The sequence below is a fragment of the Lynx canadensis genome, chromosome A3 (genome assembly GCF_007474595.2).
Source record: "Lynx canadensis isolate LIC74 chromosome A3, mLynCan4.pri.v2, whole genome shotgun sequence".
In the NCBI taxonomy this organism is placed as follows: domain Eukaryota; kingdom Metazoa; phylum Chordata; class Mammalia; order Carnivora; family Felidae; genus Lynx; species Lynx canadensis.
In genome coordinates this window covers 67181495-67469852 of record NC_044305.1, presented here as the reverse complement: position 1 = coordinate 67469852, position 288358 = coordinate 67181495, and the positions used below count along the sequence as shown (strand labels likewise).

At 40.5% G+C, this 288358-nt stretch overlaps 4 protein-coding genes across 8 annotated transcripts; 1 reads left to right on the top strand and 3 right to left on the bottom strand.

Moving 5' to 3' along the window:
- Positions 1 to 9388: 9388 nt before the first annotated feature.
- LHCGR (luteinizing hormone/choriogonadotropin receptor) lies at positions 9389 to 64370 on the top strand. The gene is made up of 11 exons (XM_030309031.1): positions 9389 to 9552; positions 28405 to 28476; positions 30403 to 30477; positions 33426 to 33500; positions 35586 to 35660; positions 35749 to 35826; positions 45277 to 45345; positions 50372 to 50446; positions 54484 to 54669; positions 57918 to 57998; positions 63218 to 64370. Exons 1-11 carry the CDS (start codon positions 9389 to 9391, stop codon positions 64368 to 64370), a joined length of 2103 nt encoding a protein of 700 aa, XP_030164891.1.
- Positions 64371 to 72814: 8444 nt separating this feature from the next.
- Positions 72815 to 115381, bottom strand: GTF2A1L (general transcription factor IIA subunit 1 like). The gene is given in 10 exon segments (XM_030310571.1): positions 72815 to 72922; positions 79726 to 79815; positions 80531 to 80791; positions 98974 to 99560; positions 101676 to 101760; positions 104019 to 104053; positions 104056 to 104073; positions 112436 to 112559; positions 112955 to 113056; positions 115361 to 115381. Coding segments are annotated over 10 exon segments (1431 nt in total).
- A 17001-nt stretch (positions 115382 to 132382) lies between these two features.
- On the bottom strand, positions 132383 to 184352 carry STON1 (stonin 1). Of its 3 annotated transcripts, none has more exons than XM_030310567.2 (4): positions 184277 to 184352; positions 145985 to 147959; positions 137616 to 137818; positions 132383 to 135419 (listed from the first exon to the last, which is right to left on the bottom strand). In XM_030310567.2, the coding sequence occupies exons 2-4, from the start codon at positions 147912 to 147914 to the stop codon at positions 135345 to 135347; spliced, it is 2208 nt and encodes a 735-aa protein (XP_030166427.1). In that variant the 5' UTR covers positions 147915 to 147959; positions 184277 to 184352; the 3' UTR covers positions 132383 to 135344. The 3 variants fall into 3 exon arrangements, with proteins under 3 accessions (XP_030166427.1, XP_030166428.1, XP_030166429.1); XM_030310568.1 differs by lacking the exon at positions 184277 to 184352 and adding an exon at positions 158720 to 158948 and having other exon boundaries at positions 132428 to 135419; XM_030310569.1 differs by lacking the exon at positions 137616 to 137818 and having other exon boundaries at positions 135362 to 135419.
- Positions 184353 to 188390: 4038 nt separating this feature from the next.
- On the bottom strand, positions 188391 to 254821 carry PPP1R21 (protein phosphatase 1 regulatory subunit 21). Of its 3 annotated transcripts, XM_030310564.2 has the most exons (22): positions 254704 to 254821; positions 245139 to 245207; positions 241484 to 241630; positions 239360 to 239461; positions 237652 to 237816; positions 237416 to 237474; positions 236318 to 236412; positions 232571 to 232623; positions 231935 to 232084; positions 227568 to 227669; positions 227391 to 227479; positions 224698 to 224834; positions 219767 to 219859; positions 215047 to 215174; positions 212328 to 212480; positions 208110 to 208202; positions 204451 to 204693; positions 198706 to 198738; positions 197432 to 197548; positions 194420 to 194518; positions 193330 to 193458; positions 188391 to 190870 (listed from the first exon to the last, which is right to left on the bottom strand). In XM_030310564.2, exons 1-22 carry the CDS (start codon positions 254758 to 254760, stop codon positions 190841 to 190843), a joined length of 2343 nt encoding a protein of 780 aa, XP_030166424.1. In that variant the 5' UTR covers positions 254761 to 254821; the 3' UTR covers positions 188391 to 190840. The 3 variants fall into 3 exon arrangements, with proteins under 3 accessions (XP_030166424.1, XP_030166425.1, XP_030166426.1); XM_030310565.1 differs by lacking the exon at positions 219767 to 219859 and having other exon boundaries at positions 254704 to 254792; XM_030310566.1 differs by lacking the exons at positions 188391 to 190870; positions 193330 to 193458; positions 194420 to 194518; positions 197432 to 197548; positions 198706 to 198738 and adding an exon at positions 201289 to 201401 and having other exon boundaries at positions 254704 to 254792.
- Positions 254822 to 288358: the final 33537 nt, after the last annotated feature.

The window sequence follows — 288358 nt, the reverse complement described above, 5'->3', positions numbered from 1 at the left end:
TGAGAGAGGAAATAGTTTCTGGTAGCCATGAGACAGCTCAGGCCTCCATCTATAGGAGTGGAATTGACCAAGGGCCCCCTGCTGGGTTTTGAAACCCACCTCCACAGCTGAGTTGCCCAGGTCGTGCTTCCCCAAGGCGGCTGTCAACTTACGAATGAGCATGGCATTCCCAGGAGACATAGGACCTCTACAACAGTCACCTTTGGCTCACGTGTTTCTGCCAGTCTAGCTGACCAGCCTTACACTACACTATGGTCTAGGGTGCTTCCACCCAGCCTCCTTTCCTTCTCTCCCTCATTGCCATCTCTCTGCGATGCTCTCTCAGCCTTTTCTGGCTCCCTCCTCACTTTCTCTCACTCAGATGATTTCCTAACAAAATCCCTGATCGTCAGGGATCATCTTGGAATCTGCCTCTTGGAAGACCCATACTAATTCATAACTGCAGGTGAAAGATTTCAACAAATATTTGGAAGATAACAAGCAGACGGAAGAGCAGTAGCTGATGTAAGCAGTGTGACCCAAAAGCCCAGCGGGAAGGAATGCCGATAAGCATTAAGCTAATTCCACTTGTAGATCCACAGAGTCTCAGGACTTGAAAATGTAACTTATTGCAGAAGCTGAGGGGTGGCTGTGGCAGGGGGTTGGGGGGGAAAGTGGGGCTAAAACCAGCTCTATTCGTAGAAAATCTATAACCAGAGAGATTAGGCCATTAGATCCTCTCCCCAACCTTGCCCACCCTCTACCGGTTAACCCATGCCCAAACTCCTGACCCATAGAAACTTATAATAACAACTATGTGTTGTTTTTAGGGTGCTTAATTTGTGGTAATTTATTATACATCAATAGAAAATTAAAACAGCAAAAAAACATGTATTATTTAGAAATGAAGCCAATACCAGGGTTTTAGGTGAAGGAAAGATGATGAGAAAGTATTCTACTTTTCAATATTAGGTATGGCTTTATATTTGGATAGTTCTAGCAGGGATATTACTTTGATGAGAAAAAATTGTTTATTTTTGAGGGAAAGAGGGGATTTGGGGGAAGGGGCAGAGAGAGAGTGGGACAGAGGATCCAAAGCAGGCTACACATGGGGCTCAAACCCACAACCCGAGATCATGACCTGAGCCGAAGTTGGACGCTCAACCACCTGAGCCACTCAGGTGCCCCAATGCAAAAAAAAAAAAAAAAAAAAAAAAAAAATTGTTTAAGTAAAATCTTAAACATACATTAAGTGACTGTTAAGGTGGGTGCTACTACCTGAGATTGCCTAAAACTGCAAAAGTCAGTCCCAGCAGAGTCTGAGGGGAAGGTGAAAGCCCAGAGCGGGAAAGACCAGACGCGGATATAAAGTGCAAAGGGTCAGAGGTGGTCTCCTAAGCTCCATAAAGAGGCAAGGGGTAGAAGGAAGACTTGGAAATCAAACCAGCGAGGAGGGCAGTTAGGATGTTTACAGAGCTACCCTGGCCACCTGAGATTCACATAACTGCTCAAAACGCCAACTGGTATCTGCGACTTGCCTTATACATCGCCAGGCACACAGAGCATGGTGCTGATTTAGACGTGTGGAACTAAGACAGAAATGACTCCATTCTTCTCTCCTCAAAGGAACATGTCTACATTATTGGACATACAATGTAAATACTGGTTTAGATCCTTTCTTATTTGACATATCCAACTCTCCTATGTTTCTAAATAAGTCAAATTATTACAAATTACTTTTTAATATTTCAGTGATTGTTTCTTTGATTAAATGAATCATAATTTTTTTAAATCACTATAATACTGGTTAATATTCAGGTCATCTCATATAAATACTCCCATACTGAACATCTTCATTCTCATGGCATTTTTATTCTGTTCAATCATTCACTTTGGAAAAGTCTCAGGTTTAGAATCCCAGGGTTGAGGGGCATATACATATGCCTGGATCTAGATTAGAATTACCATATTGCTTCCCAAAAGGCTTAAATCATTTCAAACGAGTGAGTGTATTTGTTTTACAATTATTACTCACTTGGTGTTTCCTTTAAGTGGCCCTTCTCTTGGCTAATTTAGTGTAAGTCAGGTCATCCATAGGGTTTTAAGTTTTGTATCTTTAATTTCAAGGTAGAATAAACTTTTCTTTTGTGTTGGCCTATCATTTGTCTTACTGCTTGCATGGATGGTCTATTCCCTCTAGTTTACCTTCTGCCTGGCTGTCCTTGAACCCATCTGATGGCTCCCCTGATTCTTCCTCCCTCTGGTAGATATGCCAGGCTGCCCCACTTCTCATCCACCACTCTCTCCCTGGAGTTCATCTGCTATTCTGGAGCAGAGTTTCTCAGAGAGGGGACTGGGGTCCCTTCTCCAAAAAAAAAAAAAAAAAAAGGCACTTGAGACACTTTGAAAATGCATATTTCCTGTCATGATGCCAAAGGTACAGAAGCAGACTCTCCCAAAGTACACCCCCCTAAGTCTCCTTCTCAAGCAAAATCTCTAAAGTTTGAGAATCGCTGATGTAAGATCCCCAGTGTGATTCCGCCATTTCAGTTTCCCTTGCCTGGCACCAGGGCAAGTCAGCTGCCTCCTGGATCCCTCCAGTCAGATGCCCTTCAAGCTCTATATATCATCTCCAGCGCTGCCCACCCCTCATGGGCACTCCCCGAGCCTGCTGATCCCCTTTTGCTGAAATCTGTCCTTCCAGTATGTCAGCCCCACATGCACAATTCAGTACGGATGGCTACTTCCAAACTAGTCTCTGAAGGAGAATCCCCTTTTGATACAGGCCTTGCAGACCCTAGAGTAATAACTGACCTCTCTGTTTGTCCACATGCCACATGATGTCCATAAAGCATAATTCAATGTGACAGAAATTGTCAGACAGATATTAGCAGCTTCAGGTTGACAGGCGGGCATCTCTAATGGAGTCCTACCAAGTCTCAGCCACCCGAGCCCCACATCGAGCCCCCTAGGGCAGGATGAACGCAGGAAGGGAAGAGAAGAGGGCTGCTGCCTCCACACAAAGAAGCCTGGAGGTTTCCTTCACTCCCCAGCCTCCAGACTCTGTTCTGGATGCATCTGAGAGCAAATCCAAGGTCCTGATCCTGGCATAGGTCTGATGGGAGGAAGCTTCCTGCAGACACTCCCTGCCCTCAGTGAGGTGCACCTAAGCTCTACACACCCAGCGTCTTCACACCACCTCGGGCCTTCAGAAACTATTCTGCAAGTATATAATCGAATGAAGATATAATGAATCAGATGAAGATATAATCGAATCAATGTGCTCCCACCCTGTGCTTTATTTTCATTTTTAAAAACAGACAGGGTAATATTTAACCTACAGAGATATACTGATAACACTGGGATTTATAAACCCTGAATATCCGCATTGAAAGATGGAGGGAGAGGGGCACCTGGGTGGCTCAGTCGGTTAAGTGTCAGACTTCCACTCAGGTCATGATCTCATGGGTTCATGGGTTTGAGCTTCGCATGGGGCTCTGTGCTGACAGCTCAGAGCCTGGAGCCCACTTCGGATTCTGTGTCTCCTTCTCTTTCTCTCTCTCCCTCTCTCCCTCTCTGCCCCTCCTGCTCACTCTCTCTCTCTCTCTCTCTCTCTCTCTCACACACACACACACACACACACACACACACACACTCTGTCTGTCTCTCTCTCCCAAAACTGGATAAGCATTAAAAAAAAAAAAAAAAGATGGAGGGAGAAGAAGATGGATCCAGGCAATCTCTCCTCTCACTACTAAATCCACACATTATATCCTTCCAGTTCAGTGAGGCGGTTCTTTGCCATAAAGTCAGACACCTGAAAATTTGTGAATAAATCCTTTTTCTCAACATGGATTCCCAAGTCAGTATTCTCAAAGTGTGTCCTGAAGAAACATCTGTCCCCGTTCTATACTACAGCCTCTTAGAGCTTCAGAATACATGTTAAAAGTTCTCAGAAACTGTCTAGTAAAAAACTTTAACTTTTTTAACCCAATTTTTCCCAAATTTCTTCTGTTTGGACACCTTTTCCCTAAATACTGCCAATGAGCATGGCAGGCAACCAGTATCCTGTGGTGTATACATTTTGATAAATTCTACATCCATTTTTTAAAATTCAAATCCTGTTTCCTTGTTGATTTATTGCATCATTTCAGAAAGTTTTCTCTCCTTCCTTCTGTTGGCTCTACCTAATATTTTAGCTTGAAATTTGATTTCTATACCAAGGTCACAAGTTTACTAGGAGGCCTTCTCTAAAATGGAAAGAAAATGCTTGGTGAATTATTTAGTGAAGTGCAGCTTCTCTAAAAAGAAGAATAACGTGGCTCTATGCCACTACCTCTTTGTGCACTCATTCAGCATTCATTCATTTGTTCATTCACTCCTGCCTCCAGCCCATTCCCAGAAGCACAGTGATAGATACTGTCAATGCAATGGAGAAAAATTCACTTTGCTTGTGACGAGTCCTATGACGGAGGTAAGAACAGAAAAGCCCCATTTCTTTCCTGAGAGTGGGTGGGGGAAGTAGCGAGTCAAAGAAAGGTCAGAGATAGTAGACAGAGTAGAGATTAGATGTTTGGGTTGCAGGTAAGAGGCTCAACTCCAATGAACTTGATTCAGCAAAAGAGGGAAGTGTGGGCTCATTACTTGGTAAGTCCAGGGGAGGAGCTGGCCTAAGACTATTTGCCCACATAGGTCTCTCATCTCCATTTTTCTCCCTGTAGCTTTGGCCACTGTCAGAGAGGCATTTTTTTCATGAGACAAGGAGGACAGCAGCCCCCAATTCATTCACATCACTTCCAGTCACATGATGACCAAAAGGGCCAAGCCCCTTCTCTAACCCTCTCTGCGGGTCAGCCTTAGAGGAGTCTCATGCCCAAGGAACGTCTCACCTACCACTCCCAGACCTACCCTCAGGGCCAGGGCCCGGGCCCCCATCAGCCTGCAGCTTCTAGTTAGTTCCCCCTAAGGCCACACTGGTGGTGGCACATCCAATCACATCTCTGATTCCACACCATGTAAGCAATGAAATGGAAGACGAAATTTCCAAGCAAACTACAAGGTGGGTTGCACAAAATTTCTGAGTGTAACTTTCAGGGATCACCTTTTTTCTTCTGTTCTGTTTTGTTTTGTTCCAGGTGGTAAGGTGAGAAGCTCACAGGCGTAACTGTATTTTTCTTTTCTTACACATTTTTTTTTCCCTCTGCCCTACATTCACCTTTTCTTCTGAGGGAAAGGTAAAACTACTGCTTTTAAGAGGAACAAGTATCTGTTATGGTACTTACTAACAGGACATATGTTCAAGAACCAGAAAATCTTGCCTGTTCCACTTGAGGTTTTTTTTATTATTTTGTCCACTTCCTCCAACTCCAATGTCTTAGTATGACATCAAGTGTTACTGAGTTCTGATCTAGTCAGGCATAAAAACAGGATCCATAATCTTGTGAAATTGCTCACCCCCTCCCCCCAAAATTAAAATAAATTTAAATTTAAAAATTAAAATAAACTGATAGCTACTTAAAAAAAACACATCTGGGGATGCCTGGGGGGCTCAGTCAGTTACACATCCAACTCTTGATTTCTGTTCGGTTCATGATCTCACAGTCATGGGACCAAGCCCCACATCAGGCTCTGTTGATCTCAGAGCTTGCTTGGTATTCTCTCTCTCTCCCTCTTTCTCTGCCCCCTTCCCTGCTTGTGCTCTCTCTCTCGCTCTCGCTCTTGCTCTCAAAATAAATAAACTTAAAAAAAAAAGCGCCTCAGCATTACAACCAGTTGAGCAATGTTACACACACTCGTTCACACACACACACACACATACACACACACACACACTCTACTACTACCACTATTTGTATGCATGTGCTTACATACACCAGGTTTCTTTAGCAATGCACCAAATTCTTAGGCTTCTCTCAGAGTCCTCAGTAAGGATTCTGGAGCTTTGTCTTCCTAAGGCAAATTTAATTCTAAAATTGCTACTTTAGCGTTTCACCAATTATGCTCTGGGTACCTTATGAATCAGAATTACACGGCAGGAATCTTGTTAAAATGCAGACAGACTCCTGGGCCCCTCTCCATTCCAACCAAATCAGAATCTCTCTAGGGAGGATGTTCCAGGAGTCTTTGTTTTTAAAATTTCCCAAATGATACTTCTGCACCCTAAAATGTAAGAAGCCCTGTTCCAGAATTTTGGAGAGTTATTTTTAGGATTCCTAGTTGTGCTGTCAGATTCTTCTGTAGCTCTAAGGATAAACTTCTTATGAATTCCATGAACTCTAGTTTGTCAGTAAAATATAATAGCAATCCTCATGGGCCATGCTTTTTTGAAGTTCTATAACAGAAGTAACTATAAGCATAGTTATAGTACACAGAATTCCTTCAGATTTAAAAATATATACTCTGGGGTGCCTGGGTGGCTTGGTCAGTTAAGTGTCCAACTCTTGATTTCGACTCAGTTCATGATCTCACAGGCTCCGTGCTAACAGCAGGCTCCATGCTTGGGATATTCTCTCTCTTTCTCTCTCTCTCTCAGAATAAATAAACTTAACAAATCTACTCTAAATAAGTCACATATTAATGAGTAGGATAGGCCAATTCCATTGTAACAAACTTTTGTGATTATGATGAACAATTCAATGTAATTTTGTTAAAATAGGTACATTACAAGAACTGACATAATTAAAATCCAACTGAAATTAATCACAGAAAAATTTTATGAAAACTCATTAAGGTTGTGAGTTTTCTTTGAAATGAACAACTTCCCCTGTTCATAAACAGGCCTTTATCTCCAATCCAAGACAAGCAATAAGAAGTCAATATACACAATCTGACTCCATCCACCACTAATACAGTAGGAGCTGTCCACAAAGTCCTTGGCATTTTAAAGCTAGAAGAGACTTGGGGTGCCTGGGTGGCTCAGTCGGTTAAGCGTCCGGCTTCAGCTCAGGTCATGATCTTGTGGTTTGGGAGTTCAAGCCCCGCGTCAGGCTCTGTGCTGACAGCTCAGAGCCTGGAGCCTATTTCGGATTCTGGATCTCCCTTTCCCTGTCCCTCCCCCGCTCATGCTGTCTCTCTCCCAAAAATAAGTAAACATTAAAAAAATTTTTTTGTAATAAATAAAGCTAGAAGAGCCTTGGGGATTGTGCACTCCAACACCCTCTCAGATGAAGAAACTGAAGACCAAATCACACTGTCAATGACAGAACAGAAAAAAAAAAAAAAATCCAGATGTCCTGATGGCCCAGGCCCCAACGATACCCAAGCACAAAATCAAATGGTTCTTCAGGGGTGAGTGGAAGCAACCATTCTTTTTACATAGCAGATATGCTTTGAAGTAAAAAAAAAAAAAAGCCACATAAGATGTAAGATTTAAAATAAATACCACTGAGTCACCTTGAGTTATTCATTCCTTCTCTCCTGTAATTCAAGCTACATGGTAGAAAGGTTTGAAAAAACCTGGTGCTATTCCAACTTCCCTACCAAAATCTGATAAATTAAAAGAGGAGAGAAGATGAGACCCCAAAGTAGTCATGAGTAATCACCTGATACCTATCCAGACTGATCCAGTGTGGTTGAGAATAAATCAAGCAAGGCTGTTTAAGCACTTCTCAGATGATTTACTAAACATACGCTATAGGTCTGTACTTGGGTTTCATTTTTTCATTCTGTTATTCAATAGATATCGACTGAGTACCTACCTACTAGGTGCTAGAATCTATGACATGTTCTAGCAATACTAAGATCAACAGACAGGGGGAAGGACAACTAAAGCTATATCATTACAATGTGTTACATTACATACTATAGAATCAGGTGTCATGGGCACAGACTCAGGTTGTGTCAAAGAAGGTGTTACAGTGAAAATGACATTGAGCTAAGTCTTAAAGGACAAGCAGGGGTTTCATTAATGGAATATGCAAAAGGAAGAGAAAATCATTCCAGGCAAATGGGTAGCATATGCAGAAGTATGAAAGAGAGGTATGAAGAGAACAAGTAAGCAGTTGGAGAGAGGGGTCCAAAAAAGAAAGACAGTATTATAGACATTAGCTTTGTTTTTTGTGCCATCTAGCACAACATGGAAAAAGCCAATTTTTTTTTAAATAATAATTTTTAAAAATCTACCTTCCTTGGGCCAAAAACTCACAGGAGACTGCATACTGGTGACTGAGACATCTGACCTTGAGAGCTGGTTTCAAACAAGAAAGAAGGATATCTGTTCTTTCTTTTCCTGTCTCTAGAGTCTTAGACACTTTCCAGGCTCTCAAAGTCCACCTCTTCCAGAAAGACTTCCAGGATTTCCAGAGTCTAAACAGAGTCATTGTAAGGCAGGGCACCGGGGGGGGGGGGGGGGGGGGGGGGGGGGGGGGGTGGAGACAGGGGAGGGGGGAGTGTTTTAATGATGAAATTAAATAAGGGAAATTATGCATTCCCATAGTTAACCGTAAAATTGTCTCCTTTCTAAATCCTTGGTATGCAGATCATACAGTAATTTTTTGCACTGGTAAAAGAAAGTGGGTGATAGACCTAAGTTCAAACAAGTTGCCACTACTTAATAACTGTGTGACTTTGGGGAAGTCGCATAACATCATTTTTCTGGTTGCAAACACCCTGCTAGTTTGTTGTGAAGCTTAGACATGACTTGAGGGAGGGCACCTGTCACAGGGTCTACCCTGTAAGGGGCCTCTCCGTGGGGCAGTCACTGTACATTATCATAGCATTTTCATTCATTCAACAAATCTTCATTAGAGACTTAACATGTAGAAGCCAGGAACAGACAAATAAATCTGAACTGGATTTTGTTCTCTAGGATGTCACAATCTATAGCGGATATATAGATATAGAACGGGCTCAAATAACTATAAGGAAGAAAGTGCTTACTACCAAGAAAAATACAAAGAAATTGCTTGGTAAGTTGAGAGGTCAGAAATTACTTGTGTGGAGAGAGCTGGTGGGGGAGAAGGGAAAACAATTTGGGGCTGAGAAGGAAGAAGCATCTGGGCAGAGCAAAGTATCCATCTGCCCCTTTCACAGATGAAATAAGAGAGGTTCCTGGAAGTGACAACATTCACCCAACTTCACACTCCGTTACAGCAGAATCAGGGTGAGGACTCAGAGCTCCCTACCCCTCGTCCAAAGCAGTCACCATTACCACACTACTTCCTATAATTGGGCCATTCGCAGATGTAGAGGACAAGGCCGAGCAGGGAAAGCAGCAGGGAAAGGAGGGGATGGGGTCGCAGGCCACTACCCCCAGGTTGAGGCAGAGCACAGTCTCAGCAGTGGAGGGCGGGCGGGCACGGGAGAAGGGGGAGGGCAGGCCAAGGGGCGGGGAGAGGGGCGCGGGCGGCACTCCGGGGCTGGTCAGGGCACCCGCCCAGCCGCAACAGCCCGCGCTCAGGCTCCCCCAGCCATGGGGCGGCGGTTCCACGCGCTGCGGCCGCTGCTGGCGCCGCTGTTGCTGCCGCTGCTGCTGCCGCCGCGGGCGCTTCCCCGGGCGCACTGCCCCGAGCCCTGCAGCTGCCCGCCAGACGGCGCCCTGCGCTGCCCCGGCCCACGGGCCGGCCTCACCCTACTGTGAGTACGCGGCGCCCCGCTACGGGACCCTCGCTCGCTCCTCGCTCCGGGCCACTCTGCTTCCCTACTCTTTGGCTCCTTTAACCTGGAAGCTTGGAAAAAAAGGCTGCGCCCTGTCAAACTCCACCACCTTTTAGAGTGATGAGAATGCAAAGCTTGGGGACTGTCTCTGCCATCCCGTGCCAAGCCGCGCCTTGGGTTAGGGCCCCCTCCTGCTGGCACCCCCTGCAGCCCCTGGCGGCCCCAGGGCTGTGATTTCCCCCACTGGGGCTGCGGCAAGGGGCGTGGAATTGCCCAGAAGCCACAAGGGAAGGCCTGCTCCCTGCCACTGCTTGGAAGTCGAAAGTGGCCTTGACCTTTGTGCTAGCCAGGTCGGTGAAGGTTACTGTGACCTCTGACACCTTGTGCTCCACTAGGAATGGGGTGGTCAGGCCCTACGGCAAGGGGTGACCTGGTCACTCGACTGGGATTGCTGGTTCGCCCGCCGCCTCCCTAGTGTACCGCTTAGTAGGCATACGAGTCACGGCCCTACCCTTTCTCAGACGTACTTGCATTTCAATCTGCTGGTCTGATCAAGGTGTGCCTTAGTCACGCCTCCCACACGCCACCCAGCCTTCCACGTTTACAGAGCGGGTTACAAAGCAGGTTAAAAGAACTGCATACATCAGCAAGTAGGGGCAGGAAGAGGTTTGCTGAAGTGATGCGGTGAAGAGAGGAGGGGCCTTCTGTACTAGTGTATCAGAGTGTCCCCTGTCTCCTTTCTTCGATTTAGAAAAAGTACCACACATTATATGATTCTATTATATGAAATGTCCAGACCAACAGAAAGCAGATTAACAGCTGCCAGGTAGGGGTGAAGGCCCAGTGACTGCTAATGGCTGTGGCTTCTGGGGGTAACAAAAATTATTTAAAATTAGATTGTGGTGATGATTGCACAACTCCTCCCTAGACATACTAAAAACCATTGCACTGTATACTTTAAATGGGTGAATATTATAGTATATAAATTATATCTCAATAAAGTTGTTAAAAGAAAAAAAGGAAAGAAGAGTACTATAAAAGTAGGCTTGGGTTATGTCCTAACCATTGGCAGTGATGGAATCTCATTCTTGGGCTGAAACAGTCTGTCAGGGATCCCCCCCTCCCTCCTGAGGGGCTGAGCCTCTCCCCTGAAAGAGTTAGTGGCCTACAGGGAATGTTTGCAGCTGAGAGATACAGTTTAAAGGCTGAGGGGTTTATATTAATTAGTTTCCATTAATTATCTTGTCAGCTCAATTCCCTGAAGGTGAGGACCATGCTGAAAGAATTTGTTTCAATCAATCAACAGATTCATGGAAGCTGCCTTCCTAGTCCCAGCCCTTGTCCTTCCCTGACAAACCTCCCTTCTTGCTCTTATGAATGATGGTGCCACTAACAGCCTTTCTCACTCGCTCAGTACTTATCATAGAGATTTCAAGAAACTGAGATCCAAAGACATGGAATAACTTGGCCATGGTCCCCTTTTGCTATTGAGTAGCAAAGACAGGACTTCATCTGTTAATTGTGTTTTTATATTTGCTTGTCTTTGTATTTAGGAAATTATCTTTTCCTAAATACACACACACACACACACACACATGTAAATGTACACACATACACATACATACATATATACGTTCCCAGGTCCTCTCAGATTCAGCTCTTCACTGAGCTCTCTCAACAATTCCTGCTGCCAAACCATGTTGGCCTCAGGAGACTACCTCTTCCCTGGAGAAAGCTGAAGTGGAGAGTACAAAACAAAACAAATTCTCCCACTGCCCCATAGCACAGTTTAGAGAAGCCTAGAACCCCTCAAAAAGATTTTAGGGGTTTGGGGGTAGAGGTGGGAGGCAAGCACAATAGAAGAAATGCTAGCATGCTGAAGCTGGCTAGTCCCACTCCCAAAAAGGAGCTAGTCGTCCAGGCTCTGACACCTTTGGCCATCCCTGAGGGATTCTGGAGAATCCTCAACTTCCTCCCTTCACATGCACTATCTTGGCATCCACACCAAGAGCATCTTCTAGACATTTAGACATGTAAGGTTGGCAAGCATGCTGACCCTCACAAGGTAAGGCTTCCTGAGAATCAGTTAATTGAGAGATGACCTCCTCCTTTAGGTGAGAACCCTATGGGCACAATAAGGTGACCTCAACATCCATGTGCCAAGAGAAATACATAAGAAGGGATAGGAAGATAGTCACTTTAAGGCAGTGTTACTCAAAGTGTGGTCAAAGTGTGGTTACTCAAAGTGCGTTAGCATCACCTGGGATATTAGACATGCATACTCTTGGGCCCCATCCCCAATCTACTGCATCAGAAGCTGTGAGGATGTAGTGCAACAGCTGGTGTTTTAACAAGATCCCCAAGTGGTCTGGTGCATGCAAACGTTTGAGAACCAAGATATTGCTCTCCATGAAGGATATAATCTTGTAGAAAGCAAAAGTGTGTTTTAAACTTCCTGTGCCATATACTTCCCCTCTCCATATGCCTCCTCACACACATACATACACAAAATACCTATTTATTGCAAAAGGCACCTATGATCAAATTAAAGCCCCAAACTCTGCTACATATGGAAAATATACAGGATTGAGAAAAAGTTTTGTTTTTGTCTTCAAAGAGGAATAAGGGAAGGAATCCATGGAGAAGGACAGACTGAAGACGTAAGGGAGGGGGAAGAATGATATTTGGTGAAGTAAGGTCTCAGTGAGGGTGGGAGGACAGTGTCAGTCTCAGATCATAGAAGAAGGGTTAATCCTAGGGAGAGGGATACTTCTGAGTCCTAGGGAAGAAGACAAATGGATAAAGGTATAACTTAACATTGAGGCAGAAGACAGGAAAAGTGAACAGCATCATACTGAATTCCTCTTGATGATGAATGAATGAAATGGTAAACACTAATCACAAGATAGAAAAAAAATGCTATGGATAACAAATTATCAGGAGTTCATAAAGAGGAGAGAGCTGAAATTATGAAATAAGGCACCCAGAGAGATGTGGTCTTGCATGAAGTCATGCACAGGGTCTGGCTCTGAAGAAAGAAGGGGAGCACTCATGTGTCTGGGGGTTGGAGGAGACAAGTACAGCACAGCATTTTAGACTTCATCATTGGCCCCTCAGTAGATGCTAATTTACATTTTAATCATTCCAGGCCTTGGTAGTCCTGCCTTGTAAGATTTCATGTAAAGTCCACTATTTGGTTTCAACAAGGGGGAAAAAAAGGAACATGGAGTGTAATTGTTTGTCATTGACAAGCCCACTGTTTGCACATTTTGAAAATGGCACAGTTGCATCATTCATACCGTTCTATACTTTCCATGTTTTATTAAAAACTGAGGTATTTAAAAACTAAAATGTGATACAAAAAATAGCCTCCCACATGCTCACTCATTTTAATTGAGGGGAAAAAGGTAAAAGAAAAAAATTGATTTAAAACATTTCCTTTTCCTTGTCTTATTAGTTCCAGACAAGTGGAAGAAGAGGGGGAAAAAAATTCTCACCTTGCCCATGGTTATATAAAGATCTTTGTCTCTATGACAACAGAAAGGTTGATCTTCTTGATATGGAAACAGCTTCTAAAAAATCTGTTAGTAAGAAAATGCTAATAATAATAATGGGAATTTATTTTTTGCATGTTGTGCCTACTGAACAGAGATTAAACTTTAAGCTTTATTATAAGACACAGGCCAGAGACATTGAAAAGATAAAATGTGCTGTATCTATCAATCCAGTGTTACAGGAAGATATTAGTCTCCTGACATTGTTCCTGAATGTCCTTCTCCCTCTCCCACCTTCAGTGAAAATCAGAGTCCAGGACAGTGTTCAATGATGCAGAGGAATTAACAGGAGGAGGGCATGGCCCCAGTCCTTGAGAAACCCACAATCTAGGTAGAAACACATGCAAGAGACCAGTGTGGGCAGGGAAAGAGGCAACAAGGGTCTAGGTATTCAGGACGCAGAGCAATTACTAAGGACTGAAATGTGTAAGGGAAGGTACCATGGGCAAATGGTTATGGGGCTGAACCTTTAAGGAAAGATAAGAAGAAGAGTCTTGGTGGAAGAAACACAGATTAGAATAGATTCAGATTCCTGGCTGGGTAGAAAAGAATAAAGTTGAATGGATCCTTCCTTGTTGAAGCTGCTCCCAGGCTTTAGGGGAAATTTTTTTTTTAAGGGAACACATACAAGTCATCAGAAATACTTACATTACCTAGAGGGTTGTGCAAAAAGAAAAAAAATCCCAGTGTATAATTCTTGACTGATAGATTTCCCACCAGAATCATTCTTGGACAGCTGATTACAAAGTCATTCAATAAAAATCATGACTTGGAGTCACTTCCCCATGAAGCTCTCCCCAGCGTCTCCCACTCCCATACACACATCATTTGATACGCTGTACTGACCTATATTTTTGCATATACCCTGCCATAAGGTAACCATTTATTCAAAATAAACCTCTTCGGCCAGAGCAGATATCTCAACCACAGCACACTTGACATCTGGGGCGAAATAATTACATGTTGTGGAGGGCTGTCGTGTACCCTACGGGATGCTTAGCAGCAGCCCTGGCCTCCACCCACTAGATGCCAGTAGCACTGCCCTCCCAAATTATGACCACCAAAAATGACTCTAGACATTTGCCAAATGCTCCTATGGGAGCAAAATCCACCCCCCACCCTTGGTTTTGAATCACTGTGCTAAAGTGAGAACCACTTGAAAAGGTCTTATTCAACTGGGGAATCCCCAAATTTCATGGGTATTATGGTCAAAGTGTTTCTTGAACTACTATGATATCAAACTGAGCAGACAGCTGAATAGGAACAATGAACCAATGCAAAAAAAAAAAAAAATGTGTATTAGTTGGGATGTACCGCATCTAAATGTCATTTTAAAAATCTCCATCCTAGAGGATGGGGAGGTGAGGAGGTGCTATGGGTAGCGGAGGGAGTTGTGTTAAATCGGCATCTATGCTACAGATTTTGCAGACCCCCAGTCTATCCTTTGAACGGGCATAGTACACATATCAGCTTCAGAGAAGCCAGAATGGAAGCTTACCCATATTGGTATGTCCCATCCAAATTGTTTTAGTTTTTGTTATTTGTTTGTTTTAACTCACTCATTAGAGAAAAATCCATCCTTAGCCCAGGATCCATTAAAACAAACCAAAGAGAGAGACCACCACCCAGAGAGCCTGGAGTGAGACCCATGGGTTCCCAGTCCAGGGCACAAGGTAAGAGTTCACAGGACATAGAGAAGCCTACCAAGTTCTTGAAGGTACAACCGCTTGGCCCTGCCCTCAGCTTCCCTGCAGATGGGCCAGATGACAATAAACCAATAAATCAATCAATCAATCAGTCTCAGAATTCATAAAGCTCTTGTCCTACCTCCCAACGCCACTTCTCCCACACACCCAACCAAAGCAAAGGCCCAAGATAGAGGTTGATCTTGAACCTCAGTTCTGACTCAGCATTCCCAGCTATACCTGCAAGCAATTCTTAAACCTGACTGTGCCTGTAAACAGACTCCTTGGGGGAAGATTTGCAAGGACCAGATTTTATTAGTTTAAAAATCATCCTTCTGGGGACAGTGAATGATGGCCCCTAGCAAGACACGAAAAAAGCAAGCAACAGAGTTCCCAAAATCTCAGTGGAAATGTAGAGCCAAAAAGGTTCACACACCAATTCCTCTGGCATCAGACCCAGCTCCCCCCTTGGAAAGCAATAATTCCTTGAGGTTTTTTTCTGCCTTATTTTTTTTTTAATTTCAAAAGCAGTAAGTCCGATTAATTTAAGGCTCCATTTCTTCTCCTTCACCCCCTCTATCTTCTTCCCAAGCCTCTCAGTTTGGCTTATTTTCCATGTCTTGAACTGAGGTACAAAAGCTTTTTTTTCCAAAATGTAATCTCTCATTGTAGCTGCACCAGACGGTGTCTTGGCCATGTATAACTGTGATCTTACAGATGGGATTTTAAAGCCCCGTGAGTCATGGTGATAGAGAGAGACCCTGCTGCTCACTTCCAGACCCAAAGGGGCTGGCTCCATGGGAACACATGTATTCTGTTCTGGCAGCTCCCCTTTGGTGTGCAAAAAATCATATTTAATGCAGAGTTTAGCAAATTTCTCACCAGCTATTTTTTAAGAGGGGAATTAAAATAATCCCACCCACCAGACAGGTGGGCTTTCTGACTTAGTGGGTAGCTTCTAGCAGCTTCTCTACATGGTCCTCATTTACTCCTACCTTCTGCCGCACAGGGAGATGACACCCCCTCCCAGCCAGCAAACCACACACAGCTGCCCTCTGTGTGGTCATGAACCACAGCTCTTTAATGCCACTTGAGCCAAACTCAGAAAAGTCCAATTTATAAGTAAAACTCAACTTTCGGAATGAAGGGTTTGTTTTGTTTTCCCCTGCTGCCGTTACATTTCTCCTTGACTCTGATGAAATCAGGTGACTCCTGGGTTCCTAATTCTACCTCATGAGCAACAGCAGACAGCATTCCTGAGCCCACAGGGGTAGTGGCTGCTCTGGTATGACAAGGTAGGGTCCAACACAGCCCTCAAACTATGTGAATTGATCAACAGGACAAAGACCAGGCAGACCTGAGTTCTAGCACAAGGTCCCCTTTCCCTAATTTGCACTGTGGGTTCATGCTAGTGATAAAACCTCTGTGCTGTCTATAAAAGGGACATGACTGAGTGGAGCTGACTGTGGTGAAGATACGCAAGATGGCAGAGCCAAAAGTACTGGGAAATAAAGGTTCCACATAACTACAAAGTATGATTGTAACAATCTGATGCTACAGAGAAGACTACAAACCCACAGCTGGTGCATGAGGTCGAACAAAAACTACCTATCATCCAAGGGGCAGGCCTGATGGAATAGTTTTCTTCCTGGGAGGTGTTAATTAGAGAAAATGACCCACTAGCTCTTCTCAACTTGGAAGGTGAATAAGTTAGAATCCCAAAATAGCAGAGCTCATTATTGCCTGGAGTCTGATAGGCTAGTCGTGTCAGGCCAGGCTGAACTGCCTTTCAAACATGCCACCTAACACCTGATTATAGGCTGTTTTCTATCATTCCACTGGATTAGTCGTGTCTCTCCAGCTAAAGCGTCTGAGCCTATTCTGGGTCTTTTCTGTTCCCCATTCCCCATCCTCAGCCTCAGGCTGACACACAGAAAACCCTCAGGTCAAACCTGTTTGCCATTGAGGAATTCCATTCTGAAATGTACAGGACAACTTGTAGAATCCGTAGACACCGCCCGTGCCCTCCAAGAGCTCCCAGTCTTCAGCCATGGGAGAGAGAGGTCTAATTCTCGGATGACTGCAGGGAAATGCAGAAGGTGATAAAGTCTTGTAGGAGTTCAGAAGAAGGAGCCATCCCTTCTAGTCTGAGTAATGAAGAAACCTCAGTGGAGGCATCACTTGAGCTGTAGATCTTTACACCTTGCAGTGTACCACCTGCAAGACCACCTCTACAGTGGCAGCCGGGCCAACGTGGTCATCCCAAAAGCTCAGTCCTGGTCTTTGACACCAACTTAGGCCACTGGGGACTCACGATTAAGAGCCTTCAGCTCTCTCACTGACCATCAGCACACACCCTATGTTATGGATCCCCAATGGAACAGGATTACTTCCCCCAGGAAATCTTAGGTGGGACTCTGATTAAGGTTTTTCTCATTTGTAAGCACCAGAAATCAACTCTGACATATTTAATCATGATAGAAGAACAAGGAGGTAGAAGGATGTGGGCAAGATCCAGAGAGAATGTGGCATTTTAGCAGCAAGAGGTCAGTTCCCTTTTCCCAAGATTCCACCTTTACAGTGAATCAGCTCCATGGAGTCCTGCCTATGACAAGTGTTAAATTCCTAAGAAAGAGAATCTGATTGCCTCAGGCCCCACCCCTAAGGCAAGAGCATAGGGACACAGTCATTGAGACACTCCACCCAGAGGCAACCAGCAGGAGGTGACTCTAAAGAAGGGACACTGTGGGGACACCTGAGTGGTTCCGTCAGTTGAGCATCCAACTTCGGCTCAGGTCATGATCTCACAATTCATGAGTTTGCTGCTGTCAGTGCAGAGCCCACTTCAGCTCCTCTGTCCCCCTCTCTCTCTGCCCCTCCCCTGCTTGAGCTCTCTCTCAAAAATAAATAAACATTTCAAAAAGGGGGGGGCAGTTTTGAGCCAGGCAACCACACAAATTGGTGTCCACCAGAGAGCTGAGGAGTTAGCGAAAATTGAAGGCACACATGCCAGTAATTTCAGGCACTTCAAATCCATCCTTAGATTAATTAGAAGTATGTAGTATTTTAGTTGCAACCAGCTTTTATGGGCTCATTTAAAAAAAAAGAGTTTTGGGGGTGCCTGGGTGGCTCAGTCAGTTAAGGGCCGACTTTGGCTCAGGTCATGATCTCACGGTTTGGGGGTTCAAGCCCCACATCGGGTTCTGTGCTGACAGCTCAGCGCCTGGAGCCTGCTTCCGATTCTGTGTGTCCCTGTCTCTCTCTGCCTCTCCCCAACTCGTGCATGCTCGGGCATGCTCTCTCTCACACTCTCTCTCAAAAATAAATTATAGGGGCGCCTGGGTGGCGCAGTCGGTTAAGCGTCCGACTTCAGCCAGGTCACGATCTCGCGGTCCGTGAGTTCGAGCCCCGCGTCGGGCTCTGGGCTGATGGCTCAGAGCCTGGAGCCTGCTTCAGATTCTGTGTCTCCCTCTCTCTCTGCCCCTCGCCCGTTCATGCTCTGTCTCTGTCCCAAAAATAAATAAACGTTGAAAAAAAAATTATAAACATTTAAAAAAAGGTTTTTAAGTGTCTAGAACAGGAGCTTGTAATGGAAGAGTTTCCTGAAGCATATCTGCATTGTCACTGTCCTGACAACATAATATTCTCTGCTTCTAAAAAATACTTTTGAGAAATCATTACAGATAATGCAGACATTCCCTGGGGAAAATTCAACATGTAGTTTTATTTATCAGAGTTAGTCTTGTCATGTTATGTTATTGCTAGAAGAATTCAGTTTAGGGGGTAAAGATTGGGTTATTTTGCTTGTGTCTTTAGAAAACTTTAAATGGGTTTTGAGTAAGGGCTTAGATGTGTTTACCATTTTCCTCTGAGGTTTTATATTTTTAATTTAGTTGTTGCACAAATGACTTGGAAAATCCATTATCTAGGGAATCTTCTTGAAAATCTTGGTTCACAGTATAATTCATAAATTCCTCACAGCTTCTTAGGTGCTCTGGAAAGTCTGTCTTGGAGGAGAGTCTCTCAAGTTGCACTTTCCAATGGGAGGGTTCCAACTGAATGAGCAAATGAGAACTCTGCAGGGTGGCTCTCTAGAGTTGCTATATATATATATATATATATATATATATATATATATATATATTTATATTTATATTTATATTTATATTTATATATATTTATATATATTTATATATTTATTTATATATATATATATATTTAAACATTTATTTGTGAGAGACAGAGAGAGACAGAGTGTGAGCGGGGGAGGGGCAAAGAGAGAAGGAGACACAGAATCCAAAGCAGGCTCCAGGCTCAGAACAAGCTGTCAGCACAGAGCCCAATGCAGGGCTCAAACCCATGAACTGTGAGATCATGACCTGAGCCGAAGTTGGACCCTCAACCGACTGAGCCATTCAGGGGCCCCTAGATTTGCAATATTTAATGGAAGGTTGTTCTTTATCATTTTTTTTAAAGGGCTATCAGGTGACACCTGTAAGAGATACCTGAGCCCAAAAGAAAGGTACCATGTAGGAATACCTACCATCTCTCTCAGGTGTCTTATCTATAATCAGCAGAGAGTCAACAGTCAGGGACAAGTCACAGATATTTTATAAAGTGTGACCCATGACAAATAGAAGAGTCCATTTCAAAGTACTGAACCCACCCTACCCCACCCCCACTAATCCTCTACCCTTGACAAGGAAGTTAAAGTTGTCACTAGAAGCAACACGGGTAGCTTGAATCTTTCACATTAAGTGAATTATAAGTACTTACTGTGCTCTTATCTTGTGCTAGATGCTGTATTATAATTGTATAAACATTTCCTTATTCAGTCTCAAAAATCTCTGGGGTAGTTAGTGTCATTATTTTATAGATGTGCTATGATTTGAACCCAGGCATTCCGGCTCCAGAGTCTGTACTCTTCACTGTCCCACTGTGCTGCTTCTAAAGAGAAGGCATATGCAATTGGTGATGAAGGCATGTTCTATAAAGTATATAGCACCTGAAAGAGACCTTTAACCAAGGGTAGAATTTGACCTGCAGAGAAGGGTATATGTGCCAGATGGTGTCTGAATGTGAAAGTGTGAATAAAGACAGAAAAGGGTGGGGCAAGTTCAGGAAGTACAGTAGTCTGATTTATCCAGATGGCACTGTCCAGTAAAAATATAATGCCAGTCACATGACTAGTTTTCATTTTCTAATAACCACACTTAAAAAGTTTTTAAATGGCACAATTTTAACAAAATGTTTCATTTAATGCAACTGTACAAAATATTATCATTTCAATATTTAATCAGCATAAAAGCTATTAAGGAGATACTTTATATTCCTTCTTCTTGCCAAGTCTTCAACATCTGGTGTATATGGTACATGTACAGTGCATCTTGATTCGAACTGTATTTCAAGCACTCAATGGCCACTTGTGGCTGGTGGCTGCCTGATTGAACTGCACAAGTTTAGTGTATGGGTTATGTGAGAGGAATAGTGGGTGGCAAATGAAGTTTGAGGCTTTATTTGCAGGGCCTGAATGCAGGGCTGAGGCATTTGTAGATAATGGACAGGCAAAGGGGAGGCATAGAAGATTAAGTGAAAGAAGAGTAACATGGTGGGAGTTATCAGGAAGATTAATCTGGCCCAGTTAGGGGAAAGCCAGGATAGGCTCAGAGGAAACCAACTCAAGCACTATGGAACAGTCTGGGGTGGAGAAAAGAATGCCCGAGAAAAGTGGCAGTGAGAAAGAAATAAAGGCTGGAAGCAAGAGACAGTATGAAGGTAGAGTCCACCAGAGACTGGGTGTTCAATGGTGGAACAGAGGAAACATTCATACAGGGTACCTGGTAAATTCTCAAATAACAGTACAAGAAAAAAAAAAAACTGAGTAGTCATTCTTGCTGAGGAGGACAGGGGAAAGAAAGAAAACCCACTCAGGTAGTCCCATGGAGGAACAAGAATTTGTGCAGCATCTTTGAAGTTTAAGACAGTGAGCACATCCCTCAAGAAACTGATGGTTCTATCAGAAGGCTGGGTTTTCACCAGAGAACCAGAGGATTGTGTAGCAGAGTGTATCAACAAACCCCCAAAGAAACAGCACTGATGTGCTTTGTTTGGTGAAGGACACAGCACAGGAACGAAGCGACCTATGTTCTAGTCCAGATTTGCCACTGAATTGCCATGTGGTTTCAGGGAAATCATTTCAGTTTTCTTAAGATTCTTCATCTATCAAGTGAGGAGCCTTTTCACCCTGAGTACTTGAGTCTAAAACAGTAAAGGAGTAGCCAAACAATGAAAACCACCTGGATGGCTTTTTTTTTAATGCTTATTTATTTTTGAGACAGAAAGAGAGAGAGAGAGAGAGTGCACACAAGCAGGGGAGGGGCAGAGAGAGAGGGAGACAGAGAATCTGAAGTGGGCTCTGAGCTGTCAGCGCAGAGCCTGACTTGGGGCTCAAACTCACCAACTGTGAGATCATGACCTGAGCCAAAGTCCAATGCTTAACCGGCTGAGACACCCAGGCACCCCTGGATGTACTTTTAAGAAACATTCCAAATTTTCTGATGTAAAACTGAACAAATTGCACGTCCATCTATACTGACTTAATATTTCAGGTAACATTGACATCTCAGCTCCCTCTAGGTAAATGCTGAAGACAAGAGGCCAATAAATGAAGACATACCCAGTAATGAAGTTACCAAGTAGATCAATGCATTTGAAAATGCAATGATTTAAAATCATTTGGAATGGGGAAAGCCATTTTTATTTCATTCCAAGATGAAAGCAGGGTTATTATAATTATTGAGCAGCTTTGAAAACAACACAGAAATTCTTAAGTCTCTATTCTATTTAGAACAAGTTCTTATGTAAAAAATACAAAAACATTAATATTCTTTTTAAATAAAGTAATGCTTCCCTCTCCCATTTCAATGAGTTCATTAGGCAAAAAGGCTTTGAGTGTCTCTGATTTCTGTCTTTTTTCCCTCCTTCTGATTTTATAGCATTTTAAAATTCAGGGTGTATAGCTCTAGCAATAAACTAATTGTCTGTGAAAGACGGATGGATGTTTGTAGCTTTCTTAAATCGATAATATAGATGGCTTTCTAAACAATTAGGGGGAAGTGAATAAAAATATTTCACTTCTGCTGTGCTGGGCAGAAGGATAGGTAAAGGCTCTGTCTGACAAGATGACCTAGAACTCCACCCAGACTTTGGGGAGTCCAGACTGCTGCAGGACATTTTCCCTGGCTCTCATCTTCCTCTGGCCCTGCTCAGCCTGTGTGCTTCAGAAAGTGGTCCTGCCCTGGAAACCCTTATGCAATCCAAGCTCTTAAAAACCAAGGGGAGGTGGGGAACCTACAGTCGTAATTGGCTTCATGCAATACTTATCTTTAAAAGGAGAGAGTATGTCAATTGAACTCTATTTTCCCTTCACCTAGGGAGTTTGCTATTTAAAGGAACCTTCCACGGAATCATTTTGTAGAACAAAGAATCTTTTGAAAATGCAAATGTGTCCCAATTGATAGGTTTTTATAAGCAAGGATTTCTAAATCTTGTGTTTCACTGAAGGAGGACACAGCCCTCCAGACTGAAATTCTCCAGCTAACTTTATTTTGAGGGTTCATTAACAAGCCAGTGAGTAGACAAACGGGCTCCTACCAAGGTCATCTGTGTTATTAAACTCAGAAGAAAAAAGTCAGAGGGTGTCAAGCCCCACCCTTGAGTATTCCAGAGGCCCTAGGAACAATTAAGGAAGACCTGATAATGTGGCATTATCCCTCTTCAAGGTGACTGAGTTTATGTGAGTGCTATTTGCTTATCTGTAAACTGTCCCCTGGTGCTGATTTCTGACACAGAGTGCATTGGTGACTTGGCATTTGGGGTTGGCTGGGAAGGGGAGTGAGTCTGGGGCCCAGGTGAAAGAGTGGATGGGAAGGAGCTCTGAAAGTGGGATGGCCCTTCTGACCAGTCCCACCTTGAGGCAAAGAGGCCAAGCCTGTACCCTGCATTGGCCAGTCACTGGATGCATGCTGCCCAGGAGAGAAAATGTGATCTTGGGTGACGTGGCAATCTTTGGCTGAGGGTAATTCCGGGGGAGCAACTCAGCCAGGAACTTCAAGCTGCCCCCTCTCCCAGCCTCTGGGGGAATAAGTGCCTCAGTCCTGAAGGGTGATTTTGGCAGCCCACCACAGCATCCTCTACAAGAACTAACCCAAATGTACTGGCAGCCTCAGCACAGAGTCTCCATCTGTGCCAGGGGCCCAGTTTGAAAGTCAGAACCTAGCAGTGAGAGATACCAGGTTGAACCTAACCAGATAGCAACTAGGAACTGTTCTGGGTTAGCAGTGTCTTCTAAGAGTCAGGAATGTAGGAATCAGGATCTGATGACTAAGGAGAAGGGTGGTCAGGGACTCCGCTTCTAGATGGACTCTGAGGAGACCAGACAGGCTACAGGATAAGGAATCAAGGAAAAAATAAGGACCAACATGAGGTCAGGGGGAACAAATGTAACTCAAGATACTGCAGGTGTACTCCTGCCCTCTAAATATTGTTAGGTTTAGTGTAGACAATGCAGAAAGACACAGGACTTCACCAGAGTCATGATCAATCACAGGATCCCAGAACTAGAGTGAATGCTTAGTTCCAATGCTAAAGGGTTGTAAAGAATGCTTCTATGTTAACTTTAACCCATAACCAGAAGGGTTGGGGGCTTGCAGACAGGATTCATGAATAAGTGGAGTTTTCATAATGGATGAAACTAAGGCACACTTTGCCATCTTGTCTAAGTATTTGTTTCAACATCTGTGGCACAGGTGCTTGAGCAAAATGGGATCTGGCCATAATCCAGGTGTCACCATGTTGTATCATCCATTCATTTAAAAATCAAAATTTTAAATGGTAAAAAGAAAGACAGGAAGGAAGGAAGGAAGGAAGGAAGGAAGGAAGGAAGGAAGGAAGGAAGGAAGGAAGGGAGGGAGGGAGGGAAGGGAGGAAAGGAGAGAGAGAAAGCAAGAAAGCAAGCTGTGACATGTAAAAAATACAAGTATCTGGATTGGTCCACACATACATGAACTTCTTTCTCATTCACTATTTAGGAGGCAGAGAAAACTTTCTATCCCGCAAGTTCAACCTCACATTTGCCCAAGAAGCCTGGCTCTTTACCACCATCTGAGCTGCATCATTTGGAAGTGTCACACTCTTTGTCTGAGACAGAAAAGGCTCTGCCCGTCTTTTATTTGTCTTTGCTTTATGAATAGCTTTCATTCCCTTTTTTGACCCTGGACAGCAGAGCCGCTGAATTGTCCTTGCCTTTGGTCTTTTTTTCCCAGTTCTCTCTGGCTGCTGCTCTATATCAAATCATATTGACTAGGCCTTTCCACAAGAGTTCCTGAAGTTCACACAATTCTTGGAATACATATAGGCCTAACTTCAAACACAGAAAAAAAGAAGAAAGTGGGGAGGGAAGGGAAAAAAAGGGAACTCAATACATCAAAACAAAAAACTTTTCTTTTTTTGTCTCTCAGATGCAGACGGTTAAGTCAATCACACTTCTTCCTTCAAGCAACATTATCACCAGTCCATTCAAAGTCACTGTTTTCAGTTACTTATTTTACCCCCTTCTCTCATTTCCTTTCAACTTGCCATAGGCAACCATCCTAATACGTGCTTAGGTGTTTTCCCTTAAAATGTCTAATGTTTAGTGTGCATGTATGTTAATTCTGCAAGTAGGATTTCGTATCATTACTTTCTTATTGCTCTCAGCACCATGATTCTAAGGTCCACACAGGCTGTTCTCTGTGCCTTTAGACTCCTGCTTCTAACTGCTGACCTGTTAGGTATGCACTGTCCCCACTACCATTCTCACACTCAGTAACGGACACTCGGTTTGCATCCACACCCCGCCCCCCCCCCACCATGCCACAGTGCCATGAAGAAAATCCCTACATAGGTTACCGTAAATATCAGTGTCAGAATTTCTCTGGGGTGTATACAGGAATAGAACTGCAGGGTTATGGAGGCACTTGTTCACATTGCTAAAAGTTTCTGGCCTCATAAAAGCACCCATCAGAGAAAGAAGCACCTTCAAAGGGAGTACATTCAAATGGTTATTTGGCAACCACAGGCCACATGAACAAACGTTTAAATGCAGGAGACAGGCCTTTGAATGCTTAGAAACTGCTGCCAACTGAAGATGAATCAGGAATAAAGACATGACATCTACAAAACAAAAATATAAGTCAGTGGGAAAAACAGCTTTGGATTCATGGAACCACATTCTGCATCTCACTTCATGAGAACACATCTAGCGTCAAAAGCTCAGTACACCTGCATCACCTCACCTGTCTCCCCATTCCCTGGCCCCCAGGCCCCTTCCTCCCCCCAGTCACATCCACACAGCTACCCACTGTTTGCTCAGTGGCTCCTTTCTGGTAGGAACTTTATTTTTACTCTCATCACTACTGCCTTTCCTGAGCTGCAGCATCAATGTCAACTGCAAAATTTCATCTTGCATCAGGGCTGTTCTGTAGTCACTGGGGACGGTCAGTGCATGAGCTACAGCTTCTCTCACTTCTGTCCAGCCTTTGCTCCTCATCCCTCATCCCTACATCAATCAAAAGCTCAGGCAACCTCCCTGGTCAAATCTGAGCCAAGTGCTCTCCTGGGAACCACACCATACTCCCTTTTGGATGGGGAGGCTGCCTGCTGAGAGGCTCCAGCTTCTGGCTTCCATTTGCATGAATAAACAGCTCTGAAGGTTCGTTTTAAGCTTTTATGTAAACACTCTCCAAAATATGTTCTGCACTGCATTATCCCTAGCAATAAAGATTCTGGAATCAGAATTTGGCTGTCAGTTTTATTGATGTTGCATGGGGTACAGTAGAATACAGCTTTCTCTTCTGGAAATTTATTGACTTGGCAGGGCAGAGAGCAATAAAACTGTGTTTTTAATCAGTAAGCCAAGCGGACATGATTCCAGAAGAAATATAGGAAGCAAACATGCCATCGTAAGAAGATTTCTCCCCCCACTGTCCCTGTTCTTCTTGGATGCCCTGTTAAATAAGTTTGGGTATTGAACAATGTGCTTGGTGGGACTGTCTTCAAGAATAAAATCAGAGGACCCAGTTTGGATTACTTCCTCTAGGTTGCACCATCTCTAAGAGACTGTTGAGCAAAAGTATTTTTCTGAAATGAAATTTCTTTGCATTAGCCCCTGGAGAGGAACTGTTGGTAAGCTGTTTTGCAGGAGAAATTGTGAGAGTGTGGCATTTCTCCTCTCAAGAGAAACAAGGTCACAATGCCTGTCCCTCCACCTTGCTCACTGAAAGAGAATAGATTACCTGGATATATATCAGAAGGAAATAAAATCATGAACTCTATGAGATCTCTGTATCCCATGTTCATTGTAGTAGTATTCATAATAGCCAAGATACGGAAACAATGGATGAATGGTAAATACACACACACAGAGGAATATTTTTCAGCCATAAAAAAGAAGGAAATCCTGCCATTTGTGACAGCATAGACCAACTTGGAGAGCATTATGCCAAGTGAAATAAGCCAGACAAAGACAAATACTGTATGATATCATTTATATGAAATCTAAAACAAAACAAACAAACAAACCAAAAAAAGTCAATTTCCTAGAAACAAAGAAGAGAATCATGGTTGCCAGGGGCTAGGGCAGGGGAAATGAAATATAAATCAAAGGGCACAAACTTTGGGGCACCAGGGTGGCTCAGTTGGTTAAGCATCTGACTATGGCTCAGGTCACGATCTCTCAGTCTATAGGATCGAGCCCCGCATTGGGTTCTGTGCTGACAGCTCAGAGCCTGGAGCCTGCTTCAGATTCTGGGTCTCACTCTCTCTGCCCTCACCCGCTTATACTCTCTCAATCTCTCCTCAAAAATAAATAAACATTAAAAAAATGTTTTTCTAAAAGGACACAAACTTTGAGTTATAAGACTATGATCTGATTATCTAATGTACAGCATGGTAACTATAGTTAACAATATGGTTTTATATATATGAAAGCTGCTGACAGTAGATTTTAAGTTTTTTCACCTCCTGCCCCCCCCGAAAAAGAAGAGTTAACTACGTGAGGTGACAGATACGTTAATTATTTTGATCTCTGTAATGATTCCACAATGCATCTGTATATCAAATCATCACATTGTACACTTTCAATATATACAATTATATTTGTCAGTTATTCCTCAGTAAAGTTGGGAGGTAGAAAGGGACTGGGTTAGGAATCACATACTTCGGCCCAATATCTCACCATAGAAAGAACATTTTGGGCTCAGTCTACTTGCTCGTGTTACTTTGTTTGGGCTACTGAATCTCTTTGTGATCTAGTTCTTCTGCTATCGAAGGGAAATACCCAACTCATACCATTGTGTGCCTGTAAGGTTATAGGCAGGTGTGCACAGCTCATATAGCACCTTATACCATAGCAAGTCCCTTCCAAGACTGCAAGACAGCTCACTGATTAAATGCACTCATGATGCAGAAGATGTTCTTTCCTGGCAATTAAGACAATGTGCTTCATAGACACGTGAAAAGCAAGGCAGCATCTCCCACCTCCACTCTCATACTCCTGACATTGACTTCCCACCTGAAATGTCCTGGTCCCCTCACCTCCTCTCTGCCAATGCTTGGGCCAAAACACTCAACCATTGTAGATGCTTGATAAATATCAGTTGAACATTCATTCCTGCTTTGCAGACACTTTCTTCTGAGCTATCTGAACACGGGGCTCCTTTAGCGCACATACATCATCCTGTTCTGCTTTTGCTATTGCTGAATAATTGCTCTTTTCTCAACTTTTAGGTAACATATAACTTTAATCTCTATTCCAGAATGCTTAGATTGTTCCTCTGGATATAGGCAAGTGCCTGAAGGAAATGTTCTATAGATGTTCTCCCAAAATGGCATGAGATGCCCATGTGATTGAACCATAGCAGCCAACTGCTCTGGTTGGGAGGAAACTGAAATTGGCTACCTGGGGAAGATGGTATGGACCAAAATAGGAACATGTTCCTAGTGAATCTTTCCTTCTCCTGCCTGCCTGGTGTCCAATTGTATTTTCACCAGTAATTTCTTTACTTTACCCAAGACAGTTTCTTTTCCATCTTCCCAACCAGGCCAATGGGGCCACCCTAGAACTATTTATCAACTATTTACTTGGTGTCAAGCCCTGTTCTTTACATGGCTTATCTTGATTAATTGTAACAACCCTGTGAAGCTGGAATTATTATTCCAATTTTATAGATGAAGAAACTGAAATAGAGGGCTTAAATAACATCCTCAGGATCACCTGTGGAGACATGAACTCCGGTGTGTCTGATCCCAAAGTTGAGCATCTTAATACAAAATAAATATCTTTGATAAAGACCAAGAGTCAGTTATGGCACATCTCTTTATTGATGTAAGTTAGAATTCTCCACCTGAAACCAGTGTCTGTAACTCTGTAGATGCACGCACGCACACACACACACACACACACACACACACACACACACACACATATATTCATGAACTTGAAAGGTACCCAGTCTTAAATATTAAACTCTTGGCTTTCCTTTTTTCTTTTCTAGATCACTCACCTATCTCCCTATCAAACTAATCCCATCTCAAGCTTTCAGAGGACTTAATGAGGTGGTAAAAATGTAAGTAAGATACTACATACCAAAAGACATTCATAATTGGAATAATTAAAACTTTTGTAAGAGAAAACATAGTTGAAAGGGGATAATTCTTCTAGAAGAGAAATTGTGTTCAAGAAACCCCAGTATTTTTATAATACAAATAATATCTAGGGACCTTTGAAGAAAAGTACGATTTCCAAGAGTCATTAAGTGCCAGATAATTAACCTTGCTTCAATGAACGGAATGCATTTTGATAAGTGATGATAAATTTCTCACATAGAAAAGAAAATAGATTCCAATCATAAAAATCCTCCTTCTGCTACAGCAGTTATTCCCTTGTGTCACATTTTTAGATAACACCCACACAGAAGAAAATGTGTTGGAGGTTTATTGTGCATCAGAAGACAATCTTTATACCTAAAATAGAAGATGTGTATGACAGACACACAGTATTTAGAGCTGTATTGATAAAAGGCCTTTATCAAAAGTATAAAGCAACCTGATAATACAGTGTGATCGCATATTTCTGTCAGATGTCAATTCAACCCATTCTCCCTGGCTCTCAGCTGCCAGGGCATAAGACACCATGCATGAGAGGGAACTTTCTCAGGAATCCAGTATTCCAGCATCCTCCTTAACGTTAGTCTGAGTGAAAGGACCTCAAAGGCCATTTAGTTCCTAAAGAGCATCTCTGATCTTAACAATTCACTGGGCTTTTGAAGCAGATTTACATCTGTAAAGCAGATGAAGATACGGCATCATCAATCCTAGCTCCTTGGGGAAACTTGGACTGCTCTTTAGGGTACCAATACGCAATGGGGATATTAAAAATAATTCCTCAACACATAGATGTCAGTCTCCTTGAGCCTAACCCTTATTCTTCTGCTTCCAAGTTTAAATGTTGAGCTTTGATAACTTAATGCATTAAGACCTCCTCATGAGAAAAGTAGCCACAGCTAAATAAACAAACCATTAGGTAGGAATGAAATGAATCCGTCCAGCAACAATCCATTACTGTGTTGCTCATAAAAGACATTAACTGCCTTAGGCTCAGCCTTTCTGTGGGCTAAAGCTCTCAAGTCTGAAGGCTTCAGTGAATGTTAACCTTAGAAACACTCAAATGTACAATTTGTGAATTTGAGACTTTTTTCTCAGCTGGTAGCAAATGGTAGCTTATGGTGGAATTTTAGGGTAACATTGATATTACCTACATGCTTGAGATGGTATATGGCAAAGCTGGGCCCTTTATGTTCATGTCTTTAAAAAAAAAAAAAAGCCATCCATTAATCCATTCATTCATTGATACTCTACGTACCAGGCAATATCAAGTTGCCACAGATTCAGAAGTGAACAAGACATACTCCTTGTCCTCAATTTGCTAAAAGAATGAGAAGGACAGCCAAAGAAATAGACACAACCTAAAAAGGACACTACGTGCGGAAGTTGACCACCTTGCAATTACCTCAGAGCAGGATTTTGGGAAAAGCGTAAAGAGTTATGAAACAATGAATGTAACCCAAATTAAAACCTCACTAGGATGATGGAATTGGGAATCCAGACATCCAGATCCCGGTCCTGAGCCTTCCCATAAGCACTATTTGCCTCTCCTCTGAGTCTCAATTTCCAAAGCTGTAACACAAGGGAATCTGACTAGATGTCCTCAAAAGACCTGTCCACTTCTAACAAACTGTGACTCTTGAGTCATAAGATAAACAAGAAAAAAAAACCTGTCACATAAACAGGGGTTACTGAAACCCGCATTTCAACAGCACCTGGGTTACAGATGCCCATCAGTGCTTCTAAAGGGAGATGGCAGCACTTGATGATAGGAGGACAACTTAAGGCATCCCACCGGAGCCCCCAGTTGTTGGGTCACACCCATAGCTTATTATTATGCAGACATGGTCATTTCTTTCATGTTTCTTCCCTTTTTTTCTCTCCCCTAGTGAAATCTCTCAGAGTGATTCTCTGGAAAAGATAGAAGCTAATGCCTTTGACAACCTCCTCAATTTGTCTGAAATGTAAGCATCAGCTAACACATAGTTTATTGCTGTACACTATTACCCTCGCTGGCTGGAGCCTACTCGGTATTTGTATTCAAGCATCCACTGCTAGGAATCCAAGAGGAAAAGACTGCAGCAATTACTAGGTCTGGGCAGGCACTAATTTCTCTCACTGCAGTGGCCTGAAGGTTGCCATGGTGACAACTGCTTCTCCCTGGGAGCTGTATAAACTCTGAAACATCAGAACACAAAGTTGGAAATTAAAATTGACATTGTGGAGTCCTGCCAAGTAGCTCTTACCTTATGGAAGGGAGGGTATGAAGTACTTGGGGTAGTGGGAAAATCTGAAAGGGAGCTTAGAGATCATGAATTAGTACATTGGGGACTGTTTGGACATCTTCATTTAATCAGTAAATGATTCTTGGAAACCAACCATGTAAAAGCCCTGTGTGGGACATGTGTATGTGTTTGTTATTCTTACTGTGATGTGTTAGAATTGATTCTTAAAAAGAGTTCTTTCCAAATTATCATTTTCCTCCAATTTACAAAAAAAAGATGGGTGAAGACTGGCTCAATTCAGTTTTCAGGTGATGAACCTACAACCCAAAGAGTTTAACTGACTTGTCTGATGTCACACAGCAAGTTAGTGCTAGAGCTGGGGCTAGAAATTGGTTCATGTAACTCCTAAGCCAGGCTTCTTACTGCTGCCTTGTTTGGCTCAAACCTGAGCTTGTACAAACTTCACCTGCACAGGAGTTTTGAAAGTTAAGGGAAGGGGAAGGATGTTAGCAACAAACATTTTCTGTACACTTGTGCCTGGCATTTATTTCCTCAAGGTTGTATGAATCCTCACAGCTACCCTGCAAAGTAGGGTAATTATCCCTTTTGTTCAGGGGGAGGAATGGAGTTTCAGAGGGTCAGTAATTTGACCAGTGTGGCACCGTAGACAATGGCAGAGATGAGATTCCACCCCAGCCTCTCTTTCTCCAAAGCTTATGTATTTTCCACTACACTACAAGGCCTCCCTATGAATGGTCCAATTAGCAATTATCTGAAGAGAATAATTGATTGATAAGTATGTGAGTACCCGCCACATGTCCAACCAAGGGTCACATGCTGCTGGAATACAGAGGAGGTAAAATACAAATCTTCCCCAGGAGATGACATTATAGTCAGGGAGGTGAACCTAACTCACCAACCAATTATGGGGAAATCTAAAATAGTGGGTATTCAAATGTAGATTTATAGTCTGGGCTTGGCTATGAAGTAGAATTGGGGGTTGGGGGAGGAGAGAGGAGGTCATTACCATTATAGATGACAGTCCTATCCCAGACCTCAAAATCTGTAGTTTTAACAGACTTCCCAAGTGATACAGAAGCACAGCTTATACTGTGAACCACCAGAACAGTTAAGATAAATAAATTGCTTGTGATGCAACAGAAAGAAAAATAAAATGCTCTAACGGAAAATTTATGGACTTTTCCCAGGGAAGGCCCTGAGACTAGGATGTTAGCTCCATACAGGCTCTTTTTGTTCACAGCTGTATCCCCAGTACCTAAAACAATGCCTGACACATGTAGGTGCTTAGTAAATGTTTGTTGAATGAGTGGTTTAAGGTCAGACCACCAAAAATCTTTAAGAGATAAAAGTTCCTTCCATCCTACCCACATGGCCCATGACTGCTTGACTAAGTTGTTGTAAAAATAATTACAACAAAACATTACTCACCTCTAAAGAAATTGAATAGACATAAAAGTTGGAAACAGGCACCAATGGTGGGTAACTATAGTAAGGGGTAATGAACACTAGTCTCAGAGTCAGAAAAACTGAGTTCACTTCCAAGTTGTACTACTTCTCAACTGTGTGACTAGATACAAATCATTCAACACCCTGATTTCACCAACTATAATAATAACTGTTAACACTGGTTAACAATTACTGTTAACCAGTAATTGTGAACCAGACACACACACATTTACTCCTCAAAAACTACCCTATGAGGAAACCGAGCTTTAAATGATGTAACCAAGGTCATATAATCAGTAAAACGAAGATAAAACCAGTCTGACTCCAGAGCCCATCTACCTAACCAATACACTATATTTTCTCTATAGAACTAGAGCAATTATCATTTCTTTGAGTAGTCATTGCATGGGGAAAGAGAATCAAAGGCATTGACTGGCCTTTTATTTAATCCAAAGTAGACAGGCAACTGTGGCTACTTCTCAAAGGGTCAAAGTCACTGGAGAAGTAGGGAGAAGGGCAACCACACCACCATGGAGGTATGGCTGTACTTACATATTGTACAAGGCCTAGCCTCACACATTATCTCTACCTATTCTATTACTCACTACGTAGCAACCTCTGAGGTAGGAAGGACACATATTATTATTCTAGTTTTATGGAAGGGCACACTAGCTCAGGAAAGTTAGGAGGCTGGGCATCACCACACAACAAATTATTTATAGAAGGGGTATAAAATCCCCAAATCCAAGCCCCTGGATTGATCCAAAGACTGAATGCCCATCTGGATAACTGGCAGTGCACCTGACAGCCCAACACGAAGAGGACCAGTCTGCCTGTAAGGGAGAGTAGCCAATTTGCTCATCTGTCCTGGGAGTGGAATCTCCCATCACCCCCTAGTGCGTGGGCTCCACTGTAGGGCAGGACCTACTTGGCCAGGAGTCCTGGAAGTTGGTGCTGCTTCATAGAGTGGGGTGGAACAGACTGCCAGCTATGGTATTTACACCTGCCCCAGCAAGAGGATGAGAGCAGAGCTTCCTGGCAAGAACCATTTGGGTCCCACCATGCAGTTTCCATCCCCAGGCTCTTAGGACCTCCTCTCAAACCTATCAAAGTCACTTGATTTTTGTTGGTGCCGTTTTCAGCCAGCATCCTCTGGTGACCATGGTCTTGTGCATTCCAAACAATACACATCTGTTAAACTGCTGCCTCTCTCTTTACAGACTGATCCAGAACACCAAAAACCTGGTGTACATCGAGCCTGGAGCATTTAGAAATCTGCCCCGGTTAAAATACCTGTGAGGATTTCTCCTTTTTGAGAAACTGGGAGGGAAGTTGGGCATCTGATGAAAATCAAAACAATTAAAAGATTGGAAAGAATTTTTTTAACTATATACTTAGCAGTATTTGCATGTCTGCTTTCAGCCTTCTGATTAAGATTTAATCAGCATTTCTTGTCAGCCACCAGGCTGGGTGCTTCCAAATCCATTTAACTGGCTCCTGACCTTTTCACTCTCCAAAAAACACACGAGAAGAATATCACCCCCTTTGCAATGGTTTTCAAAACTAACAGTGGGGTTGGGGGGTCATGACACTTTAGAGAAAAGGATAAATCAGAAACTCTAAGGTGAGGTGATGATGGAGACAGAGCTCAGATGAAAGTGGAAAAGGCAATTCTAATTTGACACCCATCCCTAGTGAAGAATTATTGATTCCTTCACCTCATTTGTTCATTTATTCAATAAGTAAAAACTTTTTAAGTATTGCCTTGAAGTAGGCGTTGTGCCATGTAAATGAAATCATTATGTTCTATTTCTATTTCCCTTTAAATCTTATTAAGTCTACTAGTTACAATTATAAATTGAGTACCACTATAACCCAGCAGACTCACTGCCTTGCCTGCAAAATCAAAATTCCTGAAACTTGATACAATCTATAAATTGATCACTATGGATCTTCTCACATGCCAACCAATCACTTGTTCACACAGAAAAATTTAAAGCCCCCTAACATAGATGTTCTCTCACTCTTTTTCCTGATAAGTTAAATTTCATAAAATCTTCAGAAGATGGAAGTTCACAACCCCCACCACCTCAAAAAAAAAAAATTGGAGAGGGAGGAAGGACATCTCTCTGGGTCTGTGTTCCATCTGTACAGTCTCGCCCTGGGGCCTCCTCCAGGAGCTGCTGCAGGCACTAGCATGGCTCCTTTGGCAGTTCGAACACTGGATGATTCCCAGCCCAGGTGTTCTGCTTTTCCAGGCCTCTGATGGTCTGCAGGAGACATAAGCATCTGCAGTATCAACCACGTTGGGAAAAACAAAAGAAAATCCCAGAACCAAATTTGCCCACTATAGTCCCTTTTTTACCCCCCTGAAGAGTGATATTCCCCCAACCCCAGTACACATTGCTGTCTAAGCTGCACTGCCATCACTAGCCGTAAACAGGGCAAGGATTCAGTGCAGTCTGGAATTACAGATAAGAAGGAGAATCAGAAAGAACCAAAGAGAAACCTGGCTCCCTTTCTTCCATTGCCACCAGAGTGCCAGGCAGTTCATATCAGTTTCTTCAGTCTATGATGGGTGAATTTAAAACTTGTTTAGGGGAGGGGTGCCTGGGTGGCTCAGTCAATTAAGCATCCAAGTTTGAGCCCCGCAGCCCAAAAAAAAACTCAGGGGCAATCCAGATTCCTGGATTCCTCTAAAGAAGTCCCACTCTTGTGTAGTAAAATATCCTTCAACTTAACCTATCACTGAACCCTCTCTCTTCTTTGAAGTTTAAACAAAAGGTAGGAGGAAGAAGAGTCTTGAGTAGCTCCAATAACCAAAAGAATGTTCAATGATTTCAATAAGTTATAAGAAAAAACTCCATGAACCAGTAGGTAGCTAAATAAAAAACAAAGATTTTTAATAATGAGGGATATGGATCTCTCACATGGAGATTAATATTCCTAAAATCTTTGAGTTAAAACCTATTCAAAAGTAGAGGGATGCTTTCCAGAACTATCAAGAGCAAATTACCGAAAAGGAATGGAATGGAATACAATAGAAAAATGCAACTGATACAATAGGAAAAGACAGGCTGGAAACATAAATGTAAATGAAAAAGAAAATGTAAATGAAAAACATAAATGTAAAAGTATAGTCCCAGCCCCTAGATCTTTAAATAGGAGCCTTACAGCAACTTCTCCCATAGTGTTAGGGGCTTTAAAATTCTGACAACCTTCAACAGCTAAAAGTGCTACCAATAAAGTCAAACTCAATATTTTTTTAATTTAAAAATAGTCTTTGCAAAGTGCCTTTCTACTGCTTTTACCTTTATGCCTTAATAACAATCACTTTTATTCATTCTCTGCCCACATCGCCACCCTGCCCCCAATCACAGGAGCATCTGTAACACAGGCATCCAAGAGCTTCCAGATGTTACGAAGATCTTCTCCTCTGAATTTAATTTCATTCTGTAAGTACCAGGCTGATTGCTATGCATAGCAGTTTCCTATTTGAAGCTAAAATTTGGAAAGTAAATATTTCTCATTTTATTCCTCAAGGGAAATTTGTGATAACTTACACATAACTACCATACCAGGAAATGCTTTTCAAGGGATGAATAACGAATCCATAACACTGTGAGTAAACTCCCAGATTCACGTTCTGCCATACAGGCTCCTGCTATTCTCACTTCTAGCTTGAGGTAAGCTCTTTCTCATCTTTTACCACATTCCTCATTCACTGGTAAGTCTTTATGACCTAAAATGCTAAGGGTGAGAGTAGTTGCATGGGATTACAGCTGGGTCATGTGTTCATACAACAACCAACTGACCCATTCAGTTTAAAGTTAATGAGATGGACCCTGAGGACTTACAGTGACCAAATTTCCAACTGATGAAATTGTTCATTGCATCATTGGAATGCTCTAAAGCTGGGAAGAGACAGCCTGGAGGGAAATGGCTGCCCTCATGCAAAGAGCACAGAAATTTCAAGTTTCAAATGAGAAGAGTTTGGAAAGACATTCTCCAAGTAGGTAGAATAGTTGATCGAGAGAGCCTGCATTCACTCACTCACTCTCTCTCTCTCTTTCTCTCTCTCCAACGTTTTACTTTGCTTCTGAGGAGCACCATCTATACCCATTCCCTACATCCCTTAATACTTGAAAATAATGTATTTTTATTTGACAATCACACATCAGGTTACCAGGCTCACAGGCCCTATACCTTTGATGCTCTTTCCTAAGGCATTGTTATTCAAAGTATGATTCATGGACCAGCATCTACCATCTTCTAAGAGCCAAGTAGACATGCAGACTCTCATGACTCAGAACTACAGACTTGGAATCTGCAAGTTCCCAAGTGATATGCATGCACATAAAGTTTAAACGGCACTGCACTAAGATAACCCAACTTATTATCTTCCACTGTTCATCTGCCTGACTTCCTTCCCTCTGGGATCCCTGCCATCTTCTCCTAGGACACTCACCTTTGCCCCACCATTCAGAAGAAGAAATCTGGGCACCACATCTCCCTTATATCCAAAGCCCAGTGACCCATATTCAATTCTTCTCCCCACATCCATATCCCTCTCACTTTTTCTGCTTTGGTTACAGCCCAAAGCAGGGCTATACTGAGTCAATAAATGAGCTTGCCCTTAAAGAAAGAGCATGCATTGGATGACCCCAAAATGAGGAGGTAGTTGTGAAGCAAGAGAAAAACATCTCAAAGGAGTCTCTTTTATATCATGGATTCTAAATATTGGTATCAATGTACATTGCATTTGTATAGAACTTTTTACTTTGTGTAGATATAATTCCACACATATAATTGTCATATTACAAAGCTGTAGCCAATGCAGCTCCAACTCAGAGTATTCAGAGTACTGCAATCAAAGAATACAGAGCAAAAACCAAAAAACAAAATTTTTTTTTCAAGATAAATTCTTTATGTGCAGCCCTTGAATGCCAGGGAAGAGACAGGAGATAGGAAATCCTAGAAAATCTTCTCTATAGTCTTTCTGCGCCTCCACTTTCCTCACATACTACAGCTCTTACAGCTCTTTATAAAGTATTTCCAACTCACTGCTGAATGTATCAAGAAGTATTCATTTATCGTGTCCCCTGTGAGAGACCAACCAAAAACTGAGTGGGGAGTTACTACATGTCTCAGGATTTAGGGTCTTCCTATGTCTTTATTTAGAACACAAAAGATGTAAGATCCATGTCCCCAAGAAGCTCAGAATCTCAACTATGAGGAAAAAGAGAAAATATGGGGCAAACATGAAATAAGGAAAAAATAATACAAACTAGTAGATATTCACTGTGAGAGTTTGTATTACACAGAAATGAGAAGTCTTGGAGAAGTCCTCTTGGGCTGGAGAAATCAGAGACAGCTGCATGGTGGAGATGAGACTTGAGTTAGACCTCATAGTATCAGTAACAATTATATGGATAAATGTGACAATAGCAGCTAATATTTATACAGCACTTAGTAAATGCCTGCACTGTTTTTAACTACTTTTTAAAAACTCATTTGGGGCGCCTGGGTGGCTTGGTCGGTTAAGCGTCCGACTTCGGCTCAAGGTCATGACCTCACGGTCTGTGAGTTCGAGCCCCGCGTCGGGCTCTGTGCTGACGGCTCAGAGCCTGGAGCCTGTTTCAGATTCTGTGTCTCCCTCTCTCTCTGCCCCTCCCCTGTTCATGCTCTGTCTCTCTCTGTCTCAAAAATAAATAAACATTAAAAAAAAAATTAAAAAAAACTCATTTACATCTCACAACAACCCTATGAGGTAGGGCTTTTAGGTGTGGAAACCAAGGCACTATGAGGTTAAGTGATTTGCCCAAGGTCAAGACTTAGACCCAGTCTGTCTTCAGAATCACAATCTTAACCATTATGTGGTCCCACATACCAAGAAAAGGGGAGCGAGTGGTCCCAGTGAGGGGATAGCATGAGCAAAAGCACGGCTGTGGAAAAAAGGAAAACAAGATGAGTCTTACTTATTGGGAATAAACGTCCAGCTAAAGAAACAGGAAATAGGTTTAGATAAATGGCAGGGGTGGAAGGGAAATTGGATTACTGAGTCTTGAAAGCTGGGATACAGGATTAAAAGCTAAGAAGTAACTCTGATAAAAGTAGTAAGAAGAAGAAACCACCCAACAGAGTAGCCTTTATTCAAACATCACAAATGTTCAAGACTCCCTTTGAGTTTGACCTAAATCTAAAAATAATCAGGAACCAATTGGCACTCCTTCCAAGTAAACATGCAGCCATTGGAATGAAGTGGAAATGGAATGAAAGGACAGAAGATGTGGAGAATGATCAACACGGAAACAAATGTTAGGATGATCCACAGGATTCTGTGAGCTCCTAGGATGGGACCACCCTACCAAACTCAAGGAACAACCAAAGATTCCTTTCACACATCACATTTCAGCATGTGCACATGAGAGCTGCACAGTATTTTTATTATGGGGCCATTAACTTATGTTAGTTATGATTTTAAGAAGAATAGTGCCTACCAGCAGGGCATAATTGCCCCACCTCTGAAGTTAATGAGGATTGCAGATCCACCTCTCCTAGGTGGCCCCAGGGGGAGGGGGCATTGTGCTTCCATTCCTTCCTCACTCTCAGCCCTTCATCTGGAAGGGGAGCAATTAGTCATTTGCTTGGCACTTGTTCTCAGCTGAATGGGCCCTTCTGTAAGTGAAGGATCCCGTGGAGCACCCTGCTGGAAAAAGGGTATTACACTTAAAGAGGAAAGCCTTATTTTCTCAGCTATAAAGTTCAACTCCCTAATTAGAAAATAATGAAAGCAGGCCTTATCTCTTCATTATTAGTAGTATTTGAAATTTTGCTTTTTGTGGAGCCTTTCCTGCCCTCCCCCCACCTAAATCTTTACCAACTGTGAGCTCATTTAATGAAAACAGAACACTTCACTTGATGCTAGAGAAGCTCAGTGGGGCTAATGCTAAAACTATGCATTATACTCTTACGTCCCTTTATAGCCACTTTGGCTTTTCATTAAATCTCCTCAAGAGGCCACCTTGAAATGTACCCCCCCGAGTGAGCAGGATTTGGCTGCATTGCACCACCTTTAAAATATTCTAGGTGACTGGTCATACCAGTCTCAAAAAAGAGACAACTTTGATTCATGTCTGAACTCTACAAAGAGAAGGAAAGGTCATGGCAACTAACTCCCTAAGGCCCTTCAGAGAAAGAATGCATGGCAAAGGATGACAAGATTCCAGGTTGCACCTGTCATAAGTCACACTCAAGAGGCTGCTGGGCGTTAAGACAGAAAGCCTGGATTCTAGTCCCGGCTCTGTGTCTATGAACCTTAGTCAATTATACCACCCAGACATGCCTCTGTCTCTGTGTATCCAGTGGGATTATTAATACCTTTGGTGCAAATCCAATCGTGTCGTGTCAACTACACAGCATCGCCATGATTAAAAGCTAATATTCAGCAAGCCACTTGTTTTAGACCATCCTGTTTCATCTTTTTTTTTAATATTATTTATTTGAAAATTTTTAATGGAAAAACGGAGTCACTTTCCATTTGTCTTTCCAATGATACCCCTTTACATCTTACCTAGATTTACCACCAATTAACAGCTTGCCACGCCCACCCCATCTCTATGTATCTTAAGTATACACAACACATTTCCTTTTGGCCAAACCATCCAAAAGAAGTTTATAGATATTATGATGCTTCATACCTTAAACATTTCAGCATGTATCTCCCCAAAACAGGGACATTCTACATAACTACACCATTATACCTAAAAAAATGAACTTGAATTTAATGGCATCCTCCAACCCATACTCCACATTCCAATGAAAAAGTCCTTTATAGATTGTTTTTAAACTCAGACTCCAATCAAAGTTTATGCATTGCATTTTCACTATTATGTCTCTTTAGTCCTCCCCACCTCACCTCCACCCCAAGATCCGCTCCCCTGCCTTCCTCTGTTCTGTATGACACCAATTCCTTGAAGGAGCCCAGGCCAGTTATCTGGATTCATTTGACTGTATTGTCAGGATTAGATTCAGGTCAACTTTTCTGCAAGAACATTGCAAAGGGCATGCTGTATCTCTCCCAGTGCATCAAACCAGAAAGCATGTCGTGCCATGCTCCTTGGCCATTTCGTTAAAGTGGTGACTGCCAGACATCTTCATTGTAAGAGCACATGTTTCCCTTTGTCATTAATAATAAAGCATGGTGGGAGACTTTGAGTTGATGCTGCTAGCCTGTTGGCCAATAACCCTTCATCTGACGGTTTCAGCATTTGCTGATTATTCAGTTATGTAGGGTATTACAAAATGGAAGTTTTAAATCTCATCATTCTTCCACATTTATTACCAATGCTCTTCCATAAAAAAAGAATCCTCTCTCTCTCAATCTCGCTCTTTTTAAATATCACTATGGAAGTAGATTTTTCAAAAATTTTATTCAATATATTATAATCCATCATAATAATAATCCACATGAACTTGGCTGAGGGCAACTTGAGGGGGAACATAACAACTCCATGCTGCCAAAACACAGGAGGTATGCCCACTTCAGAGAGAGGGTTCCCTTGCCATTGGGAATGTGAGACCCACAGAAGTGGGGGAATTCTGATGAACATTCAAAACCAGGGTCATGGCAGCATATAGAGATTGGCCTGATGACAGTGACTGGTGACAGTTATCCATACAACCACTGCCAGGACATCCACTAAAGAAGTGTCTCCATATACTTCATACACAAGAATTATTCATACATAAAAGGACTGCAGAAAAATACCACAGGAAGAAGAAAGAGGTGAATTTAGGATCCCTGTTCTTTAGGTAGGTATTTGTATAGTCATTTGATAAAAATTTGCTTATAGATATACCACCATAGGGCATATTTTCTAAAATAGAAACCCTGAGGCCACTTTTTGAGACCCTGCAGATCTGCAAACATAAATTAAGCTTTCTTCTTTAAAATCATCCAAAAACTAGGTGGTTATATGATCTAAAAGGGAACTATGGAAGACCATCTAATACTGTTAAAACGCCAGAAAATGCTTTTAGAGCCCCAGGAATATTAGGAGTTTGTTTTAAGGCAGGATTCACAATTAGAGTATCATCTGTGATTAAGTCCTAAAGCCTGAATCTTATTTTGAATAAAAAGGTGACATTCTCTCTTTTTGAGTCACAATTACTGACATTTGAATAGAGAACACAGACAATGCTTTAAAGTAAGGTGCAGCTATTGTCATACAGGAGAGGGGGAGAAACCATTTCTGTGCGTGTGACTGCATCCCCAAGGCAAGGGAAGCTGTCCTCATTTAATTCTGACACCATGAAGTCTTGGGAAAAAAGTTATCTGAAGTGACTCTCCAGCTGTTTTAAGGGGCATTTTAAAGCATTGTGCAGGCCTGACAGCATGAGGCCTCCCACTCACATTTGTAACTTCTCCAAAGTAAGGAAGCCACTCTTTTAATCAAAACAAGGCAACACATTCTATTGTGCGTGACTGCTAAGAACAAAGCTGAAGAGCAACAACTAAAAAGGAAACGGTGAGCTCCATTCTCTGGGAAGTCGGGACAAGTAGGACCCAAGCTATTAAAAAAAGACATGAAAAAATGTCCCAATACAAAAATGTCAATGATGCCAACACAGACCAAAGGTGTCGGCGGACCTTTGGAGATTGAGTACATGTGGGGCAGCCCAGGCCACTAAAATGACCTCCTCCACCAGGAGCAGGAACACCTCTACCCCATTGAACAGTTCAATTAAACAGACTGCTGCATTTCACAGAAATCCTGTCCAGAGCAGGACAAGGGAAACCCCTGCCCTCTATTCTGGACAGAGAGACGGAGGCTCCTACAAGATATAATAATAATAATTAATAATAATAATAATGGCAACACATTAAGCATTTACTGTGTTCCAGGGCTTCTTTCAAAGTGTTTAACATATGTTATGCATTTTAATCCACACAACAGTCTTTTGGGGTCAATACTATTATTATCATCCCTATTTTCAGATTTGGAAATTAAGACACAGAGAGGTGAGATGACTGAATAAAGTAACTCAGCTAATAAGTAGTGGAGCTGGGATTCAAGCCCAGGCAGTTGGATTGAATTACTTGCAACCTTAACCATGAAGCTTCACTTAGAACAATGGCATTGTAAGCCCCACCAAAAAAAAAAAAAAAGTACAAAATTCTAATATATATCAAAACTAGGATAAGAACAGCACATAAAAATGACAGAGAATGGGTATCCAGACAACTGCTGGCAGCTTTGCTTTGCTCAAAACAGAGTAGGGGCTACTTTTTTTTAAATTCACTATACATGTAACTTCATCACTTAGAAGGTAGAGACAGTGGTAAGGGGACCAGACTCTGGACTCAGTTCTGTCCAGCAGACCATCTGATCTGTATATGGAAATGGTGAGAGCTATATCATCCAATGCTGTAACCTAGGGCAAAGGCCCCAAAGTGGGATGGATGCCCAAGGCTCACTGGGAGAGCTTGTTATAAAAGTGCAAATTCCTGGATACCACCACCAGATTTTGATTCCACAGATCTGCAGTGCACCTGGTCAGTAGGTCTGAGTCTGCATTTCTGGCAAGCAGCTCCGGTTGATTCTGAGTCAGGAGATGAAGGGAAATGCTTTGGCAAACATTGGCTTGGACTCCAAGAAATCCAATTTCAAAGAAGTTCTGAGAAAAGAACAATATGATTCCTTTATCTACAAGAGATTGCTATAAAGGAATTCAAACTCCCAAATGATAAAGGACTGCCAAAGAATAATATTCTAAATGTAAAATAAAAAAAAAAAAGACTTCCAGTGGGATTGAGCTGCTAAGGAGGCAAGAAGATTGTGTGTAACTGCACAAGGCAACAGGCATAAACCAAGAAAGTACCTAGCCCCTCCAATTCTATCATATACATGAGGAAAGAAAACTACTGAAAAAAATGGCAGCCAGTAATCCTGGCTGAGAGCTCATATGTGAAGTTGTAAATTCAGAATTCTAGAAGAAAGCACATGAGAGCAGGAGAAGCCAGAGAAGGCTCTTCCTCACGTGGAAGGGTGAGGCCACTGCTCCACCCAGCCTTTTGACTAAGCTTCTGCTAGGGAGCAAGCATTATGAGACACCCGGGGGTTTTACAAAATGAATTAAATACACTTCCCCTGTTCGATCTGAACTAAAATTAATAAGGAGACCTTATGAATTATTCTGTAATCTCTGTATTTTCTGAATTCCAGTGTTCAAACATCATGCTTCAACCCTGAGTCCTGCTTATTTATATGCTGGTTTGTCTCAGATGTGCTGTGGATTGATGGAAAGAGACCCCCACCCCCAAATATACACCACACACACACACACACACCACAAGACAGAATTCCATGTTTGTTTTCTTTAACAAAGGCTAGAGAAACCTTGCAGTCAACAGCCATGTGGAACAGGGTTTCTCAAGTCACACCCACCAGCCCACCCATGACATGGCCATGCAACTACCAGCAACCCCTTAAAGGGAAGCTAGGGTCTTGCCAGATGCTGGAGTTTAATTTGATGTTATACTATATAGTCCTTTCTCACTTGAGTATTACATCATTGTGCATGAAGGACTTACATAAATATTTCTAAGACTGTGCCTTTCAAACTTGCCCGGTTGGCTATGATTAGAAATTCATCTTACATACACCCATTTGTTCATCCAGTTCATTTAACATATTCTTATTGTAATCCTCCCAAGTGCCAGGCACTACTCTAGATACAGGGGATTCTGCAAGGAACAGAACAGTTTCAAATCCTTGTGCTCATGAAGCTAACTGCTGGGGAAGGTAGATGATAAACAAGTATGTTATAATCCAGGGTCAGATGCTGATAAAGCCACAGAGGAAAAACAAGTCAACAAAGGGGGATGGGAATGCAGGAATGCTGGGAGAAGGGAGGATGGTAGTTTAAATGGGCAGCCAGGAAGGGCCACACACGAACATGGTATTTAAGCATAGCCCCCCAGGAAGAGGAAGAGGGGCCGTTTGGATATCTCAGGGTAGAAAAGTAGTAGCAAGCAGTGAAACTGACATGCTGGAAGTAGCCCCAGACACCGTGTGCTCTGGTCCCATTTCTGCCTCTTGTGGGCTTTAGACAAGCCATTTTCCTTTCCGAGACTCTTCCCTTCTTTATAAAATAAAAGCGTGCCACTTGATCCTCTCCAAGTTTGTTGCAGGCTCCAACATTTCCTGACATCTGTCTTCTGAGGAGCCTCTTGTGTCTTACTCTGAACAGATGTAGATGTTTCTATGTATATGTGTACGTATACTTTTAAGTATGTAACATACAAAAATGGTGGAACAAAATTCCATATGTAGTACTACCCTAATTACATGCAACACACTCCAGTATCTTCCATTTTGTCCCATTCTGTTCTATCTCATTTTGCGAAATGCCGACTGCACCCGACTAAATTGATTTCGCTATCCACTAATTCGTCTTAAAGAACTGTTTACAGGCACGGAAATCTTCTTGGTTATGGAGACAAATATGGCAGCAACCAAAACACATACTCATCCCAAGAAAAGGAAAAGCTAACTCCATGCCAGAGCCTTCCTCTGCCGTCCGCTTTCAGCCTCCCAGAAAGCACACATGCCCACACAGGCCTGAGGAGGCAGAGGCAAGACTTGAGCATTGGACGGTTCTGGCCACTATTTCTGCTTCCGCCGCTGCTTTCTTTAAGCTTGAGCAGACAGCACGACGACAGTGAGACATCGCTTTCTCATCAGTAAAATGGAAATGGCAATGAGGATTAAGTCATAAAATCGATGTCGAATAGCTGGTCAAGTACCTGGCACTTAATAAACACGTAATAAATTGGTGTTGCTGCTGCCAAACTAGAGTGGTGGAGGTGAAGCCAAACTAGAGCAAGAAGAAAAAAAGAGAAAAACCCAGCTCCCTCTCACCAGGTCCTCAGAATCTAAAACGTTAGACAGAGGTGAATGTTGCATACGCCAGTAATTATCTTAGTAGTAAATGTCACAGAAGGAAGAATGTGTGATTCCAAAATGTGCTGCTTTCACTGCTAAATCCTCTCTCCTCTCCCTTCAGCAAACTATATGGAAATGGGTTTGAAGAAATACAAAGTCATGCCTTCAACGGGACGACGCTGATCTCCCTGTAAGTATGTGCTATTTCCCCAGCTCATGAATAAAAATGAAATATTACTCTGGCTACCAGATCACATTCAATCTTCAGCAACTAACTCAGGACAAAAATAAACTTTCAAGTGGCTAGTCCTCAGTGTTTCACGCATGTTACTAGGCAACTGGCTGGCTAGAAACCCCAGAGCACCCTGATTTCAAACACAGATGCAGCCCGGAGACATTCAAGTTGACAGTTTGTTAAAATATTCAACACCCTACTTTTAGTTTCATCTCACAGCCTCCCTCTCTAGCCCCTTCGCTCAGGTTGATGGCATGTTAGAGTCAGCACGATTTCAGAATTCTTCCCCCAGCCCCCCTGCAGAGAAAACTGGCAATCCCATTTACCCGCCTAATCAGCCACAACAAGCACCCTTGCAGTCCCATCCCCCTACTGCTGGGGTGGGGCGGGTATGGGGAGCATTTTCCACAGGGTGAGGGGCCCTTGTGCTTACACCACATTGCACTCAGTCCCCAGAGTTAACAGCATTTAACTCAAGGAGAGCATCCCTACTAACTATCCTTCATTGTTTCCCACCTCTCTTTCCTTCTACGGCTTCTTTACTAAAAGAGTGGCTCATTTACAAAGCCTACTGGGGCTGGGGCCATTTGAACCCTAACAGGTAGGAGTAAGGTAACAATCACCCTACAGTTGGATATAATAAAAACTAAGCAAACTATTGAAAACTTGAGCCTGAAAAGCTCAACTGAAGCCAAAATTAAGGAAAACAAATGAAAAGACTTTTATGATACGTTGTATCAACCGTAGTCTATACCAGTGCTTCTCATACTTTAACACACACAAGAATAAGGTGCAGATTGTTAAAACACAGATTCCTAGGCCCCACCTCCAGAGACTTTGCTTCATTGCGGCTAGGGTAGAGCTTGAGAATTTATAATTTGAGCAAGCTTCCAGGAGATGCTGAGGCTGCCAAGTTGGGTAACATAAGTCTTTACAACATACTATTTATTTTAACTATACATATTAATTAAATACTCTAGTATATTGGTACCATGCTACAGAGCTTGGTGGTTATGAGAACAGATCTAAGAGTCACTAACTGGGTCTTAAACTCCAATGCCAGTATTTATCAGCTTGATCACGAGCAAGTTACTTAACCTATCCCAGCCACAGTGTTCTCATCCATGAAATAGAGCTATTAATAGGCTTATTTTGAGGAGATCCCCACCAAAATGAAAAGGTCTGTTTTGTATCCTCAGTACTTAACACAGTGCCTAGCACAGAGTAGGTGCTCATTTATCATTTATTACATTGCACAGCTAATTAATTACAAATGAATGAGTGAAGGAAAAATAATTATATTTTTATGGTCTTAGTCTGAGTCTGGCACATACCAAGTGCTCAAGAAATGATAGCTTCCTATCATGGAGAAAAATTTCCCTCATTTTCTTGTTGACTTGAATCTAATGAAGAGTTCACTCTAGCCAATTGAATCTGTTTCTGCCAAATTTAAATCAGAGGCATATCCTCTCCTGGCACAGTACTTTCAGATGCCTCATGCAGTTATTCACTCAACAAGGGTTTGCCAAGCATCAGCTATGTTTGAAGGAATATGCTACATTTGGGGTGGAAATGAAAATGAGTAAGGCCTGGTGTTTGCCCCACAGGAGCTTATGGCCTAGGAAGAAGCATTGCCAGATGGTATATAAACTGTATACTAAGTAGTAACTAAAACAGAAGGCAAAGTGTGATGCCTCCCCTGAGAGAAGTAAAGTCTTCTGGGATTTCAAAGGCAGAAAAGAAGGAAATTAGAGAAAGCCTCCTGAGAGATGTAGACTCTGAGCTGGGCCTCAGTTGGACAGGTAAAGACAGAAGGAAAATGCATCCCAAGCAGAGGACAACAAAGAGAATGGCCCAGAGGGGGAAGCATGTGTTCACAGAACAGCAAACAGTACCTTTTAGAAAGAACTAGATGTGGGTTAGGAACAAAGCAGGAAGGGCCTTAGATGCCACAGTAAAGGATTAGGACTCTCTTTTATAGAAAATGAGAGGCCGTTGAAAGTTCTGGGATGGGAATGAAGTATGAGGGTGCTTAAAGAAGGTTCATCTGTTGGCAGAAAGGACAGTGGTTGGGGTGGGGGTTGTACAGGCGAGAGACAGATATCGGCTATCTGAATAGAGGGGGTAACTGAAGGCCTTTGTGGCTGAGGTAACCTGGATGAGGGGGCAGAGTAAGAGAACTGAATATAAAATTGGGGGACACCAAGAGAGAAGGAAGAGAAGCAGAGCAAAAGCAAACAGAGTGGGAGGAAAACCAGCAGAAAACATCCTTGGGAGGTCAGAGAAAACAGGACGTCAGTCAAGAGGGCCTTCATCAGCAGTGTCCCAGCTGCATCAGGGATGCCAAAATGGGATGTGTACCTCAAAAAGTTCAACTAGTCAAGATTCTGTATCCCCCACATCTTACTGTTGCAAGAAAGAGGAAACCAAGAACACAAATCAGTTTGCCAAGAAAACAAATCAATTTCATTCATTTATTCATTCAACAAACATTAAGCATCGCCAGTATATATTAGGCACCATGTTAGGGAGCTGGGTCTGCAATGGCAGAGTGGAAAGAGTCCTTGTCCTCATGAAGCTTCTGTTCTAGCAGAAGAGACAGACAAAAAGGCAAGTAAATAAATGAACTTACTGCAGATAGGAATATATACTATGAAGGAAATAACCCATTACTGAGATCTTTCAGATGCCTTTCAGGGGCTGTCTGGCTTTAGGTTAGGTGTCCAGGGATAGCCTGGCCATGGATGTAGGCTATCCCTGGGCCATGAAACGTAGGCTGAACCCAGAAGATGACAAAGAGTGCACTATGGCAATAGTGAGGGGAAGCGTGTCATGGGAAGGGGGAACAGGATGTGCAAAGGTCCTGAAGTGGCAAAGAAAAGTAGTTGTAAGCTCCAGGAATTAAGAGGAGGCCAGTGTGACTGGAGGGTCATCAACAATGGGAAACCAGTATGAGACAAACCTAGAGATGGAGAGCGAGCAAACCACGCAAAACTCAGGGGCAATGGAAAAGATTCTAAATTCTCTTCTAAGGGCAAGGAGGTCCCCTGAAGGATTGAAGGGGGGAGTAGGTTTCAAAACTGTCAAGCAAAATTTTCAAAGTGTACCTTCAACCCAGTTTCTACACCTTCCTCACAAATGGGCCTGTCCAAAGTTGTTCAGAATGATGACACCAAAGCCCTACAAAGTTCTTGAATTTTCTACCTAACTAAGTTAGGACAGGGTGCAGAAACACAGCACCAGAGGGTTGCCCTCAGACGCCTCCAGGGTTCTGAGAGTCACCCCTTGTCATTCTCAGAGCACCCCACTTGTGAAAATTTTGGGTGGGGCTCGGGGGTTCTCCCACTGTGCTTCAAGAGGTTATCCTGTGTGTGCTTCTCATACCTGGAAGGCTGTGTCACTTGAGAACCTGAAAGTGACCCCTAGGAAAACGTGGTAGACGAATCTGATTTGTTTTTAACCGAGTTACATACTGCGGAGTTATCAGTACACAGAAAGATCTTTTAATAAAACACGTGAAAAGTTCTGTCATGAAATTTGAGCAATTAATTTGACCTGGCTGACATGACGATTATTTGCTCACAGAGCCCCATTTCGATGATTTATGACCATAACAGAACATAATTAAAACAAACCAAATCAGGGAAAAGAGCCATGGAGGTTTGGGAAGGAAATTTTCTTTTGATTTAGATCTTAAACAGCAATTGACTCTGACAACCTCATCTCTTTGAAAGTAGAAATACACCCAGGGGATTGGACTGTGTGAGACTGACGGGTGCATTCTGATGGAAGGGCTGAGGATTTCTGAGGAGAACGCTTAGTAGAAGCATGTGGAAAACAGCCACCCAGGGAGTGAGATGCAGGGGGGGTTGCAGTTTTTAAATGGCAGGCGTGATGTGGAGACATGCAGGAAGACAATGAAGAAGATGGAGAGCTAGGAGATGAACCAGGTAATTGCCTATGCCTCCTGCAAGGGAGGGGAGAGTGAGTGTTGGTCTATTTGTTTTGCCATGTAACACTGTAACAGTGATGCAGGACAATCCTGCTATGCTTCAAATCATCACATCGACAATGGATGCATTTTCCAGAATGCCCTGAGTCACCACTCTTCTGTTGTAGAAAGAAAGTGCTCAAAAGAAGGCTGGCAAGCCTGAGCCCAGGGACCCCGCTCCCAGCTCCCTCGTCCACCCAGAGAGGGGCCTGGGCTTGGCGACACCAGCATGAGGGCCCAGAGCAGGCTGCTCAGCAGCACCAAGCTGAGCTATTCCTGAACAGTTCACCCTGAGCTGCTTGGAGCTCAAGGAACAGAAGCCTCGAGTAGCTACTGCATAGCAGCGTCTGGTCGTGCCACAGCCTTAACAGCAGTGGTCCTCAACACACACACCTGAGGACTATCATGTACCCAACACGGAACCCCGAGTGGGGCATGCTGGGTGTAGGGCAATTTTCTGCACAGGCTGTCCTTCCTCCCCTTTCCTACCCAGTGAGAATGCATATCTGAAAAGGGTAACTTTGGACCCTACTTTTTCTTTTCAAGTAAGTATTTGCAAACTTCAGCATATTGCTATTAACCAGCTCTGAGGCCTCCAAGGTCAGGGCAGCTGAGCACCTGATACAGAGCAGGCTGCGCCTCCACCCTTCAGCCTTGAACACTGGAGCAGCACTTCCATCCCCGCCCAGCTGTGCGGTAGCAAACCTTCTCGACTCCAGAACAGGAAAGGGTGAGGACTTGAAGCTGCAGGACAAAGCGTTCTACTGAGTGAGGGGGAATCTGCAGGGGAAAGGTGGGCCCAGACACACATGCGGGCACTTTTACAATAAGCCTGGCACCAGCATGTCTTTTCCCCTTCTTCTACAATCCCCCTTTTCCCTCTACGGCTGAGCACCGCACAGGCAGGCTGCTCCAAACGTGTGCACACGCAGCGGTGACTGTTAACCCACGAAGTGCCAACCCCACTAAGAACACTGTCCTTCCCCACAGGGAGCTCAAGGAAAACACACACCTGGAGAAGATGCACAATGGAGCCTTCTGGGGGGCCACGGGGCCTAGCATCTTGTGAGTACAGTGGTGCTGCCTCCCCTCCCCACCCAGGGGTCCATCCACACTGTCCCCAGCCCAGTTTGTGGACAGTCAGCCTCTGCATGGGAAAGGGCTGCCGTTAACCAATAACACTAACTGGGGGCACTGAAATGACAGAAATCGATGGTCTCCGTTCTAGAGGCTCAGAGTCTGAAATCAGGGTGTGGGCAGGCTCGTTCCTTCTGAGGGCTGTGAAGACAGGATCTATTCCAGGCCTCTCTCCTTGCTGCTGGTCCTTCCTTCTGGTTCTGACAACGTAACTCCAGCCTTAACGAGGCATTCTCTGTGTGTATCTACCTGCCTGTCTCTGAATTTCCCTCCTATTATAAGGACACCAGTCATCCTGGATCAGGGCCCATCCCAATGACCTCATTTTAACACGATTACCTCCGTGAAGATTTCATTTCCAAATAAGGTCACATTCTGAAATACTGGGGCATTAGGACTTCCACGTGAATTTGGGGGAGACACAATTCAGTGTGTAATACCAAGTATGGAGGTCCACCTCATGTGCTAGCACAGGGAAGGCTGCCCACCTGGCATCCACTCGTGGGCATCCAAGGCCAGAGATCAGACTTTCCCGTGGCACTTGTCCAAACAGAGCTGAGCTACTGTGCATCCGGCTCCCTGAGGAGGCAAACAACAGAACCAAGTTTCCTCAACTCTTGGTAGTTTCGTGTGAGGACATGCGAGAAAGTGTAAAGGAACAGGAAACTGAATCAAGAGTCTCCTGACAAAGCCTTGGAAATCCTGAATATCCCATAGGAAACGACTGTAGCTGTAGTCAGACTTCGAGGAAAAAGACAACAGGGTTCCAGAGGCTCTGCAGCTCTAACCTGGGGTGACCTCATCTTTCCTCCACAGAGGTGCCAGGCCCTTTACTGCCTACTCTAGTATGCTGTTACTCATTCACTCAACAAACACTGAATGAACACATCCCGTTTACCAGGCAGCATGCCGGAGAGACTGGTGAGCATAATAGCTCTGGTCCCTGCCTTTAAAGAGATTAGAGTCACCGAGGGGAGACAGCAATAAATAGGCAAACAAGCGGGTGATTTTGAAATTAGGAAAGTGCTAGAAGGAGAGTGAACAGTGTAATCCAGTTCATTTGCTTGCTTATTCATTCAGTCATTCATCCATTCATTTACCCCATAACGATTTTGTAAGTCCCTACTGTGTGCTAGGTACTAGATTAGGCAGAGAGAGAGAAACAGAGCATAAGAAAAAGATGTCTGGGGGCGCCTGGGTGGCGCAGTCGGTTAAGCGTCCGACTTCAGCCAGGTCACGATCTCGCGGTCCGGGAGTTCGAGCCCCGCGTCAGGCTCTGGGCTGATGGCTCGGAGCCTGGAGCCTGTTTCCAATTCTGTGTCTCCCTCTCTCTCTGCCCCTCCCCCGTTCATGCTCTGTCTCTCTCTGTCCCAAAAATAAATAAACGTTGAGAAAAAAAAAAAAAAAAAAAAAGATGTCTGCCTTCCTTCACAGAATGGGGGAAGACAGACGAGAATCAAATAAGTAAATAAAATATGTAGTATGCAGATGTAGGCGCTGGTTGTGAGGGAGAAAAATTCAGTTGGCTGAAGGAGGAGTTCTAGGGAGAGAGAGTTACCATTTTAAAAAGGATGGTGAGGGAAGACTAACCTGAAAAGTGTCATTTAAGCAAACACCTGAAATAAGTGAGGGAGCAAATTATGTAGGTATTGGCAGGAGGGGCATTCTAGGTAGAGGGAAGGGCAAAGCAAAGGCCCAGAGGCAGGAACTTGCCTTGTGTAATGGAAGAAAAGAAAGGGGGCCAGTGTGGCAGAGCAAGCAAAGAGGAGAGTTCTAGAACATAAAGACAGAGAGGTGGCAGACAGCTGGGTCGTGAAGGGCCTTGTGACCATTATAAGGACTTCACCTGTGTTCTGAGATGACATGAGGCTTTACAGTTTTGATCAGGGGAAGGAATGAACCAACCCAGTAATTCTTAATCCTCGAGCTCCTACCAGTATCAACTCATGATTTTGTCTACTTTCCAACTCCCACCATTATTAATCCCAACTCTATTTCTTAGTTCTTGCCCCTATCAACTCCTAAATACTTCTTAACCCTTATTTGCTACTAACTCTTGACTCTGCTTCCTACCCTGCCACTGTCAACCTCTGTGCTACTTCCTAACCCCCACTACTGTCAACCCCAGACAGCATCCAGTTCCTAGCCCACAGCACTGTCAACCCCTGACTTCACCTAATCCCCAGCTCCTGCCAGTATCCATTCTGACTCTACTTCTTAATTCCTGCAACCATCAACCCTTGACTCTGTTTACTTCCTAGTTCCTGCCACAAAAACTCCAGACCTTCTCAATTTCCTAACTTCCATCACTCTCAGTCCTCACTCTCTCTCTACTCAACCTCATATTTTTGCTTCCACTACCTCATGGCTCATGCCAAGTGTTTTCTCTGCTGTGTCTCAGCTTCTGCCACCCTACCGCACAGGTCCTGTATGTCTCATGTTCAAAGTACACCAGACTCATAATCGTACAGGTTGGTTGAAGACTTTGCAGTCTAGCACACCCTGTAGGCAGAGCTCTTAGAGCAAGCTGGCTACCAACCCAGCCACTAGATAGCCAAAGAGAGTTGCCTCTGGGTCAGACACAGTATATGATGAAGTTAGTGTGGTCATAAGACACCCTGCCTGCTAGTCTTTGCCTGAAGAGCTGCTTGGTCCACCTGCTTAGAAATAACTGCAAGTACTGGAGACACCAGCCCTGTCTTGGCCAGAACAGTTGGACCAGACCTAGTCTTATTTCATTAAGCAGCTGTTCTCATTACACCCTTAGAATGTAAGTGGTGTCTAGGAGAGTTCCTTCCACCCACAACCCAAAAATACTTCCCCACTGGTCTTCTACTGAGACTGAAAATATATTATGAGAAATTTTACTCCTCCATGATAAGACCTTGCCTTTTCTACAATCCTAATTTAAAATATATACCCCCCTCAAAAAAAAAAAAAAAAACCCATCAGACACGCACAAGTCGTGTGCTGTATCCCTAACACATCCAGGATAACTCTATAAAGCAGGATGAGAACACTGGTTACCTAAATCAACGAGGACACAAAAGCAGCAGTAATCTGAAGCCCCTGAGGTAAATTCTGCTGTCTTAACTGTTCCACCAAAGGCCCACACTAGCCATCGCTCCATGTTGTCAAGTTCATCTATCAGTCATCTATTGATCCCCTCCCATGTGCTGGGCACTAAGCATTGGGACAATTTTCTGAGGGGGACTGTGCTGCTGGGAAAGTTTCATGGGGGCATCAGCAGCAACCACTTAGGAGATGGGCAGGATTTCAAAATTTCCACGGACTCTTCTTCCTCTTCACATTTACCTTGTTCTCAGACATTCTCTCAAGTCTAGAAAAGCCAAAAAGTTTGGGACCTTGTTTACAAAACCTAAGCTTTCCACACAGTTCTGCTTGCCTGGCCAAGTGCTTGCTTGCTTGCTTTGGACTGGTGAATCCAGTTTGCCTTTAGAGAAGGTGCAGTCTGCATCCCAGGCAGATGACAGCTAAGGCCATAAGCAGCTCCTAACAGTATAAGCAATCTGTGCTTCATGAAAACCTACCCTGTGGGGCTTGAACAAAGACGGAGGCATCTGAAGCCCTGAGTATTTCCCCCTGGGATACAGCACAAAAGCTGATGTCACTGCATGTGTCTACTGTCTCACAAAGCAAGTAGTTATTTCATGCCTGCTAAGTGGAGAGAGGGAGGAAGGAAGGGGGTGGGGGAGAAATGCTAATGAATGTATGACAGGTGTAAGGAGTTACACTCAACCTTGAAAGGAATAATGGAGTGCATATGAGGAAAAAAAACACAGCATAGATTTTGAATTTTTATCTTAATGAGAGTAACTGAATGGAGAATTAGGGGGAAGGCAAGATGGAGAAAAGATTCCTCAGAATCTAGAACAGTACTATTGCTGAGAGGAGGTTTCATCCTATACAGTAAACAAAAAGGCTTGCTCCTTTCTATTTTTCAGGGATATTTCATCCACCAAATTGCAAGCCCTGCCTAGCTATGGGCTGGAGTCCATCCATACACTCATTGCCACATCATCCTATTCTCTAAAAAAACTGCCATCAAGGGAAAAATTCACCAACCTCCTGGATGCCACACTGACTTACCCCAGCCACTGCTGTGCTTTTAGAAACTTGCCAACAAAAGAGTAAGTAAAACAAGAAAAAAAAAAGAAAAAAAAAAAAAAAAGGTAGTGCCTGCCAACCTTTGGCAGAAACAAATTTCAAAACAGTCAACTGGTCGACAGCTTCCTGCCCCTTCACTCCCTGCTCCAGATCAGCTCCAAAGCCATGGGGTCACTTTCAGAGACACAAGAAGAAAATGAGCCATCCTGTTTCTTCCCGAAAACTGATTCCAGTCAATTCACCCTGCAGCTACAAGACCTTTGTAGCCTATTCCAGGATAACTGACTTATAATAACCTTAAATTAGGCTATAATTGCAGTTGCAAAATGGAGTATGAAACTGACATCTTAAAGATCAATTAGCTCTAATCCTTATCAGAGAGCATCATTTTTAAAGAAGGAGGGAAGTAGGCTCAAGAGAGTAAATTTTACCTAATGTCTAAATCCTTAATAATAAAAAAAATGGACACAAAACTCTACAGAGGCTTTTTTTAAAGCTATTTCTCTCCCAGCAAGAAGACCATCTTTCATTTCAGAACAGAATTCTTGCTCTCTAAGGATTAGCTCAGTGCCTGAACAAAAAGGGCACAAGCTCCTGGCTGATTTGAGTCCAGTGGGGGGCATCTTACTGATTCCACTGATACATTTCAATCCAGAATGTTATGACAGGGTGTGCAGGATTTCATTCTTTTCTTAAAGATTGTTTTCCAGAATTTTTTTTTTTTTACTAAGATGCATAATAAGAAATACCTCTTTTTACACTGCAAACCAGTCAGTACATGTCACATAGGTAATAAAACAATACTTAACTTTTTTACATGTGTGATACAGATTTTTCTTATCTATTTTACTCTACTTTATTTCTAAGTGCTAGTCTTATGCACTTTATTGTTTATACGACCCACCAATGGGTCACAACTCACTGTTGGGAAAACATCTGCCCTAAAGTGTTATTACACAGCCTAAGAAGATATTCTCAATTAATTAGATGAGGCACTGGAAGAGTGACACTAGGATGCTGCTGTTTTTGTGTGGAATCAACCTATTTATAATGAATCAACCAACAACATATTACTGTACATCTACTTTGTGCCTTGCAGAGGTATGTGAAGCTAGATCTGAAGCTTTTGATGTAACCAAGAAGACAGGCCATGCATCATTAACTGAGCTTCAAAAAAATATTAATTGAGCACTTATCTAGTTCCAGACATTGTGCAAAAGTCTGAAGATACAAAAATAACTAAGAGCTCATTCCACCCGGGAAAATCACAAACAGCCGTGTGGTGGTAACACACAAGAGAGTCGATGTTTAAGTATAATATAGCAAATGTAATGGTAGAGCTGAGAACATAACAGAATACTCTGGGAGCACAAAGGAAGAGTTTCTAAACAGCAACAGAACTTACAGAAGACTTCCTGAGGAAATGACTTCCACTGAGTTTTGGAGAAGGGCTAAGAGGTGGCTAGGCAGGTGTGGGTAAAACCATGCTGAGAAGACAAGATAGCTCATGTGAAAGCACAAAGGCAAGAGACAAAGGATGGAAATCCCTCAGGAAAACTGGAACAAGATGACTTATGGGTACATGGAGGACACAGAGAGAGACAGTTGTGATGGGCTCTGAGTGCTGGGCCAGGTTGTTCAGAGGATGGGGAACCACTGACGAATTCAAAGCAAAATTACTCAGATTTGCTTTTGTCAAACAACACTCCAGCAGCTCTAGAGGATGGCTTGGAGGTGAGCAAAGCTGGTGAGAGACCGATTAGGAGAACAATACAGACCCTGGTTTATGATAAGGCTGATTCTGGACACCTCAAATTTTGTGGCAAAGAGGGCACATCCCTTCTGAAATTACTGGCATATAAAAAAGCTAGTTCAGGGCTTTTTATTCTAGTACATGAAAGAGACTACCTCTGGGTAAAAAAGGTGGGGAGAGGATTATGCAGTTGTAGGCCAGTATCAAAGTGAGATAGGAATACAGTCACACAGAGGTTGTCTTGATTGGGATTACAAGCTTTAAGTGACTCCCTCTATATCCCTAAAGCTAGAAACCTTGGATGCTAGGGAGATGGGACAGCCTGAAGCTGGGCCAGTGGAATGTTTATGTAAACTCTAAGTCACCCCCCTGCCCTGCAGCTGCTGAGCCTGGATAACACACACAGCTGCCTGGGCAGATGGTCCCAAAGACCTCCTTGGTATCTATGATTAAAATTTTTAAAAAAAGTAGATGGAACTCAGTGCTATGAACTGAAGGCTAAGAACAAACACATTTCCTGTTAACTATAGATTGGTTCACACACAGTATCTCTAGGTATCAGATACAGAGCCAGCATCAAAACACACACACACACACACACACACACACACACACACACACACTTTGTCCAAATTTGAGGATTTATAAGGCTGACTCAAAATAACAAGCTGATTAATTTTTGAAAGTGAGTCCAGTAGGTCAAATAGTTCTGCTATATTATCCACCTTCCTGCTTTGCATACAAAGTTGTTTGTATAAGGAATTATCTTGTTAATGCTGGAGAAGAATAACATAGAAATTTCCAATTTCGACTGCCTCATTTCTCCTTCCTCCTTAGGAAAGGTTGGGTTTCTCACCACCTTCTCTCCTTCCCTCTATTTCTTCATCCAGTTTTCCTGTGTGCCTCCCTTTGGTTTCACCTTAGGAATATAATAAGTATAGGCCCCTTTTAATTTATTGATACTTTTTCCCTTTCCATTAGGCTAAGCTTCTTGCAATGATGGAGGAGTAGAGAACACCCACATATATTTCTGCACGTAAGGAAACAAAGCAGAAAATTCACATCATCATGTCAGGTCCAGTATCTTCAAATCCTCACAGAAAATAGTTCCTAGTTACAATTCAAAGCCATGAATTCTGAATGGCTATTTGTTGTTCATCACGAGCAATGTGGTAAGGAGAGTGGGGAGGGGCAAACCCTCATATACCATAAGGGTAGTTTTTAATAAGCATCGAAAAATCTGTGATTCAATATGACCAATTTAAGTTTTTTCATCTCTGGAGCCCACACAAAACACTTAGCATTCAGAAGCATTTTATCTAAGCTGGAAGCCCTCTAATGACAATGCCAAAGCTTTCCCTCTTTCCCGGGAAAATGTTTCAGTCAGGACAATGGTGCAGAACACGACTGGCGTAATGGGCAAAGAATTTGGACGAACAAAGCACAAATAGACATGATCATGTTTAGTTTAAAGACCAAAGGCTCAACTGCTTTTTTTTTAAACCTCTTTTCTTTCAGGCAGAATTTTTCATTTTCCATTTTTGAAAACTTTTCCAAACAATGTGAAAGCACAGCAAGGAGACCAAATAATGAAACACTGTAAGTATTTGCATGCAAAGAAACTCAGGAAACCATGTCTTGTTCTGTGTGCACCTTATTATTATCAGTGCCAATGCTTTTCTTTTGATAAAAGTCTTCATTGGAGGGATGTTTGCCAAGCACTTTTTAATAGATTTAAAATGGGAATTTTTTCTTTACAAGTGGCATCCAGTTGAACAGACATTTAACTGTTTAAAAAAAACTCTTTAAAAAAATGTATCTACACATTCATTCTATAATTAAATTCTCCAAAGAAATTAAAATTTTTACTTGCAGGTATTTTGAGGTCACTTAGGGCTTGTTAAAATGACTTCATTTAAAAAAAAATGACTTCATTTTTAGGAATTTTCACTAGTCAGTGGTCAGCATTCCACAAAGATTAACTGATTGCAAACACGGCTTCTAGAAGCAGTCACTTCCCTTCAAAGAGATTCAGGCCACCTTGACTACTATGCTCTGGAGCTTAAAATTATTCAACCTCAGTGCTATCACTAACATACACTGGATGGGAGATCCGTTTCTATTCTACTGACTGACTTTTTTAACATTTTTCCTGGCTGCCTTGGCATTTCACCTACCTTCAAATGTAAAAGATCATGCGTCAAAAGATACTCCCAGCATCCCTAGGCCACATTTACTGTGATTTAGAAGTTTTATTATTCCCCCCATGTGTCCTTCAGGCTACAAAACCTGATACCCTTCTAAAACACCTTGCCATTCTCCATTCCCTCTTCTACATCTTTTTTCTTTTCTCTTGTTTTTTTTCCCTATCAATCTGCAAGTTATGTAGAGGCAGCAGGGTGGTATGTTGGAAGGACCTTGGGCTTTGGGGCTTCTCAAAGTTGGATGTGAATCCTTGGCAGTAATGTTCCTGTAACACTGGGTATCCCTGGACAATAATTACCTTTTTTGAGACATTTTCCCTCATCTGCAAGGGACAGCAGAAATATTTGGCTTTCAGAGCCATAAAAGTGAAGAGAGTTGTTACAAAATGCAACAGCATCTGGGGTACATTAGAAATACCATACTCTGTATCCTTTTTTCTTTCATTTAGGTCCAACACCAACTGTCCTCCAGTGTTCTTTTTCCTCACCCTCCCTGCTCTTGTCTGGATGGTCTGTTGGTCACCTTCCATTAACTCTTTTGCAACCTGTGGCTTTTTCCTCATCAACAGGAAACGCTTCTGGCTGGAGTCACTGGTAGCCTCAAGGGGTAGTTTTGGGGACAAGAGACGTTAGCCCACTCTCAATCATCCTCATCAGCCCCACCCCAAGCCTTCCCAAAGAAGTCTACAGTCTCGAGTTTCCTATGCTAACACTGCTGTAAAACAAATCCCCTAATGTCCAGCATCCCCAAAACTATGTGAAATTAGTACATAAACTCTAGGTAAAAAGAATGTGCTCCCTGTGAAATCCCCTTGCCCCCTTTCCCACCACAATGCTATTCCTAAGCCCCTGGAGGTGAGAAATTCTAGAGCCAGTCACTAAGCCCTACCTACTCTCCCCAAGGTATCAGTGTCCTTGCTGTTATTTATGGCTGGTCCCTTTGTTCTCCTACAGTCCCCGTCTTTCCTCCTGTCTTTGTTCATTGGAACTGGAGTGGCCCCTCCTTCCTCTGACTCAGTGTTGTAGGCCTATTCGAGTCCATTCAGACCCTTCAGTACTGAAGACAGCTCCCTGCCGGGTTTTGTCAATAAGCATGAGGCTCCCCTCAGGAGCTGTCCCAGGACACAAACCTAAGTAGCAGGTAGGTATTTGGTCTGAAGGCAAATCACCAAGGAGAAAAATTGCTAGACATATGCTCAGTAGGGCAAAAAGAAAGAAAGAAAGAAAGAAAGAAAGAGAAAGAAAGAAAGAAAGAAAGAAAGAAAGAAAGAAAGAAAGAAAGAAAAGAAAAAGAAAAAAAGAAAGGACAAAGGACCAGAGGAGTGAGACAAGGAACACGTTTGACCTCTTACTGATAGAAATTTATTCAGAAATCATGGCAGAATTTTTCGAAGCTTTGAATTAGTGCTTCTGAAGTAGTTTTACTGGTAGCAGCTAAAGTAGTTTTGATAAGGGGAAAGCAGCAAAGGAAATAAGGCAGAAATAGTTGGAAAGTTTTCACCTGATTTAATAAAGGCTATTATTTTGGAGGAATCCTCCAGGGAACTTGCTTAAAACACAAGTTCCTGGGCTCTGTCCCTAGAGAATTTGATCCAGGGTTTGTAGTCAAGCCAGGAATCTGCACTTTAACAAACAGCCTGGTGATTCTGATGGAAGTGGTCCAAGGACCACACTTTGAAAAGCACTGACAGAGACAGTGACATATAGGAAAGGCCATACACTACGGACATGAAGACCTACTGATGCCACTAGAGCCTAGTGCTGAGGGACCTTGAGCTAATCACTTGCCTTCTTTAATCTTAGTTTCCTTACCAATAAAATGAGGGGTTCGGTGAGATGTCTTTAAGAACAATTCTAATACTGGGGTGCCTGGGTGGCTTAGTCAGTTAAGTGTCCGACTTTGGCTTAGGGCATGATCTCACGGTTCATGGGTTCGAGCCCCGCATTGGACTCTGTGCTGACAGTTTGGAGCCTAGAGCCTGGAGCCTGCTTCGGATTCTGTGTCTCCCTCTCAGTCTTCCCCTCTTCGCTTGTGCTCTGTGTCTCTCAAAAATAATTAAAATTTTCTTAAAAAGAACTTTTCTAATGCTAAGAAATAACCTATTTCCTTACATCATTCTTTATAACCACCACATCGTTTTAAATATTAAAAAAAAAACAGATATTCTTTTAATGGGCATGAGATGAGGACAAATGTACCCTTATTTAGTAATAAAGCAGGTGAGTTTCCTGTGCAATGTTCTGTACATAGCAACAATCCTTCGCTAGTTCCAAAATGGTTTCTAAGAATTTCTAGCATCATCTTGGAGTCCCAGATCATGGATTTCTTTTTATTCTTTTTTTAATCTATGTTATTTCCCTTCAGTAATTGTACTGCTCAAATATGTCATTTCATCCACTCACTGAACTAGGTTCACACTTTCCTGTTCAGAACAGGAGTAGCTAAGTTTTGAGAGTAGAGAAAAATACTCTTTTAATGTATGAGGGACCCTAAGGTAAAATACTATTTGTAATGGCCCTGACAGAAAAATTATGCCCATTTCTCTAGCTAGCAAGATTATATTAGCAGACTGTGAGCGAAGAGAAAATTTGTTGAGCCTACATGCATCATACTGTACACACTCATTGTCCCTGTATCTTTTCAATTCCTCTCAGGGCCAGGATCACCCTGGTTTATTCACTCCACAAGCATTTATTGGATAGTCTGAGCCAAAACTGTGTGAGGCACTGAGAGTTCAGAAATAAATAAGACCTAGTACCCTGCCTCCCAAGCTATCAAAGAATAGCTTCACAGACTATTAAAGAAGCCACCCATCATCACACAACGGCAGTACGGTTTGATAATTACAATAGAACTTAAGTGCAGCCATGGCAGAGAGAAGGGGTGATAAACTCCTTAGGGGTGTGAAATCAAGAAAGGCTTCACAGAGGGGCTTACCTTTAAGAGTAAGAAGGAATTCACCAGAGATGAGGAGAAGGCAAGAAGAAGAAATAGCACATACAAAGACAGAAGGATGAAAGAGTAGATTCTGAGAGCCACAGTCATTTCATGTAACCAAAGGGAAGATTGCACAAGCAATCTGCAAGAGATAATTATAAGAATCCCTAACTTTTAGTGAGCACTTAATATGTGCCAAGTATTATTCTAAACATTCTGTAGGTAGTAATATAGTTAATCCTTAGCACAACCTTCCTGAGGGAAGTATGATTAGTATCTCTATTTGGCAAATGAAGACCTTGTGGCACAGAGATGGTAAGTAAACCTCCCACCCAGGTTTACACAGCCTGTAAAGTCAGTCTTGCTCCAGAGCCCAGGTTTCGAATTGTGCAGCACTGTTGCTTCTTGTAAATGAGACTGGAGGACGAGGCATAACCCTAATCATTCGAGGTTATCACAAGGAGTCTGGATTTTATCCCACAGACAACAAGAACCTAGCAAAAGTTTGAATTAATAGATCTGTACTTAAGAAGGGTCATTCTATGGGGCGCCTGGGTGGCTCAGTCAAGTTAAGCATCCGACTTCAGCTCAGGTCATGATCCTATGGTCTGTGAGTTCGAGCCCTGCATCCGGCTCTGTGCTGACAGTTCAGAGCCTGGAGCCTGCTTTGGATTCAGTGTCTCCCTCTCTCTCTACCTCCCCTCCACTTGCACTCTCTCCCTCAAAAATAAACATTAAAAAAAAGTAAAGAAAAGCCATCGTAGGAGGAAGGTACAGATGGAGCAAGAGAGGGCCAAAATTAGAGGAAAGATGCTGGGGGGAAACTAATGTAATTGTCCTACAAGAGAGGATGAAAATCTTAACATAATTATTAGCAGTGGGTTTGGGAGGAAGAGGTTAGCAGAGTTGGGATTGTTCCTTCACTAGAGTTGGAACCCCTCTTCAAACTACTCTCTGAATTTGACTCATACCCCTAAGGAGTATCTATTTTCACCATTTCTCCCTATTGTCCATATCTGTATTTGGCTTCAGCTCCTGGGTTTCTGATTGTCCATCCCTGGTTTCCACTTCTTACCTGGGCTATTTGATTAGCCAGGGACCAATGTTGAAGCTAGTCTACCCACAGCTGATAATCTTCGGCAGTGTGAGCCCTTCAGTCCCATTAGTGTTCTACCAAAGACACATGGCTTGACAGCAGTTTGGCAACTAAATGAGATAAATACCTAGGAAAATGCCAAGAAAGGGTTCTTGTAGACATAGCAAGCATATACTGTGTCTCTAAATTTGTTTTCCAAAGAAAACTCATCCGTTGTAAACAGCTTCATAAGTCTGTGCATCAACAGGAGATACATATACATATATATATATATATATATATATATATATATATTGCTTTTCATTCCCTAAAGAAATTCCTATTTCCATTCAGAATTCTAAGATAATTTAACAAATTGTTTAACAATAATTTAACAAATAATGTTTATTTGTTAATAATTTAACAAATAAACATTATTTGTTAAAAATTTAACAAACCTAAGACTGAGGCTGTTGTGGCTTTGTTCCCTTTTGTTTCATAGGCTTAAAAAAAAAAAACACTAAGGATGACTCATTTTTTTAAATACAAAGAATCATAGAAAATCTCAAGTTTACATTGAGACAAAATATTCTTCTTACAGTTATTCTGCCATCTTTGCTGAGAGTGAACTGAGTGCCTGGGATTATGACTATGGTTTCTGCTCACCCAAGACACTCCGATGTGCTCCCGAACCAGATGCTTTTAATCCCTGTGAAGATATTATGGGCTATGACTTCCTTAGGGTTCTGATTTGGCTTATTAATATCCTAGCCATCATGGGAAATGTGACTGTCCTCTTTGTTCTCCTGACTAGTCGTTATAAACTAACAGTGCCCCGTTTTCTCATGTGCAATCTCTCCTTTGCAGACTTTTGCATGGGGCTCTATCTGCTGCTCATTGCCTCAGTTGATTCCCAAACCAAAGGACAATATTATAACCATGCCATAGATTGGCAGACAGGGAATGGGTGTAGTGCAGCTGGCTTTTTCACTGTATTTTCAAGTGAGCTTTCTGTCTACACACTCACAGTTATCACACTAGAAAGATGGCACACTATAACCTATGCTATTCAGCTGGACCAAAAGCTGCGTTTAAGACATGCCATTCCTATTATGCTTGTAGGATGGCTCTTTTCTACTCTAGTTGCCATGTTGCCCCTTGTGGGTGTCAGCAATTATATGAAGGTCAGCATTTGTCTCCCCATGGATGTGGAAACCACTCTCTCACAAGTCTACATATTAACCATCCTGATACTCAATGTGGTGGCCTTCATCATCATTTGTGCTTGCTACATTAAAATTTATTTTGCAGTTCAAAATCCAGAGCTGATGGCTACCAACAAAGATAAAAAAATTGCTAAGAAAATGGCGGTCCTCATCTTCACTGATTTCACCTGCATGGCACCTATCTCTTTTTTTGCCATCTCAGCTGCCTTCAAAGTGCCCCTTATCACAGTAACCAATTCTAAAGTTTTACTGGTTCTTTTTTATCCTGTCAATTCTTGCGCCAATCCATTTCTGTATGCGATTTTCACAAAGGCATTCCAAAGGGATTTCTTTCTGTTGCTGAGCAAATTTGGCTGCTGTAAACATCGGGCTGAACTTTATAGAAGGAAGGATTTTTTGGCTTATACCTCTAACTGCAAAAATGGCTTCACTGGACCAAATAAGCCTTCTCAGTCCACCCTGAAGTTGTCTACATTGCACTGTCAATATACAGCTATCCCAGACAAGACTTGCTATAAAGAATGTTAACTGTTTTATCAGTAACCACATTATTGAGTAGTGCTTAAACATGTAAAAAATAATCTGTACCAGTAATTTTAACATAAACAGTTGGTGTTAGGAAACTATTTATTCTCAAGCACACTGAGCAAAAACAAGATATCTACCTAGCTCAAAGTGTTGTCCATGACCATTGCCAATCTAAAAACTACTTGTCATTGGTACATGATGACACAAAATACAAAAACTGAAAGTGTGTAGAAACATTTCTAGCAATTTTGACAGAGTAATTTAATGTCTGTTGAATCTAGTGCTTTTGAATGAAGTGGTATTTTACATATCTTTGCTTCTTTCTCATTTCACCTTTGTAGTAATTTTTACTGCAATTTATAGTCCATTACAGATTTGAAATTTAAAATAACTGGTTCTTTTCCTCAGATAGTTTGAAAAACACACTGCAGGGATGCACTGTCCAATCTGGTAGCCACTAGCCATATGCAGCTAAATTAAACTTAAAATGTAATTTCTCCCATAGAATTTCTAGAAGAAACTATAGGCTGTAATTTCTTTGACATTGGCCTTAGCAATACTTTTCTAGACAGTATCCTCGGGCAAGGAGAGCAAAAGTAAAAATATATGCAAATGATATATCTGATAAGGCATCAATATCCAAATATATATATATATATATATATATATATATATATATATATATATAAAGAAGTCAACATCAAAAAAAATCAATCTGATTTTAAAATGGGCAGAGAACCTGAATACACATTTTTCCAAAGAAGATAAAACAGATGGCCAACAGACACATGAATAAATGTTCAACATCACGAATCATAAGGGAAATGCAAATTAAAACCACAGTGGGATACCACCTTACACATGTGAGAATGGCTACATTCAAAAAGACAAGACATAACAAGTGTTGGCGAGGATGTGGAGAAAAGGGAAACCTTGTCCACTGTTGGTAGGAAGGTAAATTGGTGCAACCACTGTGTAAAACAGTATGGGGCTCCTCAAAAAATTCAAAATAGAAATCCCATCCAACCCAATAATTCAACTTCCAGGTATTTATCCAAAAAAAAAAAAAAAAACACACACACACTAATTTGAAAAGATATATGACCCCTTTGTTTACTGAAGCATTATTTACAATAACCAAGCTATAGAACCAACCCAAGCATCCACAGACAGATGAATGGATAAAAAAGATTTGGAAAATACACACACACAGTGAAATACTACTCAACCATAAAAAAGAATGAAGTTTTGTCATCCATGAATGGATGGACCTAGACATGAACCAAAAAGGTACTATGCTAAGTGAAATGAGTCAGACAGAGAAAAGAAATACTATATGACTTCACTTACGTGTGGACTCTAAAAATCAAAACAAACTGAAGAAACTTCCTCATAAATACAAAGAACAAATTGGTTGTTGCCAGAGGGGAGAAGGGTGGCAAAATAAGCAAAATAGGTAAAGAGGATAAAATGGTACATATTTCCAGTTATAAAATAAATAGGTCACAGGCATAGAAAAGTACAGCGTAGAGAATAGAGTCAATAATATTGTAATAACTTTGTATGATGATAGATGGTAACTACACTTACCTGGTAAGCATTTTGTAATTTATATAACTGTGAAATCACTATGATTTACACCTGAAACTAATATAATGTTATAGGGTCAACTTTACTTCAATTAAAAATTTTTAAAAAATGTTTAAGAACTTTGTGTGATACTATAATGGTGTATACAGGTCATTATACATTTACCCAAATCCATAGAATGAATGCCAGGAGTGAACTCTTATGTAAATTATGGACTCCGATGAGTCAAAAGAGGTTCACCAATTGTAGGGTATGTGCCACCCTTGTAGAGAATATTGGTGAGGGGGGAGGCCATGTGTTGTGTGGCAGGGGGAGTGGGTATATGGGAAATCTATGTACCTTCCACCCAATCTTGCTGTGAACCTAAAACTACTCTAAAAAATAAATTTTACTACAATTAAAATTTTTGAAAGCAAAAAAATTAGAAATTAAAAAATAAAATAAGTTGCACACATCAGTACTCATCAGCCTATCTATACACTTCAGCATGGTTATCACTAACCAAGGCTCAATATTTATTTACATTTTAGGTGAGACTTACACATAGTAAAATGGACAAATACCAAGCATACCACTTAGTTTTGAGAAGAGCATACATCCATGTGATCCCAAACCTCTATGAAGACATAGAACACTATCACCTTCAGAAAGTTTCCTCATGCCCCTTCTTTGTTAATCCCTCACTCCCACCACCACCCCGGTGGTAACAATGGTTCTGATTTTTTCCCCATAGATTAGTTTTGCCTGTTCTAGAACTTCATATAAATGGAATCATACAGTATATACTCCTGTGTAAGACTTCTCTGACTCAACACAATGTTTCTGCTATTCATCCAGGCTGTTGTTTGAATTAGTAGTTTTCTTTTCATTGTTGAATAGTCCATTCCATTTCATTGCCAAGTTATATGAATATAACACTGTTTTCCACTCTTCCACTGATGGATATCTGGGTTATTTCCAGTTTTTAGCTCTCTTTTGACATTTTATTATATAAATGTATAGTCATAACTAGACTATGTATTTAATCTACATTCAACCTTTATGTCATTGTGCAAAGTGATCCAAATAGATAAAAGATTTCATAAAATTTACAAAGTATCTCTTCCCTGTATGTTTTTCACATTTCTGACTTTTCTACCATATAACTAGTTACTTCTCTTTACTCTTTACATTTACAGATGCAATCCTCTCTGGTAAGCTAGTGTTCTAGAATTTGTCTCAGTGATATGAGAGAATACTAATTAGTTGTGTGCTACATACATACACAATAAACTTTTTGATTAATTCATAAATCCCAGAACCAAAAGAACTAAGTAAGCAAAAAAGAAGAAGGTAAAACAAAAAAATAAAATATATCCTTGTGGAGAAACTACTTAAATTATGTCTTCTTAAATACTCTTTGAGCCAAGGTACTTGGACACATACTCTGAAAATAACTTTTATGGCCTTTTCCACAAATATTTTTATTCTCTACATTATAATTTAAGTTACAGCATAGACCTACAGTTTACTATCTCCCTCATCCTCTTATTATTCTCTACATTATAATTTAAGTTACAACATAGACCTACAGTTTACTATCTCCCTCATCCTCTTATCTTTTCACTCACTAAGACCCGCCAGCTGTTCCTTTCAATTGTCTTCCACATCAGTTCTTTATTTTGCATTCTTGCTGTCACACAGACACTTCAGGCCATTTCCCCTTACCTCAGAAGTGCTATCAAATCTCCTTCGTTTTTGTTCATATCCTATCTTTGCCATGTCCATACTCTCATATCCACCACTGATTAATCTTCCTAAAATCCTATTTTATCCTATTACTTACATGCCAAAGTCCTGAGCAGCTCATCAGTATGTATAAATTTAAGTTTTAGCTCCTATCCTAACATTCAAAGAGCTCCAGAACTCATTCTCAAAAACCTGCTCACTTGATCTGCTGCTCTTCTTCTGCAGGCAACACATTGTCCTACTTGCCTTTCCTTAGCTGTGCCCCATGCTTCTGCATTCTGGCACCCATACCACTAGGACCATGTGGAATACCCTCTTCCTTACCTGCCCTCCTTGGGCACCCTTTAAGACCCAGCCACAGGTTTATCTTTGCTACCAAGCTCTTCTTAATTCACCCTCTCCCTAATCCATGGAATTTAAGACACCTCCTTTACCTGAAACAAAGCAGGGCATAGACAATAAATAAGTGACCCAAAGTGATGTCTCTCTTTGGACTTCTTTTGCACTTGTCGTCCCTCTCACTCATTTTTTCTTCTACACGGCTGGGTGTTACTACCTTTACACATCTATCTCTTATTTCACCTATCTTATAAATTTCTTTAGTGATACACTCATCTCTTTCACTTGTTTCTCCCACTATATCTATCCTAGAATCTTACACATATTAGGTGATTAATCATTTTTTTCAGCTGATTCACTTTTACAACTAAAAAATAAAACAAATCCTTATGAAGAAGCATTTCCCTTATGAGATGGTCTTATAGAAAGCATTTGTATTCTTAATCTGTGTAATCCTTCATACATAAATTATAAAAATATCAAACGCTCCAGAAATTTTTTTCTATCTTGTGGGGGGGTTTTATACCATGCTAGAGATTATCATTGGCAGATTGCCAAATGACTAAGAAGCATTATTTAATCAAGAATAACTCATCTAAATTTACAGCATATTTTTAAAAGTTACTTTGTCCTCCATTCCTAACATTTGCTGTAAAGGGCCTGGTTTTAGTTTCCTCAGAAATGTATTAAGTCCAGGGGCACCTAGGTGGCTCAGTCAGTTGGGCAACTGACTTCGGCTCAGGACATGATCTCATGGTTCGTGAGTTTGAGCCCCGCATTGGGCTCTGTGTGGACAGCTCAGAGCCTGGAGCCTGCTTTGGATTCTGTGTCTCCCTCTCTCTCTGCCCCTCCCCCACTCACACTCTGTCTCTCTCTCTCAAAAATAAATATTTTTAAAAATAGTTTTTAAAAATGTATTAAGTCCACATGTAAATTAAGAATCTTTATGTCACAAAGATTTCAATAAATGTGTTCCTAACTGGAAATAATCTCTTCTTCAAAATGTCCAATATTTTATTAATATTGAGTTTCTTCCTAAGAGTTATTACCATAGCCTTCCTATTTATAATTTAGCTTTCTAGTTATAATTCACAAAGTTCCCACATGGCATATTAGAGTATATTTACATGAAAACAGCATAATATTAACCTAATAACAGGAGTCAAAAGAAAATCCCCACTAAATTCCCCAGCTCACTACTCCAATTAAATGTTGCTATTCATTCTAAAGTTATGTATTTTCCTACACAACTAAAATTACTGAAACTGAGTGCTTCGGCCAGAACTGTAACCTCTTTGCCCTGTGGAGTGTGAGCTGTTCAGATGATTCTGTGCACAAATTATAACACATTGAGTAAAATAGGTAAAGAAGGTATTCCAGGCAAGGTCAGTTGGTCAGTCCCTAAGAGACTAACTGTACAAATTCAGCAAGATCTTCTTAGCCTGCAGGGAAAGGTGGAAAGTATGTAAGAAAGCACTGTAGGATGTGAGCATGAGAAAAAGTTTGAAATCGGAATTAGGACACATGATACTTTCACAAATTTCATTTAACACAGAAAACTGTAACCTCTATAATAGAGACACTTTCTCCACTTATAAAAGAGTACAGGATGACATTTGCCAAGGTACTGTATTTACAAGAACTTAGAACCTACCTTATGGAATTTTGTTATAATATACAACAAGAAATGCTCAAGCTTGGACATAATGAGTAAAAGTACTAACTACCATATCAAAGCCAAACCTCAGATAAATACCACCTGTAGGATTTATAGAATAATTTTTTCTTTAAAATGTACTAAATAGGATTTGTCTTGCTCTATTTAGCATATGAAATGACAATATTTAACAGGGTTTTTTTTGTTTATTTATTTTTTTAGATTCATTTATTTTTGATAGACAGAGCACAAGTGGGGGAAGGGCAGAGAGAGAAGGAGATGCAGAATCCGAAGCAGGCTCCAGGCTCTGAGCTGTCCACACAGAGCCTGACGCAGGGCTTGAACTCAAACCGTGAGATTGTGACCTGAACCGAAGTCGGATGCTTAACCCACTGAGCCACACAGGTGCCCCATTTTTTGTTTGTTTTTTTAAGAGAGAGAGAGAACATGTGTGAGGTCAGGGAGGGGTAGAGAGAAGGGCAGACAGAGGATCAGAAGCAGGCTCTGCGCTGACAGTAGAGAGTCCGATGCAGGGCTTGAACTCACAAACCACGAAATCATGACATGAGCCTAAGTCGTATGCTTAACCAACTGAGCCACCCGGGCACCCTGTAATATTTTTTTTAACTATGAGTCATGACTCATCAGTACGTAGTGAAATCAACTTAGTGGGTCAAGACCATCAATTTTTAATGCAACAGAACAGAATCAAACAGAAAATATAGGCCATTACATGCTAAAGATAAGAATAATTTTCTGAAACTTTAATTTGTATTATGTGTGTCTATATCCATGCAAACATATACTGGTTAATTTCTTAGTGTAGATCCTGGCTAAAAAAGAAATGAAAATCACTGATTTAGACAACTTCTCAAGAAGTAGGATTTTTTTCCTAGGATTATTTGAGACTAATAAAAGGGCACCAGGTTGAAAATAGAGAATCTCTTAGCAGCCACCACTAAAACTATCATTTATATTAGTATGCCAAGATTGTTAGCTTTGTTTTGTTTTGTGGTAAGCTTACTTTTAAATTGATTTTTTGCATTTTAAAGGATCAGGGGCCTGAAGGCATGCAGAGACACAAATGGGGCAAGTGTGACTTTTTTCTCTAATGATAAAAAATAAAGAGGACCACATTAATAAATAAAGAGGATCAATATAATAATAGTATTTGTGATACACCATTTTTAAAAAATTGCTGAGGCAAAGTGAGATTTTAAAATCCACAGTGGAAAAGAGGAAGGAAATTTTAAAAACACCTGTTATTGCCTCTCCCAAACACTTAAACCAACACATTAAACCCCAATTCCCAAGTGAATGGACCCTGTCAATAAATTCCACCCTTAATTTGCAATAAAGTTTGTCTAGGACAAGTACAGAATGATTGGATGATGCTGGGAGGAAGAAAGCAAGAAGAACACTAGAAAGTATACTCTTCAGTCCTGGATGGGTACATTTCAGGAATAAACACAACAAATGAGTTCCCTCTTTTTGCCTTCCATGTAGAAGAGACAGACATTTCATGGTAGACAACATTCATAAAGCCATAGCTCCCAAAGTTCTCAAGAACCAGACAAGGATCTGGGATAGCAGTGGTCATAGGGAAAGGGACAATCACTCTGAGGATGAAGAGGGCATAGCTGGCAAGTCTGGTTAGAAGTGCAACACTAGTACTAACTGAATCCTCCTGCAGCTTTCAACTTTAGGCCAAAGACAGCACCCCACAAATGTTGTTCAAGAACCAGAAGAGATGAATGCAGATTTTGAAAAGATCTACCAGTAGCAGAGTCCCTTGGGTAGGACAGGACAAGTACTGGAATAAATTAAACTCTTCAAGTGGGATTGCCTCTGAAAAAGAAATGAGGAATTCGCCCTGTGACCACCCAAACCCAAGTATCTAATCCTTGGGGAGGTTTCAGAGACCATTACCTACTCATTTCACTACCAGTTTTTGTATGAGAGTTACGATCCTGGAGAACACCAATTAGGGCCAAAACCAGGATCTTAGAGACCACGTATACTCTACCTGTTAAGAGAAGCAGAATGATGGGGAAATGTTCCTTTGAGGAATTTGAATCTACTAAGGAAAAGAATATTACCGAACAGCTTACTAAGATATCAGTTTGCTTTGTTTTTACTGCTGCAGGAAAATGAGACCTACTGTGCATTGCATTTTCTCTCCCTGATTTTAAGATAGTTATCCAGGTCTTTCTGTGTCAAATGAGATTGCCTGACCAAAACAGAAGGTTCCTGAAGAATGCATCTCTTCTTGACTTTTACTTTGGAAAACCTAAAGTGAATGAGGGGATTCCCTGGGAGAGCAAAGGAAGAGAGATAGTGTCTTTCAGGGGGAAACAGAATGCAAAGCGGTCTTCCACTGTTACGAAAAAGAGGAAAAAAAAAAAAAAAACAGGGATAGAGAAAAACCCACCATGACTAAGAATACAGAAGTCTGAAGTTTCAAGAAGTAGAATGGGAACTAACCACTTCCTCACAACTCTCAGGGAGATAGCAACACATGATGAAGAATGGCCTAGCCACATGATAAGCCTAGAGAGGCAGATCCTTAACTCCAGGGATCCTGGCCTCAGCAAAGATTTCCATGTTCAAGTGTAATATAGGCTCAACAGAGACATCTGCTTCCAAGGGACCATTTGGGCTTATACAATCAATACATCACTAGTGATGAGTGTAGACCAAAGACCTAGAGAAGCTTCTTGACTATCCCTCTACTTACAAGATTCTCCAGGATCTGTTGTAACATGGTTTAGGGAGAAATGGTAGGACACTAGCCCCAATCTAATAACTGATGCTGACTTTACCATGAAGGAGAATTGGAATATGATTTAAATTTTACTTTAACATTAAAGAAATGTGATATTTCTTCATGCTCCATCAAGTCTGATTCATCTATGATTCATAATGGCACAGATAATGAAGGCTTTAAAAAAAGGAAAGAAATATAAAATTGTATATTTGTATCTCCATCTGAATTATAATTTTATTAAATTCCATACAGTGAACTAAAAATTTGAGCAGCTCTGAACTGGACTATATTTAAAATAAAAATAAGTTTGACAATACATAATATAGTCCTACTGATGTTTATGATGTATAGAGCTCATAAGTTTTACCACTCTGCATCACCAATGGCTTTTGCAAATACATAGTCTCTCCCTCCAAAACACATAACACCATCTTTCAAATAGAATTTCCATTTGTTCTTGCTTCGATGAATCTGGAGGGAGAAAAATAGTCTAAATTAATTTTACAAATTAAAGGATAATTTACAATACTTTGCACATAACATGGGATTGTTCTGACCCTAAATGGGAGTTCTTTAAAAATAAAACCTCCTCGGTAGGTGATGGGCATTGAAGAGGGCATCTTCTGGGATGAGCACTGGGTGCTGTATGGAAACTAATTTGATAATAAATTTCATATAATAAAAAAAATAAATAAAACCACCTCAAGATAGTATTGATTCATTCAGCAAATATTTGGATTCCTATGTGTCTGTCAGACATTGTTTTAGGCACCACAGATATATCAGTTTAAAAAACAAAAACATATGTATAGTCATAAAAATTCATATTTTTTATATATTACTTTGTAAAAACTGGAAAAATTCCTACCTTTGAGTAGTGTACATTTTAGTAAGTATGGGGGAAACAGAAACCTAATAGATACCTAAATTATGAAGAATATTAAAAGACACTAAGTGCTATGAAAAATAGAGCAGGAAAAGGAAGACCGCAAATACAGAGGTGGGTTACAATTGCAAGTAAGACATTAGGGTGGGCCTGACTTCTGAGCTAACACTTGAGCAAAGACTTAAAGAAGGTAAAGGTTAAAGCCAAGAAGATATTGACTAGAGAGAATTCCAGGCAAAGGGAACAGAAGCACAAAAGCCCTGAGGAGGGAGATACCTGGACTGATCAAGAACAGCAAAGAGTTCAGTATGTCTACAAAGGAATAGAGAGGATGTAATATTATCAGGAATGAAAAAAAGAGGACTTTCATTTTGAAGGAGAAATTCACAGTAAAGCGCTGAGCAAGACCAGAAGATACAGCTTATAATCTATTAGATTCCACTGGCAGTTCCTTGGATCTAATAAATCAGTCTATTTACGGACAAAATAAAAACTAGAAAATCCTACTACCTCAAGAGGTAAGAAACCATAAAATCATTGTTACCTCTGGGTAAACCACAAGTGACTATTTAAAAACCTTATAAATGTAGGATCTGAAATCAAAGGTAAAAATTAAACCCACTTATTTACTGCAAATAGTCAAATCAAAGAAGAAAAGTCTGTGACCAGTATTCAGCTTTATTTTGTGAAACATAAGAAAATATAAATGCTAAACTCCTATTTGTGTGGGGAAAGAAATCCTATTAATGGAAAATCTCTTCTCTGAATTTGACTCCCAAATTTACACTAGAACATATCTTTAAAAGTCCCTGGGAACACAACAGTGACACAGAATCCTGAACTCAGCACAGGTAATAGTATCTGCCCAGAATCAGGAGAACAGTAGCAGCAGCAACAGCTCATTCTAGTAACTTAATTCTAGAAATAGTGCATAAATAGTTTATTTATTCTAGAAATGCAACAATGGTTCAATATTTGGAATTTATTAACATAACACCTGTACTACTAGACCTAAGGAGATAAATCATATAATAAACTCCAATGACGCTGACATTTATTTAGAAATGCAACAATGGTTCAATATTTGGAATTTATTAATATAACACCTATATTACTAGACCTAAGGAGATAAATCATATAATAAACTGCAATGATGCTGACAAAGTATTTGATAAATTAATGCATTTTAGATTTTTTTAACTCAATAAGAATCAAATATTGCATCCTACACACACACGCACTCGCGTGCGCGCACACACACACACACACACACCTCCACCTCAGCATAAAACTGTCTTCATGGTTAGTGGGGAACCCTAAAAGTAATCCCACTAAAATCCCACAAAGATCATCCGAGTTTTTACTCCAGAGGTCCTACCTAATACAATTAGGTAAGAGGAAAGAAAGTACAACTGACACTAGCCAATGCAAGTAGACAAGAAGAAAGAAGCAGAAATATAAAAATTGGAAAAGATAAAAAAGACTTGCAGATGCAATGATTGCATGTCTGAAAAACCTAAAATAACCAATTAAAAATTACTAAATAAGAATTCACTATTCATACAAAATTAATACACATTAACTCATAGCCTTCATGCATACAAGCACTGGTCAGAAGATACAAAGAAAGAGCCTTTTTACCATAACAACAAAAGAGATAAAATAGCTAAGAATAAATTTTTAAAATACTGATCTACACCATTCAACACTCTCTCCTCTTTGAAATATTCTCCTCACTTGGCTTCATGAAGAAGTACTAACTTTACCAGATATTACAAATCTTAATAATTAAATCAAGGTAGTATAAGCCAACGGACAAACCAATGAGACAAAATGGAAAATCAAGTAGTAGACCCAAATATAGAGAGAAATTTAGTAGATGATAAAGGAATCATTTTCTTATTCGTGTGGACAAAATAGACTTTTCAGTAATTAGGAAAACTGAATAGCCACCTGGAAAAAAAATGTCAGAATCATACGTTACATTATACTCCAAGATAAACACCAAATCAAACAACTTATATTTTGAAAAAGAAACCAAAGAAATACTAGAAGAAAACATAAGTGAATCCATTTAAAATTTTAAGAAAGAACTTTGTATTATGACTCAAAATCAGAAGCCATAAAAATTAAGGTTGACAAATATAACATCTGTATCAAAGAAAAAGCACTGAAAGCAAACATCTGAGGAAAAGCATTTCTGCATATACCAAGAGCCAATCTTCCCCAAAACAATACAGAGCTATTAGAAATCAATAAATAGACCAATAATCCAATTGTTTTAAAAAAATAGATAAACGTTATGAACAAGCAGTTCACATAAAAGTAAATATGAATGGCCCTTAAAAACATGAGAAGTTAAAATTTTCACCAAGACATCATTTTTACTTTTTATAACAGCAAAGATCCAAATATTTTATTACACTCTATCGGCAAAGCTGTAAGAAAAGCAGCACTCTCAAATATTGTAATGGGAATATATACCGGAAGATAGTCTAGGAGAGCAATTTAGCAATACCTGACCAAATACACTTGCCCTTTGACCCAGTAATACCATTTCTGGGGATTTTTTTTTTTAAGATTTTATTTTTAAGTAATCTCCACACCTAATGTGGGACTTGAATTTACAACCCCAAGACTGAGTTGCATGCTTTACTGACTGAGCCTGCCAGGTACCCCACTGGGGATTTTTTTAATAGATATAACTGCACACATAGGAGATGTATTATAGATGTGATCATTCAATAGCAAATGACTGAAAAAGAACTCAAATATTCATCAGTTGGGGATTGGTAAAATAAATTTTAATAATTCTGCAGTAGAATATTATATAATAGCTATAAAAATATTAGCACGAAGATCTCCAAGATATATTGTTGATGTCTTAAAAGACAAGGTGTAGAGTAGAGTGTTGTCTAGGCTATCTTTCAGGTTTGTATTTGAATAAAAACACCCTGTAAATATATTAAGAAACTAGTGTATCTGGTTACTTTTTTTTACGCTCAAAGAAGGGACAAGAAGCTATTGGTAGGCAGCATAAGTAGTGAAGGAGTAAGAACCAGACTTCATGGTATACCTTTTATAGTGTTTTGATTAACATATGTGTATACAGTATCTATTCAGAAAACAAAGCATATATATTTAAAGAGAAACATACTGTGTTACATACATAGCAATTATTGTACCAGCATCTAATAGACAAGGACAGCTATAAACTAAAGTTTGCTAAACCGTTACATGAAGATACAACATATTCAAATGGTTTTGCAATGCACTATAGTGTCCTATTTATGGCATAGAACACTCTCGTCTATAGTAAAAGGTTTCATTTCACCATTAATCTTCCCTATATATCATTACTACTTTAACCTTTATACTAATCTTGGTCATTCTCTAAGCCTCTGAAATAACATTACTGTATCCTTTAATTCTCACTCAGCATGGTGACCAATGACCTTCATTTAACCCTTTTTCATAGCACATCTTAATACTTTCAAAACTTTCCCCAATTGTTAACTTATAAATTTCAAAGGTAAATTCCATATGGTAGTCAAAGCCAGATAAGATATACTAAAAACAAAAACAAAAACAGCACTTCCCAAAGTTTAATAAGCATGCAAATCACCTCAGGGTCTTGTTAAAATACACATTCTGATCCAGTACCCTGGGATAAGACTCAAAATCCTGCATTTGGAACTCTCCCAGACAAAGTGATACTATTGGCCTTCAAAACATGCTGACTAGTAAAAGCTCTTAAAAGACTACTGAAAAGTATTTCAATTTACTTGAGTTTGGTTATATTAAATACTACTTGAACAAGAACTGGGAAGATACTCTTTCATAAAAATCCACTGTTGGCAGTGGTCCCTGCCATCCCACTTTGACCTTATAGATACATTTTCTCTGCTAGCTATCTTCTGACTTCATCAGTCCCTTTTAAGACCAATTCAAGGGCTCCCCAGTGCCATGGTTTAAAACATTTAGTACTGTTTTTAAAATAACTCTCAGTTAGGACTCTCAAACAACTAGATTTGTTAGCATTATACACCTAATATCACTCCTGTGTACCCCAAAAGTGGTTAAGAGGTAAAAGACAATGTGGGAGAAAACACTTTGAAAAGTACAAAGCACTATGTAATTAATTACAAGCTATTTCCCACAATGCAGTATAACAAAGGATACTATATCCATAACAGTCTAGAAAATTCTCTGTGACTCTATGGAATGCATACATAACTTAGTGCCTTAGTGTTTTCTTCATGGAAGGCAATACACTGCTTATAAGAAACAAAAATAAGTTTCAAACTAAGAAATGCTCTCTTTTATATTACCTATTTCTTCATAGGCTTATGTTTACCAGCATCTAAATTGCCATTTTCTATCTATATGAAATGTTATAAAGGAGAAAACAATCTTATCTTTAGAGAAAAGGATTTATTTTTATAACAATTCAAAACACCATCCCCTATTTCTCTTGAGTATATTGGAATTGTTACCGAAAAAAAGGCAAAGATGTAAATATGCATTAGTCATCAGGGAAATGCGAATCAAAACCACAATGGGATACCACTTCACACCAACTAGGATGGCTAGAACCAAGGAGTCAGATAACAAGCATTAGTGAGAATGTGGAGGAATCTAAACCCTCATATACTGCTGGTGGGAATGGAAAATGGTAGAGCCACTTTGGAAAACAGTCTGGTAGCCCCTCAAACTATTACCACATAACCCAGAAATTTCCAAGAGAAATAAAAATATATGTTCACACAAAAACTTCTATGTGAATGTTTAAAGCAGCATTCTTCATAATAGCCAAAAATGGCAACAATCCAAATGTCCATCAACAGATGAATGGATAAACAAAATGTGGTATATGTATTCAATGGACTAGTATTCAGCAATAAAAAAGAATGAAGAACTGTCACATGCTATGACATGGATGAATCTTGAAACACTGTATGGAGTAAAAGCAGCCAGTCACAAAAGACCACATATTATAGAATTCTTTTCATATGAAACTCCATAATAGGGAAATCTAAAGAGACAGAAAGTAGATTAGTGATTTCTTAGGCCAGGGGTGGGGATCGGAGGAAACAGGGAAATATGGGGGTGAGAACTAAAGGGAATAGGGCTTCTTTCTGAGGTGATTAAATGTTCTAAAACTGACTATGTTAACAGCTGCACATATTCATGAATATACAAAACCCCTAAATTGTACACTTTAAATATGTGCGTTGTACAGTATGTGAATTATATCTCAAAGCTGCTAAAAAAAAAGATGTAAATATGCATGAATTAAAGACAAAAGCTGGCCATTCTACTACATAATCACAGAGTATTTAAGAAGAAGAAAAAGCAGTATTATATTTTAGTTGCTAAAGTTGAATTTCTTCTAAATTAATTTCTGTGTTTGAAAACTGACACACCTTCAACTCTCTTTGTTATCATTTTCTAATGTCCAACTAATCATCAAGTCCCCTTGATTCTTCCATCACCATTTCTGACTCTTCTACGTTCTACACTGCCATTCTTAGCCTGGGCTCTTGTTACTTCATTTCTGCGCTATCCCTGTTCTTACCATTTGCCTCTGCTTAATAAGCAAATATGGCCAGTTTTAAACCCAATTATAATTTTTTCAGTAACATTCTCAGAATGCTAATGTCCACCAAATCGTTTCAATTTCTCCTACCAGGATTCTAGATTTTCCCATCTGCTGTGAACTCTGTCCCCAACCCAGCCTCATTTCCTAATACATCCAAAAGAACACTTTATTCAAAGCAGAGCTGCCTCTTCACTGTCCCTTGTACATTCTACATGCATTCATTTCTTTTATCAAGCTGTTCTACTCAGAATGTCTACTCTCCACACTTATCTATATCTTACAAATCATTTAAGACCTATTTCAGAGTTCCGTATCACCCATGAAGGATAGTGGAGAACTCCAACTATGAACAATTTCTTACATTTCCTAGCTACTTTTTGGACTTACTGTCTGTCCATATATCTTAGCATTTGATTTACATGCCACTCATCTTAGCATCTGATTCATATGTCACATATTTTAGCATTTGATTTGCCTGTCACATATTTTAGCTTCTGATTTACATACCATCTTATTGTACACCATTCTTTTATTACATATAGAAATATCCTGTTTCAATCAGAAACATCTTGTTTCAATAAGATAATTCTCAAGACAAGAACTATCACTTTTTTGCTATCTCTGAGACCACACAGCGCAGTGTTAGACACAAAATATATATAATTAATTAGCTTTTTCAAGATTAAGTGTGAACTGTAACTCATCATCTTATTTTCCATCATTTTACATAGCTTTCTACCATAAACGCAATTAATAAACCCAAAGTCTAAAAGGTGAATATGGTACCTTGTCATACTGGCAGACAATTACATTATCCGTGTCAAACAGGTCTGGCACATCCTGCTCACTAACATCATCTCCAGAATTTAAAGGGTCCTAAAGATGAAAGACGGTTACATTAAGGAATTTTATGATGCTCTGAATTTTTTAAAGACAGAGATACACATAGAAATAAAGGAACTTGGGGAGAGAATAGTATCGTACTGAAAAAGTAAAATAGCCTGAGTTTGAATGCCAGCTTGGTCACATAATAACTCTAAGACTGACCTTTGTCAATTTACTAAAACTCCTCATATCTCAGTTTTGTCATATGTTAAATGAGGTTGGTAATAAGGCCCATAGATAGGGTGGTGGGAATGTTAAATAACGTCAGATAGGTAAGACTTAAGTATGGTACCTGGCACATCCTTAAGGCCACCATAAATGACAGTACTACTTACATGCTTCCTAATTACCACATTCCACAAAAATTTTACTTCATCTATCAGAATCAAAGCAGACATTGCATGCTTCTAACCTGGCGGCCTTCTGTACCTCTACTCCCATCTTTTAAACTCCCACTATCTCTAGTTAAGACCAACAAATAGAGTGGCCAATTCCCAAATACTTAATACTAGTTTGAATTATAGTTTACAAGTTTAAATATTAGGGTGCAAATAAGTCTCATTTTAAAAGACTAAACACAGAGTTAACCTTAATTGTTATTCCTATTGATTAAAGTATACTTTAATATACTTTATATTAAAGTGCAAAGTATATTAAAATACAAATGCTATAATTTTAAAAATTTCATCTCAAAAGTGATCCTCACCTCTTCTACAACGTCTATTTGAGGGTCTTCATTATCACTACTATTGGCAGTTGAATCTTCATTTGATATACTGTCAGCTTCTTCTTCAAGTACCTTCAGGTCTCCTGCCTCAACAATCCCCAGAAATTCGCTCTCATCTACATCTCTTGTACTTCCTATTTCATCATTGGAAGATGTATCACCGGTTCCATCTATTTGAATTATCTCATTAATATCATCATCAGTTACCTGATTGCTTAAATCCATCTGAGAACTAGACTCCTAGAAAGAGAATGAAATGTAATAAAGTTTTTCAAGTCAAAAAGTATGTAACACTGAATCACATGAAATATAAAATTAGTTAAACATTTCACAAGTGATCTTAAAATAGATTTCAGTTCTATATTTCCTTCCTTTCCTATATATGTTCTCTAATTTTGAATTCTAGAACAATCCCAGAATGTCTATGCAACATGGGAATATTTTTTTTTAATTTTTTCTAAGTTTATTTATTGATTTTGGGAGAGAAAGTGCAAGCAGGGGAGGGGCAGAGAGAAAGGGAGAATCCCAAGCTCACTAGTTTCAGGTAATAATTGCCAATTTTTATACATACCACCTTAACTTTACACAGTACCTATTAGGTTTTATCGATTTCATTTTATTTTAAACAATAATTTGGAGTAGAAAGGACAAGTAACATCATGCTCACTATATAAATTAAAAAGCATAAAGGATTGAACTAGCTGAAATAAGCTAAGCACAAAAGGACAAATACGAATCAAAATGGATAGAACTGAAAAGAAAAATGGACAAATCTAATTATAGAGAATTCAACATTCCTCTTTCCATGATCAACAGAAAAGTAGACTTAAATTTAGTAAGGATGTAAAAGACCTGAAAAATATAATCAAACAATTTAACCTAATTGACATAGAATACTCCACCCCAAAATAGCAAAATACACACTTTTAAAGAGCACACAGAATGTTCACCAAAATGGACCATATTCTAGGTTCTAAAAAACAAACCCTGAAAAAACTAAGACACACAAAGTATGTTCTCTAAGCATAAAGGAGTTAAACCAGAAATCAGTAACAGAAAGATCTGGAAAAATCCCCTGATATTTAATAATTACATTTCTAAATACCCATGGATCAAAGAGTAAGGCATGAGAGAAAGCAGCACATAATTTTAACTGAATGCAAACAAAAACATAACATTTCAGAACTTATGAAATGTAGCTAAAGCAATGCCTAGAGGGAAATTTACAGCATTACATGATCATATTAAAAAAGAATTAAGTTTCAATCAATGGCCTAAAATTCTACCCTAAGAAACTAAAAAGAGAAGACTAAATTAAGCTCTTGGCAAAAGAGAAAATAATAAAGATAAAAAGAGAAATAAATGAAATTGAGCACAGAAAAAAATTAAGTCAGACAAAGTTCATTCTTTAAAAAGATCAATAAAATTGATAACCCTCTAGCCAGACTAACAAAGAATAAAAAGGAGAGAGGGAGAAAAGAAACAAATAATACTAGGGATTAAAGGAGTGTTGCCATAGATTCTGAAGACATTAAAAGGATAAGGAAATTGTCTTCAGCCATTTGAGCTTCTATAACAAAATACCATAGACTAGGTAGCTTATAAACAATGGAGATTTTTTTTTTCTTCCAGTTCTAGAGGCTAGAAAGCCCAAGATCAAGGCATCAGCAGATTCAGTATCTGGTGGTGAGAGCCCACTTCCTGGTTCACAGGCAGTGCCTACTCACTGTGTCCGCACATGGTAGAGAGACTACAGAATTCTGTGGAGTCTCTTTTATATGGCAACTAGTCCCATTCATAAGGGCTCCACTTCCTAATTACCATCACCTTTCAGGGACACAAACATTCAGACTAATATAAGTCAGTTTACAAAAATTAATTGTATATCTATATAGTAGCAATAAATGAATAGAAATTGAAATTTTAAAACAGTACTAATTAAAACAGCAATAAAAAGAAACTCATCATATACAAGAGATCCTCAATAAGGTAACAAACAGATTTCTCAGCAGAAACTTTGAAGGCCAGAAGGCAGTAGGATGATATGTATTTAAAGGGCTAAAAGAAAAGACTGTCAACTGGGAATTCTATATCTGGCCAAACTGTCCTGCAAAAATCAGTGAAAAATTAAAGCATTCTAAGATAAAGGCTGAAGGAGTTTGTTACCATTGGACCTGCCTTTCAAGAAATGCTAAAGGGAATCCTTTAAATTGAAATGAAAGGGAACTAGACAGTAACTCAAAGCCATACAAAAATATAAAATTTTCTGGTAAAGATAAATACATAGACAAATATAAAAACCAGTATTATAATTTTATTTATAATTCTACTTCTTATTCCCATATAAGATTTAAAAGATAAAAACGTATTTATAATTATAAATCTATATTAAGGGGAACACAATACATAAAGATATAATTTGGGATATCAATAACAAAGTGAGGGAGGGCAGAGCTAAAGAGGAACAGTTTTTTTATGAGATAAAAGTTGAGCTGGTATCAGTTCAAAATAGATTCTAATAACTTTAAGATGCCATAAATAATCCCCATGGTAACCACAAAGAAAATATCTATAGAGTACACACAAAAAGATATGAAAAGGGAATCAAAATTTGTCACTCCAAAATCAACTATATACAAAGGAAGACAGTAAGAAAGAAAATGTGGGGCAAAAAAGCTAAAAGACACAGAAAACAAGTAGCAAAATGGCAAAAGCCCTTCACTATCAGTAATTACTTTAAAGGTAAATGGACCAAACACCCCAATCAAAAGACACAAATTGGCAGAATAGATACTTACTATGCTGTCTATGAGACTCACTTTAGATCTAAGGATGCACATAGGTTGAAAGTAGAAGAATGGAAAAAGATACTCTATGTAAATATTAACCAAAAGAGAATTGGGATAGTTATGCTATTATCAGACAAAATAGACTTTAAGTGAGACACAATTAGAAAAAAAAAAAGAAAAACAGCATACAATCAAAAAAATAATCAATTCACCAAGATGTAACAATTATATACATATCTGCACCAAATATCATAGCTCCTAAATGTATCTAACAAGCACTGACAGACTACAAGGGAAAAATAGATAGCTCTAAGATAATAGTAGGAGACTTCAATACCCCACTTTCAAAAATGAATAGAACCACCAGACAGAATACCAATAAGGAAATAAAGAACTTGAATATTATGGACATATAATATAGACATAAGTATAGTTGGACCTAACAGACATATACACAACATGCCACCCAACAATAGCAGGATACACATTTTTCTCAACTGCACACAGAACATTCTCTAAGAAAGACCAGATGTTAGGCCACAAAACAAATCTCAAAATTTAAAAAGACTGAAATCATGCAAAGTATCTTTTCTGATCACAATGGAAAGAAGGAAAACTGGAAAATACACAAGATGTGGAAATTAAACAACAGACTCAAAAAGTCAATGGTTCAAAAACAAGAAATAAACAAATAACCAATCTTGACCATATAGTTGTGGGTTCATTTCTGGGTTTTCTATTGTTTCATTCATCTGTGTGTCTGTTTTTGTAACAGTACCATACTGTCTTAATCACTACAGTTTTATAATATAGCTTGAAGTCTAGAATTGTAATGCTTCCATCTTTGCTTTTATTTTTCAAGATTGCCTTGGCTATTCAGGGTCTTTTGTGGTTTCATACAAAGTTTAAGATTGTTCTGGCTCTGTGAAAAATGCTGGTGATATTTTGATAGGGATAGCTTTAAATGTCTAGATTCCTTTGGGTAGTATAGACATTTTAACAGTATTTGTTCTTCCAATCCATGAGCATGGAATATTTTTCCATTTCTTTGTGTCATCTTCAGTTTCTTGCATAAGTGTTTTACAGTTTTCAGAGTACAGATCTTTTACCTTTTTGGTTAAGTTTATTCCTAGGTATCCACTGGTTTTTGGTGCAATTGTAAATGAGATCAATTCCTTCATTTCTATCTGCTGCTTCATTATTGGTTTATAGAAATGCAACAGATTTCTGTATGTTGACTTTGTATCCACAACTTTACTGAATTCGTATATCAGTTCTCAATTTTTTGGTGGAAACTTTTGCATTTTCTATACATGTTATCTGCAAATAGTTAAAGTTTTACTTCTTCCTTGTGAATTTTGATTCCTTTTATTTCTTTTTTTTTGGCTGCTTGCTAAGGCTAGGACTTCCAGAACTATGCTAAATAACCATGGTGAGAGTAGACATCCTAGTCTTGTTTCTGACCAAGCTCTCAATTTTTCCCCCAAAAAGGATATTAGCTGTGGGTTATTTCACATATGGCCTTTGTTATGATGAGGTATGTTCCCTCTATCCCTACTTAGTTGACAGTTTTTATCATGAATGGATGTTGTACTTTGTCAAATGCTTGTTCTACACCTATTGAGAGAACCACAGGTTTCATATTCTTTCTTTTATTAATGTGGTGGTCAACTAATCTTCAACAAAGCAGGAAAGAATATACAATGGAAAAAAGTCTCTTAAACAAATGGTGTTGGGAAAACTGGACAGCAACATGCAAAAGAATGAAACTGAAACACTTTCTGACATTATACACAAAAATAAATTCAAAATGGGTTAAATACCTAAGTGTGAGACAGGAAACCATCAAAATCCTAGAAGATATGCCATTTGCAACTACATGGATGGAACTGCAGGGTATTATGCTAAGTGATATTAGTCAGAGAAGACAAATATCATATGACTTCACTCATGAGGACTTCAAGAGACAAAACAGATGAACATAAGGGAAGGGAAACAAAAATAATATAAAAACAGGGAGGGGGAAAACATAAGAGACTCATAAATATGAAGAACAAACTGAGGGTTACAGGAGGGGTTGTAGGACGAGGGATAGGCTAAATGGGTAAGGGGCACTAAGGAATCTACTCCTGAAATCGTTGTTGCACTATATGCTAACTAATTTGGATGTAAATTTAAAAATAAATAAATAAATAAATAAAAATGTTTTTAAAAATCTAGAAGAGAACACATTGGCCAAAGCAAGTTCTTACTAGGTATGTCTCCTGAGGCAAGGGAAACAAAAGCAAAAATAAATTATTGGGACTTCATCAAAAGAAAATGATTCTGCACAGTGAAGGAAACAATCAACAAAACTAAAAGGCAACCTTTGGAACAGGAAAGGATATCTGCAAATGACATATCTGAAAAAGGGTTAATAGCTAAAATCTATAAAGAACTTATAAAACTCAACACCTAAAAAATAATCCAGTTAAAAAATGGGCAGAAGATACAGACATTTTCCCAAGAAGACATCCAGATGGCTACCAGACACATGAAAAAATGCTCAACATCACTCATCATGAGGGAAATACAAATCAAAACTACAATGATGTATCACTCCACACCAGTCAGAATGGCTAAAATTAACAACACAGGAAACAAAAGGTATTGGCAAAGATACAGAGAAAGGGGAACCCACTGTAGGTGGGATTGCAAACTGGTGCAGCCACTCTGGAAAACAATATGGAGATTCCTCAGAAAATTAAAAATGGACCTACCCTACAATCCAGCAATAGCATTACTAAGTATTTACCTAAAGGATACAAAAATGCTAATTTGCAGGTATACAAGCACCCTCGCATATATAGCAGCATTGTCAACAGCCAAATTATGGTAAAAGCCCACATGTCCATCCACTGATGAATGAAGAAAGATGTGATATATATACATACAATGGATTATTACTCAGCCATAAAAAAGAATGAAATCTTGCCATTTGCAACCATGTGGTTGGAGCTACACAGTATTATGCTAAGTGAAGTAAGTCAGTCAAAGAAAGACAAATACCATATGACTTCACTCATATGTGGAATTTAAGAAGCAAAACTTTATGAACATAGTGAGGGTGCGGGGAAGAGAGGCAAACCAGAAAACACTCGTAACTAGAGAACACACCGAGCATTGCTGGAGAAGAGGTGGGTGAGGGGATGGGTTAAATGGTGAAGGGAATTAAGGAGTGCACTTGTAGTGATGAGCACTGGGTGTTGTATGTAAGTGATAAATTACTTAAGTTCTACACATAAAACTAATATTATACTATATGTTAACTTGAATTTAAATAAAAACTTGAAAAAATACAAAACAAAAAATCAGTCTTTTAAGATATAAAATATCTTAAGACAAATAAAAATGAAAATGCAACATAGCAAAATTTATGGGATGCAGCAAAAGCAGTGCTAAGAGCAAAATTTATAGCTATGATTGTTCACACTAAAAAAGAAGAAAAGTCTCAAATTAACAACCTAAATCTCCACTGGAAGGAACTAGAAAAAGAAGAACAAAGCCCAAAACTACTTTAAGGAAGGAAAAAATAATAATTAAGGCAAAGATAAATAAAGAACAGAAAAACAATAGAGAAAATCAACAAAACTAAGAGTTGGTTCTTTAAAAACAATCAACAAAATTGATAAGCTTTTTATTACACTGATGAAGAAAAAAATAAACCCAAATAACTAAAATCAGAAATGAACAAACTTTACTACTGATTTTACCAAAATAAAAACAATTATGAGATAATACTATAAAAATATTCATGGGAGACTATTATGAACTGTATACCAACAAATTGGATAACCAAGATGAAACAAATTCCCACAAACACACAATTTACCAAGAATGAATCATGAATAGAAAATCTGAATAGATCTGTAAGAAGATAGAATTAGTAATCAAAAATCTCTCAACAAAGAAATTCCCAGAATGAGATGGCCCCACTAGAGAATTCTACCAAACATTTAAAGAAGAATTAACACCAATCCTCAAAAATCCTAAACAAAATACTAACACAAACAGAATTCAACAGCACATTAAAAATATCATACACCATGACCAAGTGGGATTTACTCCTGTAATGCAGTGATGATTCAACATATGAAAAATCAATCAATGTAATAGAATATATTCACATAATGGGGATGGGGGAGGGGGACACATAATCACCTCAATTGATGCAGAAAAAGCATTTGACAAAATTCAACACCATTTTATGATTTAAAAAAACCACCAGGAATAGAAGGAAATTGCCTTAACATAATAAAGGCCATCTATGAGAAATCCTCAGCTAACAGCATACTCCATGGTGAAAAACTAAAAGCTTTTCCTTTAAGATCAGGATCAAAGCAAGGATGCCCATGCTTGCCACTTCCATTCAACAATGTACTATAAGTCCTAGCTAGGGCAATGAGGCAAGAAAAATAAATAAATAACAGGCATCCAAACTGGAAAGGAAAAAGTAATATTATCTGTTTGCAGATAATCTCATTTATGTACTACTTCATTTATGTACAAAACCCGAAAGATTCCAGACACATAAATATAAAAGAACTAATGAATGCATTCAGCAAAGTCACAAAAGACAAAAATCAACACACAAAAATCAGCTGCATTTGTATATGCTAACAATTAAAAACCTGAAAAAGAAATGCAGAAAACAATTCCATTTACAATACCATCAAACAGAATAAAATACTTAGGAGTAAACATAACCAAGGAGTCAAAAGACTTGGTCACTGAAAACTACAAACATTCCCAGAAGAAATTAAAGAAGCCAGAAATAAATGGGAAGATATTCTGTGTTCATGTATTTAAAAAAGTTAATATTGCTAATACCACCCAAAGCCATCTATTCATTGCAAACCCTAACAAAATCCAGATAACATCTTTTGTAGAAATAGAATATCCATATTAAAATTCCTATGGAATCTCAAGAGACCCTGAAAGAGAAGATATAAGTTGGAGGTCTAACACATCCTGATTTTAAAACTTACTCCCAAACTATAGTAGTCAAAATAGGGTGGTGTTGGCATAAAGAAAAACAACATACTAATGGAATAGCATAAAGAGCCCAGAAACAAATTCTCACATATATGGTCAAATAATTTTTGACAACAGTGACAAGCCCATTCAAGAGGAAAAGGCATCTTTTCAACAAATGGTGCTGGGAACACATGCAAAGAAATGGAAGTTGGACCCTTACCTTACACTACATACAAAAATTAACTCAAAATGGATTAAAGACTTAAACATAAGAACTAAAACTATCAAACTCTTCAAAAAAATCATAGAGGAAAATCTTCATGACATTGGACCTGGGAATGATATTCCTTAGATATGATACCAAAAGCACAGGCAAAAAAGGGGTGAGGCAGGGGGAAATACATAAAATAGACTTCAACAATATTTACCTTTGTGCATCAAAGAACAGTATCAACAGAGTAAAAAGGCAACCCACAAAATGGAAGAAAATGTTGGCAAACCACATATATAAAGAGTTAATATACAGAATATATAAATAAACCCTACAACAACAACAAACAACTTGACTTAAAAATGCACATAGAACTTGAATAGAACTTTCTCCAAAAAAAATATACAAATGGCCAAAAAGCACATTAAAAGATGTCCAATATTACTAATAATTAAAGGAATGCAAATCAAAACCACAATAAGATATCACCTCACACCCATTAGGATGGCAATAATCAAAGGAAAAAAAAATGCTGGTGAAAAAATAGCGCTGGTGAGGATGTGGAGAAATGAACCCATTGTGCACTGCTGGTAGGAATGTAAAATGATACAGCTGCTATGGAAAATAGTATGGCAGTTCCTTAAATTTTTTTTAATAGAATTGCCATATGGATCCATCAATTCCACACTTGGCTATATGCCCCAAATAATTGAAAGCAGAGACTCAAAATATTTGTACACCCAAGTTTACATTAACATTAGTAAAACTGCCAAAGGGTATAAGCAACCCAAGTGTCTATGGATAGATGAATGGATAAACAAAAATATATAGATAGATAGATAGATATAGATATATAACAGAGTATTAAACCATAAAAAGGAAGGAAATTCTGACACGATTCAACATGGATAAACACTGAAGACAGTATACTAAGTGACAAGGGAAACAAAAGGACAAATACTGTCTGATTCTACTCTTATGAGGTATCCAAAGTAGTCAAATTCAGAGATTGAAAATAGAATGGTGGCTGCCAGGGATGGGGTGAGAAAAGAATGGGGAGTTATTATTCAATAGGCATAGAGTTTCAATTTGGGAAAGCAAATATGTTCTGAAGATGGATGGTGATGATAGTTGCACAGCAATGTGAATGCACTTACTGCCACTCAAGTACACAGGTAAAAATGGTTAAAATGGTAAATTTCTACGAGGAAAAAAAAATCAATGGTGATAATGAACTGTCAAGTAGGTAATAAAACAATGAGATACACAGGGCACCTGGGTGGCTTAGTCAGTTAAGCATCTGACTCTTGATTTCAGCTCAGGTCATGATCTCATGGTTTGTGACATCGAGCGCTGCTGACAGCATGGAGCCTACTTGGGAGTATCTCTCTCTCTCTCTCTCTCTCTCCCCCCCTCCCCTGTGCACTTGCACACATGCTCTCTCTCAAAATCAATTACATAAACTTCAAAATAAATAAAATAAAATACAAAACAGAGTGGTACAGAGTGCTGGTAGCAGGAAAACTGGCACAACCTCTGGCAATATACGTAAAAAACCATGGAATTTTCAGTTTGTCAATAACACTACCTTTAAAAACATATTTTTAAAAGCAATGCAAATAAAGCATAAAATATGAATAAAGTTGTCCTTGATAGTGTCTTTTAGTACTATTTATAATTGCACTTAAAACAATAAAATACTTAAATAAAAAATAATACATATGATACACTCATGTTGAGAATTACAAGACATTAATGACAAAAGTCAAGACCTAAATAAATAGAAAATGTGTCGTATCTATGAACTGGAAGACTCGTTGTGGTGATGTCAATTCCTCCCTTGATCCAACACAAATCACAACACAAATCAAAGTCCTAGCAGTTTTTTTAATTGACAAGCTCATTCACACATTTATATGTAAAAGAATTAGAATAACCAGACAACTTTGGAAAAGAACAAAGAGACTTGTACTCTCTGACATCCAGACACACTATAAAGCTATGATAGTTAAGACAGTGTGGTATGAGTGAAAAAGACACATGAATTCATGAAACCAAGTCCAGAAATAAACCAACACATATGGTTACTGCTTCTCATTAAAGGTGAAATTCTTTAGACACTCAGTGAGCTTCAGACAGTGATGCTAAAACAACATTCATATGCGAAAGACAAAAGAACCTAACCTTGTACTATATACAAAAATTAACCCAACATGGATCACAGTCCTAAATGTAAAACCTATAAAATTTTTTAAACATGTGAGATCCTTGCAATCTTTGGTTAGGTAAGATACATAAGCAGAAATTAAAAGGAAAAAATAAGCATACTTCATCAAAATCACAAACTTTTCCTTTCCAGAAAACGGGATAGAATAGCAAAGATGTGAAATAACTACAAATCCTATAAATTGCTAGGAGAAATGCAAAATTCTACCATACATTGCTAGTGAAAATATAATGGCTTTGAAAACGAGTGTGGCCGTTTCTTACAAGCATATATGTATCATATTACCTAGAAATCCCATTCCTAGGTATTTACACAAAAGAAAAGAAAATCTACATCCACACCAAAAAAAACAAAAAACAAAAAACCCGCACATGAATGTTTTTACAAGCTTTATTCACAAAAGCCCAAAACTGGAAAGAATCCACATGTCCAAATGGTGAAGGACTAAACAAACTGTGGTACAACTGATACACAAACAACATGGATGAATCACAAATGTATTATACTGAAGTTATATGTTGTAGGATTCCATTTGCTTGACATTCTGGAAAACGCAAGCCTATACCAAAAAAAAGCAGATCAGTGAGTGGCTGAAAGGGACTGGAGGTAGGGAAGATACGGACTATGAATGGGCATGAGGAACCTCTTTAGGGTGATGGAAATGTTCTGTATCTCAGCTTAGTACTGGTTATGTAACTTCCCAGGTTTGTTCAAAATTCATAGCGTACACTATAAACTGTACCTAAAACGTGTGAATTTTATTGTATGTTAATTCAACCTCAAAAAATCTGATTTTTTTAAGTAAATTATGATTAGGCCTAGGCCCAAACCACATAGTGGAATTGGCTCTTTTGTTTTAATAGTGACAAGTACTGGGAACCTCAAACCACAACATCTTTCTGTTGCAATCAGAGCTCCTAGAGTACTTTTCATGAATATTAAGGCTTATTGAGAAATATTAAAGATTCCAGGACTCTTCTGATTGAATTAATGTAGCATCATGAAACTTTACTTAAGTCAGTAAGGTTCTCTTTACTTTGGGAGAGGAGTAAGATTACAAATCCAAATTTAATATCAGTAACTGCAAAAGGGTTTTGTCATTCTCAACTTCTTCACAGAAGCACTTCCACCAAGCAAAGTTCGTGTGCTTATCTGACTCTAATCTCCTAAGGTGGTGATTTGACCAAAACAGCCAGCAGTTTCGTAGCAACATCCAAAACTGATACTGCAGGATCATGAACAGAAAGATGTAAGCCTTTCATATAGCCAAACATCCACCACACAGATCATCAATGGACTTCTCCCTGTCAAACTGTTACGAGGGGGTTTTCATTCTCTCTCAAAAATAATCAATGTCTCTCCTGGGATCACTTAACAATTTCAAGCATTGTCCTTTGAAAAGCCAGAAAAATTCTGTGTGAAGAATTTAACATTTTGCCCACATTTTTTGACAAATGTCTTGGAAAAGGCAATAATTCAATACTTTCGCTCTAATGTATTTGAGTTTCATGGCAGCCTATGAGACTTCTCTTAGAATTATTGGCTGTGTCTTAGCATTAATGTATGCCATGTGCTGCAATAGATAGCAGTGCTCTCTTTACTGAAGCAGCAAAACCATTTGTTGCCAACCACCTCAGAAGCTCCATCAGTTTAGACAGTACCAAATTGTGCTAAGAAAAATATTATAATAATAATGTTTCATAAGATAGCAACTCTTTTGATGGTGCCAATGTGCAAATGATGATTAAAATCAAATGCTAGCTGCCCTGAGAAGCATTCATATTTTTATCCTGTTGAATGTTAAAGGCAAATTACTGCTGATTCTTCTATGAATTCCAGCTGAATGAGAAGAAGTGTCAACCATTCTAGTTCACATGACGTCATCTGACAGAAGCACAGCTTCCATTTTCTTTCTCTCTATAAAACAAACCAGCTCAATAATTTCTAAGATTCTCAGTTTCACCAAGGTCTCTTCAATTGTATATGGCTTCTGTGCCTGGGTAGTACACAATAAACAAATGCATGAGATGCTTCAAGATAAAGTTCTGTTTGCCCAATCCTGCTTCCAACACTTTCCTTTTAAGTTTTCTTCTAAAGAACAGTATTTTTCCAATGGCTAGTAAGGACTGATAGAACTTCATACCTATTGAGATGATAAATATAGAACAAGAGAAACCTAAGATCTAACACACTTTCTTTTCACATTTTCAAACTAAACTCTGTGAAATTGAATTGTCTATAATCATAATGGCAGGGCACATCCTCTTTAATTCTTAACAGAAATTTAATCCAGGTATTTACCATAATGTGGTGGCAATAATGATTATGTATTACCTGACCATGTACAGTGACAGCCCATGCCACTCCACTCTTACTTGGCATGAAATATACCTTAACATATTTTGACAAATACACAAAATTATTTTGTTAAATTGGTTTTTCTATAAGGAAAAATATCACATATCTTGTTGAAAAATCTTTGATTTAGAGATATTAATTTAGGAGTGACACATAGTGACTCAAAAAATATTTGCTCAGTTAACTGAATTCTGAATTCAAATAACGATGACTTTTTACCTTTCAGAGGAGTATCAGAATGGATTTGAAAGAAAAAATAAAGCTCTTAAAGTTATATATTCTTTTAACTCCCTCACTCCATCCATTTTTCATTCATACGTTGACTGTGAGCTAAATCAATGGTTCTTAATCTTAACTACATTATTACAAACACCTCAGAAAGCTCTTAAAACACTAATGAGCGGACTCCATTCCAGGACAAATTATATCCAAATCCCTTGAGGTAGGCCTGAACATTATTTTTTTAATGCTCTAGTTATTCTAATATTTAGCCAGGGTTGAAAACTACTAAGCCAAATCAAGTAATCATAGATCTTTTTCTTCAAAAGCTTAATTCTAGGGGTGCCTGGCTGGCTCAGCTGGTAGAGCATGCAACTCTTCATCTCAGAATCGTGAGTTCAAGCCTCACATTGGGCACAGAGCTTATTTTAAAAAATAAATAAAATGGATGGAACTGGAGGGTATTGTGCTAAGTGAAACAAGTCAGTCAGAGAAAGATATCTTATGTTTCACTCATATGTGGAATTTGAGAAACTTAACAGAGGACCATGAGGGAAGGGAGGGAGAAAAATAGTTACAAACAGGGAGGCAAACAATAAAAGACTCTTAAATACAGAGAACTGAGGGTTGATAGGGGTGAGGGACAGGGGGGCAGGGAAAATGGGTGATGGGCACTGAGGAGGGTACTGGTTGGGATGAGCACTGGGTCTTGTACGTAAGTGATGAATCGCGGGAATCTACTCCCAAAGAGCACACTGTATATACACTGTATGTTAGCTAACTTGACAATAAATTAGAAAGAAGGAAGGAAGGAAGGAAGGAAGGAAGGAAGGAAGGAAGGAAGGAAGGAAGGAAGGAAGGAAAGAGAGAGAAAGAGAGAAAGAAAGAGAGAAAGAGAAAGAGAGAAAGAAAGAGAGAGAAAGAAAAAAGAAAGAAAACAAACTGAAGAATACATACTCTACAAGGCATCAAAATGTGAAAGGCTAAAGTTGCAAAAAATAAACATATGTGCATTTTTATCTTTAAAAATAAATAAAACAAAAAAAATAAAAGCTTATATTCTAGTATACATGAATGTGTATATATTCTTAGGTGTTATGTGTACAGAGATTAATAAAATGTACCTCTCAGTACAAACAGGACACTTTAAAGTATCTTTTAACTACATTATGACACACACATGTTTAAGGTGCAGTGAGAACACAGAAGAGATATAACCAATCCAAAAATGAAGGGGGAGGGAGTAGGTCTAGAGGCACTGAAGTAAAATTTCTGAAGTATTAAGTGGATAATCAGTCATTAACCAGAGAGAAGGATGGGGAAAGAGGGGGATTCGGGCACTCGGCAGAGGGGATAACAAAAGCAAGAGAGAGGTAGGCTACAAGGTTAGCAGAGAATTACAATTTGGTGTTCCTACCAAAGTAGTAGCCATGAAATGAAGGAAAAGTAACTAAGAAACTCTGGCAGAGAGAGAACATGGAAGTCCCTGCATACCACATTAAGGAGCTTGAACTTTACCTTGTAGGCGATAAGCCATCAGTGACATGTATAGCAGGCTGCATTCTGGGTAAAGCTCTGGCAGCCATAAGAAGCTGTAAGATAATAGCTAACATGCTCTGAACACAACCATGTGCTAGGTAGTGTGCTGCTGAACACTTCCCCCTGATCATCTTCTGCAATCCTCCCACAGTGACTCCATGGTAGACACCACTACCTTTATTATAAGTGAGGAAACAATAGCTTGCCAAGTCACATAGTTATTAAGGGAAACAGAAGGGATCAACAATTTGGACCCCAGAAGCCTAGGCCTTTAACCTCTAAAATGGATCGACTGGGAAGACTAGAGTGAAAAAAAAGCAAAGACTACAGACTAAAAATTTAGTTAGGAGACTATTACATTATCTCAAATGAGAGACAATTAGGACAACAGCAAGAGATGGAGAAGAGGGAAAAGATTCCAGAAATATTTAGTATTAAAGTTATAAATAAATAAGTTATCAAAATGACATGATTCAGTCTTAAAAAGGAATGAAATTTTGACACATGCTATGACATGGATAAACCTTGAAAATCTTCTGCTAAGTAAAATAAGCCAATCACAAAAGGATAAATATTTTATGATTCCAGTTATGAGGTGTCAAATTCATAAAGACCGATAGTAGAATGGAAGTTATCAGGGGGTAAATGGAGGGGTTAATGGGAAGCTACTGTATAATGGGTACAGAGATTTGGTGTCAGACAATGAAAAAGTTCTAGAGATGGACAGTAGTGATGGTTGCTCAACAATGAATGTACTTAATGCCACTAAACTGTATACCTAAAAATGGTTAAAATGGTAAACTGTATGTTGTATATATTTTGCAGCAATTTAAAAGAAAATTTTTAAAAAGCACATGATATAAAGAGAATAGGGGGAAACAAAGAGCGCAAAGGTCACTGTAATCCTTAGCGTGGGAGACCAGCTAGGCAGTGGTACCATGCAGTGTCTCTGATGAGGGACAATGAATAACATTCCGGTAGCACTGTCTAGAAGGCAAAGAGACATGAGAATGAAGCTCAAGGGAGTAACAGGGTTAGAATCATAGTCATTAACAAATAGATGGTAGTTAAAACCATAATAATCCATGAGATTGCTCAACGAAAATATGAAGTAGGTAAGAGGAGAAATGGTCTGAGGACAGAACCTTAGGAAACAGGAGGAAGACATAAAGAGGATCTCACCAGGAAGGTAAGAGGATGCAGTCAGACAGGTAAATAAATAAAAGATAAGGCAGCAGAAGTAACGATATTTGGAAGTGGTACCATGAGCATGATGCTAAGGCAGGTAAGACATAAAAAAGAATTAAAGAAGATACATTACCCTACCATTTCTCTCCTTCTGCTCCTACTTTTTGAAGTTCCCAAAAAGACCTCATTTTCTAGTTCTCTATAGCATTCTGAGATTATAAAACAAAATTCCCACACTGAAGAATAACCTAACATAGTAATATACACTTTAAAATAGGAGCACATTGAAAATTGTGAGGAATATATTTTATCCAACAGTAAGAATGTAAACCTATAAACCTACATGGAAACTTTACATCTTTGGTAGTCTACACAGGACAAGTAAATATGTGTACTTAATTGTACACGTGTAACTTGCTTTAAGCAACAAGAATTTCTGAAAAGCTACTTAAAAAAAGAAAATCTATGTATAATTCTGAAAATTTTATCAGCATTAACTTTACCAGATTACTAACAACTATTTTTAAAGGTCCCTTACTAAGTATTAATAAAAAAACACCTTATAAAATAAATACTTTTGACTATCTGGATTTTTGTGTTTTAATATAGCTCTATTTTAAAACTAACCAAAGAGTTAATATGGAAAGTTACCCAATTTATCACATGCCCATAAAGCACAACAGCACTAATCTAAAGCTTACTGTGGTGCCAGGAGCTATTAAAAACTATACAAATCATCTCTGATAGTTCTAAAAATTATGAGGCTGGTTTCCTGCCTACTTTATGGACTGTAACAATTTCAGAGACTTACATTACATAGCTTGTTTGTAAATGGTGACTCTGGAATTTGAACCTATTGTGGCTTCCAACTTAAGCTCTCGACCACTATCCCCTAAACAATTCTTGATAATTTCCCTTAACTAATCTATTTCCCCATATCAGAAGTACAAGGTGACATCTAATACGTAACAGTAGAGTAAGTCCTTGAATCATCACACCAAATATCTGCAAAGTTCATACAGAGTTCAGGCAAAAAGTGCCTCCAAAAGTTTTAAGTGATAAAAACAAACACTTATTTTAAATGCACAGTTATTTTTTTTTTCCTCAAAAACAAATGTTTCATAATTATGAGGTTAGCCTACACTTCTTAAATTTTATAAATAATGTGGAAATAGAATGAAAAAAATACTGAAAACAACATTTTAATCTTTATACTCTAAACCCAAACTCAACTTGCTAAAAGAGACTTGCTAACAGCTTTTGAACAGGCTTCATCAAACATCTGAAACATTCTCAAACAGGTCAGTTTCTGATAGTCCCTGTCTTCATCCACTGCCCTTCACTGCACCCTTTATCCTTCCCTTCTACCTAGGAAAATGTTTTATTTTTTATTTTTTTTTAACGTTTATTTATTTTTGAGACAGAGAGAGACAGAGCATGAACGGGGGAGGGTCAGAGAGAGGGAGACACAGAATCTGAAACAGGTTCCAGGCTCTGAGCTGTCAGCACAGAGCCTGACGTGGGGCTCGAACTCATGGACCGCGAAATCATGACCTGAGCCGAAGTCGGCCGCTTAACCAACTGAGCCACCCAGGCACCCCTAGGAAAATGTTAAAGTAGCACTTAACTATGCATTGCTACAGATCTGTACAGCAGTTCTAGAGGACCACTGAACTATTAGCTAGAGACACAAACATTTAATTAGTTGTCATAGGTCACTAAACTGTATAAATAGAATCAGCTTTATTACCTATTTTACATTTGTAAAAAGAAAGCAAGATTTTTAATTTTTAAGATTTTTGAGAGAGACAGACAGAGAGACAGAGCATGAGTGGGGGAGGCATAAAGAGAGAGGGAGATACAGAGTACAAAGCAGGCTCCAGGCTCTGAGCTGTCAGCACAGAGCCCGACATGGGGCTCAAACCCATGATCTGTGACTTCATGACCTGAGCCAAAGTCAGATGGTCAACCAACTGAGCCACCCAGGTGCCCCGCAAGATTTTTTTTTAATTTTGCCATCCAAAATTCTCCATGAATTGGTCTTCCTTCACTATGAATTCCTTGGAAATTAATAATTCAAACCTATTTTTCACATGCAAAGTTAATTAGAAGCTATTTTTTTAGTAGTCTGAATTTCCAAAGATATTAACTGGTATTTCAGCAAGCAGAGAGAAATAAAATATTAGCAAGATAAGGGAAAATTTTCATATGGGACTTGCAGAAAATTTTGTAGAACAATTGAAAAAAATACTTTGGCTCTCTTTTATGTATTAAGTACTACAATGAATTACCTCAAAATATTCATTCAATTACTAGGATGGATTTCTGGGTCTTTTAAATTTATATGCAAACAAACATTCTCACAATGTAAGGAAGAGGTAAAATGGATTACTTTAAAACAAATACACTTTCCTTTAAAGAATATTCTAGGGGCGCCTGGGTGGCTCAGTCAGTTAAGCATCTGACTTAGGCTCAGGTCATGATCTCATAGTTTTTGAGTTTGAGCCCTGCATCGGGCACTGTGCTGAAAGCTCAGAGCCTGGAGCCTGTTTCGGATTCTGTGTCTCCCTCTCACTCTTCCCCTCCCCCGCTTGCACTCTGTCTCTGTCTCTCAAAAATAAGTAAACGTTAAAAAAAAAAAAATTAAAAAAATAAAGAATATTCTAGTTCATTAACTGACATTCAAAGTGTGAAATGCTGGGCATGAATACTTTCAAGAACTGATAGTTATATTAAAAAGAATAATAAACAACCTTCTAGAGGAAAAAACAAGACACATGTACTTGTGAGTACCTTACAGCTTAAAAATACTCAGGATGTCAAATCACCAGCCACCGTCTATCCCCTAATACCATTACACTGAACATAGAACTACCTTTTCTGAGACAGGCAGGCTGCTGGTCTCCTCTGTATTTCTTGGCTGCTTTAAAGAATCACATCCAAACATCCTATTTTTAAGAACATGAAGCTGAGTATCAGTCATGTGCTGGTGCTGGGCGCCTGGTCGGCCCGTGGAGAGGGGCCCACCATTCAGATTTTGAGTCACGCTGGCTGAAACACTGAGCACTGGCTCCACAGGAGAACCTGTCTGAGAGACCTGTGGAGGAAACATAACACCTGGAACACTGATATACTGAGAGCTTTCCAGCTGACTCAACAGAGCTTCAGACATGATTTCACGCTCATTTCCAGAAGGTACAAGTATATCACTGGTGGCATTTTCAAAATGCTTCCTATGCACTAGCCCAGAATGACGAATTGGAGGTTGCTGGGGCACAGTTTCTAGTCTCTGAGATTTTTCAGCAGTTGCTTGGAGAGAACATGGGTTCAATCGTGGAACACAGGTCTGTATCATGGAAGGCTGTCCCAGCTGCTGAAATACTTGCTGAACTGGATGAAGAATACTTGCTCTTCCAGAAGTCTGTGTCACCATAATTGGTACACTGACTTTATAAAGGTGACCTTAAAAGAGAGAAAACAAAACCATAAGTAGGATAGAAACCTAATTTCGTTGAAAGAAAGAAAGAAAGAAAGAAAGAAAGAAAGAAAGAAAGAAAGAAAGAAAGAAAAATAGGAACCCTGGCAGCCCTTTCTGCCCTTGAGTCCTGTCCCTGTGCTTTAACAGAACTGTCTTTTTTACAATGAAAAAAATAAATAAATAAAAATAAAAATTTTAAAAACTTAAAAGAAACCCTCAGGCATAACAAACTGTCAGGCAATACATCAATATGTTAATAATGGTTATCTCTAGGAGTTTTTATTTTATTCTTCAGATTTTCTGTATTTTCTACAATAAATATCCATTACTCTATCATTAAAAATTAAAGAGGTCTCACTTTAACTCTAGTCTTTTCTCACTATTGCTCATATGGCACATTTTGCGATACATACAGGCCACCAGTATTTACTCCACAGAAGTATTGCATTGTTTGATAAATTACAATGTTACCAACCCAAATTGGGATTTTTTTTTTAATTTTTTTTTTTTTTTAATTTTTTTTTTCAACGTTTATTTATTTTTGCGACAGAGACAGAGCATGAACGGGGGAGGGGCAGAGAGAGAGGGAGACACAGAATCGGAAACAGGCTCCAGGCTCTGAGCCATCAGCCCAGAGCCTGACGCGGGGCTCGAACCCACGGACCGCGAGATCGTGACCTGGCTGAAGTCGGACGCTTAACTGACTGCGCCACCCAGGCGCCCCCCAAATTGGGATTTTAACAAACATAATCATGGAGAATGTATTTCAGATATTTAAGATATACCATGTAATGACTCTAAGACAAGGCTATCCAAAAGGAGTTTAATAATTTCAAACTCCCCCCCGCCCCCCACATTTTCATCTTTTTTTCCTCTTTAAAATAACACTGTAAAAGGGGTGTCTGGGTTAAGCATCTGACTTCAGCTCAGGACACAATCTTGTGGTTTGTGAGTTCGAGACCTGCATCAGGCTCTGTACTGACAGCTCAGAACCTGGAGCCTGCTTCAGATTTTGTGTCCTCCTCTCTTTCTGCTCCTCCCCGCCTTGTGTTCTGCCTCTGTCTGTCTGTCTCTCTCTCTTTCTCAAAAAATGAACATTAAAAAAAAAATTAATAAAGTAAAATAACACTTAAAAGGAGAAGGAAGAAATTATTTTTTTAAGCACTCAGTCAGGTGCTTTAAACTTTGTGACAACCTCAATAATAGGTATGATTCTCTTTCAAATCAAGAAATGGTACTCTGGGGTACCTGGGTGGCTCAGTTAAGTGGCCAACTCTTGATTTCACTTCAGGTTGTAATCTCACAGCTCATGAGTTAGAGTCCCTTGTTGGGCTTGGGATTCTCTCTCTCCCTCTCTCCCCTGCCCCTCCCTCTCTCTCTGCCCTCCCCCACATGTGTGAGCTCTCTATCTCTCAAAATAAACTTTGAAGAAAAAAAAAAACAGTATTCTGAAAAGCAAAGGATGGTTCATCTCTGAACTTCTTGTATATTCTATTATACTATACAATCTCCAGTAAGAAAGGAGGCAAAAGTTGATCAAGGTAATGTTTAGTTTTTCCTGATTAGAGCTAGCAGAGACACAGAATGTTATTTTGTATTTGTCAAAAATTTTTTTAATATTTATTTTTGAGAAAGAGAGAGCGTGAGCAGAGAAGGAACAGAGAGAGGGGGAGACACAGGATCCAAAGCAGACTCCAGGTTCTGAACTGTCAGCACAGAGCGCAATGCGAGGCTCAAACCCACGAACTATGAGATCATGACCTGAGCCAAAGTCACTTAACTGACTGAGCCACCCAGGGCCCCATGTCAAAATTTAGATAATTGATTTGAATTAGAGAAATACATATAAAGCATCTTATACAACATTAGGGAAGATAACTGAGAATAAGTAAGAGGACAGGCCTAGTACAGTGTCTTTTATGGGAGAATGCCTCCAGAACAGCAATAACCACCATTTAGTATGCCTCTTAAAATAAGTTGTAGTAAAACTTCCTATAACTTCAATAACTTCCAGCATACAGTTTATTAAAAATCATGAAAATTAACATCCAGTAGTCAGTACCAGTGCTAAAATAAATTATTCGGGGCTATACTCTTACCAGATGCAGTCTGTAGTGTCACACCTGCTGGTACATGAATAGGATAACCAGGAAGAGTGAAGCCTGCACTAGAGTTTGAGGCGCCCTAGATATGAGAAATTTAATTAGAAAGTTAGAAAAGGGCTTTACTTCTACCTTTTTTTCCTGATATCATGAGGGTAAAAAATAATCTGATTCAGGATAAAAGGACAATGGTTGGACCACACTTAACATTAGTGCTGAGTTCTTTGAATAAAACAGCTTTTCAATATTTGATTTAGATTATCTCAGCAAGGATAAAAGGAATTCTGTTCTACAGCCATTAGCAATGAAGTCAGTAAGTCTTAGTAAACAGCATCAACACGGACTCATACAACTTGCCCACTACACAGCTTTCCCTGAGTCAGTGATTATCAAAATGTCAGGTGCAAGAACCACAGCTGTTCACAGACTCCTCTGGTCAGTAAATTGATCACTAATGATATTTTAAATTAGATAACACAATAGTGCAGAATTTTTATTTTAGAATAATTAAACCTCGGTTTTCCATTTTTTTAATACTAAATCAAAAGACAAAAAAGTTTTTGCCTACCAGACATGCAAATATTTAAAAAGACTGAAGTACAACATTCAATGTTGGTAAGTACGTGATAAAAAGCACTTTTTCTCAGACCACTGCTTACATGAGTGTGTGTGTGCCATCCTTTTGGAGGGCAATTTTGCAATACATAACAAAGTTAAAACACGCATAATCTTTGACCCAAAAATTCCACTTCTAGGAATATACCCTGATTACCTGATTGTCATGCAAATTCACAAAACAGATCTACAAGTATAATCAATGGAATGTTATACTAGAAAAAAAACGAAATAATTTAAATGTCCATTAACAAAGCTTAATGAAACTGTGATATATCCACTATGGTTAATCAATATTTAACTGGCAGTGAATAAAGATCCATCTAGTATTACTAAAAAAAAAAAAAAAAAAAAAAAAAATTGCAGGGGCACCTGGGTGGCTCAGTGGGTTGAGCCTCTGACTTAGGATCAGGTCATGATTTCACTGCTAGTGGGTTCAAGCCCTGCATCAGGCTCTGTGCTGACAGCTTGCAGCTTTGGAGTCTGCTTCAGATTCTGTCCCTATTTCTCTGGCCCCTCCCCTGCTCATGCTCTCTCGCTCTCTCTCTTCTTGAATATAAACATTTTTTTAAAATTACAGAACTAGTATCAGAGATTAAGCCTACTTTTACCTGAAAATTAATTTAACTTTCATCAAAGAAGGTTAGATGTTCTATACCAAGTAGATCCTAAATGGATGATCTTGATGTTTTATTTTTTTTTTTTTACCCGAGTTGAGCCACATAATAATTCTTTTTATTTGAGTGGAATATTTTGGCCATTTTTTACCTTTCTGTGTAGAGGTTTAGAGTATAAGATTTGGGGCAGAAAATTAAATTAAACCTGTATGTAGAAAATTGAGTAGCTAGATGGATATACATTAAACAGTTTAAAACAGTTGTCTTTGGGTACGATACTGCAGGGCTCTTTTACTTTTACTTTATAAATCTGTTTTTACTGTTTACAGTATATTGTTTCTTTAATCAGGAGAAAAAGTAGTTCCAAAAATTTCAAAGGCAGAGATATTTTTCATTGGTCTCTTATCAAAAGCAGCACCATTCTTCCCAAAAATCCTAGTAAGGCCTATGGCTTTGTTTTTAATGAAGAAATGGAAATTAATGGCCACCACCAACCTTTTGCCTCAGAAAGTGGGCTGAAAGAAAATGAAAAACAGTAGATTATATACCATCAGAACCATGGAAGAGAAAAAGTGCTATTTTTCTCCACCTGAAAACTACTCAATTTTCTAGATACAAGTTGTAATTTAATTTTCTGCCCCAAATCTTGGGGGGGGGGGATCCTATACTCTAAACCTCTACAACAGAAAGGTAAAAAATGACCAAAATATTCCACTCAAATAAAAAGAATTATTATGTGGCTCACTTGGGTAAAAAAAAAAAAAAAATCAGAAAATAAAACATCAAGATCATCCATTTAGGATCTATCTGGTATAGAACATTAATGGTGTGTTAAAACTCCATAGAATTTAACTTCAGAAATTTCCTAACCTTGGCAGATGCTAACAACTACTCTGGAAGACAGGAAGAGTTGATAAAGAAAACGTCAATTCTGGAACTACAGAGTTTTTGCAACATCCATGTTTACAGAAGTCCTGTTCCCCATCCTTACTACACCCTTTCTCATTCACCTGAGGAATATTGAATTATATCATGCCCAGCATTTCTGCTACCATTCGCTTAAAAATGAAGCATACATTTAAAACTATATCCTTAATAAGCTACATACCAGTTCTGCTGTAGTAAAACTGGCAAGAGGTCTACAGCAGGAATAACTAATGATGCTGCATAGAAAAAAAAATAAAATTCTACATCCATTACAATTTACCAATTTAATAAAATTGCTAAGTCTAGCTTATTTTAAAAATGTTTTCCATCACTAACATGTTTGACCATGGTGAATCCAAACTTCCTAATTCCAAGGGAGGTAAAAGAATTAATTTAATTAATTATATTTTTCTCCAACAGCTCATGATAAAGACTTTATAACTAACCTATTTTAAGTACCAAAAGAAAATATCTCATTGTAATCAAGTATACAGTAGTATAGAACCCCATAAGAAAATACTTAGGCTGTTTTTATCAAGTCAGTATAACTCTAAATCTCTATAACTTTTCATTGGGAAGGAAAAGTACTATTCATTCAAGTAGCACATTTCCAAAGACTACACTATTGAGCAAAATTGTGTACCCCAACATAAACCATTAAAATTTTACAGATTCAAAGAATTTCCAGAGGTGCCTAAGTGGCTCAGTCAGTTAAGCAGCTGACTCTCGATTTCAGCTCAGGTCATGATCTCACGGTTCATGAGATGGAGCCCTGCGATGGGCTCTATGCTAACAGTGTGCAGCCTGCTGAGGATTCTCTCTCTCTCCCTCTCTCTCTGCCCCTCCCCCACTCATGTATGCACTCATGCTTACTCGCTCACTCTTTCTCTCAAAATAAATAAACAGGGGCGCCTGGGTGGCTCAGTCAGTTAAGCATCCAACTTCGGCTCAGGTCATGATCTCACGGTCTGTGAGTTCGAGCCCCGAGTCGGGCTCTGGGCTGATGGCTCGGAGCCTGGAGCCTGCTTCAGATTCTGTGTCTCCCTCTCTCTCTGACCCTCCCCCGTTCATGCTCTGTCTCTCTGTGTCTCAAAATAAATAAACATTAAAAAAAATAAATAAACAAACATAAAAAAAAAAAAAGGATTTCCAAGTTCATTTATTCATCAAAAGCGATTTACCAATTCTTTGGCCAAATAAAGCCAGCACAGCTACACCAGTTTTTAGAAAATGATTAAGAACATGTTTCCAGAAGTCTTGCATGAAACAAGTATGGCTACTAGAAAATTACAAGAGGACAAATCTTAGGAGAACACAACCTAACCTGCATTAAGTTGCCATCTCATATATCTTTTCTTATTATCTACCAATTTTCTTGGCTATCCCGTTATTTATAATCCAGCTAAAAGGCTGGCCTAATGATTTGGTGAATGTAAGCATAAAAAAGTAAGTGTAAAGAACAAATAGTAACTCCACCACAGAAGGACCTCGATTGACCAAAGTAACCTTAACTTTGCCTCAAGGGTCATTTAGCTGAACGTGACCTCTTAGAATATCACTCTGCCTTTCTTTAATAAAAATAACAAACCTTATGCATGTTATGCAGCCATGTATAAATGTAAGGTTTATTAGGTTCTTTTTTCACACACCACATTAAATTGTCCAAAGATCTGCTTCTGGACACTAGAACGGCTCCATAATAAACAAAGGAGTTCAGAAGAGCAAATATTTTTAACATAACCATCCTTCCCACATTGAGACAACAGAAGTGAAGCTACAGAGATTGAGGATTAATGAAGTAGAAAATTATTTTATCCTCTCGTTCATCTATGGCTTTGCTTATTAACAGGCATCTTTAGAAAGGCTAAATTAGAAAGAAGGGGTGGGGCAGGAACACAATGGTATTAGTCTTAATTAGCTGAAGTAAGCGAAGCTTAAGCGGTACAGCTGAAGCCACAGCCTGAGAGGAAACAAAAATCTGTTAATACACTGTCTGAAGCAATTAAATGAATTTCTTGAGGAAAAATAGCAACAATCCCCCTCTTTTAAATACCTTGCAATAAATCCTAAAGGATACTTTTCTATACTTACATAAATCAAACAGAGCCAAAAGAGAGTTTAAGAGTTTCTTTATAGCTTTCAGAATAAAAGCATTGAACACTTTAGAGAAGTTTCATACGCTCCTACTTAATTTTGATACTAAATGCAACCATTTACATACTTGCACAAATTATATATACTATATATGTGCCTGAAACAATGCTTTTTAAAATACTCAAGATTGTTTTCAATAACCAATTAAGTTTAAGTGAATATTGTGTTCTCAATTAAAACTAAATGTCAGAATTTTGGTCTTCATGTATATATTCTAGAGATAGTAATTCCCAAACAATAGGCTTTACAACATAGAAATATCATATCCCACAAATGTAATTTAAGAAATTCTGTAAAAAGATAATATTACATAATAACTACTAGTGTATTTTTTCCTATACACTAAGAAGTTTTTGATACTTTTAAGGCAGTTAGTATTTCATAATTCTTGGTCCTGCTTGAACCATTCCTAATCTTAATATCCAAGTCACATGACTCAGGAAGTGCAAAGACTGGTCTATCTTCTTCTTTGTCACTACTCATTACCATATGCATGTCTCCTGATAACCAAACTGAATATTCTAACGCAAATCACATCAAGAACCAACAGCACTGCTGAAATTTTCACCAGATTTAAGTTCAGGAACAACTGGAAATATAGTTTGTACCTGAAGTTTGGGAGTTTTGATGCTCAAAGATGAAAGCCATGACAAACTTCTCAAAATTCCTATTTTTCCTTTTCTTGCTCCCCCAAATGACTAATGAGTTTCAGCAAAAAGACTGTGTAACATGAATACCAAATAGCACAAACTGATTTGAACTGCCCTAGAAATAGGGCATAGACCAAGTGACTCCATGTCCCAGTTTACCCAGGATAGTCCTAGTACATACCTATTATTCTGAGGTTATTATTAATGGAATCCCATTTCTCTCTCAAAAATGGATTACAGGCAAAGACTCAGAATAGCCAATATGACATTCAAAGAGGAAAACAAAGTTGGAGGACTGATAATACCCCACTTCATGACTTACTAGAGAGCTGCAACAATCAAGACAGTGTTGGCACTGGAAAAAGAACAAATAGATCAATGGAACAGAACAGAGCCAAGAAACTGATCCACCTAAATATGGTCAACTGGTCTTTAACAAAGGAGCCAAGGCAATACAGTGGCAAAAAGATAATCTCTTCAACAAATGGTGCTGTAACAAGTGGCCATCCAATGCAAAAAATTGAAACTAGACACAGACTTTATACCCTTCACAAAAATTAACTGAAAATAGATCAGACATAAATGTAAAATGCAAAACTACAAAATTCCTACAAGATGGAAGAAAATTTAGATGACCACATGGCAAAGACTTTTTAGATGAAACATTGAAGGCACAATCCATGAAAGAAACAACTGATAAGCAGGGCTTCATTAAAATTTAAAACTCTGTGACGCCTGGGTGGCTCAGTCAGTCAAGTGGCCAACTCTTTTTTTTTTTTTTTATGAAATTTATTGACAAATTGGTTTCCATACAACACCCAGTGCTCATCCCAAAAGGTGCCCTCCTCAATACCCATCACCCACGCTCCCCTCCCTCCCACCCCCCATCAACCCTCAGTTTCTTCTCAGTTTTTAACAGTCTCTTATGCTTTGGCTCTCTCCCACTCTAACGTCTTTTTTTTTTTTTCCTTCCCCTCCCCCATGGGTTCCTATTGAGTTTCTCAGGATCCACATAAGAGTGAAACCATATGGTATCTGTCTTTCTCTGTATGGCTTATTTCACTTAGCATTACACTCTCCAGTTCCATCCACGTTGCTACAAAAGGCCATATTTCATTTTTTCTCATTGAAGTGGCCAACTCTTGATTGCTTTCAGCTCAGGTCATGATCTCACAGTTCGTGAGTTGGGAGCCCAGCGCTGGGCTCCATGCTGACAGTGTGGAGTCTGCTTGGGATTCATATTCTCTCTCTCTCTCAAAATAAATAAATACACTTAAAAAAAATTTTTAAGCTCCTTTGCAAAAGACAACGTCAGGATAATCTGAAAAGCCAAAGGTTGGAAAAAATGCAAAATACTTATCTGATAATGGGCTGTTATCCAAAATACACAAAGAACTCTTAAAACTCAACTACAACAAACAAATTAAAAAATGGGCCAAAGACCTAAACAGACACTTCACCAAAGAATATACAAATGGCAAATAAGAAGGTGCTCCATATCATATGTCATCAAGGAAATGCAAATTAAAACAATGAGATACCACTACATCCCTATTAGCATGGACAAAGTCAAGAACATTGATAACACCAGACGTTGGCAGGAATCTAGATCAATAAGAACTCTCACTATTGCTGGTGGGAATGTAAAATGGTACAGTCACTTTGGAAGACAATTTGGTGGTTGCTTATAAAACTAAGCATACAACCTAGCAATCACTCTCTTGGGGAGTTGAAAACTTACATCCACACAGAAACCTCCACACAGATGCTTACAGCAGCTTTATTCCTAACTGCCAAAACTTGGCAGCAAGCAACCAAGATGTGCTTCAGTAGGTGAACAATTTAACAGTGACATATCCAGACAATGGAATATTATCCAGTGCTGAAAAGAAATGAGCTATCAAGCTTGAAAAGACGTGAGGGAATCCTAAAGTCATATTACTAAGTGAAATAAGCCAATCTGGAAAGGCTACATACTACATGATTCCAACAATAGGACATTCTGAAAAAGGCAAAACTATGGAAATAGTAAAAATATCAATGGTTGCCCTGAGCCGGTGTGGCAGGAAAGGATGAACAGGGGGAGCACAGATTTCCCGGAAAATGAAAATACTCTGTGTGATACTATAATGATGGATACAGGTCATTATAAATTTGCATAAACACATAAGACATGAAAAACCAAGAGTGATAATATAAACTATGGACTCTGGGTGTTTATGATGTGTCAGTGTGGGTTCATCAATTGTAACAAATGTGCCACTCTGGTGGGGGAATGTTGATAACTGAAGAGACTTGGCTAAAAGGTGTAGGAGAAATCTCTATCCCTTCTCCTAAATTTGTCGCCAATGTAAAGTTCTGAAAAAAATTATGTCTTTTTTAAAAAGTGGATTTTAAACTATATATAATCACCCTAAAAATAGAACAGCAGTTCACAAATTAGACTGTGCAAACCCTTGGGGGTCCATGAGACCCTTTTACGGTGTCCACAAAGTCAAAATTATTTGTATAATACCAAAACAATAAAATTTCATTTTTATTCATTTCTCACTAATTTTGTTTTTGTTGCCACTTGCACTTACAGAGCAAAGCACTGATGAGTAGAAGTGAAGGCACATTAGCATGAATTAAGGCAGCAGCACCAAACCTGACCTGGCCACTGTATTTATTCTCCACTGCCATTCACTCACAGTAAAAAAGACAAAAATAATAACAATAAAACTGTTCAACTAAAGAAGTTCCTTAATGCAACCATAAGCAATTATTTTTATGAAATTTCAACACCCGAGTATACATCCCTTTAATATTCTGTGGGATGAAAGGGGAAGAACACATAAAGCATTTCTGCAGCATCCACCAGTACACGGAAGTACACGGAAAAGCACTGGTGCTTTTATTTAAGCTGGGAGCTGTAATCTAGCCTCTTTGTGTTAAACACTGTTTTGCTTGAAAGAATAACTGACACAAACTACAGTTATTCAGACATGGATATCTGGCAGACATTTTTTGAAAATGAACTAAGTGTGTCCATCACCTTGACGAAACGGACAGTATTTGACAATGATAAAATTCAAAGTTTCATCCCCAAATCTCAATTCTGAAAACCTTACAGCCACCACAGTGAGCTTGATAGCTTCCCAATATTTAAACACTTTTCTGATGAAATGTGGAGATATTAATATGATTTTTTTACCTTGCATTAGGAACAATATTTCAAATGCGTAACTCAGTGAACCAATTTTTTCCAAATAACCAATGTATGTTACAAAATTACACACAGGTTCAAGAGCCATTCAAAGTGTAAGACACACCAGTGAACTTTAACATTACAAAAAAGTCTTTTGGTCAAGTTTCAGATTCCACCCTGCAGCTAAGCTCTCAGAAACTACCACTTGTGGAGTTTTAGTGTACTATCAAGTTATCTGAAAATGCTATTAAAATACTCCTCTTTTTCCAATTATACATCTGTGGGAAGCTAGGTTTTCTTCATATACTTTAGCCAAAACCATATATCACAACAGATTGAATTCAGATATAGATATGAGATATTAAAGACATTTGCAGAAAAGTAAAGTAACACCACTCCTGTCATTAAACATTTTTTATTCTGGAAAATGCTTACTGCTAACAAATATATGTTATGTTAACATATGATCAATTTTTTATTATAAACCAACATTTTTTAAAAATTTCTCAGCTTTATTTTTTTAAGTAGGCTCCATACTGAACTTACTACCCTGAGATCAAGACCTGAGCTGAGATCAAGAGTCAGACACAACCAAGTGAGCCACTCATGTACCCCTAAATTTCTCAGCTTTAATTTCTGATATGGTAAACATATATTTACAACTTCCGTTAAAAAAAAAAAAAAGTTCTTTGAGGCCCTCAATTTTAAAAGTACAAAGGGGTCCTGAGACCCAAAAAAAAGGTTGATAATTGAAGATACAGGAAATTATTAAGCAAATGGATAATACAGTCAAAGAAAATATGACAGGGCAAAAAGCTCTAAAGATGGAACAAAGGCAAATGACTTACTCCATTGTAGATTTAATTTGAACTTGTTATCAAGAGACAAAAAGGTTGCAGAAGTAAGTTAGTTTAGGTTATTTTAATCGGGCCTTTAAAAGCACACAATGAGAAGGTATAATTAAGAAGTACTTCAATTTTACAAGGCTATTTACTTCAAGAATTTTATTGTAGGAAACCTGAAAGAAGGGGATAAAAACAAGGCCTGTAATGCATTTTTAAAGGATCCATGTACTTCCTCCTAAACCTTTTCATTACAAAATGATGTAGAAGAGAATAAAAACTGTCTTGTTTAAATGTAATTATTTCTATTATTCTAACTCTCAAGACAGAATAAGAATCAAGTGCTGAGTGAAAGCCAGACAGACATATTAGTTGCAAGACTATTTTGTGATTTAAATCATGGTAATATTACCATCTTGCGGCAAAATCAAGTATTGCAATTTTGAATGACAAAGAACCTGTAAAGTGTTAACTGCTTTTGATAAAAGACAGTCAAGTCTTTTACTCCTCCACGCTGGCCACTCTCCAAGTCGCTCCTGGGTAAAAAAAATCTTTAAAGTTCTTCAGTAAAGAATAAAGAATGTTATTTCAATAGAGAAACAAAAGGATGACCTAATAAAATAGTTAAGTTAAAAACAGAAGCATAACCAAAACCCAGTAACTGATGTAAATGTTTCAGTGCTTCAACTTGGTAATTAAACTGCCATGGTTAATTCTTATAAAGCAAAGTTATACTTTATAAGCATAGCATTAGATAAAATCTATGTTTGGTAATTCAATATTATTAACTTACTTTTTAAGTTATAATTGCTGCCACACTTAAATTCTCTTGTTTTGTCATAAAGAAGGTACTAGCCTCCCTACTATTTTCTCTTCACCTTGGTCCATTTGATTTTCTTTGGAATTTTCCCAAGGATGCAATGAACAACCTAGTTATTACTGACAATCTAATCCAAAAATCTACCCTTGCTTCTTGCAGACACTGATCTATTTAATTTCAGCTAAACACAGTAAAACCCATGTCTGTGTGTGTCTGCATGCAGACATATACATATACACACATTAGGATAGCATAAAAATTGTAAGAATCAGAAAAGAATAAAGGATAGAAAGATATCACAGCATTGTTTATCTTTTCTTAGCTACTTTTTTCCAGTTTAAATGGATATATATATAATATGGAAAATTATTTCCCTTAAAAGCAGAGGTTTAGATGAAGTCCAAGAATAAAGACAAAGTGCGCAAGGTGCATTTCTAGCCATTATATAATATCCAAAACAGTGAGGTAGTCTGAATAACCTCTATATTCTTCTTAACTCTCCATTTTGCTTCCAAAACAATAGCAGATTTATAATTTATACAAGCAAGAGAGAAAGAATTCACAACCATGGAACAACCCATCTTTCCCTCTGCTTTTTCAGCAATGGTGGCTGGGTTGTTCCGTGACTCAACCCAATCAAATTCTCTGAAATAACCAATGGATACTCACAATAGCCCATCAACCATGTAACTTGTTCCTCCAAAGTAACACTTGGTCACCTCTGCAGACTTTAATATTAAAAAAAAAAAAAAAAAACTAGTTTGAATAACCTAATTTTTGTTGCCAATAATTACATGCAGTGACGATTTATTGTTTATTTAATAGTAATGATTTTGAGGTCCAAGCCCTCTCACCTTAAGAAAATAACCCTAATTCAAAACCACCACCAAATGAGAATTTGTTCTGAAAAATCCAAAGAGTACTAATTTACTAGCTGTATCCAACCTGTTGATGACTGTAACGTTTGGTGCAAGCTGTTTGGCAACTGAAGGGTGAACACAGGTGAATGTGTACTATTTCTGAAGAAGTCTTCTGTTGCTTTAGACTGCAAAACCTTTGTTTCCCAGAGCTGCAGAGACAAAAATGTTTGCTTTTTAAAAATAAATAAAACATTAAGATATTTTTTTCTTTTTAATTTTTTAAAAAATTGTTAGCTCAAAAAAAAAATTGTTAGCTCAGGGGCGCCTGGGTGGCTCCGACTTCAGCTCAGGTCATGATCTCACAGTCTGTGAGTTCGAGCCCTACATCGGGCTGGCTGCTGTCAGCACAGAGCCCACTTCAGATCCTCTGTCCCCCTTCTCTTACCCTCTCCCTTTCTTGTACTCTTAAAAATAAACACTTAAAAACACAAAATGTCAGCTGATGTCAATTAAGGGGTTAAACAATTAAGGGGTTAAAACTATAATTTATCAGTTTCTTAAGATGAAAAAACAACAAAAAAGGAAACTTGTATTGTCTACAAACCTGCTTCAAGACTTTTAAAACTTGCTCCTCTATACCTTCTTCAGCAAATAGATCCCGCACTCCTTCAATTACATCTTCAATTACAGATCTATAGAGTTTAGGCTAAATAAAAGCAATTGTTAAAGTTTTAAACTCCCAAGTTTGAATGTATTCAGCCTTAAAAAGACATGCAGTGTACATTTTCTTATGGTTTAAAGAAAAACCACCATAAGGATATTTACTGGTGCAATCTACTCCCAATATAGCCTCAGCTGTCCATAAATTGTCAGCTTCTGACCCATAGCCTCATTCTATCTATGAGGCTGACTTACAGGACTACAATCAAATATGAGATAATAATCTTATCAAGATGTTAAGTTACAGTTGGGTTACTTGATTTTTCTGTCAGAATTTAACCCCCACTCCGCCTTTTAAAAAGGGAAGTTAATTTAAAGCAGATGGAAATCAACCTTCTGTCTTCAATTTACTTTTTTCTCAGAGGCCAAAGTAGCTTTTTTTAAAGTTCACTAGATTACTTCCACAAATGTAAATTGCAAGTCATAAGATTGAAATGAGCACTTGGGGCACCTGAGTGGCTCAGTCAGTTAAGCGTTCAACTTCGGCTCAGGTCATGATCTCACGGTTCGTGGGTTCGAGCCCCGCATCCGGCTCTGTGCTGACCGCTCAGAGCCTGGAGCCTGCTTCGAAATCTGTGTCCCTCTCTCTCGCTCTCTGCCCTCCCCCACTCGCTCTCTGTCTCTCTCTCAAAAATAAACATTAAAAAAAACTAAAATAACAAAAATAAAAGATTGAAATGAGCACTTACAATAGAGTAACCAAAGCCTATCCCACTTCCAAAATATATGTAGTCCAAAAAAATATTCTGAACCACTGCCAAGGAAAAGTGCAACTGCACCAAAATGGAGTCATAACAGAAACTAAGGAGGACATGAATGAATTATAGCCTTCCACAAGATTGTGGCGATAAAAACTCAGACATTCTAGGACTGCTCTTTCATACTACCCAGTGAATACTCTAAATACTCCTACTCACACCAAGAGTAGCTAGATCTTTAATCCTTTTAAACATCCAGGATAAGTTTATGAATAGGCCAATCAATAACATTTAAATAATACGTTATTCACAGGCATATCCATTAAGATTAAGTGCCCTAGATTAGTTGCTTCTTTTAAAACAGTTTACCCTGACAAAGGCATACTAAATTGATGCTTCAATGTTAGTTCCAGCTAGTGTGATCACATTTAAAGCAAGAAAAAAAACTCTTGGGGGCTAAAAATTTCTTTTAAGATCCACCCTCAGAGTATAAGAGGGCATCAAAAATAACCCATTAGAACACAATTTTTCAAAAGCAAAATAGGTATTGAACATACTTTCTCTTCTGGAACTACAGTTAGATTTTATACTCTTTCCCTGCTACCTTTATTAAAACCATGTATAGTCCAGGAAATTCATCTTAACCTCTTGTCAATTTAAAAGAAAACACTCACACCTTCCTTGGGGTTCATCATCAGATAAAATGGTATACATGGTAAGCTTATATTCAAGCCTGACATATCTTAAAATAATTAACATAAAAAAATAGACACACATTGAAATAATAACATGTCTCTAAAAATGGACCTTTTTATGCTGCATATGTATACATTGAAACCCATAAAATAACAGCAACAGAGCTGGACAAGCACACTGCCTTTCACCAAATGTGAAGTTGTTCAGGTGAACTGAAAATAAAGGTGAATCCTTGTTTTTTTTACAATTCAGGTTTTTTAAAGTGACAGAGCGTTTCACAAGTGCCATTTAGCCTGTCAATTCTCATTGAGAGGTTTACGTACCTCTTAAGGGTAGGAGAACAATGTTGGTGTTTAATTCCAATTGTATACTTAAGTATTAAGATGAAGGATGGGGAAAAGGCGGGGGGGAGGGGGGAAGGGGGGTGTAGGCAAGAACTCGAAAAATATGCAGTAACACTTTAGATCACATTACTTGTTATTTCAGATAAATAATATAGCTTAGAATCAACAATGGCCATACCAAAATTAAGAACTGCAGTTAGAGCACAACTGAACTTGGGAATTTTCTAAACACAGAGGAAACTAAGAGGGTTAATCTGAGTTCCAGGTCTAACCACTTCTTCCAGATAGCCTCAGTGTGGGTGAAGAGGGAGGGAGGAGAGGCCCCGGTTCCTCTTGCGGGGGCCAGTCCCAACTTCCGGCTGAGTTACTGATCCTCATCAACCTCCTCCAACACTGACCCTCACAGCCGGGGCTGCTAAGGGAAAGGGTTTCTGAAAATCTGTGAAGGGCCAGGAGGCAAAAAAGAATGTGTGGAGCCGGGCCACCGTGATCGTGGCCCGGCCCTCCCTCTACACAGAGCACAGGCCAAGGGGCCAGGCCGGTCCTCCTTACCACGGGGTTGACGCAGGCCATGATAGCGGCTCCGGTGCCTCCCCCTTCGCGCCTGCGCAGCACGCGGTACTCTGCCGAGGCCCACTCCCCGCACGCTTTGAACGGTGGCCAGCGGCTTGCACGGCTTGCACGTTGCTACGCAGGGACGCTGGGGGCGGGGCAGGGGAGGAGAGAATGTGGGCTCAGCAGGGTACACCGAATAGAGGGGAAGCGGTTGGCAGGCTTGAATGAGCCAAGAACCCAGCTAAAATGGTCCGATTAAGTGTGATCTAACCAGCTTTCGGCCATTCAGCTGACCCCTGAAGAAACTTTATTTTCTCAATCTGTAAAATAAAGGCTAAGAAAATAGGGGAGACACGATGCAGTGGTAGATTCCAGTTCACCTTCAGCTTGGAAGGGGATTGGGCTAGGAAAGTGGGGAGACTAGTGGCATCTGCCCTCACCTTTTACCAATTTTCACCCTTCCTTCTACGCCCCACTCACAGCTGAACTCCAGTAAAAGTGTAAAATAGCTAAATAATTCTAAAATTGATTGCCAAAGTGTAGAAGAGCAACATTAGCATCATCTGGGAACCTGTTAAAAATGCAAATTATTGGGTCCCACCCTAGACCTAGTGAATCAGAAACTCTAAGGATGGGGCCCAGCATTCTGTAACTTTAACAGGCTCTCCAGACGATTCTGATGGGTGCTGAAATGAGATTCACTGTCCCAAGACAAAGATTCTCAGCTTTGGCTGCACATTGAAATCACCTGGAGAGTTTAATAACCATTTGGCACCTGAGTCTCACCCCAGAGACTCTGATTCCACTATGCAGCTTAGGTAAAGAAGGAGTGTTAAAGTCAGCACCCCCACTACTACCCAGGCTCTTTTCCTTCTCAGGTAGAAATCACCATCTCTTGACCTGCAATAATTCCCTCCCTCCCCTGAAAGGCAGAGCATCTAGGAGCATACCTTGACTAGGGCTGAGGATACATCTAAGCATAGATAACATGGAGTCTTAAGAAAGAGAGAAAGTCATCTATTGCCACTACTCTGCCTTTTAAATAGCCTTTTTAGTCTGCAGATAGGTCCTGACTTAACCAGATGGCTAAGTTATTTAATTATTAAAAATCATATCAGGTTTTAAATTGGCTGTTTATTTATTTGTATAAGTTCAGTAGAGCTATTTATGCCCTACACTCTGTATTCACTTTGCCTGGGCCAGGTACGTTATGATTTGTGAGCTTCAAGCAGCTGATTTATATGGAGCCCTTTAGAAGGCTTTCTGAAATTAAAAACTATCTGAAATTTCTTTTACAAAAAGCCAAGAATTTTAAAGAGTAATTTCTAATGATAGTATCTCTACCTGGCAATTTACTACCAGAAGTATGCAAAATGATTTATTTGTCACCCAAAATACAAAAGCTAAAAGCAGTCATTGGATAAATCCAATTAAATTATTCAAGCTGAGAAATAAGAAAGCTGAAAGATCTCGTTTTCCAACCTTTCATAGCCAAGTTTTAAAACCTTCTTCTTAAATGCATATGATTGGTAATCACCTAACAGCATATTGTTTTATATTACTTCCTTGTATATTTTACCCTTCTCAAGGCTATATTGTAGATCATACATATTTCTGAAATTAAATTTGAACCTTAATACCCATAAGAAGTGTCACTAAGAGTTGAATTGTTATTGCTTAGTATACTTAGGAGACTCAGGTCAGAGAGGCATTATGTATCTTTGGCAGAGAAATGTCAGCAGCTTTCCATTTGCCTCTTGTGGTCTTTCTGGATGATCACTAGTAGGTTCAGATATAATTTGTTCCCAATAATAAATAATAGCTTTTAGAGGAGGTATACTTTAACCCATGTTCTAGGTGAATCCATGTTGTAAAATCTGCTCTGGATCTGTGGTAGCCACCATTCATGATGGCCCTAATGATCCTCACCTCCTGGCATTCACAACTTTGTGTTGTCCCTCCAACACTGTACCATGGTTTGTCTGGGTAGCAAATAGGATAAAGCAGAAATAATGTTGTATCACTTCTGAGATTAAGTTAAAAATGACTGTGGCTTCCTTCCTTGAGATTCCTTCAGATCATTCACTTTGGGAGACAGTAGCTATCATGTTGTGGGGACACTCAGCCTGTGGAGAGGTTTGTGTGGCAAAGAACTGAGAGTCCAGCCCATAGCTAACAAAGATCAGAAGCCTGTAGACAATCACATGAGTAAGCTTGGAAATTGATCCTTCCCCCTTTAGGTGGTCCAAGGTGACAGTTTGACTGCATTCCTTTGAGAGATCTTGAAACAGAACCCCCCTCTAGGCATCTTGTGATTCCTAGTCCTGAGAAATTGTGTGAGATAATAAACACACGTCATTTTAAGCAGTTAAATGTGGGGATAATTTTTTTTTTTAATTCTAGAGAAAGAGCAGACAGCAGGGGAGAGGGGCAGAGGGAGAGTGAGAATCTTAGGCAGGCTCCATGCCCATCGGGGGTGGGGTGGGAGAGAGGGGTTGATCCCACAACCCTGCAATCACAACCTGAGCAGAAATCAAGAGTCAGATGTTCAACCAACTGAGCCATCCAGGCTCCCCTGGGGATAATTTGTTACACAGCATGAGATGCAGGGCCCATTGTCTGATTGGATTGTGACTAGAGAAGGCTTAGTTCTCCCTCATTGTAATCTCAGCACTTAAAAGTTTTTTTAATACCCTCATCAATCACAAGAGCATTTGAAAAGTATGTAAAGGAATCTTTATAGACTGATATCTGGTGGTGTTGACCCCAGGTTATCATCAAGCAAGCAAACTCTTATAGTCATGTAATGATCACATTTCTTTTGTCAATTTTTCAAACCCACTGGGGAAGTGTGTTGCATACACAAAACACTTTTGATGCTAAAATTGAAATTTCAAGTTCCCAAAACTTCAGTGAGGCAAGTTTCAGTGACTATTTTTTATGTTAGTAAATAACCTAAAATGAGAATAAAAAAGGAATGCTGAGCTTTGGTCCTTCTTTGAGTATTCGGTTCTTTGAAATTATACCTGTGGCAAAGCATGAAGCTCTTCCCTAGCTGCCCATCACAATTTGGAACACCAGGTTTTCATTTTCTCCTGCTTTATTTAGAGACTATAATACATAATATTTCATTTATGATCGATGCCTGTTTTGCAACATTTAAGCAAATCTAATAATTGGATTAATTTCTTTGTATTCCATATACTCTAGTTATTTTTGCCCAGAGGTTTCAGTGCTACTATTACAAAAGTAAAGAAATAATTTCACTTTGCTTATTGTGAGAAAAGGCCAGATCTATGAAGTCCTTTCTCTGAATGAGAATGTTTTTTAAAAAATGTATTTTAGAGACAGCCCATTATCTTTTACATATTAAATTTTACAGTCAAATGCAGAGCATTTCAGTAACTGTACAGGCTTTAAATTATATATTTAATCAGTAATGAAAAATACAAGTTAGTCTCTGAGCACATGGCTTAAGGCAGCAACTATTCATAATTAGTTTCTGAACATTTTGCAACCACTGCACTAAACCCAGCAGTATTTCGCTTCTCTGTTTGATCCTTCACATCTTCCAGGAAATGAAAATCCAGATAATCTCTGCCCCACCTTGTAACTTTGAAATTGTTACAGGTAGTTCTGATTTATGTATATTCTGTACTTCTGTAACATTTTCCATTTTCTAATCCAAAATCAACTTACATTATTTGAACATCAGATATTGCTTCACCATGATGAATTCCCTCTCCCCACCTCAAAAGGATTTCAGTTAAAATGACTGTGTCACAATGCTATGGCCAGCTGGTGACGTTATCACATGGTGTAATGCTGTTAATGATCACAGTACTGCCTATCTCAAAATGTTTTCACATTAAAGAGATGTATGCGTGGTGCACGTATGAAAATTAGCGATTATAATTAACTCACCAAAAGTATGGAGGATGACTTCCAACACAATGTTCCCCATGGCTACTTTTTCAACATTCTCATCAGGGGCTGATCAGAATTCAGTGACTTTCTAGCTAACGAATGATTCCATTTTCATTCTTTAAATCACAATGTGTATGATCATATATGAACATGAATTATTACCAAGGATAATGTCCATTGTCTTCAGTTATTTTCCAAACTACATTTCTACTTAGAGACGAAGGAGGTAAAGACCAATAAAACTAGCTTTGTTCCAACAGTACTGTACTTTTCTTCTTATCTAATTTGTCTCATTTTATGAAGTAAATGGCAGCATCTTGAGTATTCTATATTGTTATCTTAGGGGCTTCAAATATCAAGGGAGGCAGGGAAAATATGGAGTAGACACACTTCTTCCTATTCCTTCCACTAAATATAGCTAAAAACTCTAGGTAATGGATATAAAACAAACACAAGAACATCATGAAAGGTAGAGAGAAGAGCACAGACCAGTTAGGGAATTTGCAACCCAAAGAATGACACAGCAGTGAATTCTCTGGTTTTTCTTTTTGTCTCATGTATCCCGAACCAGGTGCTGATGAAGCTGGCAGCCCAGAAACACCAACAGTCACAGACAAAAAGAGAAAGACTCTCTTTCTAGCCAAAGAACCAAGAAAGAGGCAGCAAGACAGAAAACTCTTTTTTTTTTTAAGTTTATTTATTTATTTTGAGAGAGATAGAGCATGCACACAAGTGGGGTAGGACAGAGAGAGAGGGAGAGAGAGAGGATCCCAAGCTGGCTCCGAGCTGTCAGCTCGGAGGCCAACGCTGAAGTCAAGAGTCAGATGCTTAACTGACTGAGCCACCCAGGTCTCCCAAAACAGAAAACTCTTAAACAACTGCTGTACTAGAAAAAAAAAAAAATGGCCACATCCTAAACCTGTCAGCGAAGGCAAAGTAGACTTCCACTCTTGTCCACATATAACAAGGTGCAGCCATTCCCATGATGTCACTGGGTTCCACACGTGATGCCTGGATTTGCACTTCACCCAGCTGTAGAGAAACATCCCTACCACCCACTGGGGTTGTCAGAGAAGGCCAAGATTTTAATTCCTGCTGGTGATAGTGAGACCTGTCCCTTGCAGTGTAGCAGAGGTCATGTGAAAAGGAGCAACAAGGCACCATTTCCTGTCTCAGCCAGGGTGATGTCAGTGGAAGCCTGTTGTGAAGCATGAACTTCCCCCCTACCCAATACTAATGAAAGCTCCCCCCTCCCCTGGGGTGTCAACAGAGGCTAAAAGGAGAACCGGCCCTTCACCTCCACCTGGAAATACCAAGATGGCATTCTCACCTTCCCCCACTGACCCACTGTCACAGAAGACCTGCTAAAACAGTTTTAAATAAGATCCAGTCTCATAATAACCAAAATGTCCAGCATGCAACTGAAAATCACCTGTCGTCCAAGAACCAGGAAAATCTCAACTTGAAAGAGAAAAGACAATCAGTAGAAACCAACACAGAGCTGACTAAGATGTGGGAATTATCTGTCAAGGATTTTAAAGCAGTCTTACTAAAACTTCTTTGATGAGCATTCAAGCAAGCAATTAAATGAGCACTTTAAACAAATGAAAAAAAAAGTCTCTACAAGGAAATAGAAGATACAGAGAAGAACCAAATGGAAGTTTTATGACTGAAAAATAGAATAACCAAAGTAAAAATTCTATGGATGGGCTTGCTATGTGTTGGATTATATCTCCCAAAAAAGGTAGAGTGAAGTCCAAACCTGCAGTACCTCAGACTGTGACCTTATTTGGAAATACAGTCATTGCAGATACAATTAGCTAATATGAGGTCATACTGGAGTAGGGTTGGCCACTAACCCAATATGACTGATGTCTTTTTCAGAGAAGGACAAAGACACACAGAAAGAAGACAGTCATGTGACAAAGAGGCAGAAATTGGAGGGATGCATCTACAAACTAGGAATGCCAAAGATACCAGCAAACACCAGAATCTAGAAAAAGCAAGGAAGAAATTCTCCCTTACAGGTTTCAGAGGGAGTATGGCTGGGTCAGTACCCCAATTTCAAACTTCTAGCCCAACTTCAAATCGAGATAATAAGTTTCTGTTATTTTAAGTTACTCAGTGCATGGTAGTCTCTTACAACAGCCCTAGGAAACTATACAAGGCTCAGCAGCAGAATGGAGACCACAAAGCAAAGAATCCGTGAACTTGAAAACAGAACAATAGAAATAGCCCAATTTGAACAATGAACAGAAAAATAGACAATGGAAATATAAGTGTCTTTCTTGTCAGGAACCATAAAGACCAGGAGGAGGTGGGCTGAAAAGAACTGTCAACTCATTATCCCAAATGCAGTGAAAATATCCTTCAAAGAAAAAAGGGAAAATCAAAATATTCTCAAATGAAAGAAAACTAAGATCATCTATCACCAGCAAAGCTACCCTAAAAGTATGGCTAAAGGTAGTTCTTGAAATAGAAAGGAAATGATAAAAGGAGGAAAGAGAAAGAAAGAAAGAAAGAAAGAAAGAAAAAAAGAAAAGAAAGAGAAAAAAGAGAAGAAAGAAAAGAAAGGGAGAAAGTGTATGTGTAAATGTCAGACTTTCCTTCTCTTGGCTTTTTGAATGTAGCAAAAGCTACAAAGAGAATACATTAAAACATACTCTAGATAAATCAAAATGGAATTCTAAAAAAATGTACAAGTAACCAACAGGAAAGCAGGAAAAAGAAAAAAAAATAAAGAACAGAGGGAACAAACAGAAAAATATAGGCACAAATCTGTGTTGGCAAGAATGTGAAGAAAGTGTAAACAGTGCAGCTAGTTTGGAAAACAGTTTGGCAGTTTCTTGAAAAATTAAAAATATATTTCCCATATGACCCAGCAATTCCACTCATACCCAAGAGAAATGAAAACATGTCCACACAAAGATTGGTACACGAATATTCATAGCAGCACTGTTGATAATAGCAAAAAAGTGAGGAAAACCCAAATTTCCATCAAATGATAAATTGTCAAATAAAATGTGGTATAGCCATACAATGGAATACTATTAGACAATAAAAAGGAATGAAGTACTGATACATGCATGAACCTGGATGAACACAGATACACTATATGAATGAGCTTCAGAAACATTACAGTGGAGCACCTAGGTGGCTCAGTTGGTTGAGCATCCAACTTCGGCTCAGGTCATGAACTCACACTTCATGGGTTCAAGCCCTACATGGGGCTCTATGCTGACAGCTCAGAGCCTGGAGCTTCCTTTGGATTCTGTGTATCCCTCTCTCTCTGCCCCTCCCCTGCTTATGTTCTTTCTCTGTCCCTCAAAAATGAATAAACATTAAAAAAAATTTTTTTTTAATATTATAGTAAGTTAAGGAAGCCAGAGACAAAAAAACTTCTATTGTTTAATTCTATTTATATAAAATGTCCAGAAGAGGCAAATCTATAAAGACAGAAATTAGATTAGTGGTTGCCTGGGGCTGCGATGAAAAAGAGAAGCAACTGGGGGCGCCTGGGTGGCGCAGTCGGTTAAGCGTCCGACTTCAGCCAGGTCACGATCTCACGGTCCATGAGTTCGAGCCCCGTGTCGGGCTCTGGGCTGATGGCTCAGAGCCTGGAGCCTGTTTCCGATTCTGTGTCTCCCTCTCTCTCTGCCCCTCGCCCGTTCATGCTTTGTCTCTCTCTGTCCCAAAAATAAATAAACGTTGAAAAAAAATTTTTTCTTAAAAAGAGAAGCAACTGAAAATGGGCTCCAGGAATTTTGGGCGGAGATGGGCATGTTCTAAAATTGATTGTAGTGATGTGATGGTTGTACAATTCTGTGGATGTACTAAAAATCTTTGAATTGTACACTTAAAACAGGTGAACTTTATGAGATACAGTCAAGAAAGTTGTCAAAAGGTATCAAGGTTTCAGGGGAGTTAGGGTGGACCTAATTTTTTTTTTACGGTAAAATAAACATGACAAAATTTTCCATCTTAACCATTTTTAAGTGCACAGTTCAGTGGCATTAAGTACATCTGCATTGTTGTGCAACTATCACCACCACCCATCTCTATAAGTCTTTTCATTTTGCAAAACTGAAACTCCGTGCCCACTGAACAGTAGTAACTCTCCATTTCAACTTGGAGCTGCGTTTTATCCTTGTGTGGACAGGTCTAGGAAATTAAGCAACTGGTATTGTTTCAAATGCAGGAAAAAAAACTTTCTGAAGCTACAGAATGGTTCCAAAATATGTTTAACAAAAGACAGATACTTTCATTTCACAACCAAAAACACTCCTCCATTGGGTGTTGGGTATTCAATGAGAAACCATGACTCCTGGCCCATAGGAGGTGCTAAAAGCCTATGAAGAAGGCTTCCTTCTTCATTTTCAGCAGCTTTTAAAAATAAGATGGAATCAGATTTTAAAACAAACACTTTATTTTTTTCATCCTCTTGAAGATATATGTGTTTAGTAAGAAAAAGTATATTTATATGTGTGATAAATTTTAAATTTCTTTGAAGACTGGGGCTGTGTATTATTATCTTTATATGTCTCCATAGTATCTGCACTACAGAAATCATTCATTGAATGTTACTGATTTGAATTTTTAGTTAAACTGCTCTAAAATGAGGGCACTTGGGTGGCTCATTCGGTTAAGCCTCCAACTCTTGGTTTTGGCTTGGGTCATGATCTCACAGTTCATGGGTTTGAGCCCTGCATTGGGCTCCATGCTGGCAGTGAGGAGCCTGCTTGGGATTCTCCTCTTTCCCTCTCTCTCTCCTCTCCTTCTGCTCATTCTCCTCTCTCAAAAATAAATAAACTTAAAAAAAATTTTAACTGCCATAAAATGGAATTTCTAGCCTATTTGTGGGTAAAAAAATAGGGACCAAAATAAAATTACCAATAGGAGAAGTAGTGCATTGATCTTCATTCATTCGATATTTTTTATTCAACATATAGATCATAAACGCTTGCTAAGGGATCAGCACCATAGCATTGACATTGATACAACCATTGCCTACCACCACCCCTGTCTGTGGGCTTCTTCCCAGAAAATGGGAAATTACTGTAGGCAGAGTCACCCCAATCAAAATCCCAGATGGGAGAGAGGAAAGAAAACTAAACAAGCAATTACAATGTAATGAGTTAGTAGTCAAAATTACTTATGAGGAGCACCTAACTTGAACAGGGAGAATCAAGGCGGCTTCCTGGAGTAGGACCCCTCAAGTTAGACTGTGGAATGAGCAAAGGATAAAGGAAGTGGGCAGGGAAGAGTGTCCCAGGAAGAGGGCGCTGTACAAGCCAAAGCTTGGCCAGACAAGGGAAGACATGGTGGGTTTGAGAAAATGAGAGCAGGTCAGTTTGGCCAGGGGATAGAGAACAACATAAGTTGGCAAAGTTAAGGTTGGCTGGTCAGTGTCAGATCGTGTGCTCCCCACTGACTGCAGCAGGGAGTGTGGATTGGAGGACAGGCACACTGGAAGTGGAGGAGCAATTACAAGTCTGTGGGGTAAGGAAGAATCAGCAGCTCTGTTTGAAAAGCCTGCAGCAGGCGCAGAGGAAGAACAAGAGATCGACGCTGATGTGTATCCTTTCCTGGTGCTCAGTCATATAAGGCAAAGAGGAAGAAAGGGGTAAGACCCCAAGAGACTTGAGCAAGTTTGGGTGGCCGGGTATGGCGTGGAGATCCACCAACAGGGAAAAGGCAATAAAAAAAAGGGTGACAAACATCATCTAGTTCACAGTTTTACCTCAGGCCACTTCTGGTCCCAGTGTGAGTTTAATATAGAATTTGTCCTTTTCCACAATGAGTACTCAGCAAAGCCTTTGAAAAGTGTTTCAGAAGATCTCAAAATTATCCACTGGAGAGGCAGGCTCTTGGCATTTAACAATGCCACTGTTTAAAGATGCTCTTTCCTTGTCCTTTTCATGGCACTTGAGGACCTTGGGGTGGAATTCTCTCTGAACAGTGTGAAAATATCAAAACAAAGCCCTACAGAAAAGGACAAGCACTTCTACTGGCACCATCGCCCACCCCCACACAGCCACTCACAGATCTACAGCATCTCTCTCAGAGATGAGAAGCAGAAAAAGAGTAAATTCTACACCAGCCACCACTGGGTTTCCCCAATCTGAACATGCATTCTTTGTTAGCGGGATTAATAATCTTCAATTCCAAAATCCCAAGAATTTCCCCATTTGGATCAGTATAGTTGATATTTAAGCATTGCTACCAGTGAAGAACAGAAGTTGAGAAATACATGACCGAACTATTCAAGAAAATAAAATTAAAGTCAGTCTTTAAAAAAAAATTTTTTTTTTGTTAACGTTTATTTATTTTTGGGACAGAGAGAGACAGAGCATGAACAGGGGGAGGGTCAGAGAGAGAGGGAGACACAGAATCTGAAACAGGCTCTAGACTCTGAGCTGTCAGCACAGAGCCCGACACGGGGCTCGAACTCACGGACCGCGAGATCGTGACCAGAGCCGAAGGCAGACACTTAACCGACTGAGCCACCCAGGTGTCCCTAAAGTCAATCTTAAAGGGGAGTCACAGATATCCCTTCTCTGTGGGAGGGTGAAAAGCTTCTGAATTCAATTCCATTTCTGGAAAAAAAAAACAACTAAAAAATGATACCTTGGATACATATGCCTGCTTGCATCTGTACCCATAAACTCTGCCTTCCCTCCTATTTGCAATGGGTGAATTTTTCATCCCCTTATCTAAATCAGCCCCCCACTAGCACCTCAGAGTCTATCCCCACTGTCTACTCAGAGATATGACCCTAGCAATTTTCTCTCTGTCTTTGGCATCATCCATTTTTCTTTTGCCACCGGATCACTGCCAACATGCAGACATCCACTATCTAGGGATATACCAAAGGTTAAAGAGAGGGTGGTCAGTCCCGGGTGCAGGTAATAGCGTGTGCATTGTCTATAGAAAATTTACATACAAGAATGAAAATGACTTTTAATCCGGTTGCTTTTTTCTTTTGCCACGTGCTGGCAATTCTAAGCAATATCTGAGACACAACATTCCCCCACCCTGATCCCTGGCAACTTTTCGTTGGTACAGTGTTCTTTTTTTTTTTTTTTAATTTTTTTTTCAACGTTTATTTATTTTTGAGACAGAGAGAGACAGAGCATGAACGGGGGAGGGGCAGAGAGAGAGGGAGACACAGAATCGGAAACAGGCTCCAGGCTCCGAGCCATCAGCCCAGAGCCCGACGCGGGGCTCGAACTCACGGACCGCGAGATCGTGACCTGGCTGAAGTCGGACGCTTAACCGACTGCGCCACCCAGGCGCCCCTCGTTGGTACAGTGTTCTAAACAACAGCTGGAATCACTGTTGAGTTTTAATAACACACACATAAGCTTCAAATCAGCACATGTTAACTTCTTACCATTTCATGAACATAGAAGTTAATCTGAAAAATCCCCAGTTATACAGTTAAACCCAGGACATACAGGGACTCAGATATCCATATTCATTTGGGGAATTCCTAATGGTCCAGAGTCATCCAAATTTGCTTCAGTTCCTGTCTCCATTCCCTTTGGAACTACATATTCCTAGGTGGAAACTATCAATTCACAATAAACAATGACCAGAAAGATGAAAAAGTAAAACTTGAGTTACTTCATTTTTGTCATTCTGTGTGACTCTCCTGTGTGCCATTTGTATCTTTAAATTTAAAAGAATGAAACAGTAGGATGCCTGACTGGTGCAGTAGGAAGAGAATGCAATGCTTAAACTCAGGGTTGTGAATTCAAGCCCCACATTAGGTACAGAGATTACTTAAAAATAAATAAATAAACTTAGAAAATAAATACAAATAAATAAATAAAGAGAGAGATACAGTGTGAATGGCAAGATGTAATAATTTTTGCTTGAGAAGTTTTGTTTGGTTGCTCTATACATGAAATATTTATTGTATTTGAGTAATATTACCTTTAAAATTGAAGTCTATTCTTCTATTTTAATTATTATTTTAAAACTGAAGAAGGAATTAAGAAAACAAAACATTTAATTAGCATTGCCTAGATTGTACCTATTGCAGCTATTTTTGTGTTATTAAAATTCATGTATTAGTTACTGGACAACTATTTACATAGAATGTTATTATACCAGACTGTAACACAGAACCAAAGTACAGACTGTTGGATAAATATAAAAACTACCGAATAGTTGTATTGTTTTCATCCTGCAGGAACCTAGAGGAATTTGTGGGTGTTCACAAGACTGTGAAACTAGCAACTAGTTCATAAACATTCTGAATTTCGTAACAAAACCTGAAGTGAGATCTCCATACCAACATGAAATAACACTGGCTGGTGGAGACTAACCAAGAAAAATTTTAAAGCAAAATAAAAGGTGATTGAAGCAATGGCTGGATTTATTTCAAAACTTGTGATGCTTCCAACACCACAAGTACAGTTAATGGAAACTCTGAAGAATGCAAGCAGGCACATCCAAAGCACCTGATAGAAACAATGCAAGATTCAGACGACATGGACTGAAAGATGACAAGGAATCACTTCCTAGAAGTATTGACAATGAGGAAGAGAAGTGAAATTTTAGTAAGAGTCAACATCAATCAGATTTACGAAAACAGCACAAAGAGGATGGACTTTGGTCTCAAGGCGAAAGGGTGTTAAACAGATCTCACCCTCACCAGCTACTGTCCCAATGTTCTTATTTACAGCAAAGCTCCTCAAAAAAGCCATCTACTCACGGTCTCTACTCCTACTTGAGTTGTCTGCCAACGTCACCGATGATTTCCACGTTGCTAAATTCAAAGACCAATTCTTAGTCCTCGGCTTATACGGTCAGCAGCATTTCAGGTAACTGATTACACTTATTCCAGTGAGGTACTCTTCCTCCATCTCCTTTACTGGATCATCCTCGTTTTCCTGACCCCTAATGTTACAGTCCAAAGACTCAGTACCTAGACCGCTTCTACTTTTTACACTCACTCGTAGGCAATCTCATCCAGTCTTACAGCTTTTAGTGCCAGGGTCTCTAAACATCCCATCTCTGGCTCAACCCTCTTTCCTGCCTGATGTATCTACCTGGATGTCTGATAGGCCTCTCAAGGTCAACACATTCAACCTGCATTTCTGATCTTTCTCCCCAAACTTTCTCCTATAACTCTTTCTCTTCTCCATAAAAGACAGCTCCCGTTTTTAGTTGCTCAGGCCAAAAGTCTGGGAGTCAGTTTTGTTTCCTTCTTTCTACCACACTGGGAGCCCAATCCAATCCATCAGCACACACTACTGGCTCTGTATTTCAGACATGTCCTGAGTCCAACCATATTTCACCCCCCATTACCACTCCCAGGTACCATTGCCTCTCACCTGGATTATTGCAATAGCCTCCTAACCATGCACTGCTTCTGCCATTACCCACTTTTATGTCCACAGACTCATCATAACATGTAATTCAGTTCATGTCACTCATCTGCACAAACCTTCTAATGGCTCCCGTCTCACTCAGAATAAAATCCAAGTCCTTCCCAAAGACTACACCCTACGTGATCTGCTTCCCTCACCCACCCACAACCTCTCTGATCTCTCCCCTGGCCATCCTCCCCCGTTCATCTGCTCCCACCACCCAGCAGCCATCTGCCCTCCTTGGTGTTTCTCCAATAGGCTAAGCACACTCAGACTTCAGTGCCTCTGCAAAAGCATTTCCTTCTGCTGGACACACCCTCCTCTGGGAGATCTTGGTCACTTGCTTCCTCACTTCTTTCAGGTCTCTGCTAGAATGTCATCTCATCAGCAAGGACTTCTGGGGCCAACCTATCTAAAATGGGTTTCAATTTTCTGCCATTCTGTTGCTTTTTTCCACCCCCTGCACAGCAATAATCACAACACAGTATCCGTGTATTGTCCAACTTCCCCACTATTAAATATCTTTCACAAGAAGAGGAATTTGCTGTTTGGTGATTGCATATCCCCAGTGCCTAGAAAAATGCAAGCACACAGTAAGCACACAATAAACATTAGAGTCAGCAAGACAACTAATTAGAACAATGGTCTCATAGCATTTTGAGGTGATTCAAAGTGAACACTTAAAGCAGCCGATGTCAAGCAAGCCTTCTGTACTTCAGAGTGTGGAAGACACCTTTGGGAATGCCTGATGTGTTTAGCCACATTCATACACTTACTCGTGGAAAAATATTGTTCTAACAGGCTTTATAAGAAAATGACAACATCCACCCAGAAAGATTTCTGGAAGACAGTGCCTGTCTTAAAGAGACAATGCTCGTTAGTAGTCTCTGAGGACTACACGGGGTGAAGGCTTATCCTTGAGTCAAGACAGTATGGTATAGCCTCCTGAAAGCATACATTTGCTTACCTAAGAACCTAAAAGTACAATCCTGCACTAGAGCTTTTTACAGACCACACCCAACTTGATACATGGCAACTGAAAGCTCAGAAGTCAAACAGGATGGACCCGCTGTAATATTTTTAAAATATTTTAAAGGAAGAAGATTTAGAGTTTATTAAGTTAAACAAAAATTGTTTGAAATCTGTTGAGAAGCAAGGCGCTATTTTTTTTTTTTTTTTTTTTTGTCTCTGTAGTACTCAAAAATATTTAGATATAAGCATGGTATTTAAATCTCTGGGATGTGTAAAATTGTATTCAACAGCATTTTTAGACAGGGCATTAAGAATACTTAAAGTGTTTGTCTACTGCATTAATTTTAATTATACTCCACTGGACTCACAATGGTTTGAAATGCTTTACAAAATGCCCCCAAGATCTTTTATTAATCATAATACAAGCACCACCAAACTCAAAAGCTCGAACTCTGGGTAGCAGCAGCTTGCCTGCGAGCGCCCTCTTCTGTTTCAAAAGTATATGGCAAATTTCATTACGTGGAGTTCACAATTCTGGGCAGCACAAAATGGGCTTTTCAGGGAAATGTCAACAAACACAATCATATTATTTAAATATACTGTCCTCCCACCTGAGGTTTGTCAGGCTGTTCTGGAGAAGATAGAGGAGGGGAAGATGAGGGGAAAGTTGCAACCCCAGAAGTTAATGGTGATTTGCATTTCATCCCCGGGAAAAATCTGAAAAACTTTAAAACATGAAGCAACTAGTCTAATCTGTTTTCCTTTTCCTTACAGACAGAATCCGATTTTAAAGGCAAAATATTACCTGCAGCTTTTATCTAAGGTATTCTCTGTAACTCAGCGATTTGCTTTCTGACTTGCAATCCTGTCTTGCTTTAAAAATTAATGTACAAATTCATATTTAGATGCTAGTTCTAAGCAGGAACGTACTAATGCAATTATAATCAGATAAACCTTTTGTTCCATATAAACTGGGAAAATATGCAGGGAATGAGGTTGAACCTTATGAAATTGCCATTAAGAATGGGTAAATATTGCCCATTTCATATGGTTCAATCAAATACACCCACCCAGTCCTGTGCTTTAGGACCCTGGATAAGAGCACTAAGAGGGGCTGAGAGAGACATAGCAAAATCTAGTGGAATCATGGTGTGTCTACACACAAAGGGGGCTGGGTAGTCTAGGTGGAGTTGATATAAAACAGGAAAGAACTGATTGATGTGAATTTGAGGGATTTTATTAGAAATATAATCAGCAGAACGAGCCAAACCCTGCTCATTCCAGTAGTGGCTAAAACAGTGCTTAATGATCTGGCCACTATGAGGTTTATTTCCTGATGCAGTTTTGAAATTTAACTTCTATAGCTAGATAAAAATTGAATTTCAACACATGGCAGCTTTCTTATAAAAAGGGCAAGCAGAGAGGTCGTTAGGTTGGTTTTTATTAGAACTGATGTATCTTCATATCTTTTATGGCCTCCCACCCAACACACACCTTATCTGAAATATATTCTGTACAGTTGCATAAAAATCATTTATGAAACTGAAAATAGATTGCTTTAAATGAGTATCATTTCTATAATAGTAGTTGCCAAAGTTTGAAAATTCCTTAAAATTCTCCTGTGGACAAAGTTTGTATTGGTGTCAGGAAAAATTAGGAGAGATTTTTTTTTTTTAAGACTTACTCATTTTTGAGAGACAGAGTGTGAGTGGGGGAGGGGCAGAGAGAGAATAAGACGCGGAATCTGAACAGGCTTCAGGCTCTGAGCTGTCAGCACAGATAATGACCTGGGCTTGAACTCACTGACCCCAAGATCACAACCTGAGCTGAAGTCAGACACCCAATGGACTTAACCACCCAGGAGCCACTAGGAAAAGCTTTCTTTCAACAGCAGGTGCCCTATTAGCTCATTTATCCAGGTTATCAACATCTTTCATTTTCTTTGAGTTATTGTCCAACTCTGTAAATTTTAGGAAACTGGTATTAATGTCCATGATCCTTGTCCATACAAATGCAAATTAGGGGCACCTGGGTGGCTCAGTCGGTTAAGTGTCCTACTTCAGCACAGATCATGATCTCGTGGTCCATGAGTTCCAGCCCCACGCTAGGCTCTGTACTGACAGCTCAGAGCCTGGAGCCTGCCTCGGATTCTGTTTCTCCCTCTCCCTCTGAACCTCCCCTCCCCTCTCAAAAATAAATAAATATTAAAGACAATTAAATTTAAAAAAAACAAATGCAAATTAATTGTAGGTAAATTGATTGTTGATTATTGCCCTATGGATAGGTCCATTTTGCATCTATTTGTAAGCTGATTTCAGAATCCTTATTGCCTGTGTCTCTGCTCTTTGAATTGTCCTTGGAACCAGATGTAACATCTTACCAGTTCCCTCGTTACTTAATGAGCTAACTTAAAACTTGGGCATGTCCATCCATATATATATATATATATATATACATATACATATACATATACATATATATATGTATATTTTTTTATGAGAGTAATGACTATACCCTCTTTTAAAAATCATCCTTTCACATCACAGATTGTAGTTTGATGGTGTTATTTTTCCAGAATGTGCCAAGATTCCATGTTCAGTGACTCTTTAATAATGAAGCAGTATACATTTGCCTGACAGTCAATTGTTTAAGATCCTTGAAATTGATTTCATACAAAAAAAAAAAAAAAAACAGTCCCAGACCTTGCAAAAACAGATATAAGTCCATTGCACAGCAAGAACCATATGAAATACATCTTTAATTTTAAAAAATCAATATGCAATCTACAAAATATTTTGTTACATGATTAAGGCTCAACCTGTTTTATATTTGTATTGCTATGACATAAAATCATATTTTGAGTAAGATATAGTAATACTTATTGTTAAGGAAGACCTTCTAACTGAATTTATAAGAAAAAGAGCTGTATCATAAATACAGTTCCAGAATGGAGGAAACTAAAACCCTAAAACTGTCCCAATATATAAATCAGGTCAAAATGCTAGCCTTTATTTATGTGCTGCAAAGTAATTATTTTCATACATTTTTAATGGATCAACTATTTTTATTCTCATAGAAAAAGGACATGTACTTAAATTCAGACCTGTACAAATGATCAGGTAACCATCAAGCCATGAATTCATTTACACGGTTAGTATGATCCTTTGACTGGTAAGGCAACCAGAGCAGAACATCTAGTCTCATACTGGTCAACTCCTTGGAACTCTGCCATTGTATCCATCAAAGAACTGATCCCCAAATGGTCAAACTCATAAAGGGTTGATCTAAATGACCTAAATTAAAACGCTAGAAAGGATTTCCTCCTTCACACACATCCTTCCTCCCTCCCCAACCTTAAAAGCAGGGGGGTTGTTGTTGTTTTGAAGATTATCATTTAGTTTCTGACAAAGGAAATTTCACTTCTTAATTTGTAAGTCTAAATGAATTCCACCTGATTTTTCACTTAGAGCACCATGGTCACATTTGACCTTCTGCCATTTCTGAGGTCAGAAGAATTGTATTAAAAAGCCTCTCCTCCCTTCACAGAATGTTAATTTAACGCTAAGTAATGAATATTTAAAGATCCTAATAGATGTGCAAATTAACAATTATGCTGTAGCACCCTGCTGTTAATGCTATCAACCTTTGCATTGCTGCAGAAACCAATTTGAGCTTTAGTCAGCCTTTTTGTTACTGCGTTTTCAACACTGAATCTTGAGATGCTCCAAAGGCTGGGTGGCTGGTGGGTAAATGACCCCAGCAGTGAGGTACCCACAAATACTGGGCAACCTGTGAAGCATGAGAGGTGATTAATTGAACGCTTTGCTGAAATTATTTGGAAGTGTAAATATTCATTAAGTTCATCTGAATCAGACTCTGAGTTCTTTACGGGCAGGATGCCATAAAACAGATTTAAAAGGAATGGCAGTAATTAACCCAGCTGACTTCCCTGGGATCATGGAACAGCATCAGGTCCAGCCTGCCTCCATATTTGTTCTGAGCATGACTGCAGTCACTCCAGAATGTGCCACACCAGATGATGGGGAAAGATAGTGGAATTTTTTTTCTAGTGACACACACACAAATTTCCCCTCCCATGCAATCAACAGTGAGTCTCCAACATATGACATTATGCGCACTGTATCAAGCGAAGTTTAAAAGAACAATACCAATTCATTTTAACAGTCACCTTTTGCATTCTCTGTTTTTAAAATAATGATGGGCAATAAAATCCGCTGATTGATACAGATTATCAGAAGTGTTTGTTTTTAATCTGTTTTGAACAGATTAAAATGAATGTAGTACAATATTAAATAAAACATATGACATCAAGTCTGTGGGCCAACAAATAAATGCTGTTTGAAAGAACATTATTATATCATCAGCTCTGACTCAAAAGAAATCTGATAAATAGGGAAATATGCCTCCTAATCATATTTAAGATTCAATATAAATTGAAGGTGTATAATACCACATGGAGGGCATTGTTTTTTCGGACTAAAAAATCTGTAGAATATGGAATTCATAGATTTTAAGTCTGACCTTTCACTGTAAATATTGAAAGAAAATTATAAACAGAATTTGAACTGCTAATGCTATTGGTTTTTTATTAGAAACCAACCAAGCATTTACCTGACTTGGAAGAATAGAGATGTCACCTCGTAAAAATTCAGGTAAAATAATCTAGTGTCTTTCATTTTCTTCATCTTTTAAAGAAAAATACCTAAATTAAGCAGAATTAGCATAAATAGCATGATAGCAGTACAAGCATAAAATAATCATAGTCTCATTTAGACTTCTACTCAAGAGAGGCTTATGTTAATTACAAATAATACTTTATCAAAAATACATTCTTAGAGCCTGTACTTTTGGGAGACAATATTCATGAACTTTAAAAATTCATCTCTAATATACATAAATATTTTAACTAGTGTCCAATACCATTCCATTCTGAAAGGAATCTCTCCAAGCAAAAGGCAATATGTCTTAGTGACTTGTACTAAAATATGTATATCAACAGAAATAGCTTCTTTGCAACACACACCAGAACACAAATACATTTTGAAAATGATAACGCTGTGGGGAAAGACAGGTACCAAATACAGTCGATGATTACTCACCAATGTAGGAAGAGGACAGGAAGATAAATTATTCAAAATCAGATGCTTCCACATCTCCATTTTAGCCTGTGGTTTCAGCCTCATTCTACACCTAGCCACATTCCAGAGATGAGCAAGAGGGAAAATTGAGTATTTCGCTTTATGTCTCCTTTGAATGCCTCACCCTCCAGTAGAGGTGCTAAGAAGAGCAAGAAGAGATGGGACTGGAAGATAATAAATGTGGCCCCCAGGTGATCCAGAGTGCAAAACAGTGAGCCACTGAGTAATGAAAAACTCCAAAACCCTTTAGCCAAGCTGGTTGTCTGGTAACACATTGAGTAACAGTGACTCTGAGTTTTAATGGGAAACAAAGACATCACACAAACTATAGACACATTTTAGATGAAACTCCTGCAGCACAAACATATCAAAAGCATAAAATACAGATTGTTTGCTTTCAGGTCTCCACTTCTCTAAACAAGGCCATTGGACCTGTCCAAACCCCTCTATAAAAAAGTCATTTCCACGGCACAGAGCAGATCTTTGTATGGTTTCTGTCAATTGCATATTTGAAAAGTGGGTCATCATTTACTCTTGCCACTTCTACTGAGTTACGCAGTCACCAGCTTTATCTGGGTCTTCTCCATCGATTTTAATCCTCTTCTTTTCTATTTCAACCTGTATGCGAAAGCGAAACATGGCAGCATTAACAAACACAGAACTAACACTGTTCAGTCCTACTTCATGCATGTGGCAAGGACCGCAGCCACCTCATCCTTTGGACACACAGTGCCTCCACGGTGTCATGCTAGCCCCGAGTGAGGCAGCCTGTTCTCCTCTTGAGCTTCGCAAATCCTTCCCTCTAGGGTCAGATCTTGTAGAGGACTGAAACTCTCCTCCCTTCTAAGTCAGACATAGGGTTTAGAAAAGTACACAGAATACATACACTGATAAGACATTTAGAGTCCTGGATAGATGTGTGAACTATACCCCCCAAGTATCATATATGGAGCCTTTGGCCCCCTTGAAATTTATAACTCACCCAAAATCTTCTAATTAAAATGAACTACTTTACAAACTAGTAAACCAGATGGACAGAACCATCCACCTGTCCCTCATCTTTTTCATTTCATCTCAAGTGTTACTGCTTCACAGAGAGGCCCTCCTGGACCACCTGAGATAAGGAAGCCCTCCATCATTCTCTATCTTAGTCCCCTATTTTATTCTTAGAATCTGTCACTATGTGAAACTATTTATTTGTTTACAAACTATGTTTTGTTCCCCGACTAGAAGGTTTGCTTCACGAGGTCAGGGACCTGTGTCTTGTTCACTTTTGTGTCTTCAGCATCTAGAGTGGTACCTGGCACTTTGAAATTGCTCAAATACTATAATAGAAGGTGACATTTGAACCACCTGTCACCAAGTGTGGATCAATTAGTAAATACTATTAAAGCAGCAGGGACTCTGTTATATAATTTTGGGCTGTCCTCTAAAACAATAGGAAACTGGAAGGACCCATACATAGGAAAATAGGGATCAATGAATTCTCCATTGTATTTGACCCACATTTCAGTCACACCTAGTACTGATACACCTAGTGTGAAGGTCAGGTTCTCCAAGAAGCAGACTCTGAGATGGAGACGGCATGTGGAAAGTGTACTGGGGAATACTGTCGGGGTCAATGTCTGTTGGGGGAGGAAGGGAGGGAAGGAAGCAGGACAGAAAGAAGTCGGGCTGTAATGCAGTCACCCATAAAGGCTCTAGACAGGTGAGCTGGAGCTAGGAGGGCTGCAGAGTTAACCAAGCTGAGGCAAAGAGGGTCTTAATCCACCAGGAAGGGGGTGTGACCGGCTAAGGCAGCTTTCTTCAGCAGGGCAATTCCCAGCTGTGAGGGACTAAGTCCTTCCATCCCAAAGGGGCTGCACACAATGGTACTCACCCATAATTAATTTTATCAATAGAAAAAAAAATCACTGGTCCCAAACATATAGGCTTATAAAACAGATGGTCCAAAATAAAGAAAAAAACCCTGAATTCTATTAGTATATCACAAAACCACCCACATGGTGTGATGATGTCTTATATAATCACACCATTTTCAAGACACTGGGGGGAAATAGTGGACAGAAGTTACCCTCTATTATTTACTACTTTTGAAGATGAAAGGAAAAAGCAAGTTTAGAAATAGGTGCAAGGAAAGAAGAAAATAGAACGAACGAACGAACGAAAGAGATGCAAGTGTATGCCACTCTTAACTCATCTGGCATAAAATGCAGAAGAGCTGATGGTAAACACTTAACATGGTAGGAATAACTCAGTATTCCCAAAGGGTGCTCCACAGAATACTATTCCAGAAGATACTGACAGGTGTCCACATGTACATGCCCCATAGAGACCAAGATTCAATAAGCAATGAGTTGGGAGAAACTGAGTTAAGTCTAACAAGTTTCTTTATTGCAGGACTTCTCAGAGCCTTCACTTAACATTATTTAGTGTATAGCATTCCCCCAACTTACTTTCTCTTGGATCACTATGTGTGTTCCATAGAACATCTTGAGAAATGTTATTCTAACATAATTTTTTATTACAAAGATGCTCTGGAATGTGAATTTGTTTTTAACTCCCTGTTTTTCATCGAGTGCTGAATTAATTTAAGTGGCACTGGTGCTCAAGCTCCTGACATTTTCTAGAACTGAGAGAAACTTGGCTTACTGGTGACCATCAGGTTCCAGGACGGGCTCTTTACTAGGTCACATAAACCACCATTACATATACATATACACAGTCACTCAAAAGGGCAAAACAAATATCTAATGCCAAATTAGGCCACAGCTCCAGAAGCTTCAACTTCAACCAAAGAGCTTTGGGATATACCTGAATGTTGTAGCAAGCTCTCTGATGAACATGTTTCTGTGGCTGGAAATCACTCTCCACACCCAGAGACCTGACCTCTGTCCCTGAGGCACAGGTGTCAAGCATTCCAAACTGAACAGTAGCAAATGGATACCAATCAGAGGGAATTTCTTGGTCTGATCCAAGTTCTAGTTTGTATGACAAGCAATGGGGATGATCAGGACCTTGAAGAAAAAAGCAAATGATCAAAGGATTTCAATGGCCATTGAACATTTCTCCTAAGCATAAGAAGTATCCATCCCTCTGGAACTGGAGAGTGTAATGCTAAGTGAAATAAGCCATACAGAGAAAGACAGATACCATATGGTTTCACTCTTATGTGGATCCTGAGAAACTTAACAGGAACCCATGGGGGAGGGGAAGGGAAAAAAAAAAAAAAAAGAGGTTAGAGTGGGAGCGAGCCAAAGCATAAGAGGACTGTAAAAACTGAGAAGAAACTGAGGGTTGATGGGGGTGGGAGGGAGGGGAGGGTGGGTGCTGGGTTATTGAGGAGGGCACCTTTTGGGATGAGCACTGGGTGTTGTATGGAAACCAATTTGTCAATAAATTTCATAAAAAAAAAAAAACTGAGAAGAAACTGAGGGTTGATGGTGGGGTGGGAGGGAGGGGAGGGTGGGTGATGGGTATTGAGGAGGGCACCTTTTGGGATGAGCACTGGGTGTTGTATGGAAACCAATTTGTCAATAAATTCATATATAAAAATAAATAAATAAAATAAAATGAAAGTGTGAAAAAAACGGAAAAAAAAAAAAAAAGACGTATCCATCCCTCTCCTTAATAAACAATTCTGTTAGCACTATAATGAAAGTGGCATAAATTCCATTTAAAACACCATACCATCAAAATTCACAATTTGCACCAACTAGGGGAAATCTATCTGCATTTTATAACTACTAGCTTTAAAAGAAGTACAAACTCATTACTATATATATGATATATTAACTCCTAAAGTGTTTTTAATTAAAAGCATATTAAGTTTCTTTAATTACATATGGACTAATATTTATATTAAGCATCACTATTTGGCTATAATATACATGGAAGTGTTTAAAAAAAAAACTCTTTCCCTTAAGTAGACTGAATAAGCTCTTACAATAATTCTTAACTTATTCATTTTCTCACCACTGTTTCTTGATAGATAATGCAAAGGTAAACTTCAGCCCAAATTGGGTCACATCATTAAAATTTCTAACTTTTTAAAGTAAAGTTTACAAAAATTGCATTACATTTTGGAAACTACTCTAGGCCAAGAATTCTTTTTTCAGTAGAATGGATTATTCTTTACTAGGGTAATTCTCGCTCACCCTCCAAAAGCTTTGCCTGGAATGGATGTACGGTGTAGAGATAGGCATATTTGCTTTCAGTGCTTCAATCTAATATTTGTTTCCACTTAATTCCATTTGCCATGTATTGAGCATCTAGCCTCTGCTAGGCCAGGCTCTGTGCCAGACCCAGGGACATGGATATACGCAACGATTTTAAGTGGGGCCGTGTAACATGTATGTATGTGTGTGTGCACGTGTTACCATAGATTAAAAAATATATATATTTTCAGTGCAATCACTATAGTAACTCTACAAAGTTGTGTGATTCTGTTGTGTCGTCCACAGCACCTACATATCCAGCGCAGCTATCTTTACTTAAATAAATGTATGAGATGACAGTTATTTGAAAAGCCAGATTAAATTACTTTACCACTGACATACCTCAAGAAAGAACACTTCCATCAGAATATAGCTCTAGGCACAAAAACAAGGGTTTAAAGGATTCCACTTAATTCTTAAAAGATAAATTGCCTTTCACTCCTTACAACCTGTTCCTTGTAGAGAAACTAATAGAATTCTAAGGCTGTAAAAGGCCTTGAGAAGTCATCAATCAATTAACCAACAGCTGCTCATTAGCCATCTCCACCACTTACATGTAGCGCAGGACAGCCACGGCCTCTGAGGTGCTCTAAGCTACCCAGATCACTGCAGGCAAGTGAGAACTTTATTCACACACATACACACCCAGGGGAGATTCCATAATCCATTACCCTTTCTAGTCTGCAGTCTGCAGCAAGGAGGCAGTAAACTTATTTAAACTTAATTCAGGCACTCTTAGGTCCTTTATGGCACGGTGGCTAAGAACACAAACACTGGACCCAGATTGTGCACAGCCCAATCCCAACTCTGCTAATTAATAGCTGTAATCCTAGGCAAGTTACTTGGTCTGTCTGAGCCTGTTTCCTTATCTAAACACGGGAGTGATGAGGGGCGCCTGGGTGTCTCAGTCGGTTGACGTCTGACTTTGGCTCAGGTCATGATCTTGCAGTTCGTGAGTTCAAGCCCCGCGTCGGGCTCTGTGCTGACAGCTCGGAGCCTGGAGTCTGCTTTGGATTCTGTGTCTCCCTCTCTCTATCCCTTCCCCGCTCATGCTCTGTCTCTCTCTGTCTCTCAAAGATGAATAAACGTTAAAAAAAAATTTTTTTTAATGGGAGTTATGATGTTGGTGATGATAACATGAACCTTACAGGATTGTTCGGAGGATTAAACAAACCAGTGGACACACGTGGAGCATGAGAGCCATGGTATACTATAGCTGTACAGAAGTGCTGGCTGCATATGATTACTTTGCAAAATGCTCTTCAATTATAAATCCACTATTTTTATTTAACTACAACAATTTTGATAACGAAGGGACCATGAATTCTATACTTTCAGACTGGAAATGATATTGGAGATGGTCTAATTTGATAGTCACATTTTATTTTTTTAATCTGTCATATCTTTTTAAGTTTCTTTTGAAAGAGAGAAAGAACGTGAGTGAACAGGGGAGGGGTAGAGAGAGAGGGAGAGAGGAAATCCCAAGCAGGATCTGCACTATCAGCAAAGAGCCTGACGCAGGGCTCGATCTTACCAAACGTGAGATCATGACCTGAACCAAAACCAAGAGTTGGACACTTAACCGACTGAGTGCCCAGGTGCATTTTAAAGGAAAAAATTCTTTTGGAACTTTTGCACTCGAGATTACTCACATTGAAGACCTAGTAGTATTCCAAAAATGTTAGAAACAAACTTTTTCTACCTGCTTTCCTAAAAAATTGGTAAAAGATAAAGGAGAGCATTTTTCCCTTCAAGTTTTCTGGCATGTTTTTCCTGGCTTTTTAAAACTCTAAATACTCTACAGTGTTTAATCACACACTCCCCCTTTAGACTTTGATCTCTGTGCAAAGAGGTATCATATCTGTCCTTAGCACAATGTCTGGCACATTTAAGGCTCAAAGGATATTTGTCAAATTCATGAACAAATGAATAGAAGATAGAGGGAAATCAGGTTATCTATCTCAGTAGTTTCCAGCAGGGGGCACTCTAGGGCTTTGGTAATGGTTACTCTCCAAATTTCTTCGGACTGGGAAGGTAAATCACAAACCACCTCGGTCTACTAAGTATACGGTCCTTCTCGAACTAAAATATTTCACATCTGGAAGTGAATTGTTGAGAGTTGGAGGGAATGAATGGCAGGAGGATGACACAAATGGGGAGAGGGCAACCAATGTGCAGATGACAGCATGAAAACAAGCAAGCTTTCTCTAAAAATTGGGAACATGGGAAGGTAAGAGACAGATATATTAATTGGCACCCCCCTTACCACTCCCACTCCCCTTTCTAATTCTATGCTCTCTGCACCTCCTGTGACTAATCAGTGTTCCCATCTGTCCTTCCCACCCCACCCCCACCCCCACAAAGGATGGGGCTACCAGGCCATCCTTTGCTGTGAAGTCAAAGACCTGCCCACTTTGTTAAAAGAATATTAAGCACTGGCATGCTGGTGAAAGGCCAGTAGCCCTTCCCACGTCCCTTGAAATCACATGGAAGTGAAAAGGAAAGGTCAATCCTGATCTCAAAAACTCACAGGAGGAAAGGCATTATATAAACTAGTAGACTAGTTCATACATTCTCTTTCAGTTTCCAGTTTTAAAATATTTTTTTCTAATAGTACTGGTTGTTCAGAAACTTGCTTAAAAAGGGTAATGTTTTAAAGACTTTTTAAAAAGATCCTATTCTTTAAACACCCAATTGATTTAAAAATTGTATACAGAACTAGAGATGCATTCAAATAATCTGCTACTCTTTGCATGGCCCGTGAGCCAGCAGCATTTGTATCGCCTGAGAAGTGCGGGATTCAGGGGACCTCAGTCTACATTTAAAAATTTTTTTTAATGTTTATTTATTTTTGAGACAGAGAGAGACAGAGCATGAACGGGGGAGGGTCAGAGAGAGAGCGAGCCACAGAATCCGAAACAGGCTCCAGGCTCTGAGCGGTCGGCACAGAGCCTGACACGGGGCGCTAACTCACTGACCGCGAGATCATGACCTGAGCTGAAGTCGGACGCTTAACCGACTGAGCCACCCAGGCGCCCCATCAGTCTACATTTTAAAAAGGTGATTCACAGGGCACCTGGGTGGCTCAGTCAGTTAAGTGTCCAACTCTTGATTTCAGCTCAGATCATGATCTCATGGTCATGAGGTTGGGCCCAGCATTGGGATCTGAGCTCAGAGCCTGCTTGGGATTCTCCCTCTCCCTCTGCCTCTCCCTGGCTCATTCTCTCTCTGTCAAAATAAATAAACATTTTTTTTTAATAATTCAAATTAAAAGCAATTCACATGCACACAAAAGTTTAAGAAGCACTGTCTTAGGATAAAGATTTCCTCTCTACCCCAACCTTACTCTTTCTACACTTCTCCACAGGCAAATTGCCAGGCACCCTCTCAGTCTTTGCATTACCCTCCCATCCACACGGTGAAGCCACATGACAGACCACAGGATCACCAGTGTCCTGCTCCAGCCCAGCTTCTCCCTGCCCCTCTAGACTGCACCTGACACAGCCCCCCTGCCTTTTGTCTAGGCCCCCTTTTGGCCCACAGATCTGATCTGAACAAAGCATCTTTGATCCCAAAGGATTTGTTCTGTGAATTATCACCATATAATTGACTGGAATGCCTGGTGCTATGACCGTCTTCTAGAATTCCTGAAGGCCAGCCTCTCTGGGAACATCCACTCTTGTAACTGTTCGTAGCAAGCTCAGCTGCTAGCAAATGTGGGTGGTAGGCAAGAAAGACTCAAGGAGACCCAGGGACACAGAGCAGGGGGGAAGGACCTGTGCCTAGAGGACCAGAACAGGTGTCACAGCAGAGCTACCAGGTCAGGGGTTCTCAACCCTGGCTGCATGCCTTTTACAAGTACCAGTATGTGGGCCTTACTCCCACAGAGCCTGATTGGTCAGGATGGGGCCTAAATACGGGTCTGTTTTTAGAGCTCTAATGATTCTAAGGACTCTAATATGCTGCCAGGGCTGAGAAACAGATTTTAAAAGGAGTAAAGAGAGGATCCCAAGTGATCTCAGCCAATGGCACTATGGATCACCTATTCACCAAAGCCAGAGCCCTCAACCTCCTTGCACCCCTTCTGTCCCCCATACCCACAGGTAATCTGTCCTTTTCATGGGGGCACCTCCTCTGAATTTCTCACCCATCCCTCACTCCTTCTGGGCGCTCCCACTGCCACTGGCATTGTTCATCAGGCCTCCCTATGTCTATAATCTGCTCCTGAATTTCTCCTCTGCATTGTATGCCTGACTTCCTAAAACAGAAAGGATGGATGAAACAAGGATGATTCTGTCACAGTAGTGCCTGAAAACACTCCAGAAGCCCTGCTGACAAACTCCATACCCCAAGGCATGGCTCACAGTGTCCTTCCTGCCTCAGTCCCAAAAGATAACTAAGATCCCCCACCTACATGTCTGATTCTGCTTTTTCTATCCCTGATAGAATCCTACTGATTCTTCCACACCAGGTTTAACTCTAGTGTCCCCTGCAGTTTATCACTCCTTTCTCTGGAATCCCTACTATATACACTTGTACATGCCTAGCATACAGCACACTTCCACATAGTGTATTTTCATACTTGCTTCCAGGTCAGTCTCCCCTACTAGGCTGCTACGTTTCTGGAAGTGGGAAGCATGTCTGCATCTGTCTCCCAAGCACCCAGCACAGAGCCAGTACCTACAGGAAGTTTGTGGAATGAATGGATCTTCTTCTCAATAAATTCTTGGTGAATGAATCAATTAACTAAACCATTAGCTCTGGGAAAATACAGGTTATAAACAGGATCATTTTCACAAGAACATTTACATGTTGTTCTCCTTCCAAATAAATGATTCCTATGGGTTCTCACTTTGAAAAATAAGCATGGTTGCCCTGATTGGGTCTAGCAGGAGTGTATGCTCTGAGGCAGAACAGCTGGAATGGGTTCTTTGTGAGCCTGTCCCCTGTCCCTCTTGACCCCACCTGGACAGGCCAGCAGGATGAGCCCCTGGTGCTCCTCTCTGAGGCATAATCAGGAGTCAGGTTATCACCCAGACATCAGGAGACATGTATGGGTTGAGGAGATTACAGTAGGTATTCCTGCCTGCCTTCCTCTCTTTCCCTTTGCCTTTAGCAAAATAAAAAGCAATAATATTATGATTTCTATAACCCCTTTCGTCTAAAAGTAGCACAGATGACTTTGAGAATAGATCATTTGGAACTTTGTACTCAAAACTTCAAAACTTGTTTCCCTAGGATGAAGATAACCTGAGAATGGTTTTAACTTGCTTCTCCAGCAAAGTTATAAAAGGCAGGAAACACCACCTCTGTGGATTGTGTCACGGAAGATATTCCCATCACACAGGAGTTGACCAGGAGGCACCACTAGAAGCCATCCATTGTGACCATGCCACCCCATCACCACCTCACCCTGCCTTAAGCCTGAGCTGTCCTTGATGTTCCTTGGGACTAGAACCATGACTAATATGAGTCATGAGAACACTGCAGAGCAGAATTCGCCATCAACCGAGAAGTGGGGGCGGTGTCAGGGAGGACGACTGCGCAGGGGCTTCCCTTTTGCACAAGGGCCTGGAGCTCTTCAGCCACCCGGCTGTGTCTCTCGCCTACTGGGCCCTGTGCCTTGCCCGAGCTACAATCAGAAGACAGGTGTTAAGCCAGCAAACTGCAAGTCAGACAAGGTGGTCCTGCACTCCCCAAAGACATGGTCCATGCTACCCCTCAAATCCATCATAGTCTGGAGCTTGCTCTTCCTTCCCCCAGAACACTGCAAGGCCTGCAGAGCAGTGTCTCTCAACCCTGGCACACATCAGGTTCACCTGGGGAGCCCTAGAAACATACAGGTGCTTAGGCCCCTCCCTCAGACATTCCAATTTAATTGGCATGGAGTAGAGCCTGAACATGAAAATTATTTGAAAGCTCTCAGGCTATCCTAACATACAGCCAAGTTTGAGAAACACTGCTATAGGTCCGCCCCAAATAAAAATGCTTCTTCTGAAGTCCACAGCCTGAAGGGTCCTAAAATGAAATTAATTTCCCCTGAAGGACTAGACCAGCTGTGAACTATTTAGAAGCAGGGATCAGATCTTATTTATCTTTAGCCCCGGCACCCAATGTGGCACTTGGTTTACCTGATGTGCTCAATAAAGGTTTGACTGAATGAGTGAATACATCAACTCAGATCCCCCAAATTAGCTCCATAACCCAATGTTCTGCTAGAAATAACTGGACTAAAACAGGGAGCAGCCTTAATTTCAAAGTTTGCTTTTTTGCTCTATTATATACACCCACAACTAAGTTACTATTCTGAAATAAATGCGGTGCTAGGACTCTATTTTTAAAGTTCTGAATTTCTAGATTCATTGTTTTCTTGGCAAAAAAATTTAAAAATTAACTGAATTTTTAATGCTTGGGCTGTTGTCTACTTAATTCTGAAACAACTAGCCAATATGGCCAAATTAATTCAGCTAATGAAATCAATTTGGGTAAAACTGAAAGGCAATCTTATTTTGAAATAGGAGGGAACAAAACCTAAGGAGAATGTGGTACTGGCTGAGAATACAAAAAAAGTTCAGGTATATTCACAGATGAGAGATCTTTAAAGGTTAATTGGGGAATCTTAGCTCTGTGAGCAATATTTTTAATATTTGAGGTTGGTGGTTGATGTCAAAAAGTCCAACTAGAAATTTTCCCTCAGTGCCACCATGCACAACAAAATCTTAGCTTAGGATTTTTTTTTATGGTATTAAAAAAACTGTTTTAAGGTAAACTTATCTGGTAGAAATAGGCACAGAGAACAAAAATAAATCAGCTGTTTGACTAAATATTCCACCTCCTACCAGGCGATGTAAGCAAGACCTCAATGGACTGAAGTTATCTATCTCAGCCTGGTTTCAACCCAAGGAGACAAGTGAAAACGTTTAAGCTATTTCATGTGAAAATCAACTTGGGGTATTGAATATTTACTTGAATTTTTATCAGGAAGCCGGTCTATCTTCCATACCACGGCCCGGTAGGCACTCTCATATTTTGCTGACCCCACAGTGACCTGTATAACAGGTTCTGATTCAGGTTCATGTAAACTCCCTAGACATGCCCGGCGGTTCATTTTGGCTTTCAGGGACTTCTGCCTCTGGAGGTTCATGGTCCAGAGGGCCTTGATCCACTGTGATGGGACAGGAAAGTGTATCATTATGTTGTCACAGGACCTCAAGGAACTGGCAGAGGAAGATCTCTGAGCCAATGGGGCCATGTTGACAAAGGCCTGAAGCTCCACATATGCCCCCTGGACAACCACTACAGACTTCAGGGAAAAGGGAAGATCCTCCCCGTTATACAAAGTCTTAAAACGCATCAGTTCAAACCGGCAGGCGTCCAGCGGTACAAACTTAATGATTCTTGATTGCCCGAATTCTTGTGCTTTCACACACTTATGAAAATGATAGTCAAGAATATCAATCCCCTTCTTTTCTGGGTCTTTTTCAAAGTAGCGATCGTTTCGCTTCTGCAGCTCGAGGTCATTCAAGGTTAAAAAGCATTCTGTGTTCCCATTTACAAAAGAGAGGCAATAGATCTGAGTTATGACAGCACTTTCAACCAATTTTCCTTCTTCTTTCGTGATTTTGCCCCAAAAGTTGTCCACAATTTCTAGGGAAATTTCTTGTTCCTCATAGTTCTTTTTTGGTTTTGAACCAGCTGGCAGCTTTGTCAGCTCCTCCTCCACAGTAGTCAGGAAGTCAAGGAAATCGTGGTACTCTGTGGACCCCAACTTCAGCATCTGTTCGATGTCTGGTTCATGAACTACTTCTGTCTTAGAATGGTATTTCCTTTTTTCTGTGTAAGACACATGTTCAATCTTCACAGTATGGATTTTTCCTGCCACACTACAGTTCTCAACTTTTGGTTCAGAAAGCCTGCAATGTGGATCGAGCTGTAACTCCTTAAATGGTTTTTCTAACCCCTTCTCATAATACATTTGCAAAATTCCTCCAGGTAAGACTTTTAGAAAAATTGGTCCCCACTGACGGGAAGACATCATGTTCTTCTTCTCGGGAATTCTCAACATAAAAGACCATCCGGGTTTTGGCTGACTCCTGAAGAGCATGGGGGGGACAAAGGAAGAGGCAGTGTCTTCACCATACAGAGACTGCATAGACAAATTTCCATATGAGTCTTGGTTCTCAGCTGATTGAAGATGTTCAAGCTTCTCACAGATATAGTTGAGTGAACACTGATTTAAGCTTTTTTGATCGATAGGCATCTCTTTGTCTCTTGGTGGGTAAGCCTTTCTGCTTCCTGGAGGGTCAAAGATGAACTGGGAAGCACTGCCTTCATCTTTCCAAAATGGACTTGAAAAAGCACAGTCCTCCCGAAAATACTGAAACTGGGGAGTATCACTTTGAAGCCCTAGGCTTTCAGCCTGGGGAGGGCTAACTTCTTCCAGAAGACCCACTTTGGGAGCTGGATGTGTACATGAGTGGTCACTGGGTAAGGAAGCATGGGATAAACAAGCTGGTTTGCTAGGCAATAAGGAAGAGCCTGCTCCTGATATTGTAAGTGGACTGTTTGAGGATGATTCTGGGATAGGATAAAGCATATGAGTCCCTGCTTTGGGGATGCCAGGAATACCTGGGAAGTCCTTCGTAGGTGTAGAAAGAGGAGAGTTACTTGGAGGTCCTGGACTAAAGTAAAAGTCTATGATGGGAGAGGAGAGGGGGGTATTGCTGGCAGAGGAAGATCCACTGGGAAACTCCTTAGCACCAGAGAGGTTCAGCTTAAGTCCATTTGGCCTACAAATGCCTTGATTCTCCAGAGGTAAATTCTTTGACTTTTGAGAAGACTGAAAAGCAGGGTCATCATCAAATGTGACCCAGTTGCCTGGGTTTGTGGAACACATCTTTGGAATCAGATTGTGGTCTTGTCAATGAATCAGATATGGTGTCTGTTAAAGGAGAAAGAGATAATAAGAATATTAAATGAGGAGGAGGAGAAAATTCCAGTTACTTTAGTTCTGAGAAATAGGTGATTTAAAAGCAACCAGGGGCACCTGGCTGGCTGAGTCAATAGAGCATGCCACTCTTGATCTCGGGATCATGAGTTCAAGCCCCCATTCTGGGCATAGAGCTTACTTACAAAATAAATAAATAAATAAATAAATAAATAAATAAATAAATAAAATAAAATAAAATAAAATGTTGTCACAAATAAAAGTTCAAAAACAAAAGAATAACAATAAAAGCAACAAGATTTACAGATTGACTGAGTTCAAATAAATGCTTAAGAACTGTAATACTTCTGATGGCTAAATGGAGTTTTTAAAAAAATGCAAGATCTAACCATATGCTGTGTACTAGAGAATCATTTGAGATTTAAGGACACACTTTCTGTTGAAAGTAAAAGGATGTAAAAAGATATTCTACACAAACAGAAACAAAATGAGAGCAGGCAGGAGTGGCCATACTAACACTGGACAAAATAGACATTACATCAAAAACTGTCACAAGAGACAATGAAGGACATATATAATGATAAAAGGGCCAGTTCACCAGGAAGATATAACAATTACAAGTATATATAAAGCCAACATCAGAGCACCCAAATATATGAAACAAACATTAAAAAACTGAAGACAGTAATAGCAACACAATAATATCAGAATTTCAATCCTCCATTTTCAATAATGGATAGAACATCCACAAAGAAACAGAGGACTTGAACAACACAACAGACCAAGTGAACATTTCCACACAACAGCAGCAGAATATATGTTCTTGGGTCACCTGGGTGGCTCAGTTGGTTGAGCTTCCAACTTCGACTCAGGTCATGATCTAACGGTTCATGAGTTCTAGCCCTGCACTACTGACGGCTCAGAGCCTGGAGCCTGTTTCGGATTCTGTATCTCCCTCTCTCTCTGCCCCTCCCCTGCTCATACCCTGTTTCTCTCTGTCTTTCAAAAGTAAGTAAACGTTAAAAACAATTTTTTTTTAAAGAATACATGTTCTTCGTAAGCATACACAAAACATCCTCCAGGACAGATCACATGTTATGTCACAAAACAAGTCTTAACAAATTTAAGAAGACTGTAATCATACACAATATCCTGTCTGACCACATCAGAATGAAACTGGAAATCAACAGATGGAGGAAAACTGGAAAATTCACAAATGTAGGAATTGAACAACACACTCTTGAACAACTAATAGGCCAAAGAAGAATCAAAAGGGAAATCAGAAAATATTTTGAGGTAAGCAAAGTGAAAACACAACAAACCAAAACTTATGGATGTAGCAAAAGCAATAGAAAGAGTGGAGTTTATTATTAAAAAAGAAGATCTCAGATAAACAACCTAATGTTACAGCTTAAGGAACTAGAAAAACAAACTAAGCCCAAAGTTAAAGGAAGAAAAGAAAGAATAAATATTATGGCAGAAGTAAATGGAGTAGAGAATAGAAAATAGAAAAAAAAGGAAAACTAAGAGTTGTTTTTTTTTTTTTAAAGATCAACAAAATTGACAAACTTTTAGCTAGATGGAGAAAAAAAGAGAAAATCCTCAAAGCCAGAAATGAAAGATGTGACATTAAACTTATGTCACAGAGGGGCGCCTGGGTGGCTCAGGGGTAAGCATCCGACTTTGGCTCAAGTCATGATATCACAGTTTGTGGGTTCGGACCCTGCATCAGACCCTGTGCCGACAGCTCAGAGCCTGGAGCCTGCTTCGGATTCTTTGTCTCTCTCTCTCTCTCTCTCTCTCTCTCTGCCCCTCCCCAGCTCACGCTTTCTCTCTCTCTCTCTCTCAAAAATAAATAAACATTACAAAGAATTAAAAAAAACTTATGTCACAGAAATAAAATAAATTATTTTATTATTTTATTATTGACCATTATGAACAACTATATGCCAACAATGTGGATAACCAAGAAGAAATGGACAAATTCCTAGAAACATACACCGACAATGACTGAATCATAAAATAACAAGAAATCTGACCAGATCTGTAATTAGTAAAGAGACTGAAGTGGTAGTCAAAACCTCCCAAAAAATAAAAGCTCAGACCCAGATGGTTTCACTGGAGAATCTACCAAACATTTAGAGAAGAATTAACACCAATCCTTCTCAAACTCTTCCAAGAAACTGAAGAGGAGGAAACACTTTCACACTCATTTTATGAGGCCGGCATTGCTCTGACACCAAAGCCAAAGACACTACAAGAAAAGAAAACTACAGGCCAATATCCCTCATGAATGCAAAATCCTCAACAAAATATTAGCAAATCAACTTCAACAGCAGATTAAAAGGATCATACACTATCACCAAGTGGGATTTATCCTTGTGATGCAAGGATACTTCCAACATATGAAAATCAACACAGCAATACATCACATCAACAGAACAAAGGATAAATATCACATGATCACCTCAATAAATACAAAAAAAAAAAGCACCTGACAAAATCTAATGCCTTTTCATGATAAGAAACCACTCAACAAACTGGGAATAGAAGGAAATTACTTTAACCTAATAAAGGCCATCTATGAAAAGCCCATGGTAACTAACAGCATACTCAATGGTGAAAAACTGAAAGCTTTTCCTCTAAAAGCAGGAACTAGGCAAAGATGCTCACTCTTGCCACTTCTATTCACACAGTACTGGAAGTCTTAACAACAGCAATTAGGCAAGAAAAAGAAATAAAAGGCAACTAAATTAAAAAGGAAGAAGTTACATTTTGTCTGTTTATAGATGATCTGACCTTATATGTAGAAAGCCCTAATAATTCCACACACACGCACACACACACACACACACACGTTAGAACTGATAAACAAATTAAAGTTGCAGGATACAAAATCAACAAACAAAAATAAGTTGCATTTCTATACACATACAATTAACAATCCAAAAACGAAATTAAGAAAACAATCCCATGTACAATAGCATCAAAAAAAAATAAAACACTTAGAAATAAACAAAAAAGGGCAAAAGACTTTTTTTTAATGTTTATTTTTGAGAGACAGAGACAGAGCATGAGCAGGGAAGGGTCAGAGAGAGAAGGAGACACAGAATCTGAAGCAGGCTGCAGGCTCTGCACTGTCAGCACAGAGCCTGATGCTGGGCTCAAACTCATGAACCTTGAGATCATGACCTGAGCCAAAGTTGAACACTCAACCAGCTGAGCCACCCAAGTGCCCCAAAAGACTTCTTTTTAAGTGTATTTGAGAGAGATAGCATGCATGTGCACACACAAGTGGGGAAGGGGAGAGGAAGGGGCGGTCGAGAGAGAAAATCCCAAGCAGGCTTCATGTGTGATGTGGGGGCTTGAACTCACGAACCAGAAGACGATGACCTGAGCCAAAAGCAAGAGTCAGACTGAGCTATGCAGGCGCCCCTGTTTTTTTTTTAAAGGGGCAAAAGACTTTTACACTGAAAACTACAAAGTAATGTTGCTGAATGAAATTAAAGAAGACATAAACAAAAAGATATCTCACATTCATAAATGGGAAGACTTAATATTGTTAAGATGTCCACACTACCCAAAGCAATCTACAGATTCAGTGCAATCCCTATCAAAATGACATTTTTCAGAAATAGAAAAAACAATCATAAAATACATATCGAATCTCAAAGGTCTTTGAATAGCCAAAACAATCTTGAGAAAGATAAAGGTGGAGGCTTTACACACTCTAACTTTGAAACATATTACAAAGCTATGGTACTCAAAACAGTATAGTACTGGCATAAAGGCAGATAAAGAGACCAATGGAGCAGAATATTAATTCCAGAAATAAACCCACACACAAGGTCAAATGATCCTCAACAAAGGTGCCAAGATTATACAATGAGGAAAGGATAGTCTCTTCAACAAACTGTGTTGGGAAAACAGATATCCACATGTAATAAAAAAAAAATGACATTGGACCCTTATTTTATATCATACACAAAAAACAATTATAAATGGATTATAAACGTTAAGACTTAAACATAAGACCTGATATTATAAACCTCCTATAAAAAAAAAAAAAAAGAGGAAAAGCTTGACGACATTAGTCTTGGCAATGATTTCTTGGATAGGGTACCAAAAGTACAAGAAACAAAAGCATAAGACTTAAACATAAAACCTGAAACTATAAAACTCCTATTAAAAAAAAAACAAGAGGAAAAGCTTGGTCTTGGCAATGATTTCTTGGACAGGATACCAAAAGTACAAGCAACAAAAGCAAAAATAGACAAGTGGGACTACATCAAACTAAAAAGCTTCTGTACAGAAAAGGAACCAATTAACAGAGTGAAAATCCATGGAATGGGAGAAAATATTTACAAACCATATATCTGATGAGGGTTTAAATCCAAAAGGTATAAGAAACTACTGCTCAATAACAACAACAACAACAACAAACAATTTAAAAATGGGCAACATACTTGAGTAGACATTTCTCCAAAGAAGACACACAAATGGACAACAGGTATATTAAAAGATGCTCAGCATCACTAATCACCAGGGAAATGCAAATCAAAACCACAATATCACCTTATACATGTTAGGATGGCCATTACCAAAATGAACCCAAAATAAAACCAAACAAAACCAAACAAAAAACATAAAATAACAAGTGTTGACAAGGATGTGGAGAAATTAGAACCCTTGTGGATTGTTGGTGGGAATTGAGAAAACAGCATAGAGGCCCCTCAAAATTTTAAAAAAAAATTTTTTTTTTCAACGTTTATTTATTTTTGGGACAGAGAGAGACAGAGCATGAACGGGGGAGGGGCAGAGAGAGAGGGAGACACAGAATCGGAAACAGGCTCCAGGCTCTGAGCCATCAGCCCAGAGCCCGACGCGGGGCTCGAACTCACGGACCGCGAGATCGTGACCTGGCTGAAGTCGGACGCTTAACCGACTGCGCCACCCAGGCGCCCCTAAAATTTTTTAAATAGAACTACCATGTATATGAGCCAGCAATCCCACTTATGTAAATTTATCCAAGAAAATTGAAAACAGGATCTCCAAGAGATATCTGCACTCTTCTGTTCATTTCAGCATTATTCCCAACAGCCAAGAGGTGGAAACAACCTAAATGTCCATCGCCTGATGAATGGGTGAAGAAAATGTGGTATATATACATACAATGAATATTATTCAGCCTTAAAAAGTAAGGAAATTCTGGCACATGCCATAACAAAAATGAACCTTAAGAACATTATGTTAAATGAAACAAGCCAGTCACAAAAAGGCAAATACTCTATGATTCCACTTACATGAGGTATCTAAAGTAGTCAAATGCAAAAAAGAGAGAGAGAGGAGAGAGACCAAAAGCATAGAAGCAGAAAGGAGAATGGTGGGGTGGGGCGAGGAGAGGGGAAGGGGGTGGCTGTTCAATGGGTACAGAGTTGTAGTTGTGCAAGATGAAAGAGTTCTAGAAATTTGTTGTTAAACAGTGTGCATATAGTTAATAATACTGAACTATACACTTAAAAATGTTAAGAGGGTAAACAAATTGTTAAAAATTTGTTATTTTTTACCACCACTAAAAAAAACCTACAACACTTTTTCATCAATTCAGGAAGTATATGAATGAGGGCTGTGTAGTCAGACCTTTCTAGTGTTGCAGAAAATACAGAAGATAGAAACCCAATTTATAATGAACCTATAACCTATTGACAGCCCCCCAAATATGTGAGGTTTATAGGTTTGAAACATTTTGAGATTCATGACCTAATTTATCAAAAGAACCCTGGGAGGTATATATCATTTCCATTTCATAGCTGAGATCACTTGGGTTTAGAGTCATTGCCTAAAGCTGTCCCACTGATAAGAGACAGAACTAAGATTTTTTTTAATAACAACTTTATTAAGATACAATTCACACACTAAAATTTATCCTTTTTTAAAAAAAATGACAATTCAGTAGTGTTTAGTATATTCAGAGTTGTATAGCCATCACCACTATTTCCAGAATGTTCTTATCACCCCCAAAATATACCTGTACCTATTAGCAGTCACTCCCCTTTCTCCCCACCCCTACCCCCAAGTCCTGACAACCACTAATCTACTTTTTTAATTTGCCTGGTCTGAACATTTTATATAGATAGGATTTACAACATACGGCCTTCTATGTCTGATTTCTCTCACTTGGCATAATGTTTTCAAAGTTCATCTGTGTTGTAGCATGTATCAGTACTTCTTCATTCCTTTTGGTGGCTGAATAACATTTCATTGTGAAGATAGTCCCCATTTTGTTTATCCATTCATCAGTTGATGGGCATTTGGTTTATTTCTATTTTTTTAGCTATTATGAATAGAAAGTTTTTGTATAAGTTATATATAAGTTTTGGTGTGATCATTTTTCTCGGGTATATACCTAACTTTGGAAAGAACCAGGATTTGAGCACAGATTACTTCATCCTGAGCTAATACAATATAAACCATTGAGATCATTCTAATGGCATCAGAGGCAATGAGCTGTATAGGCCACAGCACAGACCTGGGGGGTTGGGTACCCTGAATGCCGGGTGCTGCTCTGTCACTCACCAGCTATGGGGCAAAGCCACTCTGGACATTCAGTGATTCTCTAAGGTAAGTCCTTTCCCACTCTAAAATAATTCTATGGTGGTTGACATCCAACCGAAATTTTTTTCAAAAGCAGAAATTGTGCTACTGCTGGGAGTTTTGACCAAACTTCCAAACTGACAGAGAGAAAAACTCCAATGAGATGTACTGATATGAAAACTCAAAACCTACTGGAACACAGCCATGAGAAAGGCGTATTTTTCTCCCTCCAGCCAGCCTTCCCGCTTCCCCTTGTGGATAATGAGGGCTCAACCAGTGCAATCATTCAAGCCTGGAAAAGAGCCAACACAGAGAGAGCAAGCCTGGGGCTCCACTGGGGACAGGGCACATTCACTGTTGTCATTTGCTAAATCCGCACATTCCTGAGGGCACAAAAACACACAGTAGAGCAGCAGTCCAGGCCAGCTGGCTCTCTCTGGAGGGCATTTCACTGTCACTGCCCTTGGGCTGGAGTTCCACAAAGCACTTTCCCTTCCAAGCAGGCACAGCCTGTTTCAATGGGATACCACCAGGAGGCACAGAGGCAGGAAATCAGCAGCAATGTTTCTTGACCCATCCCATTCCATTCTCTTTAGGGTGAGAGATTGTGTAAATATTTATGTTAGTTGGGTTTATTAAAAAGAAAGAAAAAGAGAAGACCAAGAGAAGAAATACGTATGCTTTGGATGGAATCTTATTCTGATCTACAGAAAACGTTTTCCCTCATCTGTTTTCCACTGCTATCTTCAAAATTTCGAGCAGTGATACTGGTTTTATCAGACCTTTTGCATATTATCAAAAAAAAGTGATTTCCATAAACCAGAGAAATCAATTCCATGACCTTTTAAGTGACCCTTGAACTTTAAAGAGAACATCTTGCAAGAAAACTCCTACCTTAAACACAAAAATCTATGCAAAGTATACTCTTCCCCTGTATGCAGGATTCTTCCATAGAAGGCACTCAGCAAATGTATTGTGAGTTTAATACAACCAAACGGAATTCTGCATTGTGCCCAATATGAGCCCAAACCTTTGTCCCTGTTTAAAAGGTGGGACTTGGATGCTCCTGGGATGAGGGGCTAAGGCTCTGGCTCCCTGTGGTCAAGTGCAGGTGTGTTTCCCACTATTCTCTTCTTGCTCCTCTTCCGTATCCCTCTTGCTGCCCTTCCTTATCAATCCTCTTCACACTCATTTCATTTCTCTCTGACCTCTTTTGCCCCTTCCTTGTATATGACCTCATCTTTCTATTCTAGTCTCAAAGCCCCCACCGTCATTTTTCCCAAAGTCAACAACTAGAATCGATTCCATCTAAGGCTTTCCTTCTTCCTTCCCTAACTCACCCCCACCTTCAGCAGGGAAACAGCCACATCCTTTCCAGAGCCTTGGTCTGTCCAAGGCCCTCTGGGTCTCAGGGAGGGATGCAGTAGCCCAGAGTGGAGAGGTCATGAATATGTCCTGCCTTAGTTATCTGCAACTTCACCATCTCCTTCAAGACACTGGAACCAAAAGTACTCAAGCAGCAACACCTATTTAACCTCAGGATTTTTTCTGCATTGCAAATGAGGCAGGATGTCAATATGTGTCTATGCCTCCCAGGGCACCCTAAATCCTACCATTTACAGAGCCCTGTCACAGGCAACATCTCATTTAAATTTATGACAACCCAGGGGTGCTTGGGTGGCTCAGTCAGTTAAGTGTCCGACTTTGGCTCAGGCCATGATCTCGCAGTTTGTGAGTTCGAGCCCCGCATCGGGCTCTGTGCTGACAGCTCAGAGCCTGGAGCCTGCTTCAGATTCTGTGTCTCCCCCTCTCTCTGCCCCTCCCATGCTCATGCTCTGTCTCTCTCTGTCTCTTGATAAACAAATATTAAAACAAAAAAAAATTTTTTTTTAATTTATGACAACCCAGAGTATAGACCACAGCATTGGGGGCACCTTCTCTAAAGTCCAGGTTCCATTTAGTGCAGAACTGGGAACTCAGGACCCCTGGCACTACGTCCCCAGCTGCCTTCCTCCAAAATAAAGGTTCCTCTCATTGGCTTCTGTGTTTTTTTTCCTCAGGTGTGGACTACATCCTACCCCACATGCCCTAATCCTTCCAGAGGTCTGTTTTCAGTCAATCTGGACTATCTTGCTAACTCCTGGAAGACAATGCCAGACGAAATACAGAGATAGGACAAGACACCAAGACTCTAAATGAGGTGCAGATAGGAAAGAATAATGTCTTATGGTAGAAGCTTCTAGAAACCAATCTCTGAGGTTTGAAGGTTTCTAGGGGAGTGTTTGCTTCTCCTATAACTATTAGACATCCTTTGGGGTACCTGCATGGCTCAGTCGGTTGGGCACCCGACTTTGGCTCAGGTCATGATCTAATGGTTCATGGGTTCAAATCCCATGTTGGGCATTGTGCTGACAGCTCAGAGCCTGGAGCCTGCTTCGGATTCTCTGTCTCCCTATCTCTCTGCCCCTACCCTGCTCGTGCTCGCTCTCTCTCTCTCTCTCAAAAATAAACACTTAAAAAAAATTTTTTAATAAAAAAAAAAACTATCAGACATTCTTTTGCACTGCCGAATGCATTGAATTCAAGAACAAATTAAAAGTGCACATGTCTACTGACACTGGGAACAACAAGGATGTAGGTAGACAGTGGTTTTCAACCTTTTACCTCAACACATATGACAGATGGCATTCAGAAGCCTAGCACATTCTCTTGGGTGTACCCAGAGTTTAACAACCCCCAAAATATCGAGGGACATCCTGAAATAATTATCCCCACCTTTCTAAATGTTGGATCAGCAAAGGTAGGCCACAGGCCATAGGAAACACAAGAAAGTCCACACTTACATACAATCCGAGACTCCACCCCTTTCTGCCACTAAAGAAATCATCCTGGAATTCTTATGAGAGTATTGTGGAGATAATGAATTTATTCTAAATTGTTTTAAAAAGCAAATCTTTCAAAAATAGCAACACCTTATATATTATTAGCAATATTGCAAATTACTTGCAATAAGCTTATGAAAAAGCAGCACTGGTATGGAATAATTACCTCACCAAAAAGAATTGAGGGTAATAATTATCAAGTTGTCGTACGAAAAATTCATATATTTTTTGTGAGTCAGACTGAAGCTTTTGCAGGGAGGGATTATGTCTCATTCATTAGGACATCTTCCACATTGTCTACAAATATCTGACATCACTATGCAGTTCAATACGTTTTTGATCGAATAATTTTAAATCGTCTTTCCAGTTTCCCATAAAGTAAATCTCTACACTGCCCTCCTCAGTTCAAAGAATCACTGTATTTCAGAGTCAGACAGAAATTGGAGGTATTCTGCTCAACGAACACGTATCAAGTACTTGCTATGTACTTAGGGTATGCTAAGGGCTGGGTGTGCATTTAATCCTCACAACCCCATTAAGTAATAAACATCACTTTGTAGAAGAGTAAAATAAGGCTCAGAGAGGTTAAGCTACTTGCCTAAAGTCACCCAACCAGAAAGAGGCAGATCCCAAAGTCCATGCTCCAGACCATCCACCACCCCAGAGGTCCCAAGAGATCCAATGACTTGATGGCGTTGGTGTCCTTTGGGGACATTCCCAATGGGGACATTCCCATTTCCGAGCACTTGCCACCACTCCACCTTCACTAAGGAGAGTTCCTACAGGGAGGCATTCTCTAAATTGGAAAGATTCTATTCTCACCTGGAAAGAGCCTATTTCTCCACAAAGCCCACCACGCGTATCTGCCGCTTGGATGTCAGGCTGTGGGAAAGACAAGCTCAGAGAATGTTTTCCCCATGATCGCTCAAGAACAACAGCTCAGTAGCAATTTGGGTCAATTCTGAGACTGGCTTTCATAACTCAGCCTGTCCCATTTCCTGTCCCTTTTCAACTGCAAAAAGCCACCCCGCCCTTAGCGATGAACAGTATTTCAGACTTGCTGCCCAACAAATACACTCGGGTGCCACCCTGTCTTCTAGGACCAGGCCATCTTGGTATACATTGAATTCCCCAAACTTCATGTAACTCCCTGCCTCGTCCTTCCATACCACCCCACCCTGCCCCCTACTCTGGAGGATCTACTCCTGCTGTTCTTCACAGATTTCCTTTGCTTTTCTTCAGAAACCATTCAAATAAAGTGTAAATATGAAGTTCTACCTTTTCCTGCAGATTATCACAATCAGATTGGACGCATTCGGCTCTTGAATCAGCATCCCTGTTCATCTGCAGCTGAAGACTGTCCTCCCTTGTGGAGAACAACACCCTCTCAGATGGTCCCTAGGATCTGGCTTTTCTGTAGCTGCCAGATCCTGGGGGAGGATGGACATTGGAGAAGCGTTCAGCTCAGGAAAGCATCACAAGCGCCTAGCAGTAACCTCCTGGAATTAGCTCCACCCGACTGTCGTTGTCAGGCTGACTCCCACTCAAGCCTCAACACCTCTGGACCCTCAACAATGCCCCTGCCTTTGTAAAAGGCTGGATTTAGTCCTTTTATGCCTATGCCTCTTTTGCTCCACAACAATGCTGCCTAATCTAGAGAAAGAATGTCTTCATGTCAGTATCTGTGTGGTTTCATTGGCTGTCCCCCCAAAGAAGGAATTGTCTGACTCTCCCAGTGCTGGATTCCTCAATTGCAACACTGGAGCTAGGCTGGGGCAGCATTCGCAAAGCCTCCCTGTGATTGTTTGGTTGGAGGTCTGCAATCTAGTTACCCTCCTTACTATTCTGGGATGCGTATCCCAGAAACAAAGCCAAAGACAAGGACAGCCCAGTGTGCAAAATGCATCCATGAAGGTTTGCTAAGACAGTGTTTAAAATATCATTCCTGTAGAATTTTTCCCTTTAAAAGGAGAACCAAACTTTTCAAACAGAAATGAATCATAAGGCAACACAAAAACCCTATGTGAAGTGAAAACGCTTACAGAGCACACCCTCACCTTAGGTCACAGAAGTGCCCGCTGCATGTACTGCCTGTATTATTACCACAGATGTTCTGCAGCCCATCATATTTAATCACAAACATGTGTGGTATTTAGTTCAGCTATGTGACAGGAAATACCATTTGTAAAATACTAACCCACAGCAAAACCTACCCGTGCCTTTGAATATTATCTGTGCTGGTTCCAGCTCAGCTCCCCAGCGCCACTCCCCACCCACCCCCACCCTCCCCCCCCCCAGTGTGGATTTAACCTCCACTTCTCCAGGATGAATCTGGGTCCTGGCCGTTTTTTTAAACCTTGTTTTAATAATCTTCTCATTTCCTAAATCTGGAGAGTAGTATAAACAGATAGTAACCCAAACTAACTAGTCCCAGGAGACGGTCTTTATGTGAACAAAGAAAAAATTTTGGGCTGGGTGGGCCATTCTGATTTCAGAATGTTATTCTCACCGTGACACTTTTTTATATTTATTTAGTTACTTTGAGGTGGGGGGAGGGGCAGAGAGAGAGGGGGAGAGAGAGGGAATCCCAAGCAGGCTCTGCACTGTCAGCACAGAGCCTGATGTGAGGCTCAAACTCATGAACCATGAGATCATGACCTGAGTGGAAATCAAGAATTGGGTGCTTTACTAACCGAGCCACCCAGGCGCCCCTCACCATGACACTTTTATGGAATACGTACACCACATCCATATCACTGCCATAAATGCTATGGAATTTACTAAGCAGAGACCTCTGAGCCTCACTTTCTTTATCTGTGAAATGGTGATATTTGCCTCATATGTAAATTGCCACGTTATGGGTACTTGGTACATATAGTTTTCCTTTCTCTTTGTCTTTCTCCTTTCTGTTTTCCCTGTCTCCCATTCTAGCCTTCCTTTCTCAAGTCAGGAAGAAAGGAAAAAGCCCAGACTCTGCAGTTTGCTTTAGCATCAGGTCAACTTGTTACAAATCCTTTTCTAGAACTAGGTGTCCATTCTGTCTGGCACATGACTATGCCCCTATCCTGCTCTCCAGATGTGATCTGTTCCTTAGTCCCTTGTGCTTGAATCCCTGCTCAGGGTTTCTCCTTGAAGATGGAATCTCTCAAAACAGAAAGAAGTTAACAGGCTTGGGGAAAAGACCCATGGTCAAATGTGTTTGAGAAACCTTGGTTAAGCAAGGGTTTACATGTCTCTTCATGGCATTCCTTCCCAGAGCCTTCAGAAGCTAACCTTCTTATGGGCTCCAGGATGGGATAACAGGAAGCCATCCTCAAAGACCCACATGGATGGTTTGCCTCAGAACATTCTGGAATGTGCTTTTTTTTTTTTTTTTAAGGTTTATTTACTTTTGAGAGAGAGAGAGCAAGAGCAGGGGAGGGGGAGAGAGACAGAGACAGAGGATCCAAAGCAGGCTCTGTGCTGACAGCAGAGAGCCCTACATGAGGCTCGAACCCACAAACTGTGAGATAATGACCTGAGCCGAAGTCAGACGCTTAACCGACTGAGCCAGCGAGGCTCATGGAACATGCTCTTCTAAGAATAAAGTGTCTGGGGCTAGGAAACACACAGTCCACCTTTAATTCCTGATGCCCTGGCCTTTTCATTCTGTTGCCACCACCGTCTCTGCTCTGACCATGAAGATTGGCTCCAGGCCCAGACAGCTTCTCTAGTTTAGCAGAGTCTCAGCATCACTCTCAGAACAAGCAAACCCCAGGTTCTTCCCCCGGGACACCAGCAGTTCTCATGGAAGGACATACCCCTTTTGCTTACCCAGACAGGAGACCAAAGAGCTTCCAGATAGGCCATGACTGGAGTGAACTCTTGCCTTTGACCTCAGCAAGCATATGAGAGTTTTGATCCCCAGGTCATCCTCTGGCATTGAGGGTGGCATCTGGCAGCTCTCTTCAGTGGCAGCGCTAAAGCCTCCCACCCCAGGTCCTGGCCTCTTCGGCCAAGGCAGGGAACCCACCCGGGTCTCAGACCCTCTATGGGAATCAGGCTCTGGAATGCTGCATGATGCCCAGGGCACACTCCACCCCTGGAACCGTGGAGCCTCAGCCTTTCTCTCCCCAACCCCACGAAGCCCCAGCCCAAGGTCATCTTCCCTTCACGGGCCTCTGGGACCCTCCTCAGTCTCCTACTACAGAGGGTCCAGGAGGGAACAGTGTGGGGCTACGGGCCAGGGCCAACCTCTCATCTGCCCCTTTAGTGAGTGGCACTGAACCCTTGGGCTATTCTCTTAGGGAAGAGTGAGCACCCAGCACATTCCACAGCCAAGTCTTGTCCAAAGTGTGAAGGAAGGAAACTACCTCAATCAGAGTCTTCTGGGTGGTAGACACAGTGCTGGGACTCATGGTCTCAACCAGCCATCTGCCTGCCCTAAAGGTCTGTTCTCTGTCCTTAGGACCTGTAGGTGGCAAATGGGGACCTCTTGAGCCACAATTAAGAGGAGCTCCTTGTGCATGGCCTCCTGCCCTCTAGTCGCAGCAAGGGCTCAACCCACAAAGGCAGAAGAGCATGGAGGTCTAGGGGACAGACTCTCACACCCAAGTCACCTGGCCTCTCATCTCACTTCCTCTACTTACTATCCCTGACACATGCTGCTTAACATTCTCAGGGTCCTCATCTATAAACTGAAAATGAATCACACCTACTTCCCAAGTTCTAAATAAGTTAATGCCAAATTAATAAGTAAAATGCTGTATCATAGGCACTCAAAAAATAGTAGCACAGTGCTTACAGTGAGGAGTTCTTGAGTCAGCACTGACCATTGCTAGCAGCCGCAGGCCGAGCAGCAGGCTGGGCCAGACCCGTAGGTGACACTGATGAGGGCCCAGGGCTTCCTGCCTAGTCCTAAACTGGTTCTCCCATTCTATGGCAAGAGAAAACCAAGATGCAAGCCCAGCGTGTACTGAGCTGTGAAATAAAAAGCACAACTTAAGCAAGTCAGCACAGCACCTGGAGATGGCAAAAGTAATCACGAAAAAGACTGATCAAAAATGATGTAGGGCTTTCCTACGTGTGGCTGACAGTTGTAAGGTGAAACCCGGGGACGACACTCATCACCCATACCGGAGACTCAGCATGGCTGTGTCCCAGCGATCTTCCACTGGCATGACTCAACTCCCCAGGGGACACTTGGCAGTGTTTGGGGACATTTAGTTGGCACAACCAGGGGCAGTGGGTACTACTGACATCGAGTGGGTAGGGGGCAGGGATGCTGCTTAACATCCTACCATGCACAGCACAGCTTCCACAACGAAAAATTACCTGGCCTAAAATGTCAATAGCACTGGGGCACCTGGGTGGCTCATTTGGGTAAGTGTCCAACTCTTGTCAGCTCAGGTCATGATCTCACAGTTTGTGAGTTCAAGCCCCACATAGGCTCTGTGCTATTGGTGCAGAGCCTGCTTGGGATTCTGTCTCTCCTTCTCTCTGCTCTTCCCCACTTGTGCTCGCTCTCTCTCAAAAAATTAAAAAAAAAAAAAAAAAAAGTCAATAGCACCAAGGTTGAGAACCCCTGCTCCTTGTTGAGAAGGCCAGTGAGCTGAGTATGCCAAGCAGGATATCTGCCCTTCTGCATCTGTCTACTTTGTAGATAATCCATTGGAAGCTTAAGTTGGGCAATGTGCCTGAGGTGACACAACCAGAAAAAGGTGCTGTCAGAATCAAACCCTGTCTGAGCCCCAAATCTGACGCCCTTTCCACTATACCACACTGATTACCAGGGCAGTAGTCACAACAGGAGAGAGGGCAGATAAAGTTTTTATATAGAAGACTTGCCAGGATCTCAAAAAACACAGGAAAAGGGGGAATCTGGCACTTAGAAAAGTAGAGCCAGAGGAGAGGCAGCAAGAGGGGCAGGTCTCAGGTACATCCAAGTGGAAATATCTAGCAAGGAGCTAGAAACACAAGACAGTACTTGGAGAGAAAACTAGAGGCTACACATCTAGAGCTGGGTCTCTTTCTAGGCTAGGTGAGAGCAGAATGCAGGAGAAAACAGGGGAGGCCACATGGCATCCAAAGCTGAGGACTGCTCACTTTATAGGAAGAGGGGAAAAAAGGGAGAAAGGGAGACACACCCAAGAGGTCAAGGTAAAACCTGGAAGTGAAAGGATCCCTAAGGCAGGAAAGAATGTCCTCATGAGGCCTTGAAGAGCAGCAGAGGGCAGGGAAAACAGAGGTGAGAGACATCTGGGTTTAGTGACAGGGTCTGTAGGGATGGGGTGGGAGCAATTTCACCAGTGGGTGGGGGTGAGGCCAGGCTGCCAGTCTGGAAGCAAAGGGAATACAGATGCTGGGGCCCACAGGCAGAGGCTGCGGTTGGCGGTCCATGTCTTGGCCACCTCAATGCCCCAACCCCCAGTTCCTGGTTTGGGCAGCTCTGGGGCTGCGTTGTTTCCTGGGTGCACTGGTTTCTGGCAGCCCTAGCAAAAGCCCCCCTTTTCAAACCCTACCTACACTCCAGTCTCAGGAGCACAAAAAGGCCCCAGGGCTTCCCACTCTCCAAAAAATCCAGCCCACCCCTGGCCAGGAGAAGGAGGCAGACAAGTGAGCCTTCGAGCCTTCGTGCAGGCGAGGGCCAACAAACAAGGCCTGCTTTCAAGGCTGCCTTCTGGTATTTATGTTCCTGTGGGCTCTCCAGTGGGAAGAGCTAGGCACTCAAGAGGAGGAAATGAGAAAGGGCATTATCTCCTCAGGGGCCCCCAGGGCTGGGCGGGGGTGCACAACACTGTGGTTACTGGGTGGTGGCTCCCGGGTTTCAACTCTGCATTCTCAAAGGAAACCTTGAAAAAGATGTGGGATAAAGTCAGCTGAAGGGGCCTGGCTCAGATCACACGTCTTAAACATGCAAATCTCCTCCTTACCCTCTTCTCTGCAGGCCCGAGGGCCCTCTTGAAGATAAGCAGAAAGTCCTGGAAGTTTAAAGAACTCTCTGGATCCAGGATCTCTCTCTGGACTTAAATATTGGGGGTGGGGGACAAAATCAACCACTTTGCTATGAAACCTGGTCAAATAATTTATCTTAATTACCATGTAATTATTTTTAGTGTTTTCAGAAGAAGCTGCAGCTAAATGGCCCAGAAAGGATATTTAATGCTTTAGAATGTGATTCCCTCCCACACACTAATCATGCTGCGTTCAGATTGGAATGGTCTGAGAAGTTAAGGACCATCACATGCTGGGAGAGACCCAGGACCTTCATCCTTGGATGCTGGGGCTCTTCTGCCGCATGTTCTGGTACAAATTCTTGTACCCCCAACCCCTGCGCATTCACTCAGCAAATAGTGTCTTCCAAGTGCTGGGTCCTGGGTGAAACACCATGCAGACAACAGAAACCAGTATGACCTGATTCCTGTGGTGGGGAAACAAGGGTTTAGAAGTTAGGTCGTGTGTGAATCCTGGCCCCACCACTGACCAGCTGTGTGACAGGGGCAAGTTACTTTAATTCCCCAGGTGTGAAAAAAAGCATAATCATAGTTAACTTTTACTGTTTGTTATGGGCTGAATTGTGCCCTGCAATTCAGCCCTAATGCCTAGTACTTCAGAATGTGACTGTGGTTAGATAAGGGCCTCTAAAGAGTTGTTTCAGTGAAAATGAGACTGTTAGGGTAGTCCCTGAGCCAATCTGACTGGTGTCCCTATAAGAAGTGAGGACATACAGACAGACACCAGAGAGGAAGACACAGAGAAAATGCCACGTAAGGACACAGCCAAGGAGAGAGGTCTCAGAAGAAACCAAACCTGCCAGCACCTTGATCTTAGGTCTCCAGCTTCCAGAACTGTGAGAAATGTATTTCTGTTGTTTAAACCACAGAGGCTGTGGTTTTCTGACATGGTAGCTAGAGCAAACAGAGAGAGGGTTCTTGAGACACTAAATAAAGTAACACCTATAAGATGGCAGGTGCATAAATAGAGGCTGTTCTCACTAGATTCCTGCCCCTAAGCTGCTTATAACCTAGTAAGAAAGACCAGAGGTAACAACAAATGAAAGAATGTGCTCACTCTCCCGCACTAAAGCATACTGGGAGGTTGGGAGAGGACAGCCCTGGCTCAGAGGCAGGCAGGCTCTCTGGGGAGGGGACACATGCTTGGGCAGAGACATGGGGCAGCAGATGAGGCATCAGTGACCATACCCTCTTGCCCATGTTTCTGTGCATGTGGGTTACACGCCAGTTAATACGAGCATAGGGGACTGTCTCCTGCCTGGCTTCATCCATGAAACCCAGTTGTGCACAGGCTGACTGCTGCCTCCCCTCCGTAGCTGCCCAAACTGGACCACAAGCCCCAGAGACGAACGACATCAGAAGTAATCCAGGCTGTGTGCAAGCCTCACATCAAATGCATTTTGGTTTATCTGTGGCCAGTCCACCAAGCGCACCTGGAAATGCCCAAATCACTGAATACATAGGCAGGAACCACTGACTTACAGAGAACCAAAGCACATTTGCTTCAATCCTCACCATTCCCGGCAATTCAACGAATGTACATGTATAAATATGTAACTTGAACAATTCTAAGATTTTAAAAATCACTCATGAAAGTCCTATTTACAAACTAAGTACACAAGATCAACCTTTCACTTGGGCCCTTGGGTCTCAAATGCAGATATCACACACAAAAATAGTATTTGTGCCTCTCAGGCTACAGGGAGTGCACACAAAGTATTTGTGAACTTTACTGCATTTTGAAGGCCACTAAAGGTTTTAACAAAGAATTTTGCACTTACAGCAAAGTCTGATTAGAAACGTGTAAGTAGGGGGGCACCTGGGTGGCTCAGTCAGTTAAGCGACTGTAGTTCAGATCATGATCTCATAGTTTGTGGGTTTGAGCCCCACAATGGGCTCTGTGCTGATAGCTCGGAGCCTGGAGCCTGCTTCGGATTCTGTCTCCCTCTTTCTTCGCCCCTCCCCTGCTCATGCTCTGTCTCTCTCTCTCAAAAATAAATAAACATTTAAAAACATATATTTAAAAACAAAAAGAAACACGTAAGTAGGTATAAATGAACAGATTTGCCCACTGACACTCTCAGCGATGGGCATTAGCTTATATTTAAACTTACACATCACAGGGTGCCTGGCTGGCTCAGTCAGAAGAGCATATGACTCTTGAACTTAGGGTTGTGAGTTTGGCCCTATTTTGGGTGTAGAGATTATTTAAATAAATATATAAACTTAAAAAAAAATCTTATGGGGCGCCTGGGTGGCTCAGTCAGTTAAGCCTCTGACTTCGACTCGGCCATGATCTCACAGTTCATGAGTTTGAGCCCTATGTTGGGTTCTGCGCTGATAGCTCAGAGCCTGGAGCCTGCTTCAGATTCTGTGTTTCCCTCTCTCTGCCCCCCCCCCCCACCACTTGTGATGCCTCTCTCTCTCAAAAACAAATAAACATTAAAAAATAATAACAACTTACTAACTCTACATACCAACTAGGGTGCTTGAATGGCCTCCTTCTTCTGGACTCTGAATCTCCATGTAAATGAGTAACTCCCAGTGTCCTCTCAGAACACCCAGGTGCCTGTGCATATTTCTGCTCAGTGATGTCCATGAGCTCCAGACAGCACAGCAAGGGGCTCACCCAGCTCTAAGATGCAGGCCGACCTCCATGGATATGCCCAGGGCCTCTCTCGCCATACCCTTCTCTCCACCAGACCTTCTACTATTGCTCACAGCACAAAAATGTGCCTCTGGGTGAGGTCTCCACAGCTGTTTGCCCAGCCTGGAAGCCAGGAGGCCAGTGTTTAGGAGGTTTTGTTCCAGCTCTGCTTCATTCTGTCTCTGTAAGTTAGAACAAGTTATTGCTAGCAACTGGTTTCAAAAAGTCCTAACAATTTATGAAGATTAAAACTCTACCAATCTATGAAGATGAATTCTCCTGAAAAAGAGGTCATACAGAGAAGTGTGTGCCTCCCTGAAGACCCGTTCCTATCCAATCTCTTTAGGACTTCTGCAACCATGCTTCAGGATGAAAGTTTTCTAATGGTGGTCACAACAGTATCTCCCACCTAATGCTCTTCTAAAAGGCCATGGAGCAGAGAAGCTCTATTTCCCCTTCCCTTGAAGGTGGGCCTGTCACTGTTCCCACCAATACAGTGTGGCAGAAGTAACACTGTGGCAATTCTAGGCATAGGCCTGAACTGCCCCAGAAGCTGCCCCTCCTGCTCTGTGGGAGCGCTGAGCCACCAAAAAAGAAGCCCAGGCTACGTGGGGGAGCCACACTAAGGCGCCATCTTGGACATCCAGCCACCTTACCTTTCAGTGATTCCAGCCTTGGCTGCCATCTGACTAGAACTATATGAGAGACCCTAAGCCAGAACCACCCAGCTGAGCCCAGTGTACCCACACGACCAGGAGAGATCATGTTAAATTGTGATCTTTAAGCCTCTACATGTTTTTGTGTGGTAAAATACACATAAACATAACATTTACCCTTTTAGCCACTTTCAAGTGTAAAGTCCTGGTATTAAGTACATAGTTGTGCAACCATCACTACCATCCATCTTCAGAACTTTCCATCTTCCCAAATTGAAACTCTGGACTCACTGAACCCTAACTCTGGATGCCCCGCCCCAGCCCCTGGCCACCACCACTCTACTTTCTGCCTCTGTGAAGCTGACTACTCTAAGTACCTCATCTAAGGAATTGTATGATATTTACCCTTTTGTGACTGGCTTATCTCACTTAGTATAATGTCTTCAAGGTTCATCCATGTTGAAATACATGCCAGAATTTTCTTCCTTTTTGAGGCTGAACAATATTCCAGTGCATATGTACACTAGTCTGCCTGTCTGTTCATCCATCAATGAAAACCTCTACACTTTGGAGTGGTTGTTCTACAGCAATAAACAGTCGGAGCACTGGGCAATGGAGGCCTGGTACAGCAGAACAAGGCCCCTAAGGCAGATGCCAAGAGCTGGGAAGTCTGGCAGAAACACAGAGCACCAGGGCACTAACCCCCAGGGTAGATGACTAAGGAATCCAGGCTGGAATTCCCAATAGCACTCATCACAGCAAGCTGGTTGCCTCCTGGGGTCTCCATTCTAGGCTGGGCACCACCGCCAGACAGGGACTGGCAGGACCCTGTTCATGCCTGGGTGCCTGCCCTGGCACAGGCTGATAGATCCAATAAACATTTGGTGAATGACTGAAAAATGTATGTGACATTGAAGCCAGGTTCTGGGTCATATCAGAGTCTCCTACAGGCTCCCTATAGGGCAAGAACTGTGCCAAGGAAAATGCAGAAAAACAGCTGCTTCTGGCTGGAAATGGAAGGGGGAGGTAGCAGCAGCAGGACAATCTGACAGGGGAAAAACCCACAGCTTCCCTGGGAAGAGCAGGATCTCCACCAAAGTACCACCCTGACCCAGGCAGCGTAGCGAGACTTCTATCTGAAGAGGAGGCCCCTTGGGAAGGGTGTGCTGGGCATCAGCCTGAGCCAACAGGATGAGGTATCTTAGGCACCAGCCCTGCTTAGCATGTCAGCCTCAGTTCCCAGGGCTCAGGGCAGTAGAGCTCTGTGTGTCCATTACAGGAGCAGGAGGGGTTAGAGGAGCTCAGCCCTTTGGCCTGGCACAGGCTATGGTGGGCTGTAAGGGAGACTTGAACTCTGAGCTGAGTCACATATCTGAGCCCTGGGAGCTCTGAGACAATGACCTTCCTTCACTACAGGGGGAGCCAGGTTGGTTGTACCATGACCCCTGCCCTCTCACCGGTAACTACTTTGCTGAGGAAAGCCAACATTCTCTTCCTGCTGCACTGCTCCATTTGGTCACATAACTAAGGTGCCCGACACAGGTCAGGATGCACCAGAGCACAGAAGCTAATTCCAAATCTAAGAAGAGGACTCATTTCTGGTCGACTTAAAGAGTGAGTAACAACCATACAATGCCCACTTGGGGTTTAACAAAAAGGGCTCATGTTATGTTTCAACTCTGCATTCAGGTTTTCCAGCCTTTAAACATAAAGCAAAACCCCAAGTAATAATTACAAAGGTGTTTTTCTCTATTTCTCTTCAAAGCATACACCTTGAAGGTTAGAAACTGCTTACATGTGGAAGGCAGTTAGAAGTACCAATAAAAGAGTTCAAGGGGCGCCTGGGTGGCGCAGTCGGTTGAGCGTCCGACTTCAGCCAGGTCACGATCTCGCGGTCCGTGAGTTCGAGCCCCGCATCTGGCTCTGGGCTGATGGCTCAGAGCCTGGAGCCTGTTTCCGATTCTGTGTCTCCCTCTCTCTCTGCCCCTCCCCCGTTCATGCTCTGTCTCTCTCTGTCCCAAAAATAAATAAACGTTGAAAAAAAAATTAAAAAAAAAAAAAAAAGAGTTCAAGAAACATGGATTTTTGAACTTGGCTCAGCTTCTAAGTAATCATGGGGCTTTAAGCAAACTAATTACCCTCCTTGGGTCTCAGTTTCATAATGATAAATGAAGGAAAATAGTCTGTACTCCCATGATTTGGTTACGTGCATTAATGAGAATAACTATATGTGAGATGATATATAGATACACACTTATATATGGGAAGTCGTCATAAGAAAAACTAAACTATAAATATGTTAGAGATTTACTTATGTTCAGTAGGTGCTTGCTGAATAAATGGCAAAAAAAACCCAAGACAATAACAAGACACATTTGGTGAGAACAGTCCCTCTTCACACTAGGAAATCCCCACTAGTGCATCTACCGGATCTTAGAAGACCACCTCTCTCCACAGGAGGCCGAGCCCTTCTCACCCATATCTTAAGAACCAATTCTCAGGGCACCTGGGTGGCTCAGTCGGTTAGGCATCCGACTTCTGCTCAGGTCATGATCTCATGGTTCGTGAGTTTGAGCCCCACACTGGGCTGCTGTCAGCACAGAGCTGACTTTGGATCCTCTGTCCCCTCTCCTTGCCCCTCTCCTGCTTGCACTCTCTCTCTCAAAAATAAGTAAACATTAAAAAAAAAAAAAAAAAAACCCAACTCTCCCAGCCTGCACGCTCCCCTCCCATCTGGTCTTATATTCACCAGCCTGAAATCCAGGGTCAAAGCCTGCCCCAGCCCCCTGGCCCAGCTCTCACTCCAGTTCATGACACGAAGCTACATCTTAGGCCAACTTCCAAACTCAGAAGTCTAGGCCTGCACCATGGGTCTCCACTGCCTTTGATAGCAGAGGGAAACAACTTACACCCTCTTCCTGGTTTTCGTGAAGCACAGCCATGTGGAAAATTTGTGGACCAGGAGCTCAGGGCCTCCTCCCTCGACCTCAGACCTGGACTCCACTCATGACGTTCCCCTGCAAAACAAGGCTTGCACAAGTTCTTCTACCTCAAAGGGCTTTGGGGAGCATCATATAAGGTGAAGAACTCAGAAGTTTCTCTGAAAAATATGAAGCAATATAAATTCTTTTGCTTTTGTTACTCTTGCTTGTTTACTTCAATATGGTCTCAGATTAAGAGTCACTACAGGCCTGGGATTGCTCCCCCGGGGGAAACTCTTTTGGTACAATGACCACACACAGAGAGAAAAGCTTGATGCCCTTTGCATTTCCAGTGCTAAGAGCAAATGCAGTATGAGCTCCAGGACAGGGGATGGGACAGAAGTCAGGAAACCAGGTTCCGGGCCTCTGTGGCCCTGCCAATAAATTAAGCGCATCACTTAACCTCTCTGGGCATTTTTCTTCATATGCACAAAGGAACTGACAAGCCACCCGCATTCCTATTCACCAGGATGCCAAGAGGGCAAAGAATCTGAAAAGAAAAACACTGCACAAATAGAAATGTTGTAGTATTCAGTGGGCTTGGAGTTGAGAAAGAAGAGATGGAAAAGAAAACTGAAGGGGGGAAAGGAACAAATACTAAAGCAAGAAGACATCTGGGGTGAAATGTGAGGCACTTGAGAAGCCCCAGATGGAATGCTATGGAAGTTTCCAGTACAGTTAGTATCCCCCAAGCCCGAGAGTCTGTCTGGATTAGAAGCTCCACCACAGAGACATCTGAGGTTCAACTCCAGCAGGGAAAAGTGGATGGAAGGAAATGAAAGTCCATCTACCACCTGCAGTGGCCTGAGACATACCAGAAGCCCAGGCTCGCTGCTGTTTGCTTTTATAGCCCAGCTCAGAGTGAGAAGAGAGATGAGGAATTAATAGGTCCACTACCTACAAAAATTGTGTAATGTCCCCAGAGAGGAGCTGGCCAGGCCACATCCTGGTACATGACGTCCAATCCAGAGTGCTCCACTTTAAGGGGGACAGTCAAAGACTACAGAGTTCCCAAAGGCTGGTCACCAGGATAGTGGGGTGTGCTGAAACCACATCACAGAAGGATGGGCTATAAAATCTGAAAGTGTGTCCCTAAACAAGATTTGTGGAGGACATGAGAAGCAAAGGCTCTCTTAGAATCAGAAAAATACTTGAAACATCGTCTGATCCAACCTTCACAAGAGAGGAATCTCTAACACAACATCTCTGCAGAGGAATTAACCAGCTGATGCATGAACTCTTCCATTAATGGAGACCATGTCACTTTATGAGGAGTTCATCTCATTATCACTGGGGCACGATTAAACTCTTCTCCCTCCTATTAACCCCAAATTAACCTCCTCCTGGCTTTCATTTGTGCTCTGCAGGGACACAAGCTAAATCTAAACACTTTTTCACCTGCCTATTCTTCACAACACTGAAGACAGCTGGCCTTGATGACGTGCATCGGGTCTTTGCACAGACTTGCCCAGGAGGAGCACACGCCCCTGAAACACATCTCCAGGCCCCTCCAATGTTTCATTCCTGGTCATCTCCAGCCAGCTGTGACCTCAGGCTGCCATGGAACGCTGACTGCTGCCCCTGCCTTGCTCAGAGCATGGCATCCTGGCCATGGCCCCTAGTTGTGTTTGCTTTCCAAAGAGGTCTTGGCCTCCTGCCCCTTTGGCCAAACTCTGGTCCATCTCTTTTCTTGGCTCTGCTGCTGTGCCCAGTGCTAACGGCTTATCATGAACATCTCCACAACGAGACCAAAAAATGAGAGTCTCAAATTCATGCCACTTTGTAGAAAGCAGCTGGTTATTTGACTTTAGTCCTTCTAAAGTAGACTGAATCTAGAATGTTCAATAGACATTAAATATATTTTCTAACACCTCATTTGACAGATGAGGAAATAGAGGTCCAAAGGGGTAAAAGGATTCACTCAGGTAACACAGCCAAGAAGATGAACTCTCATCTTTGATTTTTCAGTCCCACATTCCTTCTACTGCAGTTAAGAGGAAGTGGAGTTATCTTATGGCTCTCTTCTCAGTACATTTGGGGTAAATTGTCCATAGTTTGTGTGTATGTGCATTCATTCTTTGACCCAACAGACCTTCGCTAAGCACCTACTAAGTGCTTTGGAAATATTCTCAGTGAGATTTGAAGTAAGCTTCCCATAGGGAACCACATCTTGTTGTGTGTGAACACGTAGTATGTGTGTATATGAACTAATTAATTCTTTCATGCATGCACACATTCACTCAACAATGATAGCTGAGCACACTTAACACTATACTACACACTGGTACAAGTAAAAATAGTCACAGTCCCTTACCCCAGGGTATTCTCTGTCTAGTACAGACAGTTCTCAAATGTTTTGTTAATGCAGGCTACTATGGGGACCCACAGCCAGGTGCTTAGTTAAGATCGGTGAGAATGATGGCTATGTGTCCGTAATGGATGGTATGCGTATGTCCGTGTGGTGGGGGAGTGATGCTGCCAGGACTGAAAAGGCCTCTGAAAGAGCAGGCTTATGAACTGAATCCTGAAGGCTGATATGAATTGATCAGGCAGAGCAGACTGGAGAGCGGTGAGTGTTTGTGCAAAGGCGGCAGGGGGGTGGGGGGGAGGCACAGAAGAGAGCCTGATTCTGCAGGCAGAGGGGCCCAGCTGGAGTCAGGGCCTAACATGGTGCTGCCATAAACAGGCAGGTAGGTGAGTAAGGTACAGAAGCCCTTCTGTGTCATGTAAGGAGTTGATTTTATCCTAAAGGCAACGGGATTCAGTGAAAGAATTTAGAGAAAGGAAACAGGATCAGATCAAAATTTCAGAAAGAAAGCTCTTACAGTGGAGGATGGACAGGAAGGCAGTGAGGCCAGGGGCAGGGAAACCCGATAGGAGGCGATAGTTGGAAAGCAGGAGAAAACCAGGGCTGAACCTGATAGCTCCTGCCTACACACACACTTGATTTAAGTCTGAAATAGTAGAAGAGAGGAGAGACTGTTTTTCTTTCTTTTTTTTTTTTTTCAACATTTATTTATTTTTTGGGACAGAGAGAGACAGAGCATGAACGGGGGAGGGGCAGAGAGAGAGGGAGACACAGAATCGGAAGCAGGCTCCAGGCTCTGAGCCATCAGCCCAGAGCCCGACGCGGGGCTCGAACTCACGGACCGCGAGATCGTGACCTGGCTGAAGTCGGACGCTTAACCGACTGCGCCACCCAGGCGCCCCGAGGAGAGACTGTTTTTCATGAACCTCTCTCATGGCACGGGGGCAAGTACCCCACAGCTCTGCAGACACACATCATCATCACCTTTCTCCACAGTGACTTGCTGGCAACAGAAAAGTGATCTCAGCTGTAGCTTCATGACCAGTCTCGATGTGCAGGAGCCTCAAACCGAGCAGCCACTCAGGAGGTAGTGGCTGCATGCATGAGCCACATACATCCAAAGGGAGGTGGCGGGGGAAGCAGTCCTAAACAAAGTAAGATCAGGGTCTCAGAAGCACGGATAAGTCAAGTCCAAGCAAGGCAACGAGTCAGAAACAAGACAAACAGGAAAAGTTCCAAGAGGAAAGGTGTTTTAAAAACAAAAACAAAAACAAACACAAAAGTTTCTTCACAAGAATAGCAGGTGAACAGCTCGGACAAACTAGGAAACCCAGAAAGGAGCCAGCACCTGTCTCAGGCGGTAGGTAAGAGTCTGTGGGTCTCCTGTCTCTGGAGGCAGCCCGCTGCTGGGGAAACTCATACAGTGCTCTCATGAGAATCCAGGAAGGCGCCTCCTCTGGCCACACGGGCAACAAGCAGGCCTCAAGTGGTGGAGTTTGCAGCAGGGTGCCCGAACACAGCCCACTAAGGCCTGTGTGCACCTGCGCATGGGCACATGTGGGCAGGAGAGGGGAATGTGTGGGCGGGAAGCAGGCAGATCCAGACAAGCAGGGGGCTGTTTAAAGCTGGGTAAACCCCATCACGTGTGGTACAGAGCCATTCCCACTGGGAGCTGATAGTCAAAGAAAAATGATAAAGGGGATGAGGTTGGAACCCTAAAATAACAAGTTTCTGCCTTTGGGGCGGGGTGGAGGGGGGAAATGTTCATCTAGGCAAGTCTGAGCTTTCTCTGGACTGGAAGATTCTGACATTATCACCCAGTTCCCAGGAAAGCCTGATCACTTGTTTTCCCTCAAGATAATTTTATGAAAATCAGAAGCACCTGGTAAGTAGCTGCCTTACTACTTACAATGACCCCAACGAGGCACCTTCCACTGAAGCTAGACTGGCAGCCACCAGGGGGATTTTCACAAAATTTATGAGGTTCTGCTTTGAACCACAAACAAGCAAAAGGCCTAGAGCTGCACTAGGGGAGGTTCTCAGTTGTAAAGATGTGAGATTAAAACATTTCTCTATGTTGGTATTAACGCTAAACTGAGGCCAACAAAAGCAAGGTTTGTAGCATCAATTACTGTCTTCTAGTGCCTCCAAACTTGCCCTGAATATGCATTACAGTGAGCTAGGAGAGAAAACTTTCAAAGGGATGAACAGAGGCCAGTATGACAGTCCTGTCTCTGAATTTCTGGGCCATAGCTGTTTTAAATTAGGTTCTCAATGCTGCTTCTGTGAAACTCTTGGCTTAGCTCTGCAATGGAAAAGTTATTTTTATGCTCCAGGCCACAGATATTTATATGGAGGCACATCCCCATAATTCCAATTATGTTTTGTTTTCATGATGCTCTTTTCCTCTACTTAAGAGCCATCATAGATATCATTATTGTTTCTGATAAGACACTTGCAAAAAAGCTCTGGGCCAAGTACAGATTCCACAGGGCCCAGACAAATGACGTTGTAAACAGGCAGATTTTAGGTCTTGTGAAACCCTCAAGGAATACCTTCAGTTCTTCTGCCCACTATGGCTGCCTCTCCTTTGTCGATTCCCCACCCCCAATGAAACCCTTTAATTACTCAGGAACTTCATAATCCCTCCTGGGAAAACCTAATCCCAGAAGTCATTTTGTTATTTACTCCTTATATACTCTCTCTGGGGTCTTTGCATTTAATTTTTTTAAGTATATTTATTTATTTTGAGAGAGGAGAGCAGAGGAGCGGCAGAGAGAGAGAGAGAGAGAGAGAGAGAGAGAGAGAGAGAGAGAGAATCCCAAGCAGTCTCCTCACTGTCAAGCAAGAAGCCTGACATGGGGCTCGATCCCAAGAACCACGAGATCTGACCTGAGCTGAAATCAAAAGTCCAACTCTCAATGACTGAGCCACCCAGGAGCCCCCTGGTCTTTGCATTTAAAATGCTATTTTCAATAATGAAATGAAGGGTTTTTATCTTCAGAAGGACAGGAACACCAACTACTAAAGCAAAGAGATACTTGTGGTTAAGAAAGACACTCAAATAACAACACAGTTATTCTAAAGAAATGTCCATCAACATGTTGTGGGGACAACTAAAAGCTGTTGGTACAAAAGCAAAAGCAAAATGGTGATTCAAGGCTTTAAGGAAATTCATCCAAGAGAAATCTACATTGATTACCAAGAAAACCTAAGTTATTATGAGGTGTTCCCATGGCGTCTCCCTAAAAGTCTCTCTGGTTAGACCTTCTGAAGCACAATCCTGATTTGAAAGAGACAGAACAGTGGAGGGGAGATAACAGGAGACCACTATCTATGAGCTTTAACATATGCCAAGAACTTGGTCATATTATTTCTTGTTATCTCACTTAATCTTCAGAACAACTTATTGAGGTAGGTCTTGTTACTACCATTTTATTTTTTTTTATTATTTTTTTTCCAACGTTTTTATTTATTTTTGGGACAGAGAGAGACAGAGCATGAACGGGGGAGGGGCAGAGAGAGAGGGAGACACAGAATCGGAAACAGGCTCCAGGCTCTGAGCCATCAGCCCAGAGCCCGACGCGGGGCTCGAACTCACGGACCGCGAGATCGTGACCTGGCTGAAGTCGGACGCTTAACCGACTGCGCCACCCAGGCACCCCGTTGTTACTACTGTTTTATAGAAAAGGAAACTTAGCCTCAGAGATGTTAAGTAACTTGCCTAAGGCCACTGTTATGGTCTGAATGTTTGTGTCCGCCTGAAATTAATATGTTGAAATCCCAACCCCCAAGGTGATGGTATCAGGAGATGGGGCCTTCGGGAGGTAACTGAGTCACGAGGATGGAGTTCTCATCAATGAGATCAGTGCCCCTAAAAGAAGAGGATGTAGACAGATCTCTTGCCCCTTCAATGGTGTGAGTACATAGTGAGAAGATGGCTGTCTGCAGTTCAGAAGAGGGTCCTCACTGGAACCATGCCGGCACCCTTATTCTGGACTGCTAGTCTCCAGAACCATGAGAAATCAACTTTTGTTGTTTATATGTCACCCTGTCTGTTAAACTTTGTTACAGCAGCCCAAATACACTAAAATAGAGCCACACATCTAGTTAGTGGCAAATCTTAAAATCAAACCCAGATCTGCCGGACTCCAAAGTCCATTTCTTTTCCATTATCACCTAGGGCTGATGTGAGGACCAGGGGAGAAGGCCAAAAGTGTCTGCTGATTTGGTTCTTTAAAAGAATAGATTTGTTGGGAAGATACGGGAAAGATATGCTTGCATAGATCTCCTTAAACATTTCCTATAAACAAGCTCAGCTGATATCAAACAACATTCCCGGAGATGCTGCCAGCTGCATATAAAGAATCGATCATTCAGTATAAATCTGTCTGCACTGTTATAACAGACACAAGTAAATACACATGCCCAACAGAGATAGAACATCACCATCATGACCCAAGGGAACACATCTGCTTCACAAAGTCTTCCTTTCAACATAAATGTGAGTTAGGATGCTGGTTGGTCAGCCATCAATGTTATTATTGAACATTGTACTGAAGGGTCTACCCAATGCAGTAAGACAAGAAAAAGATCTAAGTCACAAGGAATGAAAAGACAAATTAGTATTGTTTTGTAATTGTCTACATAAAATATTCAATAATATCTACATACAGACTCTTAGAACTATTAAGAGAAGTCAGCTTGGATGCTAGATGCAGGATCAAAATCCCCAAATCAGAAATGTTTCTATAGGCCAGCAAATAACCAATTTGAAAATATAATAAAAGATATGTAAAATATCAACAAAACCTATAGGAAATTAATACAGCAAAAGTCGTGTAAGACACTGATAGGGGAACTCACCAAACACCATCCACCTGAATAAAAGGAGCAGATAGGAAGACCTAATATTGTAAAGGTATCGGTTCCCTGGAATATAATGTGAATGCAAGTTCAATAAAAATCCCAATGTGGTTGGGGCGCCTGGGTGGCGCAGTCGGTTAAGCGTCCGACTTCAGCCGGGTCACGATCTCGCGGTCCGTGAGTTCGAGCCCCGCATCTGGCTCTGGGCTGATGGCTCAGAGCCTGGAGCCTGTTTCCGATTCTGTGTCTCCCTCTCTCTCTGCCCCTCCCCCGTTCATGCTCTGTCTCTCTCTGTCCCAAAAATAAATTAAAAAAAAAAAAAAAAAAAATCCCAATGTGGTTTTGTCTTTGCGTGTGACTAGACAAACATTTATATGAACTAGTAAAATCTAAGAAAGCCAAGAAATTATGAAAAAATAAAAGTAATTCTAAAAGCTAGAAATTATTGAGTTTCCTTATATGGCAGGCAATATTTTGCATACATTATCTCTTCACAATTATCCTTGAAGTGGATATTATTATCTATTTTATAGACAAAGAGACTGAGAGAAATTAGGTAACTCGTCCAAGGTTACTTGGTACTCTTAGGAGTAGCAACAGATGCAAGAAGACAATGGTGCAATATCTTCCCAAGTACTCAGGGGAAATCATCGTGAGTCAAAAATTCTACACTCAAACTCTCCTTTGTAAGTGCAAAATAAAGACATTTTCAGGAAAACGAATACTTTCAAGTTTACCAAAGCTCTGTTACGAAAGAACTTCTTCTAAACTTACATTCACATGAAGAAAAATGAACTCAGAAGGAAGAAGTGGGGTGTCTGAAGGAGCAGTCTCCAAACTGCATTGAATTGATGAAACAAAACAATGCAGAGGCATACCTCATTTTATTGCACTTTGCAGATATGGCATTTTTTACAAATTGAGGGTTTGCAGCAACTCTGCATCGAACAAGTCTATTCGCACTTTTGCAACAGCATTTGATCACATCACGTCCTTGTGTCACATTTGGGTAAGTCTCACAATGTTTCAAACATTTTCATTACTATTATATTTGTTATGGTGATTGTGATCAGTGATTACTACACGCTGAAAGCTCAGATGATGGTTAGCATTTTTTAACAATAAAGTATTTTCTTAATTAAGGTATGTACATTGTTTGCCTCGACATAATTATTGCATACTTTAATAAAGTACAGTATAGTGTAAACAAACTTTTTTTTTAATGTTTATTTTTGAGAGAGAGAGAGAGAGAGAGAGAATGTGAGCAGGGGAGGGGCAGAGAGACAGGGAGACACAGAATCTGAAGCAGTCTCCAGGCTCTGAGCTGTCAGCACAGAGCCCGATAAGGGGCTTGAACCCACAAACCGTGAGATCATGACCTGAGCCGAAGTCAGATGCTTAACTGACTGAGCCACCCAGGTGCCCCTAAACATAACTTTTTTATGCACTGGGAAGCCAAAAAATTCATCTGACTCACTTTTTTGCAATATTCATTCCACTGCAGTGGTCCAGACCAAATCTACAATATCTCAGAGATGTGCCTATAAAGTAGGTGAGGAAAGTGGGACCACAGGAAAAGTAAAGGTAGGAAATAGGAGGTGTCTAATAAATAACATTATTAGTTATTGAAAATACAGGCCATAAAGTCCTACACACATGTGAGAAGTAGGCAACTAAGTTGGCTATGTGCTTCTTTTTAGCCAAATAAGAAGTGAGAAACATCAGTTAAAGGATTCACAGCATCCACAAGACAAAGCAGCCAAGTTGCTCACAAGAACTGTTTCTCACACTGAGACCAGGAAGACCTTTCCCATATAGTTAATGGGATACAAGATCTGGGACATTGGTCTGAATGTGATAATTTGGGAAAGGGGTCCTTGACTCCTACAATTTTTTTTTTTCCAATAAGAAGTTGCTTTAGAAGCATCAGCCTTCCTGGGGTACCTGGGTGGCTCAGTCGGTTAAGTGACCAACTCTTGGTTTTGGCTCAGGTCGGATCTCATGGTTTAGTGAGTTCAAGCCCCACATCAGGCTCTGCGCTCACAGTGCAGAGCCTGCTTGGGATTCTCTGCCTCTCCCTCTCCCTCTCTGCCCTTCCCTCACTCGTGCTATCTCTGCCTCTCTCAAAATAAATAAATAAACTTTAAAAACAAAGAAAAAAAGAAGTATCAGCCTTCCAGAATCTCTTCCTTGAAGAATAGAAGAGATAAAGCCTCCTACTTAAAGGTGTGTTATTTGAATGACCATGTTTTTAGAAAAGCCCAAGTTTCTGTGGATCTTTAGGTATTTTCCAGGAGGAAGATGGATAAGGTGACCTTGGGGGGCCTGGCTCCTTTTGAGGGTACATTGTGGTACAGGACATGGGTATTTTTTCCCAAACCACCCCCAGAATCACTCACGCTGAATATTTCCACCTCCACTAAACGAGTTCATTTTGCCAATGCATGGAACCACTCACACAGCCAGGCTTCCGAAAAATAGTTTATTGCTGTGCTTTTTAGTAATAAGCATCAAGACATAATAAGCTCTTCTTTCCTGTTCAATGGTAAATCCATGACCTACCTATCCTGACACACCATATAACACATAGGCAAAAGCGAGCCTGGGAGCTTTCCCCGGATCTTCCTATCCATCACACTCCCCTGACAATGCCAAGAACAACGAAAGCCCATGTGGACAGAGCTTTGAAAACATAACATGCCTGATCTACTTTAAAAATCCTGCCTTCTACCAGGACTGCTCCAGAATCCCAGGGGGTTCCTGGAACTCCAGGCTGCCTGGGAAGCTTCAGAGGAATTCTAGATACCTTTTGTGGGTACAGCTGACTCTTCTGGGAAGGTGAGCTACCTCTGGCTAAGTCTGGAGCAATTCCCAAGGACTTCCAAAGAGAAGTGACAATGAGACACAGAAAAGATGAGAGGCAGAGACATTTTACAATTAACCAAAACATTAGTTCTTACTAAAGTACAAAATACTTCACCTTTCCTTTTCTACATTTTCTTTCTTAATGTAGAATACATGGCAGGAAGATTGTAGACAGTAGTGATTAAGATGCATAGACTTTGGTCACTGACCTGAATTCAAGATCTCATTCTAGTACACAGAGGCCATGCAGCCCTGGCAAGTTACCCCTCTGATTCTAGTTTCATGAGAATAATAACAGTATTTACCTCACAGAGTTTTAAAATGAAACACCATATGCAAGTGGTTTATACTCAATAAATGTTAGCTATTACTACTGCAAAAACTTGACAAATACTGGCAAGCACAAAAAAAAACCCTCAAAAGCACCTGTAATCCTACCATCCACTTTGATGTTTGTAATTCCAGTATTTTTTTGATGTATTTTCAAATAGTGAGATTATAGTACTTTCTATTTCATAACTTGCTTTTAAAACTTAACACCGTACCCTAAGCATGTTCTATGTAAGTCAGTGTTCTTGTACAATACGGTTTTTAAAGGCCACATCATAGCCCTTTGGGCTATTTTACTTCTTAACAACCCTTGCCCTTCTTCCTCTCTGCAGGCCCCACACTTCATGTATTTCCAATTCATCTGACCCTCCCAGATGATAACTGGCTGCTTTCTATCGGCTAATTGGGGATGCAGGCTTCATCTTACCATCCAGATGACCCGCTCCTTAGCCTTCACTTTACTGGCCTTCATTCATCCCCATCATGCAGAGGGGCCTGTTGGGCTACACAGCAAACATTGGTGTCTGATGCCAAACCACTCAAGATTCCATGAGGTGGCACAGAAGCTAAACAAGGCAGAAAGGCAATTTCTTTCCCAACAGTATAAGGCTGACCTCTAGGGCATTAAATACAGTATTAAAAATCCTCAGGAAGAGGAAGAGACAAAAGATTTTTATCTGCGTGCATTGTTTTCCTAAGCAACAGAGCCAAACAAGTTCAAAACTTACAGGCTTTCTATTTGAATGAAAGTAACAACACTTACTTATCAATGACATTTTAAGACCACAGTAAAACCTAACTAATTCATACTAATGGGGAACTATCAAACTGCATCAGTGGAGAAATATGAATTTACATCCTTTTTAAACTAAACTTTATTTCCAGTGAAAAAAAGTTTTTTTAATGTTTATTATTTTTGAGAGAGCAAGAGACAGAGCACGAGTGGTGGAGGGGCAGAGAGAGAGGGAGACACAGAATCCAAAGCAGGCTCCAGGCTCCTAGCTCCAAGCTGTCAGCATAGAGCCCAACGCGACGCGACATGGGGCTCAAACCCATGAACCAGGAGATCAGGACCTGAGCCAAAATCCTACGCTTAACCGACTGAGCCACCCAGGCGCCCCTCCAATGAAAATTTTTTTTTTAAGAAATCTTTATTTCCAGGGGCGCCTGGGTGGTTCAGTCGGTTAAGCATCTGACTCTTGATTTCGCCTCTGGTGATGATCTCATAGTTCATGAGTTTGGTTTGTGAGTTGGAGCCCCGCATCTGGCTCCACACTGACAGAGAGGATTCTCTATCTCTCCCTCTCTCTCTCTCTCTCTGCCCCTCCCCCGAGCACACATCCTCTCAAAAATAAACTTAAAAAAAGAAATCTTTATTTCCAAATAGTTCAACACTTTGACCTGTTTTGACAAGTTGTTCAGAGCTTGATCCTAATACATTTGTTACAACCACATTTAGCGTTCTTATAGAAACAGAAACAGTTGAAGTTCTTAAGAAGAGCATTCTCCCTAAAGACAGTAAGTGTTCAACACCCCCTGCGATCCTGCTCACACAGCTCACCCCTCAGGGAAGTGTTTTCTTCTTAGTCATGTGGACGCAAACCTCAGCTCAGGCTCCCTCCCACCTCCCTCCAGTTCTGAGTGAGTGGGCAGAGGCTTGCCATCTCAACCCAGATCAAACCCTAAAACAAAACAAAACAAAACAAAATCCCTCCAAATTCCAGACTCGATCGGTCCAGACGCATCTGAGAATTAACGAGCTCCTTCTAAGCACCCAGAGAACTAAGCCTGTCATGGAAACACTGATTCAACCATAATGAGAACCGACATAAAACCGCACAAATGAACTAAACATTGTTCCACCCAATCGGAGCCAAGCTACAGCAACAGCCTCAGGAATAAAATAAGCAAGGCTGTTTTTCTTCTTTGTGGTCCTACTCATTTTAGCGCCTTCCACCGTTGTCTTCACAACTGTTTATGAGAAAGTGGGAGCGGGGGAGTTGGGAGAGAGATGGGGAGCCAGCCTGGGAAACGCCAACAAACACTGCGGTTTGTGTCAGGCAAATTACAACTTCTGGCCTGGGGGAGGCCTAACAGTCTGGGGTAGTCTGAAAACGAGCCACACTGAACTCCCATCTCCCACAACAGTTAAGTGTGGAATGAAGTCTTTATTTTCCAAAGATCAAGTTCTGCTCAGTATTTTTAGCAAGCATTCTTTTTATCTCTTTTATTATTTTTAAATTTTTTTAATTTAATTTTTTTTCGGAATTAGAAAGGTTAATTATATGAAGTAACATTATTAATGGAAGAAAGTATATAGGAGGAAAGGCTACAAAAAAAAAAAAAGTTCAACCAACACAAATAGTAAAAACCTAAATAGAGCCTAAGTAGGAATATATTTTAATTTCCCCTTGGACCCACCAAGGGAGAGTTTGTGAGTCCAGGGGACCCAACACCAAATCTCAGTGAACGTCACTCCTGCAGGAAATGCTGGGGCAAGTGTGGAGGTCCCTTGCGACTGCGGCCCCTGGTCCTGGGTCGTCACCTACTAGAGCTGGGAGGGGACAGCGGCCGCTGGTCCTGGGTCACCACCTACTAGAGCTGGAGGGGCAGCTGCCGCTGGTCCCGGGTCACCACCTACTAGAGCTGGAGGGGACAGCCGGCCGGAGACACCAGCTGTGGCCCGAGGCAGGGGGACCAGAGCCTCCCGCGGAAAGGGGCGGGGGAGGGGCTGCAGCACGAAGAACGCGAGCCAGGAAGAAAGCAGGTGAGAGTCCTGGGCGCGGGGGGAATCCACAGCCCCCGAGGGAGGGTGACTCAGGTCGGGGAGGCCCGGACCGCGCACGGGTTACTAGGCGCCCCCCGCCCCCGCCCTCGAAAGTGTGTCTGGATTTTCTTTGCTGTTTGAGTTTTCTCTTTACAGCCGGACCCAGGTCCCAGCAGCCCCAGGGCCGACGTGCGTAGGGGAAGCCCAGTCGGGGCCCTCCCGGGATGCCTCTGGGGGCGGCAGAGGCGGAGGGAGGGAGATGGGGCGCCCGCGCACGGCGCCCAGAGAGCCCGGGAGATGCCCGCGACCCGGGGGCGCGCGCGCTCCCCGCCCGCAAACTTTCCCAGCCAAGTAGGTGTGGCCCCACCCTGCAGAGAAGGATCCCCTTGCCTGCCCGACTGTCCCCTGGGGCTGGTCACTCACCCGCAACGCCGCTGGGGCTCCGACTCCGGCGGCCGCCATCCACTACGGAGGAGGAGGAGCGGGAGGAGGAGGAGGGGGAGGGGATCCGGGGGGAGGGGGGAGGGGGAGGGCCCGGAGCCAGCAGGAGTGGAGCCTGCAGGAGTGGCGGGGAGGGAAGGGGGCGGCCACCCCGCGGGGACTCCAGTCCCCGCCCCACCTCCTCTCCGTACCCTGCCGGCCCCCTTTCTCTCCCCACTCTCTTTCCAGCCCTGGATCCCCCAAAGTCTTTTCAGGTGTCCTATTCTCATTCTCTTCCCTCTGGCGCATCTTCCTTCCCCTGAGTCTCCAGCCCCCAAGAAGGGGAGAACACGCTCCCTCCAGCAGAAGTTGGTGGGGAGGGGAGTGTGGGAGCTACAGTATATATGAGTGTGTGAGCCCCCTTGAAGCAGATGGCTGGGACCCTTGGCAGGTCTGAGGCCAACCTGCACTTTCTGGGCCTTTGTCATCATTTCTAGGTGGTGGGATGATGGAGGAGGGGGTGTCTTTGTGGGCATGCTTTCCACGTTGCTCCACTGAGAGATTTTTTTGGTTTCTTTTGTTTGGCTTTCTCTTGTGATTAGGAGAACTAAAGAATTATTTTTGAAGTCTCTGTTGAGTGCCTCCTCTTTTCCCTTCAGGTGGAACCAGCACCTGACATAAGTCAGTCCTTATGAGGAGGACCCTGGATGGCTTGTGAAGGTCCAAGCTGTGTGGATGGGGCAGGACGGAAATATTTAAAGATGCCTCCTACGTGCTGCCTGCAGAGGACAGAAGAGATAAGGGGAGTTTGTCTCCCCAGGAGAGGTTAGAGGGGGCTTCCGGTCCCTACTCCATCACCTGCTAGGATTTGACTGCAGGCAAGTCAGTCATTGGGCTGCTCAGCCTCTTTTGCAAGTGGGGCTGCCTCACTGGGAGCCAGTAAGAATTGAAAGGAGATCTGCCTGTGTGCCTTTTATCCTGGAGGGATACCCAACCCCAGGATGGGGTGTTTGAACAGATACTGAGGGGAGAAAAGAGGACATTCCAGGCCCTGGGTCTAGTGCTTTGGATACTGGCAAGACTGGAAAGCTTAGAGGTGGAAAATGTTTGGATGGGAAGGTGGAACATAAAGCATGAAACAGGAAAACATGTTTTTAAGCAAAGGAATATTTTGCTCCAGGCGGTGTCCTATTCACTCTTGGATCCCCAAAGCCTAGCATACAGTAGGTACTAGTAAACCCTTGTGGACTCAAAATGACAACTGAAGAATATTGACCTAACATTCTGAAAGATGAACTCCAGCAAGGGAGAGCTTGGGCCCAAAGAGAAAAGTTAGGGGACCCTAGTGAACATGTCAACTTGAAGTGCTATGCCTGGATGGTAGAAAGGAAATGAGGGAATTCCCCGATACATCCTTGCCTTGGCATAGCAACGTGATTCTCTTTTAAATGCTCTTTCAAGTGTAGGCTTGTTTTTGACCTTGGAGTTCTGGGTGAAATAAAAAAGATACTCAGTATTGTATTCAAAAACCATCCTGAATCTACATTCAGAGAGGATACAGGCATGCCTGAAGTCACACCACAGGATCTACTTAGGATACTTTTATTCTCAGATGAAATTTCTAGTGGTTTTTATGTTTAAAATACCCTCAACAAATAGAAAAAGGGACCGGGTCCTCCTCTTTTCCCTATTTCCTCTGGCTAGCATCCCAGTGATGGTCAAGTGTTGAAGAAGGTCAAGAGAGAGCCTAGGGAACAGGAAGTCACCTGATAGGCAACTTTTCAGAGACTCTTCTGTGGAACCAGACAGGTAATGGCCCCAAGTCCACCTTCTGGTAAGGAGCTGAGAGAGGTGCAGAGCAAGAAGAACAACGGAAGAGGGAAGCAGAGGAAGGGAAGCAAAGGATGCCTTGACCCTGGGCATTCTGGCTAAAGCTCCAAATTGAACTTCCTAGGTTTGGTGAATAAGCCAATAGGCCTTGGGGGGGGGGGGGGGTGCAGGGAGCAGCCTATCTCAGAAAATGCCACAGGTAACAACTTAAGAAAAGGCTCATACTGGAAACAACAATACACTTGACAAATGGCAATCATTGTTGCATTTAAATAGAGTTTTGAGTGCACCTTTTAAATTCTACCATCTTTGGATAAGTAGTGTGGCTTTGAATAGTAGGTTGCCCACCTAGTGAAAGAAATCTCCAAATTTGGAAACTTTGACACTATAGGCCCATAATTTTCTAAAGACCAAATATAGTTGGTTGAAAACCATTTATATTTTACAAGGGACTGTCCCTCCCCTTTCTGTGTGACTCAGCGTTGCCCCAAAGGTTGCCACTTTCATGAATGCAGATTTATTTCTTGAAACACCACCACATATTTCCAAAGAATCCTTTCTGGTAGTGCCCCTTTGTATCAAAATCTGATGGTAAACAGCTCAGTCTGGCCTCGATAGCTAAACTACCACAGCCTTCTATCACCAGCTGTTACCCCATTTTACTCCACTTCCTTTTCTTTTCCTTGCTCTATAAGTAGACCTTCAGACTAGCTCATTCTCCTTTTTATTTTTTCTTTTCCTAGCAGCTTTTCCACGGAAATCATTTAAAACTTCCAAGCTGTTTAACAAAGGCTCCCCAAAGTGTCTGTACATATGACCTAGTAGATTAACTTGGAATTCCTCGAAACTCAAATCAGATGAAGCAGTCAGGATCAATTAATATAAACTCAAACCAGTTTGCAGAAATGCCCAAAGGGGATGTGGTTGGGAAAAGTAAGGACTTCAGATTTAGGACAAGCTTAGCCCTCAATGCTTGATAAAAACATTCTTCTCTAAAAACTTTACAAGTCACTATTTACAACATTCATTGAAGATAGGAGGAGGGCTTTTGGAAAACTATATTCAAAAAAAAATATTAGCCAGAAGATGGCTTCAATAAAAGTGAAGATTAAACAGGGGGAAATAACCACTATTTTACCTACGTGATTGCATTCAAGCCTGATGTTTGAAGAACACACTATTTTAAAACAACTTTCTCCATGAGGAAACCTGAATACTCTTTGGATAGAAATTTCCAGAGATAAACACATCCTCACTGAGCATGTCAAAATCAATGATAGTTACGGGGATGATCACGTATTTCAGAATGGCCTGAGATTGGCTATCCTTTATCCTGGGGATGGGACACTCTTAGGTGTGGGGCTTGGGCTACAGTTGGCCAGTTCCTTGGCCGGCTTCCTAAAATATATCCAATTAGTATTTTGACCACCTGCTACAAAACACTGGGCTAGGCATGAATGGTTCCTGCCTCCCAGCATCTGTAGCTGCTCAGGGAGACTGCACACGTGATGATGATTGCACGTGGTATGTAGATAGTTGAACACAATAGAAGAGGTGTCCTGAAGATACAAACGAAAGCTGAGGAGAGAGAGAATATTCCTTAGCATCTGAGCAAGATGTTAGTGACGTTTTGTTCTTTGTTAGTTAACTGAACTGTGGAGTTTCTATTCTTGGACCTATGGTATGTCACCACTCAGCTATTCCACTGGTGTTTAGGGAGCAGTGGGGTTGAGTTCGGATTAAAGCTCCTGGTAAAACAAACACAAAGGTTTCAGGTGGGGGAGGTGCCTTTTGAACCTCCTATACCCACAAATGAGACAATAGCCCCCAGCATGTTTCCACCAGGAGTCAATTCTTCTAATCCTCTCCTTATGAAAAATTACTCCCATGTTCTAGAGCCTCTTCTTTCAAAGACTGGGAAGAGTTATAATGGGTTTTCCTGCTCTAATGCTTTGATGGCCAGTTAATTTCCTAATTTGGAGCTAATTACTAAACTGCTTAAAAATTTAAGGCACAGGCAACCATCTACTGACAAGCTTTCCATTTATCACCATGGTGTCTGAGGACATGGCCCTTAGCAGAGAAAAGCAGCTTCCTTCTCTATCACAGAACAGATACTTCCTTGTCAGTGTGGCTCTGCCAGATTAGATTATTTAATAGCCATCAGCAACCAAGTTGCTCTCTTCATATGTTAAAGTGACAGAGGAGTTTGAAGACTTTTAAGAGCTAGAAGCGACTCCCAGGTTTAATGCTGCATAAAACAAAACTATAAACTGCATGTTTTTTCTGTTTAAGGATTTTTATTATAAAGAAGGCTTTAATTCATAGACATTCGGAAAGAATTTTTTTGCTCCCTGTTTTGGTGGCTCTCCCAGCTAACTGGTTCCTCATTTTTATTTTTACTCACATTTTTGTTCAGAAATAGTGTGGCTGAGTTTTTGTTTTGTTATGTTTTGTTTAAACAGATAATGAGTTTGGAAAGTGGTCATGTTATTAAAAAGTATGTTAGTTTCACTGAGAGTTTCTTACCAAAAGCAGTAGAGAATCCAGTTTAATCTGCTTGAAAGATGAACAGTGTTGCTTACAACATAATGAGGGGTGCTACTTAAAATGATACAAGGCACATGCCCTTTGTCAGTTTCTCCAGCTGTGCCTGTCTAGCCCGGGGCTGCTCGTGTGAACAGTGCCCCCTTGAGTTATGCAGCCGACTAACCAACCACCAGCCCCTTCTTATTAAAGAGCCTTTTCCTGGACTTCACTTGGAATTTCTTACAATCCCAATTTTGATTAAAAACATACATTTTCACATATGCATGAAAAAAAGGCAGGAAGAAACAAAAATGTTAATGCCTGAATCTCTACCGAGAGATGCGCACTCTTGATACTCTTTCTTGCCTCCAAATTTTCAACAGTGAGCATGCAGTACATAATCAGGAGAAAGTAGGATATATGTCATTTCATTTCTGAGAACTCGGTCTTCCCCAGGAAGCAGTGCATGATTAAAGACCTTCCCCCCCCCCCCTTTTTTTTCTTTTTAGTTTCACTCCTACATGGATTTCAGGTAACCATCTAATTCCCAATTCTGTGCCTAAACTAGAATTACCTCTCACTTTGCACTTCCCATGGCACTCAGGCCTTCCCTGAGAGGTTTACACAGAAGAGACAAGTCCTTTGAGAGGTAGGCTGCAGTGGTGAGCAGAGGAAAAAGGCAGTCCCTAGAAGGACTTCTCTATCCCAAACCCTCCAAAGGAGGAATAGAAATAGACTAGAAATGCCATAAGGACTGTCACAGAGCACTGAAGGCCTGGCAGGAGCTGGAAAGCCTAAGTTTATGAGGGAGCTAATCAGAATGGTTATTTGATCTCTTTCCCACAGTGCTTGGGGGCCTAGGTGCAGTTGCAGTGAAAACAGCTGGCTTAGCTGTTAGAGACCTGGAAATCAGGTCACAGAAAACAGAAAGGGGTAAGGGGCCCGTGCCTGGACAGGCAGGGCAGAATGGGACTGAGCTGATTCACTCAGAGGTCCCCAAGGCAGGATCCAAACACAGTCATTACTGTGAGCTCTGGGTCTCTCTCTCTCTACAGCAGGCAGCAGAGGCCATGGGGCGGAGGTCAAGGAGGTGGCCTTTGTGCTGAGCACAGAGGGAAACTGGTGATGAACTCTCAGCTAAACCAGAATAAGGCATTTTGGAAGGTGGCTAGAGAGGAGGCCCAAAAGAGATGCAGCAGGCAGGGAGGCGGGGAGGAGGGGCTTCAGGAACAGCTGAACTAATCTGGGGGCTTGGACATGGGGTGGAGTGGGCTTGAGCAAGCAGCTCAGGTAAAAGGAGAACATATTTAGAGAGTGCTGGAGACATACCAGAGGTTTATACCGGAATGATACAATGTTGATGACATAAACCAAGGAGAGCCTGAAGTATGGTTACAGGTACTGTTAAGGTAAAACGCAAAGCATTAATAAAGGATAAACCAGACAATTGTTCAATTTGGGGAATTAGAAAGGTTATATCTAAGTCAGGATTCTGTACATTTTGTAAGACATACTTTCATAGGTTTTGGTTTCCTTCATCAAATTTTCATAGCCTGAAAGTTTGACATAAGTACGAATTTATTGACATCAATTTCCTTAAGCTATTATTCCAACACAGAGAAGGTACTGAAGAGCTGTGATAATAAGACAATGATAATAAACCCACAAGATCTGAAGTTTGCAAGACCCACTCCCTCTGAGAGAGAGAGAGAGAGAAAAAATACGAATAAGTCTTCAAAAAGAATCTGGAGACTGCTTTCAATTATAGCAAGAAGGAACGCCAGTTTGACAATTTAAGCATTTTATCCAGAAACATAGATCTATTCCATAGATACCAAATCGATTACCATATAATTGAGTTTGAAAATATACAAAATATTTGTTGTTCTTACATACTGAAATTAAAACCTAATTTTAAAAAGTGCACAGTAAAAACAGCATAAGGAAACCTACGATATCCATGATACATGTATTGTTGTCCATTGTACTGTCAACATCAAATTCTGTATTTGCATTACTGGTTACAAATATACTTTAAATGTTTCAAGGCCATTTACAACACTGACTAGTTTACTAGGTCCAAAAGCAGCCCAGCTCCCTGAAGGTGGCCAGCACTGGGCACTGGACACTGGACAAGCGGTCTGGGTCCTGCAGCTCCACGCAAAAGTAGCAGCTTTGGAAGGAAGTCGCCAACCATCTATGTGTAAGCTATCGGCTCTTGTTCTTTTTAGAATTTCCCTGTGCAAAGAAAAATATCAACAATAAGAACACAGACTTCTAGAAAAGTAACCCAGAGTTTACAGGCCAAGCTCTCTGGAAGGCCGTAGTTCACTGTGGAAAACTTTAGCTTCCAAGACAGAGTACAGCTGGTAACCCTGCATTGCTAACTTTTATTCAGTAATCAAAAGGCAGTTGATCACTTTTAACTCCCCCACTAGCTATCTCCACGATCCCTATCTGCCTGAGGGCTAAGAATCGGCAATAAAGAAAGAAAACAGAGCTATCTTGGATTTACCAAACCTCAAAAATTCATTTTGATCCAAAGACAAGGAAGTTTATGATTTCAGCCTAAACATGTTCTTAGCCTAAACATGTTTCCTTGTTGCTTAATAAATACCTTTTAAAGGTCTTAATAGATGTAATTTTGAGTATGTGCCAACTAACGCCCCAGTGGAAATGATCATCTGAAAAAGGAAGCTCAGATACTGACTGAAAACTCAGGGGCAGATGTCTTACCTTATTCCCCATCTCCTCACATACGGCGATTTGGACTTTCCAGTTTTATGAACTTCTTTCTGGAGAAGCTCACTTTTTAGGAATACATTCTAACTAAATTCCTATACTTAACCATTACTTACAAATATATTTTTGTCATGTATGTGGGAAATGCCTGCAGAACACAAATATTTATAACAAGATGATAGCAAACAAAATGGTTCCAAGATGTTTACTTGGTATCCAATGGAGACCCTGTCAACTCAGCTGTAAGATGATTCTATAGCAACCTTAATTACTAATAAACGGCGGGTGGAGGTGGAGGGGCAAAATACAGGGATCACAGAATGATCAAAAAAAGGTTAACAAAATAAACTACAACGTGAGGAAGGATCTCAAGCCCAGCATTTCATTAAGGACGTATTTTAAGGACTAGATTAAAAAGTTCAGAGAGGACTTGAAAATTCCCTAACTGCTAAAGTAGCTGCAATACAGTTACCTTCGGGACAATGAACTTTGCTGTAGTCAACATTCATCCCTTTCAATTCAGAACAAATGTCTTCTGCACCCTGAAGTCTGCCACTTCTTTCCAAATGTTAGGAGCTAAAACAGGCTTTCTCATAATACTCATACTAATGTATGTGCTTTCTACCATCAACTTGTGAGCTAGCTGTTGCCCTCCTGTAACACCAAGAGGCCAAAAGAGTTACCGGGAGGCATTACTTAAGGACCAACCCCCACCCATCACCTCCGAGCTCGTTTCCTGAAGCAAAAGTAACTAGAGAACCACAATCAAACTCACACTGTCTGGTTACCATCATCACAAGATGTCCCAGAAAAGTATCACAGACATTCTCTTGCTTTCTCCAAAGCGGCCAGGGGCCAATCAGTATCATGAGGCTACACCGAGAAATGGTATTATATAATGCAGATGCCAATGCACTAACAGGATATATTTCCCAAGGAGACACCAACTGAGCAGAATGCTGCCCTCACCACCACTAGCCGATGTTAAATAAAGCTATAGTTTGTTCATTTCTATTTCCTCCCCAGTGCTAGCAGCACATAGAAGGAATGGCTGCTAAGTCAATAAGAGGCAGCAGCAGATTTCAAAGAGCACAGGTTAGAGACAGTAAATCCCACCTGGCAGTGGTACAGTATTGTCTGAGTTACAAAACATGCTAAGTATCTGAGAGGCTTCCTAAAGCCTGTCTTTCATGGTAAAAGAATATATACATTATGTGACAACAATAGAGACATGATATGTAGATATACACTTTAATATAAGGATAGTACTAATATCTGTTGATCTCAAGACTGGACAAGCAGTGGCTTTATGGAAATGAAAGCGAAAGAAAATTTTGCAAAAGGACAAGACATTCCTAGCTATATGGATGTGTATGAAAATAAATCTGCTAAAGAAGGTCACTCTTCAACAGCACCATTTTAGTTTCATGGGTGGCTCAGTTGGTTAAACTTCTGACTTTGGCTCAGGTCATAATCTCACAATTCACAGGTTCAAGCCCGTATCGGGCTCTCTGCTGTCAGCTCAGAACCCACTTCAGATCCTCTGTCCTTCTCTCTCTGCCCTGTGCTCTCTCTCTTTCTCTCTCTCTGTCCCGCCCCCATGCACATGCTCTCTCTCTCAAAATAATAAACACTAAAAAAAAAAAAGAACAATTCATATCATAACCTTCCTAAAGAGTCCCCCTAAATGATAAAATAGTAGAATGCCAAAAATGCCCAAAATCAAAGGACACAGTATTATTAAAGGCCTTAGAGGTCAGACCTCCTCTCAACTTATAATTCAGTCAAAGAAACTGAATTTTACTTTTGGATAACAGGACAAATTGTGTGAAGAATAATTATTTAAAAATACTTTAAATCTCTTAACCTTTGCTCCTGAAATGCATAGCAATGAAATACTTCATATTACATATGAAATACTGTATGTGAGAGACCTCCTCCTTCCCCTTCCCTACCTTACTGGACATCTTCAGTGTGTCAATCTCTTCTCTCTGTTTAGATAATGTCTCGTTCATGCTGCACAGGTGGTCACTCATCATACTTAACTGATCCTCATAACTCCTCTTGGTAGTTGTCAGCTCATCCTAAATGGCAAAGGAACAGAGGGAAAAAAGACAAATCAAAACCCCCCTAATCACCCACCTCAAAGCTTTTTTAATTAATGAAAGAAATTTGAAAAAAGCAACCTATCAAGATGACCTATCTGATCAATTAACATAAAGGACAAGCCATAGGCCTTAACAAAATTAAAACAAATGAGGGGGAAAGTTTTTCTTCTTTTCAGCCTTCAAAATAGGTTTTGAATTTCTTTGCAAAAAGACTTTCCTTCTACCTCAGGTATAAAATTGTGACAAAGAACAAGAGGGCTACATTGTCTTTCCAACTCTCCTCAGGTTTTCCCCAAGCCTCAAGGCCCTCAGCCCTCAGGGCAGGACCCTCCTTGGAGGAAGCACCTTTGTCTTCCCATCTCTCTGCTTGCTCCAGCCCCTTAAAATCTAATCCTGTGCTCCTAGCTAATCTGATTAACTAATCTGAAATTAGGAAGGGGCAGGTGTTGCTGTGCTAATGTGTTTTTTCTCTACCTATATCACGTTTATATTTAACAGAGGCTTTCTGGAAACAAGGCTTTTAAAACAGACCAGTGAGGAAGGAGGAATATTCTGCAGCCCCACCTTTCAGTTCAGGTCAGTTTTATGAAATGGTAAAGAGAAGAATCAGAGTCATGTGAACAGAGCAAGTGTACAGCCCGTCACAACGGAGATTAGCACGGGGAATGGGGAGGGAGGACTGGGGGTACATAAGTATCGTTTAAGGAAATGCTGACTATAAAGCTATTCAAAAGAAAATCAAGTCAGAGAAAGAAGCAATACACAACTTTCTGCCTGACATAAGTTACTTTAAAATGAGTTAGAACTAAAGTGGTTAGAAAAATGCATGTCTACAGGTCAAATGCCACTACTTTTGAAAGGAAACGCTGACTTTGCTGCCCAAGAACTTTCAGTGAAAACCGTATTAACATTGTGTAGGTAACACTTCTGAACTCACCTGAAGTCTGCTGATGTTCTGACCAGCTACTTTCATCTCTTCCGTCAGTGCCTCTTTAGACTTTTCAGCCAAGGCCAGTCTCTTAGAGAGTGCTCGGCACTGTTAAATTAGAAAACATCCCATTATCTCAGGGGGCATTTCCCCCAAACCAAATTCACTTTAGGCCTGTACCACACACTGAAGGACACAGAAAGATGTGGTCCCTCTCACCACTTTAATAAGCAAAAACATCTACTAACCCAAGCTCACCAAGGTTTTCCTAGCTCTAGCCTGACAACCAGTGGTTACAAAAACTTAAGAAGTTGGGGTTTTTTTGTTGTTTAAGAATTTATTTATTTTTAAATGTTTATTTATTTATTTAGGGGAAGAGAGAGAGAGGGTGCATGCGTGCATATGAGTAGGGGAGGGGCACACAGAGAAGGAGAGAGAAAATCCCAAGCAGGCTCCATGCTGTCAGCACAGAGCCAGACAGGAGGGGAGTAGGGGTGCTTGATCTCATCACCCATGAGATCATGACCTGAGGTGAAATCAAGAGTCAGACACTTAACCAACTGAGTCACCCAGGTACCCCTAAAAATTTAAGTAATCTCTATACCCAATATGGGGCTTGAACTCACAACCCCAAGATCAAGAGTCCCATGCTCTAGTAACTGAGCCAGCCAGGCGCCCCTTAAGAAGTTTTTTACATTTACCCAGGATTCATTTATACTCAAACTGGATGAGAACAGAAGTGGTTATTTCAAAAGTTATCAATGATTAGTCAGTCAGAGAAAGATAAAAATCATATGACTTCACTCATATGAGGACTTTAAGAGACAAAAGAGATCAACATAAGGGAAGGGAAACAAAAATAATATAAAAACAGGGAGGGGGACAAAACAGAAGAGACTCATAAATATGGAGAACAAACTGAGGGTTACTGAAGGGGTTGTGGGAGGGGGGATGAGCTAAATGGGTAAGGGGCACTAAGGAATCTACTCCTGAAATCATTGTTGCATTATATGCTAACTAATTTGGGTGTAAATTTTAAAAAATTAAAAATAAAATTAAAAATAAATAAATAAATAAATAAATAAATAAATAAATATGTTTAAAAAGTTATCAATGGCATCTGACTTTGCAATATGAATCCTAAGGCAATTTTCTCGTGTTTTAAGTCCTCTGTTATAGAGACCACATTACAGGAACAATAAAAGCTTTACAGTCCCAGGCTACAGATTAGGCTCAATCTACAGGGAATATGAAGTCAGTGTAGGAATCTGAAGATCCCAGCTGCTTTCTCTGGGGTTCTACCAAAGCTGGGCTATCCAGAGACAGAGCTCATCAAGAAGAGAAAAGAAAAATTCTGTTTCTCACTATTGTTTAAAGACAGTGTGCCATCAAAGGATCACTAAACTTTCTGATAAGGCCGAGAGACTGACAGGGAGGATCTGTTGAGACACATCTGAATCTGTGTCGACATCACTCAGACTAACCATTCCAGTAAAGTCATACGGAGGGCTCACCACTTCCTGTTTACAGACGAGGAAAAACTAGGACAATGTAAAAATTGTTGTTATCACATTGTGCTGAAAACATTTCCCAAGATAAGCAAATCTCTTGGAAATGAAACAGCCAACACTCCCCAGCTACTCATTTCATTCCTCACAAGAGAATTCCACCAAATCAACCACCATTTATTAACCAAACATCTACTATGTGCTCGGCACCAAACCTGAAAAAGAGGGAGAGATTTGCAAGGCACGGGTCCTCAGAAAGACGACAATCCAGTCTGGGACACTAACTCCAAAGGCAGTTAGGGATCCAAACAAGGACATGGTTGCATGGCCTCAGAAGCTCAGCACCACAGCAGCACCAGCGTAGGTCAGCCAGTTCGCTGTGCTCCCCATTTTCTACAGCCCAACAAGCAGTCACTCTTATTAACTGATCAAAGAGGTGTGGAATGGTGGTTTGTGAACAGCATGGACCTAGGCACATCATTTCTTCCAGCAAGAAAAAAAGAAGCAAAGTCCCTCTCCACATCTAGCAACTGGCTTCCTATCAACCCCTCTATCTCCGTAGTACAGTAGAAAATCACAAAGTCAGGTCCCAGTACTGGGTGTTGTCTTTTCTTTCCCAATTTCTTTAACAATTTATTTATTTTTTTAAGTAGGCTTCACACCCAGAGTGGAACCCAGTGTGGGGCTTGAAGACCCTGAGATCCAGACCTGAGCTGGGAGCAATGGTCAGACGCTTACCCGACTGAACCACCCGGGCGCCCCTCAATCTCTTTAACAACTTAAAGCATTATAATTCTCTGTCTGACATCTAAAACTGACCTTTAGTGTAAAGTTTTAAGTGAGAGACCTTACAGGTATTCTTATAGGTTGAGCACATCCATTCTATCGCTGCACTTTCTTGCTTCATTCTCTCCCTTCTAGTTAATGAACTGGTGTAGGATGTTATTGAGTATCTTGCATAGGGTTTTTCTAATTCTCCTAAGAAAATGAGTTATTTGGTTAGGGAAGAAGAAAATGTAACAAAAAGATTATATATCAAAGGTTAAAAAAGGTCACATTTTATCATTTATAGGATTTTATCACTTATTCATTTTATCATTTATAGGAACTCGTTTCTACAACTTGTCACTTAGGAAAAAAAGAACCAGTCATATTTTTTTAATTTCTTTGCATAAAATTCCTTGACTTGTGAACGTCTACCTGCCTATAATTCTCTAAAACAAGCAATCTCTAGCAATAATGCCCCAAACATATATTATGTGACCATAGGAAAGGTGACTGATAAGTCTCTCAACTGTCTTTCAGTAATTTGGAAATGACAAATCAGTCCCTATGTACTGAAATGAGGATGTGGGGTTGGATGCAGCCTGACCAATATGAACTCCAACCAACTTCACACGGATGCATAGACACGAACTTCTCTCTTCGAATGAATAGCAGGAGACCAGGACAGTGACCTAATTGCTGACAGGGTGAGGAAAAAGCCCCCAAATCTAATTAAGTCTCCACTCACCTCGGCGTAAAAATGCACTGACTTGCTGTCAGCCAGCTGCAGTTGAGATGTCAGCTCCACTATCCTTGCCATGTAGTGATTTTTAATTAAGTCTTCACGAGACTCCACATCTGGAACCTGAACAGAGCACACATAACTAACTAAATAAATGCCAGTGAGATGAAGCAGTTCCAGAAAAGATTACCATCACTCCAAAAGAAAAAAGAAAAGGACAACATTTTGTACACTTTCATTTTAAATCGGATAGGGAATCATAGTTTTCCTACCCCTCAAAGAAACTTCAGACAAGCCAGGTAAATGTGTATTCTAAATACCTCTTATTCTGCATTTCTGCCTATCTCACAATAAGGTCGTGGCTTCAAAAGAATAGAGCATAAGTGAAGTACTGGGAGGCCCACTACCTCTGGAGTCATGTCCCTCCATCCAGCCTTGAGAAGCCACAGACCTGTCTGACACCTACATCCTCTCCAACCGGAAGAAGGCAGGGGAAAGGGAGCATTGTTGGAACCCCTAAAATCTGAACATTCTTTTTTCCCCTCAAATTATCTTAAGACAGCTCTAATGTTCTTAAACACACTAACCAATGAAACCATTTCTATTCTGAACAGTTTATGGGCCTTGTCCCACACCAGTATTTCCTCTAGTTACTCTAGCAATGGTATGTTATTGAGTTTTAAGTTTAAAAACACAGAGAAATTTCAAGATTACCTAAAGTAAAAGGCCAATAGGGAAATCGAATTTACCAACCTACTTGAACTATATTTACCAGCTTGCTATACTGAGTAGAAAGCTGAATAACTTCGGTGTTCCTTGAATGGTTATTTATAAAGTTACACTTTACAATATTTCAAAACTCAAAAGCCAAATTTGGGTTCACTCCCTTGAGGGCTGGAAAGAACTGGCAAGCACACTACACTGTTGGTCAAGACCCTGAAAAGCCCTCTCCCCAGCCAGCCCGCTAGGAGGGCTAACACCTCCAGCCTCCTTCAGGATGCCAGCGAACTGATGGCCAAGCTCGTACCACACCTTGTCAAACTGCCAAGCCAAGTCGTTCAACGAGACAATTACAAAAACAGGCTGCAATTTGTTGGTGACAGTTAAAATAGAACCAGAAAGAAAAGCAACATGGATCCGTGGATGGAGGAGAAAAACACTGGCTCCACAATTTCTAGAATGGTCAGAAAACAATTAGAGAAAGCTGACTTTTGCTGGACTTTGTGAACAAACATACAGTCAAATATTTACTAACAAATATGACGCTAAGCACACATTACCTCATTGTCAGATGTCCTGGTTAAAATCCCAATCTAGAATATAAGGGGAAAAAATCCTTAGAACAGATTGTTTTCACTTCAAATACAATGATTGAAACAGTTGTAATATTTTCGCTTCTCAGTTCACACTGTTTTTAAGTGCTCTGGGAGTGCAGTCCTAGATCATCACCCTGTAAGGTCTTTTACTACAAGGAAGCTGTACCTACAGAGAGCTAACTGTGTTCACTATTTCCATCATGAGGCAGTAATGGATAATGATCATCACTATTTCCTCTATCAAAATGCTGTAGTCATTTTCACTGAAACCCAACAAATTGCCTGGGAAGAGAGAGAGGGAGAAGAGCTTTGACTCATCATTTCTGGGCCTATTTCCAAAACAGTAGCCGAGGAGGGGTAAAGACAGTTTTATGGTGACCATAATAACTAAACATTCCAAACAGAAAATACAAATAACAAACATTCTGCTGAAAGTTCAAAAGGAGAAAGAAGAAATACACTTTTGATACAATGTTATGACATTAATAAATACTAATTTGAGGTTTAAATTAATGAAAAAGAAAATGTAATTTCAGACACATTAAAGTACTGCCAGGTTGCTTTTGTGGATTAAGATTTCAAAAGCAGATAGTCATGAATACTGATTTCAGGTTATTGTTCAAAGTGGAAATGCATGTGCTTGGGCACAATAACTTAAGGAAACTTGGAAACTCAGTTTCAGTGGATTCTGATACCCACAGATCACACCAATAAACAGTTTTCACAGATTCTAAATAATTTCCTCCAGAGTATTACTCTGAACAGTGAACAGAGTATCAACAGAGTGTATGCTAATGAATGTCATGCCCACCTAGCTGTAAAAGAATCTTTTATACTACTTTTTTTTTTAATAGAACCATAATTTTCTACTCACTGAAGCAGGAGTAGCAATTAGTCTTTCTCTTTTAGTTAAAAGCTGTTTATGGTAACATGCCAATCATTTAATTTTATATATTCAAATATGACTACATTTGGCAAGAGAAACTACGAGCATGCATCTATATTCTGCCTCCCCACCCTTATCCAGTGACTCCCTGGTTACGGTTTGAGAATGTATTATAGCACACAGACCCACAGAGGAATGGTAGTAGATAAATGGAAGGAAAAAAATCAACATACATAATTTCAACATGTTCTCATATGATGCTAATGAGCGTAAACTGATATGGCCCTTTTAGAAAATAATTTGGCAATAAAGGTCAAGAAACTTGAAAACATTCATGTCTTTTGACCTAATAGTTCTAACCCTGAGACTGTATCCTGAAGACATCATCTGAGATGCAGAAAGAACCTTATGCACAAAAGGAGATGCTATTTAAAATAGCACAAATTAAAAAAAAAAAAAAAAAATTTAAAAAAAATAAATAAATAAAGGGGCGCCTGGGTGGCGCAGTCGGTTAAGCGTCCGACTTCAGCCAGGTCACGATCTCGCGGTCCGTGAGTTCGAGCCCCGCGTCGGGCTCTGGGCTGATGGCTCGGAGCCTGGAGCCTGTTTCCGATTCTGTGTCTCCCTCTCTCTCTGCCCCTCCCCCGTTCATGCTCTGTCTCTCTCTGTCCCAAAAATAAATAAAAAACGTTGAAAAAAAAAAATTTAAAAAAAATAAATAAATAAATAAAATAGCACAAATTATAACCAGTGTCCAATCATAGGTTAACTAAGGTATATTCTATATAGAATACTATGCAATCAACAACTAAGTTTATACAGAGTTCTAATAATAGGATAAATATTTATGTGTTCACATTACCTTAAAAGATTTGAAATGATATGTAGCACAGTATCAACCAGGCATGAAATTTTGCAGGAAAAATGTTAACAGTAGTTGCTTGAATATTCAAGAGAATGTCAACTTTTTTCTTCTTTAATTTTCTGTAGTTTTAAATTATCTACAATGTACATGTATTCTCTTTATACATAAAATATATATACTTAAAATTCTATGAATGCTCTTTAATTCCAACAAGAAGCAGAAATTTGTATTATTCTGTGCCTTTTCTTTCTTGAGGTTACTGACATCTTTGATTACAATGAACTGATAGGTGGCTGAATGCTCAAATTACCCTATTAGGTATTTTAATGACAAATAATATGCATTCAACTACCAAACTGCCACAGTTAGAAATAGTAAGTTTCTTTCTGATGTAACTTTTTCAGCCCCAAGGTGCTTAAACCAAAGTAATCTTCTGAGGACTTGTAAGATGAGCTTCCTTAGTCAATCAATTAACTTTAAAATGGGCACAGACTTGCTCCTTACACCCAAAAGGAACATGACAGAAAGGACACACAGAGCTGCATGCTTAGTCAGTGAAGTTCACGAGGGGTAGGTGGGGAAAGACAAGGGGATAAAAAGAAAGGCTGAAAAGGAGAAATGTCAAGGAAGGCAAAACACCATCACTCTTATATCTCTGTGGTCTCCAGGCTGGTTTTGGCAAGAATCGCCACGCACAGGAGGAAGGAGAGTTACGTGCTGAGACCCTGTCCCTGGCCTGCAATACTCTCCTCGTGCCTTGGACTCCTATTCACTTCTGAACCCCATCCATATTACCTCTTCTGCGGCATCCTCCCCGCGCCCTCCAGCAGCTTTCTCTGTGATCCCACAGCGCTCCACAAATGTCTATCCATGATTGTATTCCATTAGAGTGAAAGCCACAAAAACTGACTGTGAAAAATGAAAGCAGGCCAGTCACGTCTTTGTTCTCTAATCCTGACCATCAGAGACAACACCCACAACTAGGGTGCATGGAAAATGTGACACCTCAAGTGTACCTAAAATCATGGGCAGAATTGTGAATTCAAGAAAGTCAAGGAGAAGGAAAGAGGAGTTGAAAGGCAAAAGTATGTGAGTATTGAGATGATGGGGTAATGGATACACAGATATCAAAAGAAATAGCTTGAACAAAGAGAGGGAAGCAAAAATGCCAAGAACATTATCAGGGAAGAGCTCAATTTGGCTTTGTATGAGGAAATGTAGAAGACAGGGCTAGACAGGTAGTCTGGAAAAGGTATCCACACACCTTGAACAAATGAGTGGATTCTATTCTATAGATAACAGAGCTACCAGAAGTCTAAAGCGAGAGAGTGCATTATCAGTAATATACTCTAGGAAAATTATTCTGATAACACCTTATAAGGTGGGTGGGAGGAAAGAGACCCTTGCGAGATGCAGACAGAAATCTGCGAACAAAAGAAATCAAGGCCATGTACAGAGATGCTAACTGGACAGACTACTTAAAATAACACTGACTTCCAATCTCAAGCACAAATAAAGTCATCATCACTCATGCCCCAAGAGTGCTCAGTACTAAACATTTTCCACATCCCTGGGAAGTCCTTCTCACTTACATATGGAAGAATCAAATAAAAACACAGTCCTCAATTTTCAGCAACTGACATTAATGACTCAAATACACCAGTGTTGCCAACTCCCAGCACTTCAGAAAGGCAAGCAGTAAACAGATGAATTGATGTCAGCTGATCTATTTTCTGACACCAATCAGATCACAAGGCCATGGTCCCAGATACCTTGGGTTCCATCCTAGTTCCATCACTTACCAAGTGTATGACTTCAGCTGAGTTTTTTCACCTCACTGCCCCCCAGTCTCATTTACAAAACAGAGACATGATAGTATGTACAATCTCATAGGATCTGTATGAGGACTGACTGAGGTAACATACTAAAAGTCCTCAGCACTGTGGCCGGCCCATGATCACTACAATCACTACCGTTGTATCAGCACTCTTCCCGGTCTAGTCTGGTCCAACAGTTACTCCCTCCGCCACCAACTCTACTGCTTAGTGCAAGCGTGAGACGAGCAAAGGAACAGGTATAGGAAAGGAGAAAGAGACAGGAGAGAAACAAGAAATCAGACCAAAAGGGAGAACCGTGTGACCGGATCAATGAGACAGACTCTGAAGGGAAATCCAAAGATGAGTGGGGGGGGAGGTGCTTTCCCAGGTGGTCCCTGAACAGATGTCAACATTCAGCTATGTGTGTTGAATGTACCCTCTAGGCAGTCAGCTTCTCCTAGCCAGAGGCAATGTGCAGGACTCATGTCTGGGATTCAGACCTGTGATCAGAGGGTCACTCTACAGGATCATCCTGTGAGCATGGTGTCCACGCAAGTCACAACTCTGAGAAGTGTGGTTTTATGTGTTTTTGCTTTTCTAAAAATTTTAATCCTTTTTTGCTCCCCATATTTTACTATGAAAATTTTCAAACACACAGGAAGTTGGGGATAAAAAGTTTAAGAAATGTCTGTATATCCACCATCTACATTTAATAATTAACATTTTGCTACATTTGTTTTATTTATCTGTGTGTGTGTGTGTGTGTATACAGATATATACATGTATATATATGTATACATATATACACATATGTATTTTTTTTCTGAACAATCTGAAAGTAAATTGCATATACTGGGATACCTAAGTACTTTGGTGTTTATCTCCAAAAATTAAGATATTCTCCTAAATAATCATAATACCAGTATCACATCTAGGAAAAATAATAATAAACTGAGTTTCTGACACTGTTAAAATGAAATGGAGCCTATATACATCTTGAAAATAAAAGCTGGTTTGTATGCTTTACTATCAGGGATGCCCTGAATCAGATGTGAGGTAAATCTAAGAAGGACCATGCCTTGCTCATCCATTGCATCAGTGAGCTACAGGAAGGGTAAAATCAAGTGCTTAGGACAGGTCTCACGAAAGCACCATGGCTCACCTCAAGATCTTCAAGAAAGGCTTGTAAAAATGTACCTAATAAGCCATATTTCTAATTATAAGGGTTTTTTCCCCCTCTGATTTCTCCTTTCCTAGATTTTCTAACTTTTTCTTACAGTGGGCAGAATATTATAATTAGAAAATTTTTCTTGACATAACTTTGAAGTTACCTGAAGTAATTAATAGCTCCAATATAGACAGATGTTTCTTCACCTTCTGAATCACTGCAGTTAAATATAAGGCAAGAAATATAAGGTTGTAAGATAACTTGGCAGTATACTGCCTCATGGAATATAACTAACCTGATGAGCTTCTGTATTACATATATGTTGTAAAGCTTTATACTGTCTAAGAACCATAAATTGGTTTAAAATGGTATTTGTAGGGTGCCTGGGTGGCTCAGTCAGTTAAGCGTCTGACTTCGCTTAGGTCACGATTTCACAGTTTGTGAGTTTGAGCCCTGCACAGGGCTCTGCACTGATAGCTCAGAGCCTGGAGCCTGTTTCGCATTCTGTGTCTCCCTCTCTGTCTCTGTCTCTGTCTCTGTCTCTGTCTCTCTCTCTCTCTCTCTCTCTAGTAAATAAATAAACATTTTAAAAAAATTTTTAATGGTATTTGGGGTCATTTCTATGGAAAGTTAGACATTCAAGCCCTTGGTCAGAAACATAACCTATAGAAAAACAGAATCACCTTAAATTTGACTTACTTATCTTTTCCAGGAATACAGCCTTTACCATGGGGAAGTGTCATGGAAAATCAAAGGAAATTTAATGAAATAGCTTTTTCAAGGAGCCATCCTGACTACCCCTTGCTTTTTCTAGAACACATGGATAATACGTGTTTTACACTGACATGTAATTTAGATGGTTAACAGCAAACACTAGGTTAAGGCCTTACCAATTATCGTTAAAGAAGAAGAAGGAGGGGGAGGGGGAGGGGGAGGGGGGAGGAGGAGTGGAGGAGGAGGAGTAGACACTTACCAGACTGGTGCTGTGAATAGGCTCCAACACAGCCTTGGTTGAGGCTTCTTCCTGGCCCCCTGCATTCACCCCAGTGGGATTTTCCTGGGCTGGCCCAACCCCCTGCCCGATGCTTGTACTCTTCAGCTTATCTGCAATTCGCTGGTTTTCTTTCTCCAGCTTGATTTTGGCTAACTGTGCTTCCAACATCCAATGCTCTTTTTCCTGCTCCAGTTTAGAAATCTTTTCCAGACTCTGCTGAACCTTGAAAAGCAATAGAGTTCTGCACCTTAGAGGATGATGCAGACAAAACTTAGTGGCTAAAGACAGGCTTCACAGCACATCAACCCAAACTGCCTCCCAGAAATAAAATTTAAAAAGCCTGAACGTTACACAGAGAAAAGGAAATATTGTTAAACAAGATTCACAAAGCACAACCAGAAACTGAAAAATTGGATGACAGTAAAATTAAAAATCTTTACTCATTGAAAGATATCATCAGGGCACCTGGATGGCTCAGTTGGTTGGGTGGCCAACTACAGATCAGGTCATGATCTTGTGGTCTGTGAGTTCGAGCCCCGCGTCGGGCTCTGTCCTGAGCGCTCAGAGCTTGGAGTCTGCTTCTAGTTCTGTCTCCCTCTCTCTCTCTGCCCCTCCCCTGCTTGCTCTCAGTCTCTCTCTCTCTCTCAAAAATAATAAACAATAAAAAAAATTTAAAAAAAAGAAAGATATCATTAAGAGAGTGAAAAGGAAAGTCACAAAATGGAAGACATCCGCAAAGCATGTATCCAACAGAAGACTAAACATGTAGAATATATAAAGAACTTCTACAAATTAGTAAGAAAAAGACAACCCAATAGAAAAATAGGGGGGGAAAAAGACTTGAATAGGAACTGAACAAGACTAAAAACATAAAAAAGAAGGTATTCAATGTCACTATTATCAAAGCAAAGCAATTTGAAACCACCCAAATGACTAAAATTAAAGGACAGAAAATACAGGGGCACCTGGGTGGCTCAATCGGTTAAGTGTCCGACTTCGGCTCAGGTCAATCCCGTGGTTCACAAGTTCAAGCACTGTTGTCAGACTCTGTGCTGACAGCTCAGAGCCTGGAGCCTGCTTCGGATTCTGTGTCTCCCTCTCTCTCTGCCCCTTCCCTGCTCATACTCTGTCTCTCTCTCTTTCAAAAATAAATAAAACATTTAAAAATTTTTTTTAAAAAGAAGAAAACACAAAGGTGGGCATGTTTGTGGAGCAACTGGAACTACCAGATAGTGCTAGCAGGACTGGAATTTGGGACAAACACTTTGAAAAACTGTTTGGCTGGATCTTTAAAGCTGAAGACATCATATCCTATATGACCCAACAATTCTATTTCTATGTATGTAACCCGATGCACATTTACTAGAAGACATATGTAAGGATGTTCACAATAGCACTATGATAGCCAAACACCTGGAACTACCCAAATATTCATAGGCAATAAAAAAGAATAATGCATATTCACCCAGTAGAATACTAAACAACAATGAAAATGGACAGATTACAATTACACATAACACGATGAATATTACAAATATAATGTTGAATGAGAGAAGGCAGACCTGAAAGAATATATATTATATAATCTCAATGAATGAAAAGTTTCGTTTACTGAACTTTTCACTAATCTATTGTGTTAGAACACAAGATGATGGTTTTCTTTGGGGGCAAGGAGGAAGGCGAGAAAGGGGCATGAGGAAGGCTGCTGAACTCCTAGTATTTTTTTTCTTAAAGGAATACTTTACATACAGAAGTGTTCTTTTTAAAAATTTTTACTGAGATGCTAGTTACATCAGTATGTTTGCTTGTGAAAATTCACTGGGATACACAGTTGGCCCTTGAACAACATGGGTTTGAACTACACGGATCCACTTATATGTGGATTTTTTTTCAATAAATACGTACAATATTGTAAAAGTATTTTCTCTTCCTTATGATTTTAATAACATCTTTTCTCTAGCTTACTTTATTGTAAGAATACAGTATATGATACATAAAATACACAAAATACGTGTACATCGGATATTTATGTTATCAGTAAGGCTTCCAGTCAACAATAGGTAATTAGCAATTAAATTTTGGGGGAGTCAAAAGTTTACACGAATTTTCAACTGTGCAAGGGGATCAATGCCCCAGCCTCCTTGCTGTTCAAGGATTAACTATACATTAATAATTTGTATATTTTTTTTAAATTATGTTATACTCCATTCAACAAGAAGTCTAAATATATTAATTCTCAGGGCAAATGAAAGCTTGAGAATTACATGAAAATAAAAACAATCTTACAGTGAATTCCAAATGCTTTACCGGCTATCATGGTTGAGCAATTACCATGCAGCAGACACTGTTCATGGTACTTTCCTGCCAGGATCCCATTGAAGCCTCAGTCCTTCAATTCTCATTTCCCAAAGAGGAGAACTAAAGCTCCCAGCAGCTGAACCACCTGCTAAGCTAGCAAATGGCAGAGCCAGGATTTGGATCCCATGTGTCTGGCTGTCTGGCTCACAAGTCTAATTCTTTTCACTATATCACACTGCCTCCCATTGGCTCAGTTAATGCTTACAAGGCCCTGGAAGGCAGATCTTAGACTCACTCTTTTCAGAGAGACAGGAAGTCACACCCAGAGTGCTTATCAGACTAGCCTACAGCTGGTCAATGGGGGAGTGGGGGGGGCAGTGCTGCACTAGCTCTGAAACCAGACAGTTCTCCCACTTACTAGCTACCTTGGGTAAAAGCTGCTTAATTTCTTTAAGCCTTACTTTCCTTACATAAAGTAAAAAGAAAATTGAAATTGAAAATCAACTTTTAAAGTATTCAACATTTTATTTTTGTCCCAAGAATTTTGTTTTTTAGGAATGACTCTCTGGATTAAATGTTTACTTCCAACATCCTAGCTCATTTAATGTCAAAAAGACAAAAGGACAGCAGACAAAAGGATGTGTCAGGTGAATCTATTTGCACTCTCTTTAAAATAAGTATTTCCAAAACTTAACGCAAGCCTGCTGTTGAAGTACGTCTCTGACAAAAGCTAAACCAGTGTCAGTGTGTACCAACTTCCCTCCCACCTCCACCTAGCCCCCAAATTCAATTGACCAACTAACTGAATATTGGAAATTTTTTGTTCCTGATCATTTAAGAAATAAATAACTCATGGAGTCTCAAGCTCCTCCCCCTTTTTTGCCTTATTAGTTCAGACTTTTAAATCTAGTGCCTAGAGAAAGAAAGAATCACCATGGCCAAAGTGTGTTGATATTACCTGAGTGGCAATTATAACACCAACTGAATCAAGATGACTTATTTAGAGTATCAACAGGGGCGCCTGGGTGGCTCAGTGCTGACAGCTCAGAGCCTGAAGTCTGCTTCGGATTTTGTGTCTCCCTCTCTCTCCGCCCCTCCCCTGCTCCTGCTCTGTCTCTCTCTGTCTCAAAAATAAATAAAAACATTAAAAAAAATAAAATAAAAACAGAGTATCAACAAATGTTCTTCAATGAATTATGCTTATGGTGCGTTTTAGCACATGTTAAACAATTAATTTTACATGTTCACTTATAAAGTCTTTTATATTGTTCTGTGTTAAAAGCCTTCTCCAGGGGATTTAACATTTATGCTCCTTTAACAAGTAGCATGAGGCACCATACCTGTTGTGCAAGGCCTTCTCGACTTTCAGTAGAGCTGAGAAGGACCCGGCGGTTTGCCAGAGCTTCTTCGTAAGGCACAGACTCCAAGAGGGGCTATGGAAAAGGCAGCAGAAGAATTAAAGGAAAAGATCATATCATTCCTGAATCCTATGTACACAGAAAGAATGTTAAATGGGGTTCAACAATAAATTCAGACATATGCCAACATTCACTATTTCCTTTTAATGATGTCACAGGGACCTTTTTTAAAGAAAAATAATGAAGAGGGACTTGTCATTCCAGTTATAATCTACACTAACTAAAAGCATATGGACCTATACCAAATACCATATGATTTCACTTCTATGTGAAATCTACAAATTAAAGAAAAAAAAAAAAACAGAAACAGACTCAGATACAGAGATCAATCAGGTGGATGCCAGATTGGGGAGGGGTGGGGGGTGAGAGCATGGGCAAAACAGAGAAAGGGGATTAAAAGATGCAAACTTCCAGTTATAAAATAAATAAGATACAGGACAGGATGCACAGCATAGGGATATAAATAGTAAGTAACAACTTTGTATGGTGACACATGGTAGCTACACTTGTCTTGGTGATCACTCTGTAATGTACATAAGTGTTGAATCACTATGTTGTATACCTATAACTAATATAATATTGTATGTCAATGACATCTCAATTTTTTTTTTTTAAAGCAGATTGTCAGAGAGGCAGAAATAAAGATCACTAAGGGGCATTGTCTTGACTGTGCTTTTAAGGGTGTAAACATATGTCAAAACCTATCAAATTGTATGCTTGAAATATATGCAGTTTTTTTATGTCAATTAAACCCCCCAATAAAACTTTCCGAAACAAACACATGAATAAACAGATAAAGGAAGAGGACAGAATATCTAGAAACAGACAAAAGCATACACAAAAACATATTATGTGATAAATGCTGGGTTGTTTTTTTTTTTTAAGTCAATAGAGAAAGGACAGACTGGATAAAAGCCACAAGGATAACCAGGTAATAATCTAGAAAAATAACTATTTAGATCCCTTTTTCATACCTCTATCAGAATGACTCCAAGATGGATTAAAGAATTCAATCTAAAAATTTAGACCATGAAAGTAATGGAAGAAAATGTAGGTGATCATTTCTGTAATCTTGAAAAGTACCCCTGGCCAAGAATCACCACCATAAAGAAAAAGATTGGTTTAAAGACATAAAAATTAAAACTTCTATTTTGAAAAAATACGACAGCAAACTGGAGAAAAAATACTTCTAACACAGGCACAGGATTAAAGTTCTTACTATATAGGGAGCTCTTTCAACCCTAATTAGGAACATTTATCTAAAAATAGATCAACGATGAACAGAGAATTGACAGAATAAATACAAACAATAACTTTATGAAAAGACATACCACTTCAATAAGCAAAGGAATGCAAATTAAAATAATAAGAAGCTTCTTGTCTAATTAATATTAAATTTATGGGTTAAATTTATACTTCTGCTGGTAAACTATAAATAGACAATCTTCCTGAAGTGTAGTCTGGAAAAATGTGTCAAAATTTGAAAGATTCACAGACTTTGTTTGAACCAGCAATTCCATTTTGGGAAATTAATCTTAAAGACATAATCAAAATAATTACACAAAGAGAGATTGGTAGCCTTATACAATGCTAGAAACATAAAACGGTGCAGCTACTCTTAAGGACAATTTGCAACACATATTAAAATGTAAAATGTGCAAGCCACATGATTCAGAACATTCCACTACTCAATATTCCACACATGTGCCCAAGGAGGCATTTACAAAGCTATCACTTAAAGTATTATTGTAACAGTAAAAAACTGGAATGAACCTAAATGCCCACCAATAAGGAATATGTAAATGAGCCACAAAACATACATATTGTAAGATTCTATGCTGTATTTAAAAGGAATATAGTAGCCACCATATGTAATGATACAGATAGGTCTCTAAAACATTTTATTTGTTTTTAATTTTTCTTTGTTTCTTCATTTTTTTTAAGTATAGTTGATGCAGGCACCTGGGTGGCTCAGTCGGTTAAGCATCCAACTTCGGCTCAGGTCATGATCTCACAGTTTGTGAGTTCGAGCCCTGCATTGGGCTCTGTGCTGACAGCTCAGAGCCTGGAGCCTGCTTCTGATTCTGGGTCTCCCTCTCCCTCTGCGCCTCCCCCCACTTGCTCGTGCACGCTCTCTCTCTCTCTCTCAAAAATAAATAAAACATTAAAAAATATTTTTTTAAATACATAGTTGAAGAACAATGTTAGTTTCAGATGTACAATATGGTGATTCGACAATTCTATACACCTAACAAAACATTTTTCTAATTAATTAATTTTTTTAAATAATCTGTATACACAATGTGGGGCTCAAACTCATGACCCTGAGATCAAGAGTCTCCCACGCTTCAAACTGAGCCAGTCAGGCACATCTAAGACACTTTAAATGAAAAAAATCAAGGCACCTGGGTGGCTCAGTTGGTTAAGTGTCCAACTCTTGCTTTCAACTCAGGTCATGGATCTCACAGTTCAGTTTGTGAGAGTGAGCCCCACAATGGGCTCTGCTCTAACAGCACACAGCCTGCTTGGGATTCTCTCTCTCCCTCTCTCTCTCTGTCCCTCCCCCACTCACACTCTTTCTCAAAATAAATAAAACATTTAAAATAAATAAATAAAACTTAAAAAGTCAAAAAAAAAGAAAAAATCAAGTTGCACAATGAAACAAGCATTTCAGTTGAAAAAAGAAAGAAAATTCTATACATTGTATATTGTCCATAAGTTTATACAGATGCATAAATGCTCCAAGATTCTGGAAGGTTATACACCAAACTGATAGCTATAGTGACCTCTGGCGAGAGAGTGGAATTAGGGACTATACATGTAATGCTCTAATGTAATATAAGAATATGTTTAGGCATTATTTGTACCTAAAAGTAAAAAAAAATAAGGAGGAAAAAGGTAAAAAATGCACAAAGTTAGAGTTGCATGTGCAAGAATATCTACTGTTTCTCCGCATATAACAGTGAAAAATAGGAAACAACCTAAATATCCATGAGCAATGGATTAGTTAATTAAATTATCACACACAGAATGAAATACTATAGATTTAATACTATAGAGGTATTAAAATGATAACAATTTATATTTATAGAAAGTATTATTTGATGTACTAAAAATCACAATTTTTATATCCACAAAAACAATATTCTAAAACAGTGTATGTCAATGGACTAGCAGCCATCAAAAAGAATGAAATCTTGCCATTCCAACAATGCAGATTGAGCAAGAATGTATTCTGCTAAGCAAAATAAGCCAGTGAGAGAAAGACAAATACCTTATGATTTCACTCATATGTGAAATTTAAGAAACAAAACAGATGAACATAGGAGAAGGGGGAAAAAAGAGAGAGAGAGGGAGGCAAACTATAAGACACTCTTCAACTACGGAGAACTGAGAAGTGATGAGGAGAGGTAGGCAGGGGATGGGCTAATTGGGTGATGGGCATTAAGGAGGGCACTTGTGATGAGCACTGGGTGTTAAATTTAAGTGATGAATCACTAAATTCTACACCCGAAACCAATTTTACCATATATCCTAACTAGAATTTAAATAAAAAATTGAAATAAAAAAGTAAAATGAAATAGAAGGGTATGTATCCAGATACACTTTGCTTTTTATAGCACATACATGTATGTGTTTCCTTGTGTGCGTGTGTACACACATGCACTAAAGTTTTTTGGATACAGATATACTCCAACAAAATTAAGGGTAGCTACCTCTGGGGGGTGGGAATTGGTGTGTAATTTTCTTCTTCTTTATGCACTGTTACACCTTCTGATTTCTGCTTGCAATGACCTTGTATTCTTATACTCAGGAAAAAATTATAAATGTATTTCAATTTTTTTCTATTTCTACAAATTTGAGATTTCTGAAGTTTGATATTTATTGGCTGCCTGGCTGCCTCATTCTAGACACTTGGGGACATGAGTTCAACATGGCCTATGCATAGATCACACATTAACTGAGGTTTGGGTCTCTGTCACCTTCTCCTCCCCAAAGACCTCCCCCAATACTCACCAACCACCTGTGCCCCCCAACTGTGTAAAATCTAAACAAAACGAAATGTGGAAAAACTCTTGCCCTTCTCTGGAATGATTCCTGATTTTTCCTCTGAGGTTAATTTAACAGGAGCTCACAAACCTTTCTCAGAGCCTTCATATAGGCGGCAGCTTTTTTCTTGTATTGCAGCATGCACTCAGCTGAAAGAGGACTAATGAAGCCACTCGCTGCCTTAGGCCCGTAGCTCAGAGAAGCAATGAAGTAGTCCACATTGTTGCTGAAGAAAGATGCAATCTAAATCAAGTGTGACAAGAAAATAGATTTTGTTTTCCAATCATGTATCTAAAATATAGACCTAATAGTTTTCGAAGCAAAGTTAAAGGTGCCGGAATGGAAATGAAATTTCAACACCTGCCAAAAGCCCACATTTATTTACTTGGGAAGAATTCCTAGGGCAATGATTTGTAATAGAAAGACAATACCAGTATAAAGACTGAGACCAGACTTCTGACATGTCTTAACCTAGACAATTTCTATTCTTTCTGAAAACCAAGACTGATTCGGGTTTATTCTGGGGATGATGTTCATGGGCCATTTACCTCATTAATTTCTGCCACTAGTCTCAAAATATGCATGTTTGGATTTATATATTCCATTTGTATTTTAACTTTGAATGTTTCCAATTCCAACATGAGACAGGACACAGCATCTTGAATATGATAACTCTACTTAAATTTAATTCTGTAAATCTCAATTTATGATCTACAAATATAATAAAGACTGTGTAAGTAGGCACAGAGACCCATGACTGAGCCATGACTTTGCATTTATAGTGTTGTATGAAATGGTGATATAAATAAAAATGTCTGAGAAGGTTATTAGCCAAAAAAATTAAAGTGCTGGATACATTAAAGAATATCCTATTTTGATAAATAAGAAGTGACTTATGGAACAAAGTATCCTACACCTTGGCAAAAATTGGCCAGAAAGTAAGCAAGCAATCACTAATGGTCTGAAAGATTTTATTTTTCATTAGTATTTTACTATGTCAAAGGAAATTCTACACTAGGTAGTATTCAAGAAAATAAAGGATTCTAAAAGTCTTGAGCTTTATATTCCTTGTAAATGACATGGATAATCATATACCCAGGATTTGCATTTTAGGTCATAGCAATATATGGTGAGGTTTACATTCTTTCCTCTTTCTAGTATTTGTACATTTTCTAAATGTTCTTCAATATGCATATGTTACATTTTCCTACTGGGCTTTTAAAAATTATATACCATAAAATTTAGTTTAATCAAATCACATTAGCTAGATATTAAGCTGCCACCAACTAACATTAGTTCAGATACTTACTTCAGTTAAAAACCATTTTTAGGGGTGCCTGGGTGGCTCAGTTGGTTAAGCGTCTGACTCTTGATTTTGGCTCAGGTCATGATCTCGTGGTTTTTTAGTTCATGCCCTGCGTCGGGCTCTACACTGACAGTGCGGGGCCTGCTTGGGATCCTCTATCGCTCTCTCTCCCTCCCCCTCTGTCTCTCTCTTTCCCTCTCTCTCTCTCAGAATAAATAAACTTTAAAAAAAAACTTATAAAAATTGCACAATTTTTCACCATCAGATACCTTCCCTTGAGACATTTTAAGGTTTCAGGTAAAGCAAATCTAAAATTAGCTTATATAAAGGTATTTAATATTTCAGAATTTTCATAAAAGTTAGAAACTGCAGAAACGCCTCTAAAGTGCTAACATTCTCTTCTTCCAGAATTTTTCTTAATTAAATCAAGGTCAGAATTATCTTCAGAAAGCTTCAGCATGCCTGTAGATGCAAGCGATCAAGAGGGTACAGCTGGGATGGTCTTCTGGCTGAGGAACCCTGGAGGCACAGATCTGTGCGCTGACAGAACCCAAAGATAACACCCTCTAATTATGGCCCCAAGCACTGCAAAGTGTCACAAAGACCAGTCTGAGTTGGGGAAAGATGAGAAAGAGGACACTGAATATGTAATATGATCGGTGATCACTTCTGGTTAACTTAATTACCTGAAAAAAATGTGTTCCTGTTATGGGCAACCTGTCAGAAAAATAATGGTATATAAACACAGGTAGAAATTAACATTTCCTTGAGAAATTAGGTTGCATCCACAGAAATAAATGGGCTAAGATAGTTCTGAATACAGTCCTTTTGGTTACACATATATGGGTAGTTCCCAGAGAAATATGAATCAGTAAAGGTGCTGATGACAGCCACATGAACACATACTGACAATGTCACAGCTGCTGAAGCCAGAATATCCAAGACAGAATTTTTAGAGAAAATGCATTTTGGCCAGTTTATCATAATAATTAAGTGCTTAATGACCCAAATAATTATTATCTAATATTAATGGTTCAATGAAAAGACATATGTTCAAAGTCACCTTAAAAGTTCTTGTTAAGAAACAAAACCACAGAGGTAGCATTAGGACAAGTGTTATCAAAAAACAAAAAACCAGGAAGGAAAAAAACCAAAATATTAATGAAGGTTTTATTGGTTCGTTTTTCTTTTTATGTAATTTCCCAATTTCTATACAGCAGACATTTGATATATACAAAGATGTATACTGATCATCAAATATCTCACTAAAAAATAAACTGTGAGTGATCTACTTACTCATCACGAATGCTAAACAGTCACTCTCCTATTGCTTTAAATATTGGGCAGTGAGAAGGAAAAGGGAGACAACTTTATTTTACAAAAAAGTCTGATATTCCAAACTTCTTTTACAGATTAATTTTCCTATGTCATTTAAGGAAGGAAAAAAAAAGGACCTTACTTAAGAATTAAATTTAATGTCAATATAAACCAGAGAAAACTTACCTTTCCTGCTCCATTTGTTAATGCTACTACTGAGGACAGGATACAGTCATTAGTTGTAATGAGCTTCTGTGTTGCTGTTGGAAGTTCATGCTCTATTGTAGCTTTCTGATTGTAATGTTTAGAGATATCTATAAAAGCAATCAAATGAAAACTATTACCATCCATACACAAGTTGCATACAGATAACCAGCCGTTCACTCTCATATCTGCTTTTAGAGACTTACACAGTAAATATGACCAAAAAATGGTCCCAAATATATCAGGATTATCCTGAGTATCAACTAGGTCACAAATCCATGTGGAGAGAATAGAGCCAAGTGAGGGTCTCTTAACACCATCCTGATGTCTCTATTATAGTCACCAGCTTAAGGGTCTGATTCTCCCTCTTTTGAGTGTTTGCTCTTATTCTAGTGTTGAGTAAATGACCCTGACCAGTATTTACCAGTTAAAAACCGCTGTTTTAATAGTCTGGCAGGCACAAATGAGAATTCATCTTGTACTTATATAAGCTAACCATGAGGCTGGAAGAGAATGACCAACACAATCTCCTGCAATCCTTACTGGACCTTAGTCAGTCTGCCAGTACACACCCTAATAAACACTGACAAGGATCTTCACAGCCAAACTGGGACTGAATCCTCCAGTGTATGGCTTCATGTGCTACTGCCTCCAGTCCCAGAATATTACAACAAAGGCCTGTGGTTAGAAAAGCACAGGAGAGACTTAAATATAAAAAGCATGAGGAGAAATTGCAGTAGGTGAAACCGTCCAAATGACTTAAGGTTGGGGTTTTCTGGGTCTCTGAGAAAGAATGATTTTGTCCTGGAAATAAGGGCAAGATAATGGGAGAATCTTTTAAAATTTTTTTTTTTTTTCAACATTTATTTATTTTTGGACAGAGAGAGACAGAGCATGAACGGGGGAGGGGCAGAGAGAGAGGGAGACACAGAATCGGAAACAGGCTCCAGGCTCTGAGCCATCAGCCCAGAGCCTGACGCGGGGCTCGAACTCACGGACCGCGAGATCGTGACCTGGCTGAAGTCGGACGCTTAACCGACTGCGCCACCCAGGCGCCCCATATAATGGGAGAATCTTAAGACAACACTGATTTATAAGGAAGGGTAATTATATTTTTAAATAATAAAGTGTTTACAATTCATTCTCCTCTGAATTTTTTAGAATACTTCAGGTACAACAGCACTAACTATACCTACCAACAAAGCTAAAAATAAATCACAAAATATGAAAATTAATTTTTATAATGGGTGTGTATGCAGAGAACTGCATTTATTCAGAATCAAGAAGTCTAGTTAATCCTAGATTATGGATAATTAAAAAGAAATAAGACTAGAAAGAAATGGTTTTTGAGATTTAACCTGATATGATCATGGTATTTTAACACAAAATCACTGTTTTATGAATAGAATTATTTTTACTAAAATTTTTAAACTGGGGAATTGTTTTAGTTATATATTTAATATACATATATGCACATATATGTAAACTTTCAGTTTACAGAGACTTTTCTGTATATCTTTTAGCCAGTTTTCCCTGTTGTTAACACCTTACATTACAGTTGCCACAGCAAAAGAATCAACTAATTAGTATATTACTATTATATTTACGTTTTCAAAAATAAATGATTATCCTCTATATATTCATAAGATACCCAAGTGAATAAAAATTCGACTGGCGGCACCTAGGTGGCTTAGTCAGTTGGGCATTAACTTCAGCTCAGGTCATGATCTCACAGTTCATAAGTTCGAGCCCCGCACTGGGCTCTGTACTGAGAGCTTGGAACCTGGAGCCTGCTTCGGATTCTGTGTCTCCCTCTCTCTCTGCCCCTCCCCCCACTTGCTCACATGCACGCGCTCGCTCGCTCTCTCTAAAATAAACATTAAAAAAATTTTTTTGATTTGAACACTGAACACTCTTATATACTGAACTTGCTAGCCCCTAACACAGACATTTTCTCTCTACACACCACAGAAAGGTTTGGTCGCAATTTTGCTAGAAGTACACAAAACTATGATACAACTTGGCTGGCAGTAATCTTAGGTGATCAGCAGGTGACTGGGATACTTAATGAAAGTCATATAATACTATGAATACTTACATGGCTTCTACTGGACCTGTGCCACTGCAGTTTGACAACAGTAATTCTCCTAATCAAATTGTGTACTCTTTATCAAGTCGAAATATTTCAATTATTTAGGGTGTTCCTTGACATTAAATTTTAAATCCAAAAAGAACAAAGAAATCATGCAACCTAAGCCCAGAGATTTATTTTTCTCTTATGTTTCCTATGAGTCTACCTGCTTTAGACCTGAGACTAAAAATCAACAATTCTCAGGGAGCCTAGGTAGCTCAATCAGTTAAGCATCCAACTCTTGATTTCAGCTCAGGTCATGATCTCACAGTTCATGAGTTCAAGCCCCACATCAGGCTCTGAGCTAATAGTGCAGAGCCTGCTTGAGATTCTCTCCACCCCCCCTCCCCTTTTGTGCTCACGCTCTCTCTCTCAAAAAAAATAAATAAATAAACTTTAAAAAAATAACAATTCTCCCTCAGAATTCACTTGTTAAAAGATTAATTCACTCCTATTTTAAATCCATTAGGACAGACATTTTAATATATCTCTAGCTCTCTTTTTACAATGACACCTGCCTGCCTTCTAACTTAGATCAAGCAGGAAGGGAAGAGGCTTGAAATGAGAGTTCTCTGAAACATAAAGCTTCTTCTGCTAATGCCAGTTGATATTCACTCTGAGTTTCCATGAGAGATACCCACCAGTCTTACAAGTTAAGTAAAAAGACAGATTTAAACTGTAAACCTAGTAACAGGACCCCATAATCTTGCCAACCACCCTTCATGTTTTCCAATATTCTCTCTTTACGTTATGTTTTCAAGGACAGAAACAAATGGAGGAACTAAGGGGGTTCAGGGTGGAGGGTGCCTCTGATCCTCCCATAAGTTCCATTAGCTCATGTCCCAAATAACAAACAGTAACATTCTTAGATTTGGACCACTTGGTGTCTTAATCTTATGTAATGTTTGAATAAAAGCATCTGAATAGGGGTGTCTGGCTGGCTCAGTTGATGGAGCATCTGAGTCTTGATCTCGGGGTTGTAGGTTGGAGCCCCATGCTGGGTCCAGAGATTACTTAAAAAAAAAATCTTAAAAAAAGAAAGCATCTGTATAAAACTCTGTATATTATAGATTAATTAAAATAGAAATATAAATAAAATCGAGATTTTTTTTTTAATGTAAAGGAAGCTTTAAGACCCCTCTTATTGGATAGCAACCCTCCACTGCTCTCACCCATTCTTTATAGGAATGCTGGAGAAACTGCTAGCAAGAACAAATAATAATATCAGCATAGCAAAATTTAGAAACTAAAACCAAAAACTGTAGCAACAGCTACCTATGGTTTCAATGGCCTAGCTCTAGGTTAACTAAAGTCCTGGAAGAGAGGACCATAGCTAGGTTTTAACTTCCCAAACCAAAAGCTGCACAGGAAAAAGGCACCACGCCCTTAGGTCCTCTACACAGCAGACTAGTTCTGCTGGGTTTGGGCTGACTCTTGTCATCTGCCACCAAGACTGTCTATTCAAGCTGTGATTCCTACAGCCACGGCTAGCCCTAGAAGTACAGTGATTTTTTAAATTCCTTATAATTGGAGACGAGCCACAGAAAGGTATATTCTCCATACTGAACGGTAAGACAGTGCTAGCTAATACTGCTGACACTAAGACTGAATGATTCCCAGTGCTGGAGGTTACATGCCAACCTACAAGAGAGCCTGAATACACCCATCTTGTACATGCTTTCCAACAGCCTTAAGGTTTTAAAATTATTTTCTGTGAAACTAGTAATTGGTCCCTAATTGTTACCTAAGTACCACAGTGAATAATCTAGGCTATTATTAATCTGGGCTATTTCCAATAATTGCTTCTGCCCTTTCCTCCTTCTCCTACCCCAACTCTCTTCAAAAGGAAAAGAAGAAAAAAACCTAGAAGCCATGCAGACCCACAGATTGAAAAGTCGACTCAGGATCACAGTTAGCTAAGAAGCATATGAAATGTCCTTCAGCCGACTATATTCTTTGTACATAGCAATTAAAAACTAATCAAAGCTTAAAACCAGACCTCCACTCCTTAAGTCTCCCCTGAAGAAAACAGGCCTTAAAATGGGTACTTTATTTCATTTTACTTTTTTTGAGAGAGAGAGAGTGGGTGCAAGTGAGTGACGGGCAGAGACAGAGAGGGAGAGAGAGAGGAGGGAATTAAAATGGGCACTTTAAACTTAAAAATGCACAGGATGGTGGAAAGTGAGTACATTCTTTCTTGGAACTTTAAACCCTGGATTCCTCAACTCCTTCATGCTTGGGCTCTAACAAGTGCAAAGTATTTTGCTAAATGCCTCTGAATAGCATGTCTGGCTTGATAAAAGTCACACACCTGCCTTAAATCAGTGCAATGTATTTTTGGCCAAAGTACTGTGCACAAGGGTTTCTCTTCAGCACTGTGTTTACCTTCTGAAATGAAGCAGATGGAAAAAACAGAAGGCAGTGAGCTGCGCACTTCAACATAAGCCAAATGCTACTAAGCCTTTTTCTGGGGTCTATTAGCCTTGGTGGTATTGGTTTAATCTCATTTGGGCAGATCTGAGAAAATGAGATGAAGGTTTTCAGCTTATTTATGTTCTTTCCAAACCTCACCTTTCATGACATCATGAAATCCATGCAGAGCAGCACCAACATTTGTTAAGACAGAACTATAGTTCGTCCGAAGGAGTCCATCTGGCTCTGTACCTAGGAAACCAAAATCACAAGCCTAAGCATTTTCCCAGAAGACTTCGCCTAAAAACCTGAGAGCTCACCTGCCTCCTCTACTCTTGGGAAGAGAGAAAATAAAGATGGCTTGTGATATGTTGGAAATAATGGCTCCTGAAGTCTTTGCAAACACATTCAGATAGAAGAGTGATAAATATACATCCAACTCATCTGCATTACCCACATCCACAAATATTTTTAATGGTTAAGAACCAAAATTACATTGTTAAGTAGGATTACATATTTTATGATTCTTCTTGCAATAAAAGTTGAATTTTCACCTTGTAACTTCAGGACACATTTCTCAATTTCTCCTTTCCCTATACATGATTATTAGTTGAACATCACTAAAAACACCATTATTCAAATATCAGAGCTCCACTTCTGGCATGACAGCATGAGCAGTTCCACAGGCCCTCTGAGCTCACAGCATGGAGCCTGCTTGGGATTCTCCCTACCTCTCTCTCTGCCCCTTCCGTGCGCACAGGTGCAGATGCTCTCATGCGTGTGCTCTCTCTCTCTCTCTCTCTCTCTCTCACACACACACACACACACACACACACACACACACACACACAAAATAAACTTAGAAGAAAAAAAAAGCCCAAATTTAACTGGATCATCTGTGAAGCAATTTATGCCCCAAAGGCATTGTTGAAAACAAGACAGCAGCCAGTCAGCAATCAGTGGAGTTTATCCTCCACGTGATTAAGAAACAAAACAGGAGGGGCGCCTGGGTGGCTCAGCGGGCTAAGCATCAGACTCCTGATATGGGCTCAGTTCATGATCTCACGGTCCCTGTGCTGGAGCCCCACATTGCACTCCATGCCAATAGTGCACAGTCTGCTTAGGATTCTCTCTCTCACCTTCTCTCTGCTCCTCCCCCACTAGTGCTCGCGCGCGCTCTCTCTCTCTCTCTCAAAATAAACTTTTAAAAAAAGAAGGAACAGGGGCGCCTGGGTGGCTCAGTCGGTTGGGCATCCGGCTTTGGCTCAGGTCATGATCCGGCAGTTTGTGAGCTCAAGCCCCACGTTGGGCTCTGTGTGGACAGCTCAGAGCTTGGACCCTGCTTAGGATTCTGCACCTCCCTCTCTCTCTGCTCCTCCTCCTCTCTCTCTCTCTCTCTAAATTAAACATTAAAGAAAAATTAAAAAAAAAGAAGGAACAAGACTGGGAAAGGGCCCTGACAAAACCACTGTTACCCAGGGCGACTGTGGGCCTGCCCTTGGCTAAACCCCCTGAGAAACAACAAGTAATCAGGGTGATTACTCTGAAAAACTACAAAATAAAATTAAAGAAGGTCTGTCTAGATGCAAAAATACAGCCTATTAATGAACCAGAAAACTTAACATTATTAAGATGGCAATACTCCCTGTGTGAGTTTCCCAGGGCTGCCGTAACAAAGTGCTACAAAGGGAGTGGTTTAAAACCACAGAAAACAGCACTCTTACAGTTCTGGAAGCCAGAAGTCTGAAATCAAAGCTGTGCTAACAGGGCCACACTTCCGCTGAAGTCTCCAGAGAATAGTTCCTTGCCTCTCCCAGCTTCTGTTGGCCCACATGTTCCTTGGCTTATGGCAGGATTAACCCCAATCCCTGCCTTGGTCTTCATATGGCCTCCCTGAGTCTCTCCTGTGTCTCTGTATGTCTCCAAATCTCTCCTTATAAGGATGGTAGTCACTGGACTGACAGGGCTCTCCCTAAACTAGTAAGACCTCATCTTACCTTGATTACATCTGCAGAGATCCTATTTCCAAATAAAGTTGTATACACAGATACCAGAGTAGAATTTCACGTACTTTGGGGAGACAATTCAACCCAAAAATCTCCCCAGACTGATCTACAGATTCAGTGCAATCCCTGTCAGAATCCCAGCTGACTTCTTTGTAGAAACTGACAAGCTGATTCTAAAATTTACATGAAATTACAAGGGAACAAGAATAGTCAATCAGACGTGCCTGGGTGGCTCAGTCACTCCTCCAGCTCTTTGGTTTCGGCTCAGGTCATGATCCCATGGTTTGTGGGTTCAAAACCTGTGTTGGGCTCCACGTTGACAGTGCAGAGCCTGCTTGGGATTCTCTCCCTCTGCTCCTCCTTCACTCTCACTCACATTCTCTCTTTCTCTCTCCCTCCCTCTCTCTCAAAATAAATCAATAAACATTAAAAAAAGAAAGAATACTCAAATAATCTTGACAAAGAACAAACTAGGAGGACTCTCACTTCCTGATCTCAAAACTTACCCAAAAGCAACAGTCATCAAGACAGTATAGTATTGGCATAGGACTGACACATATATAGATTAATGGAATAAACCTGAGAGTCTAGAATTAAATCCATAAACCTATGATCAACTGATTCTTAACAAGTGTGCCAAGGTCATTCAATAGGGAAAAAAGTCTTTTCAATAAATGGCGCTGAGACAACTAGATATATACCTCACACCAGATAAAAAAAATTAACTCAAAATGGATCAAGGACCTAAACACGAAAGCTAAAACTATAAAATTCTTAGAAGAAAACATAGGGGTAAGTCTTTATGACCTCATATTTGACCATGGATTCTTAGACACCAAAAGCACAAACAATAAAATAAAAATAAATTGATTTCATGTAAATTAAAAAACTTTTGTGCTTCAATGGACACCATAAAAAAGTGAAAAGAAAGCCCACAAAATGGAAGAAAATATTGCCAATCATATATCCAAAAAGGAATTTGTATCTAGAGTATATAAAGAACACTTACAGGGGTACCTGGGTGGCTCCATCAATTACGCATCTGACTTTGGCTCAGGTCATGATCTCTTGGCTTATGGATTTGAGCCCCACATCGGACTCTAAGCTGACAGCTCAGCCTGGAGCCTGCTTCAGATTCTATGTCTCCCTCTCTCTCTGCCCCTCCCATATTCATGTTCTGTCTCTCTTTCTTTCAAAAATTAATGAACATTAAAAAAAATTTTTAAAAACAGGGCTCCTGGGTGGCTCAGTCAGTTAAGCGTCCAACTTTAGCTCAGGTCATGATCTCGCAGTTCATGAGTTCAAGCCCCGTGCTGACAGTTTAGAGCCTGGAGCCTGCTTCAGATTCTGTGTCTTCTTCTCTGCCTCTCCCCAGCTCATGCTTGCTCTCTCTCTAGCTCTCTCTCTCTCAAAAAAAAAATAATTAAAAAAAATTTTTATAAAAAAAAATAAAAATAAAATAACACAACTCAATAATAAAAAGACAACCTAATTGAAAAATGGAGAAAAGATCTGAATAAATCTATTTCCAAAGAAGACACACAAATGGCCAATAAGGACATGAAAAGATGCTTGACCTCATTAGACATCAGGGAAATACAAATCAAAAGAGCAATGAGACACCACCTCAGAAAGTTGAATAACAACACTAGGATGGCTAAAATCAAAAAGCCAGATAATAACAAGTATTGGTGAGGATGTGGAGAAATCAGAACCCCGCTGGTAGGAAGCCACCTTGCAAAACAGTATGGCAGTTCTTCCAACAGTTAAGTATAGTCGTTACCATATGACCCAGCAATTCCACTCCTAGGTATATACCCAACAGAAATGAAAGCTAGTCCACTCAAACACTGTTCACAAATATCTATAGTATCACTATTCATAACAGCCAAAAGGTGGAAAACAATAGAAAGCATCAACTGATAGGTAAATAAAATGTGGTATATCTCTACAATGGGAGGGTACTCTGTAATAAAAAGGAATGGATTATTGATACATGCTTCCTGTTGGGTGAATCTTGAGAACATTACGCTGAGTGAAAAAAAAGCAGTCACAAAAAACCATGTTATATGATTCTGTTTATACAAAGTGTTCAGAATAGGCAAACTTACGAGCAGAAAGTACATTAGTAGTTGCTTAAAGCCAAGGAGGGGTGGAACAGGGGAAAAAGAAGGTGATAGCTAAAGTATACAGGGTTTCTGCTTGAAGTGATGAAAATATTTTAAAATTAACTTTGATATATGATGGTGCATATATTTGTGAATATACTAAAAACCACTGAATGTTATACTTTAAATGGGTAAACTGTATGGTATGTAAATTATATCACATTAAAGCTGTTACAAAAAAAACAAATCACAGTTCTAGAAAAATCATGTCATTCTTAAAACATCACTTAAACTGAGATCCATTTAATTACCTGAAAATATTCTCCTCAAATTAGACGAAAGGGAAACAAATGATATTTTTACTTCTAAACCTCCCCCCCCCCCATTCTACTTGTTGGGAAGTTGCTACAAATTCTTATGCTTTGCCCCTCTGCATTTAAAAAAGAGGATTGTGAGGGGTGCCTGGGTGGCTCAGGCAGTTGGGTGTCCGACTTCGGCTCAGGTCATGATCTCATGGTTCATGGGTTTGAGCCCCGTGTTAGGCTCTGTACTGACAGCTCAGAGTCTGGAGCCTGTTTTGGATTCTGTGTCTCCCTCTCTCTCTGCCCCTCCCCTGCCCGTGCTCTCTCTCAGTCTCTCAAAAATAAATAAACATTAAAAAAAATTTTTTTTTTTAAAAAGAAGATGGTGAGAAAGGAAATTAATATTTAATGCATGTCTTCAATGTCTGATTCTGTACATTCTTAATTTAACTTAAAAATCATTTTACCTCCATTTTTAAATGGGAAGACAGATACAGAGAGATAAAGCAAGTTGCCCAAGACCATAAACGTGTAAGGGGCTGGGGGACTTGAGTTCAAGTTTTTCTGACTCTAGATCCTGCATTCTTCCTGCTCAAACAAACTAAACATCTCCTTCTCCAGCTTCTTGTACTCTGAGTTCTTCAGGTTGAACCATGAGAAACAAACAAACATACTTGGCAAGGCGAGAAGACCGACGTAAGTCTGCAGCTTCTCAAACACAGCTGTCATTTTTCTCATGTCCTGAGACAGCTCTAGATTCCTGGCTCTCAACGCAGATGTGCAAAGAGAAGATTCACATTCTTCTTCTAAACTAGGAATGAGCAGATTTTTCAAAAGTGAGCATCCTAACGATTTTCAAATAGCTACAATAAATCCTCTCAATTCTCAAACAACTAGATCCAAAGAGAAAACTTTACAAAAAAGAAAAAAAAATTTATCTCATTTATAAGGTTCCGTTTTTTAAACCGTAATACACATACCTGTTGGCTGCAAATGTCAAAGGAGTAACAGAGGACTAAATGGGAAATAAAAAAAAAAAAAAAAAGGCAGGTGTCCATTGTCTTTCCATTCTGAGAACAGCACAAAATTATTTCTCTTAAAAATATTTTGAGGAAAAAAATATTTTGAGGAGGGGTGCCTGGCTGGCTCAGGTGATAGAGCATGTGATTCTTGATCTTGGGGTCATGAGTTCAAGCCCCACACCGGGCACAGAGCTGAAAGGAAAAGGAAAAGGAAAAGGAAAAGGAAAAGGAAAAGGAAAAGGAAAAGGAAAAGGAAAAGGGAAAGGAAAAGAAGGGAAAGGAAGGAAAAAGAAAAGAGAAGAAAAGAAAGAAAAGAAAAGAGAAGAAAAAGAATACAAAAATATTTTGAGGAGAAAAATATCTCATAGACTGACTTCCTAAAGAGAACTGACCAGGAACCAGCAGACAGTCAATCATTAAGAAACCTTTATAGTATATGTATTTGTAAGGTTAAAAAAACAGGTGGATTCTTAACAGTACTTTATAAAAATGTGCAGGTAATCCCTCCCCTGTTCGTGCTCTGTCTCTGTCTCTCAAAAATAAATAAACGTTATGGGGCGCCTGGATGGCGCAGTCGGTTAAGCGTCCGACTTCAGCCAGGTCACGATCTCGCGGTCCGTGAGTTCGAGCCCCGCGTCGGGCTCTGGGCTGATGGCTCAGAGCCTGGAGCCTGTTTCCGATTCTGTGTCTCCCTCTCTCTCTGCCCCTCCCCCGTTCATGCTCTGTCTCTCTCTGTCCCAAAAATAAATAAACGTTGAAAAAAAAAAAATTAAAAAAAAAAAAATACATAAACGTTAAAAAAATTTAAAAAATAAAATGTGCAGGTAATCAAGCAAAATGCTTTTTATATAAAGCTAGAAGAGTTATTATCACAGGAAAAATAAACATATCTCCCTCCTCGACCTTGCCATGTCTCTTTTTCTACTTTATAGCAGACAGCTTCATTTAATACTAAGCCCGTTTACAACTAAAAAACATGCCATCTTGTCAATTAAAGTGGTTTTGAAACCAATGATGAAAAGTTGCCTAAAAACATAAATATATGATGGGGTAGGGAACAACATTCCAAAAATAGGAATCTAAGATCAAGAAAGGTCTTATCCAATGTTTCTAAAAACTCAATAGTGAAAAAATTAATTAAGGTAAAATAAAAATGCCTAAGTGTTTCAAGTAGTAAATACCACTTTTGCAGTGGTTCTCAGATTCCTCTTAAACATAAGCCAGATCAATAAGGTATATTCAATTTAGTGTTAAACTTCTAGAATCAATTTTCAAAAAACTTTAACTATACTGAACCATAAGATGTAAGAATCTGAATGAAACTGTAATTCATAATTATTAAAGTCCTAACTCCTTGATTCCTAAAATTCTATCATACCAACAAATCATAAAATTTGGTTACTGAAATAACTTTTAATTAAGAATTAAATAACATTTAATTAGGAAATAAAATGGCTTTTAACACATATTAAATGTTTCAAATAATGAAAGTATACATTTTTAAAAAAGTAAAACCTACACTTTAGTTTTATAAGGATTAATGAACCATAATTACTTGTATATTTTCAAAATCTCTAAGTGAGTTACTTACATATGAGTTATCTACATATTTTCTAAAGTTTATTCTACAATATATTATAATACATCTGTGTTCTTGTTTCTCTTGTGTTCCAGTTGTATTCTTTTTTTTTAAGGCTAAATCTTAGGATGAAAAGATTTAGATGGAGGTCTTGTTAGTTTTAGACCAAAAATATCAAAATGTACAAGCAATATCAAATTTCCAGTTACGGAGATTATTTTCGCTTTCCCTTCCAGAAATACTTAACAAAGAATACTTAAGGTTACATAATGACATCTTCTACCAGGGATGGAGCACATACACAAAATTTTTAGTTTGTAACTTATAAACATCACCAATAATAAAAACAAGAAAAGACCACCTTGAAGAAACCTAATGATTACAGGTCCAATCGTAGAAGCTAACTATTATAACCCCCACCTAAATGGGGGTTTTGTTTACAGCAAAAAGATAAAACTGAAATTATTTCAATAAATGTGTGATTCACAATCACTGAAAACATGGATTCATACTGTTATGTGATTATAGCAGTAACCACAGTACAGAACTACTCAAAAAAACCCTAACAGATGCACAACAAATTTTCTTAAATATAAGTTTATGCTGCTCAAGCCATATTTTCCTTTTTCGTAAAAGTCCAAATTGGCTATGATGCAGAAAGGTCAGGCAGACCACAAGAGATACCTGTCTCTATTTTATTAATTCCAGCACAGGTCATGTGACACCCCACAATTCCCCAAATTTCGTGCCCTCAAGGATTAAGTACCTTTTTAACTGATAAGGAAGAATCTTCCTAAGAAAACATATGTAAGAGGTTAAGTGCTCTGAAAAAGTTTTCAATTTCACAGTAGTCTCCTGGAAGAGAAAAATAATTTCATGGTTAATAGTGTTATTTGACAAAGAGAGCCTCCACTTCCAGAAGTGAAACACAGAAGAAAATTACCAGGACAGTCACAGTATCCTCAGTAATACTTTCAAATAAATGAAGCATTCCTTCCTCAAGAGGGCGGACGTAGGATGCATTTTCATGAAGGTACTGTGAGAACTAAATACAGAAGGGAAAGAATTGGGAGTTACATCACTGGAAAATACCAACAGATTTGTAAATGGACTCAACTGAGTTGCAATAAACTTTTTTGGGAAATTTTTCTGGGAAATTTGGCTTTTACAAAACAGATATGCTCCCCTCTAATAGTTCCAAATACAATCCCCAAGTCCCCATCTCATTCCAAAAGGAGGAACTTGAAAGGGGGCCCGGGAGACATAATTAACAACCAGGCATGGGTGGAAATGGGGAGGGGACACTGCATCACAACCAGCACCAACAGGCCTTCCCCAAACACCTTTTTCTCTACAGGGGTCTCCGTTAAAAAAAAGAAAAGAAAATCAAAACTGTATGAAAGGTTTTTAGGTTATGTATCTCATTCTTTAAAAAAATTTTTAGGGGCGCCTGGGTGGCGCAGTCGGTTAAGCGTCCGACTTCGGCCAGGTCACGATCTCGCGGTCCGTGAGTTCGAGCCCCGCGTCGGGCTCTGGGCTGATGGCTCAGAGCCTGGAGCCTGCTTCCGATTCTGTGTCTCCCTCTCTCTCTGCCCCTCCCCCGTTCATGCTCTGTCTCTCTCTGTCCCAAAAATAAATAAACGTTGGAAAAAAAAAAATTTATTAAAAAAAAAAAAATTTTAATGTTTATTTATTTTGAGAGAGAGAGAAAGCACGTACAAGGGAGGGGCAGAGAGAGAGAGGGAGACACGGAATTCGAAGCAGGCTCCAGGCTCTGAGCTGTCAGCACAGAGCCCAATGTGGGGCTCTAACTCACAAAGCAGTGAGATCATGACCTGAGCCAAAGTCGGACGCTTAACCAACTGAGCCACCTAGGTGCCCCTTTACCTTTTTTAAAAAACAAGTCTATTAAGGACAGATTTTTATTTGTACTGTGGACAATGTTCAGAGTTAACAAAGTCCAGAAATACAATTCTCACCAACATGAGGATATAAAAACTTTCATTACCATCACTGATGTTTAGTATTTAAGAACAATTCAGTATGAAGAATCAATTCAGAAAAACATCCTACAGGCATTTAGACAACTTAAAAGCAAAAAGGTTAATTTTCACCTACAAAATATCTCAATTACTGTATAATGAGTTGTATAATGGCTCAAATGTTGATTTCTAAGTATAGAAATGTAAGATCTCACTATGCAGAAATGTGATTCAACTGCCCCCCCCCCCCCAAACTATAGATACATGGCTCTGGGCATCTCAGTCTTTCTGGACTTCAATCTTTAGACCTGTGAAGTTGAACATTAGGCTTACACATCTAAATGTCTACTTTATGATTCTATGAACAAGTCTAAACACTCTGGTCATCTTTTAACAAGTGGTTTCTGAATCCCCTTCAATAATACAGACTTATTAGGGAAACCACATAGAACCTTTCACAGGCCAAAACACCAAAAGTAAGATATTGAGAAATACATGAATTCTTCAAAGTTAATGAAGTGCTTCAGGAAGTTAAGACTAACAAATGTGACTCTCCCTGTGTGGGCTTAATACGGCAACAAGCTAAAATAAAATTCCAATAACGCACAAAGAACCAGTAATGAGTAAAATATATTTTTTGATATTATAGAAGTGTAAAAGAAAATATAACCACATTAAAATGCTGCAGTACTATTTCCCTACCCAAGTCATCTGAAAGCTTTTTCCCACAGTGAAACTGAAGAGCATATTTCAAAGACCCAAAGTTTAATTCTTTATGAACTTCAGTAGATATACGGCGTCAGATCAAAACTGATGAAAATCAAGCATCTCCTGAGGTCTTCCTATGTGTAAGACATAATGATAACAAGAACTAACCGTTAGTGAGTGCATACTACGTCCCAGGCACTATTCTTAGTACTCTGCACGTATTATCCACTTAATCCTCAAACATATATACCTATGAGGTATGTACTCTATCCTCAGTTTTAAAGATCAGGAAAATGAAGCACAGAGAGGTTAAATAAATTGCCCAAGAGGACACAGAAAGTGGCAGAACTGGGCTGGGACCCCAGTAGTCTGGCTTCAGAATCCAGGCTTTTGCTACACTAATAGGTACTTACAGGATCCATGGACATAAACACTATTCAATCCCTGGAAACACTGCATGGTACAGAAAAACAAGCTAGGAAGAAGAATCAGCCAAGTAGGAAGAGGGGCAGATTCATTTCAGAATACCACATTACGGGGGCACTTAAGAGCACACATCTACAGCAAAATCCCTCAATTTCCTCCCTGTGGGAGCCAGCCTTCAAGCTAGCCCCACTGATCCGGGCCTTGGCCATTCTTGGCTTTGTGTAGTGCCCTACCTAGCACATTGTTTCAGGGTTGGTCTGTGTGACCAAAATGATATGGTAGAAGTGATGATACTCAGTACCCACACTAAGTCACAATAGGCATTGTGGCTTCCACTTTGCTCTCTTGGATCCCTCGTTCTAGGGGAAGTTAACTGCTGTGTCCTAAGGACACTCAAGCAGCCCTGTGGAGAGGTGTTCTCATTGAGAAACCAAGGCTTCCCGCCAACAACCAGCACTAACTCACCAGCCACGTGAGTGAGCCACCTGGGAAGCAAATCCCCCCACCCCAGGCAAGTTTCTAGATGAATACAGCCTCAGCTGACTCTTGACTGACCTCATGAAAGACCATAAGCCAAAGCCCACCAGGCTAATTTTCTCCTGATTCCTTACCCACAGAAAGTGTGTGAGATAATAAACGTTTGTCATTTTAAATGACTAAGTTTTAGTGTAATTTATTACACAGCAATACCTAACTAATACACTCACTGTTTATTTTTCCTTTTCAGTAAAAGGTGATCCTGCAAACTATCGTAAATCCTTTCATTAGAACTAGATGGGCAGGGAATCGGGGAGGGGTGGGAGGGCTTGGGTAGCTCAGTTTGTTAAGTGGTTATGCATCTAATTCTTAAATTTGCTCAGGCCATGATCTGATGGTTTGTGAGTTTGAGCCCTGCAGCAGGCTCTGTGCTGACAGCATGGAGACTACTTAGGATTTTCTCTCTCTCTCTCAAAATAAATAAGCATTAAAAAAAAAAAAAAAAAAAAAAAGAACCAGCTGGGGAGAAAAAAGGAAAGGAAGGAACAAAATTTGCCAGGCCCCAAAAAAAAGGACTGAAGGGAACAACACTTAGCCCTCTTCATATTCCTTGTTTAAACTTCACACACTCTGAACATACCCCAAAAATCAAGCAGAGAAGCAGTCTCACCCCCACTCCATACCCCAGCAAGAAGGGTCAACTATACCACACATATTTTTTTGCTTTTAAACATATCCAGGGGCACCTGGGCAGCTCAGTCAGTTAAGCGTCCGACTTCGGCTCAGGTCATATCTTGCTGTTCGTGGGTTTGAGCCCCGCATCAGGCTCTGTGCTGACAACTCAGAGTCTGGAGCCTTCTTCAGATTCTGTGTCTCCCTCTCTCTCTCTCTCTCTCTCTCTCTCTCTCTCTCTCTGCCCCTGCCCCACTCATCCTCTGTCTCAGTCTCTCTCAAAAATAAATAAACATTAAAAAAAATTTTTTTTTTTTAATTTAAACATATCCAATGAAGAAAGTTACACAGAGAGTATAAACAAGGAAAGAGAAAAATGCCAGCAAATTAACTTTTCCAACAATAAAATGCACTTTTCCTTATGCCACATCCCGGTCAAAAAACTACTGAAGTCCTCCATCCTACATACGACATGAAAAGTCTGGGCCTTGGCCTGCCCAGAGGGGCCTTCTAGAGTCCGGAGCCATGTTTTTTTCTGTGCAACCTGACCTCCCATTCCTCCACTTAAAAGACTTGACACTCTTGCCAAAACAGATTGTTCACTGCTCCCTTCCCCCCGCCCCACCCCCCCAACACACACTTCATTATGCCTTCTAACTCCATGACTTTGCTCATGTCTTATATCCTCTTCTGGAGGAAAAAAACACCCATTCTATTTCTCTCCTCCTATTCAATTCCCGCTCATTTTTCAAAGCCCATTCAAATCGCCAAAGAAGATTTCCCAGACACTACCACCAACAGCAATCTTCCCTCCTTGATGACCTCACTTCACTTACTGATCTTACCACCCACACTTCCCCCTACTATTTAATTTCTTAAGAATCTCCATGTTTGCCATATTTTATCTTGAGGGTAAAGACTGTGACTTACAGTTTTCTTCCATGTCCTCCATGGTAGTTGGCTGATGCACAGTAGTGGTCTGAAAAGAAATAACGTGTCCTCCTACTTGTTCAGGGCAAAGAAAGGTATCCTGAATTAACTTTACCTTCTGATTCAACGGAGATATAGTGTCAATGGCAGAATCAATAGGAAAAATCTGAATCCTCTGTTCTGTATAGGTGTGAAAGTTCAGTAGAGCCGTCACAAGATCTTGAACAAAAGCCAGGGCCTGCCCAGCAATGTCCCGCATCTTCAGCTTTTAAATGGAAAGTATATAAAGTCAACTCTCCAATTACTATTCTCAAACAACTTTAGTAAGTCCCCTTTTAGAGAAAACACTTAAATTCTAGTATAATTATTCCTTAATTTAAATTTATTTGCTCCCACTTGGATTTTAATATTCCCTCCTAATTAGAATGCCACCAGTTTTAGAAAATAGACCTCTTCCACTTAACCTAGACCATATAAGCACAAGTCCACCAACCTACAAGAAAAGTAGGACTCACAAAATTATTGCATCCCATAATTCCATTCTAAAGTTATCAGATGAGAGAGAACAAAAATCTGTATTATTTATGAATTCAATGAACAGCAGATTATGCAATTTTTTAAAAATGTATGACAAAGTGAAGCAAAAGTTAAACACATGGTTTAGTGCACTAAACAGAGGCCCAAACCGATAAATTCTTGTTTCTGAAAAGTCTGACATACACATCGCTGAAAATAAAAACATCATCATTACCTGATGTCTCCTGTTGTGGAGTGGAACGTTCAGAGCGTTATACTGACTATATTCTACAAAACAAAAATGGATGCATGTTAATTCATTTTACATTTACAGAGAAGCTGCATAACTGAAAAATAAATGCTCTGCAGCAAAATCAGCTTTACATAAGAATTGTAAATGATCATAGTGTAAGAGAATAATGGAGTTTATATGGAATCAGTTGTTTCTCAGATAAAGTAAAACTTTTGATTTTTTTTAATTATGCCTAACGTGGGGTGTGAACTCATGACCCTGAGATCAAAAGACATATGCTCTATCCAGCCAAGCACCCCCAAATTTTTTTAACTGTAAGATAAACCCTGAGTTTCTGTTTCTAAGAAATATTTCCAAAACTTGAGGCCTATCAAGATTACTTAGGCCCATGATGTTCTTGCTATCTTCAGTCATGCTCCTTTCTAAAATAACCCTGCACACAGCTGCCACACCAATCATCCAAAAATATCACTGTTTTCATGACAGTACGATATTTGACAGTCTACCACGGTCTGCTACTGCTGATCCCAACAACTCAATGCAACTTTTCTGGGTTGGTCTCCTCATCTTTCTCACAGTCGTCTCTATCCCAGACTCTGTTATCAACCTCTGTTAGCTTCACCTGGCTTCACACTTTAATCCCCGCCTCCATCTCTATGAATCTCTACAGCCACTCAAACCCTCCCTCCTCTGCCTGGTCCTTAATCAGAAAGATCTGGTGCCCAAATCCAACTCAGAAAGTCCCTATGCCACTCTCATCCAGTTCTCTCTTACAGCCCCATTTCCACCAAGGGCTTGGTCTCCCATCCGCAACTGGACTATTTTCCTATCAGTTCTCTTGGGGGCCTTGCCTGTTTTCCCTCCCAGCCTGGCCCATTATTTCCAACACTGCTCTTGCTAACATGAAAGGAGATCAGGGTCCATGACAACCTAATTTACCAAACTTAAGGGGGCCTCAGTGATACTCTGCAATCCATGACTTCATTGCTGTGTCCCTTCCCAAGGCATCTGTTCCAAACCTTTTCCATTTTAAGCCTCAAACACCATTCCCTGTCTCATCCTCTGCCCCACGGATGGGGTGGCCTCCCCCTACAACACCAGGAAGACCAGGGCCGAAGACCAAAGGGTTCCTATGTTCCCTACCCTCCACCTCAGAGTCCATGGCATCACATAGCCTGTCCTCAGCCAACCCTCCCCCTGGGTCCCCAGCAATAGCTCCTTCTGACTCCTCACGGCCTAGTCCATCAACCACCCCCTCTCCTCCCTACTTCTTCAAAATTACCTTCAAAAAAAGCATTTGTTGCAGCTTTTTAAACTCTATCCCCATAGTAACTTGTTCCCCTTTACCTCTATCATACTGAGTCCTCTGCCCTTACCCATCCCCTGCATACAACGCCTTCTCTTTTACTCCCAACCTTTTCCATCTCCTTCATTCCCCCTGCTCAAAGAACAGCATGTCTTCCTCATGTCTGCCTATTTCCTCAGCACCCATTCACCTCTAACCCTCTGCCGGCTGTCTGGTATCCACCTCTATCCTGTGTAAAAACATTCTTCTCCAAGTCACCAAAGCAGCTGCCTTTACTGTCCATCACCCTCTCTGAGCTCCCTGCCTTTACTGTCCATCACCCTCTCTGAGCTCCCTACCTTTACTGTCCATCACCCTCTCTGAGCTCCCTGCAGCAATGCTACAACTTAGAACTGCTGCCCAGCACCACCAGGCTGAACACTCCCTTCCCCACCTCCCATGGCACCCCATTTCCCCAGTTCGCCATGATCTCCACTCCAGCCTCTCTCCTTCCTGATCACAGCTCTTCAAGGGTACTACACGGGCCTCTCTGCACTTTATACCCCTCATTCCCAACATTCTCAAAGCCCATTCATCCCCCCAGAGTCAACTTTAGTCTCTCTCCGAGGTCTGGGCTTTTATTAGAAATGCATACACCAATAGACAGCTAGACATATGCTGATCCGCCAGAATATTAAACAACAAAGTTAAGCTCGCCACCCCCCTCCTCCATAAACCTGCCTCTCACCTGCCTCTTTGATTTCTGTCAACAGTGCCACATCTTTCCCCCACACTGCTTCTTCACACTCCCCTGCCTGCCTGCATCTATCGCCCTGACAACTCAGGCCCCAGCCTCCATAACAGGACACCAAGACTAGCATCACAGTAGTCTTGGCCCCTTGCCCATTCCAGGGCAGTCTACACCCTTGCCAGACCAACTCTGTGAGACCACAGATCTCATTGTGACATTCAAAAGCTTAAACACCTCCACTGTCTCGTGAATTACGTCCCAACTCCTTGGGTCCGGCCCCTCTCAGCCTTTCAGAACTCACCCGTCACTGCCCCCACCTCCCAGTCACACTTAACTAATTACTGCTCATCAAACTGTGACGGCACCTTTTGTCCCACATACTACACTCCACTCAATCCCCTGGCTGGTTCTCCTGCATTTCAGCCCAAAAAAACCTACTCAGGCCCAGTTCAAAGCACACTTCCTCCAAAAGACTTCCCCAAACAACCCTCTAGCAGTAATCTGTCCTTCCTCGGAAACCCCAAGAGTCTTTTCTATACATTTCTAGACACTTCTAGACATTTCTATACATTATCTCTCCCCTTCTGAACTACAAGTTCCTTCAGGGTACCCTGAGATTTCTTAGAGATTTTTGTATCCCTTGTGCTCCCTACCCACCTAGGCACTCAGCAAATGATCTCTAAATATTTCAGAACTCAAAGAAGTAACCCACAGTGACATGGTAAGGATCTAAAGTAGGTAGGGTGACAACTAGTATTGGAAAGGGAAAAATTTTTAAAAAGAGATCCAGAAGGAAATTATTAGAACCTGATGACAAATTGATACAAGGATTAAAGGGAAAATGAAATACCAAGATTTCAAGTCTAGGGGATCAAAGTATGCTAGCACTATTCACATTAATGTAGAAACTAGAAACAGGTGTTGTTTTCAGAGGACCTTAGGTTTCTGATATAATAATGACATACGCTGATTTTAGTGTTAGATCAAACTGCTGGGGTTTTTTGGTGTCTTTTGTTTCCTCTTTTCTTAGTTCTTCCAGAAGAAAAATTTAGGGGAAGTAAAAAATTTCAATCATGTAATGGTAAGAAGGGAAATCTGTACTTAATTGAATATAGGCTTCAAAATTCCAAGCAATTAAATAAAATATATTCGTTTTCAAGGTTCTGAATTAATTATCTAAATGTTACAAAATTGGTACCTATTATACATGTAAGTTGATTTTCTTTTTTTAAAAAAGTTATTTTTCTTGATATGGCTATGTAAATTACCAGACCATTCTCAGGATGAAGAGGAAGCAGGACTTACTCAACTCAGCTCTGTATCACTGAGCAGGAGATACGAGGCTGAGAAGATCCATCGCCCACTGCCCTTCCCCCACTCCCCCCACCACGAGCAACTTTTCTTATAAAAATTTTCAGGTATTTTATGTGCAGGATGGTTTTTACCTTGGGATATGCTAAATATGTGCAATTAAAAAATGTGGATTTGAGGTTTTTCCAAGAAGGCCAACTTTGGAGTCAGTCTCCCTATGAAACATGAGGGCCAAAGCTGATCAAAAAAAACAAAAAGAAAGCAATCTTGTGTTGAGCCAATGAAGTTTTTTGCCACATAGATTAAAAATGATTTTAATTAGTTCATTACTACAGACAGGTTCAAAGTTGCACACAAAGAAAAACTGTACATTAATACCTACTTGTATCATTAAAAGGTACTTTTTCACTGATGATTGATAAGGACTCCTCTAATCTACCTGACAAATCTTCATGAAGGTTCTTTAACTGTAATTGACTGAAAGAAAAAAAAAATACAAAACCACATTATTGCCAGTCAGACAGTGGATCCTCACTTCCTTGTTACCACAACAGCTGGTATCAGGCTTTCAGAGAATTGTGCCTGACACTGGGAAATGCTTGGTGGTAGACAGTTATTAAAAGATGAAGATAAGAAAAATACTAAGCCTCAATTCTGAAGCCCTTGAGACTTCTGTTGAATGACGTTGAAGACTGTCAGAATTTATCACAGTCCCAGTATCTAATACAATCTTATCAGTTTATTTCCTCAAGTGCAAAGTAATCTTAGAGCCATTTCAAAATCACAAATTTTCTCTTTATGGCACATAAATGTTTGTTCAAGTATTACAGTAAAGTTCTTTTTTAAGTATTCTATCAGATTCGTCTTCCCCTTGGGCTCAAAATCTGATAATTTCTCTGGTTTTGATTCAATTACGAGTATAGATATACATCTAAACCATGCATATAATTCCACCAATGCAACTAAATTGAAGAAATACACGTTGACTGATTCTGTAAAAACCTAAAATATTATGTCATTCATGAAATAAATACTGGAGTATGCTTTTACCACCCATCACTTCATCAAATTTTAAGATTTAGGTATCTCCAAATTAGATCATATAACCTCTCTTTTATTCAAAATGTACCATTAAAAGGTTGGCATAGTGATAAGGAGTCAGTTTTCCTCCCTGGGGTTATCAGAAGGCTCTCTCTTCAGCGCAGTCTGAAACAGAAAGCACCCAGTCCTCAGTACAGGAGCCCCAGAACACGATCGGCCATGGCAGCAAACATCTGCACAGGCTGAGGACTAACGCACAAGCCACTCCACCGAGAGTGCATAAGGCCCCGGAAAGAACAGAACTGAGGAGGACCCCGGAGATGGCCTATTCCCAGCTCACTTCAAATGTGAGAAAATTGAGAGAAAAGAGTTGCTAAACCAAAACTCAGGTCTTCTGATTCTTACTTCAGGGCCCCTTGGAATTCACGTTTCCACATACCATTCTTCTGTTCGAAGCCGACATTCCTTGGCCTCCTTTTCTAGAGTCTGAGATTTTACCTGAATTTTAGAAGAAAAAGAAAAGCAGATGGCTCAGGCTAAAGATGAGAGCACACTTAGGGGACACCGCAGGCAAGCGCCTCCCCTTGAATGACTAACTCTGCGTTCCGTCAAGTGCACAGATTTACAAGAGTCTTGACTATCTCTTAATGTGCTCTCACCAACAGTGGGGCTTACTTCTAGTTTGGCCTTGTCATTCTGCAGTTTCTCGATCGTTTCCATGTACTTCCGCGTCAGGCCATCAACCACGGCTTGGTGCTGGGCCGCCTCCATCTCCAGGGTGGCCAGTCGACTCCTCAGCTCTGCTTCCACATGCTTGTGCTGCTCATCAGCTTCAAAAAACTGAACAGAAAAGATCATTTTTATCTTTTCACGATATCCTAATATGTCCAAATGAAGAGGAAAATAACAGCAGTGACTATTCATGGAGCAATTTCCACCCATTGCATATGCTCACTATGCAAAACCCGCACAGGCATGATCTCACAAGATCCTCACAGTAGGTCAGAGGTAGTGCTGTTATCTCTCCTTTACACTTGCGGAAACCAAAGCTTCAAGGGTCTACATAACTTGTCAAATGTAGAAACGAGATGTGAACACAGGAGATCCATGCCAAAGCCTATACCTCCTCCCTCTCAATCTCACGGATTTCTTTCAAACAACTTCTGGCACACAGAGAGAATTCAACTGACCAGGGTATAACTTTTCTGCTACGCTAACTTCCACAATTAAAAAATCCAAATTCAAATAGCTGCTATTCCTAAAACAGGTAAAACTCCTTTCCTTAATAAGATCAAAAGCTCATTTTGTTAACATTCACAAAAAGACTGCAATAAACGCATATTTATTTTCCACCATTTCACTATGCTCACCATTTCACAAAAAATTCAGGAGGCACAGCTGGATATATTACAGTATGACTCTTAAAATATGCTGAATGTTGGGAGGCAAACACTGATTATTCAACATTCCATAAATATATGAGTGCCTGCCATGACAGAAAGAGACCCTGTCCTGGGGAAAGGCATAAAAAATGACATGGTGTGTACCCTAACAGACCTTACGACCAACAGGTGAACAGATACAAACCAACTAAATGGTAATAACTTAAAACACAAACACTTCTTTTTGATAAGCCCTCATCTAAATGATCCTTTTCTAGCTAAAATGAACAGTGCTTAGTACTGTACTATTAAGTTATAAAGTTATACTGCTGTCATTTAAATAAATGCGTACTTCAAAGCACACATCAGATTAAGATATGAAAGAGATTTAAGAAGTGAATGAATGACAGTGACATATATACGTAACAACCACAGGAGACATTAAAATACATACACAAAACACTCTGTGCTGTCCTGCATTGGTTTTTCCACATTCCAGATCCTATGAGCCACCTTTTTTTTTTTAATGTTTATTTTTATTTTTGAGACAGAGAGAGACAGAGCATGAATGGGGGAGGGGCAGAGAGAGAGGGAGACACAGAATCGGAAGCAGGCTCCAGGCTCTGAGCCATCAGCCCAGAGCCTGACGCGGGGCTTGAACTCACGAACCGTGAGATCGTGACCTGAGCTGAAGTCGGACGCTCAACCGACTGAGCCACCCAGGCGCCCCAAGCCATCTTTTTTTTTTAATTATGTTTATTTTGAGAGAGAGAGAGAGACAGGGTGCGAGTAAGGGAGTGGCAGAGAGAGAGGGTGACGCAGAATCCGAAGCAGGCCCCAGGCTCCGAGCTGTCATCGCAGAACCAGACGCGGGGCTCGAACCCACAGGCCGTGAGATCATGACCTGAGCCAAAGTCAGACGCTCAACCGACTGAGCCAACCAGGCACCCCATCATACGACCCATCTTTAAGTCATTGGAAAAACAGAAATGTTTTCTCACTTGTATATGTAACCGTTCATTCTCTTCTATCTTCTTTTGTAGATCTTCATCAAAGACACTCTTCTGCTCTTGACTCAACTGAGAAGAAGATTCTCCACTTTTCTGATGGAAAGAATAAATTATGTCCACATAACTTTCATCCTTTAGAGAAACATCCTAAGGTACACAGATTCTCTATCACCTTAGTAGCTTGTCTCTTCTATGTGTGCACCATTCTCAAACAATCCTGCAAAAGGTATACAATCCATCACTTAACTTTTCCTATTTGACACAAGTAGGAACTGCAAATATTGAAACAAGCAGAAGAGCTTAAAAAGGAGATAAAGGGAATAAAGAACAGATAAGGTTCACTATTCTTTGCAGATCAGTCCGGGAGTGGTTCTATTGGGAGACATAGCAGGCCCAGAAAGCTAGCAATAAAAACATGCTACAAAACATCATTTCGAGTTGATCTTTTGGTTTGGGAAATGACAGTTTTAATAATTGCATGAGTCTGAGTTGTTAAACTCCTTTAAGAAATTGTAATAAATCAGCATTCACAAGGACAAATTCATACAAAATTTCACATAAATATCTAATTTTTAAAAAAAATATACAACCATATAAAATAAAGCTATTATAAATAAAGGGAGGGAAAAAGCTCAAAAACACCTTCCTTTCCCTTTTTTACTAATATTAACTTTTTCTACATAGAAGAATAGCACTATTTAAGAAAGCCAATAATGAACATTTGTTTTCATGGAATACAAGAGCTGAGACTATTCCAGGGATAGCCTAACAATGAAACTGTGTTCAGCCATCAGTCACCACCCTTCTCTGCCTTTCTTGTGCCCTCACTCCTCACTTAAAATGAAGTTACTTACTGATCCAATGTGAGCCAATGACTGGAAAGCCCTTTGAAAATGGAGTAGCTTTATTAAAAATAAAACATTAAATATCCATTATGTTGGGACACGAGAGCTGCACAAAGCAAGACTGCCGAATGACATATTCTGGGTCACAATGCTTCTTCCCAAGTTGGAAAGCTTTAATTAACATTAATTCAGAATTGTTACACCCAAACCTCTGCGAAAACATCCCTGGGAGGGGATCTCGCCAACCTGGGGAGGCTGTTTGAACAACCAACATATGGTTGTTCCTTCCCCAAGGAATCTCCAGAGCATGCATATTTTGACAAAATTTCCCAAGTGATTCTAATAGATACCTGCTTTCACTCTCTCTGTTCTCCATTTATTTGAAAATTACCACTCTAGAGAATTCTTTCATGTAGAGGAAATGTGTATGGAAAGGTACTAACGTATAATTCTGTTGATTGCCTATCATATGGCAAAAACAGTTCTAGCCACCTTTACAGAATCCCATTTACTACTCAACAAACCTGAGAGTACCATCCCCATTTTGCTGATAAGAAAACTGAGGTTGCAAGACTAAAATGACAGATGAAGAATTCAAGCATGGGCTTAACTCCAAAGCCTGTGCCCTTCCCTCCACACCACACTGCTTCAGAGTTGCTATGTGCCTTCTTCTTCCCTCCCATCCTTCTACTCTTACTGCCTCAAGCCATACGTTTGCCAGGTGCCGCTCTACATACACACAAGACTTAAAAGATTCAATCGCTAGCCCCAACCCTTCAAAAAAAATGCAACTTCTTAGTCACAGAGTGCTCCAAAGTACCAGACCACCCATCTCATGGCAATGAGAATCTTGTCTCACTATACAAACCATAATGGAAAAAGTTTACTTTTACATGACCACACAAGAATCCTAAATTGGCCTCCTAAGAATAAATACTAAGAAATATCTGCAGCAAACTTACAAGCATAAGGAATGAGTATCTCGACTGCTACTTTCACATGAGCTGTTACACTTTAACACAGTCTCACATTTGATTTGCCCTACCTTGAGTTAATAGCAACTTAGTGTAACTGAAAGCAGTAAATTTGACCAGTATATACATAAATATATATATAAATAGCAAATGTCTGCTTCCTTGACCCGATATCCAGCCATAATAATGGAAAATTAGGGAATGTGGAGATGAGGTGTTCTGTTAAAACCCAGATGGCCTGTAGATGTCTGTACCTCGCAGACAAGGTCTCACTAACTTGCTTGTATTTGACCTACCTTGTTTTTCTTGCCTCGGGGTTCACTTACAGCCAATTCATCTTGAAGTAGTTCTACCCTCTTGGCAAGCTGCAGATTTCGAAATGTCAAACTGTCCATTTCTTGCTGTAGTTTTCTCAATGACTGATCCTTCATTTTCAGTTGTTCCTACATCCAAGTGAAAACAGACCATTCCTTACAATTTCACCTTAAGGTTTAGAGATAATGAAATTATGTTTGTTTCACTAAAATATTAAAACCTCTTGCTGTAGGGAATTCACGTTGTATGTTTATCATGCCAGTTCCATGTTTTCAGCTATTTGGTGACAAAATCACTTTTTTTGGCCAAACCGAGTAAATTTAAAAATAAAAATAAAAATAAAGCATATATATTGAAGTAACAGACAGTCATCAACTTAAAGTAAAATACCTACAACTGTATGTTGTTCCATAATGTTGTTGCGTATGTGTCTGGCAGTGAGGAGGCACAAAGCCTGAGGCTACAATTTTATAAACTTGAAATGTGAGAGAGAACTTCATACTCACTGATGACGCCCTTCAGTAAGAATGGGAAGCAATTTATTTGTATTCATTTTTTTCCCCATAAATCCACCCTGAATTTAAGTCAGCCAAAATGAAGTCTTTCCAAGACACTGTGATTTCTCAGGTCAAAAATCAGTATTATCCTAACATGAGAATATTTTTAGATGCTCTTTGCCCTACATCAATTACCTTAAAGTTTTAAGTGAAAATAGAAACAAAATCTATATTTTAAACAACATATATTTCGCTGCCCATTCTGAACTGTTTATACTATAATGGGGTAAGAAAATGGAAAGCTAGGGAAATACTTAGCTTCACTCTATTTTTAAAAAAATATTATTCTCACTAACTTTACTTATGACATTCTGACAACTTTGTGTTCACTGGTTATCGAACACAGATGACCAAATACTACTGCATATTTCAAGATGTGTAGGTTTATTACTTTCACTGAAAAACCACTGCAATGCTAAGATGAGGTCAAGCTCAATGATAAACTAATATAAGTATACTGCAACAGCAACCTAGAAACCAAAGTCTGGTATCTGCAACCTACTGACATTATTTGCATGTTGAGAGCAGCCAGAGTGATAGAATAATGTTTCCATTAAGTAGAGAAACAATTTTTCTTTTCTATTGATTGTTAGTAAGCCCTTAATTATTTTTTTAGGTAAACTATGCTCCACGTGGGGCTCAAACTCATGACCCTATGATCACGATATGGAACTCCTGACTGTATGTATGCTCTACTAACTGATCCAGCCAAGCGCCCCTTACTCAGTAAGCCCTTAATTTTTGCTTGCAGTTTAATGGTAAACATAGACCTGCCCATATCCAAATTATCATATATTTCAAATTAAAGAAATCCAAATCAAGGAATGCTGACAGTATCTAACAACTCACTGAAGAGGCAAACCCAATATTATCAAAAGCATGCTGTAACAGAAGACATCCTAATATTCCCATTGAGCAAACCAGCAAATTGCCATTCTTACTATAACTATAATGACCACTACAATGAATAGTAAAACAGTTATTTCTTTACATCCTTACAATTAATCACCTCTGACTAATGCTTCAACTCCATTAACCAATCATCAATTTCAAAAGACAGCTATTTCAACCTCTCTGTACACCCTAGTTTCTGCAATGGGAGATGATGATAATGTTATCTGCCTTCACAGAGTTGTGTGAAGACTAAATGACAGAGCAGATGTAATGTGCTTGGCACGATGCCTGTTACACAGTGAGAGTTCAATAGTCACCATCACCAATGTTGCCACCACTGCCACCATCGTAGAGTTAACCAAACAATCAGCAATGGGATGCTGTCATATGCCAGAGTGGGCTATTAAGACACTCCAGGAAATATCTTCCCCAGTTTTATTTATTTTTTTTTTTATAATTTTTTTTTTTTTAACGTTTATTTATTTTGGGGACAGAGAGAGACAGAGCATGAACGGGGGAGGGGCAGAGAGAGAGGGAGACACAGAATTGGAAACAGGCTCCAGGCTCTGAGCCATCAGCCCAGAGCCCGACTCGGGGCTCGAACTCACGGACCGCGAGATCGTGACCTGGCTGAAGTCGGACGCTTAACCGACTGCGCCACCCAGGCGCCCCATCTTCCCCAGTTTTAAACATCATTAAGAGAGAGGCAGCCTGGGTGGCTCAGTCATTTAAGCGTCTTACTTCGGCTCAGGTCATGATCTCGTGGTTCATGAGTCTGAGCCCCACATCAGGCTCCTCACTGATGGGCACATCCTGCTTGGAATTCTCTCTCCTTCTCCCTCTCTCTTTGCTGCGCGCTCTCTCTCTCAAAATAAATTTAAAAACCTAAAATAAATAAATAAATAAACACCTTTAAGAGAGGTAATGATCACTTCTTCAATGATTTAGGCAAAATAATAACTTGACTAACAAATCCTAACTATAAAGCGCATGCTTACTAATCTTGGCTTGGGCGCAGACAGCTTCGGAAGTATGGGTACGGTGTTCTGAGCTGCCTCAGCACTAAGTCAACAGCACCTGAGGATGGGGCACTCTCAAGGCAGAATTCTCTAGGGTAGGGTCCAACACTATAAGTAAAAGTACATATATCTGGGTTACCCACGTGGAACCACCCAGGATACGTCACTGGTTGGAGGCTACTCCAGGAAGAAATAAGAGTAAAGGGAATCCTAATTACCTTTTGTCTAAAAATCAGGCAAGGGAGTGAAGAATGACATAGACAGTATATTTAACTGAAACAGGCCATGAAGAAATCTATATTCTAGAATTAATTTATTCAATTAAAAATATCACTAATCAGGGGCCCCAGGGTGGCTCAGTTGGTTGAGCATCCAACTTTGGCTCAGGTCATGATCCTGCAATCTGTGAGTTCGAGCCCCACTTGGAGCTCTGTGCTGACAGCTCAGAGCCTGGAGCCTGCTTCAGATTCTGTGTCTCCCTCTCTCTCTGCCCCTCCCCTGCTCGCACTCTGTCTCCCTATCTCTCTCAAAAATAAATAAACATTAAAAAATTAAAAAATATATATCACTAAGCAATATTTATGACATGACTACTAGAATGAGGCAGAAACAAATTCCTTCATCTCCTATTATATTTCTCCCCTCAGTGAACAAAGATGCTGATGATAAAATGTATCACTCAGAGTAACCTGATTTACAGAGGTTATTACTATGAAATACCTCAACCCAAAAGCAAGATCAATGGACTAAATGGTTCACACTTTCAAATCCATTTATTAGGGGACAACCATCTGCTGAATGCTGGGCATATAAATGTGAATAGGACACAGACCCCCTCAGAGTGCTATCTAGTGATGAAGACGTATAAGAAGCCCCATTAATTCAGATAAATTTAGCTAAAGAGAGGCCATGAGGTATAAGGGAAAGCATGAGATAAAGTCAAATGATACTTTTTTATACTTTTTAGCAAGGAAATCAAAGTGCATCACGTTCATTACCTAAGCAAGTAGGAAAGTTAAATACAAAAAACTATATTACCTTCTCCTATCCCTAGTGAATCAGTGTCATTGTTGAGACCTTACCAGAAAACCAGCTGAATTCCTTGCATTGAGTATTGCCCAACAATGACTTACCCTCACAGTACAAATATGAAACAGGTTTCTTACCTTTAAAGCAGCAGAATTCGCTTGTTCATCCACAACACCTTTTTTCAGGACCTGATTCTGAGCCCGAAGCTGAAAACAGAGGAAGCAATAATTAATTTTTAATATATTTTTTTTTCAACGTTTATTTATTTTTGGGACAGAGAGAGACAGAGCATGAACAGGGGAGGGGCAGAGAGAGGGAGACACAGAATCGGAAACAGACTCCAGGCTCCGAGCCATCAGCCCAGAGCCTGACGCGGGGCTCGAACTCACGGACCGCGAGATCGTGACCTGGCTGAAGTCGGACGCTTAACCGACTGCGCCACCCAGGCGCCCCAATTAATTTTTAATATAAAGCAATAGCAAGGAAATCATTTACCATTACTTCACAGGATCATTACACTGAGTAACTATCTTCCCACATATATATGAAAATAGAAATATTTGCCCGGAAGAGGATAGTAGATATCATCATTCTGTCATTTCCTCAGATAAGGCACAGAGGCTGAGCTGCTCAATGATGTAATACTAATCAGTGGCAAAATCGAGACTAAAATCCAGTTCTCTTGACTTCCACCCAGTACATGGTTCTTTCCATAAAACCAAGTCACTTCTTTAAAAAAAAAAAAAAAACACAATAAACTAAGTACTAATACAATAAACTAATATTAAAACTAATAGAAAGTAATACAATAAATAATAGGGTACTGTGTATGCCATTTTCCTTGAACCTCTGGCACACATTCATTTGTAAAATACATACATTCGGACTACTTATGAAACCCTACAGAAAATCAAAGTGTAGGGCGTTAAACATGCCCAGCAGGATACTGTGCCTAATATTAGTCATGCAAATATCATCACCCACAATAGGTACTCTTGCAATAAGGCATCGGCTAAGGTAGTATATGAAAGCAACTAAGAAGCAGACTCAATCCAGAAGTCAGTAATAGCAGCTAACATCTGAAAGTTCATTATATACCAGGCACTGTCCTAAATGCTTTACATGTATCACTTCATTAATCCTTACAACCTTATGAAGTAGGTACTATAATTATGCCCATTTTACAGATGAGCAAACTGAAGTACAGAGAAGTTAAGTAGCAATGCTGAGATTCAGACCCCAGCAGTTTTTACTCCAGAATCATGATGCCATTAGACAATATTGGTTACCATTTTCTAAAGCTACATATAAATGAGAAAAGAAGTAGGCAGGAGAAGTTGGGGGAGTCTCTGAAGAGGTAGGACTTGGGCTTTATTTTTTTAATTGAAGTATAACTGTTTTATTTTTTTTTAATTTTTTTAATGTTTGTTTATTTTTGAGAGAGAGAGAGACAGAGTGCAAACTGGGGAGACACAGAATCTGAGGCAGGCTCCAGGCTCTGAGCTGTCAGCACAACTCAAATGTGGAGCTTGAACTCACAGACCATGAGATCATAACCTGAGCTGAAGTCAGGCGCTTAACCGACTGAGCCACCTGGGTGCCCCCAACTGTATTTTAAATAAAGCAAACCAATCAAGAATTATGCAGCTAAATGAATTTTCCTTATGTATACCTCTATATAACCACCACTTACAGGGTTTTAAAAGACAAAGTCTCCTTCTATAGTAAACAGAAAGTTCTCAGCAAGGATAATGCTGAGCATGTAGATATAAATACACAAGGCCAATGTAGCCAAAGCAAAAGGTTTACAGGCTAATAATCTAACGGTCCAGTAGGGAGACAATGGAAGACTTTCTCTGAGAAAAAGAACGCATGGGATGATTTTATCTGTGCGCTTAAAAAAAATCTACTTCTACATAACTCAGATCTGCCTCCTGAGAACAGAAATGACCCTTCTCTGCACCAAAAAAAAAAAAAAAAAAAAAAAGGAATATCTGAATACTAAATCTTAAACTGAGTATGTGAAACTCATTAGAAAATTTAGCTAAGAATTCAAGAAGAAAAGCAGGAATACTACAGGATATTCAACAGCTTGAGCAAAATGCAGGTTTAAAAAAATAAGCTTTTCTATTTTTAGAAAGTTAAAGATACAGTTCACTACCACGACAGAAAGAAGGCCCAAATATTGCTCTGCCAATCAGTAGACAATACAAACTTGAAAAATTCACTTAACCATTCTGAATCTCAGTTAAATGGTCTATAACATGGGTGAATACAGCTACCCTATCTTCTTTCTTCTGACGTTGTTGTGAGAACCAGAAAAAGAAACTTACATGAAAACACTTTCTAAATCTTAAAAGTCCCCACGAATGGAAACAGAACTTTTTTTTTTTAATGTTTACTTATTTTTGAGAGAGTGCAAGCAGGGCAGGGGCAGAGAGAGAGGGAGACGCAGAATCTGAAGCAGGCTGCAGGCTCTGAGTCGTCAGCACAGAGCCCGACATGGGGCTTGAACCCACGAATCATGAGATCACAACCTGAGCCAAAGTCAGATATTTAACCGACTGAGCCACCCAAGAGCCCCAAAACAGAACTCTTATTACTAGAATGAATCAGAAGGATAACAGATAACATTTATGAAAGCTTGCCTGGTATAAGGCATTGTGCTAAATGATATGGTGGAAAGAAGTGGTCTGCAAAGAGCTTACAACTTAAAAGGCTCAATGAAAGATAACTAGCAGGACTTACTAGAACTTCACTTCCCTACAAGAAGGATTGGCAAACTAAGGCCTGTGGGCCATACTGGCCGGCTACCTAATTTAAAGTTTTACTGGAACAGAAACACAATCATTTGTGTATTGTCTATGGGTTACTTTTGAGCTACAATGACAGGGACGAGTAGTTGCAACAGAAAATGTATGGCCCTAAGCCTTATATAGTTACCATTAGTCTCTGTACAGAAAAAGTTGGGGCACCCCTGCATTAGAAGTTCAGAAAAAAGAGGTATGACTTTAATATTGACGTCCATCATGTAGTATTTTCCTTGCGCAGCAGTATCAACACACTCTTGGATACGTGCTACCTAGGTAACAGAATTCAATAAATACTCTCAAACCCACATAGCCAAAAGATGGCAATGACATCTCTTATTAAACTGCTCAGTTTTAATTTTACTTTTTAAAGTAGTAAATTTTACATTTACTAATTTATGTTTAACTTCTGTACTCATCTCCCAATTGTCACCAAACTAGCATTCATGGTAGACTACAGCATACTTCCCTGTATTTCCTGCCTACAATGAAAGATCAATACCATGGATAGAGAAGGCAATCCATCAATTTTTAGTTAATTAATCAAATTAAATACTGTATACAAAAGGTGTTTGAATGTAATACATTATACATCTATAAAGCTGTCCTTATTTTAACAGTACCTCTCTGACAATTCTCCAAATGACTTGAACCATATGGTCCTACTGGACACCAAGAATCCTCAAAAGCCCTGAGCCTAACTCCCTAAACACCACTATGCAGACTACTCTATGTAACTCTGGTTCTGGAACAGCCCAGCTTCAGTCAGGCTTATCACAAAGCTATTTCTCTAGAGAGAGAGAGAGAGAGAGAAAGTGGTAGTAAGTCAACTATGATCTCTCTCCTGCCACTTTGACAATCTGGGATAGGATACCTGGCCCAAGGTTAGGGATTTACTATGTCCAAGAACAAACTGTTGGAAGAGTTTGTGGGGAAAGAGAGATGAATCACACATACACATTTTCTCATCTAATCCTCAACAATCTCCTGTGTTAGAATCACTTAATTATTTCATACCAGGAACATTCTGACATTTTACATGTTTTACAACCCTATAAAACTAACAAACATATAGCTTTCCTTCATTACAAAGTAATGTTGCAACATACAACCCTAAGCCCATCCCTAAGCCTCACCAAAACCTGGATTCAAAACTTCAAAATACTGAAGTCACCTGCAGACCCCAGCTTCAGAATCTTTGGTCTGGAAGATCCCTAAAATTCCTTCCAGTCCCAACATTTTAAGTATTCCAGAGTGCTGGCAATCTCACTTGGTCTACCTACTTACTTGTTCTTCCCCCTTGGAAGGGGATAAAATACCTGTAGGCTATACAATATCAGGTAGTGGTGGCTGGAGTTATTGTCACTGAGGCAGGAAAAAAACCTTCTTTTCTCAGACTTGCCCTCAAATGGAACCCTTCTGCTCCTGCCCCTTTGCAAGGAAACTCATTAGAACAAATCCCACCCCTAAATCCTGCGATCTAGCTGCCTCACCAGTGACTAGAAAAGTAAATCAGTTGGACTAAAGAGGAAGAGTAAGACACCCCTGGCTTTTCTAAGGCCTTACTATTCAAAATGTGGTCTGCAGACAGTTACAATAGCATCACTTGGGAGCAGATTCTTAGGCCCCGCCCCAGACCTACTGAACCAGAATCTGAAGTTCAACAAGGTCTTCAGGTGAGTCAGAGACATTCTGTGTTTGTGATGCACTCATATAGGGGTTAAACTAGCACTTTCTCACAGGGTGGCCAAAAGCCACATGTGCCTAATTGAATTTAAATAAAATCTAACAGGGGCACCTCAGTGGCTTAGCTGGTTAAGCATCCAACTCTTGAATTCAGCTTCGGTCACGATCCCAGGGTCTCAGGATTGAGTACCACGTTGGGCTCTGCACTGAGTGTGGAGTCTGCTTATGATTCTCTCTTTCAGGGCACCTGGGTGGCTCAGGTATCCAACTCTTAATATTAGCTCAGGTCTCACGATGGTTTGTGAGATCAAGCTCCACGTCAGGCTCTGAGCTGACAGCACAGAGCCTGCTTGGGATCCTACCTCTCTCCCTCAAAATAAATACTTAAAAAAGTAATAATAAATAAATAAAACCTAACATTCTGTTCCTTAGTTGTACTAGCCACATTGAAAATGTTTAATAGCCCCATATGGCTAGCGGTTACCCTACTGGACAGCATAAATACAGAACATTTCATTCTTATAGAAAGTTCCATTAGATAGCACTGAACAATGCTATTTTCCAGTCAAACTTCACTAGTGAACCCTACACATGAGGGCAAAAAACAAAAACAAAAAAATAAAACTGATATTAGATTTTAATCCAAATATACTCATTTTTAATCCAGCTCCTGAGTTGATTTCTCTTACAGCAAGGGGCAATTAATCAGGTTCCACCAAGCTCCAACCAAACATGCCAAATCAAAACTGACCCTTCACCAATATGAATAGCTCTTTCCTAAGAGTGTAAATCTAAAAAGCTCCGAAAGGCAATCTCTTTCATAACTAAAAGTAGCACCAACTGCAAAGTAAACTGTTAAGAGAAATCATGGATGTCTGACTTTCCCAATGGTTTTTACTGCCTCAAAAAGAGCTTCAAAAAGATTAACTGAGGAAGAGCTAATACTGATACCATTCCTTGAGCAATGGTTCTCAAACTTTGGTGTGCATCAACATCATTGCACAGGTTTTTACCCACAGATTGCTGGGTTTAACCACCAGTTTTAGATTCAGTAAGTTCCAGGTGGACCTGAGAATTTATAATTCTAACTCATTCCCAGACGCTGATGATGCTGGGGCCACACTTTGAAAGACACTGACCCAGAGTGAAACATACATTGAGAAAACAGAACTTGAAACATGCTTATACACCTAACATGATGCCAGGCAGGGATACAGGAGCTCCTACAAAGAAAGCAGGCTGAAACCAACAGAGCCAGGACTCAGTGCTCTAAGCCTCTCTTCTCTATGAGGTATACCTGAGCATCAGAAGCAGACCAGGCCAGGGCACCTGGGTGGCTCACTCAGTTAATTGTCCAACTCCTGATTTTAGCTCAGGTCATGATCTCACAGCTCATGAGTTCAAGTCTCAAGTTGGGCTCTGCACTGACAGTGTGGAGCCTGCTTGGGATTCTCTCTCTCCCATGCTCTCTCTCTGCCCATCCCCTGCTTACACTCTAAATCTCTCTCTCAAAATAAATAAATAAACGTTAAAAAAAAAAAGAAGAAGAAGAAGAAGAATGGGGCGCCTGGGTGACTCAGTCAGTTAAGCATCCGACTTCAGCTCAGGTCATGATCTCATGATTCGTGAGTTTGAGCCCCACATAGGGCTCTGTGTTGATGGTTCGGAGCCTGGAGCCTGCTTCGGATTCTGTCTCCCCCTCTCTCTCTGCCCCTCCCCTGCTAGCACTCTGTCTCTCTCTCAAAAATAAATAATAAAACATTAAAAAAAAAAAAAAAAAGCAGCAGCAGACCAAGCTGTGGAAGAGACACCATGTAAGAAATGATCTTTGATTCTTAATCTACAATGTAGTAACTGAGGCCTTGATTAGCTTTCCCTCACAACTTAAAGAAGTAGCTTGTATCTCTTACCAATTAACTCCATAAACCTCTAAAATTCAGTTACCTACACCTTTTCCCTCCCCTGAACTTTATTAAACCTGAAATTTCAAAAGCCTCCAATGACCTCCTAATTGCCCAAACAACTAGGGTCTTAATCTCTACATTCACTGCCCTTTCCATTAACACTCAATATTTTAGCAATCAGCCTCAGAAATTCTCATCTGCTTTGGCCTCCCATGGTCCATCTTTTATCTAACTAAACTTTCAGTTTCCTTAATGGGAGCTCCTCAGGCCATTTTTTTCCTTCTTGGGAGGGAAAAATATATGACCGCAGTTCCCAGAAAGAAATGGGCCCCTTCCTGGAAAACAGGCTGAGATCTGCATTAAATCAAAACAAAGAGATTCTGCAAATGTCCTTGGTTTAGGGATCATGCTTGCTCTCTTGCTTTGTAGCCTCCTTCTACTGTTTATGAGGAAATCTTTTGTCTTCGTATCCTAAGTAAGGAAAAAGACATAACTGGATTTCAACATTAGCCCACAATGTCTGCACCAGAGAAGGTAATAAAAGGCAGAAAGCCCCTTCCACAGGCTCAGAGCTGAAGGTGGCATAGATCTTACCTAGGAATTGCTTGGCACTAGAATTGACAGAGAATAAAAACACATGCAATCTTTTGACCAACCTCTGTTCTCTTACGTTCCGAAATTTCCATCACATTGCAATTAAAAAGATGAAAAATGGTCTAGCCTAATTGGGGAGATAAATAACCTCAAGTCTGGCAGACCTCCTTAGAGTCTCCTTAGCATCCCCTCCTTCTTTCACATGCTTCCCACCCATGTTCCCCAAAGAGTCTACCTAAAGTGTTCCACCCTGATTAACTCTTGCAGTTCAACTATTGTCTTCATAAGAACTATTCCAGAAGCTCTGGCCATTGTCCTGACTTTTAGCCAGTCCATCTCCACTAGAAATTTTCAGCAGTTACTCCAACAACACCTCAAGCTCCTATGTGAACAAGAGAACTTTAATGTGCCTGCAGACCTTAAAATTCTACAATTGCATCTAACCTTTAATACACCCCTTTACTCCAAACTGCCTCAACTTCCTGCCAGTGGCATCTGTCAGTAGCAGTCATATCCCCTCACCTCAGAACAGCAGGGTCAACTCTCAGTCTCCCCTCACTCACCACATCCCACAGAATCAATGAGACACCACGATGAGTGCCTTCTACACTCTACATTCTTCATAAATTTAGTGCTATGTACCAACAAAGCACTAAAAAAAAATCTAAGTGAAAAGGTACTTTAATCATAATTCCTAAATCTAGGTCCTCCTCTCCACCTCAACAGTCACTAGTTTGATTCAAGCCTGTATTACACTCCTCAAAACTATTCCAACAGCCTACAGTCTGGTCTTCTTTTCACCACTCTTTCCCTTTCAATTCATCCTCCACATAGTTACCAGTTCCCCTCCTAAAAGTAACATCATTACCCTGATTAAAAACCTTTGACATTACTCAAAAGATAAAGTTCAAACATATTTAACATCCACAACCCTTTATGATCAGGTCCAAATTAACTCTCCAACTATATTTCACCAGTCTTGCCATGTATCTTAATGTGCTTTCGTGTCTGCAAACATAGCCCTTTCCCTTTGCCTGGGATGCTACCAACCCTCCCTCTGCCGTACTTCCCAGTTAACTTCTTCAACCCTTACCCTCCATCTCTTCTGTGCTCCCACTGAACCAACACTTGTCATACTATATCATAAGGATGTACAATGTTTGAACATCCTACTAAAGGGTGCTCCTTAAACTGGAACTCTGCCTCACTCAACAGACCATGGCGGGCTGTTCACAGAAAGCACATAATAAATGTCTGTTAAATGAAAGAGGATCTATATCCAAACAAATAAAATCTTCCAAGTTCGTAATACTTTGGGGAGGCTATGTAATTATTTCGGCAATGCAGTCACTGCTTAAGACATTTTTAGAACTCTCTTTTGCCATCTGGAATTGTCTTCTGAGATTGTTTACTCCCTGGAGAAGAAAATCAGTCCCCTTACTTTATATTCATAAAACATTTTCACCCACAAATAGTAGAGCCAAGTTTGAGTACCCTTCTTCACCGACCTTCTTCATCATATGGATGTTTCAAACAACTTCTGACCCTTTCAAACAAGAAAATATTCCCTCAAAGGTTGAAAACTTGCCATCACTGACATTGTGCTACAGGCTCTTAAGACCAATTCAAATGGAAATGCAAGAAGTTTTGCCCGAGGTAGCATCAATGAATAAGTATCGTATCTCAAAAGACTCCCATTTGATGGTGAAAAGAGGTAAGTGTGTATGTTTAGGCACAGCTTTTATTTTTCAAACAATATTTCATTTCACCTTGCTGAGAATTTGTTAAATGAAATCCTAAGGATATAATGCGTCCGTTTCTCCAAATTGTAAACAGGGGGCTAAGTCTTCCCATTGCCCCCATGATAAAAGGTCACAGAAAACTAAGCTTAAAGAATGCTAAGTCAATTTCCGAAGATGTGAGATTCTTTTATAACTTCATTAGAATATTCTTAGGGCAGCAACACCTTAGAAGCAGCACCACCCTTTCCCAAGGAAAGGGTTCCATCATTTAAAGACGGGTGCCATAAATACGACAAAGGGTCAGGTCCCTAGTTTGCTTAATTCAGCATTTATTGAGCACCCGGGTGCTCTGCCCCACTCCAGGTGACCGAGGGAAAAGAAAGAAAAAAGGACACAGCCCTAGCACTCAAGCTTTCAAAATCATCTCCAGACAACATCTTGCCAATGCACTGAATACATTCGTAACCACCCATCCCCAGTGAGACAGTTTACACGAATGGCTCTTTTCACCCTCCCGAATTGAGTGGGGACACATAAATCTCTTTTATCTTCATCTCATCTCTGTGAGAAGGAAGAAAGCTTGATCTTTCCCATCACTGGGCTGGGAAGATTGAGGAAGCAGCAGTGGAGGGGTTGGTCCTTACCCTTCCCTTCCCCTCCCGACTAGCACCAAAGGCAGAAGCCAGGAATCTGACACCCCAGTCCCAAGCCCGCTAGTTTGGTGAGAAGCAAAAATCAAACTCCTGCTCCTTCCCGCAGAAACGCACACGGACCGAGACGCGGCCCGGCCCCATCTCCTGGGAGCTGCAGGTGGAGGCATGGTAATGGTGGACAGAGAAGCCAGAGGAGAGGAGGGGCAAGCGAGCGTGTCCCCTTCGCCGTTCCCCTCCGTCCCGACGAGTAGCTGCCAAGGCAACCCGAGGCCGCAGGGCCGGGGACCCCCTACTCCCCGCCCACGATGGATACCTTCGAGTACTCCTGAGCCAGCTTCTGGTACTTCCCCTGCAACTCTGCGGAGGCCATGGCCTCCCCCGCCCTGTCCGGGCCTGGCTGCCCAGGCCCAGGCCGCTCAGCCCCGCCCCCCGCCCCCAACCCAGACACGCTCCCCAGTTGTGCTCCGCCAGCGCCTGCCCGTTCGGCCACCGCTGCCGCGCCTCCTCCTCCACTTCCGGGTTCGCCGGGTGGGAGGAAAGCGGATGGGGACCAGGGGCGGGGCGACTACTGGGGGCGGGGCAGCGTCTGGGCGTCCCCGCCCCACCCTCCAGCGCCTGAGCACGTGCGTGCGCAGGCTCGCTGGCGCGCCAGGGCTCTGCCTCTACGACCAGGGGGCGCCATCTTGTCGCATGGCCCAAGATGGCGACCTAGAATGGAGAAGGAAAGAATCAAAAAAGGAAGAGAATGACGGGAGCCCACAGAATGGGCGGGGGACCGAGAAGAGAGGCGGTGGTTGCCAAGAGCAAAGGACCGGAAGAAGAAACATTCTAAGTGCATCAAGAATTCTGGCGGATCTTCTCTCCCCCCTCCCCCTGCTGGTTCTCATGGCAACCGTGTGGCGTTTAGGGGTTATAGCTTTCAGAACGTACTTGGAGAGAAAGACCTTTATGTTCCTTTATCTCCTTATCCGGACATGGTAGCACCAGACATGCTTTGCATTGTAAACTGTCAGACCTCCCCCAGACTTATAACGCGTGCTGCGGCCACCCTCTCCTGTTCCAGCCCAAACAAACCATTGGCTTATGTTTTGACATTGAAGTTTCTTTGTGAACACTCTCTACCCACTGTATCCGCTCACCCCGTCCCCATGATCACACCACATCAGAGTCTTTTTCAGTGAATTGGGTAAAAAGGCATTAGGAAATTTTAGGGAATGACTCCAGCCATTCCTGCAGATAGGGTGGATGATAACGACAAATAACTGGAGAACTGACGCAAAAAATAGTCTGCGTGAGGTATTTTTTGCCGCTTTTCTTTAATTAAAAGCTTGCCTCCATTGATCTAATGGAGGATCTAGTATATATTCGATATTGTTCTAGGCATTGCATTGATTGCAATATTAAAATGTTAATTGATAGAGGAATAAATAAGTGTGTCATGAATTACTACACAGCAGTTAAAACTAATGACCTAGATCTGTTTATGTCTGTATAAATCTGTATGTCAACATGACCAAATACTGTGTTAGCAAATTGCATTATACTGTAACATGAAAAGATACGTTTAAAAATAGAAAACATTTGTATTGTGCATGAACACGTGAAATGTAGGAAAAATAGGAAAACAAGAACTGGGCTGATACACATCAAATTCTGGATAGTGGTCGGTCACCTCTAGTCAGAAAAAGAGAAAAGGAAATGAAACAGGAGAACAAAGGAGCATAAACTTTAATTTTTTTAAAGTAAATATGACAGGATGCTAACATTATATATGTAGTAGATACAGAGATCTTAGTTATATTGGCATTTTAGGATACTTGAAAATTTCCATGATTAAAAAAACTATTTGTGCCATCCTGGTTTCTTGTTCGGCTATCAGTAAACCTGGGATTTTATAGTGAAAGACTGAGCCTATATGAATTTTTTAGCCATTGCAATGTATAAGAGGATTACAAACTTTAAAAAAAATGTGTTTTTTAATTTGCTAATAGCCAAGTCCTACTGTCCAGCAAACTTTCAGAACAATCCTTTTAAATCATTATTATTAGTTTTCCATGACACCACCAAGCGGCAGAATTAAATATTGTAAGTATATTTTTCTGGCTTGTAATGTAATGGAATTTTCAATCGTTTAAACATAAACTGCCATCTCAGAAACAACATTCCAATGAAAGAATGTGCAACTTTGTCTAGAGAGCATGTGTGAGTTCATTTTATTGAAATGAGAAATTTACTTTCCACTGCTTGGTCTAGTTATTCTGTCAGATGCAGATGTAGTGTTTTCAAATCCCAATTGCTAAGTCTGAATTAATTCTCTCCCTCAAAAAACACCTTTAAGTGAGTGAAAAGGCAAGCCACAGAGTGGAAGAAGATGCTGGCAACATATATATCCAACAGAGGGCTCTTGGTCTCTTATTCAAATATATAAAGAACTCTTAAAAATCAATAAAGAGGGGCGCCTGGGTGGCGCAGTCGGTTAAGCGTCCGACTTCAACCAGGTCACGATCTCGCGGTCCGTGAGTTCGAGCCCCGCGTCGGGCTCTGGGCTGATGGCTCAGAGCCTGGAGCCTGTTTCCGATTCTGTGTCTCCCTCTCTCACTGCCCCTCCCCCATTCATGCTCTGTCTCTCTCTGTCCCAAAAATAAATAAACGTTGAAAAAAAAAAAAAAAATCAATAAAGAGAAAGGCAATCAAAAACAAAAACAGGCAAGAGACTTCAACCGGCATTTCACAAAAGAAGATATACAAAAGTCCATTAAACATGCAAAATGGCATTCAGTTTTCATTAGCTATCAGGAGGAAGTGAAATTAAAACCACAGTGAGATACCATTTGCACCCACACAAATTGCTAAAGTTAAAAAGACTGTGTTAGGATACAGGACAGGATAAACTCTCATAAAATGCTGGTAGGAATATAAACTGGAAAAATCATTTAGGAAAAGATTTTGGTATTATTTACTCACCTGAAAAGGTACATATTCATGATCTAGCAATTTAACTCTTAGGTATACAGTCAAAAAAAAATGCATTTATTCACCAAGAATATTCACGCCAATATTATTAATAAAAGCCAAAAAATTATCTATTAACAGAATAGACAAATGACTGTACATTCATATGATGGAATACTAAACAGCAATTTTTGAAAAACAACTATAGGGGCACCTGGGTGGCTCAGTCGGTTGAGTGTCCCACTTTGACTCAGGTCATGATCTCACGGTTCATCCTCTGTCTCCTTCTCTCTCTGCCCCTCCCTTGCTCATGCTCTCTCTCTCAAAAATAAAGTTAAAAAAATTAAAAAATAATAATAAAGTAAAAAAGCTGAACTATAGCTACAGCTAACTACTGGATGAATCTCAAAATACAATTCAGAACAAAAGAATACAGATCCCCCCAAAAAGTTATATTGCATTACTTCATTTATATAATGTTCAAAAAAAATGGCAGAATTCAATTTTAAGGTTCAGGGATGTGTGCTTGGGTAATAAAACTAGGGGGAAAAAATAAGGAAGTGAAAACCATAAAGTGAGAAACCTGATTGGAAGGGAGCATGAGATTGGACTTTGGGGGTGTTAGTGTTGTTTCTGTGTGAAAATTACACAGCTGTTAACTTTGTGATAACTCTTCATCAGGTACATTTCTGATTTGTGTACTTTTTTGTATGAGTGTTACATTTCATAATAGCAATTTTTTTAAGTCTCAATTATCTCATATGCTTGCCAATAATAGTGCCCAGCCTGTAAACATTGTATAATTATGGAGAATAGTGTAAATGAAGGTTGCTTGGAATTACTATAAATATGCAAGTGCTATGATGATCACTAAATCATTTAAAAATCATAATTGTTTGAGGATTTTTGTTTTCAGCTACAGGTATGAGAAACTGAACTCAAACTAGCTTGGACCCAAAGGGGGAATTTACTAGAAAGATGTGTGAATAGCTCACAGAAAAAACAGGAAAAAAAAAAAAAAAAGGAGCACAGGATCTCAAGTATAACTTAGATCAAGGATCTGACTCTCACACTCTCAATTATGTGCTCCTTTCCTCAGGTCTTCCTTTACTTCCTCGAAGTAGCAAAACAAAATGGCCCACTGGCCCTGAGCCTCCTGAAAGAGACTAGGCTGCTTAGCTCCAGTTTGAAAAATTCTAGGGAAGATCTCTGACTGGTCCAGCTTGGGTGAGATGCCCATCCTTGGCACCATCAGCTCTGGCATGAATTCTCAGTCACAGAAGGACAGGCAGGTCAGCTGGGAAACCCCTAGGTCCTGACCAAGCTGAGAGAGACTAGATAACTCTTTCCCCAAATGACTTCTATGGCAGATGTCACCAGGGTAAGCAAGGGACACACCACCACAGGGGCCAGTAGGGGCCAGAAAGCAATACCAGGACCCCTTGATGCAGACCCAAGGTTGCCTGCCCCACCTTCAAGGGTACAGTGTATTCTTCACACACCTGGAAGCCACCTTGGGAGGTAAGAGAGAGGGGTCAAAACTCAGAATAAATGAGCTTTTCCTGAAAGGAGGGACTTGTAAACTAAACTAACTAAATAAATAAACAAACCAACAAACAGTTTTGACTGAAGAGACTAGGAAATTATTAATAATTTATAATAATAATTATCATATAATTATTATGAATTAGGCTTTCCTCTTCCAACGAAGAAAAGATTGTAAGAGACCAGATCTGCCATAGAGAAAGGAAAGGCTCCATTTCTCTGCACATCTAAGCATACTATGAGCCAATTATAGTCACACAGCATGAGTAAGAAAAAGTTTTGGTTTGTGCTATTCAAAGTCCATCCTGAACAATAAAAGATCTGGCATAAAACAAGACGTGAGGACTTCTTCATGCATCACAAAAGGATAATGATGGAGAACAGAGCTGTTGGTCATTAGTTTAATGTTGAGGAATAGACAATATATATTAAATAAGATGTCTTTAAAAACACACACACACACTTAAAGTTATTCATTGATGAAAATGCTGTGACCAGAGGTTTGCAGAAACCTAACCCTGTATTTTTTTAACCTTGTTAATTGCTAATTCAGTGTTTATGGCAATTTTAGAATGTAACTATTTCGAAGTAATGGGAATCAAATGTAATGTACGTACATTGAGAACAGTGTGGAACTTCCCGTGGTCACACAGTAACCAATTATGCCGAGGGGTTACTTAGAAGATATTGTCAATCTCTGGGTGCACATTATTTCTTGGTGCAAAAAGCCATATGTTTTCCATCTTAGCATACATTTGAAAATCAAGAACTTCTTTCAAGCTTCAAAGCTCTATCTTTTGAAATCCTACATTCTTTTCATAATAACCTGCTGTATGTAGCAGCTCCCACAACATTGAAAAACCAGCTAACCCCACCCACATTTCCCCACACAGACGTTAAGATAACTAAGTAACGATTTTCTCTGGTCTAGTTTCACAATTCCCATGGCTCCTCACCCACCACACCTACTACTAAGATAATGAACAACAAAGAGACTGCATGGGTGAATGTAAGGAAAGGACTAAAGAAGGCGACCTTTGGGCCTTTTGTTACAGCATGTTGTCCTTGTGTTTTCTATGTTTTTAATCCAGTGGGAAAATGCATATCACTGTACAGTGAAATTAAAGAAGTGGGGGAGAAAGAAAAGAACTTTCTTCCACTTAATTTTCTCTTGAGCAGCTAGCTCCAAAGTTCAGGTTTTGTAATGAGCACTTAGTGAGGCAAAATCTGAACAGAATCTGATGATTTGCAACTTTCAGGAGCTCTATTAAAAATAGGAATTCTGGACTTGAAGTTTTGCAAGTCTTCCTTTGGTGGTGCCCTAATGCCTCCCTCAGTCACAGTAAGACAGAAGAAAGACAGAATAAACACAGAACCCTGTGACGTAGCTTGTCCAAAGTTACATGGCAGGCACTGGTAGAATCATGACTAGAATCCAGGTCCTTTGCCTCTATTACAGGCTGTATTTTCTGTAAGGTTAAGTGAGACATCTTTTACTATTTATCTTAAACAATCAGAAGGTGAATGAGTCCTAAATTAGGCGTGAGGATGCCAAAGGGTGCATTATACTCCTTCCTTGGTATTTATTTGGACTTGTGCCTTCATGAAATAGATACCATTGGAGCTCTTTAAAGGGAAGGGGCAGAGGTTGGTCTAAGAATGCAGGCGTTTGCACAATAAGAACCACCTCATATCTGTCAGAATGGCTAAAATTAACATCTCAGGTAACAACAGATGTTGGCAGGGATGTATAGAAAGAGGAACCCTTTTGCACCGCGGGTGGGAATGCAAACTTGTGCAGCCACTCTGGAAAACAGGGTGGAAGGTCCTCAAAAAATTAAAAATAGAACTATCCTATCATCCAGAAATTATACTACTAGGTATTTATCCAAAGGATACAAAAATGATAATACAAAGGGGCACATGCACCCCAATGTTTATAGCACTGCTATCAATAATAGCCAAAGTATACAAAGAGACCAAATGTCCATTAATCGATGACTGGATAAAGAAGATATGTGGTATATATACAATGTAATATTACTCAGTGATGAAAAAGAATGAAATCTTGCCATTTGCAACAACGTGAATGGAACTAGAGTGTATTATGCTAAGTGAAATAAGCCAGTCAGAGAAAGACAAAAATATTATTTCACTCATCTGTGGAATTTAAGAAACAAAACAGATGAACATAGTTGAAGGGAAGCAAAAACAAGATAAAAACAGAGAGGGAGACAAACCATAAGAGACTCTTAAATACAGAGAACTGAGGGTTGCTGGAGGGGTGTTGGGAAGGGGGATGGACTAAATGGGGGATGGGCATTAAGAAGGGCACTTGTTGGGATGAGCACTGGGTGTTTCATGTCAGTGATGAATCACTAAATTCTACTCCTGAAACCATTACTACACTATACGTTAACTAACTTGGATTTAAATTTAAAAAATTAATTTAAAAAATAAAGAAGAAGAAAGAGACAACCTCTGCTCTTAGAATTAAATTCTTAATTGTGTAAAAAAAAAATAATAATGCAGGGGTTTGTTTCATAATCCAAGGACAAAGTCTGGGGGCAGGGAGGGTAGCAGAAACATTTTACTTCTCATTCCTTATATCACCCCTGCTCCCCTGTATCTTGGCTTCATTATTGTTTTTTCCCTTCTCTTTTTTTTTTAAATTTTTTTTTTACGTTTATTCATTTTTGAAAGACAGAGACACGGTGCAAGCAAGGGAGGGTCAGAGAGAGAGGGACACACAGAACCTGAAGCAGGCTCCAGGCTCCGAGCTGTCAGCACAGAGCCCAACACGGGGCTCAAACTCACAAACCGTGAGATCATGACCTGAGCCAAAGCCGGATGCTTAACCGACTAAGCCACCTAGGCACCCCTTTCCCTTCTGTTAAGACTGGTTTTCTCCGTGTCCGAGTCTGATGGGAGGAAATGGTCACAAACACCCAGATTTCTATAAATTAACCTACCACATCTTTTTTAAGTTCGTGACTTTTTATTATGGACAGTTTTACAAACACATACGAAAGAAGAGAGGATAATATAATGAGCTCCCATGTATCTATAACATAGCTTTAACAATGATCGACTCTGGCCTACAACCCCATCCATGTTCTCCCACCCCACTTGATTAACTTGAAACAAATCCCATTCATTGTATTATTTATGCCTAATGTTTCATTATGTACTTCTAAAAGACTCCTTAGTTTACATTATTATTAACAAAAGTGCGTACTTTATTAGTATTCTTAGTCTTTACTAATGTTCTGTTTTTGTTTGTTTGTTTGGGGTTCATATTATAACTTTTTACTTACTCTTCCAGATGGAGAGTTTTCAAATTCAAACACAAATCTTTTTTTTTTTTTTTTTTTTTTCATTTAAGTATAGGTGACACAATGTTACATTACTTTCAGGTGTAGGACATACTGACTCAGCAAGTCTATGCATCCTGCTCTGCTCCCACCAAGAGTAGCTTCCATCTCCTGACGTCCATTTTCTGGTCCTCTTGGCTGTAACGGTTTCTTGGGCTTTCCTTGTTTTTGATGACCTGGACAGTTTTGAGTAGTACTCCTCAGGTATTTGGTAGAGTGTGCCTCAATTGGGATTTATCTAATGTTTTCTCATAATTAGACTGGAGTTGGCTAGGTTTTTGGAAAGAAGACCAAAGAGGTAAAGTGCCATTCTTAGTGCCATATCATAGATCACATCAAGGGCAATACAAGCAACATGGTAATCTTGATCATCATGATAACCTACTAGGTGTTAATCTCAATCATCTATTAGACTTTGGTATTAGGGAGTTCCATTTACTTAAGCAAGGAGCCTCTTCTTTCTCCATTCTTCTGCCTTTAAATTCTGATTTTGCTCTTTCTCTGGAGTGTTGGCCCATACACTGGCTGTAAAACAAAGGATATATGTTGAGGGACAATAGGTGATAAAACCAGATATGGGAAAGCAGGATGTACTGACCTTTTTCATTTTGTTTTTTGAGTAACTTCTATGCCCAACTTGGGGCTCGAACTCATGACCCTGAGATCAAGAGTTGCATGCTCTACCATCTGAGCCAGCCAAGTGCCTCACATATTAGCTTTAAAAAGTTTGTCCTTGGGGCGCCTGGGTGGCGCAGTCGGTTAAGCGTCTGACTTCAGCCAGGTCACGATCTTGCAGTCCGGGAGTTCGAGCCCCGCGTCAGGCTCTGGGCTGATGGCTCAGAGCCTGAAGCCTGTTTCTGATTCTGTGTCTCCCTCTCTCTCTGCCCCTCCCCCGTTCATGCTCTGTCTCTCTCTGTCCCAAAAATAAATAAACGTTGAAAAAAAAAAAAAAGTTTGTCCTTTTGGCAAGGGATGGAGGGGAGATAGAAGAGATGGAGAGTAAAGATTTAGCTTTTACATTTTTCAAAGTCCACTCCTGAATTCAGTAGTATGGGCATGCTCAGTGTGTGTGTGTGTGTCTGTGTGTGTGTGTGTGTGTGTGTGTGTGTGTGTGTGTGGTGGTCATGGTGGTGGTGGTAGTAGAGTAGAATACACATCACATAAAATTTATAATTTTAACCATTTTTAGGTGCACATTCAGTGGCATTAAATATACTCATATTTTTGTGCAACACCATCCAGCTCCAGAACTTTTTCATCTTTCCAAACTGAAATTCCATATTGTTAAACCCTAACCCCACACTTCCTTCTCCTCCCAGGCACTGGCAACCACCAGGCTATTTTCTTTTCCTATGAATTTGACTACTATAACATCTCGTGTAAGTGGAATTCTACAACCCTTGTCCTTTTGTGCCTAGCTTATTTTACTTAGCATATGATCTATGTTGGAGCATGTGTCCAAATTTCATTCCATTTTAAGACTGAATAATACACTACATCCTATTTATCCATTCATGCATAAATAAACATTTTTTAATTAATAGCCATCCTAATGGGCATCAAGCAGTATCTCACTGCGGTTTTGATTTGCATTTTCCTAATGATTGTGATGCTGAATATCCTTTCGTGTGCTTATTGGCATCCTTAATTTTTAAAGATGCTTTACCCTCGCCTATTGTTTATTTGCATACTGCACTGCAAATTTCACCATCTTGCTCCTTGCCAGTGTCACACAGAGGGGCAGAGTAAGGACACAAGCCTCTCTGACTCTGTAAGTGGCCCTTTGGGGACAGATTTGAACTGCCTTTCTCTACAGCTCTACAAATAGTACTAATCGGCAGGCCTCAGCTGAAGCAACGGGCTACCTAAAAATGGCCTCCAAACTGTCCTCTCTGACTCTAGCCCACCCTCCTTGTTGCCATAGATTGCTAGCTTCACAGATTAGGAACGGTTTCCTATTCCCATAGGAAAACACCTAATCCTTAGGCCCTGCTCACCTTTCCCACACTGCTTCACTGCTCGTGATTTTCTTTTCTTTCTTTCTTTCTTTCTTTCTTTCTTTCTTTCTTTCTCTCTTTAGTGTTTATTTTAGTTTTGAGAGTGAGAGACAGAGTGTGAGCAGGGGAGGAGCAGAGAGAGAGGGAGACACAGAATCTGAGGCAGGCTCCAGGCTCTGAGCTGTCAGCACAGAGCCCGACTTGGGGCTTGAACTACGAATCATGACCTGAGCTGAAGTGGGATGCTTAACTGACTGAGCCACCAAATTCCCTTCAATGCTTGTGATTTTCAATCTGCCTCCTCAACACCCTTCCGCCTGTGTGTGCACCCCTTCTCTTGCTCTAAATGGCTTCCCTGCTCCCCGCCATCTGGACAAATACTTCACCATAGTAACTCCTCCTCCTTCTCAGTTATCCTTTCTCTGAAGTCCTTTAGCACTTTAAAAATCTGGACTATTATTGGCATTTCTTTTCTTTACATTATTATTATACCACGTTTTAAGACATGTGCCCTCAACTAAACTGCAAAGCTTTAGGACAAGAACTGTATCTTACTCAGAATTTTACATTCAGTGATGCCTGGAAATAAACACATGTCCAGGTTTGCCCCCAGATGTGCCTGCAGCACCTGGAGGGGTGTGGGGGGCAGTCCATCATCAGAGGGAAAGCAGTCTCATCATGCTCCCACAAACACAAAATGCCTCCTTACTCTCCCCATTGCATTTCTCCCGGTTAGACTTGTCTTGGATGGGTTCCCAGTTTTGTCCTCCTGCTCTGAGCCGTCTTCTTCTCCTCTCCTTCCTCCACCGCTCCTCCTCCACATTTCCACACTTTCTCCTCTGCACAGCTCTTGGTTCCATGACAGAGGTCCATCCTCCATTCCATGAGCTCAGTGGAGTCTTTTGGCCTGTCAGAATCTTCAGAGCAGAGTACATACAAGGCAATCTATTTTTTCTTTATTTAAGAAAAAATTGCTTATGTTGAATGCATCCCAAAACATAACTTGAGTGCTTGTTGGGCTACCAAGTCTCTGTCTCTTTTCTTTTCCTTGCCAAGAATTCCCCCTCTCCACCAATGGCACAGGAAAAAAACAAAACAAAAAAAAAAAAACCCTGACTTGCCACATACAGAGTACATATATTTATATAGCCTTGCATTTCAAGAAAAAAGATTGTTATACGCTATGTCCTTTCCAAGCCAATCCGTTAGCAGGACCCAAATCTCTCCACTATTTCCCATCTCCATTGCTGTCATCTCTTGTCTAGATGCCTGAAAAAGCTTCCCAGCTGGTCTTCCTGCTTCCATTCTTGCCCAACTACAATCTTTTCTCCACACAGCTTCCAGAATGATCTTTTATTTACTTTTTTAATTGTTTTAAACGTTTAGTTGTTATTGAGAGACAGAGAGAGACAGAGCATGAGCATGGGAGGGGCAGAGAGAGGGGGAGACACAGAATGTGAAGCAAGCTCCAGGCTCTGAGCTGTCAGCACAGAGCCTGATGTGGGGCTCGCACTCACAAACCGTGAGATTGTGACCTGAGCTGAAGTTGGATGCTTAACCGGCTGAGCCACCCAGGAGCCCCTGGAGTGATCTTTTAAAACATACCACTCTTCTGGGGCGCCTGGGTGGCTTGGTTGGCTGAGCGTCCAACTTCGGCTCAGGTCATGATCTCACGGTCCGTGAATTCGAGCCCCGCGTCGGGCTCTGTGCTGACAGCTCAGAGCCTGGAGCCTGTTTCGGATTCTGTGTCTCCTTCTCTCTCTGCCCCTCCCCTGTTCATGCTCTGTCTCTCTCTGTCTCAAAAATAAATAAATGTTAAAAAAAAATTTTTTTAAATAAAACATACCACTCTAATTAAAACCCTCATGATTTCCCAGAGCACTTAGAACAAAATTCAAATTCCTTACCGTGCTAATAAGCCTTTATGTGATCTTGTTCCTGTGACTTCCCCATTTCATGTAACAGTTATCCATTGCTGCATAACACAACACCTCAAAACTTGGTGACTTACAACAGTAATGCTTTATTATTTCTCATGAGTCTGTAGGTTTTTCTGCTGGTCTCTCCTAAGACCACAGTTGCAGTCACATTGATGGTGCAACAGTGGCCAGTGGGTCCAAATGCCTCATTTACCTGTCAGGAAAGTGATGTTTACTATTGACTGGGCTCCTCAGTTCTCCCCTTGTGGCCTCTTAGTAAGCTAATAAGCTTAGTGAGCTTCTTCACAGCACAGAAAGTTTCCAAGAGCATGATGGCAAAGCCTCAAGTCTCCTTAAGGTCCAGGCTCTAGAATTTGTACATCACTTTTGCCATAAGCTATTGATCAAAGTAAGTTACACAACCAGAGCATATTCATGGGGTGGAGAAAGACACACTACCTCTCGATGGAAGGAACAGGAACATTCATTGCAAAGGAACGTGGACAAAGGGAAGCCTGATCCACTGGGGGCCAATATTAGAGCAATCTACTGCCCCTCCTACACTGCTGTCTTTCTGTTTCTCAAAACATGCCAATCTTCAGAAACTTTTACTTTTTTTTCCTCCAGTGGCATGCCATGTCTCTGTAGGAAGAATGTATGAGGATAGATGTGGTTGAAAGAGGGAACTGGATAGGAGACTTATTTCAAGTTGAGTCTGAACAGTGAACACATTGTATTTATTTGGGGTAGTTTGAGTATGCTAACCCCTGATCCCCCACCAGCTCTTCCTTGGTTCTGCTGTTCATTGTACATGGCCAGCCTTTCCCAGATCTGGGCACGGTGGCCTCCTTCTCATCATTCAGGTCTTAGCCCCATACTTTACCTTTTCAGAGAGACATTCTATGACCACCTACTAAAATACCTGCCTTCATCTCTCTCTGCTTTATTGTTATATTTCCTTTATAACACTTACTGCCACCTGAAATTACTGGAAGCAAATTAGTAGCTTTCATGAAATCCACCTTGTATCTCACCTTCTAGGGCTCTAAGCACCTTCTCCGGCGGGCCTCTAGAGCTGCAATCTGTTCAGAGCTAGCTGCCAATATCTCTCAACATCCCTGCGCTAGACAGAATAATGGCCTCCCAGATGTCCACATTCTAGTTTCTGGCACTTATGTATACGTTGGGTTACATAGCAAAGGAAAATTGAGGCTGCTAATCAGCTAGCCAAAGACAGAACCAGAAAGATGGCAGTGTGACAAGGCACTGGCCCAACACTGCTGGCTTTGCAGATGGAGGAAGGTGGTCACAAATCAGGGAATGCAGGTGGCCTCTAGAAGCTGGAGAAAGGAGAAAAAAGATTCTCCTTGGGGCCTCCAAAAGGAACACAGCTCAGGGTGCCTGGGTGGCTCAGTCGGTTGAGTGTCCGACTTCAGCTTAGGTCATGATCTCAAGGCTCATGGGTTTGAGCCCTGCGTCTGTCTCTGTGCTGACAGCTTGGAGCCTGGAGCCTTCAGATTCTGGATCTCCCTCTCTCTGCCCCTCCCCTGCTCGTACTCTGTCTCTCTCTTTCTAAAAAATAAATAAACATTAAAAAATTAAAAGTAAAAAGGAACACAGTTCTGCTAAACCATTGAATTTAGTTCAGTGAGACCCCTTTCTGACTTCTGACCTCCAGAACAGTGAGATAATAAATTTGTGTTATTTTAAACCACTTAGCTTGGAGTAATTTGTTATACCAGTAACAGGAAATGAAATAACCCCCACTGCTGAGATAAGGAAAGAACTCATAATGCTACACCTAGTTCCTTTCTTCTCCTGTGCCCTGAGTCCATTGACCATCCCAGGCTCAGAGCATCATCAAAGCCATATCATTCCAAGTCCCCAGGCACATATTGTATATCACAATGTCTACACTGCAGTATTACAAAGGGTGAAACAGTGGTGCGCTAGAGCAGGCTCACACTAACTTGTCAGAGCCGGCTGTTAAATGTTCAGAAATTGTGCAAGCCAGTTATTAAACACAGCCATTATTAAAAATTAAATTATATAAACATATAATTAAATAAGTTATATTACAAAGATAAATACTTAAAACTCATCACTTCTTTATTTCACTGTATTTAACCAGTGTCTGTGCTTTTGAAATTATTTACTCTCATTGTATCTGTATGATGAAGATACCGTATAATGGTGTACAAGGCATAGGTTTGTAAATTCTGCATTCAGCGACCTCATGCAGGTAGCTTGAAACTGGCCACTATGGGAGTATTTACCGTTTATGATGGGAAACAGGCAAATACTACTAATCCGGGCTTCCCCCTGACACCAGAGCCAGTTATACATTTGCCACCTGTGCATAGGGGCAGGTGGTGTCTGACTTTAGGGTGTCGCCTCCAACTTCAGCGTTTTCCTTGTATGTCTCATCACAAAGTCTGTTAACGTCTGTGCAAGACAAGTCCAGGGAACCACTGAGGCAAAATTCATCTGCTAGGCCCTTTGAGACCTCATGGCATCAGGGTCTAATTTATTTTTGTTTTCCTAAAGGAGTGGGGGCTTAGTAAATGCCAACTGAACACAGAAATCAATCCATGGTTTCATCAGGGTTAAAGAGTGAAACCTAGAGGGGCCTGGGTGTCTCAGTCAGTTGAGAGCCCTACTCTGGATTTCGGCTCAGGTCACGATCCCAGATCCCAGGGGCGTGGGATGAAGCCCCATATTGGGCTGGGCGCTAGGCATGGAGCCTGCTTAGGATTCTGTCTCTCTTTCCCTCTGCCCCTCTCCCTTCCTCCCTCTCTTTCTCTCTCTCTCTCTCTTTCTCTCGAAAAAGTGAAACGTAACTAGAATAAGGCCCCTTGGGTTGCACAATGACTGGCACTATTATTTTCGGTGTAACTATTTACTTATTATGAAAATGAGTTAAATTTCATTATTAGTTCATGAACTTAAATCAATAGGAAATGTTCCTTAAATGTTAGTAACTGTTATCACTACCATTATTACCCTTTAGCCCACAATCTCTCCAAGTCCATTAACACGTGAGTGTTCCTGTATATCAGGTTTCTGTTTCTCTAAGCAAGGTGAGGGGATTCTTATTTGTATGCTTGGAGTAGTATTTGACTGGGAGAACTTTTCTTGTCTCGGGCTTTTTAAAAGTTTCTAACAATCAATAAGCCAAACTAAAAATTTTCACTAGAAAATTAGAGACAAATAGTTAAGTATTTTTCCTGCCTGTCCTATACAACAGTGAGATAACTTTGTTAAAGGAAGTCTCTTTTTACAGAAGAATTCCATGCAATAAATGTGGAGGGTTGATAGAATTTTTTTAAAAAGCAACATTCTGCAATTCCTAACAAAAATTCAAGGCAAAGATGATTTGAAACCATTAGATGAAGGGCTAATGGGGAGGATCAGGCCACCACCCTCCTGATCAGTCTTTTTTTTTTTTTTTTAATGTTTATTTATATTTGAGAGAGAGAGAGAGAGAGAGAGCTCGAGAATGAGTGGGGGAGGGGCAGAGAGAGGAAGACACAGAATCTGAAGCCAGTTCCAGGCTCTGTGCTGCAAGCTGTCAGCACAGAACCCAACATGGGGCTGGAACCCACAAACAGGGAGATCATGACCTGAGCCAAAGTCAGATGCTCAACCGACCTAGCCACCCAGGCACCCCTCTACTGATCAGCCTTAATGTCTTAATTAAGAGTGAGGAAACTGTGTCACTTCTGTGCCTTCCAATGAGATGTAAGATGGAGCACACAGTGCCAAATCTGAAGCATTCAGTATTTAAACTGAATCTCATCCAGGTTTTAGACCAAACGTCTAGTTTATAGGCAACCCAGGGGTGAGAGGGACAAGTTAAGTGACACCTTAGGGAAGCTGCTGGGCATATGCAGAATGCAGAACTACTACTACTGGAATGTGGTGAAAAAGGGAGTGCTCAGGGGGAAGAGACTGGGTTTTCTTACAAAGTTAAACATACACATTCATTGTGACAAGTTATTCTACTCCAGGGAAGTTACCCAAGAGAGATGGAAACTTATGTCCACAGAAAGATTGATGCAAACATATTCATAGCAGCTTTTTTTCACAGTAGCTCAGGTTGGAAACAATTCCAATGCCCAGCAACAGGAGTGTGCATAAGCAAATTGTGGTGCATGTGTACAAGGGATGATGAAGTTTTAAGATATGATAATGGTATGTGGTTATTAAACAAAATGCCCAGTTTCTAGAAGTGCATACTGAAATATTTAGAGTAACATGATATCTGGGGCAAAAAGCAACTAGAAAAAATTAATGGAATCTATAAAGTGAGTATGACAAAACCTTGATAGCTCCAGAACCTGGGTAATGAGCATATGGGGATTTATTGCTCTTTTCTCTCTATTTTTGTGGATATCTGAAATTTTTTATAATACAAAATTGAGTTGTTCTAAGTAAATAGAGAGTAGAATGCCCACAATGTAAAAGCAGAGAGTTAAAAAAAAAAAGCAGAAAATATATGGAAGCCCTCAAAGTTATGTTCTCTTTTGTTAGCAGGCCAGAGATCACTATTTCCCTCTTTTTTGCCTTGGCAGATTTTTTTGCTTTGATTAAAATTCACACCTTCGAAGATCACAATTACGAATAGATTATACTAATCACATTTACTTCATATTTCAATCAATAAATAGCTATTGAGAAATAACATTAATATGCCCTGCTGAGAACATTTCAAAGGCAGCACCTAAGCCCAGCTGTTCTCCTACCCAAGGAAGGGGAAGGAGTCACTTGCTACCCAGAATGATTCTTCTGCCTGGCATAATCGCATGTTACCACCAGGAGGCGCGCCCTCACCGAATTTCCTTCAGGAGAGAGAAAATCAGACCAACAGTCTGAGTAGCCGGTTAGCAGTCTTTTGGCACACCCATGACCAGTGTTTGTAATTGTTTAGGCATGTCTCTGGTGACCTCATCCCACTACACCTGAGCCTTTTTGAGGAAACAATTAGCCTGTTTGAACAGAACAGGTAAGGCAAATTAGTAACTGGAAAATTACTAAGTTGTTCTACAGGACGTGTTGGGACTTCCTGTACTCCCTTGAGGCTTAGAGTTAGGGTGTGGACGCTTCTTCCCCACTTGATGGCTGGGAAAGGAAGAAAATCACTCCTCTCTGCACAGCATAGGCCCTTCATTGTCCTGGAGAGGCTGGGCCAGCAGAGCAGAAATTGAGCCGGACTTTATGGCCAGGGGCTTCACAGAGACAGAGAAGCCTTCCTCCCCACCCCTCCTAGGCTCCCAGCTCTTGAAGCCCAGACATGCAAGTTTCAGAAGCCTCTGCCTGGGGAAGACCCCAGGCTGGAAATTGCTCTAAACTGCCATGTGCTCTACAAATCCTGGGAGCTGAGTCTCCTAGGCCCTTGGTTCTGTCTAGCCATTTGTGGAGAAACCAGTGGGTTCTAGGCCACTTCACTTATATTCGGAATCCAAAAATCAAAACCCTAAACTCATGAAAAAGAGATCAGAGTTGTGGTTAACAGGAGGTGGGGTAATAGGGTGGTTGGAGAAGGTGGTCAAAACGTACAAACTTGTAGTTATAAGATAAATTAATACTGGGGATATAAATTATGACATGATGATTATGGATAACACTGTTATATATGTTTGAAAGTTGTTCAGAGAATAAATCCTGAGAGTTCTCATCACAAGAAAAAAACATTTTTTCTTTTATCTTTTTTGGTATCTATACGAGATTATGGATTTTAACTAATTGTGGTGATCATTTCATAATATATGTAAGTCAATTCATTAGGCTGTACATCTTAAACCTATTCAGTGCTGTATATCAAGTATATCTCAATAAAATGGGAAGAAAAAGAAAAAAAAAAAAAAGACCCAAGGAAAGTGGCACCAGAGTGAAGCAAGTATTTGGGAACAAGCCACTGCAGTGGCCCATCATTGCTTTGGACAGTTTTGAGCAGAGGTATGACAGGATCTGACTTTTGTTTTAAGAAGGTCATTCTAGGGGGGCATCTGGGTGGTTCAGTCAGTTAAGCATCCAGATTCTTGATTTTGGTTCAGGTCATGATCTCATGGTCATGGGATCGAGCCTGGGATCGGACTCTGTGCTGACATCTTGGAGCCTGCTTGGGATCCCCTCTCTCCCTCTCTCTGCCCCTCTCCCATGCTCTCTCTCTCTTGCTCTCAAAAATAAACATTAAAAAAAAGAAGAAGAAGGTGACTCTTGCTGTGTTGAGAGCAGGCTGCGGGTGGGTGGGAGGGCAAGGACAGAAGCCAGGGGGAAATTTAGGAAGTTAGTATCATGTTCAAGGTGAGAGACAGTCTCAGAGATTAGCAGTAGTGGAGACAGTAAGTCCTAGACAGATTCTGGGAGTATTCTGAAATAGATATATTGAAATCTTGGCAGAGCGGATGCGGGGTGTGAGAGAAACAAAGCAGTACAGAATGGCTCTGAGGTTTAGTGGAAGATTTGCAAGGGAATATGAGGAAAGGCATTCCAGGCATAGAGAACAGCATGCGAAAACCATGTATGTAAGCACACACTGTATTTAGGACAAAGAAAAAAGGTCATGTGGCCAGTGAGCCAGTTATGTGGGTGGAGGCAGCAAACAGAGCTGGAAAAGAGGCTCCTAGCCAGGTGTACAATGGAGAGGGGCCAGGACCCAGGCTGTGGCCATTGGAGAGCCATTAATGGGGTTTTAGCAGAGAAGTATGTGATTAGGTTCATAATGTGGAGAAGCTGGAGGCAATGAGACCAGCCAGGAAGCTGTATCACTGGTCTAGGAGAGACATCAAGAGTCTCATTGGGACAGTGGTGGTGAGGCTAGAGAGAAGAGGAAGAGGTGAGTCTAAGGGTCATGGCAGGTCATGGCACCAGTTCCAAGGCCAGCCTTGCACCTGGATCATGGAACACAGCAGACACACTGTCCATGTTTTTTTCAATAACTAATCATCCAATTGATGGGAGTCTTGTCCTTAGAGACCTCTTCCCATCCCCCTACTTATCTCCCAATGTGAAATGTCTTTTCCAGAGGACAAATACATTTATTATATAAAAATATGGTTCAAATCCTCATGCCAATGTGAAGGTCCTGGAAGTGTTCTTACTTCTCAGTCTAGGGGGGTGTTTGCATGGGTGTACCCATGCAAAGTTTCTTCAAGTTGCACAGCACGCACTAGTGTACCTCACTGGATGTATGTACATACCTATCGACTGGCCATATTGATTCACTTTACCATGTAAATGACAGAGCACAGAGCCCTTCCTTAGTCCAAGCCCTCATTTCTAGGTAGAGGAAGAGGCCTGAAGAAAAAGGAAAGGCGAATAGACAGAAAACAACAACCTGTAAACTTTACCCACCAGTTTGCTGTTGAAAATCCACGTGGCTGGGGGTTATCTGTAACATCCAACCTTTTAACTTAAGTAACACCTTAAAGTGTACGTGATGGGAGTAGGAGGAACCCCATGTTGGTGGCTGGCCAACACAAGACTCACAAATTTTTCTTTTACCAAAGCAATGCAGGACCATCCCAAGACACCATGTTTTATAACACCATATACTTCTGTCATCAGCCACCTGGTCCTTCTCTCCCAGAGGAAGCTGACTTTTTTTGTCCTTTCAATTGCTTCTGATCTCATGAGTGGCTTCTCTTCTCCCCCAAGGCCAGAGCACATGTGTACCTCTTCACAAATCCTTTCTTCACTTGTAGCACAGACCCATAGACTGTTCCAAATGGATCATGAAGTCCAAACTCCAACTACCCTGCAAAATCCAGTTGTCATTCAAATGCAATCTTGGATTGTTGTTCACACTTACGAAGTTTGTGTCCCAAGTTAGCCTGGAAGTGTGAGTTCAGGAGCTGACCTAGGCAGGGCTGGACTCTCAGGGGCACTCAGGGATATTTACTCATCTCACATAATGGACACACCTCAAAGGCAAAAAATAGAAGACTACCTGTTGTGCTCACACTCTGAAGAGAGTATCCGTCCATCTCTACCAGTCGGACTGTCTATAAAAGAATCAGAAGAGCGTCTGTGTGAGTGTGTGTGCGCGTGCATGCACGTGCATGCATGTGTGCCTGTTTATAGCTGTTTTTGAGGGTATAAACATATTAATAAGTATCATTTATTAGATGCCTATTGGGCACCAATAACTTGATACTCTTATTGAACCATCACAACAGCCCGGTGAGGAAAATGTTATTATGGATTCTCTGATGAACAAATCTGTTACAGGTTAGTGATGGGAATAACATGAAACTTTCTGATTCATTTTCTCTTTGTAGCTATTTGATGATTTTTGCAGTGAGGCCATATTATTTTTTACACTTTACCACTTTTATGAGATTACAGTGTGTATAATTCAGACTAAATTATGTGTGATGACCAAGCTTAATAAGAAAAATACTAATGCATTTCTGAATTTAAACATTTTTAATGAATGGTAATAATATTCATGAATAGCTCTAGGTCAAATGATTTCACTGAAAGAAAATGCTTACTTATATAACTGTTAAATATGAGAAAGAAATTTTGAGCAAAAAGCAAAATAATAAAAATAATAATGTCTGTTAAAAATGGGTATCCGAGGTGCTTTGGTAAGTTGTCTGCAAATTTCCTTTAAGAATACAAATTATTGGGGCACCTGGGTGGCGCAGTCGGTTAAGCGTCCGACTTCAGCCAGGTCACGATCTCGCGGTCCGGGAGTTCGAGCCCCGCGTCAGGCTCTGGGCTGATGGCTCAGAGCCTGGAGCCTGTTTCCGATTCTGTGTCTCCCTCTCTCTCTGCCCCTCCCCCATTCATGCTCTGTCTCTCTCTGTCCCAAAAATAAATAAACGTTGAAAAAAAAAATTAAAAAAAAAAAAAAAAAAAAGAATACAAATTATTAAATGCCTCATTTGCTACAATGATACTCAGGGAAGTGAAGAGACTCACCCAAGGTAACTCAAGCTCAGTGTCTTGACTGCCTTTGTCTACCACTTATGGGAAAGAAAAAGTCAGGCAAGAAATGCAGCTGTCTCTGTCTTCAATGTGGGAGTGAACTGGGGCCTGGCTCCTTGCTATTCAGGTTGGAAATCCCCAGGAAACAGTCATCCTAAACCAGCACTAAGCCAGGAGCAAAATGAGAACAAATCTTGTGAGAGGAAATGCTGTTCTAGAGTTCACACTGGCCAATGTTGCTGACCGACCCTCCCTCCCTTTCTGGACCTAAGCACGTTTCACAACAAAGGGTTTTCTAAGAATGAAGATTCCAAAAAGTAGCTAGGAAAGAGGACTGAGAGTCACGGGATGGTCATCAGGTGAATACCTCACTTACCACATCCTCAGAACTGATGACACCTTCAACAGTGTTTGCTTTCTGTTGTCCTGGCAGCAGCCCTCTCTAACCAGTCCCTATCCTGGGCACTTCTGAAAAAAGACTGGTCAAGGACTGGGTCAGGAGGTTTGACCAAGATATCTCCCAGCCTGAAGTAAAATTAGGTTGAGATATCTGGGGAGAAGGTAAAGGATAAGAACCGCACCTCACCGCCCCCCGCCAAGGATTGTTCATATTTGTGTCACACCCCCCCACTCCTGTGGGTGGGTGAGTGGAGGGTGTGGAGGAAGCAGGCGCAGCCCCAGGAACAATTCTACCCACGAGAGGAGGCATTCAAGCTGCATCTGTGGATCGGATGGGACTGAGTGACAGGATTTTAAGGGGGACTTTTATTTCCTCAGTTGTTTCACAGATGAGGAAACAGAACAGAGAGGTTAAATTCCTTGCCCAGAGTCACAAAGCAGCCTAATCACTGAGCCCAGTCCTACAGCTCCTGACTGTCATCTGCTCCAGCGATCTTCCCAGGAAGATCCCATTCACCCTCTGGTTTGCACAGGGCTCTCTGTCCCCCAGCTTTGCCTGGGCCAAGCTCCACAGGAGACACTGCTGCTTTGTGTCACCCTCCTTGGCACAAGATGAAATCAGGTGGTCCCTATTCTTCCTGTTCCACTCTGCCAAATCCAACCGCACACACTTCCTGTGCACAAAGCCAGCTCGCCAATTATCTGCTCCAATTAAGGAGTGTGAGATGTAGTTAATTCAGTCACTCCAGAGCAGTGACCACAGCCAACGGTGGGCTGCCCATGCTGGCTGCAGGTCCCCTCAGTGGTCCTGGCCGTGCTGTTTCCCCTGGCACTCTTCCCCTACCCCCAGATGGCCACTGTGCTTTCTTTACCTCTCCTCTCTCTCCTCTCTGAGTCCCTGGAGTTCTAGAACTGTATCTTGCTCTCCCTCCCTTTCTGTCAACAGAGAGTTCTGTCCTAATTCTGTGTCTTCCGATAAACAAATGTGTACAGAGTTGTTGGTGGTGGATCATGGATTAACACTCAACTCTCTCAGAGATAATTGGCTCTTAAATGGCAATGTTGCATGATACATCTTCTGCACTTATGCCTAAAGCCAGGCTTGTCACAGACAAACGTAAAACACATGCCTGTTTCGCTTGACGTGCAGACCCCAAACACTCAGCTCTCTACTGCCGGTCCTTTCTGCTTCTTCACGCTAAAGCAAAGAAGGCAGATGGAGGCTGAGTGTGTAGGAGTCTCATCAGTGAGGACAACAAGCACTGTCAAGACCAGTTCCCTCCTCCCCACTTATTGGAACGCACCTTATGATCCTGATGTGAAATGTATAGATACTATGACCTTCTCAAAAGTAAAATTGGCATAATGCCTTGACTGGAAAGGTTCAAAGGGAAATAAAAAGGAGGTTATTTGTAATAAATTAATATGCATTTCAGCATGGAAATGCTTGGGCCCAACTACTTTAGAAGATAAAACAAAGGAGCCAGTGCTGTAATTATTCGTACATTCACCATGAATGGGACAACTATAAACTTAGATCAATATCATGTGTTACATTGCATGCAATGAGTGTTGCTATTGGTGATGTAATTTTGCAAATAGTGAACAAATCTTTGCAAAGTTCAAAAAACCAGTACAAAACTCTTATTTTACATGGCAGTTGCATTCCTGGAAAATTGGGCATGTCAGAAACCATGCAAAAAATACATTTTATTTATTTGTAAAATATAATTATGTTTAAGGTGCAGGTAATTATAAACATTTTATTGTTGTTGTTTTATTTTATTTTTTTTTTTCAACGTTTATTTATTTTTGGGACAGAGAGAGACAGAGCATGAACGGGGGAGGGGCAGAGAGAGAGGGAGACACAGAATCGGAAACAGGCTCCAGGCTCCGAGCCATCAGCCCAGAGCCTGACGCGGGGCTCGAACTCACGGACCGCGAGATCGTGACCTGGCTGAAGTCGGACGCTTAACCGACTGCGCCACCCAGGCGCCCCAGTTGTTGTTTTAAATCTACATGAATACCTGGGACAAGACATGTCAGGCTCTTGTCTACTAAATACAAGTAGTGCCACTTATTGTGACAATAAAAAATATATCCCCAAATTTCCAAAACGCTCCTATGGGGTACTACTGTGCCCTTCACCCCATAGAAAGTCATTCCACTGACAATTACCTTTGGCCTCTAGTGAAGAGTCCTCAAGTGACAGTATCGGGGTTCGCTTCTCTCTAAAGTAAAATAAATTTGGAAGCAGGCAGTCTTGGGCTGGTCTGTTCAAGTCTCCTACCCTTTCTGCTTTAACATCCTCAAGCAAAACGGCTGCTGGAGCTCCAGTTATTGTGTCTGTGATCTGGGTATGAAGAAGAAAGAAGGGAGGAAGTCAGGAAGATGGATAAGTCTCCTTTAGGAATGTTGCTAGAAGTCCCACCCAGCAACTCCCTTTATATCTCACTGGCTACCCTTGTCCTCAAAGCAGGCCTGGAAATGTAGTTTTTTAGCTAGGTGCTTTGCTGTCTCCAATAATATTGGGTTCTACAGTAGAAAGCAGGAGTGAATAAACATTGGGTAGGCAGCCAGCCATTTCTACCATATTGCTTTACCCATTGACAGTATCCAGGGAACCTACCAAATGCACATTCAACACACAGGTCCTAGGAGAGGTATTCAACCTTTTGATTTGTTTGGCTCAAGGTCTCAAGCTTTTAATGGCTTCCATTTTTGTTTGCTATTTCACACAAGGGAGCAGAGTGAAGCTTCATTATGATGATCAGTTCTGACTAGACGCTAGTACTGAACAAATCTGGGGACAGCAGATCAATCTGAGAAAGGGCTCAGAACCCAAAATCTGCCTGAGCTTCTAGTATGAGAGCTCAAGATGACAGTGGTTTAGCGTCTCACATTTGATATTAGTTATTCAAGTGTATGTGTGTAAGTTTGTTTTCCAAAGTTTGTGCCAATCCCTCTAGAATTTTCCTAGGAGAGTTTTGTTCAGTTTCACAAACATGTACTGCACCTACTGCCTTTCTCCTGCTGTGTGCCAGGGATGCAAGATGAAGTCAACAAACATTCTTCCCAGGAGAGCTTATAGTCCAGGCATGGGGGACGGTGGGAGGGGACGGGAGGGTGGCAGAGCCAGGCCACTGCACTCCAAAGTGGTCAGTGCAGTGCCATACTTAGTAGGTGCTCAATAAATAGTTGTATTTTGACTTGTAATTCTTTTTTTTTTTTTTTTAATTTTTTTTTTCAACGTTTATTCATTTTTGGGACAGACAGAGACAGAGCATGAACGGGGGAGGGGCAGAGAGAGAAGGAGACACAGAATCGGAAACAGGTTCCAGGCTCTGAGCCATCAGCCCAGAGCCTGACGCGGGGCTCGAACTCACAGACCGCGAGATTGTGACCTGGCTGAAGTCGGACGCTTAACCGACTGCGCCACCCAGGCGCCCCTGTAATTCTTCACTGTGATGCTTGGAGACGAATCTGTTCTCTTCCAAGCTGAGGCTTCCTGGGCTGAGGAGTTACTCACCACGCTTCTATTGGCAAATGCTCTGTTTTTCCTTCCATTTCACTCAGTCAACTATGCCCTAGAATAAGTTCCTGAAATATGTTTTTATTTTCAACCTTGAAGAAACTCTTCTTGTGTTGAAGCCATGCCAAAACTCTTGGAACTGGGAAATATCCAGAGATATGCAAAGATTAAAAAAAAAAAAAAAAATCTCTGTACTTGGAAATTCCTAGTTCTTCCTTAGCCTCAAAATCCCTCCAGAGGGCAATTTGGCAACAATTTTCAAAGTTTTAATGAAACATTTATACCCTTTGACCCTGTAATTCCTCTTCTAAGAATTTATACCAAGAAAATAAGTAAGGATCTACACAAAGATACAAAACTAAGGATAATTGTGAGAGGCTAGTTTAGAACCATGAAAGACTGGAAAATACCTAGATGTGGTCGTTTCCAATGTTTTCTAACCAATAATAAAAGATCAGTAACTATAGTACATTCCATGCAACAACACTGCAGACACTTGAAATAATTCATTTAGCAATTATGTATTGATTATTTGCTATGTGCCAGGGACTGTTGTAAATAGAAGGATACATTAGTGAATAAACAGACAATGCAGATCTCACAGTCTGGTAATTGTATTTATTGATGTGAAAATATATTTAGGATACCATTAAATGAAAAAAGGAAGGTTAAAAATCACTATTATTAATAATAATAGATAATACATTAATGCATTTATTATGTACTAGGAGCTCTACATGTATTAGTCATTTTATTTATATAAGAACCCAATAAGATCCAATGATTATTTAAAAATGATTTTTAGGGGTACCTGGGTGGCTCAGTCAATTAAGCGTCCAACTCTTGATTTTAGCTCAGGTCATGATCTCATGGGTTTGTGGGTTTGAGCCCCATGCTGACAGTGCAGAGCCTGCTTAGAATTCTCTCCCTCTGCCCCTCACCCACTTGCACTCTATCTCTCACAATAAATAAATAAATAAATAAATATACTTAAAAAATAATTTTCATGTTCATTACTATTTTGTTGAACAACATGGGCACAAGTGCAATAATAAAGCAACTGTGTTCTTTCTCCCACATTTACTTCAAACCTGCTCTCTGGATTTGTCCTTTTGTGGCCCATGGATGAAATTTCATGGAGGTCTCAAAGTTTTTCTGGGTCCTTTCAGTCAGTTGGGCAGTCTTACTTCAGTAATTAAAGCATCCAGTGCAATCTGAACTTCTCTCTAGTGGAAGGGAAACTTCTCCAGGCAGAGCTGCTGTGAGCTTGGAATTCTGGAAGGGTTAGTCGTGTCTTCCTTCTCATAGCCGCTCCTCTTCCCTTTGCCTTCCACCCCTCCAAGGCTGAGCCCCTGGGATGGGACTGTGGAAAGGGCAGTCCTGAATGGCAGGCACAGTCCTGGACCGACACTGGCTCCTGTGGGTGTGCCACATGCACCTTTGCAGCCTCTTTCTCTGGCAGGTGCTTTTGCAGGCTGTTCCCAAGATTCTTTGTGGAGCATGCCACCTCTCTCGCAGCTGGAAGCTTCCAGTTCTTCCCTCAGCCCATGTGGTCTCCAGCAGCTAACTAGCCATGCTAACTTTCTCCTTTGGACCCTTTTCCCTCCCACTCAGGAGTCCCGTGGTGTTGTTCCCTTTTAAAACAACCCAGGCCAGCTCCCTCCTCACATTCCATGGCGCCTGGTGATGCTCACATATCTTTGCCTGCTACTGAGGAAGGGCAGTCCTTTCTCCTTTCTGTTGGGCAGACTTAGGCTTAGCTACAAGCTATAATCTCTTACCTATGGGCATCTCTAGGTAAAAGGCAGATACCAGTCCCTAAACTCTAAGAGGCACACATTTAGCTCTCTGAGTTCTCTGAGTGGGTCTCCAGAAGGGTCTTTCACTTGGCTTGGGATGAAGGGATGCACTCCTCTCCCCCTGGGAGGGGTGGCATGGGACCCAGGCCACCAACAAGGCTCTCCATGGAATTTTCTCTCACTGCCGTTCAGCCCTCACTGTTACAAGCTAGTAGAGTGATTGCTCAATCTGGCAGAACCTGCTTCATAATCTCTCTGTCTACCCTGTATCAGTTGAATAGGAGCCACAGCATCTCAGTTAGGATATTTGGGATATGTGGTCCTTGGGCGTCTATTGTATTGTTACCAGCATTTAGGGCTTCAGTCAAAAGTAAGTACAAAGAGCCCCATTTTAACATCCTGTTACATTCATACATGTGCGCACATGTCTGAAGGTTTCACTTCAAAATGGTATCAGTTATCTTCAGATATTTCTTCTTTTGCTTATCTATACTTCATCTGTACCTTCATTGAACATATAAAACTATCTTAAAAGGAAAATATTTTCCACATGCAAAACACACACACACACCAAAAAACCCTAGAAATAGATAACACGCTTTTCACAAAAATTAACTCAAAATGGGTCACAGGCCCAAATGTAAAACACAAAGCTGTAAAACTCCTAGAAGAAAACACAGGAGAAAACCTGGATGGCCTTGGGTACAGTGATGACTTTTAGATACAACCCCATGAAAGAAATCATTAACAAGCTGAACTTCATTAAAATTAACACCTTCTGTTCTGCAAAAGACAGTGTTAAAAAGAATGAGAAGACAAGCTACAGACAGGGAGAAAATAGGCAAACGATACATCTGATAAAGGATTGTTATCCAAAATATACAGAAAACTCCAGCCAAGATGGCGGAACAGCATGGAAGTTTTTTGGGTTTTTTTTTTTTTTTTTTTTTTTTTGCCTCTCTGGTCTCTGAAATGCAGCCAGATCAACACTAAACCATCTTGCACACCGAGAAAACTGATTTGAGGATAAACACCACAATCTGCACAACCTGAACCACAGAACTCATCAGGTACATGGCGCAGAGAGGGAAAGTGGAGGAGAGAGGAGCCATGGAGGGCAGGGAGCTGTTTTTGTATGTGGAGAGAAGATGGAGACAGGGGGTTAGTACGGGAAAAACACTCCCCGCCAAAAAAAAAAGCAGCTGGAGAGAAAGTGGAAAAGTGGAAACAGACACAGGAACTGAACAAAAAAGGGAGAAAGGAGAAAGGAGAGGGTTTAAATTCCATTAAGATTCTATAAACAGGGGGAGCACAGAGTCTGAAACTCTGCAACTCGATACCTGGTGGTTCTCTGGTGGGAAGGGTGAATCCCCAAGAGCAGAGATTGAGGTCTGAGGGATCCAAGGGCCACACGGGGAGAGGCAGTTCTCTGCTGGGAGTACATTTGGTGGAGGCTGTGCAGCCACCCCATAGGCAAAGGTCCCAGCAGACCCTGGAAAACAACCACATTCACTGGTGCTGGAACAAGGACGTGAAGAGGGAAGCCTGGTGCCGGATGCGTGTTGTGATTTTCCATAAACCCTGGAATGCTGCTGGTACAAGATCATGTGAACTTTTTCTGGGGCGGGCTGGCACCCAGCTTCTGTCTCTGGGCATCAACAGCAGCACAGTCTGGTGAACTGTTCTTGGTGCTGGGCCAGCACCTGACCATTGCTCAGAAGACCCTCCCCAAGAGGGTCTGAATGGGTCAAAGACATAGTCCCTCAGAAGTGAGGGGTTGGGAAACACAGCCACATCTGAGATAAAACTCAGGAGGAAGGTGCCACCTAATGGCTTGGTCACAGACAGTGTAGAAGTGGGGAGTGGACGGAAGCTGGAGACAAAGGAGGGGTGCTTGAGTGCCAGTCGTGGAGAGCACAGAGTTCCGATACTAGAGACTGGGTAGCTGGGTGATGCCATTTTCACTTGTCCCACACACGTGCATACATGCCTACATGTGCCACAGCAATCCACCCCAGTAAGCTAAGCAGCACCACCTAGTGGAGAACAGAGTGTTACACTAGACTCTGCCCAACTGTGCCAATAACACTCTTGACAAACACAAGTCTCTCCACCTGCTTAGTTTACAGACTAAAATGCTTCATATTTTGACTTCTATGGGAAACCAGACGTAATTTCAATCATACTTCATTCTGTTTTCTCCCCTTTTTATCCAAATTTTCTTCTTTTTTTTTCTTTTCTTATTCTTGAATGCAGAAAGAAAAAAATCTATTTTTATTTTCCATTTTTATTAAAAAGATTTTTCTTTAATTTTTTCTACTGTATTTTTTCTTTTTTGTAAATTTCTAAAATCCTATTTTACTTTCATCATTTCATTTTATTCTATTTTATTGTATTCATTTTTTCAAATTTTCAAATGTTTTCCCTTTTTTTCTTTTTCTTTTCTTATCTTTCCCTTTTTTCTCTAATCTGTCAAGCTTCTTTCAACAACCACACCAAAACACACCTAGGATCTAGTATATTTTATTTTATTTCCTTGTGTTGTTTTTAATTTTTTAATTAAAAATTTTTTTTTTTACTTTATTAATTCCTTTTCTTCCTCTAAAAGGATGAAACAAAGGAATTTTCCCCAAAAGAGAGAACAAGAAGAAATGACAGCCAGGGACTTAATCAACACAGATATAAGCAAGATGTCTGAACCAGAATTTAGAATTACGATAATAAGAATCACAGCTGGGGTTGAAAATAGATTAGAATCCCTTTTTGTGGAGATAAAAGAAGTAAAACTTAGTATGGATGAAATAAAAAATGCTATAACTGAGCTGCAATCTTGAATGGATGCCATAGCAGCAAGGATGCATAAGGCAGAGCAGCGAATCAGTGATATAGAGGACAAACTTAGGTGGAATAATGAAGCCAAAAAAAAGAGGGAGACTAAGGCAAAAGAGAATGAAATAAATATCAGAGAACTCAGTGACTCATTAAAAAGGAATAACATCAGAATCATAGGGGTCCCAGAAGATGAAGAGAGAGAAAAAGGGGTAGAAAATTTATATGAGGAAATTATAGCAGAAAACTTTCCTAACCTGGAGAAAGACACAGACATCATACTCCAGGAAGCACAGAGGACTCCCATTAGATTCATCAAAAACCAACAATCAACAAGGCATATCATAGTCAAATTCACAAAATACTCAGGCAAGGAAAGAATCATGAAAGCAGCAAGGGAAAAAAAGTCCTTAACCTATAAGGGAAGACAGATCAGGTTTGCAGCAGACCTATCTACAGAAACTTGTCAGGTCAGAAAAAAAGCGAAGGATATATTCAATGTGCTGAATCAGAAAACTATGCAGCCAAGAATTCTTTATCCAGCAAGGCTGTCATTCAAAATAGAAGGAGCGATAAAAAGTTTCCCAGACAAATAAAAATTAAAGGACTTCATGAGCACTAGACAAGCCCTGCAAGAAATTATAAGGGGGACTCTCTGAGGGGAGAAAAGGTGGAAAAAAAAACCCCAAACCTAAAAAGACTAAGCGCAACAAAGACTAGAAAGGACCAGATAACACCAGCAGAAACTCCAACTCTACAGGCAACATAATGGCAATAAGTTCGTATCTTTCAGTACTCACTCTAAACTTCAATGGTCTAAACACTCTAATCAAAAGACATAAGGTAACAGAATGGATAAGAAAATGCTGTTCACAAGACACCCATTTTAGACCCAAAGTCACCTTCAGATTGAAAATAAGGGGATGGAGAACCATCTATCAAGCTAATGGTTGCCAAAAGAAAGCCAGAGTAGCCACCTTATAACAAACAATCTAGATTTTAAAATAAAGACTGTAACAAGAGATGAAGAAGGGCATTATATCATAATTAAAAGGTCTATCCACGAAGAAGACCTAACAATTAAAGACACTTATGATCCAAACGTGGTACACCCAAATATATAAATCAATTAATCACAAACATAAAGAAAGTCATTGATAACAATACCATAATAGTAGGGGACTACAACATATCACTTACAACAATGGACAGATCATCTAATCAAAAAATCAACAAGGAAACAATGGCTTTGAATGACACACTGGACCGAATAGACTTAACAGATATATTCAGAACATTTCATCCTAAAGCAGCAGTATACACGTTCTTCTTGAGTGCACATGGAACATTCTCCAGAATAGATCACATACTGGGACACAAATCAGCCATCAACAACTACAAAAAGATCAAGATCATACTGTGCATATTTTCAGACCACAACTCTATGAAACTCCAAGTCAACCACAAGAAAAAATTTGGAAAGATAACAAATACTTGGAGACTAAAGAACATCCCACTAAAGAATGAATGGGCTAACCAAAAAGTCAAAGAGGAAATTAAAAAGTACATGGATAACACCACAGCCCAAAACCTTTGGGATGCACCAAAGATGGTCATAAGAGGGAAGTATATAGAAATCCAGGCCTTCCTAAAGAAGGAAGAAAGGTCTCAGATACACAACTTAATCTTAGACCTCAAAGAACTAGAAAAAAGAACAGCAAATAAAACCCAAAACTAGCAGAAGACAGGAAATAATAAAGATTAGAGCAAAAATGCTCTAATCAAAATCTAATCTAAAAATGCTATCAAAACTAAACAAACAGTAGAACAGATCAATGAAACTAGAAGCTGACTCTTTGAAAGAATTAGCAAAACTGATAAACCCCTAGCCAGTTTGATCAAAAGAAAAAGGAAAGGACCCAAATAAATAAAATCAATGATGAAAGAGGAGAGATCACAACCAACTCAGCAAAAATAATAAAAGAACATTATGAGCAATTATACACCAATAAAATGGGCAATCTGGAAGAAATGGACAAATTCCTAGAAACATATGAACTATCAAAACTGAAACAATGAGAAATAGAAAATTTGAACAGACCCATAACCAGTAAAGAAATTAAATTAGTAATCAAAAATCTCCCCAAAACAAGAGCCCAGGACCAGATGGCTTTACAGGGGAATTCTACCAAACATTTAAAACAGAGTTAACACCTATTCTCTTGAAGCTGTTCCATAAAATAGAAATGGAAGAAAAACTTCCAAACTCTTTCTATGAAGCCAGCATTACCTTGCTTCCAAAACCAGACAGAGACCCCACTAAAAAGGAGAACTATAGACCAATTTTCCTGATGAACATACATGCAAAAATCCTCAACAAGATACTAGCCAACTGGATTCAACAGTACATTAAAAAAATTATTCACCACGGCCTAGTGGGATTTATATCTGGGATGCAGGGCTGGTTCAATATACACAAAACAATTAATGTGATTCATCACATCAATAAAAGAAAGGACAAGAACCACATGATCCTCTCAATAGATGCAGAGAAAACATTTGACAAAATACAGCATCCTTTCTTGATAAAAACCCTCAAGAAAGTTAGTATAGAAGGGTCGTACATCAAGATCATAAAAGCCATATATGAAAGACCCACTGCTAATATCATCCCTCAATGGGGAAAAACTGAGAACTTTCTCCCTAAGGTCAGGAACATGACAGGGATGTCCACTCTTGCCACTGTTATTCAACATAGTATTGGAAGTCTTAGCCTCAGCAATCAGATAACACAAAGGAATAAAAGGCATCCAAATCAGCCAGGAGGAAGTCATACTTCCACTCTTTGCAAATGACATGATACTCTACGTGGAAAATCCAAAAGATTCCACCAAAAAACTGCTAGAACTGATTTATGAATTCAGCAAAGTCACAGAATATAAAATCAATACACAGAAATTGGTTGCATTCCTATACACTAATAATGAAGCAACAGAAAGAGAAATCAAGGAATCGATCCCATTTACAATTGCACCAAAAACCATAAAATACCTAGGAGTAAACATAACCAAAGAGGTGAAAAATCTATACACTGAGAACTATAGAAAGCTTATGAAAGAAATTGAAGAAGACACAAAAAAATGGAAAAATATTCCATGCTCCTGAATAGGAAGAACAAATATTATTAAAATGTCAATACTACCCAAAGCAATCTACATATTCAATGCAATCCCTATCAAAATAATGCCAGCATTCTTCACAGAGCTATAACAAACAATCCTAAAATTTGTATGGAGTCAGAAAAGACCCCGAATAACCAAAGCAATCCTGAAAAACAAAACTGAAGCTGGAGGCATCACAATCCCGTGCTTCAAGATATATTACAAAGCTGTAATCATCAAGACAGTATGGTACAAGCACAAGAACAGACACTCAAGTCAATGGAACAGAATGAAGAACCCAGAAATGGACCCACAGACGTATGGCCAACTAATTTGACAAAGCAGGAAAGAATATCCAATGGAAAAAAGACAGTCTCTTCAGTAAATGGTGCTGGGAAAACTGGACAGTGACATGCAGAAAAAAGAACCTAGACCACTTTCTTACACCATACACAAAAATAAACTCAAAATGGATGAAAGATCTAAATGTAAGACAGGAAGCCATCAAAATCCTAGAGGAGAAAGCAGGAAAAAACCTCTTTGAACTTGGCCGCTGCAACTTCTTACTCAACACGTCTCCAGAGGCAAGGGAAACAAAAGCAAAAATTAACTACTGGGACCTCATCAAAATAAAAAACTTCTGCACAGCGAAGGAACAGTCAGCAAAACTAAAAGGCAACCGACAGAATCAGAGAAGATATTTGCAAATGACATATCAGATAAAGGGTTAGTATCCAAAATCTACAAAGAACTTATCAAACTCAACACCCAAAAAACAAATAATCCAGTGAAGGAATGGACAAAAGACATGAATAGACACTTCTCCAAAGAAGACATCCAGATGGCCAACTGACACATGAAAAAATGCTCCATATCACTCATCATCAGGGAAATACAAATCAAAACCACGTTGAGGTACCTCCTCACACTTGTCAGAATGATAACATTAACAACTCAGGCAACAACAGAACAGATGTTGGTGAGGATGTGGAGAAAGAGGATCTCTTTCACACTGCTGGTGGGAATGCAAACTGGTGCAGTCACTCTTGAAAACAGTATGGAGGTTCCTCAAAAAATTACAAATAGAACTACCCTATGACCCAACAATTGCACTACTAGGTATTTATCCAAGGGGTACAGGTGTGCTGTTTCAAAGGGGCACATGCACCCCAATGTTTATAGTAGCACTATCAACAATAGTCAAAGCATGGAAAGAGCCCAAATGTCCATCGACAGATGAATGGATAAAGAAGATGTCATACATATATATACAATGAAGTATTACTTGGCAATCAAAAAGAATGAAATCGGGGCGCCTGGGTGGCGCAGTCGGTTAAGCGTCCGACTTCAGCCAGGTCACGATCTCGCGGTCCGTGAGTTCGAGCCCCGCGTCGGGCTCTGGGCTGATGGCTCAGAGCCTGGAGCCTGTTTCCGATTCTGTGTCTCCCTCTCTCTCTGCCCCTCCCCCGTTCATGCTCTGTCTCTCTCTGTCCCAAAAATAAATAAACATTGAAAAAAAAAAAA

What these genes read in the sequence shown, in the direction of transcription:
- PPP1R21 (XM_030310564.2), bottom strand. Translation starts at nt 254,760, where the DNA reads ATGGCCTCCGCAGAGTTGCAGGGGAAGTACCAGAAGCTGGCTCAGGAG. An exon ending in ATGACAAGGCCAAACTAGAA is followed by an intron (nt 237,475 to 237,651) that starts GTAAGCCCCACT and finishes TCTAAAATTCAG; the next exon opens with GTAAAATCTCAGACTCTAGA. An exon ending in ATTTCATGATGTCATGAAAG is followed by an intron (nt 215,175 to 219,766) that starts GTGAGGTTTGGA and finishes TTGCTTTTATAG; the next exon opens with ATATCTCTAAACATTACAAT.
- STON1 (XM_030310567.2), bottom strand. Translation starts at nt 147,914, where the DNA reads ATGTGTTCCACAAACCCAGGCAACTGGGTCACATTTGATGATGACCCT. An exon ending in GCTTCCTGATAAAAATTCAA is followed by an intron (nt 137,819 to 145,984) that starts GTAAATATTCAA and finishes TTTTTCTTCAAG; the next exon opens with GTCCTGATCATCCCCATTGC. An exon ending in GAGCTTGCTACAACATTCAG is followed by an intron (nt 135,420 to 137,615) that starts GTATATCCCAAA and finishes TTTCGCATACAG; the next exon opens with GTTGAAATAGAAAAGAAGAG.
- LHCGR (XM_030309031.1), top strand. Translation starts at nt 9,389, where the DNA reads ATGGGGCGGCGGTTCCACGCGCTGCGGCCGCTGCTGGCGCCGCTGTTG. An exon ending in TCTGAATTTAATTTCATTCT is followed by an intron (nt 35,661 to 35,748) that starts GTAAGTACCAGG and finishes TTATTCCTCAAG; the next exon opens with GGAAATTTGTGATAACTTAC. An exon ending in GGGACGACGCTGATCTCCCT is followed by an intron (nt 45,346 to 50,371) that starts GTAAGTATGTGC and finishes CCTTCCCCACAG; the next exon opens with GGAGCTCAAGGAAAACACAC.